Source organism: Toxorhynchites rutilus, chromosome 2, assembly GCF_029784135.1.
Source record: "Toxorhynchites rutilus septentrionalis strain SRP chromosome 2, ASM2978413v1, whole genome shotgun sequence".
Lineage (NCBI taxonomy): Eukaryota > Metazoa > Arthropoda > Insecta > Diptera > Culicidae > Toxorhynchites > Toxorhynchites rutilus.
The window spans coordinates 48769090-49050077 of record NC_073745.1 but is presented as its reverse complement, the minus strand read 5'-3'; the positions used below and the strand labels follow the sequence as shown (position 1 = coordinate 49050077).

Below are 280988 nucleotides of genomic sequence, written 5' to 3'. Positions count from 1 at the left end.
TCCCAGCTGGCGTCGTTGGGATTTTCTGAGGCGAAAAATCTCTGGTTACGTCTTCCTTCGGAGCGGAAGTAAAAGAAGTTGGCCCGGCTCATGAGTTGTTGAGTCTGATAGGTAGGAACAGGTGGAGTCGCCTCCCTGATGTCGGTGATTGGCACTAAAGTGGCGGAAATAGGCCGACGAAAAATAAGCGAAGATAAAAAAAAAAAAGTGTGGCCTAGGGTGCCAATGAAAATGGTCATCTCGAATTTCAAAAAATACCCCATAAAAATGTTCACCACCTCGAAAAAATACCCTATGCAAAATATCAGCTCAATCGGACTTAAGGGAGAGTGGCACAAAGCGGTTAAACTTCGAGTTTTTTGAAAATCGAAAAATCACCCAAGGGGGGAGTGAAGGAAATCGGGGTTTTCGAAAGAAAATTTTTTGTGTCAAATGTCTTAAAATGGAATGAAACGTCGAGATCTAGTGTCATCTCGAAACAAAAATTTTGTCAAAAAATTTTCTTAATTATTTTTCTGTATATTTTTTTAATTTTGACTTCCAAACATACATAAAACCACAATTTTTCACTCTCTAACACCTATTCCCCTATTAAAAATAATACAACTATCCGCCGTTCGTTTTTCAAACAAAACGAATTTATTTACGTTGTTAAATGAAAAATGGCGCTACTCTGCCTCATAGAACTTCCATCCACATATACCCAAGTAACCTCAATTAGCCTAAAGCCTGACGCATCACCGGCGAGAAGGAAGCCTTGTTGAATGAGCAAAATGAATTGTTGAAATTCATCAAATCATACATGCTCGGATTGCACACCAACATCAACTGGAGAGCATGTGAGTAGTTCCAATGCACATGTTTTTATAGACGGAAAGCGACTGCACTGCAACGCGAGAAATTGTGGATAATGTGGAATTCTATAATAAAATAACATTCTGGAGTCGGCGATGAGACACACTCTCCATCGTCTTCTTCAATGGCACTAACGTCTCAACGTAGTATTACTTGCGTCATTTTTGTTGACAATTTTATGCCAAGCAACACGCGTTGGATGTATTCTGAGTGACAAGCTCTACAATATGTGTTAGCAATGTGCAAATCAGAAGAAATTTCTTCGATGAAAAATCCCCTAGCTGTTTTGAAAGAATAAAACGGATAATGCACAAGTATTTAACAACAACAATCCTGCCATAGGAACATCATTCACTATAAAGATCATTACTCTTTTTGAATTAATGCTTATGAACATTATGAACAGAAAAGACGAAACAAACAAGAGAGTGCGCTCGATGGATTTCTATTTGTATCATGTAATGATTTAACGTCATTCTACGTTGTCAAGAGCTCTGTCAACAATTTATAGTCGACATGTACGCGAAGAAGAGCGAACGACTGCAATTCCTACGAAGCAATCAACAGAAGCGGGGTAAGAAGGAATACATTGTCTTGCGAGACACTATCGTGAGCAACGCCGACACAGCCTTTACTATTGTCATGTCAAAACGCAATTCATTTTCATGATATTACAGCATGTATTCGTGAAAATGGTAATGGGGTTTCAGGTGGAATAAGCACGCTTTTGAAACAAAAATCATATATTAAAATTAACTCTAACGTATCGAATACGTGTTCTATGTAAAAGGCTTACTCTTTTACATTCTCTGCAGGTCGGGTAAAATCTTGAACAAAAATTGTGTCTGATAGTGATTTCATATCTATATAAGTAAAAAAGATTCAACAAATGGTATGCTAAGCGCAGAACTCTGGGAAGGAATCATCCGATTTGAGCCGTCTTTATTTTTCTTGTATTTGTCTCTGCCCATAGATCAAATGTTATGGCAAAAAATCGGATTTTTTTTCTTGTAAAACTTCTATTTTTTTTTTTTATCTTCGCTTATTTTTCGTCGGCCTATTTCCGCCACTTTAGTGCCAATCACCGACATCAGGGAGGCGACTCCACCTGTTCCTACCTATCAGACTCAACAACTCATGAGCCGGGCCAACTTCTTTTACTTCCGCTCCGAAGGAAGACGTAACCAGAGATTTTTCGCCTCAGAAAATCCCAACGACGCCAGCTGGGATTGAACCCAGGCCGATCGGATTGTGAGGCTGTTACGCTAACCATACAACCACTGGCGCCGTCATGTAAAACTTCTATGAAAAAAGGGAAAAAATCGTAAAATTTAATTCTCATATGTCCTGTAGTAACATCGTTGAAGGCGTTGAAATTCGAGTTGACGGAATTGTTTTTCATGTTGCGTTGGTGTGAAGCGCAAATGGTAGTTGATTGTCAGTGAAAGATGGTGATGGATCGTTAGAAAAAGAGAAAATTCTAAAACGGCCAATAAAAAGACCAATTAATGAATAGTTTTAGGATTGAACCCATGATCGTGCATAGTAAGAAAATATAAATGCTCGAATGTTTTCATATCAAAAATCTATTCTAGGTGGGACGAAGTTCGCCGGGTCAGCTAGTATTATAATTAAGTTACGCAATGTAAGCAAGCATATCCTGGTAACTGAATAATCTTCCATTACACCTCAATGCAGTATTGTATTTTTACTGCAGTGTATATGCTCGCTGGCTTTCCGTAAATACCACCTACATCGTCTAATTCATAATAACCATGACAATCAATAATACTAAAGCTAAAATTATGCTTCAAAATTGGACTTACAAATTAGACACAGATTTCAATGGAGTTTTTTTGAGAAAAAACTTAGATGAAAAGATTGTTCCAGACCAAAAACACAGATTTCATTATGGCAACCCTGATCCAGATTTTTCAAGGGGTCTGAATACATATTGTCTCAAGAAGACATTAGTTTACTTGCACTCGAGAGTTCGAAGTATTGTGACATTGTATTTTTATTATTTTGGGCTCATACTGTACAATAAAATAATCTGGATCTCCCAAACGACCACTTCACAAATCGAAGGTTTTCCGGTTACATACCGTTTCAATAATTAGTTTTATGGTTATGGTTTTGGTTAAAACCAAAACTTCAAAGCTGAGATAAACAAATTTAGTTATCACAGTTCCATTTTTGTGGAAGAACTGTGACGATATTCACTCAACGGTTTATCAACATTCTCAAACTCATAAAATTTAGTTCGCAGTTGCGGAATATGTTCTATGTTCACAATTATTGGAATAAATTGTTTAATGATATGCGCTATATAACAATTCCAATTTTGAATAAACATTGAATAAATTATCAAACTTTTTTCAAAAGTTAGTTATGAATTTTAGTTTCCTCCGATATGATAGTGAAAGGGAGTCTTCGTAGCCTAATTGGTTGCGTGACCGCTACCAAGCGAACGATCATGAGCTCATAACTTAGGGCCCCTCAACTGATCATCTTTGTGTGTTATTCTAGCTACTACGTCCATACATCAATCATCATGTGATGGTGATCCCAGCCGCTCACTCCACATACGATCGATCTGTTGTATCGGTAATTGGTGCTATTTATAAACACAACAATGAAAGCCTCATATCAACAGTCCCGTTGTGTCCAACTGTCAACATTCGAACAATAGAAATATTCTTACGCCGATAAATGCGGCATGTGTTGTGCATCGATAGAATAGTAATTGTTATTTTGTCCACATGATTTCCTTTGCGCATAGCAGAAATGAAGTTTCTTTATGTTGAGTGTGTTGAGGAGAACACTTTTAAAATGCCCAAAAAAATGCAATATTCTGAAGAAGCTCAAATTATGAATGCAATATTCTGAAGAAGCCCAAATTATGAATGGATTAATATGATGACAGTAAACTCAAGCAATGATAAATGCAACATCTACTTGAAAATTCGAATGTTTTCATTCAAAAATGGTGATTTCTTAGTTTTCATAAGTTCTCAACCCTGTTCCCCTACTTTCATGAAATTTCGAAGATATACATACGTAAATATTACAAACCTGTCCATATTATCCCCACTATATGCCCATGCGGATAATCATCGAAAAAATGCTTTACTTTTCGGTATGTTTTAATTTGAGTAAATACATTGAAAACCTTCGGCCGATTATCTCGAAAAAGAGTATATTGAAATGCAAGAAACTGCATTTAAGTTTGGTAAAACATGAGTTTCGAAAGATATAATAAAAGTTCTTCTTAATATGTCCGTTTTTCCCCACCTTCCCTACTTATAAAAACAATAAACTTGATAGTGTGTGTAAAGCCGGGTTCAGACGGTGCGAGTAAGCATACGAGTCGGTCTAGTCAGTTACTGCAGTGCAGCTACTCACACCGTGTGAACACATCATGCCAGTTAGTGTCATGAGTAATCCGGCGTGCGAGCTACTTCAAAGTTTTTTGATTTTACTCGCACTCGCATCCCTAAAAACGTCAAAAACAGCATTTAGCGCTCGAATCGGGGATGCCAAACGTAAAGAAATGTCTCCATTTTGAAGATATTTCAAAATATTAACAAACTCGAAAATTCTTGGAAAACAAATAAAACCCACATAGTTTCTAAATAAAATCGTTGTTATTTTGTTTTATACTCTTTCTTTTTGAGATAGTTTTCTTGAAAACAAAAACATAAGCCATCCATGAGTGAAGACATCAGATGATAATTCCATATGCCGTGCAAGGATATTTGAGAAAGATACCTGGCATCCCTAATCAAAGATAGAATATCTATATTAAATGGCGGCATCCGTGTTTGTGAGGCAAATTTCTCTATCAGATTAGTATACTTGAAGGCAGTTTTAAACCGTTAAAATTTGAATGAAAATTTCATACATACATTATTTGACCATTTAAAGCACGTGACCCTGATCCTCAATAAACTATTTTCCTATATATTTTTTTTATATTTCCACCAAAACTTATCATTATAGTATAAAGTTATCATCAGACACAATTTTCGTTCAAGATTCACTCACTACTTGCAGAAAAAGTATTGTTCTATTAAACAGAATACATATTCGATTTGAAAAAGTTCATTTTCATTCATAATTTCAATTTTTGACGCGTATTTATTCCACCTGTAAATCAACTATCATTTTCACTTCACAAATCGGCACAAGAAGCTGCTGTCAAGGCGAAATACGAAGAGATAGTAGTCCGTGTGCATTCTGTTTGTTTGCATGTTTTTTCGTGTTAGCAGCAGCAGTTAAAAGCAAAAAAATGACGCAAAGATGGAATTCGGAACAAAATGAACACTTTGTGGAATTATATAAAGAACAAACCATTTTGTGGAACTGTATGGATCCCAATTATAAAAACAGAGATTTGCGTAAAGCCTCGCTTGAATACATTCGTTCAGAAGTGGGGTTATCGGATACGAAAGAAGTTACAAAAAAAATAAAAAATTTACGTTCTACATACAACCAGGAGAAATTAAAAATTGAGAAAAGCAAACGAAGCGGATGTGGTACTGATGAGATATATAAACCTTCCGTCCAATGGTTCGATGCCATGGATTACATCATGAATATTATTCATCTGAAGGAAAAACAAACAATAAGTAATCTAGTAAGTTATTTTCTTCTATTATATAATGCACTATAACACTAAATATATATATACATTACTAAATGATTCGATATTATACTATACTGCAACTATACTACACTATATTATACTGTATTCTCTAATTAATAAATCATATTATTTTGCCAAGTAACCGCTCCCTCGCTATTAAAGTAATGTTTATATTTATCTCTCATTTTCTCTGCAATAGCCTTTGATCTATTATTCATCCGTGAGCGTTGAATGCTTCGTAAACCCTCAATCTCTGACCTCCACTGCCCTAAATTAATTTCAAAATTTATTATGTCTTCATAGTCAATTGTTCCTGGTGGAGTATACGTTTTCGATGCAGACATACGCAACCAGTTGTGTAAAGTACATGCACATAAAACTATCTTCATTGCGGTATCCTCTCTAACCTGGATTGGTTTTCCCAAAATACGAAAACGAGATGCTAAAATGCCAAATCCATTTTCAACTATTCTCCTTGCTCTGCTCAATCTGTAGTTAAAAATCTTTTCTTCTTTAGTCGGTGTATTTTTATAGGGCTTCAATAAATACGGCTTTAATGGAAACGCATCATCACCTACTAAAACGCCATTTTCAGGCAATAGAATATTGTTTTCTAGATGAGAATATAAAGAGCATTTTTGAAATATCCCACCATCTGCGTTACGACCGTATGAGCCTATATCAACATATCTAAAACAATAATCGTGATCCACGATTGCCATTAACACTATGCTATTCGTTCCCTTATAGTTGTAATATTCACTACCACAATTAGGTGGTGCTTGAATTGTGATGTGCTTCCCATCAATAGCTCCATAGCAACCTGGGAAGTTCCACCTTGAATGGAATCCTACTCCTATATCTTGCCATTCTTCCTTATTCGGCATCTGAAAAATTAAAATATAATTGTTAGTTATGATTTCAATTAGAATAGTGTCATAAAATAAAATATTTTCAATTTCAGGAACCATTTCATGCATCAACATCTGGGAGCGATTTTGCTGAAGAAATTACAATAATCGATGAGGAGTACCTCGATGCTACTGATGAAAACAACGCTGATGAAATCCTACCAAAGAAGCCATCGAACAGAAGATCGAAGAAGAAATTGTCAACTGAGCAGTCTACAATACAAGCGGCCGTGAATGAACTGAAGGAACTGAATAATAATTTAACAGTGTCTGCCTCGAGTATGGGAGAACCAGAAGATGAATGTGAGGCAATTGGAAGACATGTTATAATGCAGCTCAGACAGTTATCCCCAATTGATAGAATTGATGCGACAGATGAAATACATGCAATTCTTTCTAGATACCGTAAGAATGCCCTCTGCGTCAGTAGAATGCAATACACATATTCTGATCACGAATATACTGAAACATCACAGGCGACTGTAGGTTTTCCACCAAGATCACCCTAACGTCCTACATCTTCACAATCAAATCAACAGTCGCAAATACTATAACCAAGTCATGCAATATTGTACTATTTTTAAGGATCACTTTCCATACAATAGAACTTAGATAATAAAAAAAGCTACTTACTTTAATAAAATCTTTTAGACTGAAATTTATAGCGTCACATACTTCCGGAATTATCTTAGCTATGGATGCCTTCGAGATTCTAAAAAATATCGACAATAATCTGAACGATATTCCAGAGGAGAGGTACACCAAAGTAATTTCTAATTTCACTCTTGCAGGTATAGCACCCCTCATAAGTGTATCTTGGCGTTGTATTTTTGGAGCAATTAAATCCAATAGTGTTTCCACTTGTTCTGGTGTTACTCTCAACACTGCTCTGTACTCTCGGGGATCATTATCGTAGAGTTCGTTCAGTATTGTATTTGTTGCTCCTTTTTTTTGCATCCAATTCCTGGCCCAAATCCTTTTGCCTTTCTGCTTTTTCCGAATAGTACCTTCAGCTCGAAGTAATTCAGCACAAAGTATTTTTGTAACCGCTTTTGTCACGGTACGAACTACAGTCAGCCGTGTTTTGCTGGACAACATTGTATACGGTATAAACTACGGTTAGCGTGTATTTCGGGATCAAATTGTGTGATAATAAATGCAACTGAAAACCTGAGATAAAAACTGCCAATAGAGATGTCGATTTCGGATCAATTATCTGTCAAATTCTGATCTGATTCCTGTTTCTCATTATTTGATGTACATTTGAAAAATCACCTGGCATCCCTGGTAAACCCGTGCTGTTGTATCTAGTTACATGCCAACAACTCACACTGTGTGAACAGACAAGGCGAGTCAACCGATTGTCAAGCGAGTCCACCGGGTCAGTAGCTGCTCACTGTCAAGTCAGCTACTAGCAACGTATAAATGGGCCTTAAGTTATTGTTACTTAAACAAAACCCCAACAGAATGCAAACGATACTAAAGTGCTATCGCTGGCCACTGAGATATTATGCACACGTAACCACTGTGGAGTCGCCGGACGCCAAAGTATTAAATTGATTAATAATTCATTGAAAGGTTTTTTTTTTCAACTTCAGACTATACTGCTGAAAGAAATGGAAAAAACTTACGAGACACTTATGGCCGTAAACTGCCAGAGTCGATATCTGGGGATGTTGGTGATGACAGTTTTGCTACAGGTCGTATTTCAGCATTTTACGGTTTTTAAAGCAACAAATGAAGCCCAAAAAGTACAGTGGCAACCACAAGCCGGGTTCACACGGTGAGAGTACACTGGAGGAAAACATTAGTAAATGCAGCTACCAAATCTTTAGTAGTTGAAACATTGGTAAAATGTACGCATTTTTTGTACATATTACCAAAACTTTGTAAAACGGATGTCTTATGCAATATACATCCCTACTAAAGATTCGTACATTTTACTTCATAGCATGTGTAACCTTGATTGTTTTCATTTCTAGGAACTGTAATGTGCGTACTTCGCAGTCGTCACTCTTCTTGAGGAAACAAAGCCATTCGGAGGTAAGGTTTTTTGGTTTTTATTAGATTAAAATATATGTAGCTTTTGTTTCTCTTCGTTCAAAACAAATTCTCGACCACAAAGATATCGAGAACTTGTTTTCGCTGCGGGAAAACAAAAGTTCAATTCGTTGTATTGAAATCTTAATAGACCGAATCTTATAAAAAAAAAACTTCAACACAATCCTTTCCCTTTTAATTTTCAGTTTCTAACCTTGGATTAAAATTGCACAGTTTACTGGTGGAATATTCAATGTATACTAGACTAAGCATTTGCAACACAAATAAATGTCAGGTAATCACATATATTTCATCACAAACCCATATTTATAACTAACCATAATCATACATCAGGAAACGGGATAGCAAATAATGCGGATGAAATGTACTGCGATCTGGTACCATCAACTGCCAACTAACCAGTTGTTCCCGTCCTAAAGGATGAAAATGTGCAACAGGAAAAGGAGCAAAACCTTGATGAGCGAGGATTTGAAAAAAAAACATATGAGACTGATTCGGTCGAGGCTGCGATTAAATCTGTCTATTTGCACGAGCAATGTACGAGCACGAGCAATGGATGTAGGAAATTACTGTGCAAAAGATAATGTAGGATTGAAGACAGCTTTATAAATAAGAATTAATTATCAACAACATAATGTCATTATCCCTTATCATTATCTATTACAAATAAAAAACAACGTTTTCACTGATGTTGCTCCAATGGTGGGCCAACATGGTCACCATCCTACAAAAATAATGCCTACCAATTTTCATTTATAAGATGTACCAATGATTAGTAGGGTAGAAAATGACTAGCGAATTTGTAACATTTACAAAAAAAATTCGTCATATATACTAAATTTTTCTCTCAGTGTAAGCATACGCGTCGGTCTAGTCAAACCGGGTTCAGACGGTGCGAGTAAAGCCGGGTTCAGACGGTGCGAGTAAACATACGAGTCGGTCTAGTCAGTTACTGCAGTGCAGCTACTCACACCGTGTGAACACATCATGCCAGCTAGTGTCATGTGTGATTCGGTGTGCGAGCTACTTCAAAGTTTTTTGAATTTACTCGCACTCGCATCCCTCAAAACGTCAAAAACAGATTTTAGCGCTCGAATCAGGGATGCCAAATCTTGACATTGTCTTTACATTTCTCTATTTTTAAGATATTTGAAAATATGCGAAGATATTTATAGACTTGAAAATTATTGGAAGAACAAATTAAACCCTCATAGTTTCTAAACGGAATCGTTATTATTTAGTTTTGCACGCTGACGGGGCACGTTTTTTAAAAATAGTTTTCTTGGGGATCTAAATATAAAATCATTATCGGGCACGATTTTAATTCAAAATTCACTCAAAACTTGCAAAAAAGTATTGTTCTAAGAAACAGAATACATATTCGATTTAGAAAAAGTAGATTTTCATTCATTATTTTAGTTTTTGAGGCGTATTAATTGCTCCTGCAAATCTACTAACATTTTTATTTCACAAATTGGTACACGAAGCTGCTGTCAAGGCGAAATAAATCAAATTTTGAAAAATCTTTTAGACTGCCATTTGGAGCACCACATACTTTCGGAATTATTTTAGCTATGGATGCTTTCGAGATTTTAAAAAATTTCGACAATAATCTGAACGATATTCCAGAAGAAAGGCACATCATTTCTAGTTTCACTCTTGTAGGTTTAGCATCCTTCATGAGTGTATCTTGGCGTTATATTTGTGGAGCAATTAAATCCAACAGTTTTCTCACTTTTTCAGGTGTTATTCTCAACACTGCTCTGTACTCTCGGAGATCATCATTGTAGAGTTACTTCAATATTGTATTTGTTGCTTCTTTTCTTTGCATCCAATTTCTGGCCCGAATCCTTTTTTCTTTCTGCTTTTTTCGGATAGTACCTTCAGTATAAAATAAATTCAGCACAAAGTATTTTTAAACACGGCCAGCGTGTGTTTCGCTATAAAATTGTGTAATGATAAATTCAACTGAAAACCTAAGATGAAAACTGCCAATAAAGAAGCCGATTTCGGATCAATCATCTGACAAATTCGGACCTGATTGCTGTTTCTGACTATTTGATGGACATTTGAAAAATCGCCTGGCATCTCTGGTAAACCCGTGTCGTGGTATCTGGTTTCTTGTCAGCAGCTCACATTGTGTGAACGGACAAGGCGAGTCAACCATTTGTCAAGCGAGTTCACCGGGTCAGTAGCTGCTCATTGTGAAGTCAGCTACTAGCAACGTATAAATGGGCCTTAAGCATACGAGACGGTCTAGTCAGTTACTGCAGTGCAGCTACTCACACCGTGTGAACACATCATGCCAGTTAGTGTCATGTGTGATTCGGCGTGCGAGCTATTTCAATTTTTTTTTTAATTTACTCGCACTCGCATCCCTCAAAACGTCAAAAACTGAATTTAGCGCTCGAATCAGGGATGCCAAATCTTTACATTGTCTTTACATGTCTCTATTTTTAAGATATTTGAAAATATGCGAAGATATTTATAGACTTGAAATTTATTGGAAAAACAAATAAAACCCTCATAGTTTCTAAACGGAATCGTTGTTATTTTGTTTTGCACGCTAGCGGGGCACGTTTTCTTTTTTAAGATAATTTTGTTGGGAATCTAAATATTTTTTTATTATCTTTATTATAGTGACTTTCAACTCATTTGGCTGGTTCGTCACATTTACTTCCATTTTTGGAAGAATGTCGGGAGTGAGAATTGAACTCGTAACCTTCAGCGTGAGAGGCATGGATGTTACCACTACGCCAGATCGCCTCCACAATCTAAATATAAAATCATTATCGGGCACAATTTTCATTCAAAATTCACTCACAACTTGCAAAAGAAATATTATTATAAGAAACATATTCGATTTAAAAAAGTAGATTTTCACTCATTATTTTAGATTGTGAGGCGTATTTATTCCTCCTGCAAATCTACTATCATTTTCATTTCACAAATTGGTACACGAAGCTGCTGTCAAGGCGAAATAAATAAAATTTTGAATAATCTTTTAGACTGCCATTTGTAGCACCACATACTTTCGGAATTAATTTAGCTATGGATGCTTTCGAGATTCTAAAAAATATCGACAATAATCTGAACGATATTCCAGAAGAAACGCACATCATTTCTAGTTTCACTCTTGTAGGTATAGCATCCCTCATGAGTGTATCTTGGCGTTGTATTTGTGGAGCGATTAAATCCAACAGTCTTTTTCACTTTTTCAGGTGTTATTCTCAACACTGCTCTGTACTCTCGAGGATCATCATCGTGGAGTTACTTCAATATTGTATTTGTTGCTCCTTTTCTTTGCATCCAATTCTTGGCCTGAATCCTCTTTTTTTTTGCTTTTTTCGGATAGTACCTTCAGTTCAAAGAAATTCAGCACAAAGTATTTGTAAACACGGCCAGCATGTGTTTCGCGATAAAATTGTGTAATTATAAATTCAACTGAAAACCTTAAGACGAAAACTGCCAATAAAGAAGTCGATTTCGGATCAATCATCTGACAAATTCGGACCCGATTGCTGTTTCTGACTATTTGATGGACATTTGAAAAATCGTTTGGCATCTCTGGTAAACCCATGCCGTGGTATCTAGTTTCTTGCCAGCAGCTCACATTGTGTGAACGGACAAGGCGAGTCAACCATTTGTCAAGCGAGTTCACCGGTAGTAGCTGCTCATTGTGAAGTCAGTTACTAGCAACGTATAAATGAGCCTTCAGTTACTGCAGTGCAACTACTTACACCGTGTGAACACATCATGCCAACTACTGTCATGTGTGATTCGGCGTACGAGCTACTTCAACGTTTTTTGAATTTACTCGCATTCGCATACCTCAAAACGTCAAAAACAGAATTTAGCGCTCGAATCAGGGTTGCGAAATGTAAAGAAATGTCTCTATTTTTAAGATATTTGAATACATGCGAAGATTGGAAAAACAAATAAAACCCTCATAGTGTCTAAACGAAATCGTTGTTATTTTATTCTGCATGCTGGCGGGCACGCTTTCTTTTTGAGATAGTTTTCTTGAGAATCTATAATATAGAATCATTATCAGGCACAATTTTCATTCAAAATTCACACACAACTTGCAAAAAAAGTATTATTCTAAGAAACAGAATACATATTCGAATTAGAAAAGTACATTTTCATTCATTATTTTAATTTTTGACGCGTATTTATTCCACCTGCAAATCTACTATCTATCATTTCACAAAGCACGAAGCTGCTGGCAAGGCAAAATAAATAAATTTAAAAAAATCTTTTAGACTGCCATTTATAGCATCACATACTTCCGGAATTATCTTATATATGGATGCTTTCGAGATTCTAAAAAGATCGACAACAATCTGAACGATATTCCAGAAGAAAGGCACATCGATGTCGTTTTTTATTTTCACTCTTGCAGGTATAGCACCTCTCATGAGTGTATCATGGCGTTGTATTTTTGGACCAATGAAATCCAACAGTGTTTCCCCTTATTCAGCCTTTTGCCTTCCTGCTTTTTCGGGTAGTACCTTCAGTTCGAAGAAATTCAGCTCAAAGTATTTTTCTACACGGTCAGCGTGTATTTCGCGATAAAAGTGTGTAATGATAAAAGCAACTGAAAACCCGAGACGAAAACTGTCAATTGAGAAGTCAATTTCGAATCAATCATCTATCAAATTCGGACCCGATTGCTGTTTCTGACTATTTGATGGACATTTGAAAAATCATCTGGCATCCCTGGTAAGCCAATGCTGCAGTATCTAGTTTCTCGTCAGCAGCTCACACTGTGTGAACGGACAAGGCGAGTCAACCAATTGTCAAGCGAGTTCACAGGCCAAGTAGCTGCTCACTGTCAAGTCAGCTACTAGCAACGTATAAATGGGCCTTCAATGTTACATCGAATCACTAAAGGGTGTGTCACATCGAATTGCATCACGGAAAAAACGCTGTAGAAATTTAATTTTTAGGAATTATATCTTCAGCTTTCGCTTATAATCAGATAAGAGTGTATAGATCACGTTGGCCATGCTTCACTGTCAATTTTTCGTAAATTTGGAAAAATGTCGTCGAACGAAAAAGAGCGTCGTGAATTAATCCTGTGCACTCAGTCAGCAGAGTACTAAAACGATACTTCGAGAATCTAACCATCGACCGGAAGGTGAAGAACGGCAAAAATGGATGCTCCGTCAGTGAAAAAGATCACAAGCGCGTAGTTAAGCAGTTTAGACGTGATCCGAGAAGTTCGGTCCGGGATGTCGCCAATAAGCTGAATTTGTCAAGTTCATTCGTCCAGCGGACCAAGCAGCGGGAGGGCCTGCGTACATACAAGGTTCAGAAGGCTCTTAACCGCGACGAAAGGCAAAACATGGTGGGCAAGACGCGAGCCCGGAAGCTGTACACCGAAATGCTGATGAAGCCGCATTGCCTGGTAATGGACGACGAAACCTACGTCAAAGCGGACTTTCGTCAGCTGCCGGGCCTGTTGTTCTTCTCCGCAGAGGACAAATTCAGCGTTCCGGAGGAGATTCGCAAGCAGAAACTATCCAAGTTTGCCAAAAAGTACATGGTGTGGCAAGCGATCTGCTCTTGCGGAAAGCGGAGCGCCCCCTTCGTGATGACCGGCACGGTAAACGGGCAGGTTTACCTTAAGGAGTGCCTACAGAAGCGCTTACTATCACTATTGAAGCAGCACGAGGGCCCGACCATCTTCTGGCCGGATCTCGCTTCGTGCCACTATTCAAAGGACGTGTTGGAGTGGTACGAAGCCAACGGGGTCACCTTCGTGCCAAAGGAAATGAACCCGCCCAACGCCCGGAGCTTCGCCCAATAGGGAAATATTGAGCGATTATGAAGCAGGCCCTCCGGAAGAACCCAAAAGTTGTCAAATCGGAGGCGGACTTCAAGAGAAAATGGATTTTTTGTTCAAAAAAAACTACAACCTGACGTTGTACAGAACCTTATGGACGGGGTAAAGAGGAAGGTGCGAGCATACGGGCTTGGGCTCGAAGTATGAATAAAAAGAAAATGCCAAAAGTTGTTTAATAGTTTTTATTTTACTGTCTAGAATTTTCAAAAGGATCGGTCTACTGGGCGAATTTCTACAGCGTTTTTTCCGTGATGCAATTTGATGTGACCACCCTTTACTACGGTAGAACGGTCAAGCAAAACGGATTCTAGAATTAGACCAGTAGTAAAATTATCTGAAGTTCTTATGAATAAGTTAGAGATGATAATGAAAATGTTTACGTTTGTATCTAACTATGGTGAACTCATGATTTCGTGTTGATGGTAAGGTAAATGATTTTGGTTTGTCCAGTCGAAAATATGATCATGGTTTGCCCACTTTTTTAAATGCTCTAATTCAACGCTCCTGTGTCAAATAAGGTATTCGAATGTTTCAAAACATATAAAAAATTGTCTTTTACATGATTTATAGTAGTTTTATAGTATATTTTTACGAAATCACATGTTTTCAAGGACTATAAAATACACCTTCTATTTGTGTCAATGCACCCCTCATTCGAGCTAACTTTTAATCGATCACCAGATGATTATTTGGCAGGTATTCAGACGTTTTCTGGATTATAACACTTACAAATATTGTAAACATCATGCTTGCACACCATTTGTATCAGATTAACATAGCTAAACCATTAAATTGACGCATTTTGATGAACTCAATTCTGATCATGAGTTGTCCAATTCAATAATGTTGTTTTGTCCACATGATTTCTATGGCTACCACTTGGCGCGCTGCAGTTTGTTTATTGTGTCCTTCGCGCATAGCAGAAATAAAGATTCTCTATGTTGAGTGTGTTGAGGTGAACACTTTAAAATGCCCAAATAAAAGGCAATATTCTGAAGGAAGCCTAAATTATGAATGTATCAATATGATGATAGTAAACTCAAGCAATGATAAATGCAACATCTACTTGGGAATTCGGATGTTTTCATTCAAAAATGGTGATTTCTAAAACCGGACAAACCATGATCATTTTTTGGGCAAACAGATCAGAGGTGATCATACCATGATCATAATTGCTCTTTCAGGAAAATCGTTAAAAAACATAAAAATATGAATAATTTCAACACCTTATGGTAATATTAGAAACTAGAGACTTGAGCTTTTCCACAAACCCAAACTCGTATCGATTATGTGTGATTTTCATGAAGAAAATCGATTCGCATTTACTAGTTGCGTAAAAACACCCTAAATCGGACAAACCAAGATCATTTACCCTAGAATGAATGATGCCAAGATTTTTTTCATGGGACAGATTTATTTCGCCGGAGAAACACAGAAAAAAATAAAGTTATAGAACATTTTCCCGGAAAGCGGGGGATATAAGAACTCGATTATGTTTACTATTAATGTTGTTACAACAATCGGGAATAGGGGGTCTCCGTAGCCACATTGGTTGCGCGTTCGCTTAGTAAGCGATCGATCGTGAGTTCAAAACTCAGGACCCTCATTGACCATCTTTGTGTTGTTACAGAATAGCTGCGTCCACGCAACAATAATCAGCGATGGAGATCGATCCACGGTCGAAATAAGATCGATTCATCCATACATTTGCTCTGCTCTGCAAGACACATCGGGCTGCTGTTCTATAAATAACTCAACAATGATCATTCAACTGTCTCCGCTGTCCGGTGGTCCAACTGGATAATGGAAGAACAGAAAGAAAACTCTTACGCCTAAATGGCTACTGTGTAATTGTACCATATGTAATGGTATAGAAGGAATACTGGCGAATGGCAACTGTGTAATGTACTAATTATGGATATGATAACCATGTGACATGTACACGATTAAAATTTGGCTCTGTTACAGCTAAAATGCTAATGAGCCTAAAATAAATAAATGGGAAAAAAAACAATCGGGAATGTTCCAAAATTTCCAATAATTTTGCGCAATTTAACACAGAGAGTTGTTCGGTTAGTTGTGGTATATGAAAGGGCTGTAGTTTTTCCATAGAGCAAAACAGAACTTTTTAACAATTCCAGCGACTGTTGATCTCCCGAAGCGAAACATATATGATTCATTAATTTTATGTCGCGCATAATCCCGTGCCAGAAACCGAGAAAGTACAGAACAAGGGATTGTGAAATAATGTCGAAAAACTACGTGAAGGAGAAAGAGACTCAAAAATCGAGCACAAAGATTATTTATGAATATTTTCTCACCTCAGTGTAATCATAAGTATTTCGCCAGGCTCAATTGGAGTTTTAATAAACTTGGTCCACCTTTTCATGAGAACATAGAGGCATCATTCTGTTTGAACAGCTCCAAAATGAGAGGTGTCTAGTATTTTTCAATGCACAATGCGTCGAGTTTGAATCGACCAAAGTTTGGTCGAAACACTCTCTATTTTATACCGATCTTATAAGAGATTTATACACGGTACACTTTATATGGAGTTGGAATTTGTTGGACCTTAGGGATTTATGGAGCCCATAATCGTACAAGTCGTAGTCGTTGATTATGCGTCTTCGAATTTCACGGATATTGCTATTTATTATCAGTGTGATAAAGCAGACTAACAAGCCACATTGATTCTCAGTTAATCAATCATGCTTCATGCCTCAGTTTTAATGAGGTGCATAAGTACGCTTTAGATCCTCTTTAGTTCAAAGCACAGGATTGATTGTCATCATTGTTGTCAGATAAAAATTGAATGAAAATGCTGTTAGAATAAATTTATATATTGCAGCTAATTATATCATAAAGATACGTCCTATACTAAATATACTGTCTTTCAAGTCTTAAAATGAAAAAATAATGTCATTAAGTATTTGATTGAAGCTTTAAACAAACATCCAGTCCCACGCTAAGATCAGCCCGATGCTCGTTAATCAACTTTAGCAACGCTATCTTCTTACTCTTGAAGTTGTTCGATTCCAGCTCGTACAAAGTGGATAGATTGACGAGCAGTGACTCGTTCAGGGCCAGCTTCGGATTCTTCTGGACAGCTTCCTCGAAAAGTTTTATCGCTTCCTTCAGCTTCCCGGAATACAACAAGCAAACGCCCATATTGTTGTACAGCATGGTATTGTTTCCATCCAAAGCCGTCGCTTTCTGGAACAAACTGAGTGCACTCTGGAAATCATTCTGGGCCACTGCCAGCAGACCGCGGTCTACAAGCTCACGAAGGTCGGGTGTGGTTTGATCATCCCTGAGACGCTTTGCCTCGGAGAATTTCTTCTCCGCTCCATAGATATCCCCGCACTGCAAACGAATGCGACCCCATGCCGATAGGAGGGAGCGTTTATCGTCCACAGTGGCCGCCGGGTCATCGACGAGTTGTCTAATGAGTTGGTCAGCTAGGCTAAAATCCTTCACCAGAAGGGAACAATTTACAATGGAATGTAGAATGCGTTTCTCACGCGAAGACCAAAATTTTCTGGCATCATTACTAGCAGTGCTATCGGGCAATCTCGCGAAATAGTTCTTTATTTGGCACGCCACTGCCAGTAACTCAGTCAGGCGATCCAACGAGGTTCTGGGCGTTCCTAAGTATATGGGAAGCTCCGCCAACAGCAACCTGAATGAGAACGGAGCCATCGACCCCTTTCTATCAGAATGCATATCTGGATGGTAAAATTCATAAAACACATCGACTTTGTTCAACGATCCAAACGGTTCAGCTTCGATGCGAGCAATTTCGAACTGACCCAGCTTGACCAGCAAAGCCAATCGTGTGAACCACAGCTGCAGTGAGTTTGGCGAGTGCTTAACCGGATATCCGGCACGTCCAAAGCCTTGCTGTTTGATAGTCAGCAGCCTCGCAGTCAAATTAACAGCCGATCGGAAGCATCCGTGTTCAATCAGTTTCCGTAAGCCACGCTCGTCCTGCGTAACATCGTCAGGTGACAGTATCTTTCGATGGTCTGCTTCAATAGGGCTTATGAACTCGGTGACTGCCTCACGCACTGGATCGTTCAAGTCAGTTGCAACGCTAACACCGGGCATCGTTAGTGCAGGAGGGTTACAAACTTCAGCCCCGATTGGAAACTCCCACAGATCCCGTACGCTGTCTGGAATGTTGGAATTGGCATCTACCATAGCAGTTTGCAGGAAATCGTACGATGAGTAAACATCCTGAATTTTTGAATTGGTTTTGCCTGAGGGATATAAATTTACGGTGAGTTGATGTTGCTGAACGAATCTGTTACACAATCCATGTACCTTCTTTCTCCGCTAAGTGGTCAAAGAAACTCGGGGGATCGTTTGCAAAATATTGGCTTAAACTAGGCTCCGATTTGCCGTCCGACATACTTCAATGTAGTCAATTCACTGAATATTTCCAACCAGAATTAACAACTTTTGTGATATGTAATCGACAACAACAAATCGTATTTTTGTCTTTTGACAAACAGCTGGGATACACGGCTTACAGAGACAAGGCTAGCTACTCCGGATCAGTCATTTTTAGTGACGTCATCTGAGTCGTTGAAGTAAACAATCCGCGTTGACGGCATTGAACTTCGTATTACGAAATGGGGGAGTAGGCCTGACAATATGGGTTTGCAGAAGAAATGACGCACTTTGAAATTAAAATTATGAATGAAAATTGTTTTTCCCAAATCAATTAGCACTTCATGAATATTAAAATCACTTTTGATTGCAAGTAGTGAAAAAAAATCATACAAAAACTGTGTCGAAAGATGATTTTATATTATAATGGTGAGCTTTGGTGAGAATATCAGAAAAACCATAGAAAATAGTTTAAATTAGGGTCAGAACAACGTACTTCTAGAAGGTAAATAACGCCAAGAAAAAAATTTCATATAAATTTTAACAATTTAAAACTGCCTTAGGGCCGACTAATCTGATAGAGAATGTTTAGCCTCACACAAACTAATGTCGTATCCAGATGTCGGCACCATTCTGCCGTCAACGCGAATGTGTTCTTATTTTTTATTTTTCGTGCTTTGTAAGTTTGTGCGTTGATAATATAGTTGATTATATTTAACTCCATGAATAATTTGATAAAACATTTATCCACAAAGAACATAATTCTCGGTTTTTCGGAAAGCGAAAGAATCTCTTTTTTGGTCCGATAATGTCATTTTCATAATTTATACACCCGCTCACAGCGCATTGAACCATTTTCGATTTTTCATTTCAGGAACATTTACGCGTAAGTCGGAAAACAAAATACAACTGGCGACTGTTTACACTGACGACTCGGATGACGTCATCAAAGAAAATGTTTACTCGCTAAAGAACTAGCCTTGTCTCTGTAAGCCGTGGCTGGGATATGCATTGCTGATCACAGGTGGCGAAATTGAAAAGTATGATACACTGAAGAAAAATATTCTCTTAAAACCAAGGTGAATAGTAAGTATTTCTGAGGTTGATGCCAAAGTGAACGCGACACGCGATGCGACTCTACGCGACTTTTTTTCTAAAGTTTTCTTCTACTTCTTCTACGGTAAAATTTACGTGACACTTCTGGTCGTGAACTGCGGAAGTTACCGGAGTCGAAGATCTGGAAACATTTATTATGACAGTATTTACACTAACTGGCCATACTTCAGCAGTCTATTGTTTTTGAAGCAACAAATGAACCCGGGAAGTGCAGTGGCAACCCCTTTGATAACCGACAACGAGAATACGGAATTATACTCATACATCGACGTTTTGGAAGTTTCTTTCGAAATTCCACCGAGTCAATTTGAAACGTACACCGTACTGTCATCAAGTGCCTGAGTTTCGACTACAAAATATAATTACAGAACAGAACTCCGGAAAGAATGCTAAACCGGAACGGCTTCTGGAATAAGAGCAGCGATAACTTGATTTGAAGTTCCTATTAATATGATAGAGATTATACCGAAAGTGTTTACATGTATATTCCTCGAGCGTAATCACGAAATCCTTATGGCAGAGACTTATGAATAACATTGAAGAATTTGTAGAAATTTATCTCATCGACAACAAATCATTAGTTTATCAATAACATAAATGCCGTTGTTTTACAAAGTGTTCAACTATGTTCATAAAATATTCGTAAACTTATTATTTTGTGTTGATGGTAGAATGAATAATTGGCTTCGTTTAACAGGGACTTTCCTCTCAGAAAGGATTTATTTCATCTTATTTTATGAGGTGGTTGGTAATCCTTTTTCTAATTGACTAAACAAGAAACAATACTTTTCATTAGTTCATACTGCTCAACATACAAAATATATGCATACTACTCAATTCATTATTAGTTCATGCAATGCATTTTTATTTCTTCAATAAACAATAATCCATCATAACATCTGAATATCCTTTAATAATATGCATGATATGCAAAATACATATAGCTTTAGTAATATCTTCGGCTGTTGTTACATCGCTTTCAATTGGTTTCCAGAGAACTCTCCATTTAGCGTTGATGGCACCGGGAGCACATTCGATTCTTCCTCTGGAAAGTCTAGAGTTGAAATATTCTTCTGAAGCTATGCAATCTCGTCGACATATGATCGCAAAATATGTTTCGTCAGCATAAAAAACTGTTGAAAACCTTGGTAGGCTATGATTTCCAGTTAGTTTCCTAGGTTTGTTTCATATAAGTTTCATAGCAACAACGGTTACTATGCATGATGTAAATAACAACTGCATAACAACCACTAGGGTATAAAAGAACCGTTGTCAATAGGTTAAGCATCAGTATTGTTAAATAAAGCCACCAGTGTATAACGCTGTTATCAACAGGTTATGGGCCCAGTCACACCATACCTGAAAGTAAAGTGAAAAGTGCAACAGTCGTTCCAGAATGTCCAGTGCGAGGAAAGCAGGAATCGTGCAGTTTGCCGGTGAAGGCTACGATACGTGGAAGTTCCGAGTGGAGACTCAGCTTTCAGCGCACGATGTAAAAGAAGCCATCACGAATGATCCCCCTGAGGAGCAGGAAGCGAAAGTGGCATTTCTGGAGAAGGACGAAAAAGCAAAAGCACTTTTGGTAGCGTATATTGCGGACAGCCATTTGGAGTATATTCGCGACAAGAAGACAGCAAGAGAGATGTGGACGTCATTGGAAAATACCTTTGCGAATAAAGGTTTTGCTGCCCAGACGTACATCCGGCGGTCGATGGTTTTGTTGCGAATGGAGGAGGGAACGTCTCTGGCTGATCATTTCCGACGATTCGACGAGCTGGGAAGACAGCTGAAAGACGCAGGCGCTACGGTAACGGAACTCGACATGGTGAGCCAGTTGTTTATTTCGTTACCACCTAGTTACGATGCGGTTACCACGGCGATGGAAAATTTGGACGATCAACAACTCAAGCTTGAGACCGTCAAAGCACGCCTTCTAGCGGAGGAACCAAAGCGTTCTGGAAGAGAATCTGGTTCGAGTGCTGCAAATGGCTCTGATGGAATAGTGTTGGCGGCCAAATCCCGAAACAAGCGTGGTGAAAAATCAGTGAAATTCCCCGGTAAATGCTACTTTTGTGGAGAGGTTGGGCATAAAAAGTTTGCCTGTCTCAAGATGAAAAATCGTTCCGATAAAGCTCAAGTAGCGAAGACTCCAGTTGACAAGGAAGTGGCTCTTGTTTCCGGTGCAAAGGTGTCAAATGACAAGCACGAAATCGAGTGGGTGCTGGATTCGGGTGCAAGCTGTCATATGGTCAGCAACGAAGAATATTTCCAGGATATTCACGAACTACACGTGCCGATTCACATCGACAGTGCGAAGGATGGTGAGGTGCTGGTAGCCAATAAGGAAGGCACTGTGAAGGGCAAGTTGAATGTCGGAGGAAATCGATATACTTTGTCCTTCGGAAACGTATTGTTCGTAAGGAATCTGAAGTACAATCTGCTATCGCTGGTGAGACTTATGAAAGCGGGAGTGCACGTCGAATTCAAGCCTGATCGTGCAATATTGACAAAAGATGACGAAACCATCGGTGTTGCGACGTTGAAGGGTAATCTCTTTTACTTGCGGATGAATAGTTTACCCAATGGATCGGCTTTAGCGGCCGATAGCAACGCGGAGCTGCAGCTTTGGCATAAGCGTTATGGTCATCTTAGTTACAAGAATTTGCTCAAGCTGAAGAATTCCAAAATGGTGAATGGACTGGACGATGTCCAAGGCGATTCCGAATTTTGTAATGCATGCGTTGAAGCCAATATGGTAAGGCAACTGTTCAACGGCACGAGACCCCAGACACGAAGACCACTGGAGCGTGTACACACGGATGTGTGTGGGCAAATCACTCCAGCAACAACGGATGGTTATCGTTATTTTGTATCGTTTCGTGGACGATTACACGCATTTCGGAGTTGTTTACTTGCTAAAGAGAAAGGATCAAGTTCACGATTATTTCAAGGTTTACGAAGCGATGGTGACGGCTAAATTCGGAACGAAAATAGCAAACTTGCGGTGTGATCTTGGACGCGAGTATTTCTCAAAGGAGCAGCTGGCCTACTACGAGAAGAAGGGAATTCAAGTAGAGTCAACGGTGGGGTACTCACCTCAACAAAATGGTGTGGCGGAACGTTTCAACCGCACCATTGTCGAAAAGATGAGAGCAATGCTGTTGGAGTCGAATGCACCAAAATATCTCTGGGGAGAAGCGGTCCTGAATGCAGTGTATATTACCAATCGAAGCCCAACTGAAGCGATTAGAGGTAACCAAACGCCTGCGGAACGGTGGCATGGAGAGAAGCCAGATGTCACTAAGCTGAGAGTGTTCGGATATCAAGCGTTTTCCTGGATACCCAAGCAGAAAAGAGGTAAACTGGATCCAACCGGACGAAAGTGCGTTATGGTCGGATACGCACCAACAGGATATCGTCTCTGGGATCAGGAATCGCGAAAAATGTTTGTGGCTCGCGATGTCCGATGCAACGAAGCAGCATTTCCATTCAAAGGCGAAGGCGTCGATTCTGGATTGATTATTCCGGAGGAGGTATCACCAATTCCCGAGCAAGAAAGAGCAATCGAAAGACAACAGAAAATTGTGAACACGACTGTGGACGCTCATGATGATGTTCGAGAAGGCGGCTCCAATGCTGAAAAGGAAGAAGTCGACAAGGAAGGCGCAACAGAACTCTCGCCACAATCAGGAAGGAACGAACCTAGTGCTGATGTTCCGAGGTCTAGTGGTCGAGAGTGCAAGAGACCAGGTTGGTTTTCCGATTATATTCCATTTAGAGCCCTTTCTGCTGGTGTAAATTCCCTACAGGTTCCGGAATGTTACTCTGATGTTGAAGAACATCCGAACGAGCGTGAATGGAGGCAAGCAATCCAAGACGAACTGATGGCGCTACGCAAAAACCAAACTTGGACCGTGGTTAAACGCCCTGCTGACGTTCAACCCGTACCGTGCAAATGGGTGTTCAACGTGAAGACGGATGCTGATGGTCGGCCTATACGCTACAAGGCTAGGTTGGTAGCGAAGGGTTACGCACAAAAGAGACACGTTGATTTCGAGGAAACATTTGCACCTGTGGCGCGGTTGACTACAATTCGGACTCTGCTGGCATTAGCAACGACGAACAAAATGATGATTCACCAGCTAGATGTCAAGACGGCTTTTCTGAATGGTATTCTCACAGAGAAGGTATACATGCGGTGTCCAGAGGGGGTAGAGCAGCATTCTGATGAAGTTTGCTTGCTGCATCGATCGCTTTATGGTCTGAAGCAATCACCTAGGTGTTGGAACAGCCGTTTCAACGAGTTCCTGATTACCTTTGGATTCACGCGATCAAAGCACGATTATTGCTTGTATGTTCGAGCTCGTGGGGACAGTAAGATATATATCGTGGTATATGTAGATGATCTTCTGATTGCTGCTGGGAATGAAGACGATATAGAACGTGTGAAGAACAAGCTAATGCGAGAATTCGAGATGACAGATATGAAGCAGCTACACCACTTTCTTGGAATCAAGATCAACAGGGATCTGGGTCGTGGAACGACGAGGCTGTCTCAGACAGGACAGATCGATAAAATACTTTCGCGTTACGCCATGGAAAACAGCAATCCTGTTGATACGCCTGCCGAATCAAGACTGCAGTTGAAGCGGGAAGATACAAACTGTGCACACCCTTACCGTGAGTAGCTTAATGTATATCATGATGGGTTCACGACCGGACATATGTTTCATCGTTGGATATTTGGCAAGGTTCCAGGACGCTGCTGGAGATGAGCATTGGAAACATGCAAAACGAGTCCTACGATATCTACAAGCAACGAAGCAATTGTGATTAGTTAACCGAAGGAAGCCGAAGGAAGCGACAGTATCTGCCTACGTTGATGCAGACTTTGCAAGTGATGAATCAGACCAAAAGTGTGTTTTCGGATTTTTGCTGAAGGTTCACGGGAACATTGTTGCATGGTCATCAAAGAAACAGCCTACAGTAGCGATGTCTTCTACTGAAGCAGAGTACATTGCCATGAGTTCCTGCGTAGGTGAGACGATCTGGTTGACTGGTTTGATTTCCGACCTCCAACAAGATGGACTACTGTTTCCGGTACCGATTTATGAAGACAACCAAGGAGCGATTGCGATGGCTGAACGAGAAGAAACAAGGCGAGTCAAACACATTGACGTTAAATATCATTTTATCCGGAATGCAGTTGCTGATAATAAGATTAAGATAATATACATCCCAACCCAGAAGCAACTAGCAGACATTCTCACGAAGTCGCTACCCAACCTAACTTTCAATGCTTTAAGAAGTAAGCTAGGATTAGAAGGAAACAACTGAGAGGGGGTGTTGAAAACCTTGGTAGGCTATGATTTCCAGTTAGTTTCCTAGGTTTGTTTCATATAAGTTTCATAGCAACAACGGTTACTATGCATGATGTTAATAACAACTGCATAACAACCACTAGGGTATAAAAGAACCGTTGTCAATAGGTTAAGCATCAGTATTGTTAAATAAAGCCACCAGTGTATAACGCTGTTATCAACAAAAACATATGGCGTGGATACGGTTGTTCCAGGAGATTGCATTCTGTGAGAATACTAAATTGTACTGTTTCCATCAACTTGAATAGCTCGGATGCATTCAAGATTCCGTCGTCGCTTTGTTTTCCATAACTTACATGTCCCATGGAGCAAAACAAGTCTCTTTAACAGTTTCAGCGACCGTTGATGTCCCAACGTGAAACTTGTTTTAAGGTGTATTTGACGACTATCTCATTGCCAGAAACCTAGAAAGCACAGAACAAGGAATTGTGAATTAATTTCGTTGAAAAGAACAAAAACAGCCCGTAACTATTGCCACTAGATCTACTCTGGCCACTATGTCGCTTTAAAAATCGCGTTCATTTCGCATCGCATCGCATGTCGCGTTCACTCTGGCCTCACCGTAATGTGAGCCCTTTAGTGTTTGGTAAGTTAGAGCATTCGCGTTGACGGCGGCATGGTGTCGACATCTGGATATGACATTAGTTTGTATGAGGCCAACTCTTCCCTATCAGATTAGTCGGCCCTAAGGCTGTTTAAATTACAAAAATTTGTATGAAAATTTTTTCTTGGCGTTATTTACGTAATAGAAGTACGTCGTTCTGACCCTAATTTAATCTATTTCTTATGAATTTTCAGATATTCTCACCAAAACTTACCACTATAATATAAAATTATCTTTAGGCACAAGTTTTGTACGATATTTTTTGACTACTTGCAAGTAAACGTGATTTTCATTTACATAGAGTACTATTTGGATTTGGGAAAAATAATTTTCATTCATAATTTTTATTTTAAAAGTGTGTTCATTTCTTCTGCAAACCCATATTGTCATGCTTACTCCCCCATTCCGTAATACGAAGCTCAATGCCGTCAACGCGGATTCCCACCGGTTAGTTGATATAAACATTGGTTATTTCACAACTTTAATCGTTGCTATTTTGTATAGCAGCCCATTTTCTCACCGGTCGTTTGTATCATGGTTGCATTTTACTACTTTCTGTTTCGCACCGGCGGTTATCAAACGATGGTGTTCGTTTCAAACCTCAACTCAATCCTCAACTCAACTCAACTCAACTTAATCACAATCAACGCAGGACGGAGAGATTCGAAACAAAATTCCGAATTTTGTTACAAATAGCAACCTTGCGATGAAGTAACTACTGGGTTGCCAAAATGATGAATCGGCTCTCACAATCCAATCGACGAAAAAAACATCGACCTAACAACGACCGTAACGCTGTTACCTATTCACGATGACGACGATTAGGTATCGACATCTGGATACGGCATTAGTTTGTGTGAGGCAAACTATTCTCTATCATATTAGTCGGCCCGAATCAGTTTATATTTGCTAAAATTTGTATGAAATTTTTTTCTTGGTATAATTTTTTCTACTTAAAGTACGTTGTCATGACCCTAATTTGAATTATTTTTTATAGACGTTCAGATATTCTCAAAAAAACTTATAATCATTATAATATAAAATTATCTCAAAACATATTTTTTTATGATGTTTTTTCACCACTTGCAGGCAATGGTGATTTTCACTTACATAGAGTACTAATTTGATTATGGAAAAATCATGTTCATTCATAATTTTCATTTTAAAAGTGTATTCATTCCTTCTGCAAATCCATACTGTCATGCCTATTCCCAATATCGTCAACGCGGATAGTTCGTTAGTCGAAAATACTGAATAATTAAACAAACCAAATGGCATCACTGGTGGTTCTTTTTTCCACTCCGCTAAATTGTCATCTCAAACAAAAACAAATGGATCATACAACTGGTGAGTATGAAATATATTTCGGCTTTTTAATTATTATTTATTTTATCTTGTCTTATCAGCTATGAATACATTCGACTCGTTCGCTTCCATCAATCGGTAAGTGAGAAAGATGATTTCTCCCATCAGCACAGTGCGGATTTCCACTTTTATCACAGCAGCCAACAACATCCGTTTTCCTGCAGCAGTAACCTCCAACCCCTGTTGGCAATGTCGGGGGACAGCATTAACAGCAGCAGCAGCAGAATTTGACCATGGTATGGTATTGCGAAGAACTTTTCCCATTAGAGGTTCCGTGCTTCGCGCACATTCAAAAATCCTCTTCAGACACGAAAACTCAACGACAAGGAGGTATTTATCACTGAATTACCACCCCGGAGGAACCCGAATGCACTGATTCCGTAGTATAGTAGAATGAAAATAGGCGAGGTTAGCGAACGTAGTCGCATGATATTTTAATGTTCGCATTTTTATCCGGATCATACAACTGGTGAGTAGGGAATTCATTTCTGCTTTTCACTTACTAATAATTTTATTTTGTTTCAGCTATGAATACATCCGACTCAATCAATCGGCGAGTGAGAAAGATGATTTCCCTCATCACCACATTGCTTATTTCCACTTCTGACACACGGCCAACAGCATCAGCTTTCCCGCAGCAGTATCCTTTAAGTCCAGGGTGCTATTCCGGGGAATAGCATCAACAGCAACAGCAGCAGGACCTGGCCATCGATAGTATTTCGAGCAATTTTCCCCATCGGAGATCCCGTGCTTCACGCACATTGAAGAATCCTCCTCAGCCACATATCTGTGTCATCAAGGGCAAGGAGGTATTCATCAATGTACTCAGTCGGATTTGAATCGTCTATCCAGACAACCCGGATGCACCGATTCCATTATATACCTTATTTTTATTATACATGGTTTTTTATTATTTTTCTTCAATAAAATGATTAAAATCGATCAATGTATTTCCTTTTCATTTTCAATAACAAACCAATACAAACAAGCGGCAAGCAGTGCTGGAAGCAGCGCTGCAAGCAGGTCGACGCCTTGCACATGTTGGCGAAAAAGTGGCGTCAAGTTGTTCGATGAATGCATATGAAAGGTCGATAACTCGATTGCAAGGTGGCAGCATTTGAGGTCGATTGTTGACATTTCATCGACCCGATCTTGGCAGGCAAAACGGAATGTGGGCTGCTACTTTGGGGGTGCGTTGTTATTTTACTCACCCGAACGGCAACTCCCGGTGTGGTTGCCAAGTTATGGTGAAGGGGTGCCTAATTGTCTTTAGCAACCGAATTTAGTAACTAGTGGTGATGCTCTTAGCGAAGGGAGTGGTAAGTAGCGAAGAGTGGGGAGGGAAATGTGTACAAAAACGACGAGAGGGAGCTGATATATCTGTACAATATTTCACAAGCTATCATCGATGTGTGATGGCATTACCTTGAGCGAGCACTAAAAATGATACAGATAGATGTTATTATCAACCATAAAATTTCATGACTATCTAAAGCTATCGTTCTATTCAAAGTAATTCCCCATATACCCCAAATACCTGATAATTCAATGCATAAACACTAGCGCTGGACATTTCTATTGATTATACCCTCTCTGGTTATGCCAAGGCTCTAACTCCAAGAGAAAATAGAAAAACGTGAACGATTTTTTTTCTTCAAAAAACATCAGAGTAAAAATTACGTAACTCTTTTTTCCCAAAATATAATTCAAAACTGTCTCAAGCAGAATAATTTACATTTTGATCTCGAGCTTGCTAGAATGTACACTTCGTAGTTGTTCTCCGTGATTGACCTGAACCAGCGAAATTGCACAAAGAACACACCGACTGATGCTTGGGAGTAGCATATCATTTTCATTGTGCATGTTTCGGCGAATCGAACTTTGAATGATCAATAACGACGCCGGCCACGTCCATACAGTCACCAGGGTAAGGGAAGGAATGTTAGAATGATATTCGCCGCCCGAAAGCCAGAAGGGTCACCTCTATAGCGTGGTTCTCTAGCTATTATCATGAAAGGGATATTTGTTAGTAGGGGGAGGTGAGAATCAGGATTCACTGTGGTGAGTGATTAGGAGTTTATCCATGGTTGTTATGCGAAGAAAGAACTAATAACCATGGATAACAGCTATTACAACTATTCTTCTCAGGGGCTTTGGACCGTCTGGTCTGATTCTTAATTATTTCGGACTTGCTACTACAGAGATCCGTCATTCACAGGTGGAAAATTACATTCGAAAATCTGGTCTGAACATGCAAAAAGTTTTTTTTGTGAAAAATACACAATAAAACACATTTTTCCAGTGAATATATATCCTAAGTTTACAAAAAAATATTGTTTATCTTTCATAATCTTACAAGTTATGTACCACTGCTCTTTCATGTAAAAATAATTCCGACCAGTATGACACCCATGTCTAAATTCAATACGACCGCAAGGGGTTAAACTTTTGATAGATAGCCTCTCCAACTGCGACTCGCGTTAGAAACGCAACGAAAACAAGCCGTTTTTGAAGCAAATCGTGAAAGGAATTTTGCATCATGAGCTTTAATCACTCAACCAGTCGATGTGTTTATCTCGCCCGAAAATCATTACCAATGTCAAATTGTGTGGCCAGGTTGCCACATTTCCCCAATTTAATTAGATTTGATACGATCAGATTACAGATATGGGTGAGTTGGTACCTGAGATTATGCTAACTTCGAATTCGATCGGGTCCGACATAGGGCACTTTTTTACTAGAAACTGGACAAAAACAGGGAGAATTCAGTTCTCAAGCTGCATGAAAAGTGCCAACAGATTAAGGAACAAAACGGTGCATATGTTATTGATAAAAGTCTGTTCTACCCATGAAAATAATGCATTTCATTTTCAAAAAATCAGCATTATCTTCCCATGCAATCACGTTTAGTAAGGTTAGGTTGTAAGGATGAGGATAGTACCATCATTTTTATTAATACTCAGTTGAAATTTCCATGTACATTGAAAAACCTCGAGTGTATATTTGAATGGCAAGTCCAAAGATACGCGTTAACCACTCGATCACAGGGGTGGTTTCATTGAAAAAATATCACCATGGAGAAAGAGATGAACCAACAAAAAAAAGTAATGGGAGCGTGGGCATTAATTGTTTTAACGAAAATCGAATTTCCAAATAAGCAATCTAAAATAAGTAGCGTGCAGATGACAATATACGAGGGCAGTCCGATAAGTACTTAACCTACAAAAAAAACAAATATTTTAGAAAAATGACGATCTATTCCTCAACACGGTCTCCTTTTAGCTCGATACACTTGACCCAGCGATGCTCCAACTTCTTTAATCCATCTGAAAAATACGTTTTCTCGAGGTCTGTAAAGTAGGCCTCCGTGGCGGCGATGACCTCCTCATTCGACTCAAATTTTTGCCCGGCGAGTGACTTTTTCAGGTTTGGAAACGCACGGGGCAGATTTGGCCCCGTGCGTTTCCAAACCTTAAGAATACGGTGGTGACGGCGGAATTTCCATTTTTTCCATTTTTCTTGAATCAGCGGACACGCCCGCTTCCATACACGGCAGTACCGTTTACGAGACTGTACTACACGATAAGTTATCGCTCTTGCGATAATGACACCTTCGGGGGATGAGGCTAAGTACTTATCGGATCGCCCTCGTACATTTGGATAAACAAAATAGAAGGCCCTATTATGTAATTCTAATCGAAAATAATGTTGTTGCATCGAGCGGGAATGCATTGTCTTTCTCAAGATCCATTGCACCCCTAAAAAGCTCTAGAAAGACGTAATCTTACGTTAATCGCACTTTATCGAAGAAATTACAAAAAAAATGTATTTGATCGCACTCTTTCGCTTCAAAGCAATTTTGAGTTTTGAATAGAACTTGATTTGATTTGCTGAAAACAAAACAGAACCTCTCGTGTTGTGCGTGATGATGTGTGGCGATGTTAGCTCTTTCCGAAGCCACTGCTGATTTATTTGGCTTCGAGATTTTCGACTTCCGTGCAGTAATTTTTGAGAATTTAATTGATTTTTGCTTTCGGGCAGCCGCATCGGCAGTAGCAGTAGCTTTCTTCTTGCTGGTCGCCTTCTTCACAGTAGCGAGTTTATTTTGTTTGCAGCGGTTACTGTTTTCTTCTCCCCGGTAGAAGTGGTAAATTATTCGACAGCAGCGATGACATTTTTTTGGATTCTTCTCAGCGGCTGTCTTCTATATCCTGCCCTTCTTCCCGGTAAAGGGTAGCATTTTTCGATCCTGCGCCTTCTTAGCGGTACCATTATTCTCTTCGCTGGATTCCTTTTTGGCCCTGGGGGGGAAGCTTGAACGAACACGACGCACCAGTGCCCTTCGTTTGCATAAACAGGCTCTTGGTGGTGACTCCGTTCATCAACGCTTTCTTGATGAACAAAGTTAGCTTCACCACATCAATCTTGAGCGCGATAACATGCTTCAAACGCTATACAATTATAATTGAGTGACTTCCCGAGCTGGCATCTGATTATATACAGATTTTTGTAACTTCAATAACTCGCTTTCGAAGCAATCCTTGAACTATTGAAGCATGGTTTGGGATCAATAAGTAACAAGCATATAACGCGTAGACATTTGATTTTTCGATTGAAGTGGTTATCATACCATTTCGTTCAAACTTTACTCCAATGTAACGGTCTCGTTTTCGAAACTTTGAACTTACACCTCAGTATAAAAATGGAAGACGTAGTGAAACTCTCTAATTAGGAATTTCCTTTCCTCAGGGTCGTTTAACCTGCTTCCGGTCACTTACAAACAGCTGTTCCTCCAGCAAAAAGGAGCAGTGTCGGTTTCATCCTTCTCCACAAGACCTACGCATTCCTTTGAAGCCACCAACTACTCCCACAATCAACTATCTCTCAAAGGTTGAGCAATGCTAGCCAACTCCGTCGACCAATCGAGGACGAGGGCTAGCGACTCCTTTCGAGTCCGAAAAAACGGGAATTCCCAAAACCGTAATAGAGGAGATAAATGTAATTTTCTTACAATTTTCTTCTTTTATTCCTTCCTTTTAAATCTACTCTTTAATTTTCTTCTGACCCTATCCTATTTGCCCTACCTTTTTCCTCTGTCCTAATTGTAACGTCACAAAATTTTATGCTTTTATACTTGCAGTACTTTTCGTGTATTCTTTCTCTTCTTTCTGTGTTCTTTCTCCGCGGTATTAACGGGAACCTCGCTGTAGCCACCAAGAGTTGATCGGATTCTTCTGGTTCCGGTATTCTGAATCGTCGCCGAATAACAATGGCGGATAGTTCAGTGGAATGTCCTTTTTCCAAATGGTGGATACCCCACTTGTCGAAGAAGAAAAACGAAATATAAAAAAAGGACCGCTGAAAAGACCTTTTTTTCTCTCTTCCGGTTCCCCTCTTCTTTTTGGCTCTCCTATCTTTTCTCTTATGATTTCTTTTATTTCTTATAACAATCCTTCTCTATATTCTCTATTCAATTACGATGCACTCTGGCACTATTAAAATTTACTTCTTCCGGCGCGCACTTCCTATTTCCTTGATGGTGGAAAGTCGTTCGCCGGCAGTATTCTTTACCGAGCTTTTCTTTTTTTTTTTTTTTTTGTGTGAGTTCATTTATGTTTTGCCTAGTTGGCAGCTCTGTTGAATGACAGATGGTCCAATGAAGCGTATTTCGCGGTGGGCATTTTTACCCAGGGCTCACACCGTTCACTATTGGGCCAACTGTTCACAAGCAACAGGCGGTGGGTAATTATGGCGATTTTTATTAAAACATATCCGTTATGAATAAATATATGTTGGAATTTGTGTAGAGCCCAAATTAGTACTTGGAACCAACGGTTACAGTAGTCCGACGTCAAAATCATTTTCTACATAAAAATGTCTAGTTTAAGTTTTCTACAGAATGCAATACTTCTTCTTGATTCAAAACAAACGCGAGCTTGCTCCTCTCGCAGGTTAGGACTATTTTGAAATCATATTAACTGAACAAATCGTGTTTATACTTTTTAGCAATTCTAGCATTTCGCGAAGAATTTCCCTGCTAATTTACTCAAAACTTTGATTCGGGGGTTTTGGGATACGCTAGGGTAATAACTAATTTGATCACATTAATACTAACTGCAATATTTGCAAAAAAATCAGTTTTCTAAAGCACTACGAAAACTTGGTCGCTGTAGGAAATTCAAATATTTTTTCCGCCAAAGCACAAATGAACCTTTTTTTTATCCGTCAACCTGACGGGGCCGGGAGTTCAATATTTCGACAATGTTTGCCTTATAATTATGTTAGTAATATGTAACCGATTACTCGCGGTTGACTCGAAGTTAGTATTACAAGTGTTTTCGTAATTGTGATGTTGCTGTCTTCAATGATCTGTACCTGTGCCCGACACGGGATACTTCCTATTGGGATGCAGCTGACCATTAATCAGCAATGCCCCCCTAGTCTGTACCCCATATCTAGCGTGGTGCGTCTTCTCGAGGAATCCAGGATAGAATGGTCACTAGCCGGCGCAATCATCAGCTCGTGTAGAGTTGTCATGAGCGGAACAACCTTTGGCTTTTGTTGAATGATCAGTGGACTGCACAACCTTTGGCCCGTGTATCTGTAAAGAGTGTGTGTATGTATTGCCGCGACTAAGTAAAAGTTTATAGATCGGATAGGAGGGATACGAAACAGGGACACAACGAAGGAAAAATCATTAAACGTTGACATCGGCGTTTCTGAGGAACAGGTATAGATGAAGCAGAAGATCAGGATCACGGCTACCTAAGATATCCCGGACGGGGATATCCGATTGTCTGCCTTTTGCTCTCAGTGCTCTAGAGAGCTGAGAGCGAGCAGCATAGAACCGGATACACGACCAGACAACATGCTCGATGTCGTGGTAGCCATCGCCACAATCACAAAGATTGTTTGCTGCGAGCCCAATGCGATAGAGATGCGCGTTTAGGTTGTAGTGATTGGACATAAGCCGAGATATCACGCGAATGAAATCACGACCGACATTCAATCCCTTAAACCAAGCGTTCGTCGAAACCTTAGGGATAATCGTGTGTAACCAACGACCGAACTCATCTTCACTCCACATGCGCTGCCAACTAACGAGTGTGTCCTGACGAGGAATGTGAAAAAATTCGTTATAAGCAATTTGCCTTTCAAAAAGTGTGCCTTCTGAAGCGCCCACCTTAGCTAGCGAGTCCGCTTTCTCATTCCCCGGAATCGAGCAATGAGAGGGAACCCATGCTAAGGTAATCTTGAATAATTTTTCGACCAAAACACTCAATAGATGTCTTATTCTTGTTAGGAAATAAGATGAGCGTTTATCAACTTTCATTGAGCGGATTGCCTCTATTGAGCTGAGACTGTCTGAAAAAATAAAATAATGGTCGATGGGTAATGTTTCAATGATCCCTAAAGCGTAGTATATCGCACCCAGTTCAGCGACATACACGGAACAAGGATCTTTGAGTTTGAAAGAGGCACTGGAATTTTCATTGAAGATGCCGAAGCCAGTGGACCCGTTTATGCATGAACCGTCAGTAAAGAACATTTTATCAGATCTAACTTTCCCATATTCTACCGAAAATATCTCCGGAATATAATCGGAGCGTAGATGATCTGGGATTCCATGGATCTTTTGTCGCATGGACAGATCAAAATTGACAGAGGAATTGCAAAAGTATGGGAAGCAAACTTGGTTGGAGATGCCCGGTGAAGGGTGTACTTCATGGGTAAGGTACTCATGGTATAAAGACATAAAACTTGACTGAGGAGTCAGTTGGAGTAGATTTTCGAAGTTATCAATCACCAATGGATTCATGATCTTGCAACGGATGAGAAATCTGTAGGATAATTCTGTGAACCGAAGAGTAAGTGGGGGTACTGCTACCAAAACTTCGAGACTCATCGTATGTGTCGAATGTAAACACCCCATGGCTATACGCAAGCAACGATATTGTATTCTCTCCAGCTTGAGAATATGAATCCTGGAAGCTGATCGGAAGCAAAAACTGCCATATTCTAACACTGATAATATCGTTGTTTTGTATAACTGAATGAGGTCTCCTGGATGGGCACCCCACCATGTTCCGGTTATTGTTTGGAGAAAATTGATTCTTTGCTGGCATTTCTGTTTCAAATACGCAATGTGTATTCCCCAGGTACATTTAGAGTCAAAATATACTCCAAGGTATTTGAAAAACATCGAGTGCCTGATCGCTTTGCCGGATAGGTGAAGCTGGAATTGGGCGGGTTCGTGCTTCCTAGAAAAAACGACCATTTCGGTTTTCTCCGTAGAGAATTCGATACCCAGCTTGAGAGCCCACGTGAACAGGTTGTTCAGGGTATCTTGCAAGGATTTTTGCAGAACGGCGGGATTAGTACCCGTGATGGAAATAACTCCATCGTCTGCAAGTTGTCTCAGCGTGCAGTCTCTAGTTAGACAATCATCTATATCATTGACGTAAAAACTGTACAAGAGGGGGCTTAGGCAGGAGCCTTGTGGAAGGCCCATAAAACTGTATCGAGAAGATTTCAAGCTGCCATGATTGAAAAACATGTGCTTTTCTGAGAGTAAATTGTACAGGAAATTATTCAGAATTGGTGAAAGTCTACGATTATGAAGTTTCTCTGAGAGAATTTCCATGGAAACTGAATCAAATGCCCCTTTGATATCGAGAAAAACGGAAGCCATTATTTCTTTGCGAGCAAATGCGATTTGGATTTCAGAAGATAGCAGCGCGAGACAATCGTTCGTCCCTTTACCTCGGCGGAAGCCAAACTGCGTATTTGACAGCAAATTGTTCGTTTCAACCCACTTGTCCAAACGAAGTAGAATCATTTTCTCTAACAATTTACGAATACAGGATAACATTGCAATCGGCCTATACGAATTGTGATCGCAAGCCGGCTTGTTGGGTTTTCGTATGGCTATCACTCTCACTTGTCTCCAGTCATGCGGGACTATATTCAGCTCCAGAAACTTGTTGAACAAGTTCAGCAAACGCTGTTTTGCCAAGTCGGGAAGATTCTTCAATAAGTTGAATTTAATCTTGTCCGACCCCGGAGCTGAATTGTTACATGAGAGAAGTGCAATTGAGAATTCTACCATCGAAAAATTCTCATAATCGCATTGGAGCGGAATGTCGCGTACGACGTTTTGTGCAGGAACGGAATCGGGACAAACCTTTCTTGCAAATTTGAAAATCCAACGGTCAGAGTATTCCTCACTTTCATTTGTATGGTTCCAGCCACGCATTCTCCTAGCCGTATTCCAAAGAGTGCTCATAGCTGTCTCCCTTGACAAACCATTGACGAACTTCCGCCAATATCCACGCTTTTTTGCTTTAATCAGACCTTTTAGTTTGGCTTCTAGAGCTTGGTACTTTCGAAACCATTCCACTAATCCAGTTTTCCTGAATTTTTTGAAAGCGGATGATTTTTCAAGGTAGACCTTTGAACACTCCTTGTCCCACCAAAGTGATGGAGGACGACGTCGGAAAGTGGTAGCAGGAACACGTTTCTTTTGAGCTTGAAGTGCGCTTTCGTAAATCAAACTCGATATAAAGTTATACTCTTCGAGTGGAGGAAGTTCATGCATTGAAACAAGTGCTTCAGATATTATTTCTGCAAATGAACCTTGTATTCATTAAAATTTTCGCAACAGCCTTCCGATTTATGGTACGATCATTACTTGTGAAAAAAAATTATTACCAAAGATGGAAGGTTAGTTAGTATTTTAGTTATTTTTATCTAATACGTCTGCATGCAGCAAGATAAAAATGTGTGTGTAGAATATTCCAGAACTAGCCTATCAAAAATAACCCAAAATCTCGACGTTGCAAAATGTTGAAACCTCTAACATCTGAACTTTAATATCGTATCTTTATATTTTTTGTGAAGATTCTTATCAATTCTTGTCTCACAAAAAAATATAAATCAACAAACAATTGGCACCCGTTTATTTTATTCCTAAAGTACCAGGTGGTGTATTTCGACACGTTACTCAAGTGCCTTCTTCGGCCCTGCCCTGTATTCAAAACACAAATTATTCGCTCTCGCACCCGAATGGGATGACGCAGTCGCATTTTCTCTTCATGCTGTTGTTTATGTATATCTCTCGTCTTCCCTTTCTCCCACCACACTTTTATCCATGCATCCATCCCGTTCTAGCTCACTCGACTGCTGGTGAGCTCTCGCGTGAGCGACTTGGATCGACGTTGCTGCGCTCTTTTTCATCGCTGTCTGAGCAAGAGAAACTTCAGTTTTCATTTTTCAATCGAGGAACGCGAATGATCAGAAAATGCAAATGGCGTACGGCAGAAGAACGCAGCGGTTTTCTGTGCTGGCAAAGTTTTCGTACGAAAGTACTTTTTGCGCGATGTATTAGCGGGAAAATTTAGTGCGAGTGAAAAGCTGATGTGTTCGGAAATGATGAAGTGATGAAGTACGACTGAAAAGTGTACAGTATGCAGTGGAAAGTTTAAGTTAAACATTTGCCCGTCTTTAGAGGCAGTTTTTTTGTGCAAGCGAGTGAAAATTTTAATGAACTCCGCGAAAACCGCAGCTGGACGGTCTTGCTGGGTGTTTTTGTGTATTCCGAACAGCTATAATCGAAAAGTGGAAAATATTTCTATAGAATTCGCTGTGCGGAAGTTAAAAAGTGCAAATCGATCTCTGGAGTATAAAAATTTTCGCGCTTCTGAAGCCGCTGCGGAAAATCGCACCCGTTCCTTGCGTTGTATCGTTGTAGAGTGAGTATTGATGGCAAACTCGGTATTTTTTTCCATGGAAAATATAAAAAATATATCTGAGTATCGCTTGCTGTGTGTGAATTAAGTTGTGAGCAAAATGTTCGATATCGCAAATGGAATACAATTTGTTTAACGACAAATTAACTTACAAGTTTGCGTGAGCGCGGGCGTCTCCGGAATCAGCATTAGAATCTCTCCACGGCTTCGCCACGTACAGGGCGTTCCGTACATCGAAGCGTTCAAATTGTTTCTGCTTACTTTCAGCGTCGTAGCGATATCTTTATAATACCGAAACAACACTCTTCGTCATTCAGCTCTGCTGTCCCTCTTCAGGCAGTGCTGCCAGTCCCGAGTGCAAGGCTAAATTGGTAGTTTTGTGTCTCTTGCGTGGAGAAGTATAAGTTTAGCTAATGATGAATCGAAAACCAAACTTATCAATGCTATATGTAACATCATTGAACTTGGATCATGGCAATATACAACAGAAAATTATATGTGAATGATTTGAAAACTTCAGCGTAATATTTAAATTTCTCAGTCACGAAATATTCCGAAACAATACTGGCAATCATGCAAATTGCTAACTGTTCCTCGCGTCAAACTTGTCCTGTGCTTGCGGTTCTTCTCCCACTGCGCTCTCCCTTCCATCACACACCCGTGTACGCGTTGTCTCGGACGCTCACAGTTCGCCACCCCATCGTCATCTATTTTGTTTCTACAGACTTTTGCTGCTGCCTAACCACCACCCAACGAAGCCAAACAAAACACCAAACGCCACAGAGATTTAACTGAATTCGAAAGAGAAATCGAACAGTCGCTCGCGGACTAGCGAACAGGACATACCTATTGGGAAGGAGGCCCTTAGGAAGAGCTTCCCGGAAGTGCCGGCCCATGTGGTCGGTCGGCTCCGGATCGGGATTTGTTTGTTTCTGTTTTCTTCGCTTCGAATATGTGGTTTAGTATTTTGATGCATTTTTTGCTTGTTTTTCTAGAGTCGACCGGGAGAGCGCCGTGCGGATTGCTTTAATTTTAGATTTCAACGAGCAACGGACATACGCATGATGAAGATTAGCGTCAGTTGGTTCTTGACGGCCGGCCGGATCAGGTGGTTCAGGATTAGATTATCATTTCATAATCTAGTTTTATGAAATACGTGCGTTTAATACACTGTTGGTTCCGCAACAATTTGGGCTGTTTAGATATACTTTTTTCGCATCAACAAATGCCCATTCAATTGAATTTGAGAATTTTATTTATCTTGTATTGTTTTTATGTGGATATATGAAACATAAAATATTGCAATTGTCAAAAATGAATACATTAAATTGAATCAAAAAGATTCAATTGCAAAAGCTGCATTCCTTCTGTTTAGCACCCTAGTTTCAAGGATATGGATTTCATTATTGAAAATTTCAAAACATCCTTCGAAAAGATGACAGGGTTTTAAAGGCTTTTTGATAAAGAACGTTCGCATTGTGCTATTCAGAGCAACTTTTCCCTGTTACTAAACACGGCTCAAATAATACTTAACATCCATTTGAAAAAAATAATAATCACGAAACCGCTCGCTTCTTTGTTTATTTCCAATGATACCTAAGATCTACGTTTAGTAGGATTCGATCGATTATTTGCAGTTCACTCGTGTCGACCACCTGGAAAAACCAATGAGCAAGAACCATTGCACAATGGTCCAGGAGATGCATTCAAGTTGAAATTAGCATTTAGAGCTCGACAGTTATTCTCTAGACAAAAACTGTCTTCGACAAAGTTGTTACATATGATAGAGCGCTCATTTTCATGTTATCAAAAATAGGGTGACCAAAATTGCTGATGAAATAAAAAATATAACTTTTTTATCTTTATAGATAGAGGTAAATATAGCTCGACAATATTATAGTCTCAGTTATTTGAAACATCTTTGTAGAACAAAGTTTTTTTCTATCTCTTGAAATAACTGATATAGCGCCTTTTTTCTAAGTTGCGTTAGGGTCACCATGGAAAAAAACTGTTTGTTTGCTCTAACTTTTATATCTTAAGTTCTACATACAAACTGTCTTCGAAAGACTTTTAGAACATACTAATACAAACATTTTTGGGTGCAGAACTTGTCAATATCTCAACTTCACTCAAAGTTATTGATATTTCTTCCCAAAAAATACGTTCTCTTCAATTGCTTGCCATTCTTTCTGGGGCAAACATAAAAAAAGTTTGTTGACGGAATTTGAAAGAACAAATTTCACTCTATATAATATGTGATTTTCAAAGATATGCTATTTTATGTATTTGAGTTTATTAAAATTGAAATTATGAGTTTTTGGGTGAAAACCAATCAATAACTTTGAGCAGGATTATTATATATTGACAAATTCTGCATCGCAAAATGTTGGTATTGATAAGCTCTAAAAGTCGTGCGAAGACAATTTTGATGAAGAATTTTAAATATAAAAGTTAGTGTAAAAACAGTTTTTTCATGGTTACCGTAATGCAACTTAGTTAAAAAAACAACTTTGTGGGAGATACTTATTCTTTAGACAAAAACTGTCTTCGACAAAGTTGTTACATATGATAGAGCGCTCAATTTTATGTTATCAAAAATAGGGACACCAAAATTTTCGATGAAATAAAAAATCTAACTTTCTTATCTTTATGGACAGGGATAAACATAGTTCGACAATGTTATAACCTCAATTATTTTAAACAACTTTGTAGAACAAGGTTTTTTTCTATCTTTTAATAAAATCGATTTAGCTCTTTATTTCCTAGGTTGCATTAGGGTGACCATGAAAAAAGCGGTTTTTTTGCTCTAACTTTTATATTTCAAATTCTACATCAAAACTGTCTTCGTACGATTTTTCCATTATGTTCCCAGCGTTCAAGAAGGGCCACAAGAATGATGTAATGAATTACCGCGGCGTGACGTCACTATGTGCAGGATCCAAATTATTTGAAATTCTGATAAGCAATGAAATGTTTCGAATTGCAAAATCATATATTTCCCAAGATCAACATGGTCTCTTCCCGGGGAGGTCTACAGCTACGAACTACAATTTACCTCGTTGTGCTTGAAATCCATGGAACAGGGAGGGCAAGTCGATGTGGTGTACACGGATCTAAAATCTGCGTTTGACAGAGTGAACCACAAAATCCTTCTGTTCAAGCTAGACCGCCTGGGAGTGGCAACGAATCTTGTGAAATGGATGGAACCATACTTGACAAACCGTCAGCTTAACGTTAAGTTAGGGATTACCGAATCTGAACCGTTTACTAAACCCTCCGGTGTCCCACAAGGTTGGACCATTATTGTTCTCGTTGTTCTTCAATGATGTCTGCTATGCCGTGCTCCAGGGATGTCGAATCATATATGCCGATGACTTCAAAATATATTGGCATGTGAAGTTTGTCGATGACTGCAGGATGTTGCAAACGATCATAGACATTTTTGCGAGTTGGTGCAGTCGCAACTATCTGATCATAAGCGTGAAGAAGTGCACAGTCATCTCATTCACTAGGAAGAAACCCCCTATTATCTGTACCTGTCGCATAGGGAATGAACCATTGGAAAGGACACGCGTTGTGAAGGATCTCGGTTTAATGCTGGACTCAGAGCTGAACTTCCGTGAACATTATGACTATGCCATCAACAAAGCCAACCGAGACTTAGGGTTCATCTTCCGGATATCCGCAGAATTCCGTGACCCATACTGCTTAAGATCTCTGTATTTTAGTTTAGTTCGGTCCACATTGGAAACAACGGTTGTAGTATGGAGCCCCTTTCGCAGGGTATGGATCGAAAGGATTGGGAGAATAGAATCGAAGTTTCTGAGGTACGCATTGAGATTTCTGCCATGGCAAAACCAAAATCAGCTCCCAGAGACGGAACATAATTAAAGCCACATTCGACGGAGAACTTCTTGGCGAGATCGATGCCCCATGGATTCTCACTCGAATCAATATTAACGTCGTACCATGACCACTCAGATAGCGGAGTTTCCTTCGACTTCCATCACACCGAACAGATTATGCTCAGTACGAACCAGTTTCATCTTTGTGTGTTCTTTTTAATTCTTTTTATTATTTGTTTGATTTCAATGTAAGCACTAAAGTTTTCCGTGATCAAATTTTAAATGTAGTTTAAATTTAGTATTCATGTAGACCTTGAAGTTCGATGGATGAATTGTAAAACAATAAAACAAAAACAATAACTGCTAGAGAAGACATTCGCAATTTACAAGTTTTACTTACTTCGTGTTATTTACTTCAACTCGTCTCATATGCTCCTATTCCTGCTAGGCATTTTTGTCCAGCGTTTTTTTTAACAAGACAGGTATTCTGTGTAATTTTATTTGCGATTGTTAATGAAATAATTGAGCTCAGGTTATTACTTGAACCCCTTGAACGACAATTTATTTTCAGTCAGCATTGCTCTGGCAGACGATTTTCTAAGTTTTAAGAGGAGCGGTTGAGCTTTAGCTTGGGTAGACTGTACACTTCGTAGTTGCTCTCCGTGATTGACCTGAACCAGCGAACGTGCACAAAGAACACACTGAATGACGCTTGGGAGTAGCAAACCATTCTTATTGTACAACTTTCGGTGATTCGAGCATTAAATAGCCAATAACGACGCCGGCCACGTCCTTACAGTCACAAGAGGAAGGGAAGGAATGTTAGTATGATATTGCCTCTATAGCGTGGTTCCCTAGCGCTTATCAAGGAAGGGAAAGTTGTTAGTGGAGGAGATAACCGCACAGCGGATCATCCGCTCGCGGAAAATCGGGATTCTACTGTACGTTGTTTGCTTTTGCCTGTATGTGAATTTAATCCATTCAGAAAGGTAAACAGCGCAAAGTTGACGGTTTCTACATTTGCACTGTTTTTGCTGGTACGATGAAATCTTTAAGTTGTTTTCATCTCTTTTATAACAAATGCTTTCTATTTTACAGAAAATATTACTGTTATCTGTGACATAGGTTGCATTACAGTTCTCGCGTTACGTAATTTGTGCACGACGCCTTACCTTCCTTTTTCTTTCTTCGGAGACTATCCATTAATTCATGCTTGAAAACCATACTATCAAAGCTGAGATCCCATTGGGTTCTTGAAAGAAGTTATGTGTCACAAATCACTCCGCACTGCTGAAATAGACATGGTTGTATTGAGAAGAATGTTTCATGACAGCCAGAAAGGCTGAGGTCTCATTAGGGCGTTATAAAAGGATGATGTTTGGATTTGCCTCGTATTCTAAATCTGAGCTCGATGAAACTTTGCAAGCTATACACTTGCGTTGGTTTCGGCGAGTCTATGAACAAGACTTGACAGAGGCTGCAGATGGATCTGAATGTGAGATTTTGAAATGAAGAAGAGAAGGAGGCGATAAAAAGTTACATGACGTCAATGTTCATGGGACGTCATCAGATCAATTTGCAGCTTTTAAAGAAGGCCTGGTAAGTATATGTTTGAACAAATGTCTTCTGGCGTCGATGGAAGAGAATTGGTCATTTCACGCGGACTTTCAAAATGGAGAAGAAAAACTTTTGAATTTGGGTAGCTACGGATTGCATATTTTACATGGTGCATCCAAGAAGCTTCTTCGAGAGAAGCTTTTGATTATATTGATGGATTTTGTACGTATCAATGAAACTCCAGCAGACTCGGCATTGGACCAATATTACTAGAAACAAAAAAAAATTGCTAAGGGTAAGGGTAAGTTTACGGAACTTTTTACCAAAGTAAAATTGGTCTTCGGTCTCTCGTGCGGAAATACCAACGCTGAGAGGATTTTTCCATCAACACCGAATGTTTTTATGATGCTACGTTTCATATCGGAATGATGGCATCAGTAAAATGTCGAGCTAGTATAGCATATAAACATCATTCACACGTGTTTAAAAATAATGTGTGTTTACTGACATGTCAAAATGCTATGGAAATTGAATTATTATCAAGTCATATCATCAATGTTTTATTTAGCTCCATCGCTTTCGTTTCGTTTAACGTTTCGTTGAAGACGGCAATGAGCTCAAAAGATTCATCTCAAGATATTTTCGTAAGATGATTTTGATTTTAATGATTTTTTGTCTGTCTATTTACGTTTCGAGAACACCTAAATGGTCTGACCTGAACCTCGGGTCTAAAAAGGTTGCGATCAGATAATTTCAATCTTTTTCTAAATAGATAAAACGACATCTCAAGCGTTCAACTATGTTCTCATACGAAGTATGTTCGGTGTTTTTTGTGCAGTCCTGTCTTTTTCCAAATACTTTTTTAATGCAGGAACATGTGGAATTACCTCGAATATATAAAAGCCCAACGTACTTCTCCACCAAGCCTAACAGTTGAGTCTTCAAATTAGTGAATTTGTCGCCAATCATAATAATTTCGATTTGTAGTGAGGTAAGTGTACCCTAGGGTGCCAATGAAATCATCTCGAATTTCAAAAAGTTACCCCATAAAAAATGTTCCCCACCTCGAAAAAACAACCTATGCAAAATATCAATCGGACTTAAGGGAGAGTGGCGCAAAGTGGTCAAAGTTTGAGTTTTTTGAAAATCGAAAAATCACCCAAGAGAGGAGTAAAGGAAATTGAGGTTTTCGAAAAAAAAATGTTGATGCCAAATGTCTTAAAATTACATGGAACGTCGAGATCTAGTGTCATCTCGAAAAAAAAAAAATTGTCTAAAATCGACACTCTGGGACTTAGAAATCTAAGCTTCCCAAAACACGAGATGAAACGTATGGTTTCAAATGCCAATAAAAATAGTTATCTCGATTTCTCATTCGGAACTTGTTGCGAAATGTTGATTTGCACGATAATATACCATATGCAAAGTATTAGCTCATTGGAACTTCATTTATTAGTGTCACAGACTGTTCGGGAATAGAATCAAAACGCCGATTCTTTTTAGCGTAGTGCTTAAAGCTAGAATTTTAATATTTATTAATACAGTATTTAGGAAGGTTATCATATTAACTCTCAAATTCGATACGCCTTTCAATTTTCTTTTCCTCGAACAAATATTCTCGGTTCCTTTCTAAGCCCTAATAATGATTTCAATCAATCGAATAAAGAAATTAATAACTATATAAAACTTACTTATAAGTTCGATTGAATAATGTTCTATCACATTTATTCATTCAGACGTGAGTGAGCTCCTCCAACTCAAAATGCAATTAACTTTAGAATAATTTCCAGTTCTTTACAATACAATCCAAATTTTGTTAATAATTATTCTTTTATATTGAAGTACAAAAAATCTTCCTTTTCACTCAACTGACCTGCATTGACCTCATATCATTTTTGTGGTATCTGTGTCAGTTCCCTTATCTAGCCTCTGCGTCAGTGATAACGGCAAGGTTGCTAAATGTGGGGCTAAATCATCAACACAGACGTTAAAATTTGAGTTTTTTTTTGAAAAACGAAAGATCACCGAAAACCGGAATTTTCAAAAAAAAATTGTTGATGTCAAATGTCTTAAAATTGCATTGCTTGTCGAGATTTAATATTATCACGAAAAAAATTGTTAAATTTAAAAAAACTCAAACTTTAACCGCTTTGCGTACAAATATTCACGAGTAACGAATATGATTTTATTGCAGTGTAAATGGCTTTTTTTTCTTGAAACACACTGCCCTCATTATATTGATGACAATAGCAAACGAGTTCATTTTGTTCATATCGCTGATGCATGAACAAATTTGCTATAATGAATGAATGCGGCATTGAGAGGGGTTCATAGCTTCGCTGTTATTTATACTTTGAATATCAAAAGCAACAAATTGATATTCATCACATTCGGAACGATATTCGTTCTGGCATTGATTTTGAGTCAAAATTCAAAAATAAAACAAGTCAGGCTGAACAAAAACGCCAGAGTTCGATGAAACGAACTTTGCAAGAAATCGCGCAGGATTTTGTTTGGCGAGACAGTAACAACGGTATAAATAAAAGCCAACCTCACACAGCTACCTCAGGTTAAAAGTAAACAACAGCTGATATTCAATTGTGGCATCTTGAATAATCAAGATGAAAATGACACTAGGTAGAAAAATAAACTTAAAAAAAAAATATTGAAAAACAAAAATTCATTTGCTCATATTCACTGGTTATCTGGATCAGTCATTTTCATTTTCGTTTGGAATAAATAGGTTTTCGATTCAACAATAGCCCGAAAATCTATGCATTTGAACTTAGCGAAGATGATTTTTTTTCAACACTGCGTATTTTAAACGAAAAATGTAATATTCGTTCAAAATTTTTATTTAAAAATGTGTTCATTTCTTTCTTACATTTAACACTTTATTTGCACCATGTCACATGCCGTTTCTCTCAATTTTGTATTTGCTAATAAAGAGCCGAATATCTGGTCGCTCGAGATCCGGCTATCCGGCCGAACAACTATTAATCACTAATTTTGACACATCGTTTAAATATTAGTACAATGTATAGCTATAGAGATTCGTCAAAAGTGATGGAATCGAGATCTAAGGCCGAGTTCTTCTTGAAGGGACCTGGTTATTTTAGATCCGTCTTATCGTTCGCTTAAATATGGATTTTTCTGCCTCGGATTACTTCGAAGCAACTACGCGCATAACAAAATTGTGTCCCATGAATGCACTCATATGGAAGAATACATTTATAACCGTCTGAGGATATGAAAAAATGAAAGAACTATTTGTGTAGTTTTCGCCAGAACATATGTTGCATCGCCCCTCCTCGCCATTGTTTACGCACCGTGATTCAAGTTCCATATTCTTTTTTCAGTTCTTGTACTGTTTGAAGTAAATCCAGCCAATGAACCATGAACGACATAAGCACCAACAGTAAGGAAACTGTGCTTGCCGGGCCTTCAGCATGGGAACAGCTAACGAATCCGGCATTGGCCGAGCAACATCACCAGCAGCTACAGCAGCAACAGCAGCAGCACCAGCAGCATCTTGGCGCTTCCCAACATCAGCATGCACATCCGCAGCAACACCATCAACAACAGCAACAGCAATCTCAACCGCAGCATGTGATACCGCAGCACCACCATCAAATGCAACACCATCACCAACTTCATCCTCAACATGGGCCACCGCCCTCCCCTTTGCAGCATCCTCACTCGCAGCCACCACTCCAGCAGCATCTTCATCAACCACTTCAGCACCAGGCCACAAGTCCCACGACAACTGCGGCGCCACTGACACCGACCAAAACGACGCCCCCGGATATGTCACACACACCCCAGACTGCCCCCAATCCATCGACAGCAGCATCAGGCTATTCAGAGGAGCTTCATCCAGAGTTGGTTAATCAAGGCTGGAGAAAATTCTGGTCCAAGCGCGAGGGGCGACCCTACTTTTGGAACAAATTGACTGGCGAATCACTGTGGGAGCCACCGATGTTGAATCGAGCTAATCAGCAATTTGATCCTTTAACAGATCCCCTCGGAATTTGCCATGCTGGTCAAAATGGACCCACTTCTCAGCCAAACAACAACAATGCGCTAAAGAGAAGGGCATCCGAGGACATCCAGAGTCATCATCAGCAGGTACCTGGTGCTCCACCTTTGAAGAAATATGTCCTGCCTGGACCGTGGGATTTGGAAATTCCGACAAACGTTGTTATGTACGATCGCATTCCAACGATGTTTGCGCACCCCTACCCAGAAGTGGAAGCTCTGCGGGGGCTGCTCACCATACGGCTATACAAGACATACGAAGATCTATGCACCAAACGAGAATCGATCAATCCCCCGGCGGGTTCATTCAACCGCTGGCTGATGGAGCGAAAGATAATTGATCGGGGATGCGATCCGATGCTTCCGAGCGTCTGCCAGCCGGAAATCTCACAGCAAATGTACAGGGAAATCATACGTGACATTCCGATTAAGATCGTTAAGCCAAAGTTCACTGGTGATGCGCGGAAACAGTTATCACGTTATTGCGACGCCGCCAAGAAAATTGTCGAGCAACGGTCCGCTTCGGTCGAAAGCAAAAAAGTGGTCAAATGGAACGCCGAGGAAACCTACGAATGGTTGCGGAAGACCGTGGGGGCGAGTTATGAAGATTTCCAGGATCGATTGACCCACTTGCAGCGACAGTGCGAACCGCACATTGTAGAAACCGTTCGGAACAGTGTTGAACAGCTTTGCACAAAAATCTACCATTTGTCGGCACAACACGCGAAGGCGATTCGTGATCGTCACAGTCAAATCCTTAAAGAGAGTGGCATCCAGGAGTTGACACAACCTCTGCAGCCACCCCTCGTGCGGAAGGTTTGGTGCTATCCCGTGCAGTTTGCCATCCCGACGCCTCGGATGCCTCAAATCGAGTACAACACGGATAGGGATCACATGAGCATAAAGTATATGCATGCATCCATCCAGGGACCCGATAACCACACGATCAACAGCTTGCATCTTCAGAAGTTGGTGAGTGGAGTCTTCTTATTCTTTTTTTTGACGCGTGATATTTTATTTTGGCATAAATTTTTGTTACAGGAGCAACTTTACCGCTTTAATTGCTTCGACGACAAAAAGTTCGATTTCTTCATTGGCCGGGTATACTGCATGTTGAAGCGCTACTCGACCTTCCTATGCAATGTGAGTCCAAACCAACAGGAACCGGAACTGACGCAGGCTGCCCTGCCAGCGGTAGTTTTCGAGTGTCTCCATCAACATTTTGGGGTGACCTTCGAGTGTTTCGCCAGTCCGCTTAACTGCTACTTCCGACAGTACTGTTCCGCCTTTGGCGATACGGATTCATATTTCGGTTCGAGAGGACCGTTCCTGGAATTTAAGCCGGTATCGGGTTCGTTCCAGGTGAATCCACCATACTGTGAGGAACTGATCGACGCAACGCTGCAGCACATCGATCGGCTGCTGACGGATTCAACGGATCCGCTGAGGTGAGGATCCATTTTTCCGTCCGAGGGTAAATGTTATCCGACATTAATGTTTCGTGTTGGCTTTTCAGCTTCATAGTTTTTCTACAAGAATGGAAAGATCCGCCGTTGCAGTGCATATCTAAGATAGAGGATAGCCATTTCAAACGTAAACAGGTGGTTGTCACCGCTATGGAACACTATTATCGCCATGGGCTGCAGCATTGTATACCGAGGTAAGGATTTGTAGTTGATAAGACTAATTTAGCAAAAAACCGCACCAACGTTCGTACTTATCAATCAATTTGAAATGCTTGAATATGATTAATATTTGTCCAGTTCAAACGGATATTGTTTTGTTTATCTTATAGAGGCAAAACGTGTATTCGAATTGTATATAACAGCTGATACTTTAAATTTCTTGAGTACGGTCGAATGACGAGAGATGACTCAGGTAAAAAATATTTGGCGGTGATTCGATTATTGTTTTTGGAAAGAAAATCGCACAGCGAAATCAAAGAGCGCTTGGATGCTGTATACGGTGACTCTTCTCCTTCGATGGCGACCGTCAAAAATTGGTTAAACGAGTTCAACGTGGTCGTTTCTTGATGAGCCACGCTCAGGTGCCCCGAGAACGGCTACCACGGAGGATAACGTGACAAAAATCCACGATTTCGTATTGGCAGACCGCCGATTGAAGGTACTCGAGATAGCTGAAACAGTAGGCGTCTCAAAAGACCGCGTGGGTCATACCCTGCATGAAATTTTGTACATAAGAAAGCTGTCGGTGGGATGGGTGTCGCGTTTGCTCACTCCGGACAACAAGCGCAACCGTGAGACCACTTCAGAGTAGTGTTCGATACTGTTTAAGCGCAATCAGAAGAAGTTTCTGCGTCGTTTCGTGACCATCGACGAAACATGGATCCACTGATACACACCAGAGACCAAGGAACAGTCGAAAGGCGAAGACGAAGACTGTCCTATCGGCCGGAAAGGTGATGGTCACCGTTTTCTGGGATTCACAAGGTGTGATCTACATCGACTACCAGGAGAAGGACAAAACGGTCACAGGGCTCTACTATGCCGATTCGACGGCGAATTGCAGAAAACACGGCCCCATTTGGCGAAGGAAAAAGTGTTCTTCCACCATGATAACGCACCGGCTCACACCTCCGCCGTCGCCACGGCCAAATTGGCCGAATTGCACTACGAACTGCTGCCCCATTCAGCGTATTCTCAAGATTTGGTCCCACGCGACTTTTTTTTTGTTTTCAAACTTTAAAAAGTCACTCGCCTGACAGAAATTTGAGTCGAATGGGGAGGTCATTGCCGCCACGAAGGCCTACTTTACAGACCTCGAGAAAACGTATTTTTCAGATGGATTAAAGAAGTTGGAGCTTCGCTGAGTCATGTGTATCGATCTAAAAGAAGACTATGTTGAGAAATAAATTACCACTTTTCCAAATTTTTTTTTTTTTATAGGCTAAGTACTTATCGGACTGCCCTCGTAGCTTTCGAGCTCGTGTTTTAGCGCGATCTTGCACATCATGATTCATAAGTCTTTAGATCATGTCTCTGTTTAATCCACTGAATCATCCCAACACTGGTTTTGAAATTCTTGGCCAAATCACGAATAAAAGCATCCCTGTTCTTCTGAATATAATTTACAACTTTTCGGTCCTAGGATTACTTGGTCCGGGTTGTCGTCCACTTCTGCTGAGATCCTCGAAAGAACACTCAGTACCGAATGTTGCGACTATTCGTTTAACACATTCTGGACAAACTTTGATTTTTTTTGCTATTTCGTGGTATGTAACACCCAGAATTTTTTTTTAAATTTTTAAATCAATCCGCGACATTTCGAAAACAACTTTATGCCCGCGTCTAAATGACTTGTATTTCGAATTTTGACATGTAAACAAAGCGTGCTCTGATCGCACGACAAAAAAAGTTCACCCGTTTGTGTGTAATACCTTGTTAAATGTTTAAGACTACTTTTCGATACATCGATTATCGACTCCGGTATCAGATAGGAGATAAAAAGTAGGGTGGCTTCCAGAATCAAGCGAAAAAGTTTACCTCGCGGCGCAGAATAAAGAAGAAAACTCTTTTGGAAGCACCTGTAACATTTTTGTCGCCGATTTAGAGCGATGGTTGAAACTGCTTCAGAATAAATTTTCCCCATCTTTTTACTGTGGAAAAAATGAAGAATATATTTTTCTGGAACTTTCCATTTTGAATAAAGCTTAGATTATCTGGAAATGGGGCCCCCTATTAACAGATCTTATTTGTCAAGTTTCCCCATAATTTTATGATAACTTGGTGTTGAGCTCTCCAGAATGAGAGAAGGAAGAAGGACTTGAGCTCATCCGCAACATTGACAGATTTTTTGAAAAACTGTACGATGAATCGAATTTTTGTGACAAAGTGGCGATTGTTCAATGGCTACAGTGGTTATACGGTTCAAGCTATGTTCCACCCATATTACATATCTTGCATCTCTCTTGCATCTACCACAAAGCTGACTCCACCCTACGTTACTATAACGGATATTTGTCAATTATGAACAACAATTAATCATCATTGATATGATTATTAGGAATGTTATACCTTGGGCCTGATTCTCCTGCGCGAATGGAATGTGACAGCGATGAACTTCTCAAAGTCACATGACCCAGGTCACTGTATCACCAAAGGCGATTGGCATGACATGAGAGGTTCATTTTGGAGTAAAATACTTAATGAATCACAAATGGTGGAGTGTTTATTGGAATATAGGTCAAAGCTTGTGTTTTTTGCAAAGGCTCTATGCATTCAGTGTGTTTTATGAATATATATTTTTCTGATTTTAAAAATTTTCATTCCTTGTTACAAATATGTACAGGAGATAATTTCGTTCATCTTTATAATCTTTTTCCTCTTATTATAATTGATGAAAAATAATATCACTGGGACAAGAAGATAAACAAAATATATTTTCAAATCTGTTTTTTCATAGTCCCTTTGCATTAATATTATTGTATGTTTTTTCAATTGTTTTAATTTTGTATCCGTATTTTGATTCCGCATTCGTGTTTTGACTTAGTGTCCGGTGCTAATTCCGTAAAAAATTCGCTAAGTTTGGTTAAAAGGTTGACTATTCTTTCTAACATACGCGTAATCATCAATTTTATAGTCTTTCCACATAAAAGCCATCAAGGTAGGATATATTTATTATCGCATTTAAAGAATTTACATAAAATGATAAAGTTGTAAAGGATCTTCTAATGCTACTGTTCGAAACTGCGCTGTTATCGTCTGGATTTTCACTGGATGAGCTCGGTGTGCACGCATCTTGCATCTATCGTATGGTCAAACTGGGGCTTGGAATCGATGAGGACGAAGCTATGAGCACATATGATATTCAAGCCGCATCTACCGGTGAAGATGTTCCTCCACTAGTGGATGACACCGAGGATGCCTCACACATGGAAGAAGTCGATTAAACATATACGATTTTTAACTACTTGAGTAGCTTTTCGTAGTTTTTGATAGTCTGATATGTGTTTTTAGAGAAAGGAAACGGTATGCGGAATTGAGTTTCTCGTATCAGTTATGGTCAACTCTTGTAAACATACATTTTTATTTTGTTCCGCGTTATAACGGCTGCAAAAGATGTATATTCTTGTCATTAGTAATCGCATACCAAATACTTGAACTGACTACATGTTAATAATAAATATAAATTATTTCAAAATGTACAGTTTAACTGGATTGCATTCGAAATTGCCTATTTTTGTCCGAAAATTTTCACAATGTATATGATGACTTCTTTGAATCTGGAGTAGCAATTGCCCGTTTGGAACGGCGAATGAATCAAATCCTTTGGAAATGCCTAATCCTATTTTTGGCTTCCATTGCTCGTACTAGTCGATAACAAAAGAGGATACGACTTCAAAAGTCACAAAAAGGCAAGTTTATCCACTGCCATCGCCCAGGAGAATTGAGTCGGTGTTCATTAGAGTTCACTCAAGGTAAAAATCTCACCACAGTCGCCTTCGAAAATTGAGAGTTCCCGTGAACATGAACGCGAACAAACACTTTTTTTTGTTAATAATTCATCATTCCATATATAAAACGCAAGGAGAACATATTGAAACGGTAGGAAGAAACATTTTCTAGTTGAAAAACATAGTGAAACATAGATCATATTCATAAAAAATGGATTAATTCAATATTTCACAACGATTCTAAACTTCCATCGTGGAATCGAGTTGTTGGTGAACTCACCATAGTTCACCGACTTCGGTGAACGTGAACGTGAAAACAGTGGTGAATATAGATGTCAAAATATTTTCCCGTTCATGTTCACGTTCGAATGTCGCAAGGCATTCTGCAAATTATTTCACCGATCATTTCACGGTGAACTACATTGCGAACAAATCACTAAAAAATCGTGGTGAATAGAATGTTTTGGTTCACGTTCACGTTCATATTAAAAGTTCGCAAATAAAGGTGAAGTAAATGATAATCGAGCTTCAATAAAGTAATTCGGATAAAATATACAGTTGTTCACGGATCAATCCGAAGCAATGCAGTTTTTCAACCCGTGAATGAATGAAATTGCATCCATATCAATTTTTTATGGAAAACTTGAGAATTGCTAAACATATCCTTTTGAGCCTGGTTTAGAGTTCCCGTGAACGTGAACTTGAACAGGTGGTGGAATAGTACGATCATTTCACGGTGAACTACATTGCGAACAAACAACTAAAAAAAATCGTGGTGAATAGAATGATTTTGTTCACGTTCATATTAAAAGTTCGGCAGTAAACGTAAAGTAAATAAACATCGATCTTCAATTAAGTAATTCGGATAAAATATACAGTTGTTCACGAATCAACCCGAAGCAACGAAGTTTTTCAACCCGTGCAGAGATCCGATTGAATGAAATTGCATCCATATCAAAATTTTCATTGAAAACTTGAGAATTGCTGAACATATTCTTTTAAGATAACGGTGAAATAATTTTCAGAATGCCTTGAGACATTCGAACGTGAACACGGAGAAATATTTTGACGTCTATATTCACCACGGTTCACGTTCACGTTCACCGAAGTCGGTGAACTATGGTGAGTTCACCAACATCTCGATTCCACGGTGGAAATTCAGAATCGTTGTGAAATATGAATTATTCCACTTTTATCAATATGAATTGTGTTTAAACATGTTTCTCAACTAGAAAATGTTCCTTCCTATCGTTTCAAGATGTTTTACTCGCGTTTTATATAAGGACTGATGAATTATTAACAAAAAAGTGTTTGTCCGCGTTCATGTTCACGGGAACTCTAAACCTACCTTTATAGTTCACGGTGAAATAATTTTCAGAATGCCTTGGGACATTCGAACGTGAACATGAACGAATGAACATTTTGACGTCCATATTCACCACCGTTTCCACGTTCACGTTCACCGAAGTCGGTGAACTACGGTGAGTTCACCAACATCTCGATTTCACGGTGGAAATTCATAATCGTGAAATATTGAATCAATCCACTTTTATCAATATGAATTGCGTTTAAACATGTTTTTCTAGTAGAAAATGTTTCTTCCTAGCGTTTCAAGATGTTTTCCTCGCGTTTTATATATGGACTGAAGAATTATTAACCAAAAAGTGTTTGTTCGCGTTCACGTTCACGGGAACTCTAAACCTACCTTAAAGGGTCACAAAAAGGCAAGTTTATTCACTGCCATCGCCCAGGAGAATTGAGTCGGTGTTCATTAGAGTTCACTCAAGGTAAAAATCTCACCACAGTCGCCTTTGAAAATTGAGAGTTCCCGTGAACATGAACGCGAACAAACACTTTTTTGTTAATAATTCATCATTCCATATATAAAACGCGAGGAGAACATCTTGAAACGGTAGGAAGAAACATTTTCTAGTTGAAAAACATAGTGAAACATAGATCATATTCATAAAAAATGGATTCATCCAATATTTCACAACGATTCTGAATTTCCACCGTGGAATCGAGATGTTGGTGAAATCACCATAGTTCACCGACTTCGTTGAACGTGAACGTGAAAACAGTGGTGAATATAGACGTCAAAATATTTCCCCGTTCATGTTCACGTTCGAATGTCTCAAGGCATTCTGAAAATTATTTCACCGTGAACTGTGAAAGGATATATTAAGTTTTCAATGAAAATTTTGATATGGATGCAATTTCATTCAATCGGATCTCTGCACGGGTTGAAAAACTTCGTTGCTTCGGGTTGATTCGTGAACAACTGTATATTTTATCCGAATTACTTTATTGAAGATCGATGTTTATTTACTTCACGTTTACTGCCGAACTTTTAATATGTACGTGAACGTGAACAAAATCGTTCTATTCACCACGATTTTTTTAGTTGTATGTTCGCAGTGTAGTTCACCGTGAAATGATCGTACTATTTCACCACCTGTTCATGTACACGTTAACGGGAACTCTAAACCACGCTTTAATTGGAAAATCCGCGTAAAAAAACGCGTAATTCGAGAATTCGCGTAAAAACCATGTCACTTAATGATAGATATCAAATGGGACTATCTTTACGTAGAACGGAAGTAAAAAGATTAATATTGCTCGCTTTCGAAAACCCGTAGTTTTTTCTGCAATTTCGTTGGTTACTGGTAGCTATAGTTCGGTTTTTCTCACGAATGAGGTCATCTGTTGTTGTCCCTTCCCTTGTGATTTGTACACCCTACTGCCGATGCACGTGCAGTACCACTGTTGGACCGTCCAGAGCTAAGTAGACATGAAGAGACATTCACAAATCGCTGTCCGTGAAACCCCCGTCCCGTGGTACCGCCCGGTAAGCTCCCCGTTACCCACCTAAAATCCACGTAAGGATCGTGATTATGTGCGGCACTAATTTCCTTCATAAGCGCTAAGCTCCGTTACAAGCACTTATAACCGTAATATGCTCTGGTAATATATAAGAGATAAATGTAAGCTGAGGGAGAGATGTGATATTGTACTGGTTTTTTTACGCGGTACCGCATAAAAATATACAAAAAAAATTCTACGATCGAAAAAATCGAAAGAAACCATCGTGATTTTAGAAGTACAAAGAATCGATCCAAAAAATCGAAATGGAAAAAAATCGATTTCGCCGGTCCAGCCATGTTCAATCGTCAAATCAAAACGTACTTTAAATTGTTTCGTCCACCAAAGTTCGTGAACCAAGATCAACTACAAAACCAGGTAGACAGAGGTCCTATAACAAGACAATTCAATTTACGCCAAGAATTTCTCTAGTTGACAATGGGTACCTGACTATCGCAGGATAATGGATAACGGAGCAGAATAATAAAACGTAGTTACTCTCTAAGTGACGAAGATGGATTGAAAAATTTTATTTATTACCGTATCCATAGCAACGAGTATGTGTGTAGAAATGTGTAGAAATTGGATAAATAGTCAGGGTCGAATTTGCATCGATGTCACACGGTTGTGTAACCCGACACTCCTCCTCAATGATGCTGGTTCGATGTCACGGTTGGATCTTTGACTCCGATGGCAGTTCGGTGTCTGTCTAGCTTCACACGGTCCAACGGCTTCGTCATGATGTCGGCCTCCATGCGCTCGGTTGGTATGTAACGCAGATCAATGATTTGCTGCTGGTGTAGATCCTTCGTGAAAGCATACTTTGTATCTATGTGTTTGGAACGTCTCTCAAGACGTTGGGATTCGACAATCTTTATGCACGACTGGTTATCTTCCCATACGATGATAGGTTTCGCTTGAGCTTGTTGCAAGTCGTTCAGTAGTTTTCGGAACCACATTAGCTGCTGACATCCGTCCGCCAACGCTACGAATTCGGCCTCCGTCGAGGAAAGGGCGACACATGTTTGCTTCCGTGTTCCCCAGTCGACAAGACCGCCGCCGAACTTAAGCAGAAATCCGGAATGCGATTTTCTGTCTCCTTCGTCACCGGCCCAAACAGCGTCCACGAAGCACTCCATCTCGCCGCATCCGGATCCCAGGTGCAGACGATGGTTCTTTGTAGTCTTCAGATATCGAAGGACTCTCTTGGCTTCGGTCCAGTCGCGGTTTGTAGGGTTTGTAACTTTTCTGCCCAGCAGTGAGACGGATACGCAAATGTCCGGTCGGGTGTTGACCGAAACGTAAAGCAAACAGCCTACCAGGCTACGGAATGACGTGTTTGTAGGCAATGCACACTCCTCCTTTTGCTTGAGGTATCCGGGGTCAATCGGCACTTTCGACGGCTTGGCTTCATCGTGTCCGAATCGTCGAATCATCTTTTCGATGTAACTTGTTTGATCGAGAGTGTAATGGTCACCGTCTCTCGTCACGTGAATCCCCAAGAAGTGCTTGAGTTCGCCTAAACAGGATAACTTGAAGTGATGCTGGAGCTGTTGACGAATCTCCTCAAAATCTTCCTCGGAGTTACAGGCGACGACCATATCGTCCACGTATATGAGGATGTAGGTCACCTTTCTGTCATAGTTGCGGGTATACAGACACGTATCGGCTTCAGCTTGGTGGAAGCCCATGGACTTGAAAACTCCGTCGATCTTCCTATTCCATGCTCGAGCGGACTGCTTGAGTCCGTAAATGCTGCGCTTGAGGTGGCAAACCATGCCATCGTGTCGATCGAAGCCAGCGGGTTGCTTCATATACATGTCTTCTTGCAGCTCCGCATACAGATAGGCGTTCTTGATATCGAGGTGCTTGACCACCATCTGCTGCTTACTGGCCAAAACGAGGACTGTTCGGAGAGTCGTTTGACGTACGACGAGAGCGAATACCTCGTCGTAGTCTTGGCCTAATTTCTGTGCGAATCCCTGGGCGACTAGTCGTGCTTTGTGCCGCACCACTCGTCCGTGTTCGTTCTCCTTCTTCTTAAACGTCCACTTACAACCTACCGCCTTTCGACCTGGAGGTAATTGTACGAGCTCCCACGTACCATTTTCTTTTAGCGCATCGATCTCCTCCTTCATTGCGACTTTCCAGGCAGCTGCTTCCGGACTGTTGATCGCTTCAGAGTAGTTTTGGGGTTCTTCGTTTACGTGCTTCGTTACGTTGGTGACATCGTCGAATCGTTGGGGCGGGAAACTTTTCATAAGTCGTAGAGATCGCTTTGGTTTCGATTCCTCGATGTTGATTTCCTCTCCAAGTAGAGTATCTTCATCGCTGAAACCGTAAAAATCGTCATCCGAATGGCTCCCAACCTCGCTTTCCTGTTCAGCGTTTTCTGCAGTCTCGGGTTGTGCTTCGGGTTCGTTCGGAATTTTTCGTGACAGAAAATTAAACTCCACCTCCTCAGCTTGATTGCTTCGTGTCGGCTCAACCGTTGGAATGGTGTCCGTGCCGCTCTCGATGAACTTGACGTCGCGGCTCACATGGATTTTCCGTGTGGTTGTGTCGAGGAAACGATAGGCTTTGTGTTCGTTTGAATAGCCAACAAAAATCAATTTCTGTGCGGTGACATCCAGCTTCTTTCTCTTTGCCTTCGGAATGTGGACCCACGCTGTGCAACCGAAGATTCGCAGGTGATCGACCTTGGGTTTTACACCGTTCCAATGTGTAACGTCGACTGGTTTCGTAGGCAACACGTTTTGAAGATACACGGCCGTGTTGATCGCCTCCGCCCAGTATCGCTGATCCAGTTGTGCGTCGAATAGCATGCACCGTACCATTTCGATAAGCGAGCGGTTCTTCCGCTCCACAATCCCGTTCTGTTGCGGACTGTAGCCGGCGGTGTACTGGACTGAGATCCCTTCGCGCTTGTAGAAAGACCGCAACTGCATTCCGCTGTACTCACCGCCTTGATCCGAGCGTATGGCCTTGGGCGTCCACTCGAAAAAAGTTTTGGCAAACGCAACGTACTCTTCAATTTTGACTGCGACCTCCGACTTCTCCCTCAATAGGTAGAGTACACAATAGCGACTGTGGTCATCAATCATGGTCATAAAATATCGATAACCACTGATCGATGGCACCTCCACCGGACCGCAAACGTCCGTGTGCACCAGATCCATGGGCGCCTTTGATCTGGATTTGGATTCGCTCGGGAAAGGAGTGCGAGGAGTTTTGCCTTTCAAACAGCATGCACAGTTTTCGTCAACAGCGCATTCGTAAATCGTTAAACCATCCGCCAGATCAGCTTGCTGTAAACGTTCGATAGCCTTCGGGTCCCGATGACCGAATCTCCGATGCCAGACGTGCTTGCAATCTTTATTGTGGTGACCGCCCGCCACCATTACAGTATCTTCCGGTTGCTTGATTTGGTACAGGCCTTCCTTAAGGTGTGCCACGGCGACGACAACCTCTCTATATAGAATACGACAACCAGCGACATCGAAAACGACCGTGGCTTGCTTCTGGACGAGTGCCGGTACGGACAACAGGTTCATAGATAGACTAGGAGTGTACAGAGCAAAACTTAATGTAACTTCCCGACGAAAACCTTGTTCATCTGCGCACTCGATGACACAGGAACCTTCACCACGTACGACCGCTTGCTTGCCGTCTGCCAGGTTAACAAATTTAACTTCACTTTCACGCAGCTCTCGGAATAACTTTCGATCAGCGACGGTATGTCGTGTTGCGCCGGAATCTACAATCCATGGTTTGGTTATACTGCTTTCTATTGCTCCTCCTGCAGCTAGGGCGAAGGACACGGATTCCTTCTTGTTGGAGGGTTTCTCAGCACTTTTGGACCCCTTCTCCGAGTCACGAACCAACTTCCGGCATTTGTTCTGCTTGTGTCCCGGCTTCTTGCAGTAGTGACAAACGATTTGTTTTTTCTTCTTACCGTCGTGAATGACTTTCAATGCCGAACTCGAACTGGAACCTTGCTGTTTCGCCTCTTCGTCGAACAGCTTCCGCTTGACCAACTCCAATGTTAGTTCGTCGTCGGAACGACTTTCGAGGGCTGTGGTTAAAGTGTCGAATGAGCTAGGGAGACTCCTTAGGATCATCGCAACCGTAAGGTTTTCTGCCAGTTCCTGGCCAGCATTGGCCAGACGGGAGAATAACTCCTCCATCTCGAACAAAAACTCCGCCATATCTGCGCCGTCGACGAAACGTTTGTCGCAAATACGTTTTAGGAGCGACACCTTCGACATTAAACTGGTTTTCTGGTGGTGGTTTTGAAGCGCCGTCCAGACGGCTTTGGCCGTCGTCGATCCGCGAATCAGACCGTGTTGGTTATCTTCGACTAGTAGTCCGATGGTGGCCCTTGCCTTGGCGTCACCTGCATCCCACGTTGCTTGTGTCACCGTTTCCGGTTTCACTCCCGGCTCCACGTAGTACCAAAGATCCTCCCGCACGAGCAGCAACTCGATTTTGAAGCGCCAGGTTGGATAGTTGCTGTTATTCAGCTTTTGCAGCGAGAATCGATTTCCTTCCATCACTTTTCTCGATAATTAACCGTTTAATAAAATCACTTTTACTCCGCTGCTGGGCCCATAACCTATCGCAGGATAATGGAAAACGGAGCGGAATAATAAAACGTAGTTACTCTCTGAGTGACGAAGATGGATTGAAATTTTTTATTTATTACCGTATCCATAGCAACGTGTATGTGTGTAGAAATGTGTAGAAATTGGATAAATAGTCAGGGTCGAATTTGCATCGATGTCACACGGTTGTGTAACCCGACACTGACATCGTTTTAAACAGACTGAGAGAAGTCATGTATAAGGTTGTTTCAAAAGTTATCACCCTCAATGGCCAACTGAATATCATATTCATCACCACCGTAATGCTTTCCTCGTAGAAAAGATGCTCCGGTTGCTATACCTGACATTCACTGTGTCGTTCATATACTCACACGGAGCAACTGCGCCAATCATGCATTTTATCGTGCACCTCATACGCAGGCTGACGAGACGGTGCTCGGTGAATCTTCTGTTGTTCCGTCACGTATTCCAGACCTGTATCATATCTCACCAATAGAGAGCGACACTCGAACTGAATGGTTAATTTTTTCACATAAGGCAAGGAAATAGCAGCAGAGGCATAAACCATAGAAGACGAACCTTCAGTGCCTCTTATCCGAACGATACGATTCATATAGGGCTTGCCTAACCTCTGCACGCTCCAGTACTTCTTACACTAGGGTTGATCAATTATCTACTGGAATCGATACAAGCTGTGAGACCTCGTATTATCGATCCATCATTCAACCCTCAACCCTTTGCGGACGTATGTCTGCTCTCAGCCACCACATCAAGAAAAAAACTAATGCTATATTCATAGTTTATCTAAACGTCTGAACGTTTTCCTTATGTCTAGAGAACCTTTTCACGAATCAAAACGGTGCTTCTATGAAAAATAGATAACGACCACCGGTACCGAAATCAGCATCAGCTTAGCATATAGTGACCAAGAAGTTAGGCAGATCCCATGTCTCAGCTGCTAGGAAACCCAAACATTTGTTGCATGATTGTTGCATGTTGCATTCCGCATAGAGTGCGAGAGACAGTAGCGAAGATGCAGGGATTAGGGTTTGAGGTGATAGAGCATCTTCCATTCTCGATACTTCCAAAATCGAATTCTGTTTTTCGAGACATCTATGTGGCAGAGATCGATGAAGATCGGGCCTAGTACATCGTCGTCGATAGAAATGTATGGAGGTCCTACTTGCAATGTAGTAGATTTATTATTGAGTGACGATTTATCAATGCGGCATTGTAATATTACCATTTCTTCGGTGGAAAAGGAAACATTGGCTTCAGATCTTACCATTTTGATTATCAAATTTTTTCTTGTTATGCTAATTTTAAGGGTCAAATCGAATCAAAGGTGCCAATTCCAATGTATACCAATCAATGGAAGTTAGCAAAGTTGAAACTGATATTCTGGGACTATCTAACCTTTCTCACTTTTTTTACAGATCGGAGGTAAACTTTAAGAGCATCCACGGCACGATGGTGGTTTGGCTTCAAAATAACGCTGCCTTCCAGCGCTGGGGACCGACCGAGGCCCGTGTCGATGCGCTGTTGGAAGCATTCCGGCCCGGGCGCGAACGAGAGCGTGACAAAGCAGTACCTGCGAGCATTGGATCGGCAACGGCCGGTAGCCCTCCAGAAATGTCGGCAAACAGTGAACCCCCTGGTTCCAATACCCCTAAAACCCCTCAAACACCGACTGTTTGAAGGAAGAAAGGTCTTTCTTTTGGATATTTCATAGAATGTGTAATAGTGTCGAATCGGTTATTTGAATGCTAACAGCAAAACAATAGTCTACACCAAAATTCTACCGAGAATGTGGGTCAGTTGCATCAAGTTTTGCTCTACCCACGCTAGAACCACAAGTAGAAATAAACATATGGCGAACTACAAATTTTGTAGCGAGCACTAGTATCAGTAGTGAAAGGTTAAGATTCGGTTCGCTATTAGTTTCTATGTCGTCAAGAATAACAAGTCAGACACTTATTAAGTAATATTTTAATCAAACATATTCTGAACGAGGCAGTGAAAACAAGAAAACAAACTTTGTGTCCTAAATAAGCTAGCAGAAAACAAGCATAATTGTACTATTCATTGTTGATTCTTTTTAATTGACTTGATTGCGAAACGTTGGTAATGTGAGAGTCGCACAGAGCTTAATTGCTCTTAGGGCAGTTCATGAGAAGGTCTATTCTAGTTGTAAAATATTACGATAAATTATTAATCTATAAGTTAACTGTAAAACTGGTTCAGTAAACATTCACTAACTGGACGAAAACGGAAGATCAGTTATCGACATTCGCGTTTGAACTGGTCCGACATGTTAAACGTCAAATAAAATCGAGGGAACTTCAACGAATTGTTTGATTCGCGTTGATCAGGAAATTGTATAAACTAAAGGATTCTAATGGAAGTTTCGCATTGAGTGCAACAACAGGTATGACATATAATTTGAGGAAATTATTTTTGTGTAGTTTGTTTCAATGTTTTTGTCATGCGAAACAAATGTCAATTTTCATAACATTTCAAATTACATTCGAATGCTCCTCACAGCAAATCTTCCATTTGAATATGGCGTCGATTGTTTACGATATTCTGCTTTTTAACTGGTCCAAGGACCTGTTAACATTCGCCTAGTTAAAAAGCAGACCAGTTAGTGAACCATTACTGTAGAACAATCTTAGTAACCAAGTTCTCCTGTAATGTATAGGAATATAAAAAAGATAGGTCTGGAGGCGAATGAACTGCAAAGTTTAAAGCCTCTTAAAAACAAAGAAACGAAACGAAAAAGATAGTGTATGAAACATAGTTTTGACTGTAAGGATTTCTTTCCTATAGACGGAGAAAAAAAATGGGGGACATTCTCCTCTATGTGGCAATATGTTATTTGTTTTGAAAACATTTGTGGAGATTTTTATATTATCATTTCAAGGTCTTTATTTTACATTAAAATATAATTGAAGGCGCATATTTGCTACCATTGAAATGGTATCAAGCGATGAGAGGGTTTGTTCCGCGATAGGAATTTAACGATAAAAACAGAAGAAAACAAAACGCGACCAAACAACATAAGAGGGAGACGCCTCCAGTAACAACATAATAAAATAGTAAAAATGAATGGAAGGTTTTCGCATTTTGTTTTCGACTTCAGGAACTACGTTCTAATGGTTTTTTGATGTAATAATCATTAAGATATTATTTGATGTACAAATCTGAACCATAATAATGTTGACATTATTCGAACGTTATAAATATATATACATACGAGAAAATCTAGATTTTACAGGACTTTTTTTTTATTAAATCGTTTATTTTTACAGGCTCAGTTACATAAGTTTAAAGAAGCCAAACTCCTATCTGTATAGTTACAAGTATATATAAACATTTTTTATTAATTCTAATGTTAATGAAGTAGAGAACCGATTACTCGCGGTTTGCTCGAGTTTAGAAGGGTGACATTTTTTTCAGGAAAAGGATGGGATATAAAGATATGTTCACAATGTTCACGCTCACATTCATCATACTCAATTCTTAAGGTGAAGGTGGAAGCTAGCCATTGTAGTAGTATAGGTAAACCCTCGTGTAAAAATGGGGTAATAGTGTTTGTGAGAGAAGAGCAAAGCACACGTAAATAGATCAATTCACTTATCAGACTGTGTGGCGCTTCATTGACACGAGTCTTTGAATACATTTGAAAAAAAACAAATAACAATTCAATACTAAAGTAAAATGTATGAACGATATGTTCCGATGAACAATTGCAAATATAAATATATATAGAAGGTGCATTTGCATATGATTCTGATTATACGCGAGCATAACATGAGCAAATTTATAACACATGCGAATTGGGGCTCTTTTGGTATTAACAAGTTCTTCCGCATAGTAACTCGATGTTGATAATTCCTTAATATTTTCCTTCGTTGATCGTATTGTTTTCACATATTCACGTTGGAAAGCCTTAACCCTTCTCTTCGTTGGGCGATGCATTTAGATTGAATTTAATACTTTTCCGTTTACTGTTTTTGAAAGCATAGGCAGCCGTGGCAGTGTTCCGGGCTCTGCAATACAATTTTCTTACCCAATGTTAAAGTTGCTAAAACTTACATTATAGACCCATTAAACGTAAAAATAATAATTGTATTGATATCAACACAATTTTATTCTATTGATTTTCATGACATGGGACGCTATGACTCCGGAATAACATTTTATTGAGTGGTTTTTATAGCTTTTTCGATGATGTTGTTTGGCATCAGTGTCGAAAAAATAACGATGCTTCCACCAATACAAACAAAACCATTGCAGAAGATTGAAAAACGAAAATTTAACTTTCAGAGCACTTGCTCGAGTTTTCCGACGTTCTTCACTATACGGTGCGAAAGCAGATGAAAATTTAATATCTTGTGAGTAATCGATTAGAGTTTGGTTGATATTGCTTGATGGGAAGTGTGCGAAAACGATTTTCTTCACACTGTTTCGCAAAATTATTGATTTTCAGGCGAGAGGTGAGGGAGGGAGATGAAAGAAATGAGCGCCATTGTGGCAGCCATTTGTGGCTAGCTTCCACCTTCACCTTAAGCCTATCTTATATCTAATATGTATTTACATTTCACCTTATTCTTACTAACAATAGTAAGAAGGGATTTGATTTCTCGCGAAGGAAAAGGAAAAGGAGAATATAAGGATATAAGGACAATCACACATGAAGACATGGGACATGAAATCAAGGTCTAACCAAGTCAACACATCTCTCACCGGCACATTGGGCTGCCTTCCTCTAGCCCGAAGAGAGTTTTCTAAATTCGATCTGGCAACAAGATACTCCTCGCACGACCAAACAACGTGTTCGATGTCGTGGTAACCTTGGCCACAAGCACAGATATTGCCATCGGCAAGATTAAAACGAAAGAGTAGTGCGTCTAACGAACAGTGATTGGACATGAGTCGAGAGAAGGTGCGAATAAAGTCCCGACTCAAGTCCAGACTTTTGAACCATGGTTTGAGGCTAACCTTAGGGATAATCGAGTGAAGCCACCGACCCAATTCATCTTCGTTCCACTAACGTTGTCAGTTAGCGATGGTATTTTTACGGACTAAAGAATAAAATTCATTGAAAGCGATTTGACGCTGATAAATATCGCCTTCAATTGCACCTACCTTTGCCAATGAGTCAGCCCTCTCATTACCCAGAATTGAGCAATGTGAAGGGACCCAGACAAAGGTAATGACATAACAGCGTCTGGTTAAAGCACTCAAAATTTCTCGTATTCTCTCAAGGAAGTACGGCGAGTGCTTTTCCGGCCTCACTGAACGGATAGCTTCGACAGAGCTAAGACTATCCGTTACAATGTAATAGTGTAATAGATGTAATAGAGTTCAACAGGTCATGAGGCGACGCTGTCCAGCGCCCAGTGTATTGCTGCCAATTCAGCAATATACACAGAGCAAGGATTCTGAAGACTGTGGGAGGTGCTAAAAATTTCGTTGAACACTCCAAATCCTGTGGACACACTCATAGAGGACCCATCAGTAAAGTACATATTATCACAATTGATACGCCCATACTTTGCATTGAAGATCGTAGGAACGATCCCCGATCGATGATAATCTGGATTTCCATGGATTTTCTCCTTCGTGAACAGATCAAAATGTACAGAGGAACTGATGTAGTCAGGAAAACAAACACGGTTGGGAGTATACGAAGAAGGATCAACCTGCATGGAGATGAATTCATGATATGAGCTCATGAATCCTGAATGAAAATTTAGCTCGATAAGCTGCTCAAAATTTCCGATCATCAATGGGTTCATAACCTTACACCGGATGAGGAACCGAAGAGATAATAAATTGAAACGATCTTTTAGTGGGATTACGCCTGCCAAAACCTCGAGACTCATGGTATGCGTTGAGGACATACATCCCAACGCAACAGGACTTTTTATTCAATTGTGTTTTTTCACTTTCCCATGTTGTTCACAACGGGTCTCGCAGAAGATAGAGGGCCGAGTCAGGGTCTAGAGCTTGAGCTTGGGTAGAATGTACAATTCGTAGTTGCTCTCCGTGATTGACCTGAACCAACCAAATTGCGCAAAGAACACACAGAATGACGCTTGGGACTAGCAAATAATTATCTTGTGCAATTCTCGGTAATTCGAGCTTTGAATGGTCAATAACGACACTGGCCACGTCCTTACAGTCACCAGAGGAAGAGAAGGAATGTTAGTATGATATTCACCGCCCGAAGGCCAGAAAGGTCGCCACTATAGCGTGGTTCCCTAGCGTTTATCACGGAAGAGATAGTTGTTAGTGGGAATGGTTAAGAAAAATCAGGATTCACTGCGGTAAGTGATGTGATTCTAAAAACGCGAATTCATATCTCAACACGCAGCGGAGTTCTTTAGGTATCTTGAGAAGGAAAACCTGTAACAATAATTTCTCGCAAGCATTTGTTATCGGAATTCAATCGCAATTGCAAAGATTCAACTGTAGGAAACCTGAGAAGGTAACCGAGAGAACTCCTCCCAAACCAATCGGGACAGCGATATATTCCATTATTCAATGCGCGTAGTCTTTAACTCCAACCGCGGCGACGGATTGTTGTTTTTGGGAAACCTGAGAGGGTAACCGGGAGAATTCCTCTACAATCAATCAACCCGACGAAGTGTAATATATTACGATATATTCCGTCATTCATCATGCGTACGCTTGATAAAACTTCAATCACGGCTTAGAATTATCTTTAGGAAACCTGACAAGGTAACCGAGAGGACTCATCCAGAAACAATTGTCCTACATTTTAAATAAATTAACACACTAGAGCTATAAAAGCTACAGTGATTCGCCTCTAATTGGACCGAGGCACCACTTAGTGTCACATTAGGGGCGATTGTGACCTGTAATTAGACATCAACAAACACAACATAAACTGAAAAACAAGTTGAAACATTAAATAATCAAAAATTAAACAAGTAACCATTAGAAAAAAGTGCAAAATGCATAATCTAGCTTAAAAACATTCCTAAAAAATTATCGTGTTGTGGAAACTTTTTTTTAATGCGGACATTTACAAAAATGTAATTAAAGACGAAAATGCTCAATTATTCGTGTCGCATTACAGGTCTGTCCAATAAGCAGGTATGGGCAAAATCGCATCGAAATAAGTTCAACAACACTCATTCACAGATGAAACTCACCCTTCTAATCTTCGTTTATGCCTTACTTTATTTGAGACAGAAAACATTCACCTATCCTCTTCGCAAAGTTCATTCTCGATTAGAACGGAAAAAAAGTCACAGAAGGTTGTGTCCGAGACACGACCGCATAGTTGACGTAGGATTACGTTAGGCTATCTGTCGCATGTTGATGTTGGATGTTTGAAAAAATATATTGTTAAACTCTTTGATAATGATCTGATGGCCCTGAAAAGGGCCGTTTGGTTTGGTTGTTGGGTATTTTTTGTTTTTTGGCAGCGGTAGCTTTTTCGGAGCCGCTGCTGCTTATTTCTGTTTTTATTTTGGTGGTTTTCGTTGACACCATCACGTCGAGCTAAACGGCGAATAGCGAGTTTGATACACTGGATATTGTCATGTAGAACCTTGCGATACGCTTCGATCCTCCTTTGCCTTCCTTGCCGCATGAGGTCATGTTGGTTGATGTTGATCTGATGTGACCACACTTAAAACACTAAAAACATATATGTTTACCGATCTGAGTGTCGAACAAAATGAGAAATCTGACTGAGCAGCAGCATCAGCAGAAAGAGAGAACATGCCTGAAACTTTCTGCTCATGATGTTTGCTGTTGCCATCAGTACTGGACCGATGCGGGACACAGCTCGATTGTTGATGTTAGGCCTCGATGTTTACTGCCGCTGCTGCTGCTAATGCCACTTAAGTTGGATATGAGACACAGCTCAATTGTTGGCCGCTCAGATTCGATGCTTCGATGTCTTGAAGTTCATTGCTGCACTTTCACGATTCCAAGAAGCGTGTGCTCGCACTTCTGAAAGCGTGCCCGAAATGCTCCGCTCGCGATGCTTGCTGCTGCCACTAGTAGTAGTAATAGTAGTAGTTTGACGCTGCTTATACTGCCATAGAAGCTTGATGTGAGGCACAGCTAGCCTATTGACCACACAGCTTCGATGCTCGTCTATATATTAGCCGCGTCCACTGCTGCTGCTCTCCACTGTTGTCCGTTCAACGTCCGTTGTAAAAATGAATAAAATCCACGAACTCTCCATCCTTTTATATAATTTGGTATGTGTGAAGTAGGCGCCTCCTACTCGATTGTCATGCAGCTTGCCGGTGAACGAACGCATCGGGCGCGAAAAAGAAATGACGTCAATTTCGATCAATCAAGCCTAGGTATCTTCTGTTTGGATAGTGGTTGAGATTTTTTAATTGTTCGATTGTTAGTTATATTATGGAGTGCCGAGATTGGACGGGTCGCTCATTTATTTTCTAACCGGGAAGCAGTTGACATACTACGCTGCGCTTTTATGTACATGGAAAACCACTTTCAACATGCGGGGGAAACATCTTATATGAAAATTGCCAGATGTCAATGTTGCCAAGCGTAGTTATTGATGGTTAACCCTTCCGTTACGAGCGTCGTCTATAGACGACATCCGCGCGACGAGCTGTGTGTACGAGCGTCGTCTTTAGACGACATGAAATTCATACTGCTCTTCGATCACACCAGCGCGATGTGCATACTTTTCGGCGCAGTGCTCCGTACAGGGGTAGCACTTCGGCGGAGCACACTGCCGTAATGAAAGGGTTAAACCGACGCCGAACCGAATAGCGATGAACGCACCCATATCACGAACTTCGACATTTGATTTGCTATTATGGTGCTACTCGCCCGTGTAGTTCGCGCAAATGCATCGGCAAAATATTATTTTAGAAAATTACTTGAGGCATGACCGGAGCCGTTTCGCTATATATATATGCATACATATGGCATTCGCCTCCCTTACCGCATCCAGTCAGGTTGGTTGATGGAAAGTATGTTTCTGACGTGATAAGTTTCCTGTTAGTTGCACATGATCAAAGAAAATATAAAAGTAAACAGTATTTTTGATCGTAGTTTTATATCATTTTTATGATAAGTGGAAAACAATAAATTAAACTCTTTCGTTTCAAAGCAATATCGAAAGTCCTGAAAAGGACTGGAATGGTTAAATGGGTTGTACGGAATCTGCTGCGTGCTAATGTGAGGTTTCAGTCGGATGTAGCAGTTGTTAACTTCTTGGCAGCGGTAGTTTTTTCGGAGTCGCTGCTGCTTTCCTTGGCTTTGGCATCTTCAGCTTCTGTGCGGCGGTTTGCAAGGGTTTCGTTGACACCATCACGGTGAGCTAAACAACGGATAGCGGGTTTGATACACTGGATGTTGTCATGTGGAACCTTGCGATACACTCTTCCTCAACCGGATCCTTTGTCTCCTTTACCTCCATAACCGCATCCAATTGTATTGGTTGATGTGAACAGGAGTACCAGCAATGCACACTAGAAACACATATGTTTATCGATCTGAGCGTCCAACAAGAATGAGAAATCTGACTGAGTAGCAGCAGCAGCAGTAGAGAAAGAGAGCATGCCTGAAACTCTCTACTCATGATGTTTGTTGTTGCCAACAGTAGTGGACCGATGCGAGACACAGCTCGATTGTTGAGGTTCAGCCTTGATGTTTACCGCCGCTGCTGCTGCTACTGCCACTTATGTGAGACACAGCTCAATTGTTGGCCGCTCAGATTCGATACTGCACTTTCACGATGCCAAGAAACGTTCTCACATTTCTGACGGAGAGAGCGTGCCTGAAACGATCCGCTCGTGATGCTTGCTGCTGCCACTAGTAGTAGACCGGTTTCAACAACCGTTGCTACTGTTTGTCGCTGCTTATGCTGCCATAGAAGCTCGATGTGAGACGCAGCTCGCATTTAGACCGCTGAACTTCTATGCTCGCCTATATATTAGCCGCTTTCACTGCTGCTGCTCTCCACTTGTTGTTGCCCGTTCCACGTCCATTGTAAGAATGAATGAGATCCACGAATGCTCCTTCCTTTTATATCATTTGGTATGTGTGAAGTAGGCACCTCCTACTCGATTGCCATGCAGCTTGCCGGTGAGAGAAAGAATCGGGCGCGAAAAAGAAATGACGTCAATTTCGACCAATCAGGACTGGGTATCTCTGTTTGGATAGGGGTTGATTTTTTTCAATTGTTCGATAGTTAGTTATATGATATATACTATTTTATCCAATGTGAAAAATTGTTATGGAGTGCCGTAATCGTTTGATGCAAAAATCTCATCAATCCATCATGAAATGAATGAGTAACAAGCGTTTGAAATTGGACATTTTTCACGATGCGATCGATTTTCATTTTTCAATTTGTACCCCAATATGTTCCCGAAAGACGTAATCCTACGTCAATACTGTCTCGATTCCGTTCTTCTATTCTCAGAAATTTTTGCATTCCCTCATTTGCCTCTCGGAATGATGGTGATAGAATCAAACTGGAAACTTTGGCTTGAGCCAGCGAGTGTCTCTGTAAAATCATTCATTTTTCACTCAAATAGCAATCATTGAGCCTCATCGCGGCAGTAAAATATAGGTAAATAGTTGAAATCGAGTTGTTTCTTGTGCACTATTGCAATGACATTTTTTTTTGTTTCTAGTACAAAGTTATTGATGAGCGGGAAGGTGGATTTCATGTGCACTTAAATGCTGACAAGGAAAAGAGTACAAGGGAAAATAAAATCATACATACACGCAGATTCAATCTATTTTGACTCACTTGTTATTTTGTTTCGTGCGATCCTTCCAAAGGAATATTCATTCATTGAATGTAGTTTTCCACTCTTTGTTTTGTTATGTTTTCTATCAGTCCCAAATGAAGATGGTCGAGGAGTGTAAAATGATTCATCGTGCAATCTCACGATTGTTTGCTGTATTCTTTTCGCCATGATTATTCCAAGCAGATACAAGAGTGATTCATAATCAGGTGTGGAGAATTGAACGAATGAACTTTTCCATACTTGCCAATAAGAGGCGAATCACTGTACTATGTTCATACTAATTTCACACTGGTTCCATTTTGGTTAGATTTTATGAACCACAATGCAAAAATGCTGCCACACGGGTTGTATGCAATCGCGAGAAGTAACTACACAGAATGACAACAGTGCGGTTGCCAGTGGCATCCCACCCCAAATCGGGCACACCAAGCGAACAAAATAGCTTGCCTCCCCTCGCCATCCATCGAACAATCAAACCACCGTATGTACTCCGATTCAATATAACTGAACTCAAGGCTACGTTGGCAGTGGATCCGAGCCCATACGAAAATCTGACTGCACAACCGGCGAAAAGAAACGAACCACTCTGCCCTCCCGAAGCAGCGAGGGAAAGCAATGCACTCACACCAATACCATCTATGCAGATGCAATCTCACGGCCGTATACGGCTCGTGCGGCCACACTCCATTTTATGCGAGAGATAGAGAGACTGTTCAGCACCTTCAACCCCTCCCCCATTTATTGCTCACTAAAACCTCCCTATGCCAAATTTGGTTCCATTTGCTTGATTAGTTCTCGAGTTATGCAGAAATTTGTGTTTCATTTCTATGGCAGCCGCACCCCCTTAGAAAGGTGAGAGGAGTGTTGAACCATCTTTTTTTTATTAATCCGTTTATTTTTACAGGCTCAGTTACATAGGTTTCAAGGAACCACGCTCTTAACTATATTTTTTACTAGAAAATATTAACATGTTTCCTTAATTCTATGGTTAATAAAATAGGAAACCGAATACTCGCGGTCGACTCGAGTTTAGAAGGGTGTCACATTTTCATTAGGAAAAGGATGGAATGTAAGGAGATTGTAACAATGTTCACACTCACGCTCATATTTACATTCACATTCTCATTCACACTCACACTTCACACTCAACTCTTAAAACTATCCTTAAATCTAATATGCATTTACAATTTAACTTATTCTAATTTAGTAGGAAGGGAACCGATAGCTCGCGAAGGACGAAAAGGAGGGGAAAAGGATGTAAGAACAATCACACTCGAAGATCGATAGCTTTAAGGAAAACATATATTCGAGACATGTAATCAAGATCAAACCGAGCCAACACATCTTGGGCTGCTTTCCTCGATCCCGAAGGGAGTTTTCTAAATTCGATCTGGCGACAAGATACAACTCGCACGACCAAACAACGTGTTCGATGTCGTGGTAACCACAAACGCAGAGATTGCTGTCGGCAAGATTAAAACGAAAAAGTAGCGCGTCTAACGAACAGTGATTAGACATGAGTCGGGAGAAGGTGCGAATAAAGTCCCGACTCAAGTCCAGACTTTGAACCATGGTTTGAGGCTAATCTTAGAAATAATAGCGATGGTATTTTTACGGATTAAAGAGTAAAATTCGTCGCAAACGATTTGACGCTGATAAATGTCGCCTTCAATCGCACCCACCTTTGCTAATGAGTCAGTCAGCCCTCTCATTACCCGGAATTGAGCAATGTGAAGGGACCCAAACAAAGGTGATGACATAACAGCGTCTAGATAAAGCATTTCTCGTATTCTCTCAAGGAAGTACGACGAGTGCTTTCCCGGCATCACTGAACGGATAGCTTCGACAGAGCTAAGACTATCCATTACAATTTAATAGTGTTCAACAGGTCGTGAGGTGACGCTGTCCAACGCCCAGTGAGTCGCTGCAAATTCAGCAATATACACTGAGCAAGGATTATGAAGACTGTGGGAGGTGCTAAAAATTTCGTTGAACACTCCTAATCCTGTGGACTCATTCATAGAAGACCCATCAGTAAAGTACATATTATTACAATTGATACGCCCATACTTTGCATTGAAGATCGTAGGAACGATCCCCGATAGAAGATAATCTGGAATTTCATGGATTTTCTCCTTCGTGAACAGATGTACAGAATGTACAGAGGAATTGATGTAGTCAGGGAAACAAACACGGCTGGGAATATACGAAGAAGGATCAACCTGCATGGAGATGAATTCATGATACGAACTCATGAATCCGGAGTGAAAATTTAGCTCGATCACCGGCTTACACCGGATGAAGAACCGGAGAGATAATAAATTGAAACGATCTTTTAGTGGGAGTACGCCTGCCACAACCTCGAGACTCATGGTATGCGTTGAGGGCATACATCCCAACGCGATACGGAGACAAAGATACTGAATTCGCTCGAGTTTAATGAGATGTGTTTTGGCAGCTGATTGAAAACAGAAACTGCCATACTCCATCACTGAGAGAATAGTTGTTCGATACAACATTATAAGATCTTCGGGATGGGCTCCCCACCATGTGCCGGTAATTGTACGGAGAAAGTTTATTCTTCGTTGACATTTTTCACTCAGATACCTAATATGGGCCACCCAAGTACATTTGAAGTCGAACCATACCCCAAGATACTTGGATGACATAGCATGAGTAATCGGTTTGCCTAAAAGTTGAAGCTTTGGTTTTGCTGGTCTATGCTTCCTAGAAAAAACCACCGTCTCTGTTTTCTCCGTGGAGAATTCGATCCCTAGCCCAATGACCCAGGTTGAAAAATTGTTCAAAGTATCTTGTAAGGGTTCTTGCAGGTTGGATTCGTTTGATCCTACGACAGACACCACTCCATCATCTGCAAGTTGTCTTAGGCTGCAGTTTTGTGTAAGGCAATTGTCGATGTCGCTTACATAGAAGTTGTACAAAAGGGGGCTTAAACATGAGCCCTGGGGGAGGCCCATGTAAGAGAACCGACTTACTGCCGAATCTCCGTGAGAAAAGTTCAAATGCTTCTCACAAAGCAAGTTATATAACATATTATTCAATAGAGGCGGCAGACCCCGAGAGTGTAGTTTGTCTGATAAAACCTCTATTGAAACAGAATCAAAGTATTATGTCCTAGAATACTGAAGCCATTTGTTTTTTTTCGGCGTAAGCCATTTGAATTTCTGAAGAAAGCAACGCAAGACAATCATTCGTCCTCTTGCCCCTGCGGAACCCATATTGTGTATCTGAGAGTAGGCCATTCGTTTCAACTCATCGATCAAGGCGAAACAAGATCATTTTCTCCAACAATTTCCGTATACAAGACAGCATTGCTATTGGGCGGTACGAATTGAAGTCGGACGCGGGCTTTCCGGGTTTTTGAATAGCTATAACTCGTACTTCTCTCCCATCATCTGGAACAATATTATGCTCCAGAAACCGATTGAATAAATTCAACAAGCGATGTTTCGCCACATCATGGAGGTTTTTCGGCAAGTTGAACTTAATTCTGTCCGATCCCGGAGCAGAATTGTTACATGAAAGGAGAGCAAGAGAGAATTCTATCATTGAAAATTCGGAATCAAGATCGCACCTATCTTGTGAAATATCGCGAACAATTTTCTGTGTAAAATTAAAAATCCATCGATGTGAATATGCCTCGCTTTCTTTCGTTGAAGAGCGATTTCTCATGTTTCGAGCCACATTCCATAATTTTTTCATTGACGTTTCTCGTGACAAACCTCCCACGAAATTTCGCCAATAAGCACGTTTTTTCCCTTTGATCAAATTTTTGAACTGATTCTGGTCAAAATACGTTTCAAAATTTTCAGGGGTTCCACGTTTCCGAAATGCTTTAAATGCATTCGATTTTTCTACATAATGTTTGGAACATTGGCTATCCCACCATGGATAGGGAGGCCTTCGAAGAATAGTGGAACCTGGGATGGGTTTCGTTTGAGCGCGAACCGCGCTGTCATAGATCAAACGAAAAAGGAAGTTATACTCCTCCAATGGAGGTAAACCATCTCTGGAATTGATGGCTAGAGCAATCGCGTCCGCATATTTTTTCCAGTCAATGTGTCTTGTGAGGTCATATGCCATGTTTATAGATTCAGAAGAATTCGACCCAATGGTGATGGAAATTTTGATTGGCAAGTGATCACTACCGTTGGGGTTCTGGATTACATTCCACTTGCAATCTAACGATAGTGAATTCGAGCAAAGCGAGAGGTCAAGAGCACTTGGGTTAGCAGGAGGTTTAGGTACACGTGTTGTTTCCCCAGTGTTCAAAACAGTCATATTGAAGCTCTTACAATGGTCAACTTCAATGGCGATGAATTGGCGAGAAATGAAAGCTAGCCACTTTGGCAGGCCTTGTTGCGGCTTCTCCACTCGCTAATTGCGTGGTTGAACACAATGTCCACAAGACCACGGAAAACGCGTGATAAATAAAAACACCAGGGCAAGGAATAATAACAGCTTATGGCACTCGATCACGATTACGGGAACGCGAAAGTAAACGACTGAGTGCTTGCGCTGTCCAGACTTGAATGTTGAACCACCTTAGAAATTGTTCTTGCCCCCTAACAACTCCACATGCCAGATTTGGATCCGTTTACTTGATTAGTTCTTGAATTATGCAGAAATGTATGCTTCATTTGTATGGCAGCTCCCCCTTAGAGAGGGTGGGGGGGTGTCTAACTACCGTAAGAACATTTATTGCACCCTAAACCTTCACATGCCAAGTTTCGTTTCATTTGCTTGATTAATTCTCGAGTTATGCAGAAATTTGTGTTTCATTTGTATGGAAGCACCCCTAGTGGGTCTAGTGGAGTGTCTAACCCAGCCGGGTGCTATGATTGATGCTAGGATCGTTAGCAAAATCTCAAGCAGAACTGTCAGTGGGATACCCAATTCATATGAAAACAAAGGGAAAATGTCAGTGGGATACCCGATATGTTGGCTCCTGTCAGTTCAATGGGGGTTCTCTAAAGACGTCACCCACCTGGTCTAACCACTATAGAAACATGTATTGCCCCCTAAAACCACCGCATGCCTAATTTGGTTTCATTTGCTTGATTAATTCTCGAGTAATGCAGAAATTTGTGTTTCGTTTGCATGGCAAACCCCCTAAGAGAGTGGAGAGGAGTCTCGAACTATCGTAAAAACATTCCCCGACGCCAAAAACCCCTACAGTTCAGTAGTTTCCGAGTCCATAAGAATCAGACAGACAGTAGACATATTCACTAGAAATAATTTATTTGTCAGAACAACGTTTGCCGAGTCCGCTAGTTATAAATTATCAATTTATAACATTATAGTTTTTTTGCATAACCTAATGGAATGGGTGTGGTGTAAATGGTTCCATCCACACTGGTAAGAGATGTGGATGATATGTACGAGAGTACTCGCCAACCAAAAGACTCAATCGTTTTTTGGCCGGCTTTAAAGCGTGTGATGGAACATTATCATGATGCAATGTTACTTCGTGCTGCCATTTTGTGTATTCTAGTCATTTTCACGCAAAGCTCGACTCAAATCGATCATATGTTTCCGGTAGCATTCAGCACCAACTTTTAATTCCGTTGAACGCCGAGCATTGTGTTCCCTTCATAGCATAATATTCCGCCTCGTTGTTTTCGGAATTCTCTGAAGTTCAAATTCGTTTGCACAGAACGAGTTTTCAATAATTATTTTAATTTGTGTATGCGATCATTTTATAATGTTTGTGAGGAATTTCATGTTATTTTGTCCAAAAATGTGTTTAGTATTAGAATAAAGAGTTTAGATTGATAGTTTGTAAGTAAACAGTCTGTAGGGAGTTATCAAAGTAATACGATGATACAGTAATTTAAAAAAATGGAAACCCCACGGTTGTTCCCAACGGCGTGTTTGGAGCCTGCATTGATGGTTGAGTAGACTGAAGCAATCTGTTGGTAAAATTGCGGCCTCATATCTACACACCTGGTAGGGAAGGTTTTTATCGTAGGCTTAGCCAGGTTAAACTTACGATAAAACCCACATAAGAACATTGAAAGTTAATATTTACAGGGTAGTGTTCTTTTATCGTTCCGACGCAAACCTTGGTTGGTAGATTTTTCGATATGGATATTTATTTGACGTAATAGCAAACACGTCGAGTAACCCAGAAGATTATATAGATTTGTATAATGCGAATGAGTGTGCCGTTTCGGCGTACACTAATAATTGGGCACACTATTATTGAAGGTGGTGGGGTTTTTGTATATACTTTGAAAGCTACGCAGAACATTATTTAAGGTGAATGTTCTTTTTCTATCCTTTTGGTTCTGTGCTTGATTAAAAGTGATTTGTCTAATGTCTCAATTGGTTTCTTGCTTTGTAAAATACTAGGATTCTAGACCATGTAAACGAATTTTTTGTCGAAATTAAAACAACAAAACTCATTAACATCCATTTTTGGGTCAACATAAACCGTACCCTTTTTTCCACACCAGTTAAAATGTTGTTCGACATACATACAAATTGAAAAAAAGAACCTTCGAGAGTTGCCTCGAATTGTCGCTACATAAAAGATATAGAAAATCAGTATACTTTATGCTTACCTATGAGACAGATAAAATCTCATTAACATCTAAAACAATCATAATGGAATTCAATCTTGAAGATTAACGATATACTAAAGGCTAGTGGGAGAATACGTTTAAAACTTATTAAATTAGCCGTTTCAACAGTTTTGATTTTTCGTTACCACACGCAGACAGACAGGCTGCAAATCTGTGTCTAATGTCTGCCTCGCAGGAGGTGCTGTTGCGCATATAAATATGTAGTTGGATTAAGATTCTGCATGTGTACTTTTTTAGTGGAACAGTAGAATACGTTTCTCGACCGTCTTCCGGCAGATGGGGCAGCAGCCCTCGATTTGATCGCCACACATTTGGCAAGTCCCGTGACCGCAGAGGAACACCATGTTCTTAATGCGATCGAAGCACACGGGACACATTGTCTGCAAATAGAGAGAAACGTTTTCGAATTATTGAATGTATTCTCCTGATGATTTCAATCAATCGTACCTGTTCCTTTATATCCTGCAGTTGTTGCTGAAGCTTTTGGAAGTCATCTACCAGATTCAAATTGCTTGGCGCCACGGCTGCGGTACCAATGTTATTCGTTGTAGTGAGCGATGTTGGCGTTCCATTTACGCCACTAATGTTCGGCGACGTTGTGTTGTTCATTGCCACTCCGTGTCCACTTTTGTTGATGCCTTGCAACAAAATCTGAGCGCTCTGCTCTTTCTTTTCGTCTCGCTGATGTTGAACGGTTATCACGTTTCCTGGACCGCCACTGCAAACTGAGAGGGGAACTTTCTGGTCCAGCTGGGCCCGACACTGGACACACTTTTTCATGATCTGAGCGCAATTATCGCAAGCCACCATGTGACCGCAGGGTTTGAAAAATACCGAAGCCTTTCGGTCTGAACAAACCAAACACTCTCCAATCTTTTCACGCTCGGCAACAGATTCTCGACAAATCAAACACTTCTTGATCCGTGGTCCGCAATTATCACAACACACGACATGACCGCACGGTTTGAATACTGTATCTCGCTTCTGATCGGAGCACAGCAGACATTCGTCCAGCGGACTGCCACCGTTGGATCCGACGATGTTGTTCGATTGACCACTAATAGCCGGCTGAATAGACATCTTGTTCAAATCATTCAACAGATTAGCATCCACAACACCAGGTGGAATTCCAACAGTGGCTGCGCCTGGAGGAGGCGCCGAACCAGGACCGCCACCAACTGCGGAAATTATTCCCGTAGCATTCGTGACAGCCGCAGCCGTCGTTGTTGTCGTCGGGGCAGCCGCGTTCGGAGCACCGTTTCGCAGAACAGAGGCGGGAGGAGCCGGTATACCTGCACCGGCGGCGGTGGCAGCGCTCATATCCATGTCATCAGTTTTGCGTTCGTTGTAGCATTTTATTAATGTTTTGCAGAGATTGGGGTCCGGGCAGAGATCCAGCGGTGTTTGAAGCTTTCGGTTTTTAATCGTCAGATCGGCGCCGTTTGCAGCCAGGAAGCATGCGATCGAGGCGGACGCTTTTTTGTCGGTGTTCTGTAATTAGTTTGGAAGGGATGTGAATGTGTTAATTTGGGCAATTAATGACAAAAATCGTTTTTGATGGCACAAAAGTTCCCAGTGGAACTTTTGGCGACTCAATGCAGGTATGCACTACTTGCGTCATTTTTATTAGTACACTGCGTTTCACAACTATAGAACCACTCATTTTTTCTGAGTGAGATATATAACAAGTCGATTGAATTGAAGTATATAGTATACAAACAATAACTATCTTCATTTATAAGTCTGGTCATTTGAACTTTAATGTTGTGAATTCCAGTGCGAAACATTCAAAAAACTAAAATTCCAGTGTTTCATAACTATAGAACCAGATGGAAAAACTCCTACTCCTTTACGAAATTAACGTCAATTTAACATGAAATGCGAAAGGTTTCTAACTCGTAGGACATCTTTAGTTCTCAATCAGTTCAAATTGCGTCATTTTGTAGTGTGTATCTCGTTCTACACAGAGGATACTGCTCGTTTAAGCTCTTCGAATCACTCATACTGCCTGCAGGCTGCATCTACTATTCGTCCTATCACTCCTCATAACTTCCTGACAGGGTTTTGATTTGGTAAACAAGCTGACCAGTGCAGAATCCTATTCATTAAACCATGCCATAACCTTCCGGATTTTATGAATTGTGCCAAATAACCTAATTTTTGTATGAACAAATGATCAGCATTTGAAGCACTGAATGGGTAGAACACCCTCGTTCTGACTCGCAGATATCGGAAATAAATGAATTCAGGTGTACATTAGGGTGCCAATGAAAATGGTCATCGCGAATTTCAAAAAGTTACCCCATAAAAAATGTTCACCGCCTCGAAAAAACACAAAATGCAAAATTTCAGCCCAATCGGACTCAATGGAAAGTGCCGTAAAGCGGTCAAAGTTTGAGTTTTTTTTAAATCGAAAAATCACCCAAGAAAATCGGGGTTTTCGAAAAAAATGTTGATGCTCTGGTACTTTTTTCGGCATACGAGACGAAACGTATGGTTTTGGGTTCTCAAAATTTATTTTGATGCCAAATGTCTTAAAATTGCATTACTAATCGAGATTTACTGTTCTCTCAAAATTCTTTTTTGTCAAAAGAATGTTTTTATTTGCACTTTTACATCTGAAAAGTCGATTTTTGACCAATTTTTTTTTAGATTTGGGTAATTTTTCGATTTTCAAAAAAACTCAAACTTCGACCGCTTTGCGCCACTCTCTCTTAAGTCCGATTGAGCTGAGATTTTGCATAGGGTGTTTTTTTCGAGGTGGTGAACATTTTGTATAGGGTAACTTTTTGAAATTTTAGGGTCGATTTCTTCCATACATTCATTGGCACCCTAGTGTACATGTACCATTCACTGTCAAGATTAACGCAGGAGAGTTTTCTACCGTGTTTGGACCGATCCGCCGCTTGAGTCTTCTAGCCGCTGTCACTGTTTGATCTTTGGGACAGTTCACAATTTCCCCCACCGACATGTTGACTGTCTGTGCGCAGATGGCAACACACCTGGTGCTGTTCAAGTGTTTGTGGTAATCATCAGATAGCTCTGCCAGCTGCAACAGAACCGGAGCGCTCTCGAGGAATGCACCCTCGAATTTGCTAACATAGTTCTCAGTGGATTTGTAGACGCACAAGAGGATGCATTCCCGGAACAAAAAACCGTGCTAAAGACAACTCAGCAACTAAAACGAGCAACATCTACAAAACCTGGCCTTTCATGGATGAGCAAGGAATCCTCCGGATGCGCGGACGGATTGAAACTGCCCCGTATGTACCATTCGAAGCAAAGTGGTCGGCGATTCTTCCGAAGTGTCATCCAATAACAGTTCTACCGGATTTTCGTCACGCAAATCGCGAGACAGTTGTCAACGAAATGCGGCAGCGCTTCGAGATGGCCGAAGAAAGATTGCAACCCTTTGTACGCCGTTTCACATACGTAGGGGTAGATTATTCTTGACCGGTGCTGGTCAAGAGAGGGCGCAGTCAAGTGAAGCGCTGGATAGCATTTTTTACCTGCTGGACAATTCGCGTGTCACCGGCAGGAGCCAGCAGGCAGCTTCAGAAAGAGATCGCGGCAATGAATGAGACGATGGCAACAACTTTCACGAACGCGAGAACCGCTTGGAAGTTCATCCCTCCCGCAGCTCCGCACATGAGTGGAGTGTGGGAGCGCCTTGTCCGGTCAGTTAAGACAGCGACTGAACACTCCTCGAAAACCCGACGACGAGACGCTGAAAACGATTATTATGAAGCAGAGCGTTGGTGAACTCTAGACCGTTGGTGAACTACATCCCGCTGGAGTCCGCCGATCAGGAATCTCTAATCCCCAACCCCTTCCTGTTGGGCAATTCGACGGGAATTCATGCAGAAACTGAGGTCAGTGGGTATGTTACACTCCGTACTTGCTGGAAGCAAGCCCTGCACGTTAACGGGGAGTTTTGGAAGAGATGGATTAGTGATAACCCGCCGATGCAAGTGGTTCGAGGACACCAAGGAGTTTGAAGTGGGAGATCTCGTTCTCGTAGTTAATGGAACTGACCGTAATCATTGGATCCGTGGAAGCGTGGAGAAAGTTACTGCAACGCGTTATGGGAGAATTCGCCAAGCGTTGGTGCGAACAGCGACAGATGTTCTACGGCGGCCTGCAATAAAGCTGGCGGTGATAGACATCGGAGACAAAGGTAAACCTATGGAGCCTTCAGGAGATTCGGAACAACAAATAGGTTTACGGGCGGGGGTATGTGACGACAACACTACTCGCAGCAGCGACACCGTCGACACGGTCGACACACTCTCCAGCAGGCCTGACCCAACGAAACTGTCACGCGTGACAAGCGAATAGGGGAAATGTCAAATCGATGGAGAATGATTGGTCATCACCGCATTTGACTAATTATTAGCTGATCAGATTTATAGAAGAGTACAGTGCATGCGTTCAAATCGATTTAAATTGTAAAATTGTAAAATTCCGGTAACATTACTCCCTAATGACAGCGTTCAATCTTGTGGTGGTTTTCACCGCCTTTGTGTCCCCACACCGTGAGTGCGGGGCCGGGAAAACCCGCCATGGCGGCGGCCCAGCAGCTAGAGTATAGGTAATGTCCACGTAGACATGTTGAATGAAAACTTCAGAAAAAAATCACATGTAGAGGAAGGGTGATAAAGACGGACACCCTTAGTAAAAGTTGATTTTTTTCGAGAATTTCACATAAATTATATAGCTATCTCACCACAAATAGTCTAGGTCTTCTTTCATAATAAAATTTGTCTTTGAGGCAGAAATTTTGAAAAATGAATGTGTCCGGCATTTTTGAAAAAAATAAGATTAAGTAGGGAAAGACGGACACCTGGGGTGGGAAAAGTTGGCCACTAACTGAAAATTCATGTTTATGTACTCGATATGTTTTGGACGTCTTCAAATATGGCTTAAAAAAGTTCTAACAAAAAGGATAGACTAAAATCACCTAGATGGGCTTGTAATTTTTCTTATTTTTTCATGTCTAAAATAGCTTCCGGCATTCGAAATTACGTTTTGAAATCCGCTCTGCTGATTCGTCCATGATATCTGGTTGCAATTGCAAACGTAGTTAGTGGGCATCTTAAAGGAGGAAATAGTCATCATTGTTTCCAACACTAAGTGTTTTTCTTTTATCGGTGGAGTGTCCGTCTTACCCGACATGATTAATATTTTATTTTCCTCAATATTTCTGGAGCAAAAATGAGAAAACTTCACTTCGATAAACTGAAGAGAATAAACTGGAAGAGAAGTGATGGTAAAACATTCACGTAACGAAAAATACCCCAAGAAATTACTCGATAACAATGGAAATCATACTTTCTGATTATTCTTTTTTTTACAATTTTAACAGAAAGCCAGCCAGATGTTCACAGTAAGTGTCAAAGGTATTGATACACTGTATTGTTTGTACATCATTGAAATTTAAACTAAAAATGCATTTTATCAATTATACAGGGGTGCCCGTCTTTCCCGACTTTCCCTTAGTAGTAGAAGCGGGGATGTATCATCGCTACTTGCCGGGCAGCTAAGTGATTGTCGTAACTTGAACTTAATTTGTGTTATAATTTGTACAAGAGGAGCTGTGAGCCGGCAATGTTTAAGAATTACAATCTCTCAAATATATATCGGGAATTTGTATTTTTTAAATTATTTTGCATTTTCTTAATGTTGGTACTATTGTCAGCGCTTTTGTCTTTGTTTGTTTGTTTCCGGCGTCATTAAGAACAAGATAACATTTTTTTTGCTCGACGATTTTGATTTGAATAATTCCGTTCGGAATTCCTTGTGGAAGGATAACGTTTTTTTGCACCTCGTGTGACTTTTTCCTACTTCCTCAAACTCAAATTACCGCTTCGTGGGACCCGTTTTGACAGCATTCAAAATATAAATTTTACTCGCTGCATGAATTTCAGTTTCTGAATGCGATTTCTGAAAAGTGTTTCGATTACTGAATTGTTCGATAGAAGAAGTGTATTACGATTGTTTCCTAATGTTAATGCATTGAGTATTCATTGGGTATGCACTGGGTCACATACGATAAAAGACTATTGTCAGCTCGCTAGCTAGAGCGAGACTGTGTATTTGAAAACGTTGGATATTTGTACCCAATGAGTTTAAAACTGATCATTTAGAGAATCGTAATGTATAGAATATTAGGATAATATAAGACGATTGGCATGAAAACCATCAAAAATAGATACTAACGTTAAAGCTTTTTTATAAATAACAAATAAAATTTAGAGAATTCATAGATAAAACGCGAAAATAATTCGTTTATTTCCATCGGAATATAAATTTTGACTAGACCATTGGTTAATACAAATTAATTGTAAATGCCTATCCTAATATTCTATACATTACGATTCTCTAAATGATCAGTTTTAAACTCCTTGGGTACAAATATCCAACGTTTTCAAATACACAATCTCGCTCTAGCTTGCGAGCTGACAATAGTTTTTTATCATCTGTGACCTAGTGCATACCCAATGAATACTCAATGCATTGATTAGGTCTGCAGTCTGCATTCTTACAATCTGTTTGTTCATTCAGTTAAACTGAGTGTAATAAGGCGATTATCACCCCAAAAATCTATTTTCCCCAATCAGCACATCGTGTCTTTTATCAGATGTTGTTGAAAAGTATTTGAATGAATATATTAATTAGTAAACTGTGCAAATTTTGATATGGATTTCATTTGGGAAAATCAAGGCAACGTTACATCAATTAAGTTTGATGAATCAAAGAAGAGAAAATACAGGTCGGACTCGATTATATGTGATTCGATTATATACAATTTTGGACTCAATTATATACAGTTTGAAAAATAATATTTTTTTTATGTTTCAAATATGACTTATTTCAAGAAGAAATGTAACCTTCCAACGTTAAGGTGTAATTTAAGTGACTAATTCATATACAGTTGGGTAAAAATCGTGATTTTTGAAGATGATGATGATGATGTTGAATTAAAGAGGCTTTAAACTTTTCAGTTCATTCGCCTCTAAGTTTTTGAAGATTTTGCCAAGAATTAATTATATCGATATTGCAGCTAAATTAAAATTAAATTTTATTATCCACTTTTTCTTTTGCCAAAAAATGGAACAACGTCCACGTGGACAACATGGAGAGAGGTATCATCGATATCCACGCCTGTTCACGCAGGGGGAGGGGGTGTCTAAAATGGTGCATTTTTTGTTCACGAGGTATGTGGACAGCTGTGTTAATTAACGGCACTACCGACCCTTACTTGAAGACCGGTACGGCTTCTTTGTCCACAAAACGCACATCAATTCTAGATCTACATGTCAAAAGGGTCTATCTTCTTTGAACGATTCTCTTCACCGTCTTTCTTTTTCGATAATCACGGCCTTTCAGATAGATTTTGCTCCAGTTTTGCCATGTAGTTTGATAAACGAGGTCCCCTTTCACACTCCTTGCCGTCGAACACATCAGGAAATCCTGTTACTGCTGAGTTATTAATGAAAAAGAATGTAGATGAAGAGAATCGATCAAGGAGATAAACCCCTTTGACATATTGATCTAGAATTTATTGTTTTGTACAATTGGTCAGTATTAAGTCGAAGGGGACCAAGTCGCAAAATTAAAAATTTCGAGTTATTGATTGCATTTGGTTAAACATTTAGTAAGCTACATTTCACTAAATAACGCGTACAGCATGAATAACTTATCAAAATTAAGGGGCTTAGAATGAAAGGGGTGTAAGTGATTTGATCGATTTATCTTCATCAACTTTCTCTTTAGTTGATAACTCAACTGCAAAAACGTTCCAATCTGTGTTTGCTATAGAATCCGATAGATGAGGTTCTGAACTATCTTCCCATTGTTAAATACATTTGCAACTAGGTTATGACCAAAAGAGAGAGTCAATGTAGAGAAATGTTACACCCCTTTCATTTTGAGCCTCTCAATTGATTTGAACGGTTAATAAAAACCTCCTATCATACCAAACTTTAAGCTCGTTTTTTTTCTCTAAACCATAAAAATATCACATGGTCCGGTCTGACTTAACACCGACAAATTAAAAAGTACTACAACTTGCCCACAAAACAGAATAACACAAACGAAAAGTTCAAAAACATGTGAACGGCACTGTAACCGCACCAACGCTAGCGGCTCAACAAACGTAAGCAGTTATTCGCAACGCTCGCGACGAATAAATCGACAGTAGAGACACAAATTAAAAACGGTAAGAGTCACTTCCAAGGCCAGCCTCGTGAAATTCACGCGTACGATTATAAAAAATGTAAAACATTAACAACGATTATTCGGAGAGGGAGAACAATGACTACTCGCTTGTGATATCCTGCTGTTGCAGAATGTATTTTGGAGTGAGAAGCTCTTGAATACGCGTGACCACAGTGCAAATCAAAAAAAATCTTTAAACGAAAAATTTCCGGCCAGAATCGGCCAGAATTTCCGGGAATCGAACCCGAACCCACAGCATAGGAATGTGTGACACTGGCCACGAGAGCACTATAGATATAAGAATGGAATGAAAACAAAGACAAACAAAAAATACTCACATTTCTCAGTCCCATCAGAATCTTGCCGAATCCCTCCACATCCTGCAGCTGGCGCAACTGCGAGAGCGTGTGGTGTCTCAGCGCCTCATGCAGCGGAGTGTCGCCATCCTTGTCGGGAATGTTCAAATTGGCTCCCTCACGCACCAGCAGCTTCACTATTTGCACATGCTGACGCTCCACCGCCAGGTGCAGAGCCGTCTGAAGATTGACATTCTGACAGTCCATGTTCGCCTTGCCCATCCGGACAAGCAATTCAGCAATTTCCACGTGATTATTGAGGGCCGCCAGATGCAACGCCGTATAGCCATCGTCCTTTTTCTCCTCTACAATCCACAATCGATTGGTCTTAGTAAGCAGAATTTTCATTGCACTAGGGTTTCCCTTGAGCGCTGCGTGGTGGAGAGCATTGAAGCCGTTGTTATTGGTCAATGTGATATCCGCGCCGTAATCCAGCAACAACGAAAGCATATTATCATGTTCCTTGGAGATTGCATCGTGTAGAGGAGTGTCACCTTCCGAATCCTGTAAACTTGGGTGACAGTTCAGCTCCAATAGTGTCTTCACTACGTTGAAGTGTCCTTTATTAACTGCAATGTGCAACGCCGTCTGCCTTCGTTTGTTACGGGCGTTCAAATCAGCTCCTGCCTTTGCCAATAAACCCATAACACCAGGTTCATCGCCAAATGCAGCGTGATGGACGGCACGATCGCCATCCTTGTCTTCAATCTCAACATCTGCTTTGTATCGCAGTAAGACTTGAATCACTTCCAGATGCCCATTCTGGCTCGCAGCCTGCAGCGCAGTGTGTCCAGCGAATACCCCATTGACGTCTACCTTTGGCACCTGGGACGAATCTTGCGCGCTAGAGGATGATGAAGCAACATTTTGAGCGTTGGGTCCTGTGAGGAATTCCTCTACCTTAGTGCAGTCACCATTAGCAGCAGCCTTCACCAATTCTTCTGTGGTGTCGCCTGATGCATGTGGTTCAAATAGTTTCTTCAGTATCGCTGACAGTCGTTCACCATTTGTTGTGACTGCGGTTGAACCATCGGAGGATGATGCCTGCAAGAGATGAAATGTAATGTTTTTTTTTTGTGAACAGTTTTGACTTTTAAAGGCTTACCACTTTTGTCACTGCTAGTGGATTATATGTCCACGAAGTATTGCAAACCTCCACCTTCAGATCATTATCATGGTACACTTGCTGCACACGTCCCACTTTGCCAAGCGTTGGGACCATCGCTTCGGCCCATTCACCATGCCCTCGCTGTAATATTTTGATCCTTTCCAAGTCACTACAGATCTTGACGAAATCTCCAACAGCAAATTGCTGCGATTGATTCTCTGTGAGAATCGATGCCGGCGAGGAAACAATCGTCAACACGGTCGGATTGAAGGTCCATCTGTGCGAACTCGGATACGCCACCACAATATCATGGTCCTCGTCGATTCCTACCACCGTTCCGGTGGTATTCAGGCATTCATACATCCCGTCGGTCCACCCGCCATGCCCATGTTGGAGCGATTGAACGATTTCTATATCTAAATCTACAGTGACTTGATCCCCTATTTGGAAGCTATGAGGTCCACGACCAGGTCCGTATTCTCCAAGCAAAGGTAAATGATCACGATACACAGTAGTCCCCTTGGAATCGTTAACAACTTTCAAATCAGCCATTCCCTCGAAACCAACCCGATACAGATTCTTCGCTCCATTGTCCCACACCACATAGGCCGCGGAACGCGGCGAAGCCGACGACCAATCCTGGATCTCGTTCACCTTGCCGCGACGTCCGTTTCCACCATCCTGGTCTTCCCATTGCCAGTCGACGCCTCGGACAACCCGTGCTCCCGGAAAAATTCCCCTCACCGCTATCTTTTTCGTCTTTCGTCGCGGCTCAAGTAGCGTTTTCTCGCCGCCCGGCGTGGAAATCCGATGAAATCGATGCCTTAGATGGTGCTTGTCACCATGATAGCATATCGAGCACAAATCGTAGTTATTACACTCGGCACACTTCCAGCGAATGCCAAAGATTGGCGTCTGGCGACACGTATCACACATGGTTCCCTCGTGCTTGATCCCGGTCGGCGCACTATCCAGGATGCGTAAATCGTACGCTCCGGCACAGCGATAATTTGCGGCCGTACCGTTGTCCCACACCACGACGACCTCCTCCTGGGACTCGAAGTTGCGCACCGTCCCGACGTGGCCTTCACCGCCGTCCTGTGGAAGATGGAAAACAAAAACAGTCTCAATGACAGGTTTTAAACGGTTGCGGTGCTTAGACTGCTTTCGCTGAGGAAGCGTTAATGGAAATGTTTTCGGTTCGTGATTTTGTGATGCAGATTCAGCCCAGGTTGGATGATTATGTTTGATAATAATCACGGCGGCGGGGACGAGCTGAAAACAACAAACTTGTAACCACATTGATGTGTTTACAAAACAAAGCGCCACCAAGTCTTTTCTATTCGTTCGGTTTAATTGTGCTTTAGTGTAGTGAGCGTATAAGTACCGATTATGTGGTTATACGCGCTGTTTCCTTTGGTTTGTACAGTACTATTGTGGCTTAATTGAACATAAGGGTAAGGCATATGGAAGATTTTTTTGCGATTAAAATTTTACGATGCTTTGCCTCATCAACACGGTCCGGCTCTAGTATTGGCAAAGCGGAGAGATCATGGAGTCCGTTCAAAACCCGTTTCTAGGATAACAAAACAAAGATCAAATCGAAAATCAAAAGATATTCGCCCGTTTATAACTCGTTCAGAGAACGTTCAATGATACTATCGTTGAATTTGTTATATCAAATATGAAAGTACGCGTGTACCAGTTTAACTCCGACGAAATTTCTTTGATAAAATATAGAGAGTAGATTCAATTGAAGTTCTCAATAAGAGTTTGATGCATAGGAAGTATCGCATTCCCGAAAGGTACACGCCTACAATCCTACGATCAGGGGTACTTGTTAAGAACTCGAAATATTAAAAAAATACCTACAGGCCCATGACGGAAAAGAATGGGATATACGGACTTTCTCGTATGAAGATTTGATCTAAAACTAGCCTACTCGACATGTGTTAAACTGGAATTCAACTGAGGCGCCTTTCAGGAAACATGTAGCCTGACCAGTTTTTGTACGCCTGCTTCCACCATATTTTTTAAAAATTTATTTTATTCTTTTATTCCTACAGGCTCAGTTACAAAAGTTTAAAGCAGCCAATCTCTTAACTATATTTTCATTAGTATATATGAACATTCTCCCTTAATTCAAGGTTAATAAAGTAGGAAACTGATTACTCGCGGTTAGTGATCCCCGATTTTTGAAATTAATCGTTCATCAGCTAATCGAATAGTTTTCAGCAGTTTCGATTATTTGGGTCGATACGATTAATCGACCCAAATAATCGATTAATCGCAACAGTGAGAGAAATAATTAGTTATACTAATATTTCTCGTTTGCTAGAAAGCCATATGGAATCAAAAAAATGTTCATTCCGCCTGAAAATCAATTATTATCCTTTACGCTCCCCTAACGGCATTGAGCTTCGTTTATGAACTTAAGGGAGCGTCAAAGAAAATGATTGATTTTCAGGATAAAACTGCAGCGGCCGTACGTTTTTTTCTCTCTGCGTTTGGATCGATTAATCGACGTAAATTATTCGTTCGCTTCGATTATTGGTTGTGCAGTATTCGTTCGATTAATAATCGATTTCTGTAGGAAGTATTCGATTAATCGATTAATCGAACGATTATCGGGGATCACTACTCGCGGTTATCTCGAGTTTAGAAGGGTGACATATTTTTTTCAGGAAAATGATGGGATATTAGGAGATTGTAATAATTTTGATGGTTGTAGTGGATTGACCTCACACTCCATTTTGATTCTTCCCCTACCATTTTCTCTATTGACATCACGAGTGGTACTACAGACCAAGATTATTATATTGAGGTGAACCCTCCAATCCCCCTTACTTTAATGATTCAATATGGATCATAAATCGATGAAACTTATGACAAATTATCTTTGAGAATGCTATACGGGAGTTTAAGCTGAACATAGTTCTCCTGTTCTTGGTGCATCCGTTGTGCCCACAGAAACCACTTGTGGCAAGCGTTCATCTGTTCGACGAAAGAAAGAATTAAATGTGATGCACTATAATGAAACTCATTTCAAAGTTCTTTCGACTTTAAAGTATAATGTACTCCATGTTTTCGTGTCACAATAAACTATTTGTTCTAATCTTCTGCATCCAGCTTATTGAACTCATTCATTCATAACACTTGGTCCAGACCAAGGCGCCTCTATATATACCAGGTGAAACAATCATATGAAATGTACTTTCAGCCATATTGGATTTGCTGTCGGTATTGTTTACAAACAGCTCTGGTGAAAATCTCTACCCGGTTGGAAGAACAGGAAAATCATCAGAACGCTGCCGGCGGCTCTCTACAAACTGCTACGACGCATATTCGAACGATGCCTGCTATGTTCGGCTATTGCGGATTTATGTGAAAAAGAAGGGTTGATTTTGTAGAATTTCATTCTTATCCAGTTTATCCACTACTCTCGCATGTGAAAATGCAAAAATGGCGTATTCTAGCAATAACAAAACAAACAACCCCCGCTCCACAAACCGTAATCCCCTTCTTATTGAAGTGATGATGTTGCTTCACCTGTTATACATTTATACAAGCGCCTTGGTCTGGACCAAGGCGCTTGTATAAATGTATAACAGGTCTGGACCAAGGCGCTTGTATAAATGTATAACAGGTCTGGACCAAGGCGCTTGTATAAATGTATAACAGGTCTGGACCAAGGCGCTTATATTAATGTATAACAGGTGAAGCAACATCATCACTTCAATAAGAAGGGAATTACGGTTTGCGGAGCGGGGGTTGTTTGTTTTGTTATTACTAGGATACGCCATTTTTTGCATTTTCACATGCGAGAGTAGTGGATATGAGAATGAAATTCTACAAAATCATTCTTTCTTTTTCACATAAATTCGCGAAACCAGAACATAGTAGGCATCGTTCGAATAAGCGTCGGAGCAGTTTGTAGAGCCGCCGGCAGCGTTCTGATGCTGTTTGTAAACAATACCGACAGCATTTCCAATATGGCTAAAAGTGCATTTCATATGATTGTTTCACCTGGTATATATAGAGGCGCCTTGGTCCAGACTTGATGTTCCGAAGTCTGGTTCATTTTCTACCATCGCTATATCTCTATCACGGTCAGAAGACTGTCACTGTTGGTACGTTGTTATCGATGAGGGACAACTGTATTTTCTGGAGATTAGACGTCAGAGTTCATTCGAAAATCACCCTTCCGCGGTCATGCCAGTTATTACAGTAATTTACATATTTTCAAATTTTCACATAAATTGAAAAAAAAAATCGAGGGGTTGTATCCGAGACACGACCGCTTAGGACGTAGGACAACGCATTTTTTTTTAAATTTGTTTGGGTTATCATTTTGGATATTATTTGCGAATACGTCAAAATTTCATAAATAACTGTTTAGTAAATTTGAAAAAAAAAAGACGGGTGGGTAATGTCGGGGACATAACCGGAGTGACGTAGGACTATACAAAGGGGACAGCTTTTGTTAAATATATATTTTAAATATATTGATGGTTCTGAAAAGAACCTTTGGTGTTGTGTTTTTGTTATCACTCGATATTCCCATCTTGTTCGGCTAAACCTTCCTGTTTAGCGATTTGTTGTCACTCGCCACAGCTTTCACAGTTGGAAAATTTCTTCCCATCCAGCTTGTGACATATTTTACAGTAAATTACATTCAATGGCACGTCGCATTACCACCACTCAGTGCCGGATTGGAGGTAATTTTAACCTGTAATTGAACATTTGCGATGACAGTGGTACAGTGTCGACTTTCAATGTGGGGTCATAATTTGGATCTCTATGTTTACAAAAATGTCCAACTAAATAAGTCGCATTACATGTCCGTCCAATTAGCTAAATGTCGAACTAATTGTAGATTACTGTACTTTAAATCTGGAAACAATTTAAGAATTGGTGAAAATTGAATAATCAGGAAAGTCCCCAACTATCAATAAGCTCAGAACAACTGCCAAATTCACATACTCATCAGATCCTGGCAAACAAATTATGAAAACATCAATTTGTGTTTTATTATTATTTTGGATAATGTTTTAGAAAGCATTGAACTTTATTTCCTAAACTCTTTTTTGGAAGGTTTAATGGCCCTGAAAAGCGCCTTGTTTTATGGAATGGTTCCAATTTAGAAAACTTAGTACTCGTGGTTTTGAAAAAAAACCATTTCGAACGCCCTCGATGCCGCCTTGTTCTGGATTTGCCACCAAAGCAGTTTGTATAAAGAACAAACTTTTTTCTTCTGCTACCTGATGCCGTTTTGCGATTGCGTTTGCCACTCGCCATTCGCTGCAACTGCCTGTTGTCTTGATGTCCGCCGAACCGAATGTGTTCTGTTCCGAATGCAGGTTTTCTTATCGTCGCGAGCAGCTTTGCCAGCTAACTCGATCACTCCGGCGGCCGAAACTATATAACGCCGGCTAGGTGGACTGGTACACAGGTACTAACGCGCTCGACCTAGCTACCTTTTCCGGTGCAATTGGCGGATACACCTACGGGAAATTGCAGACCACCACGGTTCGAGCGGGATTTTGCCTTTCCCTTCTCTTTTCCTCCTTTGTTGAGTACACGATGCCGATGCCGTACAACCACACGGGTTTACGGTTTGAAAGAAAATAAGATATTTTTTTGGGGTCCGCGTGTTTTATACTCTAGCGGTACACACTCACAGGATAGAGACAAATCGGCAGACTCAGCCAGAGGGGCGAGTCCAACGAGACGAACGAATGAGCGTTAAAAGGGAGCGATGGCAAAAAAATACATTCATTACGATTTGTTCGCTCGTTGGATTCACATACAGGCTAAAAAAGGTCCTTTTCAGGATCACAAAAAGTCTAAAGAGTTTATTGTTTTGTTATCACTCGATATCCCCATCTTGTTCGGCTAAACCTTTCTGTTTAGCGATTGCATTTGCCACTTGCCACAGCTTTCACAGTTGGATAATTTCTTCCCATCCAGCTTGTGACATATTTTACAGTAAATTACATTCAATGGCACGTCGCATTACCACCACTCAGTGCCGGATTGGAGGTAATTTTAACCTGTAATTGAACATTTGCGATGACAGTGGTACAGTGTCGACTTTCAATGTGGGGTCATAATTTGGATCTCTATGTTTACAAAAATGTCCAACTAAATAAGTCGCATTACATGTCCGTTCAATTAGCTAAATGTCGAACTAATTGTAGATTACTGTACTTTAAATCTGGAAACAATTTAAGAATTGGTGAAAATTGAATAATCAGGAAAGTCCCCAACTATCAATAAGCTCAGAACAACTGCCAAATTCACATACTCATCAGATCCTGGCAAACAAATTATGAAAACATCAATTTGTGTTTTATTATTATTTTGGATAATGTTTTTGAAAGCATTGAACTTTATTTCCTAAACTCTTTTTTGGAAGGTTTAATGGCCCTGAAAAGCGCCTTGTTTTATGGAATGTTTCCAATTTAGAAAACTTAGTTCTCGTGGTTTTGAAAAAAACCATTTCGAACGCCCTCGAAGCCGCCTTGTTCTGGATTTGCCACCAAAGCAGTTTGTATGAAGAACAAACTTTTTTCTTCTGCTACCTGATGCTGTTTTGCGATTGTGTTTGCCACTCGCTGCAACTGCCTGTTGTCTTGATGTCCACCGAACCGAATGTGTTCTGTTCCGAATGCAGGTTTTCTTATCGTCGCGAGCAGCTCTGCCAGCTAACTCGATCACTTCGGCGGTCGAAGCTATATAACGCCGGCTAGGTGGACTGGTACACTGGTACTAACGCGCTCGGACTAGCTACCCTTGCGGGGAACTCCAGATCAACACGAGCGGGAACTCCAGATCAAGGTTCGAGCGGGATTTTGCCTTTCCCTTCACTTTTCCTCCTTTGCCATATCCAACCATGGCTGCTTGTGTTGGTTTGTTGATGTGAGGTGATGCGAAACGATGTGGTGTACGGTTCGGATGAGAATGATCGTTACGGCAGCGGAGAGGGGATTTTTAAGCTGACTGGCTGGCTCGAGAATTACGCATGTGTGAGACTGCGACCAATGTTTCCCTCATTTTTTCTTTTTCCTTTCCAATCGTGCTTCATTCTATTTCGCTGCTGCTCTGGTTGCCCGTTTTGGTCGGTACGATTTGAGGAGCACAAAATGGACCAATCAAAAATGGGCACATAGTGTATTTGGACAATGCTTGATATTTCACAATTATTCAATTATTTATCTCAAGAAAAATGAAATGTTATTCGTTATGATAGATGCGTAGATATATTTCCTATCAATTGATGCAAAAACCTTTGCGATCTATTGAGAAATGCTCGAGTTATAAGCGTTCCAAATCTTGCATTTTTTCCTACCTGTTCAGTGCCTAGATTTCCATTTCACCCCCTATATCTTCCGGTTAGACGTAGTCCTACGTCAAAACATTGAAAAGGTTTAATGGCTTACTTGGTTTTGTAGAATCATTTCGAGAATCAACGATTTTTTCTTGTCTTTGCGAGAACAATACACTAATTGGTCATATGTCGCAATTTGTTTCTTTATATCAATACACGCAATGCACTGAGTATTTAACGAGAAGCATTTTCCGTGCATCGCCGTTCAACAAGCATCAAACACGCGTCTAACAGATGCACACAGTTGCAGCGATACAAATGAAACAACGAAACACACTTCATGTGAAATATTCGCTAGCGTTCACAGCTCGAGGGGAAACATGAAACACATAACGAGCACAGAAACACACACAGGCACAGAAAGATTATGAGAATTTTTCTCAGAGGAGATGCAATACTAATACGCTAGCGACAGCTTACATTTACTTCGCAAATATTTTCCTTCCGCTATCCCCCTTCTTTGTTTCTATTCTAGCGGCTGCATAAGTTGCCCGTTATTGACAGCTCTGTTCGGGAATGCACACAAATGGACAGAACAAATGTATGCGGAAATGAGAATGCTTCCAATTTTCATAAATTTAAACCATATACAGACTATGGGATTGTAATGTATAGCATATCAAACAAATTTTAGAAAATTTCCGATTCGATTGGTATGCTAATCGTTGAAATCCATTCACAGTAAAAATAGTTATTAATGTTAACTTTATTTCATAAAAACGTGACCTGTTTTCTGATTTGGCACCCTTAATGTAAGACGCAGTCCTACGTCAAAATAGAAGTACCTAGACGCTTTTTCCGAAAATTTCCAAAAACACATACAAAATAATCCTTCAACTAAAGCATTCATTAAATCATCCTAAAATTTTCAGGATGCATTTTTTTCACACTCCAACTTTCACAATGTTGTTTTTCATCCTCTTGATTGTGTTTTTTAAACTCTCGGTTGTATTTACACACCATTAGGATGTATTCACCAACTTCAAGATCTATCTTCCACCACCTGATCACATTTACTTACTTCCTTCTGCTATAATCTCCCGGTTCAATTCTCTTCAAACTACCTGCTTGAGGCTATCGGTTGGATTTAACTCAATTTCTCGTTTGGTTTCATTCCAATTTCCCGGTTGAATTCACTTCTATTTATAGATTGGATTCATCTCATTTTCCTGGTTGGAATTATTTCAGCTTCCCAGTTGAATTCAATTTAACCTTCCGGTAGAATTCTCTTCAACTTCCCGATTGAATTCTTTTCATCCTCCTGGTTGAATTCTTTTCAACTTCCCGGTTGAACTCCATTTAAACTCTCGGTTGCATCCTCCGGGTTGAATTTCTTCCAAGTATAGGCCCCCAAGTACATTTGGAGTCGTATCAGACCTCAAGATACTTGAATGATGTTGAAAAATTTAAGCGTTAAGTTGGTTTTGTTGGTCTACGCTCCCTAGGAAAGACGACCATCTCTGTTTTCTCCGTGGAGAACTCAATCCCTAGATCAATGGCACAGGATGAAAAATCCATCATCTGTAAGTTATCTTAGATTCCAATTTCCTGTAAGGTAATTATCAATGTCGCTTACGTACAAAAGAGAACCTCAACATGAGCCCTGAGGGAGATCCATGTAGGAGATCCAACTTACTGCCGAATCTCTGTGAGAAAAATTCAAATGTTTCCACAAAGCAAGTTATATAACATGTTATTCAATAGATGTGGAAGACCCCGACAGCGTTATTTATCTGACAGGACCTCTATTGAAACTCAAAGTTCCCTTTATTCCCAATAATACTGGAGCCAAATGCGTAAGCTATCTGAATTTTTGAAGAAAGCAACGCAAGACAATCATTCGTCCCTTTGCCCCTGCGAAACTCATATTATTTATCTGAGAGTAGGCCATTTGTTTCAATCCATCGATCTTGTCGGAACAAGATCATTTTCTCCAACAACTTCCGTATACAAGACAACATTGCTATTGGGCGGTACGAATTGAAGTCGGACGCGGGTTTTCCGGTTTTTCGAATAGCTATAACTCGTACTTGTCGCCAATCTTTATATATCTATATATTTATATAAATATAAATGATTTGGTGTCCGTTCCTCACGATTTAACTCAAGAACGGAGCAACGGATTTGAACAATCAGTATCAGGATTGATGTGTCTCAGCCTGCGTCAGGTGCATATGTAAAAAAAACGCGAATATAGACTGCCCACAGAAAAATAATTTTCGGAGAACGCGAGTGTTCGAAATTATTTGAATCATAGAAGCAATTGTGGGCGGGACGAAGTTTGCCGGGTCAGCTTGTATAATATATAATGCTGCAGAAACTGATTAAATAAATTCAACAATCGACGTTTCGCCACATAAGGGAGTTTTTCCAACAAGTTGAACTTAATCCTATCCGATCCGGGAGCAAAATTGTTACAAGAAAGAATTCTACCATCGAAAACTCGGAATCAAGATCGCACCTATCTTGTGGTATATCTCGAACAATTTTTTGCCCGGGAACGGAATCGAGCCACTTTCCATTTTTTTTTCGTTGACGTTTCTCGTGTCAAACTTCCCACGAAATTTCGCTAATAAGCACGTTTCTTTCCTTTGATTAAATTTTTAAACTGGTTCTCCAGGTACGTTTGAAAATTGTCAATGGTTCCAAGATTTCACTAAATTCCCGACTCACAGAAATGAAATTTAATAATATTGTGTCGTTTCGTTAGTTTAAATTTGATTTTCGAAACCCGAATTGTAAATGTTTTTTTACTTTATATTGGATCCAGGAGATACGGACGGAATTGTTTCAGGAATATATGTATCTGGGACCTGAATCGTTTTCAAACGTATCAGATCCACCCCACCTCTACTTACTCCGAATTCAAAAAGTTTTATTTTTTAGAGTAAGTAGCATTTTTAATGACCCAGAATCTGACTCCTTTTTCTTTAAAATGCGTCTCAATTTTACCCCAGAGCCTTGATTTATTTTAAGGACATGTTTCAACCCGTATGCTGGATCTACATTTCAACTATCAACTACTATTTTTTCAATGATACGAATGCCATAAGAAAACCATGAGAGAAAAGAAGTTGAATTAAACGTATTATGTTTATTGAGCGTTATTACAAATCCAGTTCAACTTTCAACACTTTTTGAGCATTTAATTTTCTCTACCATCAAGACTGCATCTCTCTGGGTGTCAACCAACATCTTCGAGATTTTAGCCTCGTTCGTGCTTTTCGAAGAAAATCCTCTCTCTTCAATGATGCATTGCCATGCGATAGGTTCAAAACTTTTTTCACAAACATGGTCAAAATTGGAAGCTCCTTCTGCGACTGAGCGATAATTTCCATCCAAGAGTTATGCAATCTTTGATCTATTATTTGATATGCAGATACTACAATTTCAGCAGAAGACGTAGGACACAATTGTCCATACTTAATCTTTATTTTATATGCACAAATCGTCGAATATTCCAAGCATAACTCCGTCCATTTCTTCGCTATATCCGGAAAGTTGAAAATCACATCCGGGTTAATACACGTTAGGTAACGAGTGCGATATGTCAAAGGGGATTGTATGAACATTTTTTTTTTAAATCCACAGTAGAACTTACGATAGCTGGTACGAAATATTAGAACACCTTCATCGGAAATCTTGCGGAATTCCTTGCTTGTTGATTGCGGATTTCGTTGCACATCCAATTCTAATACTTCCAGGTAGCAGTAGAATGGTTTCTGTGAGGTGATTTAGATTTCACTTTCAGTCGTTCGGATTTCATAATTTTCTCCATAACACTTCACAAGTTCCGTTAGGTCATCGAAAAGTAAAGGGCTTAGGAAGTCGTAATGCGCTAACACACATGCAGTAACTAATTAGAGAGCCGAAAAAAACACTGCGCTAAAAAAATCCCGACTTCGTGGAACAATTCCCGACTTTTTCCCGCATTTCCCGAATGGGTGGCCACCCTGCTAGAGCAATTTCGTCCGCATACTCTTTCCAGTCAATGTGTCTTGTGAGGTCATATGTCATGTTTATAGATTTAGAAGAATTCGACCCAGTGGTGATGGAAATTTTGATTGGCAAGTGATCACTACCGTTGGGATCCAGGATTACATTCCACATGCAATCTAACGATAGTGAATTCAAGCAAAGCGAAAGGTCAAGAGCACTTGGGTTAGCATGAGGTCACAACGTCACAACGATCTTGGGAGACTTCAACCCTCATGGAACCGCCCGGGGGAACTTACGACAACAGTTTTGAACAGTAGGGAAACAACACGTTTAGTTTCCCTACTGTTCAAAACTGTTGTCGTAAGTTCCCCCGGGCGGTTCCATGAGGGTTGAAGTCTCCCAAGATCGTTGTGACGTTGTTATGTCTTATTTGACTAGCATGATAGTACCATTCGTAAACCTGACCAACCCGAGAGTGAAGTTCATATTGACAAGGTATATGCTTAATTGAATAGAAAACAGTTTGAGATTAGAACAATAAAAAAAACTTTTAGTAGCTATAAGACATCGTGCGTGTCAAATGCGACTAATTTTAAACGGCTGAAGATGCTGAAAATAACAATGTATAAACAAAAGATTGGAGTCCTACAATCAAATAAGCTTTGATAAGCTGATACTCTCAAGGAAAATTGTATTCATCCTGGAACTAAAAACAAAATCGTAATTAGATACAGCGGAAAATGTGGACAATAAAACCGACAAACGTTAGCAAACCGATTAGTTCATAAAGTGGGAACGAATTGATTCGATTCATTATTACTTTGGGCGAATTGACGAAATCGAATGTTGTTTCATTATAAAAAGTTTAACACAGCGGAAATGGAAACAGAAATGAAGATATAATTTGAAAATTGTGCACAAAAGGTGAATCAAAAACATCAAAATGATATAGCATTAATACAGTATCCAATAATCTTGAAGAATGTTCTCTCAACGATATGATCATGCAGAATCAATTACGACTTTGTACACATAACACTAACCAGCCTTGATAAACAGACGAAGTCAACCATGACGAAAGGGAAGGTCAGTGGAATAGAACTAACATATTGCAGCACTGTGTTGCTCAGCGCCTTGGTTAATTTGATGCATCAGTGAAGAGAATTGTGTAGAAAATGTAAATGACAATCTTTGGTGGGTTTACACTCCATGGATGCGGTGTTTATCGAAGAAACAAAAAGTTCAATAAAATCGAACAATTGTATCTGTATTCAATTTCGGTCGAACTAAAACAAGTTTGAAGCAGATCTTAATTAGATACCTTCAGATTGATTGCCACTTCTTCAAATAGCTCACTGTCTGTCTCGAAAGGCTCGATAGCACATCACAATCGGCCATGTTTGTGCGTGAAAGTGCCAATGTTGGGGAAAATCTCGGAAGCAAAATATATTTAAAGATATGACTTCACTCACAATTGTCTTTTCTTCTCTATTCAGTAATAGTTTCCATTGAGATTAAAAAATGGAATTATCAATTTCGGCTCTCCGTTCCATACCACATAACAAGCATGATTCATCATAATAATCTTTTCGACTCGTGGTGTGTGTCTGTGCATCGGAATTTTCTAGCCCTGTCGCCAGAAGATTCGGTTTTCGTTCGAACAGCACAGAAATGGTCCCTCACTATCATGCCTGAAGGTTTTCTCACCTGTTTGCCCCATTTCCAGTCCGGTCCACGGATCACTCGCGATCCGACACCCTCCATCGTAAACCTTGAGGGCCGGGTCGCGACAGAAACATTCGTCGGCGCCACCACTTCCATATTGCTGCCTGTCGTAGCGCTAGCGCAAGCCATATTTTTTCCACTCTCACTTCATATATGCAGGAATTGTCGAATTTTCGCGATAATTTTCAGATCACAATTGTTTACACTCTATCCAGATTAGATAGCGTCTTCCGAACGCGTTTTTAGGACCGATTCGACCGATATGAAGAGAATATTTTGTTGGGATTTTGGTTCGAAACTATCCCAATTACCTGCGGCGGACTGAGACCTTCTCTTTTCACTATTCCACGAATGACAAGAAGGGAACAGACGACAAATACACACGAGTTGAATTACGTCGCGACGAAGCAGAGTGAGGGAGAGATTTTTTGTTCAATGGAATGAGTGCAACGTCTAGCGTGGGAACATCTGTAACGTTGCGCTTGTATCTCGCTCTATTTTACGCAACTCTAGATGCTGCTCTCCCGCTCTTGTTTACAATCGAATGTATCATCAGCTAGTTGAAGATTGGAATGTAACGTCAACAAACATGATTGTCAAATCGTAGTTCCCTCACCCTTCGGAAATAATCTGGCCTCGTAGCGTGCTACATTAAGGCGAGTTCACAGCTGATAAAACAGACTCCGCTCTGGGCCAGGACTAGGATTGAGCGATCTTTATAGAAGATCGATCTTGTAAAAATTTTTCCAAACGGTTCCAAGGATCTGATTAAATTGTTACCAAAAAATTGGGGTTTGTCGAACCGATCCTTGAAAGAGTAAAAGTTTTTTTTATTTATCTGTTAATTCCATAAGAGTATCGTCTTTTCTTTAAACAGCGAATACAAACTTTATATTTATATTCAAACATCAAAAGCATTTTGTTTTGTCCCTGAATATGGCGGTCATAGCCACAGAGCATTCATCTTGTGCCGTCAGCGACTCGTTTTATTAAATAAATTAATTAAAAAAGCATCATTAGAAATTCAACAACTGGTATCTACCCACAACTCAGCTGACAATGATCCCACAAAGTCAATCTGACATACGTCGGACATTTTGTCGAAGCCGATTTTCGATTTTGACGCCAGTTCTAAAAACAACATTTCGTATCGACGGTATTGTTGTTTTACTCATCCATATAATGCTAGAGGACGCAAATTTATTACTTACTTTGATGTTGGTTATTCGGATGCTTTTCGTGTCATTTTAAACTAAAACCATGCTTCCGAGAGAATACAATGCCATTGGTTGCATATTTCATCACGGTTTATACATCTGACTGTTTCAAGTTTTCATGTTCCGGCAGATGTTGTTGCAGGTTTGGTTACGAATACTGTGGTGATCCCGATTCGGATCAAGTATGAGATACGGAGGATTTGGATTTGTTTATCTCTCATAGAGCATTAAACACGTCTTACGCTCCCGGAAATATAATTAATTCCACCGATCTTTTTACAAATAGTCACCCATATTCCGGATTTGATTTAATGCAACAATGTAATCCCAATGTTCTGGAAAAAGGTAGTGAAGATGGTGGAGTTCAAGCGACATAGAATGCGCTGCCATAACTATTTCTCAAATCGTGACGTCAGTATTTGTGTTTATACTTGATTGCCTACCACATCCATGTAAAAATGCTAATTTCAGTAAGTGTTTTATCAATAAAAAAACATATATTTTATTGAAGTTCGCGTGGATTATGAGTATAATGTGTTGGCGTGCAGTGGATATTTGTGAAATCACGTCGAAAAAGACAAAAGTGATATTTTAGTAAGACATTTTTACCCAAGGCTATAGAAACAAACGAACATTCATTATTTTTACAATACCATATTGATATGACCATGGTTCTCAGTGTCGGTGTTTGTGATGTTGGAAAATAGTCTTTATTTAAACAGCATTTCCCTGAAAAGTTTACTGCTTTTGAGGACTAAAACTACGACTGCTCTCTGGGTCTCTTTACCACAAAAATAATGGCATATATCACAATACAATTGTCATCTGTTCAAAGACAAACAGTTCAAGATTTCATGAGAAACTTGGCTCAAATAATCATGAAACCATCGGTATTTTGAGCATTGTTTGTTTTCTTCATATACACTTCATATAGAACGCAAATAATTACGACACCATTTTTTGCTTGCCATTACAAATATTCTTCGCCTACTGTTTCACCTCGATATGTAGCTCATTGATGTAATTCAATCGTATCAAATTCAATTAGGTGGTGCAAATGAGGCAATTTCGTACCAAAATTCTATATTGACGAAATTGTGGTTCATGTTGCATTTCTGTGAAACGAAAATGGTAATGGATTTTCGGATGGAATAGGAAGATGTTTAAAATAAAAATTATGAATGCAAATTAGCTTTTTCGGGTATTTACGTATTAACACCACTAAATGCAATTTTTATTATGAACTAGCTTGCCTTTTTGAAATTAACACTATCACTTTTATTCCGAAACCCGATCGGGTTTGAAATTAGCAAAATGTTGCATTTTATAACCCGTTCGACTTCGATTAAGCACATATCGCAATCCGTTCGACTTCGAAATATTTTGAAATTTGTTTTTAACATTGCAATGATGCCAAATTTGCAGACATGTTTGCAAATTTGCTGATAATTGATTTTTGTCACAAATTTTATTCTGTCGCAGACTCATGTTTTCAGTTGCAGACTGTAGGTATATGGTATTTCTTTTCATTATGACTTCGTCGCTTGCTAGTTGCTAGAGGATCCAATTAGCCAGATAAGGAGTCGATGCTGTCCCATACGCGACGGTTTGTAGAACGTATGTTTGTAGTGGTTCGTCCGGAGAAAATCGCCAGAATTTGCAAAGGTACCCGTAGTCTTCGGGGAAGTGTAGTACTTGGATTTTTCAGCGTCCGATACGAAAATGATTTCGTGTGTACGGAAACGCATGACAACAAAAACGCGTTGAAAATGACGCGCAGCTTAGTAGTTTTGCTGTTCTTTAGTATAACGGGGTGATGTAGGAGATACTTCGGGAAAATCCCATCTCCGAAGTCACTGAGTGGCGCCATAAGATCCAGTCGCAGAAACACGACCATGTAGTCTCGATACTTCAGAGCGATCGAAGCATCACGTGACAGTCGATTTTCCAGCAAGCGAAACAGATGCAGATCCGATTTCTTGTTGTCTTCCAATCTGCACTAGAGATTCCTTCAATGGAAGACGAGCCATGTGTCGACCCGATGCGACAGTACGCTGGAAGAACTCTTCACAGGCAGTTTCGCCTGGAGAATAATTGGTACCAAATGGGTCCTCCTCAATTTTCCATATCATTCTGCAGACCGGCTAGGGTTGCAACGTTGCAGCAAACAGAAGATTGGCGTTGATTTTGAGTAGTTCGGCCTGACTACCCATCCAAAGCGGAAGGAGTTATAAAAAAGATGTAAGTCTCGCGTGGCATTTTGAATGGTTTCTCGAGTGGTCACCCGGAAATTCGTATTTACCACTATTTTCCAAACAACGGTCTGCTGGTCTGGAATGGTAACGGTACTACCGGAAAGTCTAGAAGTACTCCCAAGAGTTGTCTCGATCGGAACACATATTGCAAGCTATGGACGCACAACCCATTATTGACGATGTCCTATTGTCGCAGCTCACGTTCGTGGTACAATTTTCTGGGACCGGATTTCAAGAAAATCAATCAAAGCCATTCCAGCAAGCATTCATGATAACGGCACAAGGGGACTAATGAAAGATTGCAAGCGACTGTTGCAGGATGCTATCTTTAAAAAAAATATATAATGAAATTGACAATTTGATAGATATAAGTGTTTATTATATGTTATTTATTGTTGCTTCGCTTTCCCATTCTCTGGCTCATTTTAATTGACAAATATTGCCTTCCGATATTGCGTTCTCGAGTAGGCTGGAGCAATCCAATAAGGATTTCCTTCTGCCTCCTTAGCATATTTGATAATTGTCTCGCCAGTATCTTCCCCTCTTTTGCTCAGACCAAGATTCCTAATAACACACGACGACAAGGTGCCTCCGGAGTTGGCAACACACTCTCCTTATCCAATGGTAATAGGCAAATGTGGTTGTTTGTATTTTATAGGATCCAAACGATCTTTCTCCAGCTTCTTTCGATGAGTGCGAGACTACTCCTGACGTAATATCGACAACGCGTAAAGAGTAATGACTTGGGCAGCTCCGATCACTTCCGCATCCTTTTTCCGACGATAGGTACGAACCGCGGAAACTTTGGCTCCTCTCATACTTCGCTTCTCATCGCACAATCCGTGGATAGTTCCATTTTCACACCCAAGGAATATCTGGTTCAACTTCGAATGCCAATGAGTCCGAATTACGAGCGAATCAGTCATTGGAATAGTCGTTACTGTTTCGAAGGAACACAAAAAGAGAAAATTAGCATTTTGTCCTTACGGTAGAGACTTTTGTTTTTGTTTTGGTTTCACAGTTGTCTGACTGCTGCTATGAAAGTTTGAAATTCGAATTTCACCGCCTGTTTGAATTTGAGGTGAACGGGTAGAATTTAAAGTAAGATCCAATCGCCGATCGTGTACCAGAATAGGGGTGAATTGCATAGCAAGGTTTTCTGATTTGCACAGCACGACTGGATTTGATTTGAATGGATTTCAGAGTGCGAAATTGCGATCTATAAGGCAATTCTGATTCGATCGAATGCTAGAATCAGGATGCATATGCGATACACAAAAGTCGATTTTAATTTATAATTTTTATTTTGAAATGTACATTTTCGCCCTTTAGAATGCATCGAATGCAAAAACACAGAACACAAATTCGCATTGACGGCATTGAGCTTTTTGTTTTATTCTTGCAAATAGACGTCGCAATGTACGCTGTTCGTGGCCGAGATGAAGAATAGAAGGTATAGAAGGAATAGAAGATTCACAGATTTTAGTTCTGTTAAACTTTGATTGTATTAGTAGCCAAGAAGATAGGAAGTTCACATACTAGGCATACCAGTCAGTTACTCAAATGATACAAAGCTGAAAGTGTCAACGAATAACGTTGCAATGTCTACTATGTTTGGATTTTAGAGCAACTTCATGGACGTTTATACCTTGTCAGCAATTGTAATTACTTTTTTCACAATTAGGGTGCTGAGCACTCCATTCGTTCAAAAGTAAGACACAATTAAAGTAAATTAAATTTATTTTTCATGTGCATTTTACAAGAAAAAGAAATGAAACCTTTTTTCCCATACACTGTCAAATGTTTCCCCGTCAAAGGAACAACATATTCCGTGACTCAGACTTTGTTCTTTTACATTTTTGGTCGACGTAACAAGAAGAAACATTGAATTGAATCAAGTTTAGAACACTTATTTTATTTTATTTTATTTTTTAAATTTAATTTGTTTTCAACTGGCTCAGCAACGTTAAGCTAGAACACCTCTAATATACTGAAATTTAAGTTTCTGCTAAAGTATCAGTTGGGCCCTTATGATTTTGAACGCTAGCATTGATTTTAGAAAAAAAAGCTGGTTCGTTCATTTAATCTGCATATTTTTACTATTAATAACAACACTTTTCCTATGTAGTGGACTATTATAAGAAAAGTAACATCTATAAACAAAATGTGTGACGTCACAGATATAAAAATCTTCCCACCTTTCATTTTCCATCTGGGTTCGTGGCCAAAATTAATAAACGATCCATGTGATGATTGCCAACCCTTCAGAAACGACGAAGCGTTGCTGATAAACAGTCATCATTTCAGAATCAAATATCGTAAACATGTAAACAACACCACGAGATTGGAGTGAGCTTAGCAGATTGTGGTGTTTCGTTTAGAGAAATCGCAAATTACATACTTAATTTGCCTTCAATTAGTGTTTCAAAATGTTTAGAATTTCACTTTACCGCTTTGGGCTGTAAGTATCATAACAGGGATTCTTTTACCGTACGATATCGTTAATTGGCCAATGATATTTGTTAAGGTTACATAAGAATTTGAACGCCCGGTTGGTCATCAACTGTTGCGACTTCAGTTCGGATTCTGGTCAACAAAATGATGATAGCGGAAAGAAGCAAGCTCAACCGGAGCAGACTGATCAGAAAAAGTCAAGTGAAAAATCTACGGCCGCTTTGAAGCGTCTCAACGAATTGCTAACGATGATGAACACAGACAATCAGGGAGAGTTGGCGCAACTGGTTAAGAAAGTCAATATCGCCCAGCCACCAAAGCAGGAAAGAGAAAAAGCCAAAAAGAAGCAGCAAGCGAAAGATTCCGGCTCCGATTCTGATTCGGATGACGAGAAACCGAAGGATTTGCTCCAGGCAACTCGTAATGTTGCCAGTTCTTTGGGCGGAGATGCAAATAAAACCGAGGCAGAATTGTTGAAGAAACTTTTAGGGGGCTCAGATTCGAAGGAAGCAGTCCCTGCAGGAAACTTGAAAAATGTAATCACCGGAATGCAAGTTGAAAAGGAAGGAGGCGATAGGACAAAAGGGATACAGTTGACCCGAAGCAAGCTGGTTCGGAAATCAATTGAAAGTAAAGGAAGAAGAGACCAAGGTAAAATGCATTTTTGATAAAATATATTGTCTCTATACGAACTTGTATATTTGTAGCCGAGCCTCAAAAGTTTTACGAAAAGAAAGAAAGGAATCGTCTGACTGTGTTACAACCCACCGGAGCGAGTGTGAAGCTATTCGAGGAGGAACCACTCAACATTTTTACCGATCCATCCGTCGCCAGAGAAAGCCCAGATATTTTGAAAACGTGGAAAAAGCTTCAGGACCGTGAGCTGCGTTTGGCTGTAACACATCCACCCGCCAACTATTTCCAGAAGATGGCTCTCTGGACGGAGCAAGGTAAATTGTGGAAGTTCCCTATCGATAACGAACAAGGGCTGGAAAGGGAGGCTGATGTGTCCTTTACCGAACACATCTTTTTGGAAGAGCATCTCGAACCATGGTGTCCTAAGCGCGGTCCCATTCGACATTTCATGGAGCTGGTTTGTGTTGGCCTCTCCAGAAATTACCATATTACCGCACAGGAAAAGAAGGAACACATACTATGGTTCCGAGATTACTTCGAGCAGAAAAAAGACATCCTCAAGCATGCTATCGTGCAGCAGCCGGTTGTGTCCAGTGACAAGCAGGTTGAGCTGTGAAGAGTTCGATGTTTCGTGAGTAGCTTAATACATGAATACATAAATGAAGGACTATGTTTGCTTTCGGCACAGATGACTGTCCAATTTTTTTTTTATTTTCCAATTTATTTCTATCATACAATAACTACTTATTTGAGCACACACTAACCCAAATTAATTACCATCCAAAGTTCTGAAATTGAAGAAAAACGTGGCAGTTAGTATTGAAACAGGTATCTAGACGTTCATGACACTCAACACAAACGACGTAACCACGGGACAAGGCACAGAGTACTTTTACAGCAATAGATAAGCTAATACTTCGGTAAATTTCGTAGAGATTTCAACTTCGCCAGCATGCTGATAGTGTCTCTCGGCAGTCTGCTACATCCACGCAAATTAATGCTCTTCAGATGGTTGCAGTTGCTCAGAATCGAGTTAATACTTTCAATTGTGAGAAGAGACAATCGAACCAATTTTAAATCTCTGATACGAAACAAATGTTTACTGATCAACCCAATGCAGCGATCGTTCAGGTTGTAACAATCGCTTAGATCCATCACTTCCAGGGATGGACAGTTGTGAACAAGGGCTTCAATGCCCTCCTCTGTGATCTGAAAAAGCGAAATCATGAATAAGCGAGGGTCCAAGAGAAAAAAAAGTATTGCAACTCACTTCAGTGCAATGTGAAACGTTGATCTCTCTCAGCTCCACAAGTTTGAACGAATGTTTAAGCGCGAAATCAGTTACTTTAGAGCAGCCGGATATTTGGAGTTCCTGCAGTCCTTGCAGCATATCGATCGAGAACGTCTGTTGCGTGTCCCATATTTCGATCGCGGCACGTTGTAGTTCTACCCCGGTAAGACCTGCGTCTGTGATCTAGTGTGGGAGGGCGATTTGTGGTTTTAGAAGGCTTGATAAACGTTGTAGCTTTTCGGAACATGTCGGATAAATGACTCCAAGTGTTGTGCAGGAATGCCCAAAATTTATTTTTCGTTATCACATCCACATTTTCTTACTAAGCGCACGTTCATGGGTCCAATCGTAGAACTGTTCATTGATTAATCTTTTAATCTACCCTTTAAAATTATTTTTCACTATAAAATTACAAATAACAAGTTTCTCCGTTCCATGGAATAAATGTTTGATATAGAAAATATGATAGAATGAAGACAGCCCTAAATCGGACAATTCCTTTCTCGAGTTTCGCTCTTATCAACACATTCGGCGAACCATTTCTATTTATATAGGTAGAAGACGATATAGGAGTGCGTTTTATCACATTCAAATCCATTTCCACTTTCGAACGAAGATCAATTTCGTTACCGCAAACATCAAATTGACTAACAACGCTTGTCGTTATGTAATAGTAGAACATAGGCAAATTGCATTTTTTGAATTTTCCCATTTTCCTTCAGAGTTTTCCGAAATTTTTCAATTGTCATGTTTGGTTGGAATATGTGTTCTATTTTTATGGAACCCCCTCTTCATTCCAGAGAAAGGAAGGGTGTCATACCATCATAGAAACATTTCTCGTACCTCATAAACCCTCACATCTTAAATTTGGCTCCATTTGCTTTATTAGTTCTCGATTTATGCATAAATTTGTGTTTCATTTGTATGGCAGCCTCCCCTTAGAGGCTGCCATACATATGTCGAACCCCCATAGAAACTTTATCGATCCATAAAACCTTAATATGCCAAGTTTGATTCCATTAGCTTAAATAGTCCTCGAGTTATTCAGCTATTGAACTGCGGCTCAAGCAACGTCTGACTGGCATCCAGTGGCTGAAACTGAAATGCTTTCCCCCAAAACTTTACCCAAGTTTGCAGCCTTGTCACGGAGGATACTAATAACTAATAATGTTCAATGAGCTAACAATTCATTGAATACGAAAGAAAATATTACGGAAACCGAATTAATATATTACCTTAAGTACCTTGACAGACGTTTGTTTGAGTCTTTTACAACTATTAGACAAAACTCGTTCAGCTTTTGATGACCTCTTGAAAAAAATCAATGAAATGGGCGAGATCCAAATTCATGACCTTTACATTGATGATCCTCCAGCGAACCATTTTCTCCGTTAGACTACTTCAAAATGTAATACCATGTAGTCGAACGCTTGCAAATGCTCATTTCAATGGTGTTGTATAAAAGCTGCTTTGCAGTTGAAGGAACATTTTCAAATCATTTCTCTGGCATACTATTTTTATATTTCTTTTATTTTACAACGATTTGTTTGTTGTTTAGCAAAGCGTAAGTATTCATTGGGTAGTACTCTTTTTGCTCTAAAAAACTATGTCAATTGTATTTTTGAGTCATTGATTTTTTATTAGTTTTGAGGATAAGAAATGGAATACCCAGGAGGCAAAAATCAGCATTTTCGTCACCTGCTCTTCGTTGCTTTTCATCGAGGCCAAAAAGCTGCCGAAGCAGCCCGGGACATTTCCGACGTTTATGGAGAAGCACGGAAATAGTTTGCAAAATTCAAAAATGGCGACTTTGACGTCGATGACACGCCTCTTCTGAATTCGATGAAGGAGAAGGGTCGTCAAACCAGAGCTGCATTTTTTCATCAATGTCACTGACAACTGACGAGGCACGTTAGTCACTTCCTACTGACAAAATTCTCGGTCGAATGGTGACTGACAGAGTACGATGCAACAATTTGCCTGTTACTGAGTTTTGTCAATACGCTTTGACCGATCAAGTAGGCGGTAAAATTGTCCATAATGAATTGATGATTGTCGCAGATTGCATTTTATTTTCATCGAGCAAAGCTTCGGTTTTCATTCCGGTTGTTGCTTCTTGTATTTACTGAAGTAAATACTATGGTGAACACGCGATAACGTGTGAGCGATTGCAAACCATTTAGGCAACGGAATATATAATTGACCAAAACTTGAACAATCTCCACATGCTGAAATAATGAAGAAATTTCTCTTTTCGTTAAAATTTCGAAAATCACGCATTTGAAAGTCCGTTTAGACTCAGTTATATCATTTGTCCTCCTGGAAGTTTTAGCATTTTATATAAGAATGGTATTCAGGTAGCAACGTGAACAAATGCATCCTGGTAAACGTGTAAACCTCCATTATATCAGGTGACATGGTATTTCTTGTCTTGGCGATCAAAGTGCGCTGACTTGCAACATTCTTTGATGGTCAAAACAATCTGACAAACTATCTAGCATCAAAGAGTGAGGAATTTGTTTTGTCGGTTTATATTTTGTTGCACGTCGTTTGGTGGTAATGTTGCAATGGTCGTCATAGTAGCCCAAATATATGCAGTGACTGTGACAAATTGCAGCTCTGCGTCAAACCAGTCGTGAATAGGCGGAAAAAAGAACTGCGGCGAATATATAATTGATGAACTTACACAATACACGATAAACCCAATAAATGTATTTCCACTTTTGTACACTATGTGTAGTCCTTGTCGTTTGAGCGTGTTTTTGATGGGATTCGTGATACATTTGTGAGCTTTTCTACCCGTACCGTCAATAACGAGCAACGAAGGGGAAATCGTAAGGTATAGTCTCCGTGAACAAAGGAAAAGAAGAAGAAGGAAGGGGAATTTTTGCCTAGAGTATAAACAGTAGATCTCGCTGAGGCAAGCTTTCGAGGCGAATGAACTGAAAAGTTTAAAGCCTCTCAAAAATAAAGTAGCGAAGCGAAGGCAAGCTTTCATTCTTCGTGAGGGTACCGCCTGCTGGGCGAGCTGGACGGCGAGGGATCGAGTACCTTTCTCAAGGCAATGGAGATGAAGGAGTAGGAAAGTTTCCCAAGGGTCTTTTTGAAGACTAGAGCCGAATGAACTGAAAAGTCTCTTTAATTCAACAAAGAAGAAGAAGAAGGCAAGCTTTCAGTATCGTTCTATATACGAAGAAATGAACATCGCTTGTTCTTCCTTGTTTTGCGCCATCACATTTCTTCGTTTCAGATTGAGCTGTGGACGCGACAAAATTACTCACTCGCTGATGTCTCTAGCATTCCAATCATTGCATCAAACTGACGCCAGTGCATTAATGTTTTGAGATACACAATTGTGTGGGGGATCAAGCTAGGCTATCGTCGGCTCACCAAGAAAATAATTTTCTGAAATTGTGCCTGTGATTTGGCTAAGCTAATCTGAACCGAGTATATGTCAATTGCGAAAAAGGCCACCGGAATAGTGTTGATCTTCTGTAAAGTTTAAAGTTTAAAGGTCGTTTTTTCTAGGAAGCACGAACCCGCCCAATTCCAGCTTCACCTATCCGGCAAACCGATCAGGCACTCGATGTTTTTCAAATACCTTGGAGTATATTTTGATTCTAAATGTACTTGGGGAATACACATTGCGTATTTGAAACAGAAATGCCAGCAAGGAATCAATTTTTTCCAAACAATAACCGGAACATGGTGGCGCGCCCATCCAGGAGACCTCATTCAGTTGTACAAAACAACGATATTATCAGTGTTAGAATATGGCAGTTTTTGCTTCCGATCAGCTGCCAGGATTCATATTCTCAAGCTGGAGAGAATACAATATCGTTGCTTGCGTATAGCCATGGGGTGTTTGCATTCGACACATACGATGAGTCTCGAAGTCTTGGCAGGAGTACCTCCGCTTACTCTTCGGTTCACAGAATTATCCTACAGATTTCTCATCCGTTGCAAGATCATGAATCCATTGGTGATTGATAACTTCGAAAATCTACTCTAACTGACTCCTCAGTCAAGTTTTATGTCCTTATACCATGAGTACCTTACCCATGAAGTGCACCCTTCACCAGGCATCTCCAACCAAGTTTGCTTCCCATACTTTTGCAATTCCTCTGTCATTTTTGATCTGTCCATGCGACAAAAAATCCATGGAATCCCAGATCATCTACGCTCAGATTCTATTCCGCCGATATTTTCGGCAGAATATGGGGGTAAAGTTAGATCTGATAAAATGTTCTTTACTGACGGTTCATTCATAAACGGGTCCACTGGCTTCGGCATCTTCAATGAAAATTCCAGTGCCTCTTTCAAACTCAAAGATCCTTGTTCCGTGTATGTCGCTGAAATGGGTGCGATATACTATGCTCTAGGGATCATTGAAACACTGCCCATCGACCATTATTTTATTTTTTCAGACAGTCTTAGCTCAATAGAGGCAATCCGCTCAATGAAAGTTGATAAACGCTCATCTTATTTCCTAACAAGAATAAGACATCTATTGAGTGTTTTGGTCGAAAAATTATTCAAGATTACCTTAGCATGGGTTCCCTCTCATTGCTCGATTCCGGGGAATGAGAAAGCGGACTCGCTAGCTAAGGTGGGCGCTTCAGAAGGCACACTTTTTGAAAGGCAAACTGCTTATAACGAATCACCGCCCGCTCACGCCACGTTGACGCCCCGCTGCAGTGAGAACATGGCCTTATCGTTCCAATCACGCACAATTAAGGTTGCTTCGATTCTGTTCCGAAAATTTTGATGTAAAAAGTGCAAAAGTGTCAAACGTTGGCCAATTGTCGAAAACGTCGATAAAATAACGGAAATCGTCGAATGCGACTTGCATGACCACTGTGTTGATTGTCCAGGAGCTTGCGCAAGTATCCAAAAGAAGCTGAAATGAAATTTGCATGGTACTCATACATCGGGTTTAATAAAGAAAACAATACTAGTGGTTCGACTTTCTATCTGCAAATCGTAACAAATGGACCATTCATAAAGCAGATGGTGATGAAGTACGAACCTCTTTTGACAACGCCAAGTCGTGGATGAAGCGTGATGAGCCGACTCAAAACTGTGGTCAAGCCAAATTTGTTTTTAAACGGTTTTATTTAACTTGGCCTGTAATTTGTATGCTTGTAGGTTTGTAGGTTTGTATGCTTTTAACATGTTTGTCTGTAGCGCTGTACCACATTAATAGAAATTTGAACCCCTTCCTGTTGACCGACTGAAATTTGGAACACACCTTTATCTCTGATAACTGCGTATTTCTTAATTTTAAAAATCCAAGATGGCGGCCCGTACAAAATGGCGATATACATTTTTTTTCCAAAACCCAATCAATATGGGTATCAAATGAAAGGGCTTGACTAGTAGAACACAGTTATTTATGAAAAATGCAAATCCAAAATGGCCGCCACCACAACATGGTTGATTACATATTTTCTCAAAACCCCATCAATATGGGTATCAACTAAAAGGACTTGACTAGTAGAACACAGTTATACATGAGGAATGCAAATCCAAGACGGCTGCCACCACAAAATGGCAGATTAAATATTTTCTCAAAACAAACTCCATCAAAATGGGTATCAAGTAAAGGGGCTTGACCAGTAGATCACAGCTATGTAGGAAAATTCAAATCCAAGACGACCGCTGTAACAAAACAGCCAATATTTTTCAAACGGTTTCATTTAACTTGACCTATTTGTATGTATGTTTGAATGTCTGTAGGGTTGTCTAACATTAATAAAAATTTACCCCTTTCCTTTTGATTTATTGATCTGAAATTTGGAACAAACCTCTATCTCTGCTGTCATTATAATACTGTGTATTCTACTATCTTGAAAAATATCATTTGGCCGCCGGTAAAAAATGACTGAATGGCTTGACTTGGAGAACACACTACATTATGAACAACATAAATTCAAAAAGGTGTATGTATTTTTTTGTAATCCTCTCAATATTGGTGTCGAATGAAATGATTTGACTAATAGAATACAGTACACGATCAAAATATTCCGAAGAAAATTAGGTAAGAAATAAAAGTAAAAAAAGGTTTGAATGGTTTTATTGCAGAGAAGTATACTGATGATAGAGATAATGTACTAAAAATTAGAAAATAAAAAAGGAAAAAAAAACTTTTTAAGTTACCTGGTTAATGTACTAAAAGCTCGAAAGTTATTAGGCAAGTAGCAGTTAGTAGTTATCACACCCCTTCCTTCATTAATCTAGGGCAATGGTGAGACTAAAATAAAATCGTGTGGCACATCGGATTTCCATTATCCACAGTTAGTTGTTTCATCATATCAAAGAACAATATTTGGACATGGTTTGAAGTCCCTTCCGACTGACAGTGACGAAAGTTTCGGTTCAATTTTCTGACTCATCGATATACAAATTATCGATTTTTATCCTGATATGCGAATTAAGCGTTACGAGTGTTGTTATCTTGTGTGTAGTATTTATGTGAATCTGGATTTCTTACAATGCTAGAGACGAATGAACTCTCAGAGTTTAAAGTCTCTTTAATTCAATACCGTTACCGTTACAATGCTACTGATGGAAACAAAACACCGTAACAGATGACATGAGGTGTTATTATTTTACTGATATGCTACAGACTTTCTTTCAAAACACTGATAGAGGGGAAGCACTGGGATTAATTTTCGTAAAGGGGGGAATGGAGCAAAAAAGGTTGAAAACCACTGCTATATAACTAACTTAAAATCCGGACCTGACCCCAACTGATTACTACCTGCTCATGTCTATGGCGTATGATTCGTTGTTGAAAAATCATGAGACGTATAGACGAAGATTTCTATGAGAAAGGCATAATGGAACGATTTGTGTGATAAGTTGTGGATTGTTTTTCCAAAGAGAAAAAGTCGAATTACCTTAACACAACCGTTCAGTCGTAGTATACGAATGAACCGTAGATAGCAGAACACGTACTGTATCGAAGTATCGTTCATGCAATCCGAGCCACACAGATCCAGTACAGTCATATTGCCCAGCGTGAGGCAAATGTTCAAGATCACCTTCTCCGTTATGCTCGGCAGCATACTCAGGTACAGCTCCTTTAAATTGTTTCCCTGCTTGTTCGATATCACTTTCAAGAATCCCTCGTCGGTAACACGATCACAATCGGACAGATCCAGCACCGTTAGTTTCCGTAGCTTTCGAATTTCCGATATGCCAAAATCGGTCAGCAACCAGCACCCGTTTAGCTTCAGTGATTTCAACAAGGGCATAGACTCCGCAATCGCTATCAGTGCAAAATCCGTGAGGTTCAGGAATGACGTCAGATCCAAGTGGACAAGATTAGTCTGCTTCCTGAGAACGTCGATTATTCCCGGATCCTTAATCGGTGCTCGCCCAAAGAACGATAAACTAATGTCGCTGAGGGACATGTTTTCAATTTCGGCGAACTGTTTGAGGAAAAGATCATCAAACATGGTGTAGCTGAAGTTGACAGATTTCATCTGATGCTTGTGAAGATTGAGAATGCGTAAGACGTGGGCTAATATCTGCACTCGCCTAGCGGCCTCCCTTTCCTTCAAACATTTGGAAATTTCCAGGGATGAAATCTTGGGCGCCATTGCGACCAGATAGCTGAGGTGATCCTCGTCGAAGGCGTTGTTCTCACGCAACCCCAGATGGATGAGCCTTTTGCATATCGGCGAGATGTTCATCCAGTCGCCAGGATGCCAACTTTTGAAAAGTTCGTCGCAGTTGACTAAATTTAATCGTTCTAAATTTGGCAAGCAGCTCAAGATGTTCGACAACTTCGGTTGGGTTAGTGCGCAATTGCTGAACGTAATCTCACGAATGTGCCTTCCAAAATAATCCCAAAACGCAGTTTCGCCACTGAACTGGACCTTGGTTAGCTTGATGTTGGTGAAGTGACGAAAGCTGTCCAGAAAAATCTTGATCGGAGACTTGGTGTCACACACTTCGATTCGTTCGAAGTGAAAACATGTCTCGTTCAGGAAAATTGGATGTCGCAACGCTTCGAACCACCGACGGCAGGTAAGCAGGACGGAGTTACGATCGCTTGGTCTGATGAAGCTGAAGATGTGAATTAGAATCTACAAACGCAAAAAAAAAATTAGTGTCGCATGCAACTTCATTCCGCGTTGCTCTAACCTCCATTGGCAGATTCTCCCATCCAATTTTGATCCTCGGGGCCTTAACATTAATTTGGAAAACTTCATCGTCGAACGGAAACTCGCGATCGTCAATCTCTTCCTCGGGTTCCTCTTCTTCCGATGATTCAGATTCATAAAATGCATCCATTCCGTAGCCATAGTAGTGCAAATTAAAGTAACTTTCGAGCATCATTTCCATTTTGATGAGATTTTTTTTCAGAATTTTCACTATTGCGCAAAATTTGTGACTGACTGAGTCGGATGACAGAATTCAAATCAACAATGGCGCTAAAAATAATTCATTATCCTGATGGGAACACATCGGATTGCATCCGTTAGATGGTTCGTCAATCGCTGACTTGAAAGTGTAAAATTGTCTTGCTCAAAGTCATGTTTTCGGACTTAGATGCTTTGCGCCTGCGCCAGGATTAGGACGCATCCCTTGGGTCAGTGACCTGCCTTTGTTTATCAACAAAGCATGATCGTGAATGATCGTGATCGTGAAGCAGTCTTTCATGATCGAACGCTATTCGTTCGTGCAATGGTATGTCATCAAGACGACGGCGTCGTGCGTCCCAACCGATTGTTTTGACTGCAAAATGAAACACAGTTTTAATTTTAGATTTTATTTCCGCGCGGTAGCGTGGGTGTGACGATTCTATCTACGCGATCTCTTTATTGTCGATCGTTCTAAGGCTGGCTATGCTACTTAATCGGTCCTCGAACCGGGTCATCTTGAAGCATCCGCTCATTGAAATGTGCTGCAATGAAACTTCAAACGGTTATCACTTAACCTCTAGCCCGCACACTCACTGGACAAAAACACAAACATAAGAGCAAATACCTTTAAATATTGACAATTTCTACTAAGCGAATAAAGACTGTCGTCGGTGAGGAGGGGACATTTCATCACCTTAAGGGTCTTGAGACGTTTCAGGTTGGCAGTGATGAGTTCAATACATTTGTCGTTGATGTTCGGACATTCACTTAGATCCAGATATTCGATGGATTTGCTGCGTTTGACCAGTTCTGCTACACCCAGCTCGGTTATCTGTGAATGAGTATGTTGTACAGTACAATTTTCAACGTGGGAGATACATTTATTACCAGTGAACATCGCGCTAGATGCAGTTCCTTGAGTTCGCTCAGACTGAGAGCTTTCTGCAGCGATACATCTGTTATTCTGTAACATCCGGTTAGATTAAGTGTGCGTAGTTTAAACAGTCGGTCGATTGAAAACGACTCCGAAATATCCCAAATCTCCAACGGATTGTATGGCAAATCGAGCCCAGTCAGTCCTGCATCGGTCACTTTAGAGCAGCAGAACAGAATCAGCTGCCTCAGATGGATCAGATAGAAATTGATATACTGCAAAGTGGCATCGGTGGCAGCGTTTGGAGTACTGCTGAGATCGAGTATCTGAATCAGTTCGAAATTGAGGGTCACCTGGATCAACGAGTAGTCACTGAGGCTTGGCAAATCACACAAGTATAGTTCTTTCAATTTCTTCATCTTCCGACCAATGACTCCATTAAACATCGCTCGATCCGAGATTCGTTCGCAGTTGGAAAGATCTAGAACCTCTAGATGCTCCAGTTTGACAATGTCCATAATGCCTTCGTCCGTGATAAGAATGCAGCGTCGCAGTTTGAGCGTTTTGAGATTAGGCAGGCAACTTGTGATCAATTCCATCACTTCGTCGGTTACTCCCAGCGACCCGGACAGATCGAGGTGAACCAGCTCCGGTTGGCTGGTAAGAAAACTGATAAACCCGGGAGTGCGGATTGTTTTCTTGGTTTTGTTCACTTTAAACTGAAGTGCTTGCGTAATTTTCAATTCAGGCTGTCTTCGGAGCAAATCGATAATTGCTGGCGGAATTTTGTCACAAAACGTTAGACTTACACTCTCCAAACACAACCCTTCCAAAATCGCCAGTGTGCTAAGACAGATGTCATCGATGGATAGGGTTCCGTTGAACTTCAGGGTTAGCAGCTGGAAGCGTTTCTTATTGATGAATCGCATGATGTGGTCTACCATAGCAACTCGTCGCTGAGCTGTAACCATCTTGAAGCAGTTGGATATATCGAGATGGGCCACATTTGGCGATATCGTCATGATCCAATTGAAGTGCATCTCGTCTATGAAATCATTGTTCGCAAGTGATACGTCCTGCAGATGTTCGAGTACGAAGTTCGATTCGCAACAGCGAAACCTCTTATCGAAATGCCACGTTCGAAACAATTCATCGCACGATTCGATTTTCAACTTGCGAACATTGGGCACATGTTGCAACACCCACGACAGCTCCGTATCCCTGATCAGGCAATTCTTAATCGTTAGCTCCAGGATGAACTCTCCAAAATCCGGCCAGAAATCGCTGTTACCGTAGAAGGTAACCGAAGTAATTTCTATCCGGGGAAAAATTCGAAACCCGTCCAGAAAGTTTCGAATGGGCGGTTCGCAATCGGAGAAGTTGACGTTGGAAAATCGAAAGAGCAGCTTCTCGTTGAACGGTGTGTAGTAGTGGGCTGCCTCGAACCAACGGCGACAAGTCTCCCCGGCAGCGATGCGATCACTCATTGTGACCAGTTTCATTATCTTCAGCAGCAGCTGGGAGATTACGAAATTCAACACATTAACCACGCAATATAGCTAGTGAAAATGCTTACCTCCATCGGCAAATCATTGAATCCAAAGCGCTCAAACTTTGGGGCCGGAAGTGTTGCGTTTTTGTGGGAACTTGCAATGAAAAAATCCATCATGTTGCGAAAGGGAACCTAGCAAGGCTTACAATGTAATATGAAGCTGGTAAAAAGCTGAACTTGATCTGCTGGCAGTGAAAAGCGTAATGATATAACTTGGAAGATCGAATTCGAAATACGGGAGGGCTGTCGATCGGAAAATGAGTTCCACGACGATCGACGAAAGTGAACATGTTTACGTTTTGTGCGCCAAACTTTTTTCAATAATAGTGTCTGATGAACGAACAAGCACAAAGATCGCTGCTTCATGTTTCTGTTCGATCCCGTAAACGACACATGATGCGTTTCAAGGTAAACAGGATTTAAAAAGGCAAATTCTAGTGGTGTCAACTAGGTAAGGAAAGTATATAGGGTAGATAGGGGCAATATGACAAGGCGGGGCGAAATGGGCCACCCTTCGTTTGGGCTTGTTATTGAACCAATGACACTTATTTTCAAACAATTGTGTTAGAAATACTCTACTTAAGTATCTGTGTGAAAACCGTATTTAAATTCATCTGTTTTATAAAGATATTGAAGGAAATCTCACACTAACTGATAATCACGAAAACCATATTAAAAAGCAGTCAACGAAATAAGCTCTGTACGCTTCATACTGAAATTTATTACTCTGTTCTTTATATCAATTCGTTCTGGTATTATTTCTAAACATTTCCACTGATTTATTGCGCTGCTTTGCTGTTTCATGTAAAAGAACAGTTCATTTTTATTGTGCGTAAACGTACGGGGCGGAATGGGCATAGCTGCTTGGGGCATTATGACCAGGTATTTCTTCAACATAACCTGTAAATACTGCTGTCAAATTTGTAAACATAGTTGGAAATAACTAGATGTGGAAACATGGTGCGGAATTATACCAGAACATCCGAACGTAAAAAGTGGTCACAGACCAGCTTGAACACGGCAACCGATTTGGCCGAAAGATGGCATTTTTCACCCTTTCAATAGCCAAAAGTAATTAGCCGGAATGGATTAGTTGGCTGGTTTTGGAGAGCGCCACCCACAACTCTCACTTTGGACACCAAAAGCAATCTCCGCCATCAGGGCACAAGGATTCAATTGCGTTGCAGTCGGGAAATTCTACGATTTACTGGAGGACGTACAGCAGAAATACGACATTCCACCAGTAAGGCAATTCAACGTGGATGAGACATCAGTGATTCTAGTAACTATTTTTTATCAATAGGAGAACGAATTAGACTAAAAATTATTATCTTCATTCAACAAGTACAGACCAGAAATTCCAAAATTCTAACAATGCGGGAAAAAAAAGGCAGAAAAGCGCTATAACTTCAGCTGAGCGCTGAGTGCTGAACACGGAATAACGATCATAGAATCTTCCATAGGGCACTCTATGTTGCTACTGTGGGGCACAATTCAGTTCCTCTACGAACGGCGATGGATGGAATCAATGCTATCGATGCCACTCGTGGGTACATAACTGCACAAATATTCTCTGTTCCTGCTTTGAGTAACGTAAAATTGTAGTCCAATCACTTTGATCACATTGTTACTTTTAGTACATACAAACTGAATGAAATCCAATGAAACATACATGAATAGAATAAACTTTCGTTATATGAACTTGTTACGTTATTTCCCAGCGAAAACATGCTTAAATGATTGAATCAACCAACATGGTCATATTGCCCCGCATGGTGGCCCATTTTGCCTCTCGATCGACGGAAATGGAATTTTTAAAAGTGTAAATTTTCATCATGAATCTTTTCTAATTCTTTTTTCTAAAATCTTTTCTTTTTCATACAATGTACATCGATCAAAAAGGTTTCAAATCGTGAAGTTTTAACATGTAGCATAATTTATAAATGTTCATACATAATTTAAGACGTTTCGTTCTTAGGGGGACCATATTGCCCCTATCTACCCTACATTCTGTCGAATATATATCGAAAATTTTAAATCTTCCCGCTGAACATTTTTCTTTTTTTTAAGTGTGTACTACTGTCGGTGGTCGTAATATTAGTTTTGAATGCGATCTATCATTGAGTTTATTTACACAGCAATTCCAAATGAAATCGTCCAAAAAATGCAGATTTTAAAAACTTGTATTTTTGATTCCAATGAAAGTGTGTATTCCGTTTGGGTTGGAGGAAATATGAGTTTTTCACAGCAATTGGGAATTTTTTGACTCAAGCGTAACTTTTGAAAAGGGCGTATCGATTTTAGTAAGAGAAATCTTTGATAATTTATATCTCAAAAACTATGAGTCGTACCGAAATAGTGTCTTAGAAAGAGTTATAGAGTATTGATGGTTGAATATGAAAAAAATATACACTGAGAAAAAAAATTAGTACTCTTTTTTTATTCACAAAATAAAAATTCAATTTGCAATATCCAAAATACAGATTTTTTTATTTTTTCTTTAATTTTTTTTCATACAAAATTGAAGTTTTTTTATAGTAAATAATCCCTTTTAATGAGTTTGTAATTTATTTATAATAATTTATAATCTTTTTTATACTAAATAATCTCTTTTAATATGTTTGTCGTGTTATACCGTCATGTTCATGAAATTTTATGAATTTGCTTCTAATTTCCAACAACTTTTTCGAATACATCGTTATGGTAAAGACATATGTTTAGGAGTTACGTTACGAAACATTCGAAGACATGTGGGTTAATACAAAACGTAGCGAAACTAAAAAATCTTTTTTATCTTAATACAAACTCCAATCAATCAAAAAAATTGTTGGAAATTATAAGAAAATTCATAAAATTTCATGAACATGACGGTATAACACGACAAACATTAAAAGAGATTATTTAGTATAGAAAAGATTATAAATTAGAAATATTTTTTCAATATCTCGAGAATGGTTGCATTTAAAAAGAGATTGATAATAACCTTTTTTGTTTTAAATCACATCAGAATTCATAATTTGTGGCTAAAAATGATTGCTAACATACAAAAATTCGAAATTTCGAAAATTTCTAAAAATTCGAGGTTCCACAAAATCAAAAATAGTTTTACCATCTTGGGCCCATTTTTTAAATTTTCTACATGACTTCTATTTTATATGAAAAAATTGAAATAAATATAAAAAAATACATATTTTTTGATATCGCAAGTTAAAATTTTATTTTGTAAATAAAAAAAAAGAGTACTAATTTTTCTTCTCAGTGTATATTTTTTCAAATAAAGCCAACAATTGTCTATAACTCTTTCTAAGACACTATTTCGGTACGACTCATATTTTTTGAGATATAAATTATCAAAGATTTCTCTTACTCAAATCGATACGCCCTTTTCAAAAGTTACGCTTGAGTCAAAAAATGAACCATGATGATGTGTTTGGAAAAGTTGTTGGAAATTATAAGCAAATTCATAAAATTTCATGAACATGACGGTATAACACGACAAACATATTAAAAGGGATTATTTACTAGAAAAAAGACAATAAATTAGAAATATTTTTTTAAATATTTCGATAATGGCTACATTTAGAAGGAGATTGATAATAACCTTTTTTGTTTTAAATCACATCGGGATTCATAATTCGTGGCTAAAAATGATTGTTAACATACAAAAATTCGAAGTTTCGTAAATTCCTAAAAATTCGAAGTTCCACAAAGTTCGTTAGAAATAGTTTTACCATCTTGGGCCAATTTTTTAAATTTTCTGCATGACTTCTATTTTGTATGAAAAAATAAAAAAAAAATAAAAAAAATATGTATTTTGGATATTGCAAAATTAATTTTTATTTTGTAAATAAAAAAAGAGTACTAATTTTTTTTCTCAGTGTATATTTTTTTCATATTCAACCATCAATACTCTATAACTCTTTCAAAGACACTATTTCGGTACGACTCATAGTTTTTGAGATATAAATTATCAAAGATTTCTCTTACTCAAATCGATACGCCCTTTTCAAAAGTTACGCTTGAGTCAAAAAATTCCCAATTGCTGTGGAAAACTCATATTTCCTCTAACCCAAACGGAATACACACTTTCATTCGAATCAAAAATACTCATGTTTTGTCATTTGTCGATTTCATTTGGAATAGCTCTACAGCGCTATCAAGAACAAGTTGATTTTTTTGCTCTGCGATTTTTGATATGATGTTGTCCATTCGGCATTATATCCGGAGGGCCATGTCGTAATGTTGTGCCGAAAGAATTTTTCGATATTTAACCTTGTTGAAACGTTACAGCAAAAAAATTTGCGAAAAAGGGTTATATTTTAAAAATTGCGGTACAACGATATGCTCCCCTTAATTAAACTCCCTTTGGCTCCGCACACACCTTTCCATACGTTTTTTTTTCATTGTTCGAAGCAGTGGTCAAACTCTTCTTTTGTGATGGCGTTCAAAAGCCGCGTCGCTTTTTCCTTCGCCTATTCTACAGATCGAAATCGGGTACCTTTCAACGCGGGTTTGATCTTGGGGAATAGAAAAAAATGTCGCATGGGGCTAGATTTGGCGAGTACGGGGCATGTTCGAGCACTGGAATGCCCTTGTCGGCTAAAAATTGCTTCACCGACGGCGTGTTATGGGCAGGTGCGTTGTTGTTCGTGTTTTTCGTCACACATGATTTCCGACGCGTACTACAAACCACGTTCCATTCAAACCACTGCTGCTCGCAAACTACTATAGTGACAAAAACGTGTTTTCGTACGTTTATAGCAGACACTTCAAGCTACCGAACGCACTATTCGTTTCCCCCCCCCCTCCCCTCTAGGGCGTTCTCCAGGCGCGCAGTCTCGTTATTTAAAAGCCATAGAATTCCCGCACACTGCAGACTTTTGTCGGCCGATAGAAAGGTCGGACGACTTAATCAGTATGGAACGATATGCATATGCGCACACTACACCGATTCAGTTTGGGCCGATAAAAAAGTTTGATAGGCTGCCCGATTGCATTTAAACTATTCTGTCGGCCAGCTATCGGCCTTCCGTTTAATCAGTACTGGCTATCATCGACCTACGCATACACGACGATTGTGTATAGTTCAATTCGCTCTCAATTTTCTCTCAATTTTGGCATCCGACATACGCACCGTGCGAATCACTCAGAGTGGGATGCACCCAATGTCTCTGGATTTTTGATTTTCCTTCGCCTTTCTCTTCTCCGTTGTCAAACACAAATTAAATACAGTCTTTCGAGAATATTCGACCGACAGTTGGCTAGTGTGCGCACTAGCAAACCAATCCGACCAAACTATCGGCTGAAAAAAAGTCTGCAGTGTGCGGAGGCCCTTACTGTACGAATCTTTACATGCGTTTTTCTTGAAATAATGTTTTGTTCAGCTGGTGGTATGTTTATCTTAGAATCCAGGGGACCGATGCGGCTGAATTTTTTTTTTCACCATGTGAAAATGAATTATCGAAATAGTTACGTAGCCGTTTTTTGATATGTAAATTTTTTATGATTTTTCAAATAGCGATTTTTGTTTGAAAAACAGCTAATTTTCATTAAAAAAAAATTATATTTATTTTAGTTATATTTTTTTTCAAAATTTCGAAATGCCAGAAATTTTTATAATTTATATTTTATAAAAAAATTTTGTACTGTGTATTTTTTTTAAATTTTATTTTTATTATTAGATATTTGAAAAAAAAGCAGTTTGAAGATATTTATCAATCTAGAAATGCCGCAAGAGCACATTTAAATATGAATTAGAGTAGTACTGAATCTCTAAATCCCAAAAATTGTTTTTTCAGAATTTTTATATTTTTTTTAGTACTAAAATTTTTGATAATTTTTCTTGATACACCGTGGTAAGATGTACATTCAGTATTTTTTTCAAATTTTTATCTCGGATCTATTGAGGATGGCGTGAAACAAACGAAAAAGTACGTTTTTCACTATAGATCCTACGTCAAACCACATAGGGGTTCAAATAAACCACCAAAATTTCTTATTTAATATCCTTTACAATATTTGCCATACAGCTAGTGATTTTTGCTCCCTTACCCGGCCAGGCCCTTTGAGCTTTGATTGTACCTTCTGTGAAGAAATTTTATTTTGTTATATTAGAACCTTATCTCTAAATTTTGGCTCGAGATTGTTGTTCTGCGGTTTTATTAGGTACCTTCCGCTTTTTGTATGTCTTCAAGGAGTTCCTTTGATTCGGGACTTTATTCGCATCTTCTCCCGACTCATGTCCAATCAATGTTCGTTAGACGCGCTACTCTTTCGTATTAATCTTGCCGACAACAATCTTTGTGTTTGTGGCCAAGTTTACCACGACATCGAGTGCCGTTTTGTCTCATATTCCGAACACTTGGCCATTGAACAGTGTCTCATTACTCAAAATGGTACTCTTTCGCGAAATTAATTTGATTTTTGGATACAATAGAGCCTTCTTTTTAATCTGGCTACAATAATATTGATTTACAAATACATTACAAATACAATACATTCATGGTGAAAAACTAAAAATATGTTTAATCATTTTTGTCTCAAATTCCGAACACTATTTTTGTCACTGACTCATATTCCGAACAGCAAAAATGTAATTTTTTTGAAAAATCATAACTTTTAAACTACTGGACCGATTCATATGATCAATATATCAAAAATATATGCTTTTGTAATTGTTGATTGTATTTGATTCTTATGGTTTACATGGTTTCGGGACCATGGGTGCTATATCGGTATCGATACCTGTAAATGCTGTTAAAATGAAGTCTATAACCCAAAGAATGTGTGGGTTTTGAATATTAAATTATTTATAGCATTAAAGTTCATTAAATTCACATTGAAAAATGAAGTGTTTGCAAATTGAATCATGCGTAGAAACTTGATTCATATTCCGAACACTACTTCAATATTAATTTTAATGAAGATTTGTGCATAAAATATCACTTTTTTCACCCATTTTTTGTAGATTCATACATTCTCTAGCACTCAACATGAAAATAACAAACAAATTAGTTGAAACAACTACAAAAACTGAAAAATTAACGATGCTTTTTTTTACGCAGTTTGCTAACGCAAACATTCTATCATTGGGTCACTTTTTTTCAAATGTTTAATATTATAAATTATGGGCTGTATCGATACCTGTAAATGATGTCAAAATGAAGCCTATACCTCAAAGAATGTCTGTGTTTTCATTATTCAATTATTTATAACATAAAAGTTCAGTAAGTTTACATTTAAAAATGAAGTGTTCGGAATATGAGACAAAACGGTACGTTGTTTGGTCGTGCGAGCTGTATCTTGTCGCCAGATCGAATTTAGAAAAATCCCTTCGTGCCCGAGGAAAACAGCCCAATGTGCCGGTGAGAGATGTGTTGGCTCGGTTTGACCTTGATTACATGTCCCAAATATATGTTTTCCTTAAAGCTACCGATCTTCGTGTGTGATTGTCCCTATATGCTTATACACTCCTTTTCTTCCACTGCGAGCAATAGGTTCCCTATAAACAGTAGATTAAGTTGAAATGTAAATACACTATAGATATACGAATAGATTTAAGAACTAAGTGTGATTATCAACATTGTTACTACCCTTATATCTCATCCTTTTCCTGAAAAACAAATGTCACCCTTCTAAATTCGAGTAGACCGCGAGTAATCGGTTTTCTACCTTACTAACCTTAGATTTAATAAACTGTTTATGTATAGTTATAAAAATATAATTAATAATTCGGCTCCTTAGAACTTAGGTTACTGAGGAATTTAATAAAAAAAGGAGTTCCTAGCCTTGATTATTTGAATCATTCCAATGCTGGTTTTAAACTTTTTGGCCAAATCACGCGTTGATATCGATCGGTGTCGTTTGATGTAAATTACTACTGTACGATTCAACATGGGTTGACTGGAACCAGGTTTTCTACCGGATCTAGGCATATCATTCAAGGAGAACTGGTTGTCATACTTGTGGATGGTATTTTTCACACTTGCGTGGTGCACTTCAAACCGTTTTGCGATTTGGTTGAAAGTAGTACACCAAGGGTGCAGAATTTTCTTTCTTGTCTCAAGATCAATTCTAGTCGTCATAGCGAAAACGAACATCTTAAACAAAATGAATCGAATGCACAAATTTTGTTGACATGTAAACGAACTTTTGCTTGCATGCACACTACAACAAGTTCACCAATTTTTGAGTAGAATCATTATAAATGTTGCGATACAGTTCTTAGTCTCTCGATGTCTAATATAAATAGAGACGTAGGAGATATCACGGTTTTGAAGTGAAATTCTTGTAGTCTTATTCCTAAATTGAATACGTTCAAAATTACAATTCATGACATTGAACACATCACAATTTTTCTCTAGCATTGATGACTGCTTGGTCTATCAGAATCTTGACTTTCTTCGCGAAATTATCACTCTCACCTTGATTTTAATTTTATACGCTTGGACCGTGATGACAGATACCTGTGGGTGGTGTTGGGGTCCAATAAGTGCCACTCATGTTTTAGAGTATGCCTTCCATCTTTTGGAGAGATCGGAAATGTTGTCATGCAAGCATCAGAAAGTGCTCCGCCATAAAAACAAATCCGAAAATCCCTGACCAAGGGATTGGGTTTTTCAAACAGAAAACAAAGATGGTCGTCTTCTCTAGAAAGCATAGACCAGCACAATCAAAGCATCAACTTTTGGGTAAACCGATTACTCATTCCATGTCATTCGAGGATCATGAGGATGAATTTCTCTAGCATTGATGACTGCTTGGAGATACTTTGGAAAACTTTTCATTAGGTTGTAGATTTTGCTGACAAATATCATATCAAGTTAGGCGTCGTGCACAAATTACGTAACGCATGTAGGGGGGGAGGGGGAGTCGAGGTTTTGTTACTTAATGTGACATAGGAGGGAGGGGGGGGGGGGGGTAAGCGTGCTCGCTACGTAATAAAATTCAATTTATATTCCTAAATAAATTCAGCGTCTTGAGCAGATACCTTCGATTCTGGGGCCCAATGTGGTGTGTTTCCTGAGTCAAGATGATAAAGCACGTGTTGTAATGGGCTAAACCGCGGTCAATAGGCAGGCACCGATTAATGCATCTCGAATATCGCGTTAATCTTCCAGATCATTATTTTTCTTGGCTGCTACACATAAGGTTGTTCCATCGGTTATCACAGGTGCAGAAAGAAGCTAGGGCACTTTGTTCATTCTGAATCAGTTGAATACAGTGATCCAACGTACGTTGCAGTTTGTTCAGGAAGGCACTGTTCTTCAAATTCATGGACTCGATTTAAAAAAAAAAGGTGACGAGCTCCCTGAATTCGAAATTATTCGATATAGTGGATGGAGGACCAGACGATAGGTCATAGATATATATTTTCATCATTTTAATCAATTGTATCTTGATGCAATATTCTTTTTTTACAAATGGTCCAGAACGCATGGCTTTCAACCGAGTTGAGCGTCGGAAGGCTATTATTTCTAGAAGTTAGTAGGATTAATAGTTTCGCATGATAATTATGGATCTCACTTGGATGAAAAACTCAAAGCAATCCGAAACTGGAAGCGAAACATTTTGAGTATGCAGCGAAATCGTTAGATGATCTGTGGAACAACCTAGCAATCGATGGATATCCCGTCAAAGCCTAATATATTAAGCCCGAAAACTCCATAATTGAGGAAGTGGAATTTGTAGGATATTTAGCCGAATGATTTGAGTTGAGTTGATCTGAAACAGGACCCATCAGTAGAACGACAGACAGCATCCAAAATAATACGTGCTTGAATTTCAAATTTAGTCAAATATATAGGGGGAGATGGCCCTGATCAAACCCCTTAAATTGCAAATGCGTTCGATTGATGTTAAACACATGAGGGAACGTGTTAAATAACTATGAAGCAAACACAGAGGGCTGGTTCAGGACCACCACAGCTATTTTCAATTAACGGTATGCCGTTTACTTCAAGCATCAGGTATATTCAATCTATATAACTTTTCTTGAAGAGCAGACCATAAGCAATCAAAATAGTTTAGTATTGAAATGTTTCATCGTCTGAAAGAACATTTGACTCATTCTCAGTATTGGTTAAAAATCTATCTTTCCCTTTTTTAAGTTTTGAAAACACGGATTGTCACCAAAACGCTGGAATAAAGGGTGCAAGGAAATGGTCATCATACGTTAAAATCCTCAGTTTTATGAAACCTTTCATTTGACACAGCTAGAAGTTCGGTAGGTGGCGCCATTTCCAAGATCCAAGAGGAGATCGGTTCAACACCATCGGTCGGATTAGGACTATTTACCCCTATTCTTTAAATTTGAGAACGTATTTTTTAAATTCATGGGAAAGCGACCCTTTTGTTGAGCAGTGACAAATCTCGATGCTCGATTCAGTCTCGAACTTCTAAAAACAAACTGTTATTTTTGTATAAATCAACATCAATTTATACCAGCTCCTGTTCCTCTCAGCAAAACACTAGATGTTTTGAAAGTACCAATCTCAACAGATGTAAGCATTGATTTTCTTTCTCTGTTTGTTAGAAATTCTATAAACTTGTCAAATTTAATTCGAATAAACTTTGATTCCGGCCAGGACAGATTTTCTACGTTGTTATTTTCATTATTTCATAAAATCTGAAATATTATGAAAATTTTTCAAACGACTATGATTTTGCGTTACGTAACATGAGGGGAGAGGGGTTTGTCTTGCGTTACTTATTGTTACATAGGAGGGAGGGGGACCAAAAATCGCATTTTTAGCGTTACGTAATTTGTGCACGACGCCTTAGAGTGAGGAATAGTTGGTGGTATAACGGGGAATAATTGGTGGTATGCACGTGCTTGCAGAGCGCGAACGGAGGGATTCTAAATGCACGCCAGGTCAGAGTAGCCATAACTACATACTAATTTGTATTTCTACAGTTTTTTCAGACTTTACAAAATCGAGAATCTGTAGTTATGTGTTATGTGTTACAGATTTTTTTGGATTTCACGAAGAAATTACGATTTTATCAAATCCTAGAATGAAGATCTCTGTTTGAATGTTCCTCGGATTCCTTTAACTTCTCAGCTGCGATAGACAGAACAAATGAACATCACATAAACGCAATCAAATTAACACAGCATAAACATATTGTCATGCGTTGCGCCAAGTATGTTACCGATTTTAGCAGAAATAAAAGCGTAGTGTTTTGAGTTCATTCAGTGCTATTCGCGTTGCCATATCCTTTCGGAGATGTTTTCCTTCACTTTCGACGTTATCCTTGTTTTTTTTTCTCATATAAATTTTTGAATTTTGTCGACCAGCTCTTAACAACAAATCTAAATTGTTTCAAAAATCCTTTTTCGGATTTTTTCATAATGAAAAAAACTGAACGTTTCTGTTGTTTTGTTGTTTTATTTATAGATTTGAGCCGACTTTTATGATCCAATTTCGCACTAGCAGTAATATGCTCATATTTTATATCGGTTTTTGATTCTGCTTGAAAAAAATGTTTTTTTAATTTAAAACATGATCAATTTACACGCATTCTATGATCGAATTTAGATCGTCACACTCTCCACATAACACATATGGAGAAAATTTTTCTAGAAACACTGATGTGATTCATCTCATCTACAATACACCCGCAATCATTTTAGCCCATGTTTTGGCATCCCGATTTATTACATTAAATGGCTTGAAAATAACAGAAAATGTGCTACTCTCCCATGCTGGTATATGTATTTGTATAATATATATACCATAACAATATTAAAGCAATGTAAGCGAACGAAATAAGAGACACATTGCTAATAAGCACGCATTAAACCTTTTCTCATACTTCGCCACATACACGGCCCATACCGAAAAGGATATAGATTCACGTTCATGCTTTCCTTTTTACTCTTAGAGAACACTTCCCAACTTCATTCTATAATGAAGTTTTTTTTGCGGTATATGAAAAAAAACCTATTTGATGAACTTTTCAGCTATTAAGTATTTTTTATATCTTTTGTTCGTATTTCAACACACTACAAAGCTACTGTGTCAACCAATTACGAGTCTCATGCTTTTTTTTTATCTTTGTTTTTTTTTGTCTGCCTATTTCCGCTATTTCCGTGCCAATCACCGACATCAGGAAGGCGTCTCCACCTGTATCCTACCTATCAGATTCAACAATTCATGAGCTGGGGCAACAGTTTTTTACTTCTCTTCCGAAAGAAGACGTAACCAGAGATATCTCGCCTCAGAAATTCCCAAAGACGCCATCTGGGATTGAACCCAGACCGTTTGTGAAACTGTTACGTTAACCACACAACCGCTGGCGCCGTCCATGGTCTCATGCTTTGTTTTCGTTATTCTAACGTGTAAGTAGGAGCTCATTGAACGAAGCAAAGAGTGGATTTTCTTATCAACACAAGTCAAGTAGGCAGCCTAATAATGTAAAAAAGAATATAATGTGCGATTTGATTTTTCAATCTAATAATTGACGGCTACGTTCCACGCTTTCACGTTCGAAACATTTCTAAGGTGGTTCAACTACCCTCTGCCATACAAATGAAACACAAATTTCTGCATAACTCGAGAACAAATCAAGCAAATGGAACCAAATTTGGCATGTGGAGGTTTTAGAGTGCAATATGTGTTTTTATGGTGGTTTGACACCAGTAGTTAAAAAAACATGAAATTTGAAAAATTTCGGAAAACTCTGAAGGAAAAAGGGAAAATTCGGAGAATTAAATTTCCATATGTTCTACAATTACATAGTGACAAGTGCTGTTAGTTCATTTGATGTTTGCGCTAGCGAAATTGATCTTTGTTCGAAACTGGAAATGGATTTTAATGTGATGAAACGCACTCCTATATCTTCTTCTATCTATACCAATAAAAAAGTATCGCCGAATGTGTTGATAAGAGCAGAACTCGAGGAAGGAATTGTCCGATTTAGGGCTGTCTTTGGTCTATCATCTTTCTGTATAAAACATTTATTCCATGCAACGGAGAAAGATGTTATTTGCAAGTGGTTGAAAAATCTTGAACGAGAATTGTGTCTGAAAATAATCTGATATTATAATAATGAGTTTTGTTATAAATACTAGGAATTTTACAGTAAAAGGTAAATTCAACGGGGTCAATTAGAAGATCAAATAATGAACAGTTCTGTGATTGGACCCATGAACTTGCTCATAGTAAGAAAACGTGAATGTTTGAAGGTATTGATAACAAAAAACAAATTTTGAGCGGGACGAAGTTTGCCGGGTCAGCTAGTTTTATGATAATAAGGTTTCTTGGTTTGCTAAACTTGAGTTTGCACATTTAAGCTTTGTTGCCCATTAAACAGTGTCTCATTACTCAAAATGGTAGTTTTTACGGAAGTTATTTTGATTTTTAGAGTTCTTTTTTTTATTTGACTGCAATAAAATCGATTTACAAATACATATTCATGGTGAAAAATAAAAATAAGTTTAGTTACATTTGTTTCAAATTCCGAACACCATTTTTGTCACTGACTCATATTCCGAATAGTAAAAATGCAATTTAAAAAAAATCATAACTTTTGATCTATTGAACCGATTCAGATGATCGACATATAAAATTAAAGCCAATTAGCTAGTCTCCTTTTGGTGTCTCTTTTTGGTGTCGGTTCAGGACCACCGGTCGGATTAGGACTACCTTCCCCCATGTGTATAGTATTACAACATTTTAGACAGAACAATAAATCACTCTTCCTGAAGAAAATATGTCACCCTTCTAAACTCGAGTCGACCGCGAGTAATCGGTTTCCTATATTATTAACATTAGAATTAAGGAAAAATGTATATATACTACTAACAATACAGTTAGGAGTTCGGCTCCTTTAAACCTATGTTACTGAGCCTGTAAAAATAAACGATTTAAATAAAAATAAAAATCACTCCAACTGGGGAAGTCAAAAATGACTCGGCTCATTTTATTGCTAGTAAAGATTGGATGTTCCACGATCGTGCATTCATCAGAAGATTATTGAATGAAACTGAAAAATATATGATTCACTAAAGTATTCTTACATTATAAGAAAATTGAAATTATTTTTCAAGCAACTTAATAGTTTATGTTCATTCGTCTCTTACGATGATTTCAAATGTACAATTGAGACAACCACTGTATTTTACAATATAAACATCTATAGAAGAATTAAGACTTGTACACCTGTCTCAGGGTGGTGATATTGGACAAACGTTCCATTATATCTGGTGGCAGCTTGAAGCATCCTCTCACATACAGATACTGCAAAAGGTCGAAAAGTGTTAATTTATTCAATCGGAATATTATTCCTACCTTCAAGTTTTGGCAGTGATGGGACAGAAATCTCAATCCAACCTCGCTTATCAGAGGACAATTCGCCAGCTTGAGCGTACTGAGACGCTTGAGGTGCAAAGCGATGAGCTCCACGCAATAGTCGTTCATGTTCTGGCATTCACTCAAATCCAGATACTCCAGCGCCGGACAGTTCTGCACCAGAATCTCAATGCCCTGCTTGGAAATCTTCGTGGTTAAGACGGAAAGAAGATGTGTTAAAAGACGAACGACTTCATCTGAAAAATATATAATTTACCTGGTGGCATCGGGATAAACTCAGTTCCTTCAACTCCATGAACCTAAAGGCGTATCGAAGTGAAAAGTCCGTAATTTTGAAGCATCCGGATACTTTGAGGATACGAAGTTTTTTCAGACGCTCGATCGAGAATGTCTCCGCAATATCCCATATGGCGAACGTCTTCTGCGGCAAGTCAATTCCGGTGAAACCCGCATCGGTTAACTGCGAAATGGGAACAAACACAGTTAGTTATTTGGATTATTTCGAGGGGTTAGGTAGATGAATTCCCACCTTCGTACTTCTTTCAAGATTAAGGTACACAAGGTTGATTAAATTACAGAGAATTAACTGTAACGAGCAATCCATTATGCAAGATGCCGATCCGGCCAAATTCAAAACAGTCAGATGGATAAAGTTTGATCCGAGTACAAACATGCAATCATCATCCAATACGCTTAGCAGCTCCAAGTGAAGCTCTCGCAGTACGGATTTACTCTTACTGCTAGTAAGCCAGTACATAATGCCTTGTTTGGTAATTCTACAGCTTGACAGATCGATACATTCAAGATTCTCAAGTTTAGAGATTTGGGAAATTCCGTAATCGGAAATTGCGCTGCATCCAGCCAGTTTGAGGGTGGATAACGCTGGCATGTATTTAACAATTTGATCTAAACAATAATCTGTTATACCAGTTGAGTGTGATAAATCTAGAAACCGAATCTGGGTTTGTTGACGTAGCAAATCTATTATTGCAGGTCTCCTTCGTGGCATCTTCTCCAAGTATGTGAGACACAAGCTATCGAGCAGTAATCCACGCGCCTGTAACATTCCGCCCAGGAACAGCTCATCCACAGGCACCCCACTTAAGTTGAGACCACTTAAATCATGCTTTCGGCGCTGTATGAATGTGAGGATGCAGTTCAACAGTTGTGACTTTCGATGCGCATCCGTCTGACGGAAACATTTCGAGAAGTCCACCTCTCGGAGATTTGGCATCATATCAACCATCACGTTAAACTGCAACTCGCTGAAGTTGTTCCTCGCAAGGCTGAGGTGTTCGACGCTGGGGAAAGACACGTTAACTAGGCCATTCTCGAAAAATTTCCACCTCTTGAACAACTCATCGCGAAGCAGATCGCACTCAATGAACTGCGCCACCTGAAGATTTGGCATGTGTCTGAAGACTCCAATAATTCGCTCGCGCCAAATCATACACTTCTCGAATGTGATCTCGCGGATGTATGGACCGAATTCTGCCCAAAATTTGCTGTACACATTCAGCTTAACACGAGTCAGTTTGACAACCGGGAAAAGCTGGCTGCTCAGCAGCAGATCCTCGACCGGAGGCTTGAAGTCATCGAACTCTACGCCTGTCAAATGTAAACAAACATTCTGCGCAAAGCCTGGATACTTGGAGGCGTCGTACCAGCTCCAGCAAACGAAGCTGGCCGAATGACGATCCGCCACCGTGAGGAGTTTGAATATTTTAACCAACAGCTATGATGGAAAGCGTTGAGATTAGCGATAAATTCAGTGTATTTCTTGGAAACTTACTTCTGTCGGGAGGAAAGCCAAACTCGGTTCATCACAGTTTATTGTCATTTCGTAATACTTTTCAGACTATTAAATAACAGCCGATGCCAGCGCAAGAACAAATTCGACTCGACCTACTGCCTTGCCGATTGAGCAATAGATTTGAAAATCAAGTTCGAGGCTGCTTAAATCAGCTTTTATTTTCAGCGAAACTATTTTAATTTCAATCGTTCTAGGGGAGGAAAACGAGCGAAGCTGTTTCGGAATGCGCTCTAAATTTAACATTTCTAGTTAGAACACAATGGTTGGATTTTCTTTTGCATTTACCTTCGTGCTCCTCTCGAGGTTAATATCCACCAAACAAATTAGATTATAGAAAATATACTGCGCTGACCAATCAGTCATACAAGAAGACGACCCACCAATATTCAGAACGGTCAAGTTGGTGAAGTTTGCTCCAATTCGAACGATGCAATCATCGTCCAAAGTACTGATCTGCTCCAGATGAATCTCCTTCATCAGTTTTCTATTGCTATGGGAGGCTCCGTCGATAACCGCCTTCTTGGTGATGCGGCACTTGGAAAGATCTAACTTCTCTAATCGTTGCAGTCGGAATATTTGTGAAACTCCATAGTCGCCAATACTCCAGCAACCGCTCAAATTCAGCTTCTTCAGACCAGCCATATAGTTAACGATTTGCTCCAAACAATAATCCGTAATCCCCACCGATTGTGACAAATCCAGATCTTTCATTTCTGTTTGCAGTTGCAGCAAACATATTATCGCAGGATTCCTGTGGGGCATTTTCTCTGTGTATGTCAAACTCAATTGTTCCAGCCGAAGCTGGGTTGTCTTAACCAAACCACGTAAAAACAAATCATCCACCGAGATGTTGGATAAATTCAAACTCTTCAGCATATATTGACGCTCGCGAACGAAATTCAGAATGCAGTTCAGCATTTGCGTTTTACTCGCCGAATCTACATAACTGAAACAGTTTGATAGATCAACCGACGTCAAATTAGGCATCATCTCCACGATTGAGTTAAACTGCACCTGGGTAAAATTGTTCTTCGCCAAACTCAAAGTGCGAATGCTTCGGAACAGTATTTCCCACAATCCATTCTCGAAAAGTTTCCAATCTTTGAACAGATCATCCCTCAGCAGATCGCACTCCACGAAGCGAGCCGTCCGGAGATTCCGCATGTGCTTAAACACCTGAATGATTCGCTCGCGCCAGATCATGCATTTCTCAAATGTTATCTCGCTGATCCAGGGTCCAAAGTCCACCAGAAATTGACTGTAAACCGATTGCTGTAGTCTCACTCGGGTCAGCTTCAGCACTGGGAACACGTGGGGGCACAGCCGCAAATCGGCGATGGGAGGTTTGTAATCATCGAAATCCACGCCGATAAGATGGAGACACATCTGCTGGGCGAAGCCGAGATACTTGGACGCTTCGTACCATTTCCAGCAGGTGTAGCTGGCAGCACTGCGATCGCTCACCGTGAGGTACTTGAAGATCTCAACCAGCAGCTGGAGAAGGGTGTTGAGATTAGCATCGGTTCAATATGATTCCTTGTTCTGATAAACTAACTAATCACTCACTTCTGTCGGAAGATTACTAAAATCCGGAAGGGGAACTTTCGCTTCAATAAGTCTCATGTCGCATCTATTCAAGACTGCTGATTGATTGTAACTGATCGACTGAAGGGAGGTGCCCAACTAAGTTCGTGTTGATTTCTTGATGACCGTAGCAATCGCAATAAGATGCTGTTGCCAAGTATTGCGTATGTTCATTTTGCGTAAGCAGATTCTTGTTTATTGTATTTGACAGATTAGATGAATGGGTTTGAATTTCAGATACAATTTGCTTCCCGAAGTATTGGGTTGTTTTGAAAGCTCGGGCCGCCACCGATGATGGTCATACCGACAAGCTGATCAAGAATAAATATCGGCACACGACACATGAATTAGCAGGTTCACTACTGATATCTAAAACCATCGTTCTTAAGCATCTGATCTAGCTTGGTTACGTGAACCGCTACGGTGTATGGGTTACACACAATTTGAATAATACATAGTCAATGGATCAGTTCATTCGCCTCTAAGCATCGTGTCTCTGCGACTCGCTTTATACTAGCATCGCAAAAAAAAAACGATTTTCGGATTTACATAACAATGTCGAGTGAAATGAGTCTTGTACTTTGGGTACATTCGAGTTGAAGTTCCTAATAAATAAAACAGAAACAGAATCTTGTCTCACCACAGCCAGCGAACAGTAGCAATACTTTTGGACTGAGAGTTAAATTTAAAAAATTAAGATGTGTTGTTACAGTCTCAATAGTTTTAAAATTATATAAACTGTCTTATTAAAAACAACGTGAGAGTTGGTTACAAACTTAATTTTTTTTGCGTGTTTGTGTCCACGGGCCAAATGGCTGAAAATAACACTTTAACGGATGATTTTTGGGGTTCGATATATGTTTCCTTCGCAAAATTGCAAAAATTGAAATTCTTTTTGATTACTGCTAATAATCAGAATAGAATTTTAATTATTGCGGTACTTGGAAAGTTAATGATACAAAAATGTGTATTTAACTAACCAGGTTGTCTGTATACATTTATTTCAGTGCATGTTGTTTGCTTTTCATATGAGTGGAGTTAATGCTCAGGAGGGCAAACAGCGCGAAGGTAGAATGCTTCGGATCGCCGCATGCATCATGAAGTAGAAGAATCCTACGGACTATGTGAGGCGAATGATTCAAACTTTGTTACAAGGAATGAAACCGACCAATAGTAGGGTAACACTAGGTGAACAAAGCTGGCTAGATGCTCAGTGAAGCGTAGTCAGAATATATTTTGCTTGTTAACACTGCTATCCCTGGCGTTTTCCTACTCTACTTACTTTTTGGCTCGTCGCCCCTTCCCAATGCTGTTCAGAGAAGAATTTTGGCTTTCGTGTATCAGGCAATAGAACCACCGACAACGGTGTCCCACTTGCGATACAATTTGCACCCCCGTAGATCACAAAGTGTTACTAGCATCACCTATCCAACAACCAGAAACAAAACCTCTCTGGTTTTAGACTTCTTCCATTCGCTGCTCGCCGCTGAAAGGTTCGTAAATGCTACTGATACACAATGTGTACCGAATGATATAGCTTGTAATTCTTGATGTGTCATTCATCGCATTGTACTCGTCTGTACAGCAGACAATTTTGCAACAATTGATGCAAACATGGCCCCTCCTTGCAATGATCATCTCTCTTGATGTCTAATTCAAATAGAGAGGTCGGAGACCACTGTTTTACAGTGGAATTGTCGTAGTCTTATCCCTAAATTGGATACATTCAAATTTTTAATTCATAAGTTCAATTGTGATGTTTTTGCTCTGTCCGAAACTTGGATTTCTTCGCGAGATGATCTCTCTTTCCACGATTTTAATATTATACGCTTGGACCGTGATGACAGATACGGAAGGGTGCTATTGGGGATCAATAAGTGCCACTCATTTTTTTCGAATTGACCTTCCACCTATTGGAGGGATCGAAGCTGTTGCTTGTCATGCAAACATCAGAGGCAAAGACCTCTGTATTGTCAGCTTGTATTTGCCTCCGAGAACTACAGTTAGCCGCAAGCAACTTATTGACATGTGCTCACTCCTTCCTGAGCCACGATTGATCTTGGGAGACTTCAACTCTCATGGAACTGCCTGGGGGGAACCGTACGATGACAATCGTTCATTGTTGATATATGACCTTTGTAACAGCTTCAATATGACCGTTTTGAACACTGGGGAAACAACACGTGTGCCTAAACCTCCTGCTAACCCAAGTGCTCTTGACCTCTCGCTTTGCTCGAATTCATTATCGTTAGATTGCAAGTGGAATGTAATCCAGGATCCCAACGGTAGTGATCACTTGCCAATCAAAATTTCCATCACCTTTGGGTCGAATTCTTCTGAATCTATAAACATGGCATATGACCTCACAAGACACATTGACTGGAAAAAATATGCGGACGCGATTGCTCTAGCCATCAATTCCAGAGATGGTTTACCTCCATTGGAGGAGTATAACTTCCTTTCTCGTTTGATCTATGACAGCGCGGTTCGCGCTCAAACGAAACCCATCCCAGGTTCCACCATTTCCCGAAGGCCTCCCAATCTATGGTGGGATAGCCAATGTTCCAAGCTTTATGTAGAAAAATCGAATGCATTTAAAGCTTTTCGGAAACGTGGAACCCCTGAAAATGTATTCAGCCCTTGAGAATCAGTTCAAAAACTTGATCAAAGGGAAAAAACGTGCTTATTGGCGAAATTTCGTGGGAGGTTTGTCACGAGAAACGTCAATGAAAAAATTATGGAAAGTGGCTCGAAACATGAGAAATCGCTCTTCAACGAATGAAAGCGAAGAATATTCACATCGATGGATTTTTTATTTTGCACGGAAGGTTTGTCCTGATTCCGCTCCTGTGCAAAAAATTGTTCGAGATATACCACAAGGTAGGTGCGATCTTGATTCCGAGTTTTCGATGGTAGAATTCTCTCTTGCTCTGATCTCATGTAACAATTCTGCTCCGGGATCGGATAGAATTAAGTTCAACTTGCTGAAAAACCTCCCTGATGTGGCGAAACATCGCTTGTTGAATTTATTCAATCGGTTTCTGGAGAATAATATTGTTCCAGATGATTGGAGACAAGTACGAGTTATAGCTATTCAAAAACCCGGAAAACCCGCGTCCGACTTCAATTCGTACCGCCCAATAGCAATGCTGTCTTGTATACGGAAATTGTTGGAGAAAATGATCTTGTTTCGCCTTGATCGATGGGTTGAAACGAATGGCCTACTCTCAGATACACAATATGGGTTCCGCAGGGGCAAGGGGACGAATGATTGTCTTGCGTTGCTTTCTTCAGAAATTCAAATGGCTTACGCCGAAAAAAAACAAATGGCTTCAGTATTCTTGGACATAAAGGGGGCTTCGATTCTGTTTCAATAGAGGTTTTGTCGGACAAATTACACTCTCGGGGTCTGCCGCCTCTATTGAATAATATGTTATACAACTTGCTTTGTGAGAAACATTTGAACTTTTCTCACGGATGCAGACAAACGTCACGATACGTAGAAAGAGAAGGTGTGCGCAATTCAAAACTGAATACAATAATTAATCGTGCTGTCCGTTGTTAAATTCAGCTCGGATTTGCATTCAGAAGGCTTCGTCCCTCTCAATATTTCGAATAAAATAATACAACGAGCTTGAAAATCTCATTCTCTTTATCTAGAAGACAGATATTGCCGAAGAAAGAAATGTGATTAGTATTATGAATTGTTCTCGATTTGTCGATAATAGGCATTTTTCAGTTGCCAGAATCAATGTGTGAGGGGGCCTCCGTAGCCACATTGGTTGCGCGTTCGCTTAGTAAGCGATCGATCGTGAGTTCGAAACTCAGGGCCCTCATTGACCATCTTTGTGTTGTTCTAGAATAACTACGTCCACGCAACAATCAGCGATGGAGATCGATCCACGGTCGAAATAAGATCGATTCATCCATACAACTGCTCTGCTTTGCAAGAAACATCGGACTGCTGTTCTATAAATAACTCAACAATGATCAATCAACTGTCTCCGCTGTCCGGTCTAACTGGATAGTGGAAGAACAGATAGAAAACTCTTACGCCTAAATGGCTGCTACTGTGTAAATGTGTACCATATGGAATGGTATAGAAGGAAATACTCTAACGCCGAAAAATGGCAACTGTGTAATGTGCTAATTATAGATTTGATGAATAGGTGACATGTACACGATTAAAATTTGGCTCTGTTACAGCTAAAATGCCAATGAGCCTAAAATAAATAAATGAAAAAAAAAAGAATCAATGTAGGGATGATATAGGAATGATCTTGAAAATAATATTGGATGATTACACTCTATACTCCCTAAACATTTGACGAGAGCCTGGCTCAATAGGTTAAACGTTGATAGCGATTTTATTAGATTGAAATTCAGGTTGCTGTCCAATCAATTAGTGCTCAAAAATGCAATAAATGAATTTAACTGGCTACTGATTTAGATGTTCGATAGAGTATATTCACGAATATTCTTCAGGGCTTCCATTTGATGTATCAAAAAAAAATCCGGGTTTTAAACAAACCTCAATTCAAATGGAATTACTACACACAATCACAGTCCTATGTCAAGATCCCGTCCGTGCCCTTAGGCCCAGACTCATCAACTTTTATTATCATAGTCACGGGCCGAAATGATTTTTTCCCACTGACATATAATATGCTGAAATACAAACATGCTTCAACGACATTTCGATTTCATCAAGACACCTTTTTTGAGCCAGTTTATTGGACGTCAGAGGTTTCCACGCGAAGCTTATTTTCCAAATGATCATCAGTTATTTTTCTTATTGATTTCATAACGAAAAACAAATTCTCACAAATGTATGTGGATCCAAATAAAAAAGCAATATAAAGTGCATGCTGTCTTAGTTCTGAAAATCGCGCTTCTGGAAAATTTAGAGAAGAAGTCCAAAAGGTAATGGTTATCACATTTGTCTCCCCGCTCTGAATCACACTACATTTCAAAGAGTTCCATCCGTATTTTTTCAAGGCGGGTTTTCATCAAGGAAACAAGATTATAAAACGATGTGTTTAGGCCTAATCTTCCGGAAAAAACACAAAAAAAGATCTAGTTTATTTCCAGCTTTTAAAAAACAACATCAAGCTAAATTGTCCCATGTTGATATTCTATACATAACTGTCCCACCATGTATTTTTCGTAGATTCATCATAAATAAATCGATTCAAGTACAAGAATTTTATGTCACGCTTTCAACAGGGCTAATGCACTCATTCCTGGTTTGGAAGAACGAAAAAGCTCTCAAACAAATAAAAAAAAGTTTAACAGAATACGTGTACACCTTGTTAGCGAATGCCTAATAACAATGAGATTTATATTTTGCAAATGTTTTGCAGATCACTCCCTTCTTCATAAAACGATGTTTTTATGTTTTCTTTCAGGAAAACACAAAACACAAAAAAAAACTAATTGTTTGTTCCCAGTATTTGAAAAAAAAACAACATCAAGTTCAATTGTCCCATGTTGACGTTCTAGGCATAATTGTCCCACCATAATTTCTTAAGCCCGTAACCAAGATTGATTGATTCTAGTGAGGGTATCTGTTCACATTTCATTAAACAATAGTTTTCTGCTCATGTGCTAAACTGAAATGCTTAAAGCCTGTGGTAGACAAATATGGTAGAAAACTTTGATTGTGTTTTTCTTAGTTGCTGATTTTGAAACATGGGACAACTATGCGTACAATAGCAGTACTGTCATCTAAAAATTTTTTTTGGTCAAAAATCGGCTCCCTGGAACGGTTTTTTTAGAATACAAGGTAAAACGTATGGCTTCAAGTGCAAATGGAAACTACCATCTTGACTTTTCATACGGCACTTTCTGTGTAATGATGATTTGCACGATAAAAAAACAGAAAGTGGGTTATATCTATGGTATAACCGCAATGGTGACGTAGGACTATCGATGATTCAGTGATCCTTTGTTTGAAGTTGAATCTGAATCCATTCTGAATGAATGAATAAATGAATATTTGGGGGACTTCGAAAACGAGAGCGTTACGTTGGAGGTACAAAGTTTTATGCATCCAATATTGGATACGAAAATATCCTACTGATGGGGAAGAATAATCTTCAGAAGCTATCCTGTTAAATGCGATTGATTGAAAAATCACAAAACCAAATGTGTTTGGTCATAGTGTCACATGGATAGAAAACATTAAAATAAACTCTTCCGCATGAATGTATTTTCAAATTCCCAGAGTAACTGGCAGATTATTTTCAGTAACGATTAGATATTTCCACATTTTCCTCGATACTGGAAGCCCACCAGTGGTTAATGCTAATTCGATAACCACCTGTTAATAGCACTTGATTGAAAAATATTTGGTCACAGTGTTACATGGATAGAAAACATTCAAATAAACTCTTTCACATGAATGTAATTTTAAATTCCCAGAGGAACTGGCAGATTATTTTCCGGATCTTTCTCGATGCTGAATGGCATCCAAACGGAAAGAATTCCGTGCATGTATGTGTGTGTGTGTGTGTGTGTGTGTGTAGCGGCTGCTTCGAGATCTTCCCGGGGAACCGTTTGTGGCATCACTTTCATTCATGTCTGGCCTAGGGTGCACAAACAGGCTCTTGGTGATACCGTTCATCCGCGCTTTCATGATAAACGAAGAGCTTCACCACAACAGCGACAACATGCTCCAATCGCTGTTAAATTAGAACTGAGTGGATTTCCGAGCGGCGCTCGCTTATATACCGATTGGTGATTTCAATAGCCTGTTTTGAAAGCAATTTTAAGACTATTGAAACAAGTTTTTGGATCAAAAAGTAACATGTAGAACGCGTAGACATTTTATCTTTCGAATGAAGTGTTTATCATACCATTTCGTTCAGTTGTTTAGGAGCTATTAACGCTCAAAATCTCGGTCTCCTGCGTAACGCTTTCGTTTTCGAAACTTTGATTTTACACCCCGGTATAGAAATGAAAGACGTAGTCCTACGTCAAAATATTAACCTAATCTGACCCCATTTTCTAGTGTCGCAGACGTCAAAATTTGATTTTTTTGAAAACCGAAAAATCAATTGCAGTGTCATAAATTATCAAAATTTATTCACGAATGAAGCAATTAGACTTTTCACAGTATCGGATGAATTCTCTTCTGTTGAAACTCAACACCATATCTGTCAGAATGAGTATAACACAAGAGTCGAGACGCGTGAACTTTGTCTGGTATATTGATCGAAAACAGCATGAATGAATTTCGAAAAGCCTGCATTCAGACACTTTCATTACTGTCAATAATTTCAGGTGATTATCACGAACGTTAAGTTGATCTTCATCGCCTGCAGTGAATTTTTATAGAAAACGTGTCACCTATTGCACATATAAATGGTGGTGTATGCCATTTCCGAGCAATCGTGAGTAGATTCATAAAAAGTAGCAAGAGTTATTCTATACATTCCATTGCCGAAGTCGCCAAAAACAAGAATTTTGTGTGATGAATTGTCATCCTTTACCACTAATCGATTTTACTCTCAATTGGTAACGCTGAATTTTATGCTTTGGTTTTCACTAATACGCAATGATCTTCATTTTCGACCTTACGAATACCATGACGAAAAGGTAGATGCAAATGAAAATGAACTTCATGGCAAGCTGATGTTGATGTTCATTCCACTGGGGTTCATTGATAGTGCTGTTTCAATTTCGAGGTGGCAGTAGATTTTGACGCAATTTAAAGACATTTGGCATCAAAATATTTTTTTTTTAAACCCGTATTTTATGTAACCCTTCCCTTGAGAGATTTTCGAGGGTAAAAAAAATCCAAACTTTGAGCGCTTTGAGGTACCTAAGTGTTGTCCGATTGAGTTGAAATTTTGTACAGGTAATTTTTTGCCTAACACACAAAATGGTCGGTTTTTGAAATTCGATTCGAATGATGATTTTTTTCCATACATTCATTGTCACCCTAATGTACAGTTACCGGAAAAAAAAGAAAAAATCATCCCCTATTTAAATCAAAATTTGAACCAAATTTATAAGTCTACAAACTGTTTTTTCAATTGATGGTAAAAAAATAAAAATAAAGTTCTAAATAAAACAGGTGAAAAGAAAAATCATAATGATTGTTGCTTTGTTGTGACATCGTTTGAAGGAATCAGAGAGCCATCTATTCGCTCGTGTTCCTCTTTCTCTCAGCCATTTTTGTTACTACACTGGAGAAAAACATTAGTACACCCAGCTACCAAATCTTTAGTAGTCGAATTATTGGTAAAATGTACACATTTTTAGTAAATACTAGCTGACCCGGCCAACTTCGTCCCGCCAAAAATTTGTTTTTTGTTATCAATACCTTCAAACATTCACGTTTTCTTACTATGAGCAAGTTCATGGGTTCAATCGCAGAACTGTTCATTGATTGATCTTCTATTCGTCTCCATTGAATTTACTTTAGCCCCCCCTTAGAGAAGAGGGAGGAGTGTCTAACCAAAATATTTATTGCACCCTAAAACCTCCACATGCCAAATTTGGTTTCGTTTGAATGATTTATTCTCGAGTAACGCAGAAATTTGTGTTTCATTTGTATGGCATATTTTAGGACATCAAGTCCAATGATATGGTCAGTAGTAGATGATTTTCTGTCTTTATAGCACGTGTTGTTCTGTGAGCGTTGTAATGGATAGTTTGATTCGGATGGAACTTTCAACGGACATCTCAAAAACAAAGATACAAATACGAACAGATACAAGTGATTAAGTTTCGTCATTGCACATTGCAAGATACTTCTCGGTCACACATTATGCTTTTGCTAATTTCAGATGATTCCTCTCCCTGAATGATGAAAAGGAACAGGATCATGATCGAGTACAGATGGCAATGGTATGGGATCGACATAGTTAACGCTACGATTAGACCTGTTTCCTAGTACTCTACTCGTAGAATTATTGTAATGACAATCATTGTTTTTTGTTATTTATTTATTATTGAAGAATTATCCCAACTGTATATAGAATAAGTTACTATTAATGTATTTGAAATATGTAGAATAACATGTAATCAAACATAGCATTTTGAACGTAAATTATTTATTTACAAAAAAAATCCCTAACGAGAACACCTTACAAATGAGAAACAAAACTAGGCCAACAAATCCTATATAGTTGAACCGACGTTGTGTCGATATTGATCCAACTTTGTATCAACAAATCGTGCTCTTGTTTGACATGCTGCCTACCATTTTTTTTTCGTAGGATGTACCAATGATTAGTACGGTAGAAAATGACTAGTGAATTGGTAACATGTACTGAAAAATTTATCATATTTACTAATTTTTCCTCTCAGTGTATTATAGATGTTAAAATTTTGAATGACATTCGCTCCATTTAGAAGAAGTATTTTGAAAGTGAGCACACGATCAATTGTTGAGCGGACACGCATCCTTTTACTCGCCCTTGTAATCGATGCAGTGGAGAAATCATTGCATGTTCAGCGAGAGATTTACACTTCACTGTTCCGCAGTGATATAAAGTTAAAAGGCACATAATAAATGCAAGAGGGAATGCCATTGATAAAAGCCGTTGACAAAGCGCTGACTGGAACAAGACTATGTGCTGAAAATTCTTTCTTACTTGTTTGTATTTGTGGCTTTGCAGTTCATACGCCTCTAGCTAGAAATTGTGAATCGTTCCTCCTATATCAGATAAGTTATCAACGGGAGGAGCCTATGTTTTAATATTCGCTCTCTCTCTCCACTGTGTCATTTATCCGACTTTTTTACAAAGAATTGAATGAAACCAAACTTCGTTGTGTAGTTACGTCATAATAAGCGATTGATCAATACAAACGGAGTCATAATAAACGGATTCTACTGTATTATAATTCACAGATGTATGAGAAGAACGTTATTGACAGCACGGGTAGATAAGCACACAATTGTGCAGAATAAATGTGATAAAATAATAATACTTTCAATTTTCGTTAATTTAAACCATTTACGGATTAGGGAATCCGAATGTATGGCATCTATATAAAGAAAAATGATTTGGTGTCCGTTCCTCACGATTTAACATGAGAACGGAGCAACGGATATGAACAGTCAGTATCAACGCGTCTTAGTCTGCATCAGGTTTATATGCCAAAAAAGAAATTATATACCAAGAATATAGATCACGTACAAAAAAATACTTTCTGTGGGAACTTGAGTGTCCGAAATTATTTAAATGAAAATATCAATTGGGGGTGAGGCGAAGTTCGCCGGGTCAGCTAATATTTAATAAATCTTAGGAAACTTCAGATTCGATTGGTATGATAATCATCAAAATCCGGTCGCTGCAAAAATGGTTATCAACGCTAACTTCATTTCATAAAAACGCGACCTGTTTTCTGTTCTGGCACCCTTGCGTTGCTTTGAAGAACTCTTTTCATAGACGCTAATGTCGGTAATGTTTCTAAGAAATTCTACTCCACGATATAAGGGAGTACCGTACTGCCGTTCTACGCATAGTTGTCCCATGTTCCAAAATCAGCAACTGAGAAAAACACAATCAAAGTCAGTCATCAACACTTTTGCAGAATATGAATTTCATTGGTATTAGACATTCGCTAACAAAGTGTACAAGTATTCTGTTAAACTTTTATTTTATTTGTTTTAGAATTAGTTCGTTTTCACATACCAGAAATGAGTGCATTAGCCTTGCTGGATGCGTGACATAAAATTCTTGTACTTGAACCGATTCATTTATGATAGATCTACAAAAACTACATGGAGAGACAGTTAAGCTTAGAGTATCAACATGGACAAACGAGCTTGATTTGTTTTATAAAAGCTGGGAACAAACAATAACCAGTGTTTCTCCGGAAGATTAAGCATAAAAACATCGTTCTATGAAGAAAAGTGAAAATTGTCAAAAAGTAACATGGGACAATTATGCGTAGAACGGCAGCGTAATGCTTTTGAATCTGGATATTTTTTTAATTTGGACACTTTTTCATTATATTCAATATCATACCAAAACCATAACATCTTTTGCATGTCGAATTAATGTGATTGATAGTTACTATTGTATCAATTTAGTGTAGTGTCAAGCATTGTACCTAGCTGTTAACAAAATAATGTAAAAAATCAAAACAAATATTTGTGTTCCGCAAACCCATGTCCGGGATAAAAAAACACATTCAGAATCCGGACGGATCAAGCGATGACGATGAAATTCCTTGTTGAAGGAGTTACATAAGAGTATGTTACAAGCCCTAGAAAAAATGGAACAAGAATTTTCGGTGATTGATGTTTGGTTTAAGATCGTAATAGAATAACAATGAAATAATCAGCTTTACAAAAATCAACTCATTTCTCTCAAAGAAATGCTACTGACGAAATGTGTCCGGATTTCAAATCGCGGCATAATCAGGAATTCGGTAATTCATAACTTAGTAGTTGACGTTTTCATCGTAAGCTTTTAGGGGGGTATTCTATTGTAGAGGCACGAATTTCGAGCTCCGAAAAAATAAGACAAAGAATATTTTTAGTTTCCATTATATCATTATTTTTTTAAACGGAAAAATTAAAATTGAATGGAAAAAATGGGTGACTTATATCTATGATATAACCTCAAAGTTGACGTGGAACTACAGTTGGCTTAGTAATCATCTGTTTGTATTGATTAACCATTGAGTGCCACGGTTTTCTAGCGACTCTATGGAGATTTTTAAACGTACTATGGCCATCGTTTCTCATCGTAGTGGAAGGTATTTTTGCTCCAAAGGGAATGCTTATAAGCTCATATGCTTATACTTGTGTCCCTTCTTATCATATGATAATATGTTATATGTATATGACACCGAGTTTTCGCTCAGGCTGCATCAGTCACCGGTAACTGACGTGGCAGTCAAAGTGTTAAATTATTGATTGAATGAAACAATTTTTGAATTCAATTGAATTCAACATATTTGCTTTGTAACTAAAAAATTTGAACAAATGCCATGTAATGGATGGGATTTTCGAAAAGTTCTTTCTAGGGTATATTCCTGATTGCCTAAACTTCAGAACCACCCTAGGTACGAAGATCGTTGTAATCTCGTTGTAACCCATTCTAGGATATATCGACTGTCCAGAATTCCTCCAACAGATTAACTTTAACAGTGCAAGAAGAAATCAAAGAATTTATTTATTTATTATTATTAGGGTTTTGTTTCAACTTGTTGAAACATGTATATGAACAAATAAATAAAATGAATCAAATCGACCGCCGCTATGTCGAAACCCGCATCAATTTTCCTCCCCTACTTACAGTTTGAATAAACGCGTGGACGGCAAAGTCTGCCAAATAACAAATCAGTTTCCTATGTCCGAAACACGAGAAAACAAAACGATCGTTAGAGCATCATCGCAGTCGATGACTGTAACATCCTTATTTGAGCCAGACAGAGCTTCGTTTAGCGAAGCGATCGTTTGTGACGATTTTGGAACATGGCCAGTGGCTACAACTGTTATACAATCATACTTATGTTTTGATAGGAATGAACACTGTTTCTATTTAAATATTAGTAACCTTTTATTGAAAACATAACATACTTACGATCAGACCTGTAAAGAAGGTGGAATGTATGATTAAAGCTATTTGTTTGATCACGTTGAAATGGTTGAAATGAAACAAACAAGACGCTGGCACTTTATCTCAACAGAATCACTTATGAGCCATCTTCCGGAATCAATTACCTTTGTGCAAGCGACAACATTCAGATGTCTCAGGTTGTGCAGATAGCAGGCAAAGTATTGGATAGCCTCATCCGTTACACCATTAGATGAGCTATCCAGGTCCAGGACCTGAAGGTTTTTAAAGTTGATAGCCACATAGTAGAGCGTTGTATCGGTGAGGTTATTCAGTAGTGACGCGTACAATTCACTCATTTCTCTAGGCCGTTTGGAAATAATCCCAGTCATGATACCGTAATCGCTGATTCGTTCGCAGCTGGATATATCCAGAATACGGAGATGCTGTAGCGTGTGCATATCCGCAACGCCTTCATCGCTGAGCAGCCAACATCGTCGAATTTTGAGAGTATGAAGCAGTGGGCAGCTGGTGATGATGATCTGCATGCATTCGTCGTTCAGGCCTATCGAGGCCGTCAAATTCAGATACGTGAGCTGTGTTTGCATGCTGAAGAACCGAATAATACCGGGATCTTTGAGGGGTACTCGATCACAGTACGACACGGTGAGGTGCGTCAACTGTAGCTCGTCAATGTCGCACAGACAATGCCAGGTGAAGTCATCCACACATGGTGTGTCGGCAAAATTTATCGCCTTCATGAGGTAACGATTACGGTTGATCAGTTTCATCACACGATCCAGCATTGTGATTCTCTTCGAAAGGTACAGATTGATAAAGCAGTTGGAAACATCGATTGATTGCAGATTAGGGGCCATAACCATGAAGCGTTCGAAATGATACTCGTTGAAGTAGTCACATCCGGAGAGCGATAAATGTTTCAGACAGAATAGGAAAAACGGAAACATTGGTTCTTGGTTATTATATTCCAGGGTCCAATTTTTAAAAAGTTCATCGCACTGCATCAGTTCCAGGCGCCGTAAGTTCAGCAGATTTCTCATTATAGATAGGAATTTCTTTTTCCTAATAACACACGAACGGAGCGTTAGCTCCGTAACCCACAACCCGTGAATGTTCCAAAAATCACTATGCTTATTGAACTCCACTTGAGAGAACGTTAGCCTCGGGTAGAGCCGAAATCCTTCGCTAAAGTATTTGAATGGGCCTACGTGGTCTCCGAATTCTATCCTGTCGAAATGGTAATGCGTTAGATTTAAGAACGGCTCATAGAAATGCGAAGCTTCCATCCAACGTCTGCAGGTAGTGCCAGCAGCCAAACGATCGCTGGGAGTTATCTGCTTAAATATTTTCAAAATCAGTTCCATAGGTAGTATGTCAAAGCGTGCCTTGAATCGACCATTGCAACTGAACGGCTCCATCCATTTCGGTTGTTCCACCTCGGGTTCCGGCTCGCCCTTGTCGAAGTTCCATTTGATATCCGGCAGAAGTGAGATTATGCTGACCCTTGGTTCTAGTAGTTTTAGCTCCTCCGGTTCATTAATTATTTTCACCACGGCTGGTTTCTTCTCCGCCGGTAGCGGTGGCTTTATCTTGATCACTGTCTTTTTCTTCTCAACTATTTTGACATCCTCAGGATTGCTGTAGTCTACGCATTTTCTCGATCTAGACGACTTGTGTCGGCGTGATTTGGAAGAATGGGTGGTCGAACGGATATACTCTGCTGCCTCGTCTAGAGAACAAAGATAGTCACTTAGGTCCTTCCTGCGTTTCAGATTCACGTTCATGTTGAATGCAGCTCAGAGCTGAACTGACTGGTCGTTCTGTTTAGCTGAACGTGGGAGGTTGGAACCCCTTTCACCGACCAGTGGGAATCGACGAGCGTTGAGCCGATTGAAAAGCAGTGGATTTCGAAATTGAGTTACCAATTTTCGAATGAGTTGCTTGCTCTCGACTATTTTTATGCTTTGCCTTTTCTGTATGCTTCGAAATATGCAAATGAAACATAAGACGAGCTGAATGTAAAAGGGAACGATTGTTTCACATACGATCGCTTCGCGGTTGTCTTCGGGAACGATCCCTCTGCAAGTGAAAACTTGCCGCCTTGATCTTGAATTGGACGAGACGCTTTGCTCAGTTGATTGCCAAATTTCGCGAGCGTTGCACCGAATTCGATTTGCGGTGAGGTTGTTTCGAGACGTGCGTTTGGCGCTAGTGACGCAACATTGTATAAGCGTAAACAGATTTTAACTCAGCGAGTGTAAGTGACTGATGATGGATGCTCAGTGTGTAGTTCAGCAGAATGATCGAAAGGATCGGACGATGTATATTCACTATAAAGATGAATATATATACTATTTTGAACCATTTTTTGAGGATCTACCATTTGAGGTAATTTTTTTTGTCACATTCATGATAATGTTGCATGTGTGAGAGGTTATTAGATCAATTCTTAAATCATTCTGACGTTATGAATGACGTTAACTAAAACATTTTTTTTTAAAAATTTTTATCCCATCCGTTTATTAGGCTCATTTAGCAATTCAGCTGTCACAGAGCCGAATTTATTCGTATACATTTTTATGTTAAGATAACTATTGTTGTATATTATTTAGGCTTAAGATTCCTATCCATCGATAAACATTTGTTTTTTTTTATGTATAACACAGTAGCTGTTTAGGCCTAAGAATATTCCAATTCTATCGATACACAACACATGCCGAGTATTCCATTTCCATCGATACACAACACATGCCGCCTTTTTCGGCGTTAGAATATTCCTATTGTTCGAATGTTCACAGTTGGACTGTTCACAACGGGACTGCTGATATGAGGCTTCCATTGCTGTGTTAGAATTAGCACCAATTACCGATGCAGCAGATCGTAATGTGAGCGGTATGGGACTGGGATTACCGACACATGATGATTGTTGCGTGGACGTAGTAGCTAGAATAACACACAAAGATGGTCAGTTGAGGGGCCCTGAGTTATTAGCTCATGATCGTTCGCTTAGTAGCGGACACGCAACCAATTAGGCTACGAAGACCCCCTCAATAAAAGTAGTAAAATATTTTCGTATTTGTCTTTCACACTTATGTTACATTTTGTGTGAGGTATCCCTCAGCGGTAAAAAAATCCGGCCGTAAAGAAAGACGCGTTCACTTTGATTCCGCCATAAACACAATGGCTTCTCCAGAGCCGAATGTAGAGCTAATGCAATCCTGCTGGACAAGCAACAGCCGCCCCTAGGACCATCGCAGACCATTTGAAGTGCAATTGAATGGTCTCTGCAGTTCCGACAGAACAACAGTCATACTACGCTCGAGTTAGCATGAGCACATATTTGAACAAAGTCATCGATTTTCTAGTGAATCCTTGCATTCCAGCGGATATCTCTTTCGATGAATTCTGCACAACTTTTGTAAACCACATCGACCAACCAAAGCAGGAGAACATTGAGAGTATAAGGTTCCGAGAGATCGTACGATAGAATGACGAATCTGTGTTCATTTTTTGATGTGGAACTACGTCTTTCATTAAGGGTGCCAAAACAGAAAACAGGTGAGGTTTTTATGAAACCAAACGAATCGGAAATTCTCTAAGATTTGTTTTTCATGCTATATATTACAATACCCTGGTGTGTAAACGGTCTAAATTGATGAAAACTAGAAGCATTTCCATTTTCCCATACATTTGTCATTTGTGAGCTTCCCTACGCATGCCGTCAATAACGAGCAACTTATCGGCGACCAACGAAGGGGAATGATTTAAAGACTCCGTGAACAAAGAAGAAAGAAAGAAGAAGAAGAAGAACGAAACGGAATATTTTCCTAGAGCATAAATATTGGATCCCGCTGAGGCAAACTTTCAGTATCGTTCTAGATACAAAGCAATGTACATCGCTTGTTCTTCCTTTTTTGCGTCATCACATATCTTCGTTTCGGATTGATTTCTCGCTGATGTCTCTGACATTGCAATCATGACATCAAACTGACACCGTTCCATTAAGGTTCTGAACTACACATTAGTGTGGGGAATCATCAAACTAGGCTCTCATCGCCTCACCAAGGAAATAATTGTTCAGCAATTTTGTGTGTGATTTGGTTTCACATGACAGTAACAAAACTATCTCCACCAAGGATGACAGCTGAGCTAATCGAGATCGGAAATATTTCTAGAAAGGGCTTCTGTTGAGAAGAGCGCAAAGCGGAGGACTTGAACAAAATAACAGCGTAGTTCTACGTCCACAATGTGGTCGTGTCTTGGACACAACCTCTTATAATTTTTTTTTCTCTGGTTCTCTGAACTGACATTTATCCAAATTGAGATGAACTCCACGATCTCGTAGTTTGGCTTCTTCTTTCCACAATAATATCATCAAGGTACCAATGAGTTCCCCTCGCATCCATAAAGGATTTTATCAAAATTGGAAAATTTCAGGTGCTGATATTAAAACAGATGGCAGCCTCTTGAACCTGAAATAATTTCTTTTCAGTAATAAATGTAATCTCGGTGTGAAATCTCGTGACATCTCGGGACTCAGAAGCGACCAGAACCTGAAGGCAAGAATCTTGTCCAACTTACTCCATACAGCTTCATTTTCAACACCTGTCAGTACTTGTTCAAAAATCGGGATTGGATGAGGTTCGTGCAACACGGTTTGGTTCGCTCAGCGCAAGTCCACACACAGCCATAGAAACAACTACTAACGGAGACACCCATGAAGTAAACCCCAATTTTGATTCGATGATATGGCGGCTCAATATTTATTCCAGCTTGTGGTTAACTTAAGCTTCAAGAGAGATCGGCAGCCTTCTGAACTACTGGCTGGTTCGGCGCCATGTGAATGTGAACTTCAACGCCTTTAATACAGGCGAATAGTTCTACATTCTGAAAACGGTTCATATCAATGCCAACTTTCCGAACTTGTAATTGATGCGCAGTCGAATCTCCTAGCAGACATGTTTGTCCTTGTTTTAAAACCATCAGCCATCGTGATTTTGTCGTGAACTTTTATTTCAGTCAAGAACTGCGGCTACCATAGACAAGGAACGAACGGTAAGAGTCCTTCGTTGAGCTTGAAACAGGAATACGAGAGCTTTTTAACCCTTTCCACACATCCAATCAGCCTCAGAATAAGTTCTCGCGTAACTTTTGAAAACGTCCAATGTAATAAATGTAAACAAATTGAAATAATAAACACTATTAGTTTTCAATAATTGGATGTATTGCCAAAACAATCGTTCGAGTGTCTTTCCTTTTCATCTTTTATTCATCGATACAAAAAAATTCCAAAGTACAGATTCGGATTTTAAGCACCCGGACGTCGGACGCCACTTTCCTCTGATGCTCGAAATGTCCAAAGTAACGAAGCAATCAAAACAACACGAAGTCGTACTTCGATCATTTTGAGTTTTTGTTTTTTTAACCCTAAAGTTGTTATCGTTTTTGTTGTAATTCACTAGTACAGGTTTATGTTTATGTTGTTTAGTAATTATTTTCAAGTTCTAATGGTGTAATGTAATTCGTTCAATGTGCAAACGGGGTCAGTTGAAACAACTAATGAAACATTTCTTGTCCCGGGGATTCAAATTTAAACTAAAAACACGAAACAATAGTTACGATTTTCAAAGTTGTTATTGACTGCAAGTGGTGAGAGTAGTGATAAAGATTAATTCGTTTGAAACAATTCGCGGATCATTGTTCCAGTTGAACTGAGTGGGTTTCTATGCGGCGCTCGCTTATATACCGATTGGTGATTTCAATAGCCTGTTTTGAAAGCAATTTTAAGGCTATTGAAACAAGTTTTTGGATGAAAAAGTAACAAGTATATAACGCGTACACATTTTATCTTTCGAGTGAAGTGTTTATCATACCATTTCGTTCATTTGTTTAGGAGCTATTAACGCTCAAAATTTCGGTCTCCGGCGTAACGCTTTCGTTTCCGAAACTTTGATTTTACACCCCGGTATAGAAATGAAAGACGTAAGACTACCAATCGGTATATAAGCGAGCGCCGCATAGAAACCCACTCAGTTCAAATTTAATTTCAAACAATACCATTAAAATGGTGAACAACTGCCAAATTAAAAATAAGGAACTTTTGCTCAACAGTATGATTTTAAATCCAAAAGCTGAACCAAAGATGTAAAGCCCAGACTGTGTCACTTGAACTGTAAAATATGTATTCAAATAGCAAAACATCTGAATAAAAATTCATTTAAGTTGTAAAAAAAAAGAAACCCACTCAGTTATAATTAAAACAGCGATTGGAGCATGTTGTCGCTGTTGTGATGAAGCTAACTTCGTTTATCATGAAAGCGCTGATGAACGGTGTCACCAAGAGCCTGTTTGTGCACCTTAGGCCAGAAGGGAATCCATCAGGAAGAGAGTGATGCAACGGTTCCGCTTGAAACATCGGAGCAGCCGCCACACACATACACATACACGCGCGGAACTCTCGTTGCTATCATCGTTACTGCAAAATAATCTGCCAGCTCCCCTGGGAATTGAAAAATACATTCATGCGAAAGAGTTTATTTTAATGTTTTCTATCCATATAACACTGCAACCAAACACATTTGGTTTTGTGATTTTTAAATCAATCGCAATTAACAGGAAAGCTTCTGAATATTATTTTTCCCCATCAGTAGAAAATTTTCGTATCCAATATTGGATGCATAACATGAGAAACGGAAAATGTTCCACATCGCGAAAATCATGTAATTTTCGAGCGATTATTTGCTTTCTACTCATATAATGCTGCGACCAAATACATTTCGTTTTGGATTTTTCAATCAAGTGCGATCGAAGTAAGACCACGTCTTTCGGCAATTCATTAGAGGTGCAATGAATCTTAAGGAATTCCCGCTCTACGCACACTGGCAAACGATGTTTACTCAACAATTTCTCAAATGAGAAATGGGTGTTGTGAGAAAGGATTAGCGAACGCAAAAACGACAAACGGGAGAAAGAGATGTTTGGAGGTTGAAGGAAATTGGCAGAAAACATCTTCATTTTATCTTTCGAATAATGTGATTATCATACCTTTAGTTTTGCCAGAAAGAGATTTTTAATGCTCAAAGGAAAAATCGAGTCCTCCGAGGAAATACCCAGCGCAAATTAGAGTCGACTATCGATTGCGGCATTCGTACACAAATAATTTTATAATGCAGCTTTCATCGAAGTGATTTCTTCGATATGGTGAAATATCAAATCCATAGTCAATGGCGCCCATCGGTATCGAATTATCATCGACACACGATTTTCGCTAAATGCTCCTTTCAGTTCGGCCTGCAAAAAACTTTTCTGAACTCTAATCCATCAAATTTGGAGCCCTGAAAAGGGCCGTTAATTATATGCTAAGCTAATAGCACGCTCTCCTTGGATACGATGGGCCTGTTGAATGTCCTTGAGCATGATGTGACGTGTTTTGCGTGGCTTAGCACACGAATTGGTATCTTCGAACAGGCCGACTAAATATGCCTCGCTTGCCTCCTGCAGTACCATAACGGCGGAAAACTTTGGAAGCGCAAGTCGGTTTTGAAGTACTGGACAATTACACGAACCAAAAGCTACAAAGGTAGCTTGCGGATCAGCAATTCGGTCGACTTCTAATAGCGGCGAATTTCACGTAAAGAGATGGTTCCCTGTCGGTAGCGACGTGGCTTCTTCACACATCCTGCGGCTGGTGCGCTTTTCCGAGCTGCTTTCGTGGTGCTTTACCACCGGTGAATTTACGAGCTGTCTGCTTGGCCCGATGAAACGAGTCCTCACGGTACGAGAGTAGAGGTAGAAATGAACGAAAGCAAAGGAAGCTTCATATTATAAACCATAACAGTATGCAATGTAAATCCCACCCCCTTTGAATAACATCGAAGTAAGTATACAGTAATGTTTTTGAATCCGGACACTTTTTGATCCGGACACTTTGCATTACATTCAATATCATACCGCAGTCATAACATTTTGGGCATGTTGAATTAATACGATTGTTACTAATCAATCGCATCAATCGCATGATAGTTACTAAGTGCATCAATCGCATGATAGTTACTAAGTGGATATTATGTTACATATCAATATTTGTTTACGAATGCTGCAATCGATCATCTTTATTGGAGGAATCCATTCCTTCTCAAGTGTTAATAATCCTGCCCCGGTTCAACGATGATTCCAATTGTCGGGGCTTGGGGAGTGGGTACTATTTGCGCTGTGTATTTCCGAGTAGGAATCGATTCCCCCTTTGAGCGTTAATAATAATTTTCCGGCTAAATGAAGTGGTACGACAACCACTTGCTAAGACAACGTTAGTCCTACGTCCACTTTGCGGTTATATCAAAGATATAACCCACTTCTAGTTTTTGTACTTTAATCATGAAGAAATTGGAAATTGTGTGCAGACAAATTCTAAATGGAACAAACTTTAGACCAATCTTAACAAATCTACGGGTTGCTTTACCTCGATTTCTGTTAGTTGTTAACCGTTTTAACCAATACATTATTTCAATAAAAATAGTAGAAATTTTTCGTATGCGTCTTTTACACATCCAAGATTCCAAAATATTCAACACAAGATTTATTTGACAAACTTATTTCCAGGTTATGGTTCACCTGCTCACGTTCCTCAACACCAGCGATCGCAACGTGATGGCTCAGGTGTGCAGAGGATTCTACGAAGGACTGAAGCATCCGTACTTTATGCGCTCAACCTGTCTCCATTTCCGCGAGATCGAGTTTGAGGACAACATTGAACCGATTAGGGGATTTCTCAATGCGTTCCGTTACTTCCCGAACATCAAACTCACGAAAATCGCCTTCGGCAACCGGAGCAATTTTTGGGCGGAGTTTGGCGAGTCGATAGAGGAACTATCCCTGGACAGCTGCACCATCTGGAAGCAGAAACTTCTCTCGATTCTGCGCTATACCTATCGCTTGAAACGGCTCACTATCCAAAATTGTCCGGATTTGTTTCGCTCGTGGAAGCACATAGAAAACCTGACTGTGACGTGTTGTCCCGTGTTTCCGGAGCTGACTCACATTAGCCTAGCGGACAACAGTAAACTCGAGCAGTACCATTTCGATTTCATTGTGGCCATGGCGCCAAATCTCGATTCGCTAGATGTTTCGAGATGCTTCAAGGGAATCGAGGCTGCGCAGCGTTTTCGCATGCTGGGACACATTCTGAGCTATCTGAAAAATCACAGCCACCAGATCCGTCACTTTTCCGTTGGTGACACCCCCGTTGATAATCTATTTTTGCGTCACCTGGCGGACATTGAGAATCTCCGATTGAGCAGTTTGAGTGTGATGGTTGGGGAGAAGATTCCGACCACGGAAGCGGGAATCATTGATTTGCTTAGACTTCAAACCAATCTAACCTATTTAGATTTGTCCAAATCGTTAGCCCTCCACGATTCGTGTCTCATTCAAATATCGAACAGTATGCCTCTGCTGGAAACGCTAATATTGAATCGCTGCTGGATGATCACCGATTACGGAATTCTGGCCATTGCTAAACTCTCCAAATTGAAGCATATTGATTTGACAAATTGCGAGCGAATTACCGATACTGGTATTATGGGTGGGCTACTAACTCATAAACGGAATAAATTGAGCAATCTGTATCTTGCATTGTTGACGAACATCAGTGAACTGGTATTTACTAAGATCTCCTTTGAGCTGAACCATTTGGCGGTGTTAGATTTGGGTGGCTGCTCGAATTGCATAAATGACCGATCGATTCAGTACATTTTTTACCATATGAACGGACTGCAGGAGCTGAACTTGGATTGCTGTGCTAAGGTAAACTTGTGTTTAGATCAATTTTTCTATTCATTGAACGGTTTTTATATTGCAGCTCTCAGACGCCGGCATGACCGGAATAGACTTACCGGAGAGTGCGATAGCGATTTGGGATTTCGAGATGAGTTTCTCGATCCAAGATCTCAAACGGTTACGCTTCCTCAATCTTTCTGGTTGCTACAAAATCACAGACTACACATTCAGACGTAAATTTTGCCTTCTCGAGCTCAAGGAACTGGTGCTGGGGAGACTTCAGGTATCGATTTTTTACTAGTATTCCGCAAAAATTCTGTTTGACTATTTGTGTCATCCTCCAGATAACGGATTACGGGGTGGAAAAAATCGCTGTCAGTTGTCCCTCCTTGGAGATTATAGACTTCAGTGAATGCTCCGAAGTGAACGATCGGTGCGTGGAGCTACTGGCCAAAAGCTGTGTCCGACTGACAACGTTGAAGCTTCAAAACTGTCCACTAATATCGGATCTCGCGATTGAACATCTGGTGAAATATTGTTCCGTGCTGAAGATGTTGAATATTCGAGGCTGTTATAACATCACCGCCGAGGCGGAAGCGAAATTGGTCAAGATTCAGACGCTGAGGCATGTGCTTGCAAATGAGCGAGAGTAGAGCTACTTTCTTCGGTACCCTTTCGGTAGTGAACCAAACCTGAAACAAGAAAGAAAAAATAAACACGCACCCTGATGGTAGTCGGTAAAAGGTAGCGCAGATGAAAGAACCTCATAGCCAGGAGAAATAATAAAACAAAACAAAAAAACGGAGATGCATACAATAAAGTGATCAAATCATATAAATTTACTCTATTTGCTTCGCCGACGGCAATAGACCGCACTTTTCCACTGATTTTTTTTCGCTCTGCCATTGGAAGACGGCCAGTCGGTGTGGAGAATGTATTTTTTTCTCATTTCTTTCACGTTTTTCAATCGCGGCATTTTGTTCTTCTGTTGGCTACTAGCCGTGATACAGCCATTAGGCGGCACTTAGGCTTTGATCTTTGGAGCAATACAACAAAAAAGTGAGTCGACCTGAACTAATCAACCGGTCTCCGACCGGTGGCAGTCGGTCGTCGCTTGGTGTCCAGTCAGCAAAGGTCGAAAGGGGGAAGTTCCAAGTTTGACAGGTTTTGGTGGCCTAGCGCTGCGAAAGGATTCCGTGGTGGTAGAAGCGGCGTGCAGTCCTTGATGGTGCAATTAGTGCAACTCGTTGGAGGTACTGATAATAAGAGACCTCACAGAGGGTTTATGTAAACTTCCGTTTCAGTTGAATTGAATTTATGATTGGAGGCCGTTCCGGTTTGATAACTCAGAATTTACCTTTTCAACAAACAAGCTTTCTAAGAAATTTCTAAGAATTTCTTTCATATATATTATTGAAAATAACTTTAAGCTAACCATGCCCATGCAGTTTGTGATGATGTTTCGAGGACGTAACTATTAAAATATTAATGAATGTTATTGTTGAAAGATGGATTAAAAAAACAATAATTTCTAGTGAGATTGCTTTAGGTGCCTCGAAATAATTATTGTGTTGTTGAACATGAAAAATAGATTTTTTTCGTTAAAATCAATTCTATTTTTCGTCATCAACATCATAATAGTTAGTTTATAAATCTCTCCATATTGCGCTAGCTTAAACAGACATTTAACAGCTGTTTTTTCTTTTTCCAACGTTTCTCACAAACTAGTTTTTTACACTTTGGCCAAATGACACATAGTTCCCTATAGAGTAGTGCGGGGCAAAGGTGCGCACGGGGCAAAAGTACGCATTAGCTTTATTGAAGCAAACGAGCATAAAAATTCGACAACAGTGTATTCGTTTGATACATTATTACACCAGCAGCCCACACATATATACAAGATACATTTCATGAAAGTGGCAAAAAGTTATGAGATAAAAAGAGTTTTGCGATGTTTTGACCTAATTTTTGACGTAGAACTACGTCTTTCAGGAAGGATTCCAAATCAGAAAACAGGTCACGTTTTTATGAAATAAAGTAAACGTTAATAATTATTTTCACTGTGAACGACTTCTCATGATTTGCATATCAATCGAATTGGAAGTTCTCAAAAATTTTTTTCCAAAATATATATTTTATTAAGGCACAATGGCGTTAGCCTGACGGGGCCGGGAGTTCAATATTTTGACAATTTTTGTCTTACGACTATGTTAGTAATATGTAACCGATTACTCGCGGTTGGCTCGGGGTTAGTATTACAAAGATTCTCATAATTGGGATGTTGCAGTCTCCAGTGCTCTGTATGTGTGGCCGACACGGGATACTTCCTATTGGGGTGCAACTGACCATTAATCAGCGACGCCCCCCTAGTCTGTACCTCATATCAATCGTGGTGCATCTCTCTTGACTCGAGGAATTCAGGGTAGAATGGTCACTGGGCGGTACAATCTTCAGCTCGTGTAGAGTTGTCATGAGCGGTACAACCTTTGACTCTTGTTGAATGGTCAGTGGCCTGCACAATCTTCGACCTGTGTATCTGTAAAGAGTATGTGTATGTATTGCCGCGACTAAGTAAAAGTTTATAGATCGGATAGGAGGGATATGAAACAGGGACACAAAAAATTAACAACATTAAACGTTGACATCGGCGTTTCTGAGGAACAGGTATAGATGAAGCAGAAGATCAGGATCACGGCTACCTAAGATATCTCGGACGGGGATATCCGATTGTCTGCCTAGTGCCATCAATGCTATGGAAAGCTGAGAGCGGGCAGCATAGAACCGGATACACGACCAGACAACATGCTTGATGTCGTGGTAGCCATCGCCACAATCACAAAGATTGTTTGCTGCAAGCCCAATGCGATAGAGATGCGCGTTTAGGTTGTAGTGATTGGTCATAAGCCGAGATATCACGCGAATGAAATCACGACCTACATTCAATCCCTTGAACCATGCATTCGTCGAGACCTTAGGGATAATCGTGTGTAACCAACGACCGAACTCATCTTCACTCCACATGCGCTGCCAACTTACGAGTGTGTACTGACGAGCAATGTGAAAAAATTCGTTATAAGCAATTTGCCTTTCAAAAAGTGTGCCTTCTGAAGCGCCCACCTTAGCTAGCGAGTCCGCTTTCTCATTCCCCGGAATCGAGCAATGAGAGGGAACCTATGCCAAGGTAATCTTGAATAATTTTTCGACTAAAACACTCAATAGATGCCTTATTCTTGTTAGGAAATAAGATGAGCGTTTATCAACTTTCATTGAGCGGATTGCCTCTATTGAGCTGAGACTGTCTGAAAAAATAAAATAATGGTCGACGGGCAATGTTTCAATGATCCCTAGTGCGTAGTATATCGCACCCAGTTCAGCGACATACACGGAACAAGGATCTTTGAGTTTGAAAGAGGCACTGGAATTTTCATTGAAGATGCCGAAGCCAGTGGACCCGTTTATGAATGAACCGTCAGTAAAGAACATTTTATCAGATCTAACATTCCCATATTCTGCCGAAAATATCGGTGGAATAGAATCGGAGCGTAGGTGATCTGGGATTCCATGGATTTTTTGTCGCATGGACAGATCAAAAATGACAGAGGAATTGTAAAAGTAAGGGAAGCAAACCTGGAGATGCCTGGTGAAGGGTGCACTTCATGGGTAAGGTACTCATGGTACAAAGACATAAAAGTTGACTGGAGGAGTCAGTTGAAGTAGATTTTCGAAGTTATCAATCACCAATGGATTCATGATCTTGCAACGGATGGGAAATCTGTAGGATAATTCTGTGAATCGAAGAGTAAGCGGGGATACTCCTGCCAAAACTTCGAGACTTATCGTATGTGTCGAATGCAAACACCCCATGGCTATACGCTGTCAACGATATTGTATCCTCTCCAGCTTGAGAATATGAATCCTGGCAGCTGATCGGAAGCAAAAACTGCCATATTCTAACACTGATAATATCGTTGTTTTGTACAACTGAATGAGGTCTACTGGATGGGCGCCCCACCATGTTCCGGTTATTGTTTGGAGAAAATTGATTGTTTGCTGGCATTTCTGTTTCAAATACGCAATGTGTATTCCCCAGGTACATTTAGAGTCAAAATATACTCCAAGGTATTTGAAAAACATCGAGTGCCTGATCGTTTTGCCGGATAGGTGAAGCTGGAATTGGGCGGGTTCGTGCTTTCTAGAAAATACGACCATTTCGGTTTTCTCCGTAGAGAATTCGATACCCAGCTTGAGAGCCCACGTGAACAGGTTGTTCAGGGTATCTTGCAAGGATTTTTGCAGAACGGCGGGATTAGTACCCCTGATGGAAATAACTCCATCGTCTGCAAGTTGTCTCAACGTGCAATCTCTAGTTAGACAATCATCTATATCATTGTTGAACAAGTTCAGCAAACGCTGTTTCGCCAAGTCGGGAAGATTCTTCAACAAGTTGAGTTCAATCTTGTCCGATCCCGGAGCTGAATTGTTACAATTGAGAATTCTACCATCGAAAAATTCTCATAATCGCATTGGAGCGGAATGTCGCGTACGACGCTTTGTGCAGGAACGGAATCGGGACAAACCTTTCTTGAAAATTTGAAAATCCAACGGTCAGAGTATTCATCACTTTCATTCGTATGGTTCCAGCCACGCATTCACCTAGCCGTATTCCAAAGAGTGCTCATAGCGGTCTCCCTTGACAAACCATTGACGAACTTCCGCCAATATCCACGCTTTTTTGCTTTAATCAGACCTTTAATGGCTATGTTATACATTACAATTCGCTAATCTCTAAACGGTTTAAATTCATGAAAACTGGAAGAATTTCCTTTTCCCCATATATTTGTTCTGCCGATTGATGTGCTCACCTTACCCGTGTTTCGAATGCTTATAACTCGAACATTTCTTAATAGATCGGAAAGGTTTTTACATTGATTGATAGGAAATATTTCTACGCGTCTATCACAATTAATAAAGTGTTATTTTTCATGAGATGAACCATTGAATAACTGTAAAATGTCAAGCGTTATCTAAACGCCCTAACTGCCAAGTTTTGATTGGCCCGATTTACGGTTTCCCCAACACAGACTTCAAAATCGATGTACTTGTGGAAATCCACTTTGCAAATATACATACAAGTCGGGGGTATTTTTGTTCCCACCGAGCTGTGTTTCCCTAACACGGACTTCAAAATTAATGCGCCTGGGAGAATCCGCTTTATTATATAAGAGACGAATGAACTCTCAGAGTTTAAAGTCTCTTTAATTCAATACCGTTACCGTTTATTATATTTAGAGGCGAATGAACTGAAAAGTTTAAAGCCTCTTTAATCCAACATCATCATCATTTATTATATTCGAAGTGGGAAACAAGTGGAATGCATAATATAATTGCGTATAATTGCCATTTCGTGTGCTGGAGGGTCATAATAAAGAGCTGTTTTGATAGCTTAAAAAATGTTTGTGTGTATCGGAGCAGACATCTCTTTCCTTTTATTTCTTCATTTCATTTGGGATTGTGCAAAAAAAGCCCATACGACGTCAATGGGAATCGAACCAAGGCCGACTGAAAAGGAAAGCTGTTTCATACGACCACGCTATCCATATAGCTATTAGTGCTGTTACATAAATACGTGATAATATTACACCTCATCATAAAAAAAGTTGGAAAATGTTTTCTAAGAGGAAAAAGAAAAGCATGAATGAAAATGAATATTTTTCTCTGTCTGAGCCGTGTATTTGGCAAATTATGTTTGACCTGTTTCGCTCGCTCATATTGGCTCATATTGACTCCAGCATATATATTATAGGTGGTCAAACTTTTGGGCATTACGGGCGACTAATTGTTCAGATGTTAGGCGGCGGTCTACCAACGTTGACTGTATCAAAAAGCCTTTAGAAAATGAGTGTTGTACTAGAGAATAAAACTAAATTTTAACCCTCCTGTACTTATAGGCGTTTTTTTGTATTTATTCAAAATAGTAAAAGTTATAATGAAATAAAAAAACTCAGAAAATACTTTTTCTTCAACTTCATTCAGTTTCAATTGTCTTCTAATTCAGCCTCCTCAAAACAAAATTTGGTCTGTCTGTGAGACTGTATGCTCGAATACAGGAGGGTTAACACGTAGAGCCCCGAATGTTTATTGCTGCATTTTCCATTCAACCCGCATCAAGAGCGTTTGCACAATATCAGTGTCGGTCCCAGCTCCCAAAGATACTTATTGCATGAATAGAAAATAGTCAGAAATTCGACTAGTAAGTACCGTTCTGATCATATTTATCATATTATCATATTTACGAATCATATTAAACGCTTAAGGCATAGGATGTAGAAAACAGATTTCAACTTGCACAGGTATTATTTGGTTGATATCTATATAAATAAAAATGTAAGGCAATCTGTTGGTAAGCAGGAAACACGAAGGAGAGATGGAGGGAGGTATTTTGTTGTATTCGTCTCTTCCCGTAGATCAATGTAGTGGAGAGAAAAACCGGAAAATTTTCGGAAAACTCTGAAGGAAGGTCGGAAAATTCGGAAAATTTAATTCCCACATGTTTAAAAATTACATCATAATAAGCGTTGTTAGTCCATTCGATATTTGCGCTATCGAAATTGTTCTTTGTTCGTAAGTGGAAATGGATTTTCAGGCGAAATAACGCATTACCATATCTCATATCTATAAATAAAAATGGAAGGCCAAATCTGTTGGTAAGCGCAAAACCCCAGGAAAGAATGGTTCAATTTGAGTCATCTATATTTCGTTGTATTCGTCTCTTCCCGTAAATCAATATAGCGGAGAGAAAAATCGGAAAATTTGGAAAATTTAATTACCATATGTTCTACAATTAGCTAAGCGTTGTTAGTCCATTTGATGTTGGCGCTAACGAAATTGATTTTTGTTCGATAGTGGAAAAGGATTTTCAGACGGAATAACGCATTCCTATATCTTCTATCTATATAAACAAAAATGGAAGGCCAAATGTGTTGGTGTGCCCTAAACCCGAGGAAGGAATTTTGTAATATTCTAATATTCGTAATATTATTTTGTAATATTCTCTATATCAAACATGTATTCCATGCAACGGAGTAACATGTTATTTCCAAATGCTTGAACAATTTTGAACGAGAATTGTGTCTGAAAATAATTTTATATTATAAGGACGAATTTTTGTAGAAGTACTAGACAATTTATAGAAAAAGAAAATTGTAAAGGGTCAAAGGGTAATCAATCAATGAAGAGTTCAGTGATTGTACTCACTAACGTTCACTTAGTAAGAAATCGTGGATGTTTGAAAGTATTCAAATAAAAAAATCTATTTTGGGCGGGACGAAGTTCGTCGGGTCAGCTAGTATAGAAATAAAAAAATTAGAGAGATGATACAGTAGAATATACGAATGAAATGAATGAAAAATCATCAATTCATCGAAATTGTGAGCAGAAAGGTGACCATCACAGCCATCACTTCTCTACATAAAATAACATTGATTCTCACCCGCAGACATAATAATAACCAATGATTCGAAATATAGCCTAAAAATATAACCTTTATTTATTCTTCGTCATCTGACTGGAGGCCCATATGACTTCAATGTTTGATCGCGCTTGCGTCCACTCGGCTCACTCCAACCGTTTCAATCGACCACCTTTGTTTATTGTTCCACAAAATAACAATTAAACCACACGAAAAAAAAGAGCGGGTGAAGCTGGGTGGAAATCTTTTTCCATTACTGTTTTTATTATTTACTCAAACAAATCCGGAATGATCGGGTTGTCGTCGTCGTCGTCTTTCTCGTCCTCTACTCACCTCTTCCTAGGCTTCAGTGACCGGCAGGGTCTCCGAAACGAGTCTGTCCCTCGAATCGAGGTTCGAATTTGAAGCGTTCCGATAGAAACCCGCGTTCACCTAGCTTTGTTGGTGGTTGCACGCCGCGGAGAAACGTAAGCGGAGATTTCGTGACATGTATTGTTTACGGTAGAAATTAGGAAATTTTAAGAAACAGTATCATGTTTGAACAAGCCGCGGAGCGCACCATACAGTACGGGGACTCGGGATCAAATCGACCGAATACCGTCTTCGGGCATCATCTATTTACAAAGAAAATAGACAAATCCGTTGAGTGTGTCTTTTCTGAAATGTAACAATTGTTTGCAAACTGAGGAAAATGGGTTCGTTGCATGGAAGCGTACAAGTCTTTCCCTTGAATCTGCCTACGAGCTCATGTCCGGCTGCATGGGGAAAATACTCATTATCCGTTCCCTTACAATGCTGTAAAACTAGCGGTTATACTCAGTACCGATAGAGCAGTAAAAAACCCTCGGTAGATTCCGTACGAACACAGTAATAATGGTTGCAATAGTCGTAAAACTGTGCAATTGCTGGTAAGTAGACATTTTTCATTCGATAATTACCCCGCGTGTTTTTCTGAATGCCAATGTCCGAAACGAGAAAAAAAAGCACTTCATGCCTTTCTAGTATGCAATGAATACGAAAAGGCGTAGAAAAACAGAAGCAGGAATCGGTGCTGCCAGGTGCCAGCCATAATGCTTTATGACGTCTTGTAGCGGTGAATGAGGTTCTCTCTTTCTGCCGAGATGTGGTGCCATTCGGGAAAAAGAGAGTTGTGTTGGTGTGGCGCGTGATCAAGTGGGCGTGGCACACTGACTGGAAGCGATCAGAGAAGAGATGATGAATGGCGGTGACGCGTGCACAGTGGGGAATCGCTGACCATCTGGCAAATATTGAAAATTGCCTAGACTGATTCGTAATATTTTTCCTTTTTTGCTATAATATTCAAGTGCCTCAATTTCACATTTGGGCGCAATATGATGAAATCTGATTTTTTAAGACTTTTCAAAGCTTGGCATATCGACGTTTTTTGACAATTTTTCGAAAGAAAGTACATTACGCTCTGCAGCCTCAATGATAGCTTGGAATTGGTTGACATCAACGGAAAAGTTATTCAAAAACTATACCAAACAAATCTCTTTCATTGGATATTGTAAAAATTGATCATATTAGACCCGATGAAAAAAAATATTGAAAAAAAGTGACTATTTGTAAAAAAACAACTTTTGTTGTCGCAGTTTGTCATGGTTGTGACTGCATGCAAAATTTAGGTAAAACATAAGCTTTCAAATGAACACTGTCCGCTGTAGCGCAAAACTGTGCAAATTATCGTTTAGTGAGAAATGCGATAGCAATGTTTTTTTTCCTATTTTTTTATCATTGAATTTTTTTCTAGGACTTAATTGAATCAAAATTATTATAATCAATCGATGAATATTTTCGGATCACAGTTATCTGTAAAAGGTAAAATATAAGCTTGGGCTAAACATCACAAAATTCATCATTAAAACAGCATAATAAATGAAATGAAATTAATGAACTAAAGCCCTTGGAGATAATGATGAGAGGCAGTAAATGCATTGTTTCGTTCACGTTATTCCTCACAATGATTGATGGAAAATGCGTCAATTCCTTCACAAATACAACTTCTGTGCAACGCTGCTATGCTTGCTATGCTACAATATCGGTGATCAACATGTTTGGATACCCGTGAGCAAGATGTGTAGGTGGAGCAGATGGTAGAGTTTGCGAGCGTAGTGTGCGTGATAGCATGCGCTGCCATAGCTACTTCTCGATTTGTGACGTTCATATTTGTGTTTACATTCAATTGCCTTCCACATCTATGCAAAAAAGGCTAGTTTCAGTAAGTTTCTTTTCAATTAAAAACAGATATTTTTTCGCAATTCCCGCTAAATGTTGGTATAATGTGGTAGTGTGCAATGGATATTTGTGGAATCATGTCGGAGAAGATGAATGGAATTTACATTTTTGTGTGTCTTTTTAATTCTCTCGCCATCATAGGAACAAAGAAATGTTCATCATTTTCGCGATAATATGATAATATTTTTAAAGCTCACAGTGTCGGTGTATGTAATTCAAAAAACTATGGATGGGTTATACCTATGATACAACCGCAAGGTTGACGTAGGACTGCCGTTGGATTAGTAATCAATTGTATTTCTTCAGTTAGCAATAATTCCACCTCGGATGATCCTCATTGGGTACGATATCGCCGCTGCGCAGTGCTATCTTTTGTGTATTGATTAAAATATTGATTAAAATAGTGAATGAATGAAAGTATTTGCGAATTCAATTGCAAACGAATCTCAATTTAAGTCAATTCGTGCATTATGGTAGTAGTTATCGCAGCAAATAGCTATCAACATGTTGCCTAATCATCAAACGGTATGTAAGTTCAGTGAGCCGGCGACATGAAGGGATATTTTCCAATGCAGTCTTAAATAATCGAGCCAAAGCGTTGCATTTGTACCCGCTTTTGTAGACCATGATAGCAAAACGAATTCTGGAGTGTAAAAATGTTTAGGGGTATAAAAGTATTGCCGACTTAAATGTATCTGCAATGCCGATTCTCCCAACTTCTTGGTTTCGGAATCTGTATTGGGAAAACACATTCCGGTTTGCAAAAATGCAAGCGAGTACAAAAGTACTCTTAGTTTGCATCTTTCCCCAGGCTTCATGGTTTTGAAGTCTGTGTTAGGGAAACATTCCAATTTGCAAAAGCGCAAACGAGTACGAGTTTTCCACTGCTTGCATCTTAATTTCTATGCCGATTTCCACAGGCTCCATGGTTTTGAAGTCTGTGTTAGAGAAACATTCCGATTTCCAGAAACGCAAGCGAGTACAAAAGTACCCGCAGCTTGCATTAATTTTACAATGTCGATTTTCTCAGGCTCCATGGTTTTGAAATCTGTGTTAGGGAAACATTCCAACTTCCAGAAACGCAAGGGAGCACAAAAGCACCCGCAGCTTGCATCTAATTATCTATGCCGATTTCCAAAGGCTCCATGGTTTTGAAGTCTGCGTAAGGGAAATATCCATCCATTCCAGCGATCGTACCTCAATCGTTGCGCAATCGTAACTGAGTGGATTTCCGAGTGACACTCGCTTTTATACCGATCGGTGTGATTTCAATAGCCTGTTTTGAAAGCAATTTTCATGCTATTGAAACAAGTTTTTGGATCAAAAAGTAACAAGCATAGAACGCGTAGACATTTTTTCTTTCGAGTGAAGTGTTTATCATACCATTTCATTCAGTTATTTAGGAGCTATTAACCTTCAAAATCTCGTTCTCGGGCGTAATGCTTTCCTTTTCGAAACTATGAACTTACACCCCAGTATAGAAATGAAAGACGTAGTCCCACGTCAAAAATAGTTTACAATCAAGCAACATTTCATTGAAAATCCTACTATTCCTGAGGATTAAGAATACGACTGTTCTCTTGATCTTTTTATCTTTTAAATGATGGAAAAAAGTCACAATACTATTATCATCTATTAAAAAGCAATCAGTTCCAAGATTTCATGAGCAAATTGGCTCATGACATCATGAAACCGTACGTAATTTAAACATTGTTTTGTTTCTTCCATATAGATTCCACATTGAATGCAAATAATGACGACATCATATTTTGTGTACCAATCCAAATATAATCTGCCTGTTGCTACACCCCATATGTACCTCATTGGCTGGATACGTTGCTTTCAATGCATGATTCATATTTCATAAAGGGTGATATGGGGGCTGTCGAAAATCTGGGTTCGAAACACATGACATGCCACAAAAAATCAGCTAAGAACAAATCGATATTTCAGGTAAGAACAAATCGATGTTTCAGCCCAGCATACCAACTAATGGTACTTTCACATTTAGGAAAGCTCAAAAACTAGAATGGGTCTTATCATTGACAAACCAATGTCTGGATGTTTAGGCAGCAATGATGGTAATACCGCCCGTAGGTTTTTTGCGAATCCCGAAACAAGTTACGAAATAACTGGCGTGGATTTAGAATTGATTAAACGACTTGAAATATTATTATAGAAATTTCATGCTCCGAGCAGATAGATCCAGAAATAATTAATGATTACTGTATTGACACAGCAAAACGATACGTTGATCTGTACTCTTGATACTATATGACTACTGCTATGTACAGAATTTAACTTTATGGGTATAGAATTATTCAAATCGTAATATTACCTATGAAAATAACTCAAATTGGAACGTTTTTGCAGTTGAGTAATAAACTAAAGAAACCGTTGATGAAGAGAAATCGATCAAATCACTTACACCTCTTTCATTCTGAGCCACTCATTTGTGAAATTTGTCTCCTAGAAATGAAAACAAGGCTACTTACTGGAACATTGAAATTGATGCCGCGGAAAACTTGAAAAGCTTGGTGCAACTTTAAAATATAAAATGCTAATAAAATATTTTGAAAAGCTTCATATATGTCATTTCGCAAATCTGGGCAAACGTGGAAACAGTTTTTACCACAACAAATGCGAATAAAACAAAGGTTCGTAACATGCTAGAATCGCCAAATATTGATGCAACCTTAAAATCAAAGACGTACATTGTAAGGGAGGTTTTATGAATGAAACTGTACAAGGAGCAAGTATTCATCTACGATCAACTGGCAGCATTGAGAAAAATGATGGGGTTAGTAATTAAATATTGTCCAGGTTCTGGATATAAATTTAAAGAAAATTTAACAAAATTAGTTTATTTTGTGGTCAGACAAGAAACACTGTGTAAAATTTCTTAAAACATCAATGTAACAAAGTGTCTTTTTCTAATGTGGCTTTCATCATCAACTTAGTAAAACGAAACGGAAACGTCACTGGGGAACATTAGGATCTATAAATGCGCCAAATGAAACGAGCATTGATGCAAGCGGCCGTTATTTGTGGTAGGAAATAAGACGAAGTCATCTTTGTGCATCACAATGCTCGGGCACATGTTGCAGTAGTTGCCAAGACAACTTGTGAGGCGTTTCAGTGTTACGTCCTTCCGTCATATCCGCCAAGCAGGAACATAACTATCTCGTCGTTTGTCGGTTTACCATTGTATTTTTTGACGTAGAACTACGTCTTCCAGGAAGGGAGCCAAATCAGAAAACAGGTCACGTTTTTATGAAATAAAGTTAATGTTAATAACTATTTCCACTGTGAACGAATTCCCATGATTTGCATACCAATCGAATCGGAAATTCTCTGAGATTTGTTTGATATGCTATACATTACAATTCGCTAATCTCTAAACGGTTGAAATTCATGAAAACTGGAAGAACTTCCTTTTTCCCATACATTTGTTCTACCGATTTGTGTGCTAACTCTACCCGTATATCGAATAATTATAACTCGAACATTCCTTAACAGATCGGAAAGATGTTTGCATCAATTGATGGGCAATATTCCTACGTTTCTATCATAATTAATAAAATATTACTTTTCATGAGATGAACAATTGAATGACTGTAAAATGTAAAATTACTTACGGTTTCCCGAACACAGACTTCAAAATCGACGTACCTGAGGAAATCCGCTCTGCAAAATATACATGCAAGTCGGGGGTATTTTTGTTCCCACCGAGCTGTGTTTCCCTAACACGGACATCAAATCAATGTGCCTGGGGGAATTCGCTTTGTTAAAACATGCATGTCAGGGGTATTTTTTCCCACTGAGCTGTGTTTCCCTAACACGGACTTCAAAATTTATGTGCCTGGGGGAATCAGCTTTGCAAAGACATGCAAGTCGGGGATATTTTTTGGTGTTGAGTACTTTTATACTCGCTTGTCGTTGTGCAGACCGGAATATGTTTCCCTAAAGTGTACTTTTAACCCTTTCGTTACGAGCGTCGTCTATAGACGACATCCGCGCGACGAGCTGTGTGTACGAGCGTCGTCTTTAGACGATATGAAATTCATACTGCTCTTCGATCACACCAGCGCGATGTGCATATTTTTCGACGCAGTGCTCCGTACAGGGGTAGCATTTTGACGGAGCACACTGCCGTAATGAAAGGGTTAAACTAAGAAGCCTGGGAAAATCGTCATTTCAGATACTAGAGGTGAATGAACTTTCGCGGAACTACGTAAACATGAGATGTGTAATAATTTCAGAGGGAAAAGAAAAATACAATGATCGTTTGACAATTCTTCCGTCCACATATATTGGTAGTCCTAGACATCATATCAAACGTAAAAGAACGTTCATCAAACTTATTTGTAACGAAAAACATAATCTATTACAAAAATTTCGATGCATTCTAAAATAATGTTCGAAGTGGTAAACAAGTGGATTGCATAATATAATTGCATAGTTCTACGTCGAAAATATGCGGTCGTGTACTAGATACAATCCCTCACAAATTTTTCCATTGCCTAAAGTAATGCGGGACAATTGAAGACTGTAGGCCTGATCACGTTTTCACTGTGAAGTGGGGTGATAAGGCTCTATATCCCGGAACACTCAATCGACATTTTTTCGGTGTTATATCAAAGTCAAATTTGATCGTTTAGCAGAACTTCACTCTTCATTGCTGCAAGAAAATATATAGGGGTTTATGTGCGGGACACACCGCCTTGTTAACGGCGAAATTTTTTTAATCAATCCGTTCTGTTCAGTCCGAAAAACGCACTGAAAAGTATTCGCTCCGTAAGCCACGCCCATTTCAGTTTTGTCGCGATGCACTTGCCCAAATGAGGGTATATAAGGCGATGCACTAACCGCGAATTTCATTCAGTTTTATCTCGACCGTGTGACAAGCAACAAGGAAAAGTGAACACCATCAACAGTAGCGGAATAAATAGCAGCAGCATTGAACCAGCAGCATTATGATGTCAGCAGCAGTGGCAGAGCAAGAAGAATAAGAAGCAGCATTGCGTCAGCAGCTATATTGCGTCGCAACAGCATTACATCAGATCCAGTGTTACGTCAGCAGCAGTGGCAGAAGAAGAAAAATACGAAGAAGCAGCATTGCATCAGCGGTTGTACTGCGTCAGCAGCAGCGAGTGAATATTAACGTATTTAAACAATTCAGTGAGAATAATAACAATGAAAGCAGTGTAAATAAAGCATAACCCATGTCTCCATCTCGCACTACTCAAACCCAAAATCCATAAAGTAAAGAAGAGTTTTTCAAGCATTTCCGAAAGAGTAAAAATGCTCTTTTCAGAGCATGTAGAGAGTTTTCCATGCACGGAGCGGAGCCATTGGGGCTCCCACCCGGCGATTAAGGCGTGAGGAACACGAGGGTTCCTTCCACGCACCCGTTGTGTCCAAGAGTGGATCAACGCATCCTACATACAGTCCACCCCTAGTTCCCAGCAGACGGAACACGTTCATTTATCGATTTTTTGAAAGTTCTGCGTGAAAAAAAACAGCCGGGAAAACTGAGGAAACACCCAATTGAATTGAGGGGCTCAGAAGGAAAGGGGTGTAAGTGACTTGATCGATTCTCTCATCATCTTTTTCTTTCGTTAATAATTCCTGCTGCAAAAAGTGGAACTTTCTGTAGTAATCTAGCTGACCCGGCTAACGTTGTTCTGCCATATGAATTATTTCTAGAAAATATTTATATTGATAAAAATAACGAATATATTTGGTTGGGGTTCTGCTAAAACGAACCAAGCGCCATTTTTTCAAAATTAAGTTACTTACACCATTGGATGCAGAAAATAATAATCTATCGTCTGTAAAATGACAATGTCATTCGGACAATTGACAATAGTTCAAAAGAAATATTCTGTGTAGCAGACTGTAAAAAAATACCAGATTGCATTCAACAAAAGCGAACCATAAACCCACAATATGGCATCGGGCGATAGTGATCGTTTTCTCCAAGAGGGCAGATCCGAATTTTTAACAGATTTTTCTGTTTCGGACAGCTCCTGGAATCAGATGTCGTCGGGTTCTGGTAAGTAAGACAGCCTAAGGGCTGCTATGAAGTGTTAATGCGCTGATCTGCATTTTTCAAAATTGTGCCACAACGAACCAAGTGTAATGCATTCCTCAATCAATTTATTTTCTTTTATTAAGATATTATATTGTCAAAAACAGCAAAAGTGAGTCAATATATATACCATTCATGAAATTAGTCAAGAACCGTTACAAAATACTAATGTGATGTGTAATGCCATTATGTTAATTGCTAGCATGTACTTGGTTCGCTCTGGCTACAAAGCGAACGCGTGTCTAGGAACAACATAATTTTGTTTTTTCGTATTTCTAAGGGTTCTGAATCAGAAATTGACGAAGAGTTGTTCTTATAACATCAAAGGGAGTATTATGTTTGACATCCTGTTTGTAACACGCGAACGGTAAAATAATAGATTTTATCCAACACAGCCAATTAGTGGGAGCCAAAACTTCAAATTGAAATATCTCAAAATAATGTTTTTGGCGCTTGGTTCGTTTTGGCAGAACTCCGACCATTTCAAGAGAGTTTGTATGTTATCATTCTGATCTGTTTTAATTGATCTAAATGATGATTTTCACTACGAAACATATATAAGCATACCTCTTATTTTTGAATTTTCCCTTTTTATTTTAAAAATCCTTCTTTTATATATAGAGATACGTAGAGTATTTTTTTCGAATTTTTCTAATCATTTCAACTATTTTCCAAAGCATTCTATTGTTCTAATTTTGGTGAAGACAAACTCAACGATACATAAACGACGCAGATCCGATCACCATATCCGTATCTTCGTATCAATTTGATGTTTTTATATCGTATATATGTACTTCAATTTCGTATATATGTACTTCACGAATTAAAAAAAAATTGTTCGTCGTGTTTTGGTAAGTATATCAGGTCGGGTGAAACCCGTCCTGATATACTTACCGTTGTGCACCCGTGGCCGAGTGGTTAGCGTCTCACATTATCATGCCGGGTGTTCGGGTTCGATTCCCGTTCTGGCCGGGGGATTTTTCGTCAAAGAAATTTCCTTCGACTTGCACTGTGGTCATGCGTATTCAAGAGCTTGCCCCTCGGAATACATTCAAGGCGTGTTATTTGGCTTAAGAAATCTCGACCAAGTATTAATAAATGACGCTAGTTAATGCATACGTTGAGACGGCAAACGGTTCCACAAGGGAACGTTAACGCCATTCAAGAAGAAGAAGTGAAACATTTTTTAGACAAAAACCTAGTTTTTTTTTCATGCAGCAATTCCAAATGAAATCGTCCTAAAAATGCAGATTTTAAAAACTTGTGTTTTGATTCCAATGAAAGTGTGTATTCCGGTTGGGTTGGAGGAAATATGAGTTTTCCACAGCAATTGGGAATTTTTTGACTCAAGCGTAACTTTTGAAAAGGGCACATCGATTTGAGTAAGAGAAATCTTTGATAATTTATATCTCAAAAACTATGAGTCGTACCGAAATAGTGTATTAGAAAGAGTTATAGAGTATTGATGGTTGAATATGAAAAAAACGTACACTGAGAAAAAAAAAAGAACTCATTTTTTTATTTACAAAATAAAAATTCAATTTGCAATATCCAAAATACATATTTTTTTATTTTTTTTCTAATTTTTTCATACAAAATAGAAGTCATGTAGAAAATTCAAAAAATGGGCCCAAGATGGTAAAACTATTTTTGACGAACTTTGTGGAACATCGAATTTTTAGGAATTTTCGAAATTTCGAGTTTTTGTATGTTAGCAGTCATTTTTAATCACAAATTATGAATCCTGATGTTATTTGAAACAAAAAAGGTTATTATCTATCTCCTTCTAAATGCAACCATTCTCGAGATATTTAAAAAAATATTTCTAATTTGTTGTTTTTTTTTTATAGTAAATAATCCCTTTTAAATATGTTTGTCTTGTTATACCGTCATGTTCATGAAATTTTATGAATTTGCTTGTAATTGTAATTTTCCGAATACATCATTATGGTTCATTTTTTGACTCAAGTGTAACTTTTGAAAAGGTAGTATCGATTTTAGTAAGAGAAATCTTTGATAATTTGTATCTCAAAAAATATGAGTCGTACAGAAATAGTGTATTAGAAAGAGTTATAGAGTATTGTTGGCTTAATTTAAAAGTTGTTGGAAATTATAAGCGAATTCATAAAATCTCATGAACATGATGGTATAACACGACAAACATATTTAAAGGGCCTATTTACTATTAAATAGACAATAAATTACAAATATTTTTTTAAATATCTCGAGAATGGCTACATTTAGAAGGAGATTGATAATAACCTTTTTTGTTTTAAATCACATCAGAATTCATAATTTGTGGCTAAGAATGATTGCTAACATACAAAAATTCGAAGTTTCGAAAATTCCTAAAAATCCGATGTTCCACAAATTTCGTCAAAAATAGTTTTACCATCTTGGGCCCATTTTTTAAATTTTCTACATGACTTCTATTTTACATGAAAAATTTAAAGAAATATATAAAATAATACATATTTTTTGATATCGCAGATTGAATTTTTATTTTGTAAATAAAAAAAAGAGTACTAATTTTTCTTCTCAGTGTATATTTTTTTCATATTCAACCATCAATACTCTATAACTCTTTCTAAGACACTATTTCGGTACGACTCATAGTTTTTGAGATATAAATTATCAAAGATTTCTCTTACTCAAATCGATACGCCCTTTTCAAAAGTTACGCTTGAGTCAAAAAATTCCCAATTGCTGTGGTAAACTCATATTTCCTTTAACCCAAACGGAATACACACTTTCATTCGAATGAAAAATACTCATGTTTTGTCATTTGTCGATTTCATTTGGAATTGCTGCATAGTTTCCAACGTTTATTTAAGAGAAGACATGTATTAATCTGAAATTTACTAGAATAGTATGATATGTTGGAGATCCGCCATATCATATGTATCCAATTTGAGTATAGTTATCGGTTATTATATTCGGGATTTGCTAAAAATAGTTCAACATTTGCATTCTATAAGCTGTTCACAAGGACCATCAATAAACATTTCTAAATACCACAGAACTTGAAATCCCTGCCTCCCACATTCCCAGCATGAGGTTGCAACTATGGCTGTATCGCACACTTCGCTTCCATCGCCCATTCGTTACTAATTCTGCCCTTTTCCAACACACTCGAACTTCATCAACTCTCTTGTTCACTCACGCATTCGCTCTGTGATCTGTTTGTTGCGATCCAGCCGTCCAATGCCCGCCAGCCTGCCAGGAAGAAGAACCACCTTGCTCGTACCGATCACGAGATGGAAGATCAAACAGTGGAGAAAAAAACGGTTCGAGCATCATTCAGCAGACGCTTGACACTTGATGACTGCCATCGCGCAAAGGTGGTTGTGTTTCCTCTTGGTTGCGGCGCGGGAGATTGGCGAAGGCGATCGCCCCAGAATTTAAGTGGCGACGGATATTTTCGGAGGTGTTTTACTAATTTGCTGGTTGAAGGTGTGAAGTGCATGTGTGTGTTTTGTTGATAAATATTTTGTATTCGACTAAAGTGACAGGATTCTCGGTGGCAACTTACAGGTGGATCTTTGGGATAGTCAAGTGCAATCAAACCCACCCGCCCTCAATTACCAGCACCACCACGGACTGTCGGGGGTCAAAGAAAAGTGATTGTTGTGTTGAATATTGATGGAACATTTGACAAACCCATACTAATTAATTAGTGTATATCCATAGAGTTATTACAAAGATTATTATTAAAATTGTCCATATTTGAGTAAAAAGTTTTAACGAGCAAGCAAGTTGTTTGGCGATCGAAAAGTGCCACGCTGGTAGTGCGTCCGGAATTGTTTGTTAATTAATTTATAGTATCAAAAATTAAGACGCCAGTGCGGATTCTAGCATGCTCATGCTGAAGTGCGGCGAGTCGGTAATGATCGGTCCTTAAATCCGGACTGGGGAAGATGCCGGACGGCGTATAATCAAAGAGAGTCTATAGATCGCGGAACAAAACGAAGCGGGAGTGCATGGGGGGCCAAGAACTTGGCAATTTAGTTCTAAGCGAAAGTTGTGTGTGTGTCCAAAAGCTCTAATTCCCGTCATTGTGATAAATAATCCGTTTGTCCAAACTCAACTCCTCGTCTGGATCAGACAATTTGGAACCAGCAAGTGAATCCGGTGTGGTTAGAAGGAAAGTGTGATCTTCGACACCTGGAGGTTGTCCGTACAAAACACAACTGCCTGTTAGTCACAGTGAGTATTAGGTGTGTGTATGTTTCGCAGATAGTTAATTTATTGAATTTTGAAATCATCATATAAACATTAACAGGTACGTCCTTGTTCGCACGTTTGCTGTGAATTCGTTCACTGCTTCTAATACGCGTGGGAATATAGTGGAAACATCTTGGGCGGTTTTGGGAGTGCTGTTTTACGCATTAGTGTGATGAATCGATTTCATAACACAACAACAAATCGCTGATCTTATGCAATAATATGCGCTTATCTAATAAACCCAGGGAAACTGTTGCAAATTCTAGGACGCTTACGTTGATGAAAACAATCGTTATCAATGTAAATCTAATATTGGATATTCAAATGAATTTTATTTAATCAATTTTGAATTTCCTCTTGACCAGATCTACTGAGTCAATATTGGGTATTTCGATCATTCAAACCCATTTTTCCTGAATGCATTTCTCGCCTTTGTTTGGAGGTATTAAAAACAGGGTCTTATTATTTATTAAGTACATTATTCCACATCATTTGTGTAAGGAAAGTGAGTTTGTTTGAAGTTCTTTAAATATTAGCCTCTAGTTTTTTTTTCTGTGGTTTACGGTTTTCAGTTGTAAGCCTTCATCAACTTTTTCTTTCGTCAATAACTCAACTGCAAAAACGAAGTGTTTGCAGCTATAAAAAAAGAAAAAAAGAGAAAATCGATGAAGAGAAAATTAAACATGCCACTTACATCCCTTTCATTTTCAGCCCCTCAAATAATATCCTTATTGAAAAACAAGCGAATTGAAAAAATAATTGCGCAGTCCTACGTCAACAATGCGGTCGTTTCTTGAACAGAATCTCTATAATTTTTGAGCGCCAAATTTTGATCGTTCCACCCTTTACGCGCGCACTTTTTCTAATTTCTCTCATAAAATCAGTACTGTGATTTTCACAGTGCGCCACTCGCATATTCTCGCTCTAGATAGCGTAACGTAACGCTTGTTGCATGGATGAGTATTTTCTCAATGTTTTACAGCCAGAGATGCCAGGTTTGAAACATGTATTGTATGTGGAGACATTTTAGTATGATGGTGTATGTGAATTTTTGGGAAATATTATTTTCGTTTGGCCGAAAATATCGCCGAAAGAAGGGTCTATCAACTTTTAGTTTTGACTGACAGTTGGCAGCACTTCTTCACGTCCATGGTCATGAAATGATACATGAGAAATAAAGATGAACAAGTTGTTTAACCTATTTTTTATTATATTCATTTAAGATTCAGAAGAATAGGTACCGTAGCGCGACGTGAGATATTAGAATATGCTTATATCGTTTGAAAATCGGCGAAAATTGTATTATAGAATATGCTTATTTACGGACCTCTAAAAATTTCGTACCTCCGGTTATGATTTTTTTTATGAAGGACTACATCTAACAGGACTACATGGGGGGTAAAATGAAAATCTAAACACTGAACATGTAGGAAAAAATTAAAGATCTCGAATGCTTATAACTCGAGCATTGTTCAATAGATCGCAACGATGTTTGTATCAATTGATAGTAGATATTTCTGGGCATCTATCAGAATTATACAAATAAAAAACCGCCGTCCCAGCACAATTACAAAATTTCCGAACGATCATGAAATTTCTATGAATTTGTGCCGGAAACAATGGTTAGAAGGGGTGTCGTTGGAGATGTTGTTCTGCTAATAGATATCAAAAAACTACTAGGATATTAGATAAACTATTTCAATCTAATATTTTGTAGAAGAGAAATGAGTATTTTTTCATGCTGATAAAACCATTTTTTCTCTGTAACAAATATTTTAGATGGTACAGATTTTTGGATGAAAAAATACAGATGAGAAACTTTTTACCACTTCCGGTACAGATGGAAATGTGGCAACACTATAGAAATGCTCGTAAGATAAAAGGTCGTCTGGTCGAGCCAAAATTAATTGCCAGATTAGCAAGAGAGGTATATCTTCTTCAAAATTTATACACGGCGTTTCATAACTATAGAACCACACCATTTTTCTGAGTTACCAGAGATATGTAAGAAGTCGGTTGAATTGAAGTATTGTAACCAAAGGTTAGGTTACAATAATTAATTTGGTAGAAAGGTCAACCGTGGTTTTGGACTTTACCGATATATCGTCAATATCGATCGACAATATCGTCAAAACAAATGTAAAATATTTGTCTGTCTTGTCATTTGAGAAATCCACAGTCCAGTCCATGTCCACAATTCGTGTTTGACTCAATGTAATTTCTCAACTGACGCGATTAATTGTCGTCGAAAAGATGACGTATGAGTCCAATTTTTGTAAAAAACCAAATAAACAGTTAATCGCAGACCCCCAGATTGGAGTTTTACAAAGATTTTTTTTTCGTTGGCTAGTTTTGTTGTATTTATTTAGTAGTAGGACAGAAAATATATTTATTTTCTTATTTATGTATTTTTTTGATTATTTATTCATTTATTTATGTATTTACTTATTTATTTATGCATTCGAAGTTTATTTACAATTGCTTGTTTTGTTTTTTCAAAGATTTCATATTTATTTATTTATTCATGCGGAAAGCAAGTGTTTGTTCAGGTATAGCATGTTACCTTAAATGTTTAGTAATTAGTCGTGATACCAACCGAAACAAATAGAGTTAAGTTGTGCTTGTCTGTCAGAGTAATCGTCGTCTACGTCGTCGTCGCCGAAAAAGAAGGATGGCTTGGGTGCAGGCATTGGATACTGGACTTAATGGAAAATTACCAGAAAACATGAATAGGGTCGAGAGCTTCATTCGTTTTAAAAGGAATTTGAAAAGAAAGAAAAGCGTTGAGAAGAGGAAATGAGAGGGAATCGAGGAGTCTTCTCAAAGATTTGAAGGAGTACGGACGCAGTTGATATAGCTGCCAAGATTTTGAGAGGAGATCCCGAAACTCAAAAGGAACGAGATTGTCCGTGTTTGTGAGCTAGCAATACGATAGTGCTAGTCTCACCAAAAGTGTTTTTTTATTCTGTGATGATTCCAAAGGCCCTTTGATTTTTTTTGGTCCTACCTCCACTCCATACGCTTCTTTTGGAGTGGGAGGGACTGATTATCTCGTAGATAATTCGTTTTTCAATGTTATATTACTTGATGTCGTTGGATTTTTTTCCGGTACTATATTTCTCATTGCGTCTACTCCCGCGTATGGCCATCACTCTATGTCCATCACATCTAGTCAATTATGAAATCTACATTCTGTAGTCATTATATAATAATCATTTTGCTCTCATTCGGTGACATTCATGTTAGTAGTCAATAATTTTTTTTAATGAAGTCAATTGTTGTCCTTTTGAATTGTGCGATATTTGTCATTTCTTTAACGTCTTGGGGTAATGTGTTGTAAATTTGTAGTCCACGATAGAAAAGTGATCGTTGTGTCGTCGTTTTTGTAAGATATGGTAATCTAAAGTCAGCTGCCTTCCTGGTGTTACGAGAGTGCACGTCTCTTCCACATTCGACATCTTCCATCAAATAATCAGGTAGTAATCCGAATTTCATTTTATGAATAAAAATAAGGCAATTTCGAACAGTACTTTGTTGTACGGACAACCATTAAAGCATATCCAACATCAAAACACTTGGCGTATACTTACTACATCTAAGAACCACTCTCATTATCTTATTTTGTGAACGTTGCAGTCTTTGTAGTTGCGTATCTGAAGCATGTAGCAATACTGTAGCACAATAATCAAAATGTGGCATTATAACAGACCGTATATACGTCACCTCTAAGGTGACGTATCGAGTGTTAGATACCTGTTTACTCGGCAAAGCACACCATATTTAACAGCCACCTTTTGACGTAGGACTACGTCTAACCGGAAGATATAGGGGGTGAAATGAAAATCTAGGCACTGAACAAGTAGGAAAAAAAGCAAGATTTGGAACGCTTATACTCGAGCATTTCTCAATAGATCGCAAAGGTTTTTGCATCAATTGATAGGAAATATATCTACGCATCTATCATAACGAATAACATTTCATTTTTCTTGAGATAAATAATTGAATAATTGTGAAATATCGAGCATTTTCCAAATGCACTATGTGTCCATTTTTGATTGGTCCAATCGTACCGACCAAAACGGGCAACCAGATCAGCAGCGAAATAGAATGAAGCATGATCGGAAAGGAAAAAGAAAAAAAATGAACGAAACATTGGTCGCAGTCTAACACATGCGTAATTCTCGAGCCAGCCAGTCAGCTTAAAAATCCCCGCTCCGCTGCCATAACGATCATTCTCATCGAAACCGCACACCACATCGTTTCGCATCACATCACATCAACAAACCAACACAAGCAGCCATGTCTGGACATGATAAAGGAGGAAAAGTGAAGGGAATGGCAAAATCCCGCTCGAACCGTGTTGGTCTGCAATTCCTCGTAGGTGTATTCGCCAATTGCTCCGCAAGGGTAGCTAGGCCGAGCGCGTTAGTACCAGTGCACCAGTCCACCTAGCCGGCGTTATATAGTTTCGGCCGCCGAAGTGATCGAGTTAAGTGCGATTCACATACAACATACACGTCACGTTCACGTCCCGTCACGTCACGATACGTCAATGATTCTACCATGCAATTCTCATGAAATCATTCACATACACCAGCAACGTAACGACCCGTCAGCATACGTTCAACGAAAACGACCGGCAGGGTTTGTAGAAAAGAATAATTGACGGAGACGGACGGCTCGTTTGGTTTTTGTCTGGGCTTTGTGTCTCGGCTTTTGTTTTGATTTGGTTGTACAGTAATTTACATCTACATCGACATTAAGCTAATTGAACAGATCTGTGATGCAACACGTTTAATTAGACATTTTTACCTCTAGTTGGACATTTTTGTAAACATTGAGTTCGGGGCCCAAATTATGGCCCCACATTGAAAGTCGCCACCAGTCGCAAATGTCCAATTACTGGTCAAAACAGACTCCAATGCGACACTGAGTGGTGCCTCAGCATATCGCTTTATAAGTAACTTACTGTACTTTTTATGCCAATATATCTCTTAGCTCCAAATTTCGGAGTGAAAATCATTCGCGACTAGTTGAAAGAATTATTCTATTTATTATTATTGTTGCATAAGGGTCGGACTACGGGGTTTAAGCATTTAAATAATTGAATTCAGTGATTCTTATTGAATTTTTCAAAATTTAGAACTGATTCTAGGCATGCTAATTTGAAAGAGGGCATTGCAATTTAAAATTGTTGTAGGTGGCGACACCATGAATAAAATTAAATAAATCATTCGTTTGGCATTTGACGTGACGGTGCGGGTGGAAGCATTGACTGCATGTGTGAATTGGTGGAGACGTTGACGGAACATAGACGTTCTTCTCCGTAACGTGCTATGTGAATCGCACATTAGCTGGCAAAGCTGCTCGCGACGATAAGAAAACCCGCATTCAGAACAGACCACATTCGGTTCGGTGGACATCAAGACAACAACAGGCAGTTGCAGCGAGTGGCGAGTGGCAAGCGCAATCGCAAAACTGCAGCAGGTAGCAGAAGAAAAAAGTTTGTTCTTTATACAAACTGCTTTGGTGACAAATCCAGAACAAGGCGGCATCGGAGGCGTTCGAAATGGTTTTTTTTTTTCAAAACCACGAGTACTAAGTTTTCTAGATTGGAACCAGTCCATAAAACACGGCGCTTTTCAGGGCCATTAAACCTTCCGAAAAAAGAGTTTACGAAATACAGTTCAATGCTTTCTAAAACAAAATCCCAAATAATAATAAAACACAAATAACAAATAATAATTCGTTCGTCTCGTTGGACTCGCCCCTTTGGCTGAGTCTGCCGATTGGTCTCTATCCTGTGAGCGTGTACCGCTAAAGTACAAAACGCGCGGATCCGCTGAAAAATAGATCATTCTCTTTCAAACCGTAAATCAGTTTGGTTGTATGGCATCGTTTTACATCACATCGCATCAACGGATTGGTGCCGGAGCACCAGTATACCTAATAGCGGTTATAGAATTTCGACAATGCAGATGTGACTGACGTTACATCTACATTGTATAGAAAAATAACTAAGGAGCAACATGATGAGCTATGTATTTCCTGCTGCTCTGTTCTTATTTTAAAGGACTTTAATCCGAAGGTCATCCGTCCCTGTATTTACTGGTGGTTTTTCAGAACGCTTATAGCTCGTTTATTTCTCGACAGATCGTAGAGTTTGTCTCCAAAACCTCAGTTCTTTTTCATTTTTATTTATTTTGTTTGCGGAGACTACAAATCTTACAATTCATTCGTCTCCGAAACCACAGTTTAAGGTACGGTAATGTGCTCAAAAGTGAAATATATTATAGTGAATGAGCTGATGACCACCTATGCATTCCCTATCACAGTCATCATTTTTATTGTACGATATGTGCATACGCCGAAAGATGCCCGGCGTTGAACATTTAATAAGTACAAAGCCTTCAGAAAAAAATCAAGAATCAAGTTTGTAAAAAAAACGCAAAAACACAACACCAAAGGTTCTTTTCAGAACCCCCAACATGTTCATAAAGAGTAAACAGTAAACTAATCCATTTTTCAGGTAGATAGGCAGGTATTCACGTAGGAGAAGAAAATAAAACAATATATTTAAAATATATATTTAGCAAAAGCTGTCCCCTTTGTATAGTCCTACGTCACTCCGGTTATGTCCCCGACATTACCCACCCGTATTTTTTTATAACGTAGTCAACATGTTCAATGAGCGTTAGCTTCTCGTCGACTTGCACACCTAGATACTTAACAATTTTAACTCGTTCAAGCATTACACCATCCATGAACATAGGCGGATGCCCGTCTTTCTTCCGACTTCCGATTATCATCCAGTAAGTCTTGGAAAGATACAGACAAAGCCTCTTCACTTTCAAATACTCCGTACTTATTTTCAAGTCTTCGTTTGCCTCCGCTATTGCTGTATACAAGTCATCATTAACCCAATAAATTGAGTCATCGGCAAACAATTTCAAAACACTCTTCCTGTATGACATTTCATGTCATTAATATAGAGAATAAACAACAAAGGACCTTACACACTACCTTGAGGAACACCTAAATCATTTAGTCTTCGATCCGATGTAGTACTTCGAAATCTAGTTCTTTGATTTCTATTATTCAAATAGCTTGTAAACCAATGCAAAACCACACCAACAATTCCTATGTTCTGTAATTCTTGAAGAAGTTTCTGTCTATCAACAGTTTCAAAAGCTCTTTTGAAATCCAAGAACGCAGCCACCGTGTATTTTCCATTCTCTATATTAGACTTCCATTTGCGTAATATAAAGTTTATCGCAATCTCAGTAGAATGATTCTTTCGGAAGCCTGATTGTTCTGGAATCAAAATGCCTTTTCTGTTGATGAATTCCAGCAACTGCTTTTTCACACAGAGCTCTAAATTTTTTTCTTGCAGTCTCAACATATTTATGGGTCTGTGTAGCTTTGCATCAGTAGTGTTTGTTACTTTCGGGATAGGTATTACTATCGATTCTTTCCACGATTTTGAGACTACACCGCATCGAAGACTTTCATTTACGATTTTCAACAACATACCATTCATAACTAACGACGCGTCTCTAAACACTTGGGTGTTTTGTAATTCCTGATGTACGTTTCAAATTCTTTATTAATTCGTTGAGTTCATCGTTTGTAACCAATGAGAAATTCCTCAAAAGTGGATCGTCTTCAACTGACACTGACTCTAACACTGACAACTGACACACATTGGACACCAACACTGTCTGACATGGAGGAATGCTTTCATGTATTTCAATCACGCTATCAACTAAATACTCATTCAATCAATTCGCAATTTTTTGTTCGTCTGTTATTTCTATGTCATCAAAGTTCATTATATTCGGTTTCCTCGTCTTGGAATTCAGTAGTTTTTTTTTATTGTTTTCCATAATTTTCTTTCGTTATAGTTATTTATTTCCAATTCTTCTAAAATATTATATTTTTTGTCTCTCTCAGCGCCCTCGAATATAGATTTCTAGCAGCAACATAATTATTCCAGTTTCGCGTTGTTCTATCTTGCCTATGCTTACCACACAGTCTATCACGACGACACTTTAGGCTAGCCATATGATTGGAATACCAGTTGTTTACTGGATGTGTTGTAACGATTTTGATATCTATTGGTTGCGATACACTTTTTTCTAAGATTTCATCGAATGTTCTCGCTCCACCATGAATATCGCTTCCGACAGTAGAGAAAATAGACAAATTTTGTCTTAATAAATTGCAAAGATTCCGGGACCGGTTGTGATCATACCGCAAATTTTGAAGTGTTCGCCACTCTGTGAGTGTGAACAAAGTGGAGAAGCCATCTCGACTCTCTGGCCAACTAATGTGGGCGGCCATCAACATATCTGGCAGCGCCACGTTGTATAAGTTTGGTTTCACGTCGTGTTCATCGTCCTATCGAGCTGTCCTATTCCTTTCATCGTAAGATCCTGCCCCCTAAGGTTGCCAACGCAGCGAACGGCCGCAACGAAACCGGTGAGCTCGAGCTTGTTCTTTGTTATATTAGGTTTTTCCGTAGCGTAAATCTTGTTTTCCGTCATTATACAGTGAATATTGTAATCGTGCTTTTCCACCATTTTGTTCCGTGTTCCGCGTCGCGAGTTTGTGTTTGAAGTTTTCCCCGAGATCCCTCATCAAACGACCCAAGCTGCGTCGAAAGAACCAGCGTAACAAAGTAACCACTATTAGTATATAGTGTAGAATACAATAACTATCTTCATTTATAAGACTGACCATTTGACCTTTATTGTTGTGTTCAGGTGATAAACATTCAAAAAAACTAAAATTCCAGTGTTTCATAACTATAGAACCAGATGGAAAAACTCTCACTCCTTTACAAAATTAACGTTTCACATGAATTACAATAAGTTACTAATTCGTAGGTCATCTTCAATTCTCAATCAGTTCAAATATCACATTCGAGGTGGTTTCGACCAGGCTGCTCCATGTTGTAGTGTGTATCTCGTTCTAAGCAGAGAATACTGTTCGTTTAAGCTCTTCAAATTTGTTACCAAATTATCCAATTATCACGGTGTTTGCGATGCAAAAACAAAAGTAAATGATTCTGAGGTACTTCATTGCACTTCTGACTGTGCATTCGTGTTGATAAAAGTTATCTGAACCAGGCCTTTTTGAAATTTTTCTCCTCAAACCATCAAACTGCCGCCTGCAACGTTACGATTTGAAAAATTACACCACTAGGAATAAATACTATTCATGCTGAATTTCTTTTTATTAGAGAAGTTCTGCTGAAATAGTGAACCCATAGGGTTAGCTTCCACCAGCAACGTAGTGAGGGTAGCCAGCGCCCCCGGCAAACTATGAAAATGGCGCCCCAAAAAATACCACTTTATTCGATTTTTCACTAACTTTGAGTTTCTGATATTTTGAGAAAGCTACTCACTTATACCAAAGTTCACTTTGAGCAGTTTATCCGTATTTAGAAGGTTAGAAAAAACCATTACCAGCTTCGCTTATTCTCAGTCAAATCTCCTTGATCCTTAATTGCATTTAAATCAAGATCTGCTAGCAATTCATTTTCGATCAAAACATTACCAAGCCATTGAGTCGGTCTTGGTTCATTTTAGAACACAGATAATTTTCAATCAATTTACGATTGCTGAAACTGTGTTCGCACGATGCGTGGTCTGTGCCATTTTTACATTAGTGTAAACCGGACTAGCTCTTTCATTCTAGCACAAAAAAATCTCAAAAATTGCCTTTCAATAACACAGACATTATTTAGAAATATGCATTCTTATAATGCAGCTTAAGAAATAAAGTGTGTTTCAGTTAGAATTTTGTCGATTATTTTTATTCACTTCAGCGCCCCTAGTTGTCACATCGAGAAACTATTGACAGCGCTTTGATCCGGGTGGTTTGTTTACTCAGTAGTACAGAATTCGTCAAGATTGAAGGATACATCTAAAAGTTATCGTCGATGGAACACGAAAAGCGAAAAAAAAAATCGCACCATCACGTTGAGAACCCGACGTGGTCGAACACCGATGAGAATGTGAAGAAAGTGAAAGAAATGGTGGTTGAAAATCGTCATACCAGCCTAAGAGAGATGTCTAGTGAATTTGGCATTGCATATGGAACGGCACAACATATTGTTATGGGTATGAGACGCGTGGTAGCCAGGCTCGTTCCGAAGGACCTGAATTTCATGCAAAAACACCATCAACAGACAGTTGCTGAAGAGATGATTTCCCAAAGTGATCCAACCTTCGTGGAACGGATAATTACTGGCGACGAGACATGGGTCTATGAATTTGAATTGAAAACAAAGCAAGAATCGTCCGAGAAGCGCTTCAAAGACGAGAAAAAACCGCGTCAAATTCACTCAAAAGTGAGGGGATTATGACTGTTTTCTCCGATTGTCAACGCGTAATGCACTATGAGTACCTTCCACCGGGCAAGACAGCTAACAAGGAATATTATTTATCCGTTTTGAAGCGTTTGAGAGATGCTGTACGTCGCCAACGACCAGAAATGTGGGCCGACAATTGTTGGATTTTGCATGATGATAAAACCACCGAGTAAGCACCGTATTCACCTGATGGCCCAATACGACTTTTTCTTTGTTTCCCTAGTTGAAGTCGCCATTTCGTGGAAAAAGATTTCAGTCGATCGATGAGATCGAAGAAAATGTGACGAGGGAACTAAAAACCTACCTTTCGTTGGCCTACCAGGGATGCATGGGGGACTGAGTCATGCGTTTATACATGTGTGTTTCTTCAGATGAATCGTATTTGAAAGAGATAAAACAAATTTGCCCGAAATTCAACTCTATTTTGTTTTATTTAAAAAATCCCGGTACTTTCTGAGGTACGCAAAAATAGATTTTTAGACAAATAGTCGGTAACAAACTTTACCTTTTCAAGCATAGTGTAGGTTCAAATTTGTTCACGCAGATAAATTTGCCCGTAAGTTGATGATTTGGCAAGGGATCTGTAGTTGTGGAAAGACGACAATGGTTGTCATCACTGGGGCAACAATTACAAGGAGGAGCGTCTTCAGAACAGGATTTTGCCATTCATTCTATCACACAAAGGTCCAGTGAAGTTCTGGCCTGACTTGACAAGCTGCCATTACAGCCGGGATGGCATCAAGTGGTATAAGGAGAACAAAATCGACTGCATTGAAAAAACAATCAATCCACCAAATTGTTCGGATTTTCGAGAGATATTGGACAATATCAAAGGCAAATTGAAGAAATGTGACACAACCATCCAAAATACCATTCCAATGCACCACTTTTCCAAGAATAGCAAATACAGCAAAAACAGTTACCAGCAGACAGTTACCAAAAACAGTTGTGCAGAAAATGATGGGTGGTATCACACGAAAAGTTCGAAAATTCATTTGAACAGATGACGAATAATTTTCATGTTTTTCAACCTTAAAGTTGATAAACCTACAAAATAACATCCTCCCTTTTTTTGTACGTTATTTCTATGCTGAGAAATGTCCTACTTTATGCGACCAAGTTCTAACATAAACAGGCTTTAACTGTAAAACATCGTACGGCCATTCAAGGCCTATTACGGTGCCCCTCCGCCCCTCTGTATTGGCTCCTTTTTTGTTTTGTTTTGCATTGCATGGAGATGTGCCCAGGTATGCGTAGCGAACAATCAAAAGGGTATTGATGTAATGTGATAATGGTGTTTTTTCCTCAATTGAAAGATGAAATATAATACACCCAGGTTTTTTACGCGGTTTTTTCTGTGCGGATTTTTTTCTGAGGTTTTTTTTACGCAGATTTTCCAATTAACGCGGTTTTTTACGCGGATTTTCCAATTAACACGGTGTAATATCACTTCTCCCCCTCAGCTCACATTTTTCTCTCATGTTCCCTCAGACCAAATTACGGTAATTAGTGCTTGTAACGGAGTTTAGCGCTCAGTGCCGCACCTTATCACGATTCTTACGTGGATTTTAGGTGGTGGGTAACGGGGAGCTCGCCGGGCGGTACAACGGGACGGGGTTTTTACGGGCAGCTATTCGTGCATGTCTTTCCCTGTCTACTTAGCTCTGGACGGTCTAACAGTGGTACTGCACGTGCATCGGCAGAAGAGTGTACAAATTACTAGGGAATCTTCTAGCAACAGCAGATGACCTTATTCGTGAGGAAAACCGAACTATAGCTACCAGTAACCAACGAAATTGCAGGAAAAAAACTACGGGTTTTCGGAAGCGAGCAACACTCAACTTTTTACTTCCGTTCTACGTAAAGATAGTTCCATTTGATATCTATCATTAGGTGACATGGTTTTTTACGAGGATTTTCCAATTAATGCGGTTTTTTCACGCGGATTTTCCAATTAACGCGGTTTTTTTTTACGAGGTACGTATCCCCCGCGTAAAGAAAAACCTGGGTGTAATTGGGAAATATAATTGTAGGAAAAAATTCTATTCAAAATTCCTGGATTTTGGCGCCTCCCGGCAAATGCCGGGTTTGCCGCCCGCACACTACGCCACTGGCTTCCACATTAGTTTTTGGACCCGCAGCTTTGAAGATGGGATTTTGATGGTTCGGGGAGAATTTACTCCAAAAGGCCTGGTTTAGATAACTTACCATCAACACGAATGAACAGTCAGAAGTGCAACGAAGTATCCCCCTTCAGAGTCATTTACTGCAATTTTTGTACCAAAAACTATGTGATATTGGGTAATTCAACATCAATTCATGAAATCCGGAAGGTCGTGGCATGGTTTAATGAATAGGCGCTTCAGATTCCGGACTGATCAGCTTGTTTACCGGATTAAAATCCTATCAAGAACTTATGAGGAGTGATCGTACGAGTATACTATTCACATATTATTATAGGGTAAATGATTTTGGTTTGTCCAGTCGAAAATATGATCATGGTTTGCCCACTGTTTTGAATGCTCTAATTCAGCGCTCCTGTGTCAAATAGGGTATCCGAATGTTTCAAAACATATAAATAAAATTATCTTTTTCATGATTTACAGTAGTTTTATAATATATTTTTAGGAAATCACACGTTTTAAAGGATTATAAAATACACCATCTGTTTGTGTCAATGCGCCCCACATTTTAGCTAACTTTTAATCGATCACCAGATGATTATTTAACACGTATTCAGACCTGTTCTGGATTATAACACTTACAAATATTGTAAACATCATGCTTGCACACCATTTGTATCAGATTTACATAGCTAAACTATTAAATTAACGCATTTTGATGACCTCAATTCTGATCATGAGTTGTCCAATTCAATAATGTTATTTTGTCCAAATGATTTCTATGACAACCGCTTGGCGCGCTTCAGAAATAATGTTTCTCGGTGTTGAGTGTGTAGGGGGTTACACTTTTAAAATGCCCAAGAAAAGGCAATATTCTGAATAAAGCTCAAGTTATGAATGAATCAATATGATGATAGCAATGATAAATGCAACATCTACTTGTGAATTCGAATATTTTCATTCAAAAATTGTGATTTCTAAAACCGAACAAACCATGATCATTTTTTGGGCAAACCATGATCAGTAGTGGTCAAACCATGATCATAATTCCTCTTTAAGGAAAATCGTTAAAAAACATAACAATTTGAATAATTTCAACATATTAGCAACTTGAGACTTGGGGCTTTTCAACAAACCCAAACTCGTATCGATTATGTGTGATTATCATGGAGAAAAATCGATTTGCATTTACTAGTTGCATAAAAACACCCCAAATCGAACAAACCAAGATCATTTACCCTACTATAATGCTTTTTCGTGTGCCATTTGACCCTCCAAATGCGCTCATAATGAGCTGTTTTAAAAGCTTAAAAAATGTTTATATGTATAGGAGCAGACATATTTTATACATTTCATTTGGGATTGTACCAAAAAAAAGTCCGTACGATGTCAGTGGGGATCGAATCAAGCCCAGCATTAATGCAAAGCTGTTACATACGACCACGCTATCCAGCTTCTAGTGTTGTGGTATAAAAGCGTGATAATATCACACCTCATTATAAAATGAAGTTGGAAAGTTTTCCTAAGAGGAAAAAGATGAGCATAAACGAGAATATATATCTTTCTCTGTCTGGGTCGTATATTTGGCAAACTATACGAAAAGCTTTCATAAGCTTTCATTTCAATGTGTCTCCTGTTTCGCTCGCTCATATTGGCTCCTTTTGGCTCTAGCACATATTTTATACAAATGATATACACGTTTTGGGGAGGAGAGCATTTTCTGTTATTTTTTGGCTCATTTAATGTAATAAATCGGGATGCCATAACATGTGCTAAAACTTAACTTAGGGTGTAGAACGAGATATACGCTACAACATGGCGCAGCCTGGTCGAAACCACCCCGAATGGATTTTTTGAACTGATTGAGAATTGAAGATGATCTACGAATTAGTAACTTATTGTAATTCATGTGAAATTGACGTTAATTTTGTGAAGTGAGTGAGAGTTTCTTCATCTGGTTCTATAGTTATGAAACACTGGTATTTTAGCTTTTCGAATGTTTCGCGTCTGAACACACTAATAAAGTTCAAATGGCCAGTCTTATGAATGAAGATAGTTATTGCACTCTACACAATATATACTTCAATTTAATCGACTTCTTACATATCTCTTGAGAGTCAGAAAAATGAGGTGGTTCTATAGTTAGGAAACGTAATGTATATTCCCTCGAGAACTGAGTTTGCTCAATAATATTCAAAGCAAAATGATGATGCACGGTATTTGGAGGAGGTTGTTGTGGGGCATATTTATACGATAGTAGGAACGATGAATGTGATGATTTCTTATGGCGAAAAAAAGGGAGCCACTGGCACAAATATATCTCGATTATATATCTGTGATATGACAGTATCCGGCATATAAAACTCGCACAAAAACAGAGAAAAAAGTCTCACATCAACAGTGTTTTCATTATTTCCGCAAACACTGTGTATTTCTAATCAAATTTACCGAGGAGACAGTGTATGTCGAAATGTATTACGATAACGGTCCTTTAACAAGAAACCTCCTATGTCAACATCATGTAGAAATATTTACAGTTAACTTGTTCATTCTCAGTTGATAATGTACATAAACTTTCCAGTAGCCACGAAGAAGAACCCAACGAGATTTTACTAGTTTATCAAAGAAAACTGAGATAATCGTGAAACGACGTGAGAATCACACTGGTTTTTGATCAGATTGAATACGAAGTTCAAGCCTGCTGGAACAAATACGCGACCATTGGTTTGAATTTTGAACCCGATTTGAAGCATTCTCAATTCTCCATGTTCAACATCAATTTCACGATCAGTGTGCACCATTCGAGTAAAAAACGACGAAGTAAACACATTTTCAGGCCATGACGTAACGAGCAAACAGATCGAGAGCCGCTCGGTCGCATCTCTGTTTGTACAACTCATTTATTGAATCGCGTTGCGAGCGTTGAAAAATTAAAATATTTCCACTCATTCCTGACCACGGTGTCGTGTTCGTTTACAAGTAGCAACAAAACCAGTTTTGCTCACTGATAGGGAACGCGGATGCCCGTGTCGAAAGCCTCGACAACGGCTACCGTTGAAATTTCTCCGTTGTACCAGATCGTTCAAATCTTCCAAAGTTAGGCAGCGACGAACGTTGGTTGAATTTTCCCACAAGGCAAACCGAAACGAAAAAAAAAAAAAAATTGATTCATCAACAAAACAGTTTATGACAGCTTTCCTCAAGCTGGAAGAAATCTTTCAACCGATGCCGCCACTCATATAACTCATCACCCACATTTCACCACCAGATTGTTGGGCCATAAAGTGATGACCGCTGCGGAATGATCAAGGATAGAAAGTATCGAAAGGTTTGAACAGTTTGTATCGCCCTGTACATACATACCCTCCATCTCCATTGCCCAATGAATTTTCATTATTTCAGCAAATTCTCCGTCTATGCACTGGATTTGATAATTTTAAGATTCTCGTGAATCAACGTATCTTTTGTGTACTGATTTTTTTGCCGTACTTGCCATTCGATGAAAGTCGGCAGGTTTGGCTCAAATTAGCTCCGAACAAAGACACTGGCTGTAGCGCAATAAAGCGATAAAAATTAAATGATATTTTTCAATAAAAAGAGCGATAAAAATAAAATATTGATATTGTGTCTCTTCATATACATCTGCATCGGCATTGATCGTCGGGGCATAAATTCGTTCGCTGTTGCTTGCTTCCTCTTTTCCCACCGAATCCAGCTTTTTTCCTATATTTAGCAGGAGGTATTCGTCCAGGAGATGCTGCTCGATTCATCCGTGCGTCGTCCGTAATAATGATAGTGATGATGATGAAGCAGTCATGGATGTTGCTGCTGCTGCTGATGCTACTCGAACCCAATAAAAAATTAAATCTCCGTTCCAACACCAGCAACAGCACAAAAGCGGCCTTTTCTCCCCTCTAATAAAACACCTATCGACAATCAAACTTCGACAGCTTCTGTGCTCACACCACAGGGCATCGCAGCCTTTGGGTCTGCCTGATGTGAACCACAAAACCGAAATCGTCTGCAGTGGTCGCAATTGATTAAGACATTTCCGCAGGAGGTTGTAAATGGCTTCTTCATCGATTCCACTTGATGGCGATGGCCCAAATGAACGACACATACACAAACTGAGTCGAACTCAGACCGAGAAACACTTTATATTACACAAAATTTTAAATTGTCACCTATAGTTGCTCTGGTGTCCTTACGCGCAGGCTAATAATATTGAAGATGACCTGCGGGCCAGAAAAATCAATCATCGCCTAATTTGAATGGTATCACTTTCGAGGATGTTGCTAAGTGGTAAAACTACGTGCCACGGTGGTGTTAATTAGGTGTTTATATAGGTGTAAGTCCACACCTATGTAATGCTGGTTTTGATCGTGCCGAAAACAGGTTCCGAATCTAGCCGTCCGAAACGGCACTGGGGTATGAGTTTGGCGGACATCACCGTTCAGAGGAGAATTCAAAGGTATCATAATGTACGAAAGACATAATCAGCTGAACTATATTGGAGATTTGTGTGGCGTTATTGTATTGCTATATTCATTTTGTTGTGAAACTTTCATTCGTGCTTTTGCGTGCCGCATATGCTGTTATCACAAATTGAGGATCAATGGAAAACAAAAAGAATTTGAACATGTGGGGGTAAATCTTATCTAAATGTCATTGCATAAATTATCAATAATTTTGTTCCTAATAGCACAATTCGCGAAAGGTGAAACGAGGAGATAAGAATTGAGTACAACATCAACTAAAAACATTATTTTATTGTGGTCCCATGATCTTTATATTCAAACTCAAAAATATTTCCCTATTACGCGTACATGAAGACTACGTTCGACTTTAAGATATTCGTACCACTCCATCACTGGTTTCGCGGTCGTTAAGTACGGCTTGCTGAATTCGCCACACCCTCAGATCGTCTGCCGTCTCCGGCACATCCAGGTGGACTTGCTGACGAAAAACTCCAGGCCGGGGATCTGCTTGGCGTTCGCTTTAATGTACGTCTCGTCGTCCATTACGATGGATTTCGGCTGCATCGGTACAGTACAGTACAGTTTCTTGGCGCAGAATTTGGCCACTGCTCATTGGTTTGGTTAGGTGCCTTCCTTACCTTGAAGACATGAAGTCCGGTGCGGTTGATTGTCTGCTGGACCAACCAGACGGAAGAATTGACATTCTTGGCCACGTCCCGAATCGAAAGGTTCGGATTGCGCTTGAAGTAATTCCTCACCATTCTTGCCTTCACGAGATCGGTCGTCTTCGCTTTTCTTCCGCTGCCAGCTCACCGCTGGGTTGTCTGGGACATCTTGAACGATTTTACCACACGGGACACGGTCGAATGGTCGATTCCGAACTGTTTCATGATTTATCTGTGGGACTGCCGTAGATTTTCCTTTACCGAGCCCATATTTTTTGTCGAAGCACTTCTTGCTTGGAAGCCATCTCGATAACCACTTGACGGACTATGACGAAATTTTGCACACATAAACATTACACTCTAAACTAGTTTTACCCTAAATTTCTTATGAAATAAACCCATGAAACAAAACCCCATGAAATAAAAAGTTATACATGAAAGAAAATGTTACATTTTTTCCGAATACAATCTCTAGCTATAACCAGTGTTGCCACACGTACAGATTTATCTGGAATGGTACAGATTTTTTCGTAATTTTTGGTACAGATTCTGTACGGTACAGAGTACAGATTTTCCTCAAAAAGTACAGATTGGTACAGATTTTTTTTCCATTTGTGAAATTTCTTACATTTGAACAAAGCAACATTGAGGTACATGACGACTTTTACGCCGCAGTATCGCTAGGTGCTGCTGATCATAAAAGCAATTACAATGCAATGATTGATCAGTTTCATAAGGACGAAACTCCTTACAAGGATCGTCTGAAAGGATTCGCGTCAGACAGTGTGACGTATGTTTTGCCCCAGATCAACAGATTGAATCCGTTGTTCCAGGCTAAAAAACCTGAATTCACGATGCCACATGAAGAGCAGAAAGATTTTTATTTGATCATTCTCACTAATATCTGCGAGGCTATATAATATAAAATATATTACGTTGTTTCAATGTCCAATGCTTTTAAATGTGAAGATCATTTGAATAGCGACAAGAATTTTAGGTTGGAATAGCAGCAGAAGAAATTATCAGAACAATGGACAGCGAAAAGCAGATCATGTAAAAGGATATTAGTCGCAGTTCTTCGTGGAGCTGATCAAACAAATGAGAAAAGGATTCGATTTTGATGACTCGACGCTCAAGTCTACGGCAATGTTAAATCCCAGAAACTTTTCCAATTTGACTAGGATTAACGTTGTGTTTCTAGGATTCTACAATGGGAATGTACAAGATGTGGAGAATTAGTTCTGTAGCCAGCCTAAAGATAAAATTACTATGTAAGGAAATCACAATTTCAGAAAACGAGCATGTGCAGGGTTGGTGGACAAAAATTGGATGCCTAAAAAGAATTGATGGTTCGTTCGCCTTTCCGGCGCTTCGATGACTTGTTTGTAACGTTCTCACTCCTCGGCAACTGTCGAGCGATTTTTTTCTGAATATAATCAGAACAAAAATAAGCTTTGAAATCGGCTCAGCAACGATACGATGAACGCTATTTTGAGATCAAAGGATTTGGTCAAACACCGTGATGGCAGCTCGAAAATTTAAAAAAAAAATCGAGAGGTTGTATCCGAGACACGACCGCTTGGGACGTAGGACTACGCAATCTTTTTTTTTTTTTAATTTGTTGGTTTATCATTTCGAATATCATTTGGGAATACGTCGAAATTTCATAAATCACTCTTTTGTAAAAAGCTCCGGGGATTTTGAAAAGGTTTAATGGCTTGCGTGGTTTTGTAGAACTATTTCGAGAAGCAACGATTCTTTCTTGCCTTTGCGAAAACAATACACTAATTAGTCATATGTCACAGTTTGTTTCTTTATATCGATTCACGCATTGCACTGAGTATTTAACGAGAGTCATCTTCCGTGCATCGCCATACAACAAGCATCAAACACATTCTTCGGCATAAGCTTCGAGTAACCGGTCGTTTGCTGTGAGCGTCTCCGTTGAAGCATTGTTTTCGGTTACCGTTGGCTGTTATTATTTTTTTTTGTCGCCCGGGTGTGCTTTTTTCGCGCGTTTTCGAATTGTTCGAGATATCGTGGAACGCAGTGTGAACTCGGAATTGGTGAGAAAGGCTGAATCGTCAAAGCCTGGCAAGGCCAGCCGGCTTTCAGATATCGCCGATTTGTCGCCATCGCAGTCGAAGTCGGACATCGGTGGTCAGTTGCACGCACACAATACCAGCGCGATTCGCTGCTAACTTACAGCAGTGTGAAGGAGAGCATCACTTCTTAGTGGTGTGTGATAGGGCCGAGCGCTCAAGCGCTCCGATTGAGAAGCAAGCAGCGGTTGCCAGTTCATCAGCACTGGGGTGCATTGTGGTGAATAGAAATAAATAAGATATAAGATTTATTTTTTTTTTTATTTTTTTTTTAATTATTATTATTATTATTAAAAACAAATTATTAGAATATAAGTACGAATTACAGAATGGCAGAAGGAGGGGGAGGATCTCCAGATATGGAGATCTCTGATGATGACTCCCCTCTGGTTGAAAAAAGTTCTAATAAAGGAACAGCGAAGACACTTAAACGCGTTCCTACATCAGAGGATGTTTCGTCCGGGGACGAGTCTGCTAACTCTAGCAAGCCCCCCTCTAAAAAACCTGCAAATACCTCCTCTCCAACCCCCCTCGCTCCTACAACAGCTCAGATTTCGCCTCCCCATCCTGTTGTCCCCGATCCCCTTCAATCCTCGTCATCTCCTTCTCGTCCTGTAGTCTTCTCTCCACGTGTCAAGGTCTATCCTGAAGATGCACCTGGAACTGGTCCGTGGGTTGTTTTCTTCAGGCCTAAGCCAAACGGAAAAGCACTTAATGTTATTCAGATCATGAAAGATCTGGCAAGATACTCCTCCGTGACAGAAATTTCGAAGGTTAGACCGACCAAACTGCGTGTTGTCGTAGCTGATCGGAAAGACGCAAACGGTATTGTCGTCGACCAGAGGTTTACCCTGGAATATCGTGTCTACGTGCCTTCCCATGACGTAGAAATCTCGGGGGTGATAACCGAAACGGGTCTGACGTGCAAATCAATTATGGAAGGAGATGGCAGATTTAAAAAGCTGCCTTTGATTAAGGTTAAAATCTTAGAATGCCGACAACTCGGCAAAGTCTCCCAGGAAGGGAAAGAATCGAAATTTACGCCGTCCGACTCGTTTAGAGTCACTTTTGCTGGCTCCGCCCTCCCTGACTACGTTATGGTGGACAAATTGAGGCTACCGCTGCGACTCTTCGTGCCAAAGCCCATGACTTGCCTGAAATGCAAGTCAGTTGGTCACACAGCAGCTTACTGCGCCAACAAGGAGCGCTGTGCCACTTGCGGAGAGCAACATGTGGACAAATCCTGCAGTGCGATTGAGCAAAAGTGTCCATATTGCGGAGGAACTCCGCACGTGCTCTCGGCTTGTGAAACTTACAAGAGTCGCTGGGAGAAGCTGAAGCGCTCTTTAAAGGAACGCTCGAAGCGCACTTTTGCGGAAATTTTAAAGGGCGCTTCTCCATTGGCCCAACAGCAACAACCTTTAACCGCAAACAATGTCTTCGCTTCGCTGCCAGTTGACGAAATGGAAGCGGATACAGCTAACGAGGGCACACCGTACATCTTCCAAGGGAATCCCCGGCGCAAAAATGTGACCACTCCCAAAGTTCAAGTACAAGCCCCTCCGGTTATACCCTCTGTTAGCATGCCTAAAAAATCGAGTGCAGCGGACAAGCAAAATCAGGTTCCTCCTGGCTTCCGTGGGAATAATTCACCTTCGAACGACCCAGCACTCGAAGGAACATCAAAAACCCCAACTGTCCCTATTTTACCGTCAAGTTCAACTTCCCAATCGGGATTTATAAAGTTGACTGACCTTGTGGCTCAAATCTTCACATGCTTTAATGTTTCCGACTCCATCAGAACCATTGTCATATCAATGCTTCCAGTATTAAAGACAATTTTGCAACAATTGATGCAAACATGGCCCCTCCTTGCAATGATTATCTCTCTTGATGTCTAATTCAAATAGAGAGGTCGGAGATATCACTGTTTTACAGTGGAATTGTCGTAGTCTTATCCCTAAATTGGATACATTCAAATTTTTAATTCATAAGTTCAATTGTGATGTTTTTGCTCTGTTCGAAACTTGGCTTTCTTCGCGAGATGATCTCTCTTTCCACGATTTTAATATTATACGCTTGGACCGTGATGACAGATACGGAGGGGTGCTATTGGGGATCAATAAGTGCCACTCATTTTTTCGAATTGACCTTCCACCTATTGGAGGGATTGAAGCTGTTGCTTGTCATGCAAACATCAGAGGAAAAGACCTCTGTATTGTCAGCTTGTATTGGCCTCCGAGAGCTGCGGTTAGCCGCAAGCAACTTGTTGACATGTGCTCACTCCTTCCTGAGCCACGATTGATCTTGGGAGACTTCAACTCTCACGGAACTGCCTGGGGGGAACAGTCGACAATCGATCACTGTTGATATATGATCTTTGTAACAGCTTCAATATGACACTTTTGAACACTGGGGAAACAACACGTGTACCTAAACCTCCTGCTAACCCAAGTGCTCTTGACCTCTCGCTTTGCTCGAATTCACTATCGTTAGATTGCAAGTGGAATGTAATCCAGGACCCCAACGGTAGTGATCACTTGCCAATCAAAATTTCCATCACCATTGGGTCAAATTCTTCTGAATCTATAAACATGGCATATGACCTCACAAGACACATTGACTGGAAACAATATGCGGACGCGATTGCTCTAGCCATCAATTCCAGAGATGGTTTACCTCCATTGGAGGAGTATAACTTCCTTTCTCGTTTGATCTATGACAGCGCGGTTCGCGCTCAAACGAAACCCATCCCAGGTTCCACCATTTCCCGAAGGCCTCCCAATCTATGGTGGGATAGCCAATGTTCCAAGCTTTATGTAGAAAAATCGAATGCATTTAAAGCTTTTCGGAAACGTGGAACCCCTGAAAATTTTCAAACGTATTTAGCCCTTGAAGATCAATTTAAAAACTTAATCAAAGGGAAAAAACGTGCTTATTGGCGAAATTTCGTGGGAGGTTTGTCACGAGAAACGTCAATGAAAAAATTATGGAAAGTGGCTCGAAACATGAGAAATCGCTCTTCAACGAATGAAAGCGAAGAATATTCACATCGATGGATTTTTAATTTTGCACGGAAGGTTTGTCCTGATTCCGCTCCTGTGCAAAAAATTGTTCGAGATATACCACAAGGTAGGTGCGATCTTGATTCCGAGTTTTCGATGGTAGAATTCTCTCTTGCTCTCCTTTCATGTAACAATTCTGCTCCGGGATCGGATAGAATTAAGTTCAACTTGCTGAAAAACCTCCCTGATGTGGCGAAACATCGCTTGTTGAATTTATTCAATCGGTTTCTGGAGAATAATATTGTTCCAGATGATTGGAGACAAGTACGAGTTATAGCTATTCAAAAACCCGGAAAACCCGCGTCCGACTTCAATTCGTACCGCCCAATAGCAATGCTGTCTTGTATACGGAAATTGTTGGAGAAAATGATCTTGTTTCGCCTTGATCGATGGGTTGAAACGAATGGCCTACTCTCAGATACACAATATGGGTTCCGCAGGGGCAAGGGGACGAATGATTGTCTTGCGTTGCTTTCTTCAGAAATTCAAATGGCTTACGCCGGAAAAAAAACAAATGGCTTCAGTATTCTTGGACATAAAGGGGGCCTTTGATTCTGTTTCAATAGAGGTTTTGACAGACAAATTACACTCTCGGGGTCTGCCGCCTCTATTGAATAATATGTTATATAACTTGCTTTGTGAGAAACATTTGAACTTTTCTCACGGAGATTCGGCAGTAAGTCGGGTCTCTTACATGGGACTCCCCCAGGGCTCATGTTTAAGCCCCCTTTTGTACAACTTCTACGTACGCGACATTGACAATTGCCTTACACAAAATTGCAGCCTAAGACAACTTGCAGATGATGGAGTGGTCTCTGTCGTAGGATCAACAGAATCCGACCTACAAGAACCCTTACAAGATACTTTGAACAATTTTTCAACCTGGGCCATTGGGCTAGGGATCGAATTCTCCACGGAGAAAACAGAGATGGTGGTTTTTTCTAGGAAGCATAGACCAGCAAAACCAAAGCTTCAACTTTTGGGTAAACCGATCACTCATGCTATGTCATTCAAGTATCTTGGGGTCTGGTTCGACTCCAAATGTACTTGGGGGGCCCATATTAGGTATCTGAGTAAAAAATGCCAACAAAGAATAAATTTTCTCCGTACAATTACCGGCACCTGGTGGGGAGCCCATCCCGAAGATCTTATAATGTTGTATAGAACAACTATTCTCTCAGTGATGGAGTATGGCAGTTTCTGTTTTCAATCAGCTGCCAAAACACACTTAATTAAACTCGAGCGAATTCAGTATCTTTGTCTCCGTATTGCGTTGGGATGTATGCCCTCAACGCATACCATGAGTCTCGAGGTTTTGGCAGGCCTACTCCCACTAAAAGATCGCTTCAATTTATTATCTCTTCGGTTCTTCATCCGGTGTAAGGTCATGAACCTATTGGTGATCGGAAATTTTGAGCGGCTGATCGAGCTAAATTTTCACTCCGGATTCATGAGTTCATATCATGAATTCATCTCCATGCAGGTTGATTCTTCTTCGTATATTCCCAACCGTGTTTGTTTCCCTGACTACATCAATTCCTCTGTGCATTTTGATCTGTCCATGAAGCAAGATATCCATGGATATTCAGATTACCAACGATCGAGGATCGCTCCAACGATCTTCGATGAAAAGTATGGGGGTATCAATTGTGATAATATGTACTTTACTGATGGGTCCACTATAAACGAGTCCACAGGATTTGGAGTGTTCAACGAATTTTTTAGCACCTCACACAGTCTTCAGAATCCTTGCTCAGTGTATATTGCTGAATTGGCAGCAATTCATTGGGCGCTGGACAGCGTCGCCTCACGACCTGTTGAACACTATTACATTGTAACGGATAGTCTTAGCTCTGTCGAAGCTATCCGTTCAGTGAGGCCGGAAAAGCACTCGCCGTACTTCCTTGAGAGAATACGAGAAAATTTGAGTGCTTTATCCAGACGCTGTTATGTCATTACCTTTGTGTGGGTCCCTTCTCATTGCTCAATTCCGGGTAATGAGAGGGCTGACTCATTAGCAAAGGTAGGTGCGATTGAAGGCGATATTTATCAGCGTCAAATCGCCTTCAATGAATTTTACTCTTTAGTCCGTAAAAATACCATCGCTAACTGGCAACGCAAATGGAACGAAGGTGAATTGGGCCGGTGGCTTCACTCGATTATCCCTAAGGTTAGCCTCAAACCATGGTTCAAAAGTCTGGACTTGAGTCGGGACTTTATTCGCACCTTCTCCCGACTCATGTCCAATCACTGTTCGTTAGACGCGCTACTCTTTCGTTTCAATCTGGCCGGCAGCAATATCTGCGTTTGTGGCCGAGGCTACCACGACATCGAACACGTTGTTTGGTCGTGTGAGGTGTATCTTGTTGCCAGATCGAATTTAGAGAACTCCCTTCGGGCTAGAGGAAGGCAGCCCAATGTGCCGGTGAGAGATGTGTTGGCTCGGTTAGACCTTGATTACATGTCCCAAATATATGTTTTCCTTAAATCTATCGATGTTCGTGTGTGATTATCCTTATATCCTTATACCCTCCATTTCTTCCTTTATGAGTAATTGGTCCGCTTGCTATAAACAGGAGAATGAAATGTAAATTCACAATAGATGTACGAATAGATTTAAGAATTGAGTGTGTGTGATTATCAACATTGTAATAATTTCCTTATACCCCATCCTTTTCCTGAGAAAAATATGTCACCCTTCTAATCTCGAGTTCACCGCGAGTAATCGGTTTCCCACATTACTAACCATAGATTTAAGAAAATTGTTCATATATATAGTTTTAAAAATATATTTAAGATTTCGGCTCCTTTAAACTTATGCAACTGAGCCTGTAAAAATAAACGAATTTATAAAAAAAAAAAGCATCAAACACGCGTCTAACAGATACACAAAGTTGCAGCGATAAACTTCAAGTGAATATTCGCTAGCGTTCACAGCTCGAGGGGAAACCTAAAACACAAAACGGACAGAATAAGCATCCTTTGTTGTTTTGGGCACAAAAAGATTCTGAGAATTTTACTCAGAGGAGATGCAATACTTATACGCTAGCGACAGCTTACTTACTTTTCGTTATTCCCATCCGTTGTTTCTATTCTTCTTCTTTTCCATACGGAGACTTTAAATCCAACGATTCATCCGTCTCCGACTGTTTCTATTCTAGCGGCTGCATAAGTTGCTCGTTATTGACAGCTCTGTTCGAGAAAGCACACAAATGGACAGAACAAATGTATGGGAGAATGGGAAAGCTTCCAATTTTCATCAATTTAAATCATATACAGACTATGGGATTGTAATGTATAGCATATCAAACAAATCTTAGAGAGTTTCCGATTCGATTGGTATGCAAATCGTTAAAATCCGTTCGCAGCAAAAATAATTATTAACATTTACTTTATTTCATAAAAAACGTGACCTGTTTTCTGATTTGGCACCCTTAATGTAAGACGTAGTCCTACGTCAAAATGATTGTATGCACTAAAAAAAACTATGTATAAGCATCATCAAACACATTTCATTTGCTGCCATACAAATGAAACACAAATTTCTGCATTATTCGAGAATAAATCAAGCAAACGAAACCAAATTTGGCATGTGGAGGTTTTGGGGTGCAATAAATGTTTCTATGGGGGTTACACACTCCTCCCCCTCTCTAAGTGCTAAGGTGCTGCCATACAAATGGAACACAAATTTCTATATTAATCGAGAACAAGAAACCAAGAAAATGAAACCAAGAAACGTTTCTATGGTGAATAGACACTCCTCCCTCTCTCTAAAGGGGGGCTGCCATACAAATGAAGCATTAATTTCTGCATAACTCAAGAGCTAATCAAGAAAATGGAATCAAACTTGGCATATAGAGGTTTTAGGGCTCGATAAACGATTCTATAGTGATTCGACACTCCTCCCCCTTCTCTAAGGGGAGGCTGCCATACAAATGAAATACAACTTTCTACATAACTCGAGAACTATTCAAGCAAATCGAGCCTTGTTTGACATGTGGAGGTTTCTATAGTGAATGAACACTCCTCTCTCTCTCTCTCTCTCTCTCTCTCTCTCTCTCTCTAAGGGGAAGGGGGCGGTACGAAGTTTGCCGGGTCAGCTAGTAACATATATAAGTAAGATTATAATATACATTCTATAAATTTCCTGTATCCCAATGTTAATCTGCAATGGAAAACTCATCAATTATCTCAATTGAAAATGAGTAAAAATTCTTCTCTTTTGTTACTTTGGTTTCCGAATTTATTTGAAAATTTTGTGGGAGTGAAAGCTACTCATAATCACAAATTTGATCATCATATTACCAATTTTGATTATGACTGAATTTTTGAAAGCGCGTATGTCAAATGAATAGCTTTTTTTTAGAGAAGTCGTTACATTTGTGTCGTCTGGTGGCAAAACCGGCCAACTCCTCAAATTTGAGGAATTCATTTTTTCGTTTTTTAGACCTTAGATACATTGTTCCACTTATTGACAGTGAGAAACTGCGCCAAAATTTACCAAATTCCAAAGAAACACGCGTTCATAAATCATGATGTGCTGCAAAACCGGCCAAATCCTCTCGCCAGTGAGTTTCAAAGCCCGCCATTTCCATATCCGCTAGGGGGTACTGTAATTCTAGATCAAAAAGGCGCATTTTCAGACTACTACCCAAGTAACCCAATCATATTTCAGAATAATTTTCAACACAGGATTCAACATTGAGTTCGGGTCACCGAGAACTGATGTGTGCTCCAAATGTGTAGAACTGATAAGGAAAAGATCCACATCATGACTGAAAGCAAGCTTCACAACAAACGAGCTTCAGAATTTTCAGAAAAAGATTTACGGCGGATTTACTCACTTTGAGCTCTGACTTTGACTTCAAAAATTGCAATTCATTCGCATCTAGTTCAGGTTTGGCTTTCAGCAGAATTTTGCTCTGCCAAATATCCCGGATTGAACTACTGTAGGCAGCTGTACCATGTGTGGCTGACGGCTGTGGAGACCAAAATAAAAATACTAAGATGATGTTTATGCTACAATACTGGGTGACGCGGTGTGCACCTAATCAACTGAAAAATGTGGAGGTCGTTTTCCCCATTCCCGGACTTTCATTCGGATCGTGTGTTTGCTCAAACTTGGAAGATATTGAGGAACATGGAGATCCTCGTTCAGCTTTCAGAGTTCAACGGATTTCTTTCGGAAAATGGAACGGTGTTCAAGCCGGAAAGAGACTACACTAATCCGGATTGGAAGAGTGCCAGCAATATATACCTTAAACCCCTGCACAATGGTACTTGAAATTTGCTCTTACAAAGACATTTTTTTTTTCATTCTTCGCCGATTGCCCGAAGTAACCAGACGAAGGAAAGTAGCGTCCAAGTTCCGTTATCGGTTACCGCGTGATTGTTGTTTTTTTGCAAGTGGATAGAGGCTTTCATCCTCGGAAAGCCAAGCATTGGTTTTTGTTTTGTCGCTGCTTCGCCGACATTGGAGATTTCGCCGAGTCATCGTGCCAACAGTGACAGTGCGGGTAAGCTTTCACCGACGACTGTGTGTAGTGGTGTCGTAGGCACATTCCCACCACCAACGAGCTTTCAGCACGCTCCCGTTCATCTGCACTGGAGTGCGTTCATAGGTGAATAACATTAAATATACTGAGAGAAAATATTTAATAATTATAAGTTTTTTTTTTGTTTTTGTGAATTATTTTATTGTGAAATATTGTTTAAAAAAATACTTAGAATATAAGTGAAAATTTAAACTGGCAGAGAGTGGGGGACCTTCGGATATGGAGGTCTCTGACTCTAGTTCCCTCCTAACGGATAAAAAAAAAGTCACTCAAACGTGTTCCAAATACGGAAGATACTTCTTCTGGGGACGAGTCAGCTAACCCTACCAAGCCTCCCTCCAAAAAACTAGCAAATCTCCCATCTGCCCTTAACGATCCCACTCTACCTTCAACCTCGTCTTCTCCCTCTGTTCTTCCCGCTCCTTCTCAACCTTCGCCTTCCCACTCTCAATCCCCGTCCTCGCCTTCCCCCCCTGTTATTCCCACTCCCCGTGTAAAGGTCTATCCAGAAGATGCGCCCGGAACTGATTCCTGGGTTGTTTTCTTCAGGCCTAAGCCAAATGGAAAGGCGTTGAGAGTCATGCAGATCGCGAAAGATCTGGCAAGGTATACCTCCGTTTCGGAAATTTCGAAGGTTAGACCAAACAAATTGCGAGTTGTCGTGAATGATCGAAAAGACGCAAACAAGATTGTTGTCGATCAGCATTTTACAATTGAGTATCGGGTCTACATTCCCTCTCACATAGTCGAAATTGAGGGTGTGATAACCGAAACGGGCTTGACGTGCGAATACATTACGAGTGAAGGTACCGGCCGTTTTAAAAAACTGCCTTCGACGACTGTTAAGATCTTGGGTTGCCGCCAGCTCGGAACAGTCTCCCATGAAGGAGAAGAAAAGAAATTTACGCCATCCAACTCGTTTCGAGTCACCTTCGCTGGTTCAGCTCTCCCTGACTACGTGATGGTAGATAAATTGAGGTTAGCCGTGCGACTTTTTATTCCAAAGCCAATGACTTGTCTAAAGTGCAAGTCAGTTGGTCACACGGCTGCTTATTGTGCCAATAAAGAACGATGTGCCACTTGCGGAGAACAACATGAGGGGAAATCCTGCAGTGCGACTGAGCATAAGTGTCCATATTGCGGGGGATCCCCACACGTGCTCTCAGCTTGTGAAACATACAAGGCTCGCTGGGAGAAACAGAAGCGCTCTTTGAGGGAACGCTCTAAACGCACTTTCGCAGAAATTTTGAAGGGCGCTTCTCCACTGGCTCAAGAACAACAACTAATAATTACACACAATGTCTTCGCTACGTTGCCAGTTGACGAAATGGAAGTGGATACAGCTAACGGGGGCACGCCGTTTATTTCTCAAGGGAATCCCCGGCGCAAAAATGTGACCACTCCCAAAGTTCAAGGACAAGTCCCTCCGGTGATACATCAAAAACCCCAACTGTCCCTGTTTTTCCGTCAAGTTCAACTTCCCAATCGGGATTTATAAAGTTGTCTGACCTTGTGGATCAAACTTCACGTGTTTTAATGTTTCCGACTCCATCAGAACCATTGTCACCGCAATGCTTCCAGTACTAAAGACAATTTTGCAGCAATTGATGCAAACATGGCCCCTCCTTGCAATGATTATCTCTCTTGATGTCTAATTTAAATAGAGAGGTCGGAGATATCACTGTTTTACAGTGGAATTGTCGTAGTCTTATGCCTAAATTGGATACATTCAAATTTCTAATTCATAAACTCAATTGTGATGTTTTTGCTCTATCCGAAACCTGGCTCTCTTCTCAAAATGATCTCTCTTTCCACGATTTTAATATAATACGCTTGGACCGCGATGACAGATACGGAGGGGTACTATTGGGGATCAATAAGTGTCACTCATTTTTTAGAATTGACCTTCCACCTATTGGAGGGATCGAAGCTGTTGCTTGTCATGCAAACATCAGAGGCAAAGACCTCTGTATTGTCAGCTTGTATTGGCCTCCGAGAGCTGCGGTTAGCCGCAAACAACTTGATGACATGTGCTCACTCCTTCCTGAGCCACGATTGATCTTGGGAGACTTCAACTCTCATGGAACTGCCTGGGGGGAACAGTATGACGACAATCGTTCATCGTTGATATATGACCTTTGTAACAGCTTCAATATGACCGTTTTGAACACTGGGGAAACAACACGTGTACCTAAACCTCCTGCTAACCCAAGTGCTCTTGACCTCTCGCTTTGCTCGAATTCACTATCGTTAGATTGCAAGTGGAATGTAATCCAGGACCCCAACGGTAGTGATCACTTGTCAATCAAAATTTCCATCACCATTGGGTCGAATTTTTCTGAATCTATAAACATGGCATATGACCTCACAAGACACATTGACTGGAAAAAATATACGGACGCGATTGCTCTAGCCATCAATTCCAGAGATGGTTTACCTCCAGTGGAGGAGTATAACTTCCTTTCTCGTTTGATCTATGACAGCGCGGTTCGCGCTCAAACGAAACCCATCCCAGGTTCCACTATTCGTCGAAGGCCTCCCAATCCATGGTGGGATGGCCAGTGTTCCAAGCTTTATGGAGATAAATCGAATGCATTTAAAGCTTTTCGGAAACGTGGAACCCCTGAAAATTTTCAGACGTATTTGGACCTTGAAAATCAATTTAAAAACTTGATCAAAGGGAAAAAACGTGCTTATTGGCGAAATTTCGTGGGAGGTTTATCACGAGAAACGTCAATGAAAAAATTATGGAAAGTGGCTCGAAACATGAGAAATCGCTCTTCATCCAATGAAAGCGAGGAATATTCACATCGATGGATTTTTAATTTTGCACGAAAGGTTTGTCCCGATTCCGCTCCAGTGCAAAGAATTATTCGAGATATACCACAAGATAGGTGCGATCTTGATTCCGGGTTTCTGATGGTAGAATTCTCTCTTGCTCTCCTTTCATGTAACAATTCTGCTCCGGGATCGGATAGAATTAAGTTCAACTTGCTGAAAAATCTCCCTGATGTGGCGAAACATCGCTTGTTGAACTTATTCAATCGGTTTCTGGAGCATAATATTGTTTCAGATGATTGGAGACAAGTACGAGTTATAGCTATTCGAAAACCCGGAAAACCCGCGTCCGACTTCAATTCGTACCGCCCAATAGCAATGCTGTCTTGTATACGGAAATTGTTGGAGAAAATTATCTTGTTTCGCCTTGATCGATGGGTTGAAACGAATGGCCTACTCTCAGATACACAATATGGGTTCCGCAGGGGCAAGGGGACGAATGATTGTCTTGCGTTGCTTTCTTCAGAAATTCAAATGGCTTACGCCGAAAAAAAACAAATGGCTTCAGTATTCTTGGACATAAAGGGGGCCTTCGATTCTGTTTCAATAGAGGTTTTGTCGGACAAATTACACTCTCGGGGTCTGCCGCCTCTATTGAATAATATGTTATATAACTTGCTTTGTGAGAAACATTTGAACTTTTCTCACGGAGATTCGGCAGTAAGTCGGGTCTCTTACATGGGACTCCCCCAGGGCTCATGTTTAAGCCCCCTTTTGTACAACTTCTACGTAAGCGACATTGACAATTGCCTTACACAAAATTGCAGCCTAAGACAACTTGCAGATGATGGAGTGGTGTCTGTCGTAGGATCAAACGAATCCGACCTGCAAGAATCCTTACAAGATACTTTGAACAATTTTTCAACCTGGGCCATTGGGCTAGGGATCGAATTCTCCACGGAGAAAACAGAGACGGTGGTTTTTTCTAGGAAGCATAAACCAGCAAAACCAAAGCTTCAACTTTTGGGTAAACCGATCACTCATGCTATGTCATTCAAGTATCTTGGGGTCCGGTTCGACTTCAAATGTACTTGGGTGGCCCATATTAGGTATCTGAGTGAAAAATGTCAACGAAGAATAAACTTCCTCCGTACAATTACCGGCACCTGGTGGGGAGCCCACCCAGAAGATCTTATAATGTTGTATCGAACAACTATTCTCTCAGTGATGGAGTATGGCAGTTTCTGTTTTCAATCAGCTGCCAAAACACACATCATTAAACTCGAGCGAATTCAGTATCTTTGTCTCCGTATCGCGTTGGGATGTATGCCCTCAACGCATACCATGAGTCTCGAGGTTTTGGCAGGCCTACTCCCACTAAAAGATCGCTTCAATTTATTATCTCTTCGGTTCCTCATCCGGTGTAAGGTTATGAACCCATTGGTGATCGGAAATTTTGAGCAGCTGATCGAGCTAAATTCTGGATTCATGAGCTCATATCATGAATTCGTCTCCATGCAGGTTGATCCTTCTTCGTATATTCCCAACCGTGTTTGTTTTCCTGACTACATCAATTCCTCTGTGCATTTTGATCTGTCCATGAAGCAGGATATCCATGGAACATCAGATTATCTTCGATCGAGGATCGTTCCAACGATCTTCGATGCAAAGTATGGGAATATCAATTGTGATAATATGTACTTTACTGATGGGTCCTCTATGAATGAGTCCACAGGATTTGGAGTGTTCAACGAATTTTTTAGCACCTCACACAGTCTTCAGAATCCTTGCTCAGTGTATATTGCTGAATTGGCAGCAATACACTGGGCGCTGGACAGCGTCGCCTCACGACCTGTTGAACACTATTACATTGTAACGGATAGTCTTAGCTCTGTCGAAGCTATCCGTTCAGTGAGGACGGAAAAGCACTCGCCGTACTTCCTTGAGAGAATACGAGAAATTTTGAGTGCTTTATCCAGACGCTGTTATGTCATTACCTTTGTCTGGGTCCCTTCACATTGCTCAATTCTGGGTAATGAGAGGGCTGACTCATTAGCAAAGGTAGGTGCAATTGAAGGCGATATTTATCAGCGTCAAATCGCCTTCAATGAATTTTATTCTTTAGTCCGCAAAAATACCATAGTTAACTGGCAACGCAAATGGAACGAAGATGAATTGGGCCGGTGGCTCCACTCGATTATCCCTAAGGTTAGCCTCAAACCATGGTTCAAAAGTCTGGACTTGAGTCGGGACTTTATTCGCACCTTCTCCCGACTCATGTCCAATCACTGTTCGTTAGATGCGCTACTCTTTCGTATTAATCTTGCCGACAACAATCTTTGTGTTTGTGGCCAAGGTTACCACGACATCGAGCACGTTGTTTGGTCATGCGAGCTGTATCTTGTCGCCAGATCGAATTTAGTAGTCACCCTTCGGGCCCGAGGAAGGCAGCCCGTGGTGCCGGTGAGAGACGTGTTGGCTCGGTTAGACCTTGATTACATGTCCCAAATATATGTATTCCTTAAAGCTATCGATCTTCGTGTGTGATTGTCCTTATACCCTTAGTTTTTCCTTTTCCTTTTCCTTTGTGAGAGATCGGATCCCTTCTTAAGAATAAGATGAAATGTAAATACATATTAGATATAAGATAGGTTTAAGAATTGAGTGTGATGAGTGTGATTGAGAGTGTGAGTGTGATCATTGTCAACATATCCTCATATCCCCTCCTTTTCCTGAAGAAAATATGTCACCCTTCTAAACTCGAGTTGACCGCGAGTTATCGGTTTCCTATATTATTAACATTAGAGTTAAGGAAAAATGTATATATACTAGTAACAATACAGTAAGGAGTTCGGCTCCTTTAAACCTATGTAACTGAGCCTGTAAAAATAAACGATTTAAATAAAATAAAAAAAAGACATTTTTCATATCCAAGCATAATAAGAAGACGCTGGTTCAAGGGGAGGTTTCATACAGAACGAAGGTTGGAGCGCGAAAGTCTTTTGACTAACACTAAGAGATGTATTGCGAACAGTAAGTTTTCGACAGTGGTCCCAGGTACTGTTGTAAATCCTCTGAAACTGCACGATGTTCAAATTTATTGAAGAAGAGAGGGACGAAGTAGGACATCAGGGGAAAAGGTTTGAGCCCGCCGAAGACAAATTATAACGATATTCAAGTTCTAATTCGCTGCAAAACCGGCCAAATCAAAAATGAAAATTTGAATAACTACCCCCTCCATGTGCATCTGCCATTTGAACCAGCGATTTCAAACACCCTCGCCCATCGTCACTAAGAACCGAAGAGATTTATTTTTCATCTCATTTTGGCATGATGCTACAGAAAATCGTCTTTCCTGTAAAATTTTAATTTTTGGAGACGGCCGGTTTTGCAACTAGGCGACACATTGGATGTAAGGCAAATTTGTTGCAAGATCAACGAACTATTCAGGAAAAATATCATTTTGAATGCATCAGTATAACCAATTTTCTATAAAGAAAATCAGGTTCGTGAAGTGATATAAAATGCACACTGCTGCTAGATTTTACAATTGAGGATCAGACATCGTAAAGCAATTTCACAAATACCATTTTCATCATATAGAACAACTCTACCCCAAATCAGCGGAAAAATAGCTAATTTTGACGTGACCTTCTTAAATTTTATTGAAATTTTTTTTTTTTTGACGGAAGCTACCTGAAATTACAATTTTTGAAAAAAAAAAAAGATTTGAAAATTAGGGATAATTGATTAATTGGCTTTTTTAAGATTAGAGGGGAATGGAATTTGTAATTTGAAGCCTCTATAATAGCAAAAAATCAATTTGTCAGAACAGTTAGTCGCAAATAAATCACCTCTCAGTATAGATCAACCAACTGTGAATATATTCGATATCTGGCTATCTACATCATCGTGCTGCAAGTCTATTCAAATCTGGAACTCTGCCTAAAAAGTTTTTTGAGTGGAGACATAAATTACCTTCCTCTTGAAGCTACTTTTAGTTTACACTTGAAAAAAGTACCACTCTCCGACCACTTCGCAAACTAAATAAACAAGATTTCTTGGAAGTTCTAAACCTAAGCGATAGTATCTTAAGTGATCATATATTGTATCCCAAAAAGGTTATTGCAAACAAATTCGCCATGAAACTGCGCTACATTTTCTTTCACAACAAGTTGAACTCCGATACAATTAAAATGTTTGACGCATAGATGGTACTTATTTTTAATTTTCACGTTCATTATACTGCAGTTCAAGATCAGCAACTGAGAAAAATGCAATCAATGTTTTGTACCATATTTGTCTACCAGAAGCTTTAAGCATTTCAGTTTAGCAATACACCGGTTTTTTATAAACAGTAAACTATTGTCTAATGAAATGTGAAAAGCTCCTCTCACTTTAATTAAACAAGCTTGATTACGAGTTTAAAAAATCATGGTGGGACAGTTATGCCTAGAATATCAATATGGGACGATTGAACTTGATGTTGTTTTCTGAAATACCGGGAACGAACAATATTTTTTTTGTATTTTTCCGAATGATTATGCACGAAAACATCGCTTTATGAAGAAGTGAGTGATCTGCAACACCTTTGCAGAATATGAATCTCGATGTTGTTAGGTATTCGTTAACAAGGTGTGCATGTGTTCTGTTGAACTTTTTTTTTATTTGTTTGAGAATTAGTTCGTTCTTCCAAACCATAAATGAGTGCATTAGCCCTGCTGAAGGCGTGAAATTCTTGTACTTGAAACGATTCGTTTATTATGGATCTACAAACATACATAGTGGGACAGTTATGCCTAGAATATCAATTGAGGACAATTGAGCTTGATGTTGTTTTTTGTTAAAAGCTGAGAACAAACTATAAGTTCTGTTTTTTTTTCAGGAGATAATGCGTCTTATCCCTAAATTGGATACATTTGAATTTTTATTTCATAAGTTCAATTGTGATGTTTTTGCTCTGTCCGAAACTTGGATTTCTTCGCGAGATGATCTTTTTTTCCACGATTTCAATATTATACGCTTGGACCACGATGACAGATACGGAGGGGTGCTATTGGGGATCAATAAATGTCACTTATTTTTTCGAATTGACCATCCACCTATTGGAGGGATCGAAGCTGTTACTTGTCATGCAAACATCAGACCTCTGTATTGTCAGCTTGTATTGGCCTCCGAGAGCTGCGGTTAGCCGCAAGCAACTTGTTGACATGTGCTCACTCCTTCCTGAGCCACGATTGATCTTGGAAGACTTCAACTCTCACGGAACTGCCTGGGGGACCTTTGACCTTTGTAACAGCTTCAATATATGACCTATGTAACAGCTTCAATATGACCTCCTTCTAACCCAAGTGCTCTTGAACTTTCTCTTTGCTCAAATTCACTATCACTAGATTGCAAGTGGAATATAATCCAGGATCCCAACGGTAGTGATCACTTGCCAATCAAAATTTCCATCAACAATGGGTCGAATTCTTCTGAATCTATAAACATGGCATATGACCTCACAATGTGTGACTGGAAAAAGTCACAGGAGGGTTGTGTCCGAGACACAACCGCATAATTGACGTAGGATTCCGTTAGGCTATCTGTTGATTTTGGATATGTTTAAAGAGTTACATCGTTAAACTCTTTGATTATGGTTGGGTGGCCTCCTGAAAAGGGCCGTTTTGTTTGGTTGTTGGGTATTGTTTGCTCACTTCACCAGTGTTTACCGAGTGATGATGACAGAAGGATGGTAAACAGTCATTGGATGGTGCGCATCAGATAAAAGATACGAAGTGGAACGAGATATGATGAAAACCGCCCTCTGTGATCCGGCCTCCTGTGTTATGAATGGATGAATTAAAGAAAAAAACTCACCAACGTAATATAAGACAATTACCAATGCCAAACACAATTATCAATTTTTATCATCAGTAAAATATCTTACTTCAATATAGAGAAAACATATTTGAAATGGAATAGGTAATTTTCTTTTTACTTTCTGAGTGTTTATCCAACCCAATGCGAATTTTAATTGGACTAACAACACCCAATACTATATGTAGAGCAATCACTTTTCCTAATATTTCTTAACTTTTCAAATTTTTCTCGCCGTATAAACTCACCATGGGTGAAAATGAACACAACAAAACAGAAAGCTTAAATCAAACGATCCGTTCTCGAGTGGGATCACACCTTGGTGTACTTTCCTATGAAAATTGAAATAAATCGTTTCATATATCAAGTCATTTTTAACACAACTGCTACCATATGCAATTTTACACATACACTTGTGCTAATTTTTTCACAATACACGATCGGTCATTGATATGAAATTTCACGAAGCAACCAACATTAAAGTTCCAAATTTGAATTTTATTTGCTAGAATTAATCGTATCACTACCTTACTTGTAATATAAAAATGCCCCCGACTTTCATATATTTGCAATGTCGATTTCCCCCAGGCAGTTTTGATGTCTCTGCTAGGGAATACATTTCGGTAGAAACAAAAGTTCCCCCTATTTTCATGTATTTGCAATGCCGATTTCCCCCAGACAGCTTGGTTTTGATGTCTCTGTTAGGGAACACATTTCGGTGGGAGCAAAAGCTCCCTCTACCTTTATGTATTTGCAATGCCGAATTCCCCCAGACAACTTGGTTTAGATGTCTCTGTTAGGGACCCGTCGCATGTGTCGTCAATTTCGACCAATCAGAAGTGGGTATTTCCGTTAGGATAGGGGTTGAGATTTTTCAATTTCTCGATAGTTAGTTTCATGCCATATATTATTTTCTTCAACATAAAAAAAATGTTATGGAGTGCCGAAATCGATTGACGTAAAAATTTCATCAATCCATCATGAAATGACTGAGCTTGAAATTGGACAATTTTCACGATCTGCTCGATTTTCGATTTTCAATTTGTCCCCAATATGTTCCCGAAAGACGTAACCCTACGTCAAAAATATGCGGACGCGATTGCTCTAGCCATCAATTCCAGAGATGGTTTACCTCCTTTGGAGGAGTATACCCTCCTTTCACGTTTGATTTATGACACCCATCCCAGGTTCCACTATTCTTCGAAGGCCTCCCAATGTATCAAGCTTTATGTACAAAAATCGAATGCATTTGAAGCTTTTCGGAAACGTGGAACCCCTGAAAATTTTAATAATTTGATCAAAGGGAAAAAACGTGCTTATTGGCGAAATTTCGTGGGAGGTTTGTCACGAGAAACGTCAATGAAAAAAAATATGGAAAGTGGATCGAAACATGAGAAATCGCTCTTCTACGAATGAAAGCGAAGAATATACACATCGATGGATTTTTAATTTTGCGCGGATAGGTGCGATCTTGATTCCAAGTTTTCGATGGTAGAATTCTCTCTTGCTCTCTTTTCATGTAACAATTCTGCTCGAGGAACGGATCGAATTAAGTTCAACTTATTGAAAAATCTGAAAACAGGTCGTGAGGCGACGCTGTCCAGAATAGTGTTGAACACTATTACATTGTAACGGATAGTCTTAGCTCTGTCGAAGCTATCCGTTCAGTAAGGCCGGAAAAGCACTCGCCGTACTTCCTTGAGAGAATACTAGAAATTTTGGGTGCTTTATACAGACGCTGTTATGTTATTACCTTTGTCTGGGTCCCTTCACATTGCTCGATTCCGGGTAATGAGACTCATTAGCAAAGGTAGGTGCAATTGAAGGCGATTTCCCCTAAGGTTAGCCTCAAACCGTGGTTCAAAAGTCTGGACTTGAGTCGGGACTTTATTCGTACCTTCTCCCGACTCATGTCCAATCACTGTTCAGTAGATGCACTACTCTTCCGCTTCAATCTTGCCAGCAGCAATCTCTGCCTTTGTGGCAAAAGTTATCACGACATCGAACACGTTGTTTGGTCGTGCGAGGAATATCTTGTCGCCAGATCAAATTTAGAAAACTCCCTTCGGGCCCATGAAATACAGCCCAAAGTGCCGGTGAGAGATGTGTTGGCTCGGTTAGACCTTGATTACATGTCCCATATATATGTTTTCCTTAAAGCTATCGATCTTCGTGTGTGATTGTCCCTATATCCTTATACCCTCCTTTCCTTCCTATGCGAGTAATTCGTCCCCTTGCTATAAACAGTAGAATAAGTTGAAACTTAAATACACTATAGATATACCAATAGATTTAAGAATTGAGTGTTCAGCAACATTGTTATAATTTCCTTATATCCTAAAAAAAAGTGTATGGGAAATTGTACCGTATAGTCCAGACCTTGCCCCTTTCGACTATCATTTGTTTCAAACGATGCAGAACGCTTTGAGTGGAATACGCTTCACTTCAGAGCACGGTATCAAAAATTAACTCGATTCATTCTTGGCTTCAAAAGATGAACGCTTCTTTTGCGATGAATCCGTAAATTACCTGAAAGATGGGGAAAAGTAGTGGCTAACGATTAACCAATATGTTTAACAATTTTTCTATGTTTTTATCTGTAAATTATAAACCGAACGCCCTTTACAATCGATTTACTATGTTTCTCTATCACAGAATGCGCTCGGTGGACCAAATGGCGACATCCCACATCCTGTCCGCCATTGATCCTCTGATGACGGGCTCGACCAACGGCAGCCCCGGCGGTGCACCCAACAACAGTATGTCACATTCCAATGCAAGTAGCGCTGGCGGTGGTGGAGCCAGCCATGGGCGGGGCGGAGCCAGCGAACGCAATCTCTCCGTCACTCTGGACGATCGTGATCTGTGGCTGCGGTTTCAAAATCTCACCAACGAGATGATTGTCACCAAGAATGGGAGGTGAGCAAATCGGGGATACTGATACTTTTGTGCTTGTCCCATCTTCGTCGTTTAAATATGCTGAATCGAATCGAAAATGGCGCGAGGGAACTTCTTCGAAGACGCAGATGACGAAACGAATTGGTCATGGGGTTTCAGTTGTTTATTACAATCGGTTATTTTTTCCTCCAGAATGACGTTGGTATCGTTGGTTTAGAACTGAAAAATCCGATTTGCTCGGCAAATGTTTACTTTGAATCATCGAACAGGCCTAAACAAGTTTTGTTAATGTAAATATTCCATCGCACTGCTTCACTCGCTATAGTTGCTCTCTCACGATCTTCTAGAGGCGGTCGAATGGCCGTTTTTTACGTTGCCTAGCGTCGACCGCAAATATAATCCGTTTTCGTTTGCTTTCAGGCGCATGTTCCCAGTGGTAAAAGTGACCGCCACCGGTTTGGACCCGACCGCGATGTACACCGTCTTGTTGGAATTTTCCCAGGTGGATTCGCACCGCTGGAAATACGTAAACGGGGAATGGGTAAGCATCTCATGTAGTTCGCTTGATTGGATATAACCTAGCATTGCGTATTGGCACCCTGTGCAAATAAGTTGTCTCTAATTCCAACAACAACAACCAACGATGCCTCTCCACAAGCTTTTGCTTTTGATGTGCTTCCGATGGGCGCATACGGGGCGGGATTTTTTTTCCGAGCAAGAGAAAAATAGTTGTAGACACGGGTGCGCGTGATGAGATACTTGTTTATTCCGTAACGTAACGAATTATTTGCATTGCGCTAATTAATACACAACGAGCTTAAAAACAATTCCTATGTGTTAATTGGAACGGCGGAATTGCGAGCTGCTGAAGGCGGAGAATACGTTCCCGTGACTCCGTTGAGTAGACATTCGACTAGTTTTCTGGAATTATTTTGAATTTATATCCAAAGAAGATTTTCTTTTAATTTTTAGGTTGCAGGTGGTAAAGCAGAAGCACCCCCACCAAATCCTGTTTACGTTCACCCGGAATCGCCCAACTTTGGTCAGCACTGGATGAAAGAGCCAATCTCGTTTGCCAAGGTCAAACTAACCAACAAAACCAACGGCAATGGCCAAATCATGTTGAATTCTCTACACAAGTATGAACCACGTGTGCATTTGGTTCAAGTGATTTCTGAGCAACGCGAGCAGAGAAATGTCCACACTTACCCATTCCCTGAAACGCAATTCATCGCTGTTACAGCCTATCAGAACGAAGAGGTGACCTCGCTGAAGATCAAATACAACCCGTTTGCGAAGGCTTTTTTGGACGCTAAAGAACGACCTGACTCGGTGTACTCGCGAGAAAATTCCACATACGGATGGTTGAACTTCCATCCATCCTACGCAACCGCCCAATCTCCACTTCCGACAGCAGAGCGCTATCAACACACTGCAATGAGGACAAATCGAGTGGCACCTTATACCACCCAGCGCTCGAGAAGTACCAGTGGAAGTACGTCACCTCAATCGACAACATATCTTCCGCTGGAGCCCGTCGCTACGTCTGTTTTTCAGTCGTATCCCACCGCATGGCAAGCGCAGCCTACCGCTTCCGGCGGATCCTATTGGTCCAACTCGAACACAAACCCCGGAAGTCCGAACTCAATAGCGCCAAATATCTCACCAACCCCATCCAATGGTTCTCCCGGCTATGCGACATCGTCGCCCACATATTCAACTCATCATCTGGCACCGCATAGCAGTCAGTACACACCCACCTCGACAACGTCCGTATCAACTGGGGCCCAGATAGATGTCTACCAGCCTAGTGTTTCTCCGCAGCAAATTTATGCCTCGGCGGGTCATCAGATTTACCATCCAACTCCGACGGTCTCGCCAAATCATCAGCTGTACGGAAATGTGTTGAATCCACCCACGATAACAAACATCGGATACTCAACCTCTTGGCACAGTGCGAGTGATTACACTGTCTATCAAGGCGCTTACCACTACCCAACGGCTGAGTACATCCCTATGATCGGGGACATTGGGTAGGTGATTCACATGGCTCTATATAGTAATAGCTTCAAAAATTTGTTTTTGTTAACTTCCAGCAATTACAACCATCCGACGGAAATCACCGAACTGACGTCCGTTCCCACGTCCCACCATCATCGCCATGAAACAGCAGCGGCATCGTCACCGGTTCCAATTCAGTACCATACCGGCCACCACCACCACCATCATCCATCGTCTGTAGACAGTGGGTCTCTTGTGGCCGGCGGACTAACAAGCCATCATCATTGTGCGGACAATCACTCTCCGGAACCCAATCATCCCGGCAATGCAGGGCTTTCATCTTCATCTCCCGGATTGGGTGGTGCAGCAGTGGTATCTCAAAGCCCCGTAAGAGGCTCACCGTCAGGAGCATGGACCCCGCTCACACCACCCCAGACTACCCACATCTAGGTTTAGTGTGGAAATTGTTGTTGCTTACACTGAGGAAACTGTTCTGAATATATGTATTTAAGAAGTTAAATTGGTTGAGTTAAACCTTTCAAAATGTCAAAGTAGCGCGAATAAGGAGATTGTTTTTCAATCTGATAGTTTAATAGAATAGAATAATTGCAGCAATGAAGGTCACATTTTTGTTGCTGATATGATGCTAGATCCGGTGACTATGTAAATATTTAATTGAAAAAATAAACGTGATTATGCGCACAATGTAAAACAGCAAGCGATTAGCTTTGCACGAAAAATTTCCTCCAAACGTCATCATGTCACTCCTTTGGAGCTGTCCACATACCACGTAGACAGAAAATTCACAATTTTGAACACTCTCCTCCTCCTCCATGGACAAGCATGGACATTGATTGTAGCCCTCCCTTGTTGTCCACGTGGACATTCTGTCATTTTTTGGCAATAGATGGAGCAAAAAATTGAATTTATTTTATATTGTTTTCTTTTTTTTTAATTCAAAGAAAAACAATTATTTGTACAAAAAATCAAGTAGGTATCAGTCACTGATTCGTAGTGATTTTGTTAATCACTCCATGCTCACCGCGGAATATTATTGTTCACAGGAAAGGTTGGTTACACTACACTCTCGGTTTTTGATTCGCCTTACTCAATCGTGTCCCTGTTCAGCCATAGTATCACAACTTGACCGTTGTTGCCAACGGTTGTGTAACAATTACCCGAATACCATTCACCCGAAACACGTTTACCCGAATGTAACAAATACCCGATTGCAACATTTACCAGAATGCGACAAATACCCGAATGCAACGTTTTCTCGAATAAAAAAAATTAAAAATTTCGACAAATCAGGTTATGAGTCGAGTCGCGTGATAATAAATAAGTTTTAATCAATACAACATGAGAAAGCAACAAAAATATGCAGTAAAATGAAAAATTGTAATGAGGAAATTTGGAAATGATGCGAGATATTTGGCTGATTCATTTTTAGATATTAGTTTAGGCACAATTAACATGCTTTAATAAAACAAAAATCAACGTAATAACTATTTTGCTGCGAACAGATTTAGATGATTTGTATACAAATCAAATCGGCAATTTTCTTTAAATTTGTTCGATGTTCGATACATTACAATTGGGTAGAAATATACCACGATTTCAAATACACAGTTTCGCTCCAGCTAGCAAGCGGACAACGGTCTTCCCTGATGTATATATCGCAAATAGCGGTTTCGCTCGTTACAAAATCCAAGAGCAAAATCACTACAGAAGCTTTAATGTTTTAATTTTTCATTTATCTAAAAATTTATTTTTGCAAATATATGTTAATTTATTCTGAAATATTCATCCAATATGGCCACGTGAACATTGCCTATAACCCTACCCCTCTCACCGTGGACAAGCGTAGACATTCTCGTATGAGTCATACAATCTCCGAGTGCCACTATAATAGGCCTTATTCTCGTATACACTTCACGGTGAAAACGAAATGAAGTGTATCCGCGATGACAACAGTACGAAATTAGTTTTCCACTAAACTTATGATTATAAAATAATATTATTTTGAGATAAAAATTTTTTAAGAGGTTATTTTACCAATGTTCTAGTTTAATTTTCCATTGAGCACTAATTTGATATGGAGAAGGCAATTACTATCTTTGACGCTTCATTAATTCGTAAAACGTAGTTCAATGGCGTGCCTTTGATTTCGTTTTCACCGTTAAGTGTATACTGGAATAAGGCTCAATATATACAACGTGTATGAACCCGTGATGTCAACGCTACAGTGTCGACGTCTGGTGGTTTAGTGAGTTATAATCTTTATCAGATTAGCGGAGCCAGAGGGAGTTTTGAATTGTTAAGCTTTGAATGAAATCTTTCACTTCATGTTGTTCAATTACTCATGACTTGGTTAATCATTTGTATATACATTTTCCGATATTTCCACTCAAACTAAAACTGAAACTCATCATTACAATGTAAAGTCGTATTCAGACACAATTTTCGTTTGATATTTTACCACAATTTGCCAAAAAAATAAACTTATCTATGATTATTTATATTATTATATTTTATATTCCACCTGAAAAGCCAATGTCATTATCGCCTCTCAAATTGTAAGACAAACCGTCAGTGCCGTCAACGCGAATTCGAAGTGGATCATGCTTTACAGGGTAATTTTTTTAGAGGTTCGATTGCAAACTTTAATTCCTGACAGCTCACGCGTGATCCGTGAAATTTTTCAATGTAAAAATTGTCCAGTTTTTTGTCAATTCATTATAAACATTCGTGCGGCGAATATTGTGAACAACATATAACAGTTCGGCTGAAAAGTTTATAAGGTAACACAGTAAAACAATTTTCTTTGCAAAATTCAATTTTATTATTTAACATATTTGCCTTCGAGTTCGATACAGCGATTATAGCGATCTTGCAACTTGATACCATTTTTATAGTACTCTTTCGGTTTTTCCTCAGAATAGGCTTCAGTTTCGGTAATTACTTCATCATCGGCCTTCAATTTCTTGCCAGCGAGCATTCTCTTCAGGTTGACGAACAGAAAATAGTCGCTGGGGGCCAGATCTGGAGAATACGGTGGATGCGTAAGCAATTCGCAGCCCAATTCATGCAATTTTGTCATCGTTTTCATTCTTTTGCGATTTTTCCATTTTTTCACAATAACAAAAGTTGCTTCACTCTCAATGCTGTAGCTCACGAACCAATCGACCGATTGCTGTCAAATTTTGACACGTATCCATTGAAAGATGGTGCTGTGTGATAGTCAAGTAGATTTTTACAAGAGGCGCCATCTAGACGTCAACCTTCTGAACTTTTCAGCCGAACTGTTATGTTCTAGATACTCCAACGGCCAAATAAGCGCAATTTCGGTTTCGACGGCTCTGTTTGTTATTTTCTATATTGGGAGTGCATCTCGATTCGTTTCGTTTCCACAGCTAATTTTTACTAAATCGTAAAGTGTCGACGTATGTCAACCAAATATTGTATGTTTTTGAGTTTTGCACAACAAGGCCAACTTTTATTGCGTTGAAAATGTCGAGTTTCGTTGCAATTAAGCGTCTTTGTGGAAAATTATGATCTTATGTTTCCATTGGGAGAAAAGTGCAGCTGAAATTCACCGAATGTTTGTTAAAAATTTATGGTGACTCTGCACCATTGGACAGATTTTGTAAGTTAAAAAACATAAAAAATTTGAGGGGTTGTATCCGAGACACGACCGCTTAGGACGTAGAACTACGTAATCTTTTTTTTGAAATTTGTTGGTTTATCATTTCGGATATTATTTGCGAATACGACGAAAGTTCATAAATAACTCTTTAGTAAAAAGTTCCGGAGACCCTGAAAAGGATTAATGGCTTGCGTGGTTTTGTAGAATCATTTCTAAAAGCAACGATTCTTTCTTGCCAATGCACGCATTGCACTGGGTATTTAACGAGAGGCATCTTCCGTTCATCGCCATTCAACAAGCATCAAACACGCATCTAACAGATGCACACAGTTGCAGCAATAAAAATGAAACATGAAACGCGAGAATGAAAGATCGATTCTCGATTCTCGGTCAAAACCGTCAACAGAACCGTATTGCATCAGAACAAAGTCGATGCGCACGAGAGCAAATACGAATGGCAACTAAAAGTATCGAAGGTGTGCTATTTACATGTACAGCTAGCGTTCACAGCTCGAGCGGAAACATAAAACACAAAACGAGCAGAATAAGTGACCTTTATTATTTCGGGCGCAGAAAGATTCTTAGAATTTTCCTCAGAGGAGATGCAATACTTATACGCTAGCGACAGCTCACTTGCTTCGCAAATATTCTCTTTTCGCTATCCCCCTTCGTTGTTTCTATTCTACTTCTTCTTTTTTTTTTCTTTATTTACGGAGACATTACATCCAACGACTCATTCGTCTCCGATTGTTTCTATTCTGGCGGCTGCATAAGTTGCTCGTTATTGACAGCTCTGTTCGGAAAAGCACTCCAGAACAAATGTATGGGGAAATGGGAATGCTTCCAATTTTTATCAATTTAAACCATATACAGACTATGGGATTGTAATGTATAACATATCAAACAAATCTTAGAAATTGATTTGGCACCCTTAATGTAAGACGTAGTCCTACGTCAAAATTGAAACATTTGAACGCCTTAGGCCGAGATGACATTGGATCGGAGTACGCACGAAAATTTGATTGTTCGATAACTGACGAAGAGAAACAAACAATTTTGTTCACTAGTTGTTTACTTACCACGATTGCATGCGTTTCGTGCAGCCACATTTTCGTAAGAAGTCACAAGCAGTGTCACCGTGGCCTTATGGTATTATTAGCAACTTGTGATTTTCATGAAGAAGAATCGATTCACATTTACTACACTGAGAGAAATAATTAGTAAATATAACGAATTTTTTGGTAAATACTACCAATCTATAGTCATTTTCGACCGTACTAATAAACACATATGTCAAGCAGAAGCATGATTCGGAAGCCCAATATCGGCTACATTTTCTCGTCGAAAATGCACGTATCAGAATGATATCCTTATTATACCTCCGTATTGCCTTATGGGAACAATGAAAATGGTTAATACGCGCTTTTTTCACCAGTTTTCAGATATGACAATATCCAAGCTTACTAATGTTATCGAGTAAAATATACTGGTAAAATATATACTAAAAATTTGTACATTCTACTAATTTTGCATTACCAAATGTATTTGGTAGTTTTCGACCGAGGATTTTAGTGTAGTTGCGTGGATACCCAAAATCAGACAAAACAACATCATTCACCCTTTTATCAAGATTCGTGTCGAACGCAAAAAGAACTTGAAGAATTATCGGGAGATACTAGACAAGCTATTTTTAAATGATTCAAAAATATCCGCAGAATAAATCCAAAAGCAAGGAAATTATGTTCCATACTAATTGAGGGGCTCAAAATGAAAGGGGGGTAAGAGACATCATCGATTTGTCTACATCGACTCTCTCTCTTTTGGTCGTAACTTGGTGGAAGATAGGTCAGAACCTCATCTATCGGGTTCTATAGCAAACTCAAATGAAAACGTTTTTGCAATTGAGTTATTAACTAAAGAAAAAGTTGATGAAAAGAAATTGATCGAATCACTTACATCCCTTTCCTTCAGAGCCCCTCAATTAAAAACGAGAGATGCCAAATGGCGATTTTTCATGTCCGAAATGTTGCTTGAACGACATAAAAGAAAGCCATCAAATATTTACCATGGATGGAAAATGGATTCACTACGACAATCCAAAACGCAAAAGATCGTATGTTATGCCCAGAAACCAGGAACATCAACATCGAAGCCGTAAGGGGGTCTTCGTAGCCACTTGGATACGCGTTCGCTTACTAAGCGATCGGTCGTGAGTTCAAACTCAGGACCCTCAATTGACCATCTTTATGTTGTTATAGAATAACTACGTCCACGCAACCATCATCAGCGATGGAGATCGATCCACGGTCGAAATTAAATCGATTCATCCATACAACTGCTCTGCTCTGCAAGAAACATCGGGCTGCTGTTCTATAAATAACCCAACAATGATCAATATCAACTGTCTCCGCTGTCCGGTCTGCTGAACAATGGAAGAACAGAAAGAATACCCTTACGCCGAAATGGCTACTACTGTGTAATTTACCATAATGTAATGGAACAGAAAAACTTAACGCCTAAATGGCTAATACTAACTACTGTGTAATTTACAATTTATAGAAACATAAACATATGTACATGTACACGATTAAAACCCGGCTCTATTACAGCTAAAAATGCTAATGAGCCTCATAAATAAATAAATGGGATAAAAAAAACCTCGAAGCCGAATTTCCACGGTGCTAAAACAATGCTCTGTATTTGGTGGAATCCGAAGGGTGTGATCCACTATGAGCTGCTCAAACCTGGACAAACAATACATGGAGATTTCTACAGGCTACAATTGATCCGTTTAAAGCGAACTATTGCTGAAAAACGTCCAGATTAAACAGAAACGATTCGATAATATACCATCATGGCAACGCTCGGCCTTCATGTTGTTCGAGCTTAAATCTACTGGAAAATAGTGGATGGGAAATTCTGGTTCACCAGTCGTCTAGCCCCTTCCGACTTTGTTTCGATCGATACAGAACGCTTCGAGTGGAAAACGCTTTACTTTAGAACAGGGTATCAAAAATTGGCTGGATTCATTCTTGGCTTCAGAAGATGAGCGCTTCTTTCGCGACTGAATTTGTAAATTGCCCGAAGGATGGGGAAAAGTAGTGGCCACACACCCAATACAACAATGACCGATCGAGACAATTGAACACTCGAACGGCGAACAAACGAATAATTTCAGTGCGAAAATTTTTTCTTGTATTTTTTTTTTTGACGTAGGATTACGTCTTTCGGGAACTTATTGGGGTACAAATTGAAAATCGAAAATCGAGCACATCGTGAAAATTGTCCAATTTCAAACGCTTATTGCTCAGTCATTTCATGATGGATTGATGAGATTTTGCGTCAATCGATTTCGGCACTCCATAACAATTTTTCATATTGAATAAAATAATATATGTCATGAAACTAACTATCGAACAACTGAAAAATCTCAATCCCTATTCTAACGGAAATATCTACTTCTAATTGGTCGAAATTGACGACACATGCGGCGGTTCCCTAACAGAGACATCAAAACCAAGCTGCCTGGGGGAAATCGACATTGCAAATATATGCAAGCATTTCTATATTGCAAATAGGGTGAGTGATTCGATTAATTCTAGCAAATACAATTTAAACTTGAACTTCAATGTTCGTGTAATTTCATACCAATATTGTATTGTGAAAAATTTAGCATAAGCGTAATTGCAAAATTGTTTATGGTAGCGGTTGTTTTAAAAATGACTTGATATATGAAACGATTTATTTAAATGTTCATGAATAAAAACCAAGGCATGTTTCTTCTCGAGAACGGGTCGTTCGGTAGAAGCTGTCTGTTTTGTTGTGTTCATTTCGAGAAAGTGATTTTCCATATGCTCTACGTATAGTATTAGGTGTTGTTAGTCCAATTAATTTTCGCATTGGGTTGAATAAACGCTCAGAAAATAAAAATTGTAAAACAAAATTACCTTTTCCATTTCAAATATGTTTTCTCTTTATCAAAGTAACATGTTTTTACTGATGAGAAAAAATGATAATTGTGTTCGGTATTGGTAATTATCTTATATTACATTGGTGAGTTTTTTTTCTTTATTTCATCCATACATAACACAGGAGGTATCTCGTCTAGGGTCACAGAGGGCTGTTCTCATCATATCTCATTCCACTTCAGCATCTTCTATCTGATACGCACCACCCATACTTCTGTCATCATCACTCGGTAAACACTGGTGGAGTGAACAACCAATACCCAACTACCAAACAAAATTGCCCTTCTCAGGGCCACCAAATCATTATGAAAGAGTTTAACGATGTAATCTTTCAAACATATCCAAATCAACAGTTAGCCTAACGGAATCCTACGTCAACTATGCGGTCGTGTCTCGGACACAACCTTCCTGTGATTCTTTTTCTCTTGAGCTAAATTTTTTTTATCGCTTTTGACCTTTATTTCCTCATGAGGAAATTGGAAATTCGGCCAAATTCGAAATAGAACAGACTTTAAGTACTAATAAAAATGACGCAAGTAATACCCACGTTGAGATGGTAAAAGTTCCTCTGGAAAAGTAATACACTATATTAAAATATTTTATGAGTTCCATTCCTAAAAATGTAACATCTACTCCAAGTTGAACCATATTTTTAGATTACGTGATTTGTGATAACACTCTATAAACCTACGAATGGCGATCTCGGTGCCGCTGTATTCTACGATTCAGATCCTCGCTAAGCATGTCTGGTACATCAATTTGAGAAAACGCACAACTTCCCAATACTCGAATCACTACCGAAGACACGCATGCTATTACCTCCCCCAAGCTTGTGCCCTACACTATGCAAACGGTTTTAGAGAACATTAGTTTACACTGATACTGATGTAGGTGAACGCATGGCTTCTACCAACACACCCAAAAAGTCAATTTCCCGAATATTCATCATCCCGCACGGTGTCTGCCGTTTGTATATCATCAGTTACCTTCGAATCGTTGTTCATATAGCTGTTAGTGCCTCTGTGTTTCTCTGTGCCTTTACGTTTCCAACGCTAAGTTTCGAATCAGTTTTTTTTTCAAGTGTAGTGAACTTACGTGTGCGTCATCCGTTTGTCGAGTCAACCGCAATCGTACGGTTACGAATTATTTTTGTTTCGGTGTTTGCTGATTGGTAGTGCTAATTTGGCTGATCGTTAGCCACTTTGCGTGAAGTATGTATTTTTGGTATTCCGATTTTTCCCGTATAGACAATCATATGATTCTGTGTAAATATAGAAAAGTCATTGTTCAGTGTATTGGATTGCTTACATCTGTTTGCAGCATAGGAAAAATGAGTACCTTTTGCATACAAAGTGACAGCAACACATTATCGTGTCAACGCCATTAGCAGGATGCTTACAGTAAACATAAGATCAGTCTCATCCAGATGTAGTAGGATGAAAATGAATCTGTTGCAGAGTGGAAAGCTTCGGTGAACAAAACTGGCAACACTAACCAGAACACAGAACAGTTGTGAAAGTCAGTTATACAGTAAAAAGAATCCAGCAGCTGTTGTTTCTCTGCTGTCACGTTTGCTTCTATGCATATGTTTGTGTGTATGTGGGTAGAACAGTTTCATTAGATAGTAAGCCGAGGTCGTGGAAACGATATGTGATAACGAATCTGGTGTTCACTTAGTCGGATGAGTTAGCAACAAAATCATGATTTTCGGTTATTGGTCAAGTTTGTTAAGTATAAGTTATAACATTCCTTACTCAGTGGCATAAGGCTGATAATGATTATGATTGAGTGTAATTGAATTCTACGGGATGTAAGGTTTTATGTTTTTACGATCACAACTACAGTAGAACCCCGATTATCCGTGAAATAGTCGGGCTAGATCAACGCGTATAACGAAAATCGCGGATAACGCAATGAAGGGCTAAAAATGAAGCACGAACACAAAAAAAAATTTAGCATGAAAACTATGTTTTATCAATACAGAAATTATTGAACTATCCATTTGTAAGGTCGTGTACATCAGTGATCATATGATGTGAAAGCCATGACCAAAACAAAAGAGCAAGACTCTATCACTCACTGACAAATTTCGGGAAGGTTTATAGAATTACTAGGGAACTCGCATTCGCGGATAATCGAGTAATTTAAATTTACATTATTGATATTAATATTAAGTCAAATAATTGGATTAATATTGTCATATCTACAAATCGTAGTTGGATCAACTGACCTGCGATTTTTATCACGGCTTGTTTTACCATTTGTCTATTCAGTAATTACACTCCAAATTAGCGAAAAACAGCCAGCTTTCACCCAACCCAATTGGCTACACAAAATCGCTTGTTCTTGTCTGTTTTCAAAAAGCTTCAAACTATACAGCTAATTTGCCTATAACCCAAAATTAGGTGTCATCATATGATCAATTTTAACAGCAAGTGTATCCATAATCACATTTTTTTTTCAAAAATCATAAAAAATGGATTTCAATTTACATTTTTGGTAAAATATCACTGATTTTAGGCACGCTTCATGAACGCAATCAGTCATATTTAAAACTGATCATATCTTAATGGAAAAAGTAATTTTGGTCAGTTGCCACCTTGCAAGTTTTAAACCCACCCACTTGCAAGTTTTAAAAAAATCGGAGAGGATCGGTTGAAATAGAGTTTTTGCGGTCAATTTGGCGTAGAATTGCCATTATGACAACAAAAAATAAGGGATTGTCTCTGCACGCTAATTCTCAAATCCTTGATTGAAAACGAGTATCTCGAAGTGACCATTCGAATTTTTGATAAGACGAGAAAAGGCAACCAATTCAGGTGAATACGGGGACTTTCGATGAAAATGCTTCTGTTTTGTCCACAAATCTGGCATGCAAATTAAATTTAGCACATGAACTTCAATTTCCAAAAAAAATTGCTTGTTTATCACTTCTGATCAGTGGCTTCTCGTCCGCCTGTTCAAACTGTTCATAGAACAAGTAGACAATCTCAGAAAAACAATGTTTTCAATTCACTTTTGTATAAGGATGATGAATTATCGAAGGTAACTTATTTATGATTTCCATAGTATCCTCATTTCCATATTATTTATATTTTCCATAGTATCCTCTTTTTCTTTTCTGTTGCTGTGAAACTTCTCCACCACGAAGGATGTAATCTGATGGGTACAATTCGCTACACCACTCAACCCGCAGGCAACACAACATAACACTACGAAATAGGCAGCAATGACTACCGGGTACAAACCTTTCATCTGAACCCGCCGTCATTCAAACACTTTTTCGAATCTTCAAATGCAACAGGTCAAACTCAGTCAGCTATATATGAAGCGATCACTAGTACTAATGCGCCGTCTTGCGTAAAAATGTCATTTGAGGTTCCATGTTTTGTGCTGAACGAAGCCTATGGAAACGATAGAAAACACACTAACACCATTGTTGATTGAACAGGTAGCTTACTTGGTCACGTGTCGCCTCTATCTCTGATATCATTTCAGAATGCATCGAAATTTTATAAATAAATCTTTAGAAGAAAGGATTACTGACCCCGGGAAGGGCCGATGATTTGCGCGGTTTTTATAGAACCAGCTGAAGATGATTGATTGATGGTTAATTTTTGACCTTCCGAGAACAATACACAAGTTGGCCATTTGTCGCAGTTTGTTTATTCATGTTAATGTACGCAATAGAGATGGGCAAACCGTTCACGAGCGGTACGAAAGAACTAGTTCGCCGAAAAGAGTGAACAAGCGGCCGTTCTTTTTCAAAGAACGGTAGTTCTCCCCACGAACTGATTGCGAGCGAACGGTTTGTGAACGAACTGATTCCATAAGAACGGTTTGCGAGTGAACTGTTTGAGAGTGAACTGTTGGAGAGTGAACTGTTTGTGAACGAACTGTTTGCGAGTGAACTGTATGGGAAAGAACTGATTGAGAGTGAACTGTTTGGGATCGAACTATTTGAGAACGAAGTGTTTGCGAACGAACTAGTGCAGCGGAACTGATTTGCGCTGGATGGAATGGATAAATATAACGAGAACGCTTGTAAGGAAAATAAAACGATTTGTCATATATCATATATTTTTAATTTCATGTATTCTTTCAATTCCGCGTAACAATCATATACTTTCTGATTATCAGAAAAAATCGGGGGAAGCTGGGGCGATTCCTGGATTAGGTAAACATAAAATTTTATAGTGAGGGCATGTTGAGAAAAAAGTTTTTTCGTTGCTTTCAATTCATTGTTTGGCCTATTGCGTGTTTGTGTTATCGTGATTGTATGATTGATTGTTAGTGAAAAGTGCTGCTGATTTTTTTCCCTGAATGAACATTATGAAATACGATCTTACATGGAACCTGTGTGTTGTCCAAAAAGAGAATATAAACAATTGCACATATTTTGTGCGCATCAAATTATAACATAAACTTTTGTCGACCGATAAACATATTTTCACATACAGTTTGCGACTTTTAATGCTTATCTTTCCCCACTAAATTTCAAAATATGAATCTATTGATGTTGGGTTCCAGCCAACATTCTATGTTGTTCTAAATACCGCTGAACGAAAGAGCGAAAGAACGGCTCAAAAGAACTGATTCACTTAGATGAACGGTTAGTGAGTGAACCGTTCATCAAAGTGAACTGTTTTGCCCATCTCTAGTACGCAATACATTTTTTGGTTTTCTGGTTGTTTATTCGTTTTCTTGAATTTTTTTTTCGATTTACATAATCGCATCACTTACCTCAGTGAATCTTGATTCTCACCTCTCCCCACTAACAACTATCTCTCCGGTGATAATCACAAGGGAACCATGCTATAGATGCGATCCTTCTGACTGCGGATATCTTACTTCACCGAACCACTGTGTGTGATATCTTCCATACTTCCTTTGTATCGAGTAAAGCCGCTGTGAGTGATATCAGCCTTAGGAAAAACTAAACTGTCTGCACGCGAAACTGTCTTATTCGAACGTAAAAATATGGATGTAATCAGATGCACTCCTGCTTCTCTCCATGGATGTGAGATATTTTGTAAAGATAATCAATGTCAACAATTACATTATTTGCACCTTAACGCACTCGAACGAAAACTGGAATTGGACGATTTGTTCGAACGATAATATTTTCCTGTTTCGAACGATAACAGGAATAAGAATGGAGAAAACATTCGAACATATCTGATTTGAACGAAAACAAGAATAACGGTGTGTGAATTATAACTGCGAATGGCTTGTTTATAAGTTGAAGACGGACGGAGCTTAAATTGCAATATTTTCGCTCTCCATATTGTCCATATTGTACAACGAACGCAGCAATTGTATTCCGAGCATGTCATATAAAACATTGAGGTTGAAGCGCCAATAGAGAAAGCTTAAACCTAGCTCTTGGCCTTCAGAAATGCCATATATCAAGCTTAATAGTAAATATATATTGAAAGGAACATTCGACGAACGTATGATTTCGCGTACCTGATTGGCTTCGAAGATCATGCAATTCAATACCGTTGGATTATGTTTTGTGGGGCTGTGTCCATGCCGATTAGTCGCCTGTGAATGACATTCACATTATCACATTATTACCATTTTTATCTCCCAGATTCTTTAAGACAGTCAATATGCCAAGAAATCATATTCATGGGAAATAATTATCTTGCGATTGGAGTGAAATTCATGGAAATTAACGCCATTTATTTGCGTTTAAATTTTAGTTTAAAGCTCTATACCTCAAAAAAAATTCTGCAGTTTTTTCTACTAATTTCAAAACGCGCGAAAGGTGCGATTGCACCACTTTATTTAAACTCCCACAGTCAATGCACTCAATTATAATCCAAAAGATCTGTAATTATGACTCTGTTGCTGTTACTATTAGAGCCCCATACCACTTCGTACTGATTAAGAAGCCAATCAACTATAGGCCGATAAAAAGTTTGCAGTCTGCGGAGGCTTTATGCTTTTATGTTCTGGATGGCATCATTTTCGAAGTGTTATTCTGTAGAGTGAAACCGATGCCCAAATGATCTATGGTTGTTCGAATTAATTACTCTGATGGGCAATTAAAGGGTGTGTCACATCAAATTGCATCACGGAAAAAACGCTGTAGAAATTCGCCCAGTAGACCGATCCTTTTGAAAATTTTAGACAGTAAAATAAAAACTATTAAACAACTTTTGGCATTTTCTTTTTATTCATACTTCGAGCCCAAGCCCGTATGCTCGCAACTTCCTCTTTACTCCGTCCATAAGGATCTGTACAACGTCAGGTTGTAGTTTTTTTTGAACAGAAATCCATTTTCTCTTGAAGTCCGCCTCCGATTTGACAACTTTTGGGTTCTTCCGGTGGGCCTGCTTCATAATCGCCCAATATTTCCCTATTGGGCGAAGCTCCGGCGCGTTGGGCGGGTTCATTTCCTTTGGCACGAAGGTGACCCCGTTGGCTTCGTACCACTCCAACACGTCCTTTGAATAGTGGCACGAAGCGAGATCCGGCCAGAAGATGGTCGGGCCCTCGTGCTGCTTCAATAGTGGTAGTAAGCGCTTCTGTAGGCACTCCTTAAGGTAAACCTGCCCGTTTACCGTGCCGGTCATCACGAAGGGGGCGCTCCGCTTTCCGCAAGAGCATATCGCTTCCCACACCATGCACTTTTTGGCAAACTTGGATAGTTTCTGCTTGCGAATCTCCTCCGGAACGCTGAATTTGTCCTCTGCGGAGAAGAACAACAGGCCCGGCAGCTCACGAAAGTCTGCTTTGACGTAGGTTTCGTCGTCCATTACCAGACAATGCGGCTTCGTCAGCATTTCGGTGTACAGCTTCCGGGCTCGCGTCTTCCCCACCATGTTTTGCCTTTTGTCGCGGTTAGGAGCCTTCTGAACCTTGTATGTACGCAGGCCCTCCCGCTGCTTGGTCCGCTGGACAAATGAACTTTTTCACTGACGGAGCATCCATTTTTGCCGTTATTCACCTTCCGGTCGATGGTTAGGTTCTCGAAGTATCGTTTTAGTACTCTGCTGACCGTGGATTGGACGATTCCCAGCATCTTACCGATGTCCCGATGTGACAACTCCGGATTCTCGAAATGAGTGCGCAGGATTAATTGACGACGCTCTTTTTCGTTCGACGACATTTTTCCAAATTTACGAAAAATTGACAGTGAAGCATGGCCAACGTGATCTATACACTCTTATCTGATTATAAGCGAAAGCTGAAGATATAATTCGTAAAAATTAAATTTCTACAGCGTTTTTTCCGTGATGCAATTTGATGTGACACACCCTTTATGTCAACGGTAAAATGGACTAAGCGATAAGTTTCTCGTACTGATTCATAGTTTTCGTATAAAATCTGCACAATTTGCAGATAGTGATATAGTTTCAGTCTAATAATGAAAAAAGAAATATTAAACTAAGCGTAGAACAAGTGACATCTGTCGAAATAGCATGCATATTATAATGTGTTAGCAACTCAAAGTTCTGTATTTCTAAAACCATCCATTAGAGCAATTGATTTGAATAATTCACTTCATGTGTTAGTTGAATCAAAAGAATTGTCAGAACAGTACGATTGAACCATAATTCAGATTGTAGATATTGTTACTTTTATTCGCGATGTTATTCTAAGATGAATAATATATTCCCGTCGAAGACCCACCCTCGGCCAGAACCACCAACTACGCATACGACATCTGCGATAAAGCAGTTCGTCCCAAACTACGGGGCAGTCTCCCGTTGAGAATCACGATGGGACTACGCTACTGCGATGTATTATCACCTTTTGATTCATGTTATTCGCTCCCCCATTTGAGAGTGCCGTAGCGTGGCACGATTTGTAATTACCTTCTATGCTGGTGTGAGCGCGTGTTTACGCCGCTCGCGGTCTGCCCTATCTCAGAAAAGCACACACCAGCAGCCCCAAGCCCCGCACTCAAACTGCTCCGGCACCGATGTCAACAACAGCCGGCCGCACTCACGCCATCACCATCCTGTCGTTTCAAGCCACAAATAATACCGCCCGTGTCACCGCTATGGCCGTATATAACGAAACCGTTCAATGCTCGCTAGCCTCCAGTTCAGTTCCAGACGGTGAAGAGTTCACACATCGCGAGTTATTCGTTGAGGAAGCAAAGAAGTTATCTTATTTCGCGGTACGTCCTTTGTCCATTGCGATTGAATCAAGTGGTGGAATATATAAATATAAGAAAACGAGAATCGGTTTCGGTTCATTGCATGCGAATATCGTTGAAACGTTTGTGAAGATTGTTGCCCAATTAGTGCGGTTCGAGTGTACTATTTGTGAGTTTTTGAAGTGTATGATTTTTCGTAACATTGCATGCAGCAGTCCGAGGAGAGACACAACTGTTTGCGACTGTTTGGAGGTCAGTACGCGTGATTGCATGTTCTACTTGACATGTTGCGATAAATATCGGGCAGATAGTTTATGGTTGGTACTAAGCAAAGCGATTTTTAAAAAGGAGATTGAAATCCAATGAAATTGAAATCCTCTTTCATGTGAGCAAGTTTCCATTCGATAGACAAAGGAAGGCAGGCAGCATGAGATTCATTTTATGGAATGTGCCCTTTGACTTTCATTTTGTTGAGTAAACATATTGATACATTGAGTAGTGCTTGTAAATATAATCCCAACGGAATACAAATTAATAACAAATCGAGATGAGCCATCGACCCATTAGTAATACGAGATAGTGGCGATACAGCTGATTCCGTGTACAAAATATGCATATTCAGGGTGCAATATTCGAACCGGCCCAATGGCATTTAGTAGATGGATTTAGTGACTCAATAAACAAAATTCTTTTATTCTGCTGGAAAAGATCGCAGTCACGATCATCAAACTCATTCGTCCATGATAAATAAAAATTGTGAATGCACATTCCAGTTGAGATATACATCAAACCTGAACGAATATATATTTTTGTGCTCCTCTATCTATCTTCTATATTCTTCTTCTATTTATATAAAAATGGATTTCTGTCTGTCTGTCTGATTCTTATGGACTCGGAAACTACTGAACCGTTCGACACAAAAATTGGTATGTAGGGGTTTTTGGGGTCGGGGAAGGTTCTCATGATAGTTCGAGACCCCTCCCTCTCTCTAAGGACTGCCATACAAATGAAACACAAATTTCTGCATAACTTAAGAATTAAGCAAGAAAAATGAACCAAATTAGGCATGTGGAGGTTTTAAGGGGCAAGACATATTTTTATTGTGGTGCGACACTCCTTTCCTCTCTTTAAGGGGAGGCTGTCATACAAATGACATATTTTTTTTGCATATCCCGAGAACTAATCCAGCAAAGGGGTAAGCACAAAACTCGTCATATTTGAGATGTCATAATTTTAGTATATTTTCTGTATCAATATGTATTCCATGTAAGGGAGAAACATGTTATTTGCAAGTGATTGTTTGAGAATAATTTTATATTACAATGACGAGTTTTGGTAGAAGTACTAGGAAATTTTTAGTGAAAGGAAATTGTAAAGGGTTAATTAGAAGATCAATCAATCAAAAGTTCTGCGTTTTGACCAATGAACGTTCGCTTAGCAAGAAAACGTGAATGTTTGAAGGTATTGATAACAAAAAATCAATTTTTGGCGGAACGAAGTTTCCCGTGTCAGTTAGTATATATATAAATGAACAAAATGTGTTGCTCGCATGAGTGAGCAATCATTTGCAATTTTTTTTTGTGACCGATCGAGGATGTATAATAATAAACAAAGTCATGACTGCACAAGATTATTATCAAGCACGAGCAAAGGGGTTTGGGGATAATTCGTTTGGCTTCAGTGAGAATGAAAAACGATAGACAATTTTACAACAAATTAGAACTGATGTTTTTTCTTCTAGAGGTAAACTGTGAGAAAACAGACCGAAAAAGCAAGTGATCTTACTGTCTGATCTTAATATTTCTATAGCCGTACACAATAATTTTTATCATCTTTCCGTGGCCTATTTCTGAAGTTAACTCAATTTGATTAATTAATTTAACTGAATTTAAACCAGTTTATCCTTTCGGATATTATTTTAGAAAAAAGACGGGTGGGAAATGTCGGGGACATGATCGAATAAACGTAGGAGCGCTAAGCTTAAGAGGCAGTATTCTGTTCTAGAAATTAGAAAACATATTTTCTGTCATTTAAATATATTGTTTTGTTTTCATTTATTCGTATTTTCCAAATGATGATGTAACTTGTTGTATGTAAGATTCATCTTTTTCTGTTCATTCGTTTCCAAACCTCGAAAAAAGCCAATTGGGAAGACTTTACCTGAACTCTCGGCCTTGATAAAGGCCATTTTTTACGCCTCGCGGCCGTCGTCGACTGGTTGCAAGTTGGATAACTGGTGAAAATGATAGGGAACGCATAGCGTGTTCACTTGCTCATTTCCTATTACATATTCTATCATCGGGCACATTACAGCACTTTAAACTGGGGCTTATTCAACACGATGAGTAAACGGTATGGAGAAGGTGCAAAATCCAATTAATCAGCTTTTTACAATTATTCAATACAGTAGAACCTCGAAAATCGGATAAAGCGCACCAATAAGCGCAAAACACTCCTAATTTCACAAGCTCTCCAACGACAATATCCGATATGCTTTTATTATCTCGAATATTTTTTATAGAATGCATCGAACCTTTCGAAATAACTCTAATGTGAAAGTTTTGGTGGCCGTTGAAAGGGATTGATGGAAGCAGCTGAAAAAGGTTGATATATGATTCTTGTTATCGCTAGAACAATACACAAGCTATCCGTATGCCGAAGTTTGTGTACTTATTACCAAAACACAAGTAATGCATCTCTCCTTCTATACACACATGAACACTGCGGCCACAACAGATTCCATATTTCTACCAACACCACCAATAACAACGCAGAAAATAAATAATGTTTGCGGGTGATTCAATCATACACAAAAGCTATCCGCTCAACGGTATGAAAACCGAAGCGGGACGTTCTATTTTTTCTATTTTATACCCAACTACTCAATCCGGCTTGTCATGCTATTCTGGTTGGCCAATCTGCTCCTGCTTATTTGACGTAGGACTACGTCTTACATTAGGGGTGCCAAATCAGAAAACAGGTCACGTTTTTATGAAATAAAGTTAACGTTAATAACTATTTTTGCTGCGAACGGATATTAACCAACGGATTTGCATACCAATCGAATCGGAAATTTTCTAAGATTTGTTTGATATGCTACACATTACAATCCCATAGTCTGTATATGGTTTAAATTGATGAAAATTGGAAGCATTCCCGTTTTTCCATACATTCGTTCTGTCCATTTGTGTGCTTTCCCGAACCGAGCTGTCAATAACGGGCAACTTATGCAGCCGCTAGAATAGAAACAACGAAGGGGGGTAGCGAAAAGAGAATATTTGCAGGTAAACTTTGCATAGTAAGTAAGCTGTCGCTAGCGTATAAATATTGCATCTCCTCTGAGGAAAATTCTCAGAATCTTTCTGTGCCTGAAACAACAAAGGTCGCTTCTTCTGCTCGTTTTGTATTTTATGTTTCCCCTCGAGCTGTGAACGCTAACGAATATTTCACTTGAAGTGCATCTGAAGAAGAAACAAATTGCGACATATGACCAATTAGTGTATTGTTCTCGCAAAGGCAAGAAAGAATAGTTGTTTCTCGAAATGATTTTACAAAACTATTCAGGGTCCCCGGAACCTTTTACTAATGAGTTCTTTATAAAATTTCGACGTATTCGCAAATAATATCCGAAATGATAAACCAACAAATTTAAAAAAAAAGATTGCGTAGTCCTACGTCCTAAGCGGTCGTGTCTCGGATACAATCCCTCGAATTTTTTTCAACTATTTTGTGTAACAAAAACGAAAGCCTAAGATAGATACATTCCAAGATACATTACCTATTTTTTGCAATTTGCAAAAATGTGAAACAAGCTATTCGCGATTTCACAGTATTCACGATTCATCAGACATCTAGCCAGTGACCAGACGACAGCGAAGTTTTACAAATGGCTCTTCTCAAGGTCAAGTGTTTAGTTTAGCCTTCCAAATTGGTCTTTTTCAAGGCTAGAGGCAAATGAGCTGAGAAATTGCTGATGTCAGGCACAGCTGCCTTTGCTCGATACAAAGAAAGAAAGGAAGATAGGTATTGCACACAGTCGTGCAATTTTGTTCGGTCGAGGCACCGCGTAGGTTTCACGCCATCTGGTAAAGAGAGTTTTTGTATTTTTGCATTTTATCATTTCTGTATCTGTACTGGGGTGTAGGCTTAAAATTTCGAAAACAAGAGCGTTACGTTTGGGGTGCAATGATTCGAGCGTTAATACCTTTTTGCCGATTGAACGCAGTGGTATAACTATCACTTCCGAACGATAAAAGGTGTATGAGTAGGCTAACCAAACGTACCGTTTTTAACGGGACAGCACACCGTATTTTCGACCATTTTTCATTGTCCCGTATTTTTATTAATTTGTATCGTATTTTGAGTATGAAGAAAAAGAACATATTTGTAATACTGTTATGTTGTACTACTGTAAGTGATCTTTCAAACATTCGTTATTTCACATTTAACAACTTGTTGAAAGAGATTATGTATCTGCCACTTAAGTTGCTGTTAACTTTGATGAGTTTATTAGAACTCTTCAACATAAAAAGGAATCAATATTTTTGGCTAGTGAGGTGCAGAGTATTCTAAAAATATAGAGGCTTATGTCCGAGACTAGACCGCATTATTAACGCAGGACTGTGGAATTATTTTGCTTGTTTACAACTTTGGCTGGAAGACCGGTGCCTTGCCGCTCTGTTTGTCCCATTTGCAATCACCATTATATTCTTGTCGGGTGAATATCGAGACTTAGTCATCAATGTCTTTTTATGAGAACATGCGAAGGACCGTGATTACGAAACAAAGAGCCTTCAGGCGACATTTTAACATTTCCCACTCAGAATAGTTTCGCTATATGCCTAAAGCAATGCGAACATGGTTGATCCGTGTGATTGCCACAGGAAGCGATTGTTTTCAAAAAATATTTTTTCGATTCTCTGATGTGATTTGGCCATTGAACTTTGTATCGAGCAAAGCCGTTCTGTGTGACATCAGCATTACGAGAGACTACTAACTGCTTGCTAGTTGGAGCAAGACTGATTATTAGAAATTGCAAATGGTTTATTTATATCCAATAAGTTATAAACGGGCGGGGCTAATCTGTATAGTGCCGTACGAACGAGCGCTGCATTTGAATTTCGAGCGAGCGATTTACGCACGCCTCGTAGTAGTATATAAAAATTATACCTGATTGATTGATTGGTTTGCAAATCATCAACTTCCGTTGGCAGCACAAATAGTTGTTAACATGATTTGGCTCCCTTACTGGAGGACGTAGTTTTGATGTAGGACTAGTTGATTCAGATGAAATACAGGTACATCTGAGAATGTTTCATTGATGATTGGTTTTTTTTTTCTCACAAAAATTTTCAAAACGAAATTTTGGTCATTTTTTTTTGGTTCATGTGTCCCGTTTTCATTCCTGAATTATTCGGTCAGCCTATGTATGAGCGATGTTTGTCGTCGAATCAAAATAATCTAGCTATTCGGTGACCACTTGGTACTTGGCCTAATCTGCGGTATTACAGAAATACCGTCAAACATGGTAAAGGAAGCTTGATGGTTTGTGGTTATTTCTTTAGACAGGGCTCACCGGGAATGGAAAACGGAATAATGTATAGAAAGATTATGGAAAATGTCATGCTATCTCAAGCCGAAGATTAAATACCGCTCTTTGGAGGTATCAGGAGTTACTATGGAAAATAGATCCATGCTCACAAAATTCGTCGGTTTTCAAACCGTTATGTAGAGATTGATTGTGTATGATTGAATCACACGTACGCTTTGTTGATTTTGTGCGTTATCAAATATATAGCTGAAAGTGAAAATTTGTTCCGCCGCCCCACATTACACTCGATTCGTTACGGATTTTTTGTTGCCGTTTTGAATGTTCTTGGGAGCGTTGTTTTTCGGAGCATTGGGAATGTAATTTTGCTAAGAGTTACTGAGAACTACTTGGATATTTGAAAGTTCAGTATTTCAGTTTCAGACAGCGAAAAATAAACAGTACATGTTGGTTCTGAGAAATTCGTGCCGTGGTTCGTGCCCCTAACGCAGTGAAAGCATTCATTCACCGGCCCTTGTCAGGTCTATCAAATGGTTGTACTAAAGAGTTTCATTCTTAAATTTCTATTATGTCATTTTCTCGATTATAATCTTAAAACGGTACATACATTGTTCATTTTGTTGCTCCTCATTAATATTTCTATACAGAGCAAATGTAATGCAAACTACATGCTTGCACTGAACGGTGCAAATGATTCACAAAGCAGCAAAGCAATCAAAGCAATGAAACACTTTTTTCTCTGTCGAAGCTGTCTTGAGATAAAACTGATTTTTTGCGTCCCTGTCACAAGATCCTCATGAGTAAACCCTCACAAGTTACCTCATGAATCTTTTGCTTAGATTACTTCTTCTTGAATGGCGTTAACGTTCCCTGTGGAACTTTTGCCGTCTCAGCTACAAAATGACGCATTAACTAGCGTCATTTATCAATACATAGTTGAGATTTCTTAAGCCAAATAACACGTCTTGAATGTATTCCGAGGGGCAAAGCTCTAGAATACGCGTGACTACAGTGCAAGTCGGAAGAAAATTCTTTGACGAAAAATCCCCCGTCCAGAACGGGGATCGAACCCGAACACCCGGCATGATAATGTGAGACGCTAACCACTCGGCCACGGGTGCACTTGCTTAGATTACTTAGCTTGCATGAATAGCTTGTTTTCTTGTCAATTCTCAAGTGTAGTGCCAATGTCCAAATGGACTTATAAAGCCAAAACAGTGTATGCAACATAGAAAGAATGGCGTAGAAGCTAAGGTATAACGATAATTCATTCTCCGCATAACACAAATTACCTAGACGAATGATAAACTTCCATTAGAACGAAATGAGGAAAAGCCCATAAGAGCAAGTAATGGAAAAGTACCAATTCAAGTACATTCATATTGGAGTCGCTATACTTTCGTTGCTCAGTGAAAAAAGACGGGTTGGTAATGTCGGGGACATAACCGGAGTGACGTAGGACTATACAAAGGGGACAGCTTTTGCTAAATATATATTTTAAATATATTGTTTTATTTTCTTCTGCTACGTGAATACCTACCTATCTACCTGAAAAATGGATTAGTTTACTGTTTAGTCTTCATGAACATGTTGGGGGTTCTAAAAAGAACCTTTGGTGTTGTGTTTTTGCGTTTTTTTTTACAAACTTTCTCAATTTTTTCTCGCTGTCTTATAGTTAAATCTTAATTTTTTTCCGAAGGCTTTGTACTTATTAAATGTTAAACGCAGGGCATCTTTCGACGTATGCACATATCGTACAATCAAAATGATGGCTGTGATAGGGGATGCATAGGTGGTCATCAGCTCATTCACTATCATATATTTCACTATTGAGCACATTACCGTACCTTAAACTGTTTCCGTGTTTCGGAGACGAATGAATTGTAAGATTTGTAGTTTCCGCAAACAAAGTAAATAAAAATGAAAAAGAACTGAGGTTTTGGAGACGAACTCTACGATCTGTCGAGAAATAAACGAGCTATAAGCGTTCTGAAAAACCAACAGTAAATACATGGACGAATGACCTTCGGATTAAAGCCCTTTAAAATAAGAACAGAGCAGCAGGAAATACATAAAGGCGAATGAACTGCAAAGTTCAAAGCCTCTTAAAAACAAAGAAAGAAGAATAAGGAAATACATAGCTCATGTTGCTCCTTAGTTATTTTTCTATACAATGCAGATGTAACGTCATTCATTTTTCAACATCAGTTATCAACCAAAGAAAGCAGTTCTTGCTACCGAGAAAATTCGTTAATGCCATCCTGCATACACTGTGTTGTAATTTGAAGCCATTTTTAATTCGGAAACCATGCATGGGTTTGTGAAAACTGAATGATCAATTTAAAAGACCCCAACCACCAATAAGTTCAAGAACAAGATAAACAAAATAAATCAGTTTATATTATATGTCATATTATGTCTCTTTAGAATGCATTGGTATTGTGAAAAACTTTCAATAACTCTTCTTTGGAAGGTTTAATGGCCCTGAAAAGCGCCGTGTTTTACGATGGCTGGTTTTGCCACCAAAGCAGTCTGTATAAACAAACTTTTTCCTTCTTCTACCTGCTTCCGTTTTGCGATTGCGTTTGCCACTCGCTGAAACTAGTTGTTGCCACCGAACCGAATGTGCTCTGTTCTGTTCGGTTTTGCGGGTTTTTTTTTATTGTTGTGAGCAGCTTTGCAAGCCAACTCGAGCACTCCGGCGGCCGAAATTCTATAACCGCTATTAGGTATACTGGTGCTCCGGCACCAATCCGTTGATGCGATGTGATGTGAAACGATGCCACACAACCACACTGATTTACGGTTTGAAAGAGAATGATATATTTTTCAGCGGATCCGCGCCTTTTGTACTCTAGCGGTACACACTCACAGGATAGAGACAAATCGGCAGACTCTGCCAGAGGGGCGAGTCCAACGAGACGAACGAATGAGCGTTAAAAGGCAGCGATGGCAAAAAAACACATTCATTACGATTTGTTCGCTCGTTGGATTCACATGCAGGCTAAAAAGGGTCCTTTTCAGGATCACAAAATTATCTTTAATCTAAAGAGTTTATTGTTTTGTTATCACTCGATATCCCCATCTTGTTCGGCTAAACCTTTCTGTTTAGCGATTGCGTTTGCCACTCGCCACAGCTTTCACAGTTGGAAAATTTCTTCCCATCCAGTTTTGTGACATGTTGTACAGTAAATTACATTCAATGCGACGTGCCGAAGAGCCACTCAGTGTCGCATTGGAGGCGATTTTAACCTGTAATTGAACATTTGCGATGACAGTGGTACAGTGTCGACTTTCGATGTGGGGTCATAATTTGGACCTCGAACTTTATGTTTACAAAAATGTCCAACTAAATATGTCGCATTACAGGTCCGTCCAATTAGCTGAATGTCGAGCTAAATGTAAATTACTGTACTTTCAATCTAGAAGCAATTTCAAAATTAATGAATATTGAATAATCGGGAAAGTCCCCAACCATAAATAAGCTCAGAACAACTGCCAAATTCACATACTCATCATATACTGGCAAACAAATTATGAAAAAATCAATTTGTGTTTTATTATTATTTTGGATATTATTTTAGAAAGCATTGAACTGTATTTCGTAAACTCTTTTTTGAAAGGTTTAATGGCCCTGATAAGCGCCGTGTTTTATGGAATTTTAGAAAACTTAGTACTCGTGGTTTTGAAAAAAAAACCATTTCGAACGCCCTCGATGCCGCCTTATTCTGGATTTGCCACCAAAGAACAAACTTTTTTCTTCTGCTACCAGCTGCCGTTTTGCGATTGCGTTTGCCACTCGCTGCAACTGCCTGTTGTTGTCTTGATGTCCATCGAACCGAATGTGTTCTGTTCTGAATGCGGGTTTTCTTATCGTCGCGAGCAGCTTTACCAGCCAACTCGATCACTTCGACGGCCGAAACTATATAACGCCGGCTAGGTGGACCGGTGCACTGGTACTAACTCACTCGGCCTAGCTACCCTTGCGGAGCAATTGGCAGACCAACACGGTTCGAGCGGAATTTTGCCTTTCCCTTCATATTTCCTCCTTTGCCATGTCCAGACATAGCTGCTTGGGTTGGTTTGTTGAAGTGTTTTGATGCGAACCGATGTGGTGTACGGTTTGAATGAGAATGATCGTTACGGCAGCGGAGCGGGGATTTTTAAGCTGACTGGCTGGCTCGAGAATTACGCATGTGTGAGACAGCGACCAATGTTTCGTTCATTTTTTTCTTTTTCTTTTCCAATCGTGCTTCATTCTATTTCGCTGCTGCTCTGGTTGCCCGTTTTGGTCGGTACGATTTGAGGAGCACAAAATGGACCAATCAAAAATGGGCACATGGTGCATTTTGACAATGCTTGATATTTCACAATTATTCAATTATTTATCTCAAGAAAAATGAAATTTTATTCGTTATGATAGATGCGTAGATATATTTCCTATCAATTGATGCAAAAACCTTTGCGATCTATTGAGAAATGCTCGAGTTATAAGCGTTCCAAATCTTGCATTTTTTCCTACTTGTTCAGTGCCTAGATTTCCATTTCACCCCCTATATCTTCCGGTTAGACGTAGTCCTACGTCAAAAGTGCGAAAAGAAAGAACACACGTTGTTGAATTTGTTTTCACGTGAGCGATGCTCTTCAATTATGGATGAACGTTGCAACACGTGAGCTAGAAATAATACACAACTGTCTACGGTTAGCTGGGACCTTGCAATGTCTCTTTCGGAACCAATTCAGCTGCATCTGTCTGAATCATTCGAAATCGCTGCCTGCGCCTGTACCTGAGGATTATGCGCCGTTGTAATCGACCGGCAAGAACAAGAATGTCGCAAACACTCGCTCATTAACCCCACCTGAGATGTGTGACCTGATGGGACATTCATCCTGGCTCGCACTCTTGATTGTGGTGTTTTTCCACGTCCACCTCATTATCGGACAATATAATTTAAATTCCAATTAGACAGACCAATAAAGTACCCGTACCAATGAAATTTGTTTGTTTTCATTATTATTTTCTGATCTCTTTTCCCCCCCACAGAAGAATCATGTAAACATTGCCGGTAGTCATCAGCAGCATCGCTAGTGAGAGAAGAAATATCACAAGTGAGAAGCCATAGGAACCTGTGTGGACGCAAAGTGTACCCAGAAATACCAGTGCTGATTGTGGATTGGACGGACGAAGAAGCGTCGACTATCTTGTTTAATTGCAGACTCCGTTGCAAGAGTGCATCATCTATTTTTGTGTGTTCAAAGTACAACGCGCGCGGTGAGGCTTTAATTACGATAGTACCTATCATTGCTGCCGACCCCGGCCACAGAGAGTGCGAAAAAGCAGCTGAATTTTAATCGCCGCGAAGAGTGTTTCGTAGGAAATCGTTTTGTTCTTTTGGTTTCGGAAGATCAACAGATTGTTGGTGATCGGTTGTTGTCGTTAAAGCTAGTGCGAAGGAACGCTGAAGTGTCCGATTGTTGAAGCGATTATTATATGGCCACAAAAATGAATTTATCGTTCGCTGGATGCGGTTTTCTGGGAATCTATCACGTTGGAGTAGCTGTGTGCTTTAAGAAATATGCCCCGCATCTGCTGCTGCACCGGATCAGCGGAGCCTCCGCGGGGGCCCTCGCTGCCTGCTGTTTGCTGTGCGATATGCCATTAGGTAAGTTTACTTTGTTTATTTTTGGAAATGTTTACGAAAAGTGAGCATAAATTTACGAAAAACGCTCTACAAATCGGTTGATTGTTGATTGTCATGTTTCTATGAGTTTCTTGTTGGGGTTGGGTGTTTTTCTTAGCAAAATTACACACTTGTCTGGATGTTTCGTGTGAAGGATAATTCATTCACCAATGAAAGATAGACTATAAATTGAACCAAGCTTCTTCACAACAGAATAATAACTATGTATGACTTAGTTCAGTGCATATTCAACAGGTATTCGTAAAACCAGTTGTTATAGGCGTTTCTGAGCATTGATAGGTTGGGAGTCGACGCTGTCTATCTGATCGTCAATATGCGATATCCACAATTCACAATTCAAACATTTCTAGAATATTTTAAATGTCCGTAAGAATTATGAATTATTCGACCAAAGTATTTTTAATTTTTTCACTAGGGTGTCGAATTTTTGATTCAGAATTTTTGAACTGACGGACTGATTCAGATGACTAATATATAAAATTGAAGCCAATAACTAGTCTTAGTCTATATCATACTAGGAGGCGATCTGGCGTAGCGTTAACATCCATACCTCTTACGCAGAGATCACGAGTTCAATTCTCACTCCCGACATTACTCCAAAAATGGAAGTAAAAGTGACGAACCAGCCGAAATGTGTTGATAATCACTATAATAAAGAAAAAAAATATACTAATCAAAACAGATACAGGGTAACTTCGATATAACGTACATTTTACTTTCAAAATTGTACGTTGTATCGAATTGTACGTTATATCGAAGCATAATAAAGAACTCAGAAACGTAACTTATATTACTTTCTTGTGTTGCTGTTTGAGTAAGGTTATTGAATAAATTCAACTTGAAGACGAAGTCAACCTTTCTCATGATGTTTCCCTTCGTATTGCTGATTAAAGTTTGATTCATTTAGAATCCGGAATCACAAAACAATTGTATCTCGGGATTGGTTAAAGGTACAAAACAAGCTCTAGTATCAAAATACAATTTATAGCTCTTTCAGAAAAAAAATATTCGAAAAAAATTTCCTTTGGATTTTGAGAACGTGTACGTTATATCGAGGTAAAATGTACGTTATATCGAGTGACGTTATATCGAGTGACGTTATATCGAGGGTACGTTGTATCGAAGTTTACCTGTATCACACTGGGAAAAAAATGATTTTGTTTTCATTGATTGTGTTTGCTTTTTTTTTGTTCACATGGATAAAGATGAAGGGCACTATATTTTTTGCGCAGGTAGCTTAATGAAAAAACGCTGTAGATTATATTCCAACTTTGGGAAATCATAACTCAAAAACAAAAAAAACTCTCTGATTTTTGGATATGTTATGTAAAAAATCTCAGCCTTCAAAAAAAAATAATATAAAAATATATAATGTGCTCTATCTTCAATCATGTAAACTATAAAATTAATAAAAATCCAATTTTTTGCGAGTGGAGAATTTTTTCAAAAACGACTAGCTTATTGGCTTCCATTTTGTATGTCGATTTTTTTTAAAGGTCGTTTTTGGAAAAACTTAAAAACACTTTTCTTTTCGAAAAGGGTCAACTTTTTTTTTTTAATTTTTTTACAATAAATTATAACTCAAGGACTATAATACCTACATAATTCTCGTCGAAAGAATGGATGAAATTGTTTAAATTTTTATTTATTAATACAAACATTTTTTTACGAAAATACACTGAAAGAAATTTATTTTAAAAATTGAAATTCTTTTTTATCAATAACGTATTTATTTTTTAAATTCTCAAAAAAAATATGAATAGTCCTCATACTTTCCAACAAATCACTTACACATCGGAAGATGGGCACTTTCAAAGGAAAAAGGTTTGTTAACAACTTTATCATGTTTTTTTTTGGAAAAAAATACAGCTAATGTTGATTTTATATGAACTTCTGTCAAAGACGTTAACTTTTTATCTTTTATTGTTTCTGGAATATATGGTATTTTTATATGGAGACTTCTGAAAACATAATATTTTACAATGGAGTCGCTTTTAACGCGGGGCATACTTCTTCTTCTTGTTCTTCTTTAATGGCACTAACGTTCCTAGAGGAACTTCGCCGTCTCAACGTAGTATTATTACTTGCGTCATTTTTATTAGTACTTAGTTGAGATTTCTATGCCAAATAACACGCCTTGAATGCATTCTGAGTGGCAAGCTCTAGAATATGCGTGACCACAGTGCAATTCGAAAGGAATTTTTTTGACGAAAAAATGCCCCGGCCAGAACGGGAATCGAACCCGAACCCCCGGCATGTTAGGTGTGACGCTTACCACTCAGCCACGGGAGCACGAAGGATACATGCCGCGTATAAAAAAACCGCGTAAAAGAAATTCGTAAATTCCAAAATCCGCGTGAAAAAACCGCGTAAATTCTTGAATTCCATCCCCGCAAATTCCAAAATCCAAAACTTCAAATTTCAAAAGTTTAAAATGCAACCCATATTCTAACAAATGATCAACTGAATTTTTTTGCATGGTACAATCATTATATCTGTTTCACCTATTATTTCTCAGTTACTAATCAGTGATACAATACAAACTTATTCAGTGAAAAATCACATCAATTAGCACATTAAATCTGTTTACACTGGAGTCACTTCTTACGCGGTTGATACAAGCCGCGTAAAAAATCCGCATAAATTCCGAAAGCCGCGTAAAAAAACGCGTAAAAAGCGATTTTAATGTACTCGTAAAATTTTTGTGTGTAAGCTCTCGCGTTTGACATGTTCTGGACGTGTTTCTGAACAAAAAAAAATTTGCAGAATATGTCAATCGCTGTAATCTATACGCTAAAATGTTACGAGATAAACATTAATCGTAATTTTTCAAAGAAATCTTAAAAAAGTTGTTGGGAAAACTTCTTCCCTGTAAATGTGTCCATCTACCGATGTTTGGATGACTTGTTGGTAATTGTGTATGCTATTCATATGATTTTTGTTCTGAATTTTTGAAAAACATGTTTTTGAGAAAGAATAATTTTTATTTTCAAAATAAGTTTCGAAGAAGTTTCAAAAAATTTGTTTGATATTTTGATTGATAACTTAAATAATTTGCTACATTTTCTTCTTTAACCCATATTTTGTAGGTCTTATAGTGTTTGAGTTAATTTCGAAAAAAATCTCGACTATAATGCAAAAAAGGTATTGTTGTTTCTATTAAAAAATATCAAACCAATAAAAAAAATCATTGGAAGAATATATTTTGAAAATTAAAATTCATTTTTCTTAAAAATATGTCTTTTTCAATTATGAAAATATATATATGAATTGCCCATACAAGGGTTGCCAACTATTATTTTCAAAAATCCGGAAGAATGAAAATTAGAATCAGGAAGAAATCAGGATAGCTCATGTTGGGTTGTCTTCCGATTAACGGGGAAACAAAAGCATCATTTTTATAAGCAGACTTATACATTTATTCAATTTTATTTGTATAGTTTTGTTCCATCATCTTTCGCCATCTTTCACACAGGTATAAACTGTTTTGTCATCGAAAACTATTGAAGATATTTTTTATACTGTCCATTGAGTTGAAGTTTTTGCCCTTAGGGAAGTTTTACAGGGACCTGAACCTGTGATAATCTGGAGGTGCAATATTCGACTAGTTTAACTGGTGGAATTATTACTCCCAGCCAGACTCCAAAAGAAAATTGAAGTGAAGTTTGGCGTTGCCCTGATTTAAGGAACGCCTCTCACATGACTAATTTTGGAAGTTTGTAGTGGATTGCTGCCTTTAATTCGTCCTGTTGTGAGCAGTACTTGTGAAATTGATCGACTGGTTTGGTTTATCCCAACTTTTTTGCTGCTAGATTGTGACTGATGATGAAAATGGATAGTCTGCTTCAAAACGACATTTTCGTTGCGAAAATGAAACGAGTCGGCTTTTTAAAAGATTTTTCGATTACGTGTCATTAAACGTTTCTCCTTGAAGGAAGCAATAAAAATCACAACTGTTTCGCAATCAATGAAGCTTTTAACACAACGTCTCTTCTTGAACGTTTGAGAATAATGAATGAATCTAGAATAATCCCATATGTCTGAGAATATGTCATCCTTGAAGTAATACTCTGGAGAGAAAAAAAATATCACGTAACACAATACTCATAGTTCATCCTTTCAATTCGCATTGAGCTTCGTGTTCTGTTATTGTGGAGCGAAAATCGTAATCGATTTTCAAGTGAAATAAACGCATGTTTGTAATAAAAATCATGAATGAAAACTTACTTTTCCGTGTCGAATAGATATTCTACGTAATAGAAGAACACGTTTTTTTTTCCCAAATTGTGAGAAGCAGGGCTCAGCACAGTCATATTCAACTGAGGACTGCGAGGAGACCGTGGAGCCATCGGCCTTCGTATTCATTTGGAAATGTGTTTGTGCTTCTTCCAGCAGTTTCTCTGTCAACATAAATAAAAAATTATTCGAGCACTTTCGTTGCCATCTGCTGTTACCTCGTCCGTGTGCCTTTTTTGGCAGGTCAGGAAGGTTGGCATCTCTGGCCCATACCATTTCCAACAAGTCATCCATACATCGGAAGAAGGGCACTGCTACAGGGAAAAAGTCATCCTAACAAAACTTTTTCATGTCTTCCTAGAAAAAAATACTAATAATGTTTAACTCGTAACAATTTAGGGGGTAGATTATCGCGATTGACATATTCTGCAAACTTTTTTCTTTTAAGAAACATGTCAAGAACACACAACAAAAATCTTACGAGTTTCAGTTTCTCAAACATTAGTTTTTCAATAGTCTACATATAAAAATTCCGTGTTTTCCAGAAACTATAAAAAAAAGGAAGTTGACGCCTTGGAAAAAAGTTCATATTTTCATAAGATCTAAAACTTTGTCGAATACACTATATCGTTCTCTTGACTTTAAACTAAAGTTAGATTAGTTATGATTTCTTCAAAGAAAATATGAAAAAAATGTTGTTGGCCTATCTTTGTAAAAAGCCCATCTTCTAATGTATAAGTGACTCGTTGGAAATTGTAAGGACTACTCATACGTTTTTGAGAGAAACGAATTTCTCCTTTTAAAACTTTTCTTTCAGCGTAATTTTTGTACAAAAAAAAATTGATATTTTTAATGAAATTTTTTACAATTTTCTACATTTCATTCTTTAATGAAAATTGTGTAGGTTTTATAAGTATTGAGTCATAAATTTTTGTAAAAAAATGATAAAACGTTGGTTCTTTTAAAAAAATAGTCGAATTCTTTTTTGAAGATTTCAAGTGTGAATAGTGCGGCTTCAGAAAATAGTTACTGAAAGACATGACCATTTTCGTAAATTTCTTGAAATTTCAAATGGTTCCTATGGCCAGATGGGTCAGTTCCAGAACTCCACCAGCTCAGAATATTCTCGTAGCGTGGTGTGCTTCTTATTAAAATGGAAGAATTTTCGTTCCATCGGCTACAAAATGAAGGGAATTATCGGTCATTAAGGTGACTAGATGGATTATAGGAACCATTTAAAATGACTTCAAAAGGTGACCTATGATCTCAGAATATTCTCGAGAGAAGGTGTTAGTTGTAATTAGAATTCTTGGTATTGGTATCTTCACCGACATCTTAAAATATCGTGTACGCCAGATTGAAAAAAAAATAGTTTCGAAAAAAACGCGTTTGAAGTTAATTGTTATGGCCGTACAAGGTTAGATACCGTTTCACTAAAATGACTGTAACTCAGTGAATAACGGAATTTTTGAAAAGTCTTTTCTAGAGTATATTCTTGAATGCTTAAACTTTAAATTCGAAGGATTTTTTTAAATTTCTGGACTAGAATACTGCCTTGAATGACCAATGCCTTTACATCTTCAACGTTTCACTGCAATCTGAGATGGTGCTGCCAATGGCCAGTCGAGTTAGCGCGAAACATCTGCTCTTGATGTGATACGCTAGTCAAAATTAAAAACAACCGAATGTGTTTCTGTCGGTCGGTGAACGACCGTACAAAACCCCCTAATCGCTAATTATTCGCAAAGTTTGAAGCGCGTGAATATACAATCAAATTCAGGTCAGGTATCACCACCCTTCACAGCCTGTGCCTAATCAATTCTTTTTTTTAACCGAACGTGCGTTATCAGTTTTCGCACGATTTTTGTTGGTGTTGATAGCCTACTTTCGTGCACTGGTAATATAATTTCAAGCGGTTTTTCACACACACGATGTAAGCATCGTATCGATCCTATGTGTTTTAATGTCTCAAATCAGGCTACCCAAATAAAAAAGATTTTACAGGAAACTAGCTAATTCGATAAGATCAGACGCGGGGCAGATTCATTCAACTTTTCGGTGAATTTGGAAAACATTTGAACACTGATACGTCGATGGTCGTATCAAACATTACACATCCGATAGTCGGAACCATCAAACAAACGCCCAAACAGATCGCTCAGATCGTTCACTTGTACTCATTCGAAAATCAATCACACCACCTCCTAAACATGCCCTGATATCACTTCAGAATTAGGGCATGTTTAGGCCGAGACCGTCGAGCCCTCGAGTGAACAAAGCGCGGCAGACCAGGGCAAACAAGTTCCTACACGTGTTTCGTGCCAACACTGACGTGGAACGCATAGAGTCCTAGTCTCAGTGTCACCAGCTCGAAACGCGCGTGGAAGCCCTTCAAAACAACTAGTAGCATGTGATGAGACGACGCGACACGCGGAACCTGTTTTAAACAATAAGAACGGAAGGGTTGACAATGAACAGAGAGAGATAAGGTTTGGCTTCCCAGATGACCTTCGAGAGGAAATTACACGAGCAGCGGGTTGTCTCCATAAAATTTCTCCACTAGATATATGATTAACCACTAACAATCGGGTCATACAGTTCAAGGTCCACTTACTTTGTGTCCTATTACGCATAAAAGTGAAACTGAAAATGGCGATAAAACTTTTTTTTTCAACTGCTAAGATAGGGAGGGAAATTTCCAGACTTTGGCCGGTTTTATTGTTGTGACGACGCCATGTGTGGAACAAAAGGTACCAGTTCCAGCTGATTAATGAGACTAATTAGATAGCTTTTTTTCCTCTCCCTGATAAGTGAACGATGATTGTACCCCGCGTGTTGAGGCCGTGACGTACTCCCTTTCTGGCAGTGATAAGATATCGCACTATATTTCACCGATTTGCGCTGGGATAGATTTAATTTTGTTCCCCGTTCGTCGCAATAATTATATTACTCAGCGTTTGGCTGCAGTCTATAAATTGGGGAACAAAGAAATTAGGAGGTAGACAATACTATCGGTCGTTGGTCGTGGGTAATCCGATGCACAAGTGCAGCCCAAAGATAATGCACCTGGTTCAGTTATGATGTCTCGTCATACCGCAATCGATGTGTGAGACATTGTGACATCGTCTGGGATCATGAGACTTGATTAGGTCATCAGGAATGCTCTTTTAACTTGAAGTCTTCCAACGTTCTTCTTCGATGAGGTTATATTACGACACCAAATTACACGTTTTTCTAACCATTTCGTTCGCAATAAAGACTGACATGTTAATTCAAGCTAAATGACCAAAGTTACTTTTTTGCTTAGTGAATTTTCAACTGGAAAATCATTGTTTGTCTTTGGCTTTGAATGCTGAGCTGATCACTGCTCCCACCAGATGATATAGCTTTTCAGAATTTGCCGAGTTGATAATTGTGTAGTTTCAGGCCACCACATTGGCGAAGCATATATTAATGTGGGTCTCATTTTTGTCGAATATGTCAGTTGATTCATCCTAGGTTTTAGTCATCACCTTCTTCCGAATATATTACCGCGAGCTCAAAAGGACAATGTTTTACAGATTGCATATGGTCGATTTTATTTAACTTTTGGTCAAGTATGACGCCTATATGGTGTTGTTACAGACCCGATCGATAATTAAAAAATAAGTTGAATTAGGATAGCCAATACGAGGCCTATATTGAGATGGGGTGTCGATTACCTTGAAAATTCTTGAAAATCAAGGAATATCAGGGAATTTCGTCATCAATCTGGAAAAAAATGAATTTCGCCAATTGAACTTTAAGTATTGCAGTAACTAGAGAATGTTGATGACACTAAGAGCTGAGAAGGTCTAGCTAGGGCGTGATAAAAAGAGCTTCATGATGTTTTGCTTTGTATCCAATTCTAAATCAGAGCTCGATGAAACTTTGTAAGCTATACTTTGTCCTTGGTTTCGACGAGTCTTTGAACACTCGTCGCAGATGGATCTGAATGTCAGATTTTGTGATGTAGAAGAGATGGAGGTGGTAAATCGTTACATGATGTCAATGTTCTTTGAACGCTCAGAGATCAACGTATCAGAGATCAACTTGCGGCTTTTATAGAAGGTCTGGGAATTTTATATTTGAACAAACTTCTATTTGTCGAAGGACGGTACCAACGTTAATTGGTTATACAGGGTTTTCCATTTCGGGCTTCCGAAAGTATACAGCCCTGCGCTGACAACCGTTTGACATAGCTGTCAACCAAAGCGTCATATCGTTAGTTGAATGTCTGCCATTTTACAATATGGATCGTTTTAGCATCGCACAACGTAATAATTTTGTTAAATTATACTATAAAAATGATGAAAAACCGGCAAATGTTTTTCGAGCATTACGGACGGATTTTGGTCGTCATTTGGACTTGCACCTACATCCATATAAAGTCCAACTGGTACAAAAATTAGAGCGTGGTGACCATGGAATGCGTCGGGCATACGTCGATTGGGTGAACGAACAAAAGCAGCAAAATGCTGAATTTTCGCATCAAATTTTCTTCAGCGATGAGGCACATTTCGAGCTCGGTGGCTGTGTGAACACCCAAAATTTCCGTATGTGGGGCTTAGAAAATCCACACGTGATTGTTGAGAGGCCATTGCATCCGCCAAAAGTCACTGTTTGGTGCGCATTATGGTCTGGTGGAGTCATCGGGCCGTATTTCTTTGAAAATGAGGACGGCGAGACGGTAACTGTGAATGGTGAGCGCTACGGCCGCATGTTAACCGATTTTTTTTTGCCACAAATTGAAGATATGGATACGGATGACATGTGGTTTCAGCAAGACGGTGCCACGTGCCACACAACACGACCGAACATGGCCATATTGCGAACGAAATTTGAGGGATGCATAATTTCGCGTTTTGGTGATGCCAATTGGCCGTCCAGATCATGCGATTTGAACCCGCTAGACTTTTTTTCTGGGGTTATGCGAAAGACCGTGTCTATGCCAACTCTCCGCAAACTCTTGAACATTTGAAAGACAACATTCGTGAAGTTATGACCGAGATACCGCCCATATGTGCCGAAAAGTCATCGAAAAATACTGTGTCCGGATCAAGGTGTGCGAGGAAGCCCTAGGTGGACATTTGAATGATGTTGTATTTCACACATAATGGCATAAACCAAACTTTAATTTGAAATAAAAGTTTCGTCGAAATTCGAATTCTAAGTGTGTTTTATTTCAATTTACTTTCGGAATTTAAAGTTGGAAAACCCTATATTACGCGAACTGCAACTGAACTTTCAAAATGGAGAAGAAAGACTTTTGAATTTGGGTAGCTTCAGATTGTATATTTTACACGATTCATCAATAGTTTGATGGATTAAAAAAAACCGCCAAAATTATACGACGATTTGTCAATCTTGAAATTTTGTCTGGGATGGGAAGTAGTGGGTTTCAAGGTTATGAAGCATTGTTATATCCTTGATCTTGGCGTTATTAATTCCGAGAAAAATGAAATGGCTGGAAAACGATTCGAGAAACTTTTGACTATTGACCCTATTGACTTCTTCGATATTTGATGGATTTTGGACATATCAGTGGAGCTCCAACAGACTTGTCACTGAAACAATATTGATAGCAACAAAAGCAACAACTTTGCTCATTATGATCCGGAAAATGAACAAATGGAGCATTTTTGGGAACGATAGATTTACGGAACTTTTTACCAAAAAAGGGTCTTCTGTCTCTCGTATGGAAACCCCAACATTGCTCTCTTTTCCATTAATACCAAATATTTTTAGAAAACATTTGTGAGGAAACCGTTGTGCTAGGCGGTTGCGATCGCTTTTCGTGCGATTCCTCATTTGTGCGAACCTTTTTGCGCATTTTTTTTAATTTTTATTTTTGCAGTCACGAATCAATAATAAATAAAATTGATTCGTTATTTTTTTTATCCCATTTGTTTATTAGGCTCATTTAGCAATTCAGCTGTAACAGAGCCGAATTTATTCGTATACATTTTTATCTTAAGATAACTATCGTCATTTTTAGGCGTAAGAATATTCCTATCCTACTTTTTTTTATCTATTACACAGTAGCTGTTTAGGCCTAAGAGTATTCAAATTCCATCGATACACAACACATGCCTTTTTTCGGCGTAAAAATATTCCTATTGTTCACAGTTGGACGGTTCACAGCTGGACTGTTGATATGAGGCTTCCATTGTTGTGTTATAAATAGTGCCAATTACCGATGCAGCAGATCGTAATGTGAGCGGTGAGGGGCTGGGATTACCGTCACATGGTGATTGTTGCGTGGACGTTGTAGCTAGAATAACACACAAAGATGGTCAGAAGAGGGGCCCTGAGGTATGAGCTCATGATCGTTCGCTTAGTAGCGGACACGCAATTGATTCGTCATGATTTAAAAATTCAATTTTCGATAAGTCGGTGCACTATTTCCTCTATAATGGCAACAATCGTGGCTCGTATGTTGACCTCAGGAATTTCTGGATTATTAAATTGAACATTGAACTTGACATAGCTCTGAAGGAAACAATTCAATGGCGATAAGAGGGCATTCTAGTGTAGAGGCACGAATTTCGAACGTTTCCGAGTTTTTGACCTGGTAGAGGGGGGGAGGGTCCAAAAAACAGTGCCCAATATTTGCTATCCGGCCGGATACCGATATATCAATAATTTCTCATTAACAAAACATCGTTGAAGCTTCGTTTAATTTGATTGGTGGTGAAGTAAGTGTGTCCTCTCCTTGCAGAAAACTTGATACTCTTAAGGATATTAAAGGATATTCACTCTATATGGAAAATTTAATCATGGTTCATTATTTTTATGTATAAATGTGTTTATTACTCCCGTAAATGTAATCCTTTATTTGCCTATTGCAAACATGCATTTTCTCCGGATATCCGGCCATCCGGTCTAGAATATCCGGTATCCGGTATTCGGCCAAACTACTACCCGTTTCATCCCTATTAGATACCGCATCACTGAAATGACTATAACTCGGTAAATGAAGCGAATTTTGAATCGCCGAACTGCCCGCGCAATAAAGTTATCGTAACTATGTGTTACGGTTACGGTTTCGAGAAACATCACAATTCCAGAAAATTCTAGAGAACACATATTTTATTGTCGAGACTTTTCCTTTTCTCTCGAGTGATTATTTGGTTCGCGATGAGTCATACAGAAGCTATATATTATAATACATAACAACGCATGATGCAATCTCAATAGAACGTGATGCAATTCTCCAGCACGCAGCGCGATAGAAAATTTCTAGAATCAGGCTTCAATAGAAAGCAATGTGTATATGTGTATAATATGTATATAATGTAAATAGAAAACATTGCATCACGCGTGGTAAATAGGCTTATATACATCGTTAGGAGAGAAAGAGAAGGAAGATAGCAAATCGATGAATTTTGAAATAAATAATCAGTTAATCAGTTACTCTCGGACTTGCACTTCTTCTGTGTATATTTTCAGTCCAGTAATAAGCATAGGCCTTTATGGTACTTACTTTTGCTCGACTAATGATCGCAGAATCATAAACACGCTTCCACCAAATTAAATTAAAAGTACGTGGGGTTAGCACAACGAGTTCAACGCTAACACTATGGCTGTATTGCTTATTGCACCATTTTTTGAGGTTTTTAACTTTGTCAGTTCATTGGCCTCTAGCCTTGAAAAAGACCAATTTGGGAAACCAACCCTGAACTTCATAGCACAGTCCATTAGTCTGTTTGAGAAATGCATATTTCATTGCATTGCTTCCACTGAACGGTGCGAGTAATCGGAACAACAGCAACATCTCCAAATTTACTCTCAGCTTTAACACATGATGTGAACTAATCGCTGGAGTGAAACCAGAAATTAAAACTTATTTGAATTAAAATTAAATAAAATTAAAAACAACAAATTTAAAAAAAAGTATAAACTTCTCTGCCACATAGAAAATTTTATACTTTTTGCACTCGTAATTTGGTCGAAATCAGTTAAATTGAGCCGCTGGAAGATTAAACAAATTAATATGAGCCACTGAAAGATTAGATATAGTTGTACACCAAAATGTACATCAAATCGTGAGTTTCTGTGGTTAGAAAATTTCTCCTCATTTTAAAACACGATTTTGCGAACTCTCGACGCAATCGAAGATCTTCCGGCTTGAGTTCATGTGCCAACACCAGCCTGTATCGAGAACAGATCGATATCCAACCGCAGGATACGGCTTGCCGAATCATTTGAGACAAGTCTGACTCTCTTCCAAATAGAATAGAATTTTGTAGAATTATAAACATATTTTGCAACAAAAGCTCTTTGACTTCTTGATTTTTTAAAAGAAAGTTTGCACAATTCCCAAGCCTTTGGGGAGCGCGAAATTTTTCATGAATAAATGGAAAGCCTGACTAAAGACAACGGACTGACAATGTCAGAATTACCGTCGCAATGAGCTATCAAAATCCGACCACCTCTTTTTTGAATAACCGTACTTGCTTTCGACTCTTTTACAATTAATGTTCTAAGCTTCGATAAATATCAAAAAGATTATGAATTGCACATACGACGTGACTTTGAAAAACGGAACTGTGTTTCGGTCGTTTTGTTTGGTTTATCATCGCGATATGAAGTAATTGCCTTCTTATAAGTCAATCGACCGACTCGTTTTCATGGTTGATGAACGTTTGTAGACGATTTACAAACTTGTTTGCGACATCTTAGACGGAAAGGTTAAGATTTCGCTTGACAGTACTGGCTTGCGTCGTCGCTGCGGTTTCTGGCTTTCGATTCCACGCGATTCAGGCCGACTGTTGCCAAAGATTCCTCGAGCGCTTCTCTTGCGTTGTTGATGGTTGATTTTGATCACTTTAATCGATTTCGCAAAATCAATGTTCGAGTAGTAAGGATGTTTGGGATGCGCTCAAAATTTTGATGCGTTATTCTTCCTGCTTGGACGCAGATAACTGAACAGCTAACGTCAAAATCCATCAAGAGGTATCATTCTGCAAACACTCATAGAATGAACGGTGTGCAGATTTTTAAATGTACGATTGAAAGAAAATCGTTCAGGTCGACCAAATTTTGATCGTAACACTCTTTAATTTGACGGTTTCACTGAATAATGCCTCGAGTATTTTTATAAATCGACCTCGACATTTTCACATGCCACCCCACAACGATTTGTAAATCTAAACCAAATTACCTAAGGAAACAACAAATAAGTCTAAGCTGCCTGTACCAAATTGGATTGTTAGCCCTTTCCCTACAGGCTCCGTCGGAGTGCTACCGCTGAATGGAGCATTGCACCGAAAAGTATGCACATCACGCTGGTGTGATCGATGTGCAGTATCACTCTCATGTCGTCTAAAGACGACGCTCGTAGCGAAAGGATTATTTATTCCCTCGCATATAAATACGTTAGTTTCAAAATAATTGATAATATTTGCATTTGGCAGACATGCACAATTGCAAGTCCATGGAAATCTTAAGCTTTCTAATTTTGATTCGCTGTTTACGACGAGTGGCATATCAATTATAGTATAATCACGTAGGGCTGCGCATATTCGTGCAGTAAACAACATCATGACAACATGACTCAAACCTAAACAACATCCCGGAACTGGTTGTTATTTTGTTGTTGACTACGATGGAGCCATTCGGGGGACTTGAATTGCTAGTAAAATCGCACGTGTATCCCCGATTTCAAACTTATATCAACAATCAGATCGGATCGCGTGGTTTGTCCCCATTACGACTCTTCTGCTATCTTATGTGTTGACCTCTCCTCTCAACGGTGATGAGAGTTAAGTGTTCTAATAATGACGCAGGTAATGTACATCCTTCAAGGTGAGAAGTAGTACTTCAAGCAATTACATGCAAACTAACGTTTTTGTTCGTCACAGTTATTATTATTTTTTTTTTGTTTTTATAACACGGTCACAAGAAGCTGAATGCTCCTTCCGAGAAACGGCTCAGCTGATAACTGGAGCAACAAACTTTATAGCTATTCTTATTATTCCTTGACGTAATTGGAAAGCTTTCTGCTTCAAATGTTGTTGCGAATCATGTCGCGTAGGGTGGTGTTGGTGTGAGATAGGGTGGAATACGTGCTTCCAGTTCTAGCACAACCCTTTCAACATTATTGCCATGAATCTCATCGATTGATTGCGTCAACAACTGAAGACGTTTCTGTTCCGCCGCAATACATGACACCATCTCGCGTGATTACCAGCGGAATCCATGTGTTTGTTTACGCCGCTGGTGGGGTCCAAGGGTTATCGCCAGTCGGGTGTCGGAATAGTTGTTTTTTTTCTAATGACATTAGCAAGCGCTTAGCTGTGTGCCAATCAACTAAGTAAAATCGAAACGACATATGGCTTAACTCTCATCGGCTCATTTCGCTTGCGTTATCATTGCAAACCGTGTAAATTTAGCCCATTCAAGGTTAATTCATGCATCATCAATCGAAACTCTCAGAAGCTTCATCGTACGATTTGCGAGGAAAAAAAATACAAACTTGCGTTTTTTTCCCTGTGCCTGGCCCCTCATTGTCGCTGTCGCTGATAACGAATCGCCATGGGGTGCTGTGCAGCTCCCGTCAATGCGTTCTAACTGACAAACGCACAGCACACCGGCAGGGGGATCGGAGAGGATTGGCCACTTGATTCCTAATGACCTTCAGCTGCCTTGAGGTTCATTATCAGAGTTTATCTGTGTACAAAATGCCGTACCATTGTAGGTGATGATGAAAATGGGGACGGAATGGGCTCGTCCGCTGCGGCATTTGTTTGCGGAAACGTTGTGGTGGCGCGTGACCGCATTTTTAGCTGTGTGGGTATAATAAGGTACAATTGAACTGTTATCAGTGCGAAAATTGTTAATCCTAAGATATATTTGCATCGGAAATTGTTTCGCAAAGAATTAGCCAGTGACTTGGTATATTGATTTACGTTCCTTGATTGCGCACTAACTGGTAGGAAAAACAAGACCTGGATAATGTCGACGTAAATAACCATAGACTTCGAAGCTAGATTAGTGAAGGTAGTTGTATCAAGATACAATTTGGAGGCCCCAATTCTCCGTTTCTGAAGACAACCGAAAACCGCATAACTGACTAGTGTATTTCTGCAGACATGTTTCACTCATTGTCCTTGACAGATCTTCGCCAACCAGCCAACAACGAAACCCGAGCCACTAATTACTTGCGATAATTGCACATTGAGCATTTTTCCTCCATGGGACTGTAGCGTGTGTGTTGGTCAAGTTCGTTTCAGCGTTGTCTCTGTCACTTTGTGTACAAAGTGAACTATCAGCCTAGTTTTGTTTTCAATACTCTTTTTTTTTGCTGTGAAATCAGCAGTGCGCGTAATCGTCGTGCGGGCCAGTTGCAGTAATTGCAATCAGCGAACAGCAGCGAGTAAAGTAAGAGTTACATTCAACCCACAGCGCGACCCTCTCTCGAAGTATTACTGCCTTGAGAAACAGTCTCGAATAGTTTCGCGCCTGCATAATGCATAAATGCAACAGGTTCACTGGTTGAGACGATCACATAGCTATCGTTCGTGCAGACATATTTATATTTGGCTTCAGCTGATCGACACTGGTTTACGGTGCGATTTTTCTTCATCGGCCAGAAGGGAAAAAATGAAAGTTTTTAAAGTAAACAAAGCTTAACTTGTGGGAGGGGTAGGAGGCGAAGCAGTGGAAATCGCATCACGTGTAAAGCTGTTGTCGGGAGGGAGGGATTTACCCCTTTCAATGCCGAGGTATGCGAAAGTGAAGGTGTGATCAGGGCCGCTCATTTTCCTCCACGAAAAATATTTAAGAGGGTTACGATACATCGGTTTCCATTAAGCTTTACGTCTTCTCTCTGACGGCTTTGTGGATCATTTTTACAATAATTGAATGACTAAAGTAATAGTTTGAGTTTGTGTTTCATTATCCTAAGACTCTACCCAGAAAATACGCAAACACACATTCTGTCAAATATGTACCGGGAATTTGTAATTTTAAATCTTCTCGCTGATTTTTTTTTGAGTTGGTACTACTGTCAATGGTCTTAATGTCAATTTTGAGCGCGATCTCATTAAGAACAAGTTAATTTGTTTTTTTGGCTTTTTCCGCTTCAACTGATGAAAACACCGACAAAATAAAAGCAATGGTACTTGGAAATCGTTATTCTAGTTTGAGAGCCTATGAATTGAATACCTCTCACGAGACCGTTCGTCATGTTCTCGCTGATGTTTTGGACATGAGAAAAGACGCAACAGGACTAGTGTCCAAAAAGCTCAATTTTCTTAAAAATATACGGTAATACGGACGTGTTAACACTTTACCGACCGGTAGCGTTTGGAACATACTATGCCCTTTTCACCGCCCATTCAGCCGCAGATCGTCCGAGACACCGGCTCGGTTTCGGCCTAGATTGACGCGCGGGAATATATGCGCTTTTCTTAAGCTCTAGTAAAATTTTACGCTTCGTGTTATTGTAGGGTAACCAAATTTAATAAAATCTTTTACTTTAATCATATTAGTGTTAAACAATATTTATTTTATCTATTACAATTGTTTTCAGTTTATTATTTACATAAAATATACCATAACCCATATAACAATATTTGTCGAAAAAAAAGTTGTTTAATATGTTTTTAAACTATGATACCGCTCGAAACAGTCACCTTTGTGTAGTGGGATGTTGCAGTATTTACAAGCGAAACCTGTTCTGCTTGGTTTTTTTTTACTTGTACAAACTCTGCGTTGTCGTAGGGGTTTTTTACATCGACCACTGGTCACTATATTTACCAGTTTATGCTTTCCGAAATTTGCCAGTCTTCCGGGATGATCAAATCGGGATGTGGTTCTTGTGGGTTCGGAACTAGGTAGATCCTTATCTTGTACTTCAGCTTCGCCGTCTTCTATCAATGAAAGTGCCGCTTTGTGCAGAAATTTTTTTATATGTATATACTTTAAAGGAATTAAAAAGTGCACAGTTGATGAAGAACATTACGACACGTTTCGTCCATTTTGACGTAGGACTACGTCTAACCGGAAGATATAGGGGGTGAAATGGAAATCTAGGCATTGAACAAGTAGGAAAAAATGCAAGATTTGGAACGCTTATATCTCGAGGCTTTCTCAATAGATCGCAAAGGTTTTTGCATCAATTGATAGAAAATATATCTACGCATCTATCATAACGAATAACATTTCATTTTTCTTGAGATAAATAATTGAATAATTGTGAAATATCAAGCATTGTCAAAATGCACTATGTGCCCATTTTTGATTGGTCCATTTTGTGCTCCTCAAATCGTACCGACCAAAACGGGCAACCAGCGGCAGCTGCGAAATAGAATGAAGCACGCTTGGAAAGGAAAAAGAAAAAAATGAACGAAACATTGGTCGCAGTCTCACACATGCGTAATTCTCGAGCCAGCCAGTCAGCTAAAAAATCCCCGCTCCGCTGCCGTAACGATCATCATTCTTTGTGTGGACACCGACTGGACAACATCGTTGCTGGACGGGCCGGACGGCGAGGGATCGAGTGCCTTTCTTAAGGCAAGAGGGCGGAGATGGTAGCGCTGGAGTAAAGTAGAGTAGAGTTTTCAAAGGGCCTTTCTCAAGGCTAGAGACGAATGAACTGCAAAAGTTTAAAGTCTCTATAATACAATACCTTCCTTCCTTCCGTAACGATCATTCTCGTTCAAACCGTACACCACATCAGTTCGCATCACAACACATCAACAAACCAACCCAAGCAGCCATGTCTGGTCATGGTAAAGGGGGAAAAGTGAAGGGAAAGGCAAAATCCCGCTCGAACCGTGTTGATCTGGAGTTCCCCGCAAGGGTAGCTAGGCCGAGCGCGTTAGTACCAGTGCACCAGTCCACCTAGCCGGCGTTATATAGTTTCGGCCGCCGAAGTGATCGAGTTAGCTGGCAAAGCTGCTTGCGACGATAAGAAAACCCGCATTCGGAACAGAACACATTCGGTTCGGTGGACATCAAGACAACAGGCAGTTGCAGCGAGTGGCGAGTGGCAAACGCAATCGCAAAACGGCATCTGGTAGCAGAAGAAAAAAGTTTGTTCTTAAAAACAAACTTATCGAAATGGTTTTTTTCAAAACCACGAGTACTAAGTTTTCTAAATTGGAACCATTCCATAAAACAAGGCGCTTTACAGGGCCATTAAACCTTCCAAAAAAGAGTTTAGAAAATACAGTTCAATGTTTTCTAAAACATTATCCAAAATAATAATAAAACACAAATTGATTTTTTCATAATTTGTTTGCCAGGATCTGATGAGTATGTGAATTTGGCAGTTGTTCTGAGCTTATTGATAGTTGGGGACTTTCCTGATCATTCAATTTTCACCAATTCTTAAATTGTTTCCAGATTGAAAGTACAGTAATTTACAATTAGTTCGACATTTAGCTAATTGGACGGACATGTAATGCGACTTATTTAGATGGACATTTTTGTAAACATAGAGATCCAAATTATGACCCCACATTGAAAGTCGACACTGTTCCACTGTCATCGCAAATGTTCAATTACAGGTTAAAATCGCCTCCAATGCGACACTGAGCAGTGGTTCGGTACGTCGCATTGAATGTAATTTACTGTACAACATGTCACAAAGCTGAATGGGAAGAAATTTTCCAACTGTGAAAGCTGTGGCGAGTGGCAACAAATCGCTAAACAGGGAGGTTTAGCCGAACAAGATGGGGATATCGAGTGATAACAAAACAATAAACTCTTTAGATTGAAGATAATTTTGTGATCCTGAAAAGGACCCTTTTTAGCCTGCATGTGAATCCAACGAGCGAACAAATCGTAATGAATGTATTTTTTTGCTATCGCTCCCTTTTAACGCTCATTCGTTCGTCTCGTTGGACTCGCCCCTCTGGCTGAGTCTGCCGATTTGTCTCTATCCTGTGAGTGTGTACCGCTAGAGTATAAAACACGGCATCGGCATCGTGGACGTAACAAATGAGGACAAGTTAAGGGAAAGGCAAAGTCTCACTCGAACCGTGTAGGTCTCCAGTTCCCTGTTGGTCACATTCACTGATTGCTCCGCAAGGGTAACTAGGCCGAACGGATTGGTGCCGGAGCACCAGTTACCTAACAGCGATTATAGAGTTTCGGCCGTCGGAGTGCTCGAGTTGGCTTGCAAAGCTGCTCACGACAATCAGAAAACCCGCATCAAGAACAGAGCAGCTTCGGTTCGGCGCTCATCAAGGCAACAATTAGTTTCAGTGAGTGGCAAAGTGTTTCTCCGGCACGTCGCATTTAATGTAATTTACTGAACAACATGTCACAAGCTGGATGGGAAGAAATTTTCCAACTGTGAAAGCTGTGGCGTGTGGCAAACGCAATAGCAAAACAGGAAGGTTTAACCGAACAAGATGGGAATATCGAGTGATAACAAAAACACAACACCAAAGGTTCTTTTCAAAACCATCAACATATTCATAAAGAGTAAACAGTAAACTAATCCATTTTTCAGGTAGATTTTCAGGTTCACGTAGGAGAAGAAAATAAAACAACATATTTAAAATATATCTTTAACAAAAGCTGTCCCCTTTGTATAGTCCTACGTCACTCCGGTTATGTCCCCGACATTACCCACCCGTCTTTTTTTTGTTTTCCTAAAAATGGAGTAATAGGACAGATATTGATCTGCGCGATCTACGCCCTTCATATATTTATTATAATCTATTATTGAAATAGGCTTCTGTATGGGGCATTCTGATGTCCTGCTTCTATTTCTAGATTCCGCCATTTTTGCAGAATGTATTGTCGAGATCATGTGTATGTTCCTTTTGCCATTATTCCATACTTATAATAAAATATGGCCATTTCTAAGAAATTTATGTTGGCCTTTTGAAAAGTTTGGCAGTTTGAAGTATTTGAGGAAGACCTCTGTTCTTTCGAATCGTCCCACACACTCGCAATTTATGTTTTAAATTTTTTTAGCAATGTTGACACTATTATAGTAATTATCTTGATATATATGGTGCCACATGTTCTTATACGGTCCAATGACCGATAATACAGTCTCTTCTAATTTTTTTTCCATCAGTGGCATACACACAAAAGTTGGATACGTATCCTGTACGAGCTTCAGACAGCACTCTGACCAGTATTCCGTATTTTGTGATTTTTGCCGGATTATATGTTTTGATTGACAGTCTACCTCTCCACGGTATTATACATTCATCTAGAGACAATTGTTGATCTGGTTTATATACGTTGTCAAATTTCGTCCTTGAAATAATCGATGACAGGCTGGACCTTCACCAGCCTATGCGAATTGGGAGAAATATCGTCATTGTTACAAAAATGCTAAAGGGGGTGTCACATCAAATTGCATCACGGAAAAAACGCTGTAGAAATTTAATTTTTAGGAATTATATCTTCAGCTTTCGCTTATAATCAGATAAGAGTGTATAGATCACGTTGGCCATGCTTCACTGTCAATTTTTCGTAAATTTGGAAAAATGTCGTCGAACGAAAAAGAGCGTCGTGAATAAATCCTGCGCACTCATTTCGAGAATCCGGAGTTGTCACATCGGGACATCGGTAAGATGCTGGGAATCGTCCAATCCACGGTCAGCAGAGTACTAAAACGATACTTCGAGAACCTAACCATCGACCGGAAGGTGAAGAACGGCAAAACTGGATGCTCCGTCAGTGAAAAAGATCACAAGCGCGTAGTTAAGCAGTTTAGACGTGATCCGAGAAGTTCGGTCCGGGATGTCGCCAATAAGCTAAATTTGTCAAGTTCATTCGTCCAACGGACCAAGGAGGGTCTGCGTACATACAAGGTTCAGAAGGCTCCTAACCGCGACGAATGGCAAAACATGGTGGGGAAGACGCGAGCCCGGAAGCTGTACACCGAAATGCTGACGAAGCCGCATTGCCTGGTAATGGACGACGAAACCTACGTCAAAGCGGACTTTCGTCAGCTGCCGGGTCTGTTGTTCTTCTCCGCAGAGGACAAATTCAGCGTTCCGGAGGAGATTCGCAAGCAGAAACTATCCAAGTTTGCCAAAAAGTACATGGTGTGGCAAGCGATCTGCTCTTGCGGAAAGCGGAGCGCCCCCTTCGTGATGACCGGCACGGTAAACGGGCAGGTTTACCTTAAGGAGTGCCTACAGAAGCGCTTACTACCACTATTGAAGCAGCACGAGGGCCCGACCAACTTCTGGCCGGATCTCGCTTCGTGCCACTATTCAAAGGACGTGTTGGAGTGGTACGAAGCCAACGGGGTCACCTTCGTGCCAAAGGAAATGAACCCGCCCAACGCGCCGGAGCTTCGCCCAATAGAGAAATATTGGGCGATTATGAAGCAGGCCCTCTGGAAGAACCCAAAAGTTGTCAAATCGGAGGCGGATTTGGAAATGGATTTCTGTTCAAAAAAAACTAGGAAGAGGAAGGTGCGAGCATACGGGCTTGGGCTCGAAGTATGAATAAAAAGAAAAGTTGTTTAATAGTTTTTATTTTACTGTCTAAAATTTTCAAAAGGATCGGACTACTGGGCGAATTTCTACAGCGTTTTTTCCGTGATGCAATTTGATGTGACACACCCTTTAGCTTTGCATTATTTGTAAAAATCTGTTTCTGCTCATAACCTTCGAGAAGAACGGCGTTTCTAAAGATAGGTCTGTAGACCAATAATCGTAAAAAACGTCTTTCTTTACTTGTCCCATGAGAATGATCAGGCCCAAAAATTTCTTCATGTCAGTCACCGTGACGTCTTTCCATTTTTTCGTTTTTGATGTAATTCTATATTTTTCCACAATTTGATAATGATACCTATTAGACTCCCTCACGAAGTGCTCAATCAGGTCACCTCCAATGAATAAATTCACAATATCTATTACGCTTTCAGAGGAACTTGGCATAATTTTTACGCCAGAGCTGCCTTCGAAAGGTTCCAAAATTATTGTCGTTCTTTGACCATGTACCATTGTTGTCTTCAACGTTATCATTTATGCCCTCGTCTTCTGAATCACTGTATATTAACGGTACAAGACGTCGCTTTCGAATCGCTATACTACTGCTATCACTTTCGTCATCAGTACTACTTGCTGAACGGCAGTCAAGACAATCTGACAAATCGTCGAGATAAAACTCACCGACACTATCCTTTTTATTCATTTTTAATGGCTAAAGTTTTGAGAAAAGCACCGATTATCTGAATAAAGAATACGAAATGCTTGCTGCTTGCTACTTGTCAGTCTAACCTAACCAAATCTAACAGAAAGATCGAAAGTCGATTAATCGACAACCGGTCGGTAAGCGCTGTGGAGTAAAAGTCGAATAATCGACGGCCGGTCGGTATGCGCTGAGAACAAAACGTCGATTAATCGACGGCCGGTCGGTAAAGTGTTATGAAGTACTTCAATTATATCTTCGGAAACTCATGCTTTTCAAAACATAAATACAATTTCGTGCAATTCAACATACTGTTCTTCGAATTAATTCGCCAAATGTTTTACAAAAAAGTGTTTTCAATGTTTTTTACTGAATTTAAAACATACTGAAACATTTTTGTCGATGCGTGTATAATTGACATATAGTGGGGGGAGTATGGACAGGTTTTTAATATACGAAGCGTATAAATTCGCTCTCTCACATCGTTTGTTTGTCCAGCAACTGAGCAACAAACAGAGAAAGCGACTAAAACGAGTTGAATGCTCTTTCCATCACTTTCCATCTTGTATTGGATGTGATCTCAACACATCACTGTCCATTTCGCCACACCAGTACAACTTTTTTAACGATTTAAATTTTCCACCCACAAATAAATTCACATACCTAATATCGCTTCTCTGTTAACTCACAAACTGAAATATAACACCCAGTAAATTAGATTTTGATATTAAACCGCTCAGAATGCTTAATATCGAAGCCGAAAAAATTACATCCACACGAGGAATCATGTATGATTTTTGGTTTTTTTTTGTTTACCTTTTCATCTTTAGATCAGTATTTATTGTCTTAGGGTAGTTCAAGTATTATAAAATAACATGTTAACAGAAATTTGAAATTCAAAATGTAACTATGCAAATCAATCACCTGTCCATATTACTCCCACTGTCCGTTTTATCCGCACTTCCCGTACCGTATATTCTATCGAAATATTTACTAATCTAACTGATAAATTCAAACTGTCACCTTCAAAGCGGTCGCCATCGAATGCAATGTATTTGTGCCAACACTTGATCTACCCATTGGTTGTGTACCGAACGTCGGATGTTTCGATATCAAATGTACCGACTCGAAATCCATACCGTTTGACGTAGAACTTCGTGTGACCTTCCAATATAGCACCCCCAGCTTCTATCTTTTGGGTGGTCGGAGTTTATACATTTTGAATGTTAATACCTTTTCAATTATTAGATGGATTTTGATTCCAAATACTTAAATTAAATGTATTCCCAGAATTTTGTTTGTCTGAGACATGTTTGACCAACACGTAACATTCTTTTTTCCATTTATTGGATTTTTGTTTTTTTTTTCGGGGGCGAGCTAGTGTGAATTTTCTTTAAGTCTATCAGATTATTTATAAATTGACACGAGCTTTGGAACTTGAAAATGTGAAAAAAATTGGCATTGGCATGAAAACAATATGTAATGTTTTATAGTTTTTTATTCCTTGTTTACATGAGCTGTTTATTTTTTCAATCTAAATATTTAAACTGGATTTACCAAATGAATAATTCAATAATATCAGAAAATTATTCCTTCTTCGACAAACGAGCTTCTTTGTCAACAAAATGGTGTTTTTTTGGAGTATATCTTTCTTTCTCATTTGGGATTATTTATCATTCGAGTAAATTAAAATTCGAGCACCTTACTCCATGTAAATGCTCTAAAATGCTAGAATTTCACTAAATCACATAGTGAAATTCTAGCATATCACATTCTGTGAGTTTTTTGACGACTGCTTAAAATTGGCAACTTATTTTACTTATATGGGCTACATGAGTTAAATGACTGGATAATATAAGTCGATCATTTATATTTTTTTTTTTTTTTTATTAAATCGTTTATTTTTACAGGCTCAGTTACATAAGTTTAAAGGAGCCAAACTCCTGACTGTATTGTTACAAGTATATATAAACATTTTTCCTTAATTCTAATGTTAATGGTGTAGAAAACCGATTACTCGCGGTCTACTCGAGTTTAGAAGGGTGACATATTTTCTTCAGGAAAAGGAAGGGATAAAAGGATATGTTGACAATGTTCACTCTCACATTCACACTCACATTCATTACACTCAATTCTTAAGCCTATCTTATATCTAAAATGTTTTTACAGTTCACCTTATTCTATTGTTAATAAGAAGGGATTTGATTTCTCGCGAAGAAAAAGGAAAAGGAGAATATAAGGATATAAGGATAATCAGACACGAAGATCGATAACTTTTAGGAAGACATATATTTGGGACATGTAATCAAGGTCTAAACCAGCCAACACATCTCTCACCGGCACATTGGGCTGCCTTCCTCTAGCCCGAAGAGAGTTTTCTAAATTCGATCTGGCAACAAGATACTCCTCGCACGACCAAACAACGTGTTCGACGTCGTGGTAACCTTGGCCGCAGGCACAGATATTGCTGTCGGCAAGATCAAAACGAAAGAGTAGCGCGTTTAACGAACAGTGATTGGACATGAGTCGGGAGAAGGTGCGAATAAAGTCCCGACTCAAGTCCAGACTTTTGAACCATGGTTTGAGGCTAACCTTAGGGATAATTGAGTGGAGCCACCGGCCCAATTCATCTTCGTTCCATTTGCGTTGCCAGTTAACGATGGTATTTTTACGAACTAAAGAATAAAATTCATTGAAGGCGATTTGACGCTGATAAATTTCGCCTTCAATTGCACCTACCTTTGCTAATGAGTCAGCCCTCTCATTACCCGGAATTGAGCAATGTGAAGGGACCCAGACAAAGGTAATGACATAACAGCGTCTGGATAAAGCACTCAAAATTTCTCGTATTCTCTCAAGGAAGTACGGCGAGTGCTTTTCCGGCCTCACTGAACGGATAGCTTCAACAGAGCTAAGACTATCTGTTACAATGTAATAGTGTTCAACAGGTCGTGAGGCGACGCTGTCCAGCGCCCAGTGTATTGCTGCCAATTCAGCAATATACACTGAGCAAGGATACTGAAGACTGTGTGAGGTGCTAAAAAAATTGTTGAACACTCCAAATCCTGTGGACTCATTCATAGAGGACCCATCAGTAAAGTACATATTATCACAATTGACACGCCCATACTTTGCTTCGAAAATCGTAGGAACGATCCCCGATCGATGATAATCTGGAATTCCATGGATATCCTGCTTCATGGACAGATCAAAATGTACAGAGGAATTGATGTAGTCAGGAAAACAAACACGGTTGGGAATATACGAAGAAGGATCAACCTGCATGGAGACGAATTCATGATATGAGCTCATGAATCCAGAATGAAAATTTAGCTCGATCAGCTGCTCAAAATTTCCGATCACCAATGGGTTCATGACCTTACACCGGATGAGGAACCGAAGAGATAATAAATTGAAGCGATCTTTTAGTGGGAGTAGGCCTGCCAAAACCTCGAGACTCATGGTATGCGTTGAGGGCATACATCCCAACGCAATACGGAGACAAAGATACTGAATTCGCTCGAGTTTAATGAGGTGTGTTTTGGCAGCTGATTGAAAACAGAAACTGCCATACTCCATCACTGAGAGAATAGTTGTTCGATACAACATTATAAGATCTTCGGGATGGGCTCCCCACCAGGTGCCGGTAATTGTACGGAGAAAGTTTATTCTTTGTTGACATTTTTTACTCAGATACCTAATATGGGCCCCCCAAGTACATTTGGAGTCGAACCATACCCCAAGATACTTGAATGACATAGCATGAGTGATCGGTTTACCCAAAAGTTGAAGCTTTGGTTTTGCTGGTCTATGCTTCCTAGAAAAAACCACCATCTCTGTTTTCTCCGTGGAGAATTCGATCCCTAGCCCAATGGCCCAGGTTGAAAAATTGTTCAAAGTATCTTGTAAGGGTCCTTGCAGGTCGGATTCGTTTGATCCTACGACAGACACCACTCCATCATCTGCAAGTTGTCTTAGGCTGCAATTTTGTGTAAGGCAATTGTCGATGTCGCTTACATAGAAGTTGTAGAAGAAGTTGTGTAAGGGGGCTTAAACATGAGCCCTGGGGGAGGCCCATGTAAGAGAACCGACTTACTGCCGAATCTCCGTGAGAAAAGTTCAAATGTTTCTCACAAAGCAAGTTATATAACATATTATTCAATAGAGGCGGCAGACCCCGAAAGTGTAATTTGTCTGACAAAACCTCTATTGAAACAGAATCAAACGCCCCCTTTATGTCCAAGAATACTGAAGCCATTTGTTTTTTTCCGGCGTAAGCCATTTGAATTTCTGAAGAAAGCAACGCAAGACAATCATTCGTCCCCTTGCCCCTGCGGAACCCATATTGTGTATCTGAGAGTAAGCCATTCGTTTCAACCCAACGATCAAGGCGAAACAAGATCATTTTCTCCAACAATTTCCGTATACAAGACAGCATTGCTATTGGGCGGTACGAATTGAAGTCGGACGCGGGCTTTCCGGGTTTTTTAATAGCTATAACTCGTACTTGTCTCCAATCATCTGGAACAATATTATGCTCCATAAACCGATTGAATAAATTCAACAAGCGATGTTTCGCCACATCAGGGAGGTTTTTCAGCAAGTTGAACTTAATTCTATCCGATCCCGGAGCAGAATTGTTACAAGAAAGCAGAGCAAGAGAGAATTCTACCATCGAAAACTCGGAATCAAGATCGCACCTATCTTGTGAAATATCTCGAACAATTTTTTGTACAGGAACGGAATCGGGACAAACCTTCCGTGCAAAATTTAAAATCCATCGATGTGAATATTCCTCGCTTTCATTCGTTGAAGAGCGATTTCTCATGTTTCGAGCCACTTTCCATAATTTTTTCATTGACGTTTCTCGTGACAGACCTCCCACGAAATTTCGCCAATAAGCACGTTTTTTCCCTTTGATCAAGTTTTTAAATTGATTTTCAAGGGATAAATACGTTTGAAAATTCTCAATGGTTCCACTTTTCCGAAAAGCTTTAAATGCATTCGATTTATCCTGATAAAGCTTGGAACATTGGCTATCCCACCATGGATTGGGAGGCCTTCGACGAATAGTGGAACCTGGGATGGGTTTCGTTTGAGCGCGAACCGCGCTGTCATAGATCAAACGAGAAAGGAAGTTATACTCCTCCAATGGAGGTAAACCATCTTTGGAATTGATGGCTAGAGCAATCGCGTCCGCATATTTTTTCCAGTCAATGTGTCTTGTGAAGTCATATGCCATGTTTATAGATTCAGAAGAATTCGACCCAATGGTGATGGAAATTTCGATTGGCAAGTGATCACTACCGTTGGGATCCTGGATTACATTCCACTTGCAATCTAACGATAGTGAATTCGAGCAAAGCGAGAGGTCAAGAGCACTTGGGTTAGCAGGAGGTTTAGGTACACGTGTTGTTTCCCCAGTGTTCAAAACGGTCATATTGAAGCTGTTACAAAGGTCATATATCAACGATGAACGATTGTCGTCGTACTGTTCCCCCCAGGCAGTTCCGTGAGAGTTGAAGTCTCCCAAGATCAATCGTGGCTCAGGAAGGAGTGAGCACATGTCAACAAGTTGCTTGCGGCTAACCGCAGATCTCGGAGGCCAATACAAGCTGACTATACAAAGGTCTTTGCCTCTGATGTTTGCATGACAGGCAACAGCTTCGATCCCTCCAATAGGTGGAAGGTCAATTCTAAAAAAAGAGTGACACTTATTGATCCCCAATAGTACCCCTCCGTATCTGTCATCGCGGTCCAAGCGTATTGTATTAAAATCGTGGAAAGAGAGATCATTTTGAGAAGAGAGCCAGGTTTCGGACAGTGCAAAAACATCACAATTGACTTTATGAATTAGAAATTTGAATGTATCCAATTTAGGGGTAAGACTACGACAATTCCACTGTAAAACAGTGATATCTCCGACCTCTCTATTTAAATTAGACATCAAGAGAGATAATCATTGCAAGGAGGGGCCATGTTTGCATCAATTGTTGCAAAATTGTCTTTAATACTGGAAGCATTGAGATGACAATGGTTCTGATGGAGTCGGAAACATTAAAACACTTGAAGATTTGATCCAAAAGGTCAGACAACTTTATAAATCCCGATTGGGAAGTTGAGCTGGACGGAAAAATAGGGACAGTTGGGGTTTTTGATGTCCCCTCGGGTGCTGGGTCGTTCGAAGATGAACTATTCCCACGGAAACCAGGGGGAACCTGATTTTGCTTGTCCGCTGCACTCGATTTTTTAGGCAAGCTAACAGGGGGTATCACCGGAGGATCATTTATATGAAACTATTAATTTAATTAATTTCCAAGTTACTTTTTATTCGTTGCATTCGGGCGAATGTTTTTTCTGTTAACTGTTGTTTGGGTAAATGTTACACAACCGAAAATTTGTTCCGCTGCGGTTGCTGACAACCGATTCGATTCGTATTTTGTGTTGCCATTCTGCGAAAGGGGCTGCACAGTCTAACTTGTGGATTTTTTTGAGTGCGTTGGAAATGAAATTTTGTTAAGGAATACTGAAAAACTACTGGCGAAGTCATATGTCTCTGGTTTTGTTCTCGGCAATACTCACCCATCTTTTTTTTTATGAAATTAAAAGAACTGCAGATCTTGAAGTCTAATTATAGTAGTTGTCGAATTTATTTTTGAAAAAATCGCAGGGAGAAACAAAACAATCTGTGGTCGTATTTCTCGTAGGATTTTTTTTAAATAAAATTAATAGAATTAGATGAAGTTGATGACCCGATTATTGAGTCGTATTCGTATTGTTTATGGAGTAAAACTCACGAATAAGTAACACATTAAGCATATCGAGATTCAGTTTTTCTTGTATATGTTCTCGAAGTTCAAATGATCTTTGCCACTATCTAGTCGTCATTTAATAATGAATCTATCACAGTTAATGTTGCGTCTTATTCAGGCTGGTTTAATATATTGCTGTCCCCTCTCTCGCACGAGCATTCGGTTCATTCTTCAAACTGAACGAAATTTTTAATCGACATTCTCAGCTCATATACAAATAAAAGTTTACTTGTAAAATACGAAACGTACTCACTGAAACAAGTGAAAACAACGATGTGAAAGTTATGTAGTAGGCCAGTTGCTGCTTCTGTAGGGGTAAGCGTGATTGTTTTGTCCTCCAATTCCCAATAAGACCGAGAGAGTGTATGGTATGTGATTTGTTCGATAAAACATGCTGTCACCCACTGCTGGTCAAACTACGCAAGATTTTTTGGAGTTTTTTTCTCAAACGGTCCTTGTTGCCCCTTTTAATGAAAATGAATAGATCTCATTCGAAAAGTTTCAATCATTAATGAAACCTCCTGCTTTCATTCTAGAAATGAAACGAAAGCAGATATGAACGAAACCAAAACCGAATAATTTTCAAGACTCCTTCGGCAATATCATTTAACCATTTCCCGTACAACATCGAGTCTCACTCGTGGGTACTTGAATAACATAGGGCTCTAGAACGCTCAGCAGGCTAGTGATATTACTTGATGTGTGACGTGTTAAATAATACGGGAAGGGGTTAACTAACCACTAATAGTATCAGGTATTGATTCCTTATTTGATCATATGGTCAAGAATCTGGGAATTTTGATGGATTCCCACCTCGATTGGAAAGCTCAAGTTAATGACACTTGTGAATAGATTTTTCTCAGCCTTCACTCATTAGTTTTACTGCAAAACGCCAAATCATTACTCGTCTCACTTTTCAACTACGCAGATGTATTATATTCTTCAGTCTCTAGTTGGAACGTAACTAAATTCAAACTGGCATTTATCTCTATCATGAGATTCGTATTCCACTTTTGTCGTTCAGAACACACAAATGAAAATCACACCAGAATTTTTGGAACTACTTTCGAAAGTCATCGTAAATTAAGTATGTGTTTCTAAGCATACAGAATCTTATTTTTTGTGTACCTGGAACCTGTATCCTCCGTCGGTAAAAATTTCTCGTTGATCCGTTTTATTTTGAAAAAGTTGTGCAGGATGGAGGCCGAGAGATTTCTCACGAAGTCCCAAAAAAGCGGAAGATTCTGTTACACATTGGACTGAACCTTAGCGACATAGTTTTCCCAGGAGCGGTCATGACTTGTGCTTTGTAATTTGTTTCCATTTCACGAAAGTCGTTGCGTTCTCTATCGGATTTCGCCCAGAAGAATCGGTTGCATGCTCTCCAAAGAATATCACGTAGAAGTTGCAAGTCGAAAGATCACAGTGGGTTGCCAAAATGAGACAAATGTACGTGTTTTCCGATGTATGTTTTCAATTATAATGGAGTCGCTTTTTACGCGGGGGATACGTGCCGCGTAAATTCCAAAATCCGCGTAAAAATAAACCGGGTGAATTTTCAAATCCGTATAAAAATCTAACAAACTGTGAATTATTAATCAAAAATGCAACTCATATTTTAACAATTGATTAACTGATTTTTGTTGTATGTTGCAATTATAATATCTGTATCTCCTTTTATTTCTCAGCTACTACTCAGTGATACAATAAAAACTTATTTCGTGAAAAGTCACATCAATAATTAGCACATTGAATTTGTACGCGTTTGATACGTGATGCGTAAAAAAACGCGTAAATGTCGAAATCCGCGTAAATTCAGAAAACCGCGTAAATTCCAAAAACCGCGTTAAAAGCGACTCCAGTGTACTTATTGCTTTTGTCTACTATTTCCTCCTTCGTTGAAACTTCCCAGTGGAGGCTGATGAATGTGTTCTTCGAACGGCCATAATTACTAGCTTGAAAGTTGAAGCATTAGTTTTCTTCGCAGTCTTCATTGGCTGATTAACGACCACTCAATCTGGTAATTATCATTCGTGTTCATTAGCTTACAAATTTGTTGGAACCCAGTGTATCCTGAATAGGTTACTGTTTTGTGCGCTTTTTGGGTCGATGGATTCATTGGTCCATTTTTCGTCAAATATGATTACAGTAACAGGTAATGTTGACCGCTACAGAGCAATGATCACAGACTTACTTTTGTAACAGAATCTGTTCTCCTAATATAGAGGAACTATGTTTTTAACAAGACTTTACACCATGTCACACCTTGTGAAACGTTCGGCGATCAAATAGCTGCGCGTAGTGGACCCGTGAATCGTGAATCGCCTCCAAGATCATGCAATTTGACCTTATTGGGCTGTTTTTGTGGGACTCTGAAGAATTTGGTCCTCATCCATAAATTGCTCACGATTGACGTCTTGGAAAACAACATGTGTCAGAAAATTCATCTGTGTTTTATTGTAATTTAAACTTCTATATCTGTATGAAAAACGCCCTTTACTAAGAACATGAGAACCGTCGTAGCACTGAAAGGGTTAACAAGTGCATTCGAAATAATTGCACAACCACAAACAAAGATTGCAGTAACGGGCAGAGATGCACGTTTGATGTTTCCGTTAATACAAGTAGAGCTGCTGCTGCTGCTGCTATTGCTATAAGGTCAAAATCCAGCTAAGAAAACACATGTGCGGTCGGTCGGTCGGGCAGTACATTGTATGGAAAATGTAATCGCTGCAAAAATATAAACAATAACAAACTCAAGATCAAGTTGAAATTCGCGCAAAGTGGCGTAGTAGGAATTTGCAACACGCGTGCTCAACTCCGGTGGTTTATTTTACACACGGGGCCAGCACTAAACAGAAGACGTGTGCATGCTGATGTTTGCTCATTGATAGAAGTGTGCAAGGTCTTCTTCTGGACTATCAGTTCTTGAAATGAACACGGCGGAATGAGTATGATGACAGTGAAACTAAAGACAATCCGGATGTTAAGAATTCGGCATTCAACTATTTGATTGCTTTATTCTTAAAAACATTGAAACATTAAGAATATCGTCAAGAAGATTCATAGAGATTTTCACGATGTAACATGAGTCATATTTCTATTGCCGGATCATACGCCTCGTATATATGAACCTTCGAGAATGAAGAGCTAGCATCTTATCGAAAGAAGCTTATCGTTATTCGAAATTCTTGTTGACCCATAACGTTCTCCTATGTCGTTTTAAGCACCATAAACGCATGTTGTCAAGACAAATACGCAGAAATTCAACTTGACGCTCCCTTGCGCACAGTTAAGCACAGCATAAATTATGTATATGTTCTGACCTCATTCAGCATGCGCCCTTGAGCGACGGAAACAACTCACCTGGACTCTCCCCGAGTGCGTTATCCGAAAAAAGCCGAACAAAGAAACGGGCCTCCAGAAAAAATACGACGCGCCTCCAAATCACCAAAAGATATTTTTTCTACCTCTCACACACATCTATAAAATCTATGCTTGATTGGTGCTAGTAGCATGTGAGTACCAATACCTCCAAACCGTTGGAAACATCGGTCGCTGAATGCGCGTAATTTAGGATTGGGCAATCGTTTCACGCTCCGATATCTCGTTGCTATGCGTTTATGGGTATATGCTTGGCTCGAGGTCCTTCCCTTTATTTGTGCTGATATCAAATCGCCTCAAGAGCTGCCTAAAAACTGTGGTTTTTTGCGGTTTTACTCGTGTCATGGAATTAAATTTGATGTACAAGCATAACAAAATAAATCGTATGTTTTCGTTAGAGGGAATTGGAACGGAAA

General features: G+C 39.4%; 11 protein-coding genes and 3 long non-coding RNA genes across 19 annotated transcripts in view; 8 read left to right on the top strand and 6 right to left on the bottom strand.

The window, feature by feature from the left end:
• Positions 1–4199: 4199 nt before the first annotated feature.
• Positions 4200–7799, top strand: LOC129771554 (uncharacterized). Of its 3 annotated transcripts, XM_055775304.1 has the most exons (3): positions 4200–5494; positions 6468–6757; positions 6815–7799. In XM_055775304.1, exons 1-3 carry the CDS (start codon positions 5147–5149, stop codon positions 6921–6923), a joined length of 747 nt encoding a protein of 248 aa, XP_055631279.1. In that variant the 5' UTR covers positions 4200–5146; the 3' UTR covers positions 6924–7799. The 3 variants fall into 3 exon arrangements, 2 of the variants coding, with proteins under 2 accessions (XP_055631279.1, XP_055631278.1); XR_008742402.1 differs by having other exon boundaries at positions 4200–6411; positions 6468–7799; XM_055775303.1 differs by having other exon boundaries at positions 6468–7799.
• Positions 5192–8184, bottom strand: LOC129771552 (uncharacterized). The gene is made up of 2 exons (XR_008742401.1): positions 8046–8184; positions 5192–6390 (listed from the first exon to the last, which is right to left on the bottom strand). It is a non-coding gene; the product is annotated as an uncharacterized LOC129771552 (long non-coding RNA).
• On the top strand, positions 7855–9042 carry LOC129771556 (uncharacterized). Its single transcript, XR_008742404.1, has 4 exons — positions 7855–8197; positions 8397–8457; positions 8661–8749; positions 8809–9042. It is a non-coding gene; the product is annotated as an uncharacterized LOC129771556 (long non-coding RNA).
• An 8111-nt stretch (positions 9043–17153) lies between these two features.
• LOC129771550 (trafficking protein particle complex subunit 12) lies at positions 17154–18838 on the bottom strand. The gene is made up of 2 exons (XM_055775301.1): positions 18650–18838; positions 17154–18585 (listed from the first exon to the last, which is right to left on the bottom strand). The coding sequence occupies exons 1-2, from the start codon at positions 18735–18737 to the stop codon at positions 17249–17251; spliced, it is 1425 nt and encodes a 474-aa protein (XP_055631276.1). The 5' UTR covers positions 18738–18838; the 3' UTR covers positions 17154–17248.
• An 8192-nt stretch (positions 18839–27030) lies between these two features.
• LOC129771555 (uncharacterized) lies at positions 27031–28126 on the top strand. Its single transcript, XR_008742403.1, has 3 exons — positions 27031–27166; positions 27226–27653; positions 27710–28126. It is a non-coding gene; the product is annotated as an uncharacterized LOC129771555 (long non-coding RNA).
• A 9330-nt stretch (positions 28127–37456) lies between these two features.
• LOC129771548 (mRNA (2'-O-methyladenosine-N(6)-)-methyltransferase) lies at positions 37457–63518 on the top strand. Its single transcript, XM_055775299.1, has 5 exons — positions 37457–37935; positions 46694–48344; positions 48414–48820; positions 48889–49032; positions 61688–63518. Exons 2-5 carry the CDS (start codon positions 46731–46733, stop codon positions 61947–61949), a joined length of 2427 nt encoding a protein of 808 aa, XP_055631274.1. The 5' UTR covers positions 37457–37935; positions 46694–46730; the 3' UTR covers positions 61950–63518.
• Positions 63519–77135: 13617 nt separating this feature from the next.
• Positions 77136–100768, bottom strand: LOC129771547 (E3 ubiquitin-protein ligase mind-bomb). Its single transcript, XM_055775297.1, has 5 exons — positions 100370–100768; positions 87331–88431; positions 86208–87269; positions 78097–79140; positions 77136–78029 (listed from the first exon to the last, which is right to left on the bottom strand). The coding sequence occupies exons 1-5, from the start codon at positions 100514–100516 to the stop codon at positions 77883–77885; spliced, it is 3501 nt and encodes a 1166-aa protein (XP_055631272.1). The 5' UTR covers positions 100517–100768; the 3' UTR covers positions 77136–77882.
• A 5395-nt stretch (positions 100769–106163) lies between these two features.
• On the top strand, positions 106164–107613 carry LOC129771553 (28S ribosomal protein S31, mitochondrial). The gene is made up of 3 exons (XM_055775302.1): positions 106164–106320; positions 106387–106964; positions 107021–107613. Exons 1-3 carry the CDS (start codon positions 106289–106291, stop codon positions 107563–107565), a joined length of 1155 nt encoding a protein of 384 aa, XP_055631277.1. The 5' UTR covers positions 106164–106288; the 3' UTR covers positions 107566–107613.
• Positions 107614–107632: 19 nt separating this feature from the next.
• LOC129771549 (F-box/LRR-repeat protein fbxl-1-like) lies at positions 107633–116652 on the bottom strand. Of its 2 annotated transcripts, XR_008742400.1 has the most exons (5): positions 116395–116652; positions 115143–116336; positions 108220–108423; positions 107804–108158; positions 107647–107737 (listed from the first exon to the last, which is right to left on the bottom strand). XR_008742400.1 is itself a non-coding variant. In XM_055775300.1 (4 exons), exons 1-4 carry the CDS (start codon positions 116593–116595, stop codon positions 107859–107861), a joined length of 1899 nt encoding a protein of 632 aa, XP_055631275.1. In that variant the 5' UTR covers positions 116596–116652; the 3' UTR covers positions 107633–107858. The 2 variants fall into 2 exon arrangements, 1 of the variants encoding a protein (XP_055631275.1); XM_055775300.1 differs by having other exon boundaries at positions 107633–108158.
• Positions 116653–117027: 375 nt separating this feature from the next.
• Positions 117028–119226, bottom strand: LOC129769962 (dynein regulatory complex subunit 6-like). Of its 2 annotated transcripts, none has more exons than XM_055772506.1 (4): positions 119066–119226; positions 117504–119006; positions 117241–117447; positions 117028–117157 (listed from the first exon to the last, which is right to left on the bottom strand). In XM_055772506.1, exons 1-4 carry the CDS (start codon positions 119156–119158, stop codon positions 117059–117061), a joined length of 1902 nt encoding a protein of 633 aa, XP_055628481.1. In that variant the 5' UTR covers positions 119159–119226; the 3' UTR covers positions 117028–117058. The 2 variants fall into 2 exon arrangements, with proteins under 2 accessions (XP_055628481.1, XP_055628482.1); XM_055772507.1 differs by having other exon boundaries at positions 117033–117168.
• Positions 119227–132938: 13712 nt separating this feature from the next.
• Positions 132939–151082, bottom strand: LOC129765729 (uncharacterized). The gene is made up of 7 exons (XM_055766148.1): positions 149417–151082; positions 149305–149312; positions 136736–136834; positions 135455–136663; positions 133613–133816; positions 133336–133542; positions 132939–133284 (listed from the first exon to the last, which is right to left on the bottom strand). The coding sequence occupies exons 1-7, from the start codon at positions 151080–151082 to the stop codon at positions 133192–133194; spliced, it is 3486 nt and encodes a 1161-aa protein (XP_055622123.1). The 3' UTR covers positions 132939–133191.
• A 484-nt stretch (positions 151083–151566) lies between these two features.
• Positions 151567–159842, top strand: LOC129770827 (dynein regulatory complex subunit 6-like). Its single transcript, XM_055773927.1, has 4 exons — positions 151567–151686; positions 157897–159099; positions 159155–159355; positions 159417–159842. Exons 1-4 carry the CDS (start codon positions 151567–151569, stop codon positions 159723–159725), a joined length of 1833 nt encoding a protein of 610 aa, XP_055629902.1. The 3' UTR covers positions 159726–159842.
• Positions 159843–178221: 18379 nt separating this feature from the next.
• Positions 178222–221671, top strand: LOC129771196 (T-related protein). 2 transcript variants are annotated; one of them, XM_055774610.1, is made up of 6 exons: positions 178268–178343; positions 178995–179107; positions 218776–219039; positions 219439–219559; positions 219991–221051; positions 221115–221671. In XM_055774610.1, the coding sequence occupies exons 3-6, from the start codon at positions 218777–218779 to the stop codon at positions 221467–221469; spliced, it is 1800 nt and encodes a 599-aa protein (XP_055630585.1). In that variant the 5' UTR covers positions 178268–178343; positions 178995–179107; position 218776; the 3' UTR covers positions 221470–221671. The 2 variants fall into 2 exon arrangements, with proteins under 2 accessions (XP_055630584.1, XP_055630585.1); XM_055774609.1 differs by having other exon boundaries at positions 178222–179096.
• A 14490-nt stretch (positions 221672–236161) lies between these two features.
• LOC129765206 (1-acylglycerol-3-phosphate O-acyltransferase Pnpla3-like) overlaps positions 236162–280988 on the top strand; it is a 78344-nt gene continuing 33517 nt past the window's right edge. The window contains exons 1-2 of the mRNA XM_055765249.1: positions 236162–237001; positions 247342–247960. Of these exons, the coding sequence (XP_055621224.1) occupies positions 247789–247960 (172 nt within the window). The 5' untranslated portion in view covers positions 236162–237001; positions 247342–247788. The remainder of the gene's footprint in view (positions 237002–247341; positions 247961–280988) is intronic.

Bases quoted from the DNA above. Each gene is read 5' to 3' on its own strand.
- LOC129770827 (XM_055773927.1), top strand. From the start codon at position 151,567: ATGATGGATGCTCAGTGTGTAGTTCAGCAGAATGATCGAAAGGATCGG. The intron at 159,100-159,154 runs GTAAACTTGTGT...TTTATATTGCAG, and splicing joins ACTTGGATTGCTGTGCTAAG to CTCTCAGACGCCGGCATGAC. The intron at 159,356-159,416 runs GTATCGATTTTT...GTCATCCTCCAG, and splicing joins TGGTGCTGGGGAGACTTCAG to ATAACGGATTACGGGGTGGA.
- LOC129771553 (XM_055775302.1), top strand. From the start codon at position 106,289: ATGTTTAGAATTTCACTTTACCGCTTTGGGCT. The intron at 106,321-106,386 runs GTAAGTATCATA...ATATTTGTTAAG, and splicing joins TCACTTTACCGCTTTGGGCT to GTTACATAAGAATTTGAACG. The intron at 106,965-107,020 runs GTAAAATGCATT...GTATATTTGTAG, and splicing joins TAAAGGAAGAAGAGACCAAG to CCGAGCCTCAAAAGTTTTAC.
- LOC129771550 (XM_055775301.1), bottom strand. From the start codon at position 18,737: ATGTCGGACGGCAAATCGGAGCCTAGTTTAAGCCAATATTTTGCAAAC. The intron at 18,586-18,649 runs GTACATGGATTG...TATATCCCTCAG, and splicing joins CCACTTAGCGGAGAAAGAAG to GCAAAACCAATTCAAAAATT.
- LOC129771554 (XM_055775303.1), top strand. From the start codon at position 5,147: ATGACGCAAAGATGGAATTCGGAACAAAATGAACACTTTGTGGAATTA. The intron at 5,495-6,467 runs GTAAGTTATTTT...TTTCAATTTCAG, and splicing joins AACAAACAATAAGTAATCTA to GAACCATTTCATGCATCAAC.
- LOC129771196 (XM_055774609.1), top strand. From the start codon at position 218,777: ATGCGCTCGGTGGACCAAATGGCGACATCCCACATCCTGTCCGCCATT. The intron at 219,560-219,990 runs GTAAGCATCTCA...TTTAATTTTTAG, and splicing joins AATACGTAAACGGGGAATGG to GTTGCAGGTGGTAAAGCAGA. The intron at 221,052-221,114 runs GTAGGTGATTCA...GTTAACTTCCAG, and splicing joins CCTATGATCGGGGACATTGG to CAATTACAACCATCCGACGG.
- LOC129771547 (XM_055775297.1), bottom strand. From the start codon at position 100,516: ATGGCTTGCGCTAGCGCTACGACAGGCAGCAATATGGAAGTGGTGGCG. The intron at 88,432-100,369 runs GTGAGAAAACCT...CATCTTCCACAG, and splicing joins ACTGGAAATGGGGCAAACAG to GACGGCGGTGAAGGCCACGT. The intron at 79,141-86,207 runs GTGAGTATTTTT...AACTAATTACAG, and splicing joins TTCTGATGGGACTGAGAAAT to AACACCGACAAAAAAGCGTC.
- LOC129769962 (XM_055772506.1), bottom strand. From the start codon at position 119,158: ATGATGGATTTTTTCATTGCAAGTTCCCACAAAAACGCAACACTTCCG. The intron at 119,007-119,065 runs GTAAGCATTTTC...GTAATCTCCCAG, and splicing joins TCAATGATTTGCCGATGGAG to CTGCTGCTGAAGATAATGAA. The intron at 117,158-117,240 runs GTATTTGCTCTT...GTTTCATTGCAG, and splicing joins GAAATTGTCAATATTTAAAG to CACATTTCAATGAGCGGATG.
- LOC129765729 (XM_055766148.1), bottom strand. From the start codon at position 151,082: ATGAACGTGAATCTGAAACGCAGGAAGGACCTAAGTGACTATCTTTGT. The intron at 136,664-136,735 runs GTGAGTGATTAG...ACCCTTCTCCAG, and splicing joins TTAGTAATCTTCCGACAGAA to CTGCTGGTTGAGATCTTCAA. The intron at 133,543-133,612 runs GTAAATTATATA...TTAACCACGAAG, and splicing joins GTTTATCCCGATGCCACCAG to ATTTCCAAGCAGGGCATTGA.
- LOC129771548 (XM_055775299.1), top strand. From the start codon at position 46,731: ATGAACGACATAAGCACCAACAGTAAGGAAACTGTGCTTGCCGGGCCT. The intron at 48,345-48,413 runs GTGAGTGGAGTC...TTTTTGTTACAG, and splicing joins GCTTGCATCTTCAGAAGTTG to GAGCAACTTTACCGCTTTAA. The intron at 48,821-48,888 runs GTGAGGATCCAT...TTGGCTTTTCAG, and splicing joins GATTCAACGGATCCGCTGAG to CTTCATAGTTTTTCTACAAG.
- LOC129771549 (XM_055775300.1), bottom strand. From the start codon at position 116,595: ATGGAAATGATGCTCGAAAGTTACTTTAATTTGCACTACTATGGCTAC. The intron at 116,337-116,394 runs GTTAGAGCAACG...TTGCGTTTGTAG, and splicing joins GGGAGAATCTGCCAATGGAG to ATTCTAATTCACATCTTCAG. The intron at 108,159-108,219 runs GTGAGTTGCAAT...TCGCTTTTTCAG, and splicing joins ACGTTTCACATTGCACTGAA to ATCACAGAGGAGGGCATTGA.